General features: G+C 43.3%; 5 protein-coding genes across 8 annotated transcripts; 3 read left to right on the top strand and 2 right to left on the bottom strand.

Moving 5' to 3' along the window:
* Window positions 1-24025: 24025 nt before the first annotated feature.
* Window positions 24026-36993, bottom strand: HAUS1 (HAUS augmin like complex subunit 1). 4 transcript variants are annotated; one of them, XM_064480313.1, is made up of 10 exons: window positions 36738-36993; window positions 35042-35257; window positions 33622-33796; window positions 29585-29720; window positions 28230-28364; window positions 27299-27422; window positions 26837-26902; window positions 25745-25816; window positions 25448-25495; window positions 24026-24287 (listed from the first exon to the last, which is right to left on the bottom strand). In XM_064480313.1, the coding sequence occupies exons 2-10, from the start codon at window positions 35162-35164 to the stop codon at window positions 24237-24239; spliced, it is 930 nt and encodes a 309-aa protein (XP_064336383.1). In that variant the 5' UTR covers window positions 35165-35257; window positions 36738-36993; the 3' UTR covers window positions 24026-24236. The 4 variants fall into 4 exon arrangements, with proteins under 4 accessions (XP_064336383.1, XP_064336384.1, XP_064336385.1 ...); XM_064480314.1 differs by lacking the exon at window positions 36738-36993 and adding an exon at window positions 36054-36285; XM_064480315.1 differs by lacking the exons at window positions 35042-35257; window positions 36738-36993 and adding an exon at window positions 34936-35016.
* An 86-nt stretch (window positions 36994-37079) lies between these two features.
* On the top strand, window positions 37080-45533 carry ATP5F1A (ATP synthase F1 subunit alpha). The gene is made up of 12 exons (XM_031441983.2): window positions 37080-37222; window positions 38788-38866; window positions 39898-40067; window positions 41770-41943; window positions 42036-42202; window positions 42402-42550; window positions 43068-43219; window positions 43331-43555; window positions 44075-44182; window positions 44297-44441; window positions 45027-45177; window positions 45312-45533. Exons 1-12 carry the CDS (start codon window positions 37163-37165, stop codon window positions 45391-45393), a joined length of 1662 nt encoding a protein of 553 aa, XP_031297843.1. The 5' UTR covers window positions 37080-37162; the 3' UTR covers window positions 45394-45533.
* Window positions 45534-56299: 10766 nt separating this feature from the next.
* On the top strand, window positions 56300-130891 carry PSTPIP2 (proline-serine-threonine phosphatase interacting protein 2). Its single transcript, XM_031441984.2, has 15 exons — window positions 56300-56422; window positions 95158-95258; window positions 102764-102841; window positions 107256-107290; window positions 108966-109072; window positions 112785-112847; window positions 118101-118199; window positions 118701-118746; window positions 119577-119656; window positions 122675-122773; window positions 123839-123935; window positions 124059-124140; window positions 125236-125270; window positions 126339-126396; window positions 129251-130891. The coding sequence occupies exons 1-14, from the start codon at window positions 56390-56392 to the stop codon at window positions 126386-126388; spliced, it is 1005 nt and encodes a 334-aa protein (XP_031297844.2). The 5' UTR covers window positions 56300-56389; the 3' UTR covers window positions 126389-126396; window positions 129251-130891.
* Window positions 130892-142148: 11257 nt separating this feature from the next.
* EPG5 (ectopic P-granules 5 autophagy tethering factor) lies at window positions 142149-251517 on the top strand. Its single transcript, XM_031441986.2, has 44 exons — window positions 142149-142295; window positions 153402-154343; window positions 155626-155869; window positions 156739-156875; window positions 157788-157895; window positions 158947-159020; window positions 160930-161035; window positions 163435-163549; window positions 163960-164110; window positions 166870-167025; window positions 170244-170401; window positions 171487-171641; window positions 173712-173852; window positions 179378-179542; window positions 181157-181276; window positions 181942-182201; window positions 186684-186824; window positions 193741-193885; window positions 194092-194289; window positions 194673-194783; window positions 196162-196284; window positions 197150-197316; window positions 198155-198376; window positions 200130-200253; window positions 202822-202966; window positions 207457-207628; window positions 208740-208902; window positions 217349-217491; window positions 218719-218875; window positions 221078-221272; window positions 222319-222532; window positions 224646-224794; window positions 225336-225537; window positions 227031-227103; window positions 228471-228574; window positions 231869-232044; window positions 234264-234449; window positions 234940-235149; window positions 235868-236012; window positions 240740-240982; window positions 242261-242477; window positions 242972-243187; window positions 244870-244984; window positions 247360-251517. Exons 1-44 carry the CDS (start codon window positions 142233-142235, stop codon window positions 247540-247542), a joined length of 7734 nt encoding a protein of 2577 aa, XP_031297846.2. The 5' UTR covers window positions 142149-142232; the 3' UTR covers window positions 247543-251517.
* Window positions 251518-253336: 1819 nt separating this feature from the next.
* Window positions 253337-270703, bottom strand: SIGLEC15 (sialic acid binding Ig like lectin 15). The gene is made up of 6 exons (XM_031441988.2): window positions 270652-270703; window positions 262057-262116; window positions 261290-261673; window positions 259813-260196; window positions 258663-258693; window positions 253337-257297 (listed from the first exon to the last, which is right to left on the bottom strand). The coding sequence occupies exons 1-6, from the start codon at window positions 270701-270703 to the stop codon at window positions 257216-257218; spliced, it is 993 nt and encodes a 330-aa protein (XP_031297848.2). The 3' UTR covers window positions 253337-257215.
* Between the last annotated feature and the right edge of the window lie 5989 nt (window positions 270704-276692).

Here is a 276692-nt window from a genome sequence, read left to right as displayed (position 1 = left end):
AGATCTGGCCAAGGGCTTGCACTCTCTAAAAGCAGAGTTTTAAAAAATGAATAAATGCATAAGGGCTTGAGGAGAAAATGTAAAGGGTTTTTACCTTTTCAGGAGCCATGCTGGGATCTGGGGTGACACTCCCCAAGAAGAGATTCTGAACATCACAGCTCTGGCTCCACGCTCCCATCAACTTCAGTCTCCCCTTTAGACCAGGCCCCTCGGCTCTCCCCCGGTTCCCTCATTTATGCTCACTGCCTACAAGCATGGGAATTATCCCTCTCTGACTTAATGAATAAGTTGATAAAAATAATTTTATAATAGCTAACTTCTTCGAATGCCTACTATTGTGCGAAGGCACCGTACTATGCATCTAAATGGATTCATTCATTTAGTGTTTACAACAGCTCTGCAGGTTTGGCGGTATTTCCGGCCCCAAGTGACAAAAGCGGAACTAGGCAAAGAGTGGTAAAGTGCCCTGCCCAAGGTCACACATCAATCAGTAAGTGGCGAGACTGGATTCCCACACAGACAGCCCAACTCCAGAGCCCCCATTCTCAACTGCTCCCACAACTACCTCTTTGAAATTCACTGAGAACGTACTGTGTGCCAGGTCAACATCTTGTCTATGTGTGTTTTTTCACTCATTTGTTCATTCATGTATTCATTTATTTCCCTGTTACCTTAGTCCTGAAGGAATTGGAGCCTAGGCTTTTTCAGGAAAAAAGGGAAAAGAAAAGGAGCTAGTAAGATCACAGCTGGTGGTCTTGAAATGAATGAATGAACATGGACGAATACATTCGGGTTTAAAATGACTCCTGGGCGGTCTGATCTTGTCAATGCTGCAGACTCTGAAGACTCTGACCACCGAGGTACCGTCTTGGCTCCTTCTCCTGTTTGACACCAGCAATTCAATTCTCTACAGTGAATGGACTAGTCCTTACTTTTGGAGTCTGGGCTGTTTGGTACCCTAGTTACTAATATCCCTATCGCAACCATATTCAAATTGCCAAATGGGGCGGTTGCTTTCTTCCCCTTCTGCAGGAGCAGGGAAAGACGGGCAGTTGATCCTACTTCTGTCTTGGAATTGTCTCCTAGAAATCTCCTGCGCATCTCATACTCAGCTCTCCAAGCTCCAGAAATCCCACCTCCATAAAACCAGCCCAGCCCAGCCCCCACCCACATCACCACCACCTTTCCCACCCCTCTCCATCCTGTTCCCTCCACAGAAACTTCTGTCAAGATTCCTCTGCTCACAGACACTGTCCTACCAATGTCCGCCCCTTGGCTTATCTGAAGTGTTACTACTGGATCATATCTCTGGTTCTACTCTCAACTTCAGTCGTAAACTGTGGAGGCCAAGGCCAAGCCTGTCTAAATCACTTTTCAGCATCACTGCTTGCACCGCTGGGCCTGGGCCTGGGCCTGCAGCAGGTGCCTGTTAGAAACGGTGACCTGGGCCGTAGCATCAGAGTGCGGCTGGCCTTGCTATGAATCTAGTCTGTTCTCTCCTGACTGATCAGGTCACTTCTGAAATCTGCCCCTGTAAGGTGGACGCCAGTGTTAGAACCGCTCTTACTGAGTTAAGTGGGGCATCTGAGGGACGGGACCCTCGTCTCAGTTCTGGGCTGTCCCCTCTCTTCCCTCTCAGGTTGCTAAGAATGGGGCTACCCCTCCTTCAGCGTACCCTCTCCCACGCCCTGCCCGGGCATAACCAGCATCCACTACAATCTCCCAGGAACTGCTATAAGTCCTTTGAACATTTGAGTGTGGGGGAGGGGTGATATTGAATCTCTGCACCGTGGTGGCCACATAATTTCAGACAAGTCACCATTTTCCAGAGGGAACATTACCTGTTCTGCCTCACAGCATAATTCCACAGAACTAAATTATATCCTCCCCATGGAAGGCCATCTGGAAGCAGCCCGAGGATTCCAGCCCAGAAGGTGAGGGGGTCGCCAGGAAGAGAGATCTGGAGCCTGGCAGATCTGGATTGGGATCGCGTTCTGGCTGCTTCCAGCAGAGTGGCCTCTGGGCAGCTCTGTAACCTTTTGAGCCTCAGCGTCCTCACCTGTCAAACACAGATGAACCCTGAGTCTACCTTCCAGGCTCTTGTGATGGTGAGGGTGGACTGAGCTGCGTGTGTAAAGCTCTCAGCACAACCCTGGGCTCCGAGAGAACACTCTATAAACAGGGCTGTGGTTGGGACCACAAAGCTGCAGGCCGGCCCCTCTTACAAGCCCAAACTCACGCGGATCAGCTACTCAGTGGGCTCAGTTTTCCAGAGCCACAAGTTTACGTGGACCAGGATGGAACCGGACAGAAGGATGTGGTGAAGGCGGAGTCACGCAGTGGCCGAGGGCGTGTGGGAGCGGCACCACCAGCAGCGCCCCGCCTCCAGCTCTCGGGGTGGGGGGTGGGGTGGGGGGGGGGTGGACGATGGAGGCTCTCCTGGGCTCCAAGTCCCTCTTTCCAATCAGGTGATCTCTCTGACACGCCTTCTATACAGAAAATCTTTAAGTCTATTAAACAGTGGAAACAAATGCAAAGGACAGTTTAAATTTTTCAGCAAGTTTGTATTGGCCTCTCTCTTTATTTTCTGAATTAGAAATAAATTTAATGAGTAGAGAAATTACTTATAAAGTTGTCTTTTTCTTTACATTTGAAAACAATCGATTTATATCAAATTTATATTTAGTTCACATTATTAAGCACCACCTACATGGTTGTGGTGCGATGCTTAGTATATTTGTGTGCATTTTCTCATCCGATTTTTTTTGTTCTTATTTTTTATTGAAGTGTAGTCAATTTACAATGTTAGTTTCAGGTGTACAGCAAAGCGATTCAGTTACACATATACATACATACATTTTTTTTTTCAGTTTCCTTTGCATTATGGCTCATTACAAGCAACTGAATATAGTTCCCTGTGCTATACAGTAGGTCCTTGTTGTTTATCTATTTTATATACAGTAATGTGTAAGGCTTTTTTTATAAAAGGGTAGGTCTCTGTGAGAGCCCTGGAGGGGAGTTCCTTGGACACCTCACCTAAACTAGCACCCACCACCCATCACCACACCTGCTCCTTCCCCTCATAACCTTTGCCCTCCTTTGTACCTACTGTGTGGGTTCTTCTTTCTCATCCACCTGACACACCCAAGAGCAGGGGCTGAACCGTGCCGTCCTATGAGGAGGTGGCACCAGGTGCCAAGTGGGTGGGAGGTGGGAGCCCAGCCAGAGGATCTTTTTCTTTGGAGAGAGGTAATTGGGTTTATTTTTTGATGAAAGTACTGGGGCTAGAACCCAGGGCCTCACACATGGTAGGTGGACACTCTGCCACTGAGCCGTACCCTCTCCATCAGCCAGATTGTGGTTAAAGAGAGGAAAAGAGTCAAGGCCTCGAGGGCAGAGCCCAAGCCATCCTTCCTCAGGTCCCCTTGGTGTCCAGCACAGAGCCTGGCAGTCAGGACACGTTGAATACATGTCTGTGAGAGAAACTGACCTTTGAGGGAAAGGGAGCAAGAGGAGGAAAAGCCCCTGGGGTGTTTGGAGGATGACAGCCCAAAGGCCAGGCTGCCTGCAGCTGGACAGCGGAAGGGTGAGGAGAGAGCCAGCCCACAGGGAGGTTGGGGGGCTGAATGTGAGTAGGAGTCTGGCTTCATTTTTTTAAGTAGTAATGGGGAAGCAGGGTCTGACGTTGTCACCAGACTTCAACCGAGTGTTCAGGTCAAGACCAGGAGAAAATGGATCGTCAGCATTGACCCCACGCTGACCACACCAAGGGGCAGGTGGAGCTCCCGGGGGAAGAAGGCTAGATCTACCATTGAACGAGAGAAAGAAAGAAAAGCATCAGGAAGGAAGGGAAGGGCCTGCAGCCCCAGGGACCTCCCTTGTGGGTGGCTGATAGGACATATTCCAAAGACACAGTGATATAGAAGAAAAGACTCAAAGCCTGCAAAGCAACACCTGCAAAGGAGAACATCTCCAGTCCTCCCCCTCATCCTCTGCAGCTCTGAAAACGACAGTATTTAAGTAAGAGCAACATCAGGGGATCTGTGTAAAATTTAAAGCATATCTTTGGTCTTTGTCCCCAGTCACTTGCACAGAGCTCCTAAAACGCTTGGTATTTCCTAGGTGATGGGAGTGCCTTTTGTTATTCGTAAGAAACTGGAATTTATGCTAAGGTGGTAATTATTCATGGGCTCCTAGGTAGCTGCTGGGTGGGAGATGGTCGCCAGAGGAGCAAGACCTTGAGGAGGAAGATGGTTGGAATTTTCAGCCTCACCCCCAACCTGCCAGAAGGGGAAATGGGCTGGAGGTTGAGTTCAGTGACTTACGGCTAAAGATGTAATTAACAATGCCTGCATAATGAAACCTTGATTAAAATTTTTTAAAAAACCCTACATGATGGGTTTGAGAGAGCTTCCTCAACACTTTGAGGTGCCTGGAGGCCCCGGTGAGGACGGGGAAGCTCTGGGCTGGCTCCAGCCCCAAGTTCCTCCTCCCCACCACTGATCCTGAGTTGCATCCTTCATAATAAGCCAGCAATAGCAAGGAAAGTGCTTTCCTGAGTTCTGTGAGTGCTTCTAGCGAGTTACCAAACTTAAGCGGGAGTCACAGGAACCCCCGTATGTATAGTCTGCAGAACAGAAGTGCGGGCAGCCCTGCTGGTGGCTGGCGTCTGAAGTGGGGCCCTCTCCAGGGACTGAGCCCTAAACCTGTGGGGTCAGTGCCAACTGTGGGCCGTTAGTGCCCGAAGTGAACTGAATGGTTGGACACCCAGTTGTTGTTGGAGAATTGGTGTCAGGAAAAAAAACACACACACATACACACAGAGAACCTGGAAACTGACTTTAAATAAATATGTTACATTTGGTTTCAAATAAACACGTGACATTAAGCAAGACCAGTCCTAAGCCAAACCTCTCTTCGAACTCCTCCCTTCCCCTCCCCGTGACCGCGATCACCTTTTCACCACAGCCAGTGTTGCCATCACCCAAGACTCTGGAAGGTGGAGTGGGTTCACCTTGCCTCACCCAGCGGTACTGAAATACAAAGGAGAGCGTCTGAGGAGGAATTCTTTCCTGGTGACACTGCAGGTTGCAAATCCGGGGGTGGGGATGGCCCCAAAGTTCCTCATTTGCACATATTAAGTGGCACTACCTCTGTGTGTCTTAGGAGAGCCCAGCCAAGGATGCATGCCATTCAGTCTTAATCAGAAGATACTTCTTGGGGACCTGCCTGCTGAGCACACGGCGCACTGTTAGGCCCTCAACATGGTGTTTCATTAATCCTAACAACAGTCCTTTACAGCAGAGGACACTGAGGCCCAGAGGAACTAAAGGGGTGGAGCATCCTGGGGATGAGGCCACCTCCCTCAAGAACACTGATCAGGGTAGAAACAGGGCCCCATCTGGAAACAAGTCACAGTAGTTTACCAGAGGAGCACAGAGATCACCGAAGCAGAGGAGGGGCCTGAGGGAGGGAGAAATTAGCTCCTCACGGAAGAGGAAGCTTTTGACCAGGGCCTTGGAGAAAGAGCAGGGCTTCCTAGGACGGAGATGGAGAGAAGGGTATCCCGGCAAAGCAAGGGTATCCCGGCAAAGCAGGACAGGCTGGGGTCCTGAAGCACCAGGGGACAGGGGACAGGACTTTGTGTATTTTTCATACAAGTCACATGCCAAGTGCTGCGGTTTGAGCCCTCTTCCCCCACTCCTCCGATTTTATTTATTTATTTTTTTGCTGATTAATATCAACAATGTACATTTGTATCGAGCTTACTCTGATGTAAGAACTTACTTCATAAATAGGGCTTCATTAGCTCCTCCAAACAGTCCTGGAAGGTAGTGGGGTGAGCATTGTTAATACTCTGCTGAGAGATTATAGCAGAATGACACGAGGAGAGTCTGAATAAAGGCTTACTGAACGGATGATAATGAATGACGACTTGCCCAAGGTCACCAGCACTAAATGGGAGAGTCAGGACCAAACCTTGCTCTGCTGCCTCCAAATCGCAGACTCTTCACTACTGTTCCTGTCTGGGGGACTTAGTAGTGCCATTGTGTGTGTGTGTGTGTGTGTGTGTGTGTGTAGGGATGGGGGTGGGGAATTAGACTCATTATTGTGTTTTATAATGTGCTGATCATTTGAAAAAGGCACGGGGCCTGAGAACAATACAGGCATTCATTAAGTACTTCAATAGACCAGCAGCAGCTGCAATAAACTAAAATTACACGAAGCGGAGTATCTCACGTGACTCCTCTCTTGAGGAGTCAGTGCAAAGACACCAGGCTTTGGGAAAACAGGATGGGCCCCCAGGAGAAAGATGAGGCAGAGACTTACAGAACTTAGTGTGGGGGGCGGGCAGCAGGCTGGGAGGGTAAGTCCCCTGGAACGCAAGACACTAGGCAGCTTCCAAAGGCCTCCCCTCCTCTTGAGTAATGGTCGTTCACTGCAAATCACGGACAACCACCAGACTGAAGAGGGAGCCTTAGAGAGTACCCTCTCATTTTGCAGAGAACTGGTATATTTTTATTAAGTATATTTTTTGGAGAATTGTGTTCCTTAAAGCACTTAGTAGAGCACTTCTGGCTTTTTAATTCTGCTTGTGGTTTCTGCCATGAAAACTTCAAAGCCACTAGAAGGGCAGAAGTCTAGCTTTTCAGGGTGGCATGTCAAGATTCCTTTCTAGGGTGGTGGGGAGGCCTCACTGAGTAAAGCCAGGCCCACTCTAAGTCCAGTGTGTCTGCAAAGCTGGAGGGTGAGTGCAAAGCTGGCTCCATTCTTTTTTTTTTAATTGACGCATAGTCAGTTTACAATGTTATGTCAACTTCTGGTGCACAGCATAATACTTTAGTCATACAGGAACATACATATATTCTTCCATATTCTTTTTCACCATAGGTTACTACAAGATACTGAATATAGTTCCTTGTGCTACACAGTATAAACGTTTTGTTTATCTGTGCTAGCTCCATTCTTGTCACTCAAGAGAACACACACATCCATGTACCATGGACCAGACTGAAGGAGGTAGACTGGCCATCCCTGGCCTCAGGGAACTGACAGATAAAACAGTGTCTCCTGAATGTGTTACCTCTGCTATACAGGTGGCCTTACATATAAGGCAAAAGTGTAAAATCAGTTTGTCTTTTTTTTTTAACTTGTAGTTGGTTTTTTTTGTTTGTTTTTTTAATTGAAGTGTAGTCAGTTTACAATGTTGTGCCAATTTCTGGTGTACATATACATATATTCGTTTTCATGTTCTTTTTCACCATAAGCTACTACAAGATATCAAATGTAGTTCCCTGTGCTATACAGTATAAACTTGTTTATCTATTCTATATATACCAGTCAGCATCTTCAAACCCCAAACTTCCAGTTTATCCCTTCCCACCCCTTTCCCCCCTACCCCCCATAGTCATACGTTTGTCTTCTGTCTGTGAGTTTGTTTCTGTTTTGTAAATAATTTCATTTAGCCTTTTTTTTTTTTCAGATTCCACATATGAGTGATATCATATGGTATTTGTCTTTCTCTTTCTGGCTTACTTCACTTAGAATGACATTCTCCAGGTCCATCCAAGTTGCTGCAAATGGCATTATTTTTTATGGCTGAGTAGTATTCCATTGTATAAATATACCACAACTTCTCTATTCAGTCATCTGTCAGTGGACATTTAGGTGGTTTCCATGTCTTGGCTATTGTAAATAGTGCTGCTATGAGTATTCGGGTGCAGGTATCTTTTTGAATTGAGATTCCCTCTGGATAAAATCAGTTTGTCCCTGGTGAAGGTTTCCCTACTACGTCCAGGACCCTCCCTGACCCAGTCAGTGCCTTTACCTCCCACTACTCAAGGCCCTAGGACTTTAGCCCTCCTGCCTCTCTCCTCTACCTTCTGACAACCAAAACATTCTGGCCTAGGACTCAATCTCGAAGACTTCTAATCTTTGACTTAAAAACAATTAATTAAGGAACCTAATTCTTACTAGAGTGATAGCTGACTAACATATTACCCCTCCCGGTGACAGAATATTTTGCCTAACTAAAACAAACACTTCCCTAGAAACTGTCAGGGAGTGACATAAAAGGCATTTCAGGCAGCACGACAGGTCAGTTAGGGAGAGGAAGATATTTTTGGTTCGCCAGGTTTTTCAGCATTCTCAAGCCACGACATTCTGATGAGCTAGGTGAGCCAATCTAACACACATTCATCTGTGTGTTCTCACCAAGCCCCAGTGCCAACTGCTTTTGCATTCCTGGTGCACCAGGAACCTGGGAAGTACCAAGAAGCTCTAGAATTTACAAGGCAAGAAGACAAAAATAACCCAAAGGGAAGGAACAGTAAAGAGTTGAGCGCTAAGTCTGTGCTATCAGCTATTGGTGCTACTAAGGACTCAGAGAGGGAATAGATTGATGTTGTGGAGAATGAGTCCCTCTCTATGGTGGGAGGAAACTGGGTGTAAAGTGGAGGTAGAGTGCGCACATGGAATGTTCCAGGCCTTTTAAACCTCAGAAGCTTCAAGAGCCTGTCTCCTCAAATCTACCCAGACTGGATTTCCCTTTGCCACAAGGACTGCAGGAAGCTTGCTTCCAGTCTGGCAGGGCACAATCCTTTAGTATAATCATGTGCCTTCAGCTGCCCCTTGGGAGAGCTGTGTTCTCAGCCAGAACCCTAAATTCATCCTGTTGAACTGTAAGAAGCAGGAACACCTATGAGACAGCTTACCATCCTGGCAGGCTCCAAAGAGATTGCCCCTGGCTACAAGGGGGTGGGGATGCGCGGTCCCTGCCAGGGCTACCCAGTCCACGGAGTCTAGGGGCAGAAAAGACTGGCTCTGAGGGCTCACCCCAGCCAGTCCCAGGCCTCTGCCCTGCTCCTGTCTCCCCCCAAAACAGGGCGTGGGCCTGTCCAGCCCTCCCCTCCCCATCGCCGCCTTCTTCTCCTCCCTCTCTCCAGTCTTTTGCTACCTCGTCTTCTCCCCTCTCCCCTCGTGTTGTGCCCCAGCATCCCTGCACTCGGGCTCACATTTTCAGTCCAGCTGCTTGCCATCCCCTGCCCTGGGGCTCCCCTCCCTGGACTCTTCTGGAGGGGAGAAGGAGTTATCACCCCACAGGGCGACCCTCAGCCAGCACAGGCTGGAGCTGGTGCATAAATGTCCAGCTTCTTTCCCGTAGGCGGACAAGTCCGTGACCTGTTCTGCAGGGGTCCTTAGAGGCCACCAGCAGGACCACGCCCCGTGGCCTCTATGGAGACTGACTTGGTAGCACACCCTGGGGTGTCTCTCCCTCCTTCCCTGAGCCCCTCTTCCCAGTTCCTCCCTCCTGTTCCTGGGGAGCTTCCCCAAATCAGCTACCTGTGTGCAAGCTCTGGTCTCAGACTCTGCTATAGGGGAGCCCAAGCCGACGGCTCTCCCTCCTCGCCCCAGCCTCCCCCGCCCCCACTCGGCTCCCTCTCTTCTCTCTGCTGCTCTGTCCTCTCAATGTCTGTTCTCCTCTCCTGTCTCCCTCGGGGTCAGCCGGTGTGTCCCCAGGTCCACTGAGAGTGAGGAGTTTAGAGATTCTGTCGTCACCACGCTGTCCCTGGGGAGCTCTGGTCTGACATTGAGGGAGAGGAGGGCACAGGGACAAGCGGGGCTACAGAGACAAGAGGGAGCCTGCGGTTTCTGAGAAGTCCCACCTGGGCTGGGGGTGACCCATCAGGCCTGAGAGAGAGACGTGTGCAAGTCGGGTCCCCACGGGGCACCATGTTCCCTGGAGGTAGTCCTGGCTGCTGGCGGGCTCCCCTGGAGCTGCACAGCCTCACCCTCGCCCCCCACCGACGGGGCTCAGTCCTCAGGGAGCTTCTCCTCCAACCCCTCCAGGGTGCCTCACCCTCCCCGGGGTGTCTCGCCACTCACCTAGAGCAGCCCCTTCAGTCTCCATCCCTATTGAGGGAACAGTGGAAGAATCTCCTCACTGGGGCCCTTAGTCTCAGGCAGGAGGCGTCCACTGGCTGAGGATGCTCCTTCTGAGGCTGCCCCAGGCTGCTGGGAGGGCACACCTCACAGTCTCAAGAATGCTAGCCCATTCCCCAAACTGCCACATTCCAGGCCACATGTAAGGGGACTAGGGGACTATGAAGCCAATTCTAGGCCAGTTCAGGCCTCAGCAAAATTTCTGGGGCAGAAGAGGGGGTAGGGGGAGCAACATTGTTTACAGGGGACCTAAACAAATGATCCAGAATTCATTTCTAGTGAATGATAACCTAGTCCTCCAACTCAAGTAGGAAAGAAACATCACTTTATTTATGTCCCATAAACCAACTTAATTTCTACCCAAAGGCACCCACCTGGCAGGGAAGTCCATGTCGGTCATGGCTGATGCTTCATTTCCCTTTCCCCGCCCAGGACCCCCTGAACCCAGGTGCCTGGACAGTTAGGGTAGGGTCTAGTCTTCCATCCGGGCAGATCTGTCATTTGCTAAGGCCCAGTGGTGAGTGATAGCTGGGTTGTTTCCAAGTCACGTATGGCAAGAAATCATTGCCAAGTCCTCCCACCCCACGCAGGTGGACGGGCCACCTCCATCATGGGTGGCTGTGCGGGGCTGAGGTCAGCCACACTTCTCTCCCCTTCCAGGCCCTCATGATTTCCTCTCTGTCAAAGGCCATCTCCTCTCCTCTCCTTACCTCCTCCCTTCCCCACAACACACATGAAACCCAGTGAGTGGAGATTTTTAAGGACAAGAAGTGTTATTGACATCAGTCTCTCTAGCATTGCACCAAGCCTGAATCACAGAAACTAGAAATTATCAATCTGGCAGTCCACTCGAAATGGAAGAGGTGGGCAGAATGCTACCAGAAACACACAAATTAATAAGTCAACACATCATCCTGCCACTCACTCATTCTCCAGCACGTTATGGACGCCCGCTTTGGAGCCAAGCACCTGCCAGCACTGGGGACACGGACACAGAAGGAGTCCTTTCTGGTGCAGCACTCAAGCCAGTCTGTCCTAGTGGGGAAGACAGAGTGAAGTCACCTAACATTAGGACTATGTGACCACCTAATGGGAATAAACACCCAGAGTCACAGGAGCCGAGACGAGGGAGCTGCCTGTGCCCGGGGAGGACGGGGCTGGGAGGAGGCATCTGAGCCAAGACTCTGCAAATGGGGATAATTTTCAGCATGGAGAGGAAGAGGCAAAGCTTCCAGGCAGATGTCATGGTGGAATCAAAGAGCCAAGCCTGTTGACCACTATATACAAAAATAGATACAAAACAAAATTTCTTCTGTAGAGCACAAGGCACTGTATTCAGTATCTTGTAATAACCTTTAATGAAAAAGAATACGAAAAAGAATAGATGTATGTAAATGCATGGCTGGGACATTGTGCTGTACATCAGAAACTGACACATTGTAACTGACTGTACTTCAATTAAGGAAAAAAAAAAAAGAGCCAAGCCATTCTGGGAATGAGCAGGCCTGGGGGCAGGGTGCTCATTTGGGAGTGATGAGGGCAACAGTGAGAGAAGAGTCTAGAAAAAAGAACAAAATCCCCAAGATTTATTTGTAACATGAGCTGGGATGGTTCTTTCTTTCTTTTTTTCTTGCTAGGGCAGGGGTGGCGGTGCAGTAAATAACCCTCTTTTTCTCTTCCTCTCCTCAAGTTTGGAACCAACTGAGAAACAAGACACAGGAAACAGGTGAACATTTAAGTGTGAAGTTTATGGTAAATAAAAGCTAGATTGGAGGGCACAGTACAAGTGGGCAGGTGCCATGGGCTTCCTAACACCCCACGGCCACTGTGGACAGACGTTCACCCCGCCGCAGCCTCAGCCCTTCCCTCAAGGAGCAGATTTGCTGTCTGGTGGGCAGGGGGCAGGTCCTAAAGAATACTAGTATTGTATGAAGTCACTAGGACTGCCATAGTGACGTTCCACAGACTGGGTGACGACATAAATTTATTTCCTCATAGCTCTAGAGCTGAGAATTCCAAGACCAAGGAGTCAGCTGATTTGGTTTCTTCTGAGGCTTACAGTTGGCCTCCTTCTTTCTGTGTCGTCACATGGTCACCCCTCAGTCTGTGTCGTCTGTACCCTAATGCCCTCTTCTAAGGCCACCAATCATAGTACATTAGGGTACAGCCGAACAACCCCATTTTCACTTAATTACCTCTTCAAAGGCCCTATTTCCAAACACAGCCACATTCTGAGGTACTGGGGCTGACGGCTTCAACATATGGATTTGGGGGGACACAGTTCAGCCCATAACAGGTTCCCAGCTGGTTTTAGCACAGTGTGCTCAGGTCCATCCCTCAAACTTTCCAGCCCTGTGTCTTTCTTCCCGAGAGAGACAGAGGCCAGAGAGACTCCAGGACTGTGGCTCAAACACAGCCCCGTCCACGTGGACGCACAAGGAGTGAAGAATGGAGTTCCATGTGACACTCTACATCCCTCTGTGGGGGCTGACGTTATTATTGTATTCTGAAATAAAGGGCAACCTCACGTCTACGTGGAGATTAAACTTTTCATGATGCTTTCACATCTAAAACAAGCATGAAAAAAGGTAGAAGAGTTTTCAGAAATCACCTAATCACACTCTGTCCTTTTACAGGTGAAAGAACCCAGGCCCGCTCTGAGTCCGGCCGGGGGCTGCGCGGTTCATCCGTGGCCACCCGTCTTCCAGCACGTCCACATCTCACAAGTTCATGTGACTTTAAGGTCCCCAACAAAGAACTTTCCTCCACCTTTACATCCTCTTCTCCGCAGCACCTATTCTGAGGATCAGCACAACTTTTTGTTTGTTTGTTTTTCAGTGAAAACCTCTTATTGGCCTTTTGGATAGAAATGGGAATTTATTTGCCAGGAAGGATGATTGCATCAGACTTCTGCTGGAACTAGAGCGTGGCCTCCTCTTTGCTGATTTTGTGTTTGGCTCCAACACATCCTGTCCTGCTTCTTGTCTGCGATGCTGAAACTGACCTCCCTAGCACCACGTACAAGTCCACGACGTAGACACCAGTGCTTGGGTCATATTTGATCCCCAGGGCGATGTGTTCTTGGAGCCCAAAACCAAAGTTTCCGGCATCTGAGAGGTTATTTTTCCTTAACTCGCAACTTTAAGACCTTTTTCCAGGATTTCTTCTGCCTTGGCCCCTGGACTGTGCAGTGGACAGCAATAGTTTCATTTCTCCTGATGCCAAAGGATCTGACGGTGCACCTAGCTTTGGAGAACACAGGGGTCTGGCCTGTGAGCTGCTCCAGCACCCTGGCTGCCTGGGTCCGTCTGTCTGCACTCTCCCCCACACAGATGAAGGTCCCACGTGGGGTTCTTTTCATCTGGATTCTGTGCCATGGTGGGAAACAGGAAGAGACAGCACAACTCTTTGAAAAAGGGAATTGAAGTCAAAGGGATTCTGAGTGGCTAAGTACTCTGGGTGGACTCAAGTCGCGTGGCCTAAGAAGTGTGTTTGTTATATTTGCATTCATTCCCTGGTGCTCAGCCCACGGTCCGGTCCACAGCAGGTACACTCAGTTCACATTAGCCACGTGCATGAATGAATGAGTGACAGGGTTGAAGAGCCAGAAGACTAGAGACTGAAAATGTCGTTTTTTTCAGAAGTGGGTGAAGAGAGACACTTCAAACAATAAAGAGCCCTGAACTTGGCATTGATCTGAGGCCTCCGCTGGGCTTGTACCCTGGCACCTCTCCCCACCCCGCAGGGATCTTTCAAGGTCATCTTGGGCTCTGTCCTCTCCTCCATCCCTATATCAAATTTGTTTCCAAGTTCTCTCGTATCTCCTTCTTTTCCATCTCTGTTGCCACATCCTGTCCTGGGCCCTTATCGCATCATGTCGGTCTGGACTCATGTGTCGGGGCAGGGTTGAGCCCAGAGGTCTGCGGGGCAGCGAGGGGCCTATCTCAGTAGATCAGGCTGCCATGGACACTTGTTCTGTGTTCCCTCCCCGTTTTGGGCCTACATCTTCCTCCTTATCGGCTCCCCTCATATGTCCTCCCCGCCTCCTCCTTCCAGCCGGCTCCCAGCTCCCCACTCCCCATCCTTTCAGGCTTCTCTCCTACCTCGCCAGGGCCCACCCCTTCCTAGGGTTTCAATTAACTAGCTGCCCATAGAAAGATTCCAGCAAATTTATTCTCCCCGAAATAGAAGTGACCCATAACAAGGCTTAATGAGATCATCCCCCAAGGAATTTAATAAGGGCCCATGGCTTCAGCCAGTGAAATGAGAGTGTCAGCTGTGTCTGAGGGAGGGTTGGGGGGAGGGGAGGCTGTTGCTTCACCTCCGGGGGACAGCGGTGGCCCGGGGCCCCTGTGACAGGCGGAAAGAGTGGGGAAAGCAGGGACACACGGCAGATGGGCTCAGTGAACACAGAAGCAGAAGCACGCCCTCTTCAGAGGTTTGCCAAGAGCTCACAGGAAACCTGATGCCCTCCCTGACTCAGCTCCCTATGAGTTTCCCAGGTCAGTTCCTGGTGACACCTGCCAGAGAGCTTCAGGTGTCTGGAGGTGAAGATGGCTGGGAATGGACCTCTGGTTCCCCCCTAAACCAGCAGAGACGGGGCAGTGCCCAGCATGGTGGAGCTTCCCTCACAGAGCAGGGAAAAGAGGATGCTTACTTGTTCCTGCTTTTGAAAGACGATCCCCTCTGTAGCCAGGAGTGGTGCCAGCTGCGGTCAGTGTCCAGCCTGGCAGATGGGTCATCGGGGACTCGGGGGGAATCCTCAGCTGTCTGCATTTTTCTCAGCCTGTGCACTTTATTGGCACCCGCAGCCCCCAGCCCCACATCTGCTCACCCACTAGAGGATCATTCTCCCTTTTGCCAACACCAAAGCAGCCAGCATCTCATAGAGTCTCCAAAAACTAGAGCTGGAAAGATTCCTACGTGCGACCTCAGCCCACCCTTTCCCCCAACTTGCAGATGAGTGGCTGGAGCCCAGGGAGGTTGAGGGCTGTCTCTAAAGTGCTAGTTCTCTGTGTTGCATGACCAAAAACCACAGTCTGGGGGATTAAAACAAAGCACAGTTATTAGCTCAGTTTCCATGGGTCAGGAGTGTGAGCTTGGCTTAGCTGGGTCCTCGGCTTCAGAGTTTTTGGCTCTGCTGAAATCAAGGTATTAGCTGGGGCTGTCATCTCATCAGAGGCTCGAGTGGGGAAAGATCTGCTCCCAAGCTCCCTGAGGCTGTTGGCAGAATTCCTCTTCTTGCTGTTGCAGGACTCAGGTGTTTGTTTTCTTGCTGGTGGTCAGCAAAATGCTCTCAGTGACTAAAGGCTGCCCACAGTGGTCCTCTCCCAGCATGGCAAGTTCTTCAAAGCCAAGTTGGAGTCTCAGCCTCAGGGAGGGCCCAGTATCTCTTTTAAAGCTTTTCCCTGATTAAGTCAGGTCCACTCAGGATAAATAGAAATCAGCTGATATGAGATCTTAATTACATCTTCAAAATCTCTTCACCTCTGTCATAGTCTATTAGTGAGAAATAAGTCACAGGTCCGGCACACACCCAAAGTGCAGGGGTTTTACAGAGCAGGGATAAATGCAGCAGATGTGGAGCTTAGGGTCACCGCATCAAATGTCACATGGCTAGATAAAAGCAGAGACAAAATATAGCACCTAGGTTTCTCACAGAAGCAGGTCCCAGACCAGTTATGTTTCTGATTTCAGAATGTTCCAGAATTTAAGAAGACAATCAGGCACTTACACCACGGACTCACAACACCTGTGGTGGCGTCTGGGTCAGCACTCTGTAATCAAATGCTGCAGCTTTCTGCAGTGAAATATATAATTACTCACACCAAGTGGTACATGTAGACCAAAATTAGCTACATGGTGGTTCAGGGGAGGTTTTGCCACCAAAGAAGTGCAGGTCAGATTAGGTTTTGCCAAATGAATTATGAAAGACCTTTGGGTTTTTAGAGTTTTGAGGCTTTGGAAATTCCAGTAAGGGACTGTGAACATCTAATAACCAAGGCTCATTGAGTTCTTGACTTACACAAGATTTGGGCTAAGTCTTGTGCATTCTCACAACCCTGTGGATGGAGAATATTTTAAAGATATTATATCCATTTTCCTCTCCTTATTCAAGCGGACTGTGCCTTTATTGACTTGGGGGTGGGGGTATTACTGAACTGGTATTGGTTGACTGGACTTGTGCTGGGGTCCAAGCCTGGGCCAAGATCCCTCGTCTTGGCCAGGGAGGTTCTTCCTCCGATTGCATTTACATAGCCAATAACGAAACTGATCCTGAGACTGGAACAGCATGAGCTTTATTCGATGGCCAAAGAATGGAGGAGCAGGAACCTAGTTCACAAATCAATTCTCAACCCAATTACAGTGGAGACACCAAATGTATAGGAGGGTCGAGGTAAAAGGGAGGGATTTGGAAGGAACATTCATGAGTTATCTGAGAACAGGGGTGTGGTTTGGACCTGGCACTGATACCACTCTCCTTTTCAGTCCTTGTTTGGGCTTTTTCCAGTTGTTGCCATGGCAATCGTCAACTGTCATGGCGCTGGTGGGTGTGTCATTAGCATGCTAATACATTCCAATGAGCGTACAATGAGGCTCAAGTTCCACTGGAAGTCAAATCTATCACCACCTTGGGTGTAATTGGTTCTAGCCAGTTCTTGTTTTTTTTTTTTTTTTTTTTTTTTTATCTTTGCAGCTTCCTTCTGAAACTTAGATAAGAGTAATTGACTTCTATTTGGGGAGGGGCATGGGTATGATTCTGGGGCAACAGCCTTGGAAACAGGGGGAGGCCGGGTGGGAAAAGAGCTTGAGTATCTCTCCTGCTTCTCTGTTCCCAGAGCTGCTCCAGCCCCAGATTGGGGAGGGGATGTGGGGCTTTGGTAAAACATTATGAACAAGCAAAACCCAAAATAAAACAAAATAAAACACTGGAAATTGATGCCTTAGCCTAGGCTAGAGGGGAGGAAAGAGCATGGCTGGAGCTCCCGGAAGCCCACCTGTGCTGGCGGGGCCCCACGGGTAAAGGCTGCATGCTGCGTCTGGGGAAGCTGGAGGCCTGGGTGGCCTCCGTGTGCTTCTCCTAGGATGGAGGCGGGGAGTCCTGACCGGGCACTGACTCCAGCTGTCCTTACTGCTCTCTCATAATGTTGTATAAGTGAGGCCTCGCCTTGTAGTTGGAACAAGTCTCCTTGTCTCTCACTCAATACAGACCTTGCTGTTGAAAAGACAGTGCTCAGTAAGCAAGCACTCGCTCACTGACTTTTCAGTGAGGACTTGAAAGGTGGTGGGGGCTGGGGGATGCTCTAGGCCCCTCCCTCTAGAAGTTCCTGTGTGGTTAACATCCTTTGAAGGGTTTGGTTTGGGAGACCCTCTGATCTATTTCATTACAGCCTGGGTCAGGTTTCATTACATCATCCTCCACTCAAGGCACCAGAGCCTCGTGACAAATTGGTACAACCCGCAGGCCTGAAGTGGGACAGTGGTTTGTGTGCTGGGCTGCGTCCCCGTTGGAGTGACTTCCACCATGTGATTTGTGACGCAGGCCCCAGAACCCCAGGGATAGCCTTTCAAGGAATGGGTTTGTCCTTTTTCTTCCCCCTTTGAAAATATTTTTAAAATATGACTGCCCCCTGGTGGCTAAAATTACGTACGTAAATGCTCTGTGCCCTTCGGACACAGTCCAGCGGCACAGGAATGAGGGAACAGCTGGGTCGGGTCACTGAGTTTGTTTGGGATTAGGGTGGGAGAGCTGGAGGTGACAACTTTTTCTGTGCTTACTGGCACAAAAACCAGACCAGACAGTTATTTGGATCTGGATCGTTTTGGCTATAAAGTTCTTGAGGGCTGGGCATCACTCCTGTTTTGGTTTCGTGTTTTATCCGAGCGTCTAGCAGAGTGTCTGGCACACAGTAATGGCTCAGAAATATTACTGAATGAATGGGTGCACTGTGGGCCTGCCTCAAATGGGGTAAACACAACCTCATTCATTTTTACCTTATTTTACTGCCTCTTCATAGATGCTGAAAAGGCATTCGAAAAAATTCACCATCTATTATTTATTGTTAAAAAAAGCAGTAATTTCAGAATAGATGGACTTCCTTGACGTGATAAATAAATAAATCTGAACCCAAGCATAAAGGTAAAGCCCCTTTAGTAGAAGAATCTCCCCTCAACTCAGGAACACAGCAAGGCTGTTCCTTTTGGCAGGTTGTATTTTTCCAAAGGTGACAGATCACAACAATATCTTCCTTCCCACATGCTCTTCTTAGAATATAATCCTGACTATCCATCCACTGGGCAGGGATTCCATGTCCCTTTTTCTTGACTCCTTAGGTGGACATTTTTAAAATTTTTTTTTATTGAAGGATAGTCATTTACAATGTTGTGTTAATTTCTGTAGGTGGACTTTTGACATAATATGGTGGAAGTGAGGTTTTCTAACTTTCAAGGTTGATCATAAGAATGCTATACACTTCTGCCTTGCTCTGTTAAAATTTTCACTTTTAAAAGCCAGCTATCATATTGGCAAGAAGCCCAAAGTAACCATCATGGGGAGACCACACAGAGAGGTCCTGTGTAAGCGTTTCAGCCAGAGGCTGACAACTTGAGACCCCAGCCCAAAGCCAGCAAAAACTGCCAGACAAGTGAGTGAAGACATCTCCGATGACTCTACCCCTCAGCTCTTAAATCATCCCTAGTCCTTAAATCCCCCCAACTTGAGGTACCAGAGAGTAAGGCGCAAAAATGAGCAATGCCCACGGTCCCGCGTCCAGATTCCTCACCCACAGAATCCATGATTGTTTTATTCCCTTTGGGGGTAGTTCATTACACAATAATGACTGAAACATTTGCTGTTACCGCCATTACCACATTGGTATTTCCATAACAGGATAGTGCTTCCTGAGAAAAAAATTAGAAGAACCAAGATTGATAAGGAGGAAGTAAACTTATCATTATTTGCATGTGAAATAATTACATAGCTGGAAAAGCCAAGAGAATCAACTGAATTATTATTAGAAGAATAAGAGAATTCAATAAAGGGCTAGGTTCAAAACCTAATTTCTTTCATTTGTACTTACATTCATGACCAAAGTTGTGACTCCTGTTGTCAAGATTTCTGTAACGTTGGCTACTTGCGATTGGAATTCTAATTTAGAGACACCATCAGTGGCGAATACACACTGGTTGCCAGTTTAGCAAAGAAAGCAAAATACAAGACACCCAGCTAAATTTCAGTTTCAGATAAACAACAAGGGAAGTTTTAGTGTAACTATCCCCCATGGGTTCTGTTTATTAGAAGGAAGTTAGCAAGGTCAGCCCTCAACATGAGGGGTATAGACAAAGAAGAGGATACCAGAAGGTAGGGGTCACTGGGGGCCATCTCACAGGCCCTCTGCCATCCCCTACTTCGTAAATTTCCTAAGAAGTCCACTTTATCCCAAACAGATGCTGTTGCCCAGAGAGCAAGCCTAGATACCTCCTCTCTGGAATTCCTTCCTTGGGCGATGATTTTATGAGACGCACCAAGGGCTTAGAGGTTTTCCCACTAGGTTTTCATCTACCCAGTGTTGAAGTGAATTAGTGTGTTATTACTTGCGTCCTATGTGAATAATAAAAGGGGAGATGAAAGATGAATTACAGTGTTTGCACTTTATATGTCCACAGTGTTGCTGAGGTCTGTAAGTTATAAACATACGTATTGATGTATGTATCATTTCACAGCCTGATTATATCAGGACTGTGAGATGATATTTACTTCCTATAAAAGGATGTGAACTGAAGTGGCAAACTTTAGACCAGGCAGGGTAGAATAGAGAGGTTTATGCTGAAGCATAAATATGAGCGTATGTGAATGGATTAATCCTTTTGCTGAGAACTAGAAAGCCTAGAAAGATGAAAACAGAACGTTGTGTGTGAAGGTGTCAGAGAGCTGCCCAGGAGCCAAGATTCCAGAGAGAAGGGGACTCTCAGGGCTGAGCATCTCCCTTTGAGTAATGTGCTGAGTCATAAAGGGTGAGGAATGATGAAAAACTGAGCAAAAATTGGTTGCCAAGAGGTGGGCATCTGAACACAGTATTTGGTGGTGTCGACAAGCTGGGAAGGAAAAATCTGGAGTTTTGGAAAATCGAAGCAGTCAGAACTTGAATGCTAAGATCTCAGAAAGGAAGCTCAGAGAAGAGAACCCAACATCTGAATTGTTCTTTTTTTTTTTTTTTCTTCTCCTTAAGGTATTCTTCCATATGCAAGGAGCACAGGTTAAGAGGCAGAGGACTGAGCACAGGAATTAGCAGTCTCATACTGCTGGGGATAAACTTGGGGGTTCAGAGGCCACAATAGCAGAGAGGTCGTGTGGAGCAAGCCCTGAAGGGCGAGACCCTAAAAGCAAGTGTGAACCGGAAATAAAACATACCTTACTGGGTGGGGAGGGTATAGCTCAGTGATACAGTGCATACTTAGCATGCTCTAGGTCCTGGGTTCAATCCTCAGTACCTCCATTTAAACAAACAAACAAATAAACAAATCTACTTAATTACCCCCCAAAGATAAATAAATAAAATATTAAAAATAAAAATAAATTAAAATATTAAAAACAAAATTAAATATTTTAAAAATAAAGTCTATTAATAATAATTAAAAAAAAATAAGCCTCACAGGTACTGAAACCCAACCTTGCTTTAGCTCAATCTCTGCTCCTATTCAAACTGCCTGCCGGAAGTTAACGGAGGCAGACTCTGTCATAGACTGCGGGGGGCTTCAAACTTGAACTTGTATTAGAACCAACTAGAGGGCTTGTTAAAACACAGATGGCTTCAACAAAACAAAAACAAAAACAAAAACCACAGATTACTGGGATCTGTCCCAGAGTTCTGATTCAGCTGACCTGGGGTAAGACCAAGAAATTTCACTTTCAACAAGTTCCCAGGGGATGCTGATGTCAATGATCTAAAAAGCTCTCTAGTTCTTCATCCTCAGTATCTGATACCCAATCAAAAAATTATCCAGTCAAAAATTACCAAAAAAATACCTTGTCAAGAGAAAGGACCAAGAAAAAAAGAAGACTAGCAGGAGACCCAGGGAGATGAAGATGCTGCAGTTGCCAAATATGGGCTTTAAAATAAATGTGATGGATGTGTTCATGAAAAGACAAAATGGAGAGCTTCATCAGAGAACTGGAAGTTACATATTTTTCTTAAAAAAGAACAAAATGGGAATTATAGGCTGAAAAATAACAATCACTGAACTCAATAATGCAATAGATGTGTCTAACAGCAGATCGAGGACAAGATTAGTGATTTGGACTGTGCTCTACACTGGAAATTGACACAACATTGGAAACTGACTATAACTCAATAAAAAAGAAAAAAGATTAGTGATCTGGAAGACTGGTTAGTGAAAATATCCATGCTGAAGGAGAGAAAAAAAGATGGAAAAAATTGGAAAGAAAAAAAAAAAGGTCATGAGTTTTTTTTTTTTTTTAACATTTTTTCATTGAGTTATAGTCATCACGTCATGAGTTCTTAATTTAGCATAGGTGAAGACAAATCTATGGACAGTACCGCCCCTCCCACAGGGCAGAAGGTTGGGTAAAGGACAGTCATTCTGAAGGGACCGGACATACATATGCCATGGTCCCCAGGTTTGTGCCACTAAGGCTGGACTTGCTCACGCAGTTGAATTTGGGAGGGAAAGTTTCATAAACCCAGAAATAGGGGTCTAATAAAACAGTAAAAGCAAAATGGTCAAAACCAGGTATGAAAAACTGGCTTCAGACAGATACAACCACTCACAATGTATGATCTTGGATTGGAGAAACAATTGTTATGAGCACATGGAGATAACTGGAGAAAACTGAGTATGGACTATATCTTAGATAATAAAAATTTAGCCAGGTTAAATTTCCTGAATTTGACCATTTTGCTGTGATTATCTAGGAATGTTTCTGTTCTTAGTAGATAAATGCAGAAGTATTTAGGGGTGTGGTTCTCTATAGACAGACAAGCAGTCCAGGGGTCAGAATTTAAGACAAAAGAACAGAGGCCCCCTCTCACACACGTACTCCAGACATGTGGGTATATTTGATGTTCCCAGGAAATATGCGGGTTAGAGACCTAGACGTGGAAATAGAGCAAGAAAATTTAATCATGGGCTGCTTTAGATGCTTGCTCGCCCACCCCTCACATCCTCCCTGTCACACATCAATACAAACAGAGAGATGGTTGCCTGAGCCATGCCCCTGACTCCTCCATCATCCAGACCACTTCTCTTTGCCCTCTGGACCCAGGTTTCCTGGCTTCCTGGATCAGCCTTTTTTTTTTTAACCCTAAATTTTACTGTAACAAATAACCAAAGGGGATTCATTTTAGATTCTGGAGATAAGAAGACATTAATTACATTAATTAATTATAAAATGTATATATTTAAAAATTTATATGACATGGTAAATTTCCTAGTTTTTTTTTTTTTTTAAAGAACCAAGTCTTGGCTTTGCTGATCTTCTCCATTGTATTTATTTTATTTCATTAATTTTTGCTCCTATCTTCATTTTTCCCTCCTGCTAGCTTTTCCGGGCTTATTTTGCTCTTTTTTCCCTAACTTTCTGGGATGGATGCTCTCATCACTAACTCCATCTGTGAATAAAAATGGCTTTACTTCTTCCTTTTTCATCTGTATACCTTTTATTCAACAGCTTTACTGAGATATAATTTACACATCACACAATTCACCCATTTAAAGTGTGTAATTCAATGGTTTTCACAGACATTTGCAGCCATCATCTCAAAAGGAACTCTGTATCCTTTAGCTATTACCCCCATCCCTCAACCTCTCTCCCCTAAGTAACTGTCAATTTGCTTTCCATCTCTATGTATTTCTGGACATTTCACATGAATGGACTCCTACATGTGACCTTTTGTGCCTGGCTTCTTTCACTTAGCATAATGGTTTCGAGGTTCATCCATGTTGTAGCATGTCTCAGTACTTCATTCCTTTTTGTGGCTAGGTAATATTCCATTGTATGGATATACCACATTTGTTTGTCCATTCATCAGTTGATGGGCATTTGGGTTGTTATGAATAATGCTGCTGCAAACATTCATGTATAAATTTTTGTGCAGACATGTGTTTTCATTTCTCTTGGGTATATATCTAGGAGCTGAGCTGCTGGGTCATATGGTAACTTGATATTTAGTCATTTGAGACCCTGCCAAACTGTTTTCCAAAATGATCCTACCATTTTTCATTGTTCCAATTTGTCCACATCCTCACCAACACTTGCTATTATCTGTCTCTTTCATTCTCTCCATCTCAGTGGGTATGAGATAGTATCTCACTGTGGTTTTGATTTTTATATCTCTGATAATTATGTCAAGCATCTTTTCATGTGCTTATTGGGCACCTGTATATCTTCACTGGAGGAATGATCATGATCTTGGATGTGGCATAGGAAATTTTTAAGGTCAATTAGATAATCTTTAAGAAACTAATTGCTTCTTGATCACATGATAAAAAATTCTTAAAAGTACAAAAGGTACACAGTGAAAAATCTCTCTCACTTCTTCTCTACACCACATCTGTCATGGTTTGATTTTATTTATGGAAGTTTCAGTATTTCAAAAATTTCAAACATTTCAATCATTTTACTTATGGCTCTGGAATATTGGTCATATGTTTCTGACACTGTGAGTACTTAAAAAATCACAACATTAAAACTCCTCCATGATTTCTTTTACTATCTTTTTTTTTTTTTTAATATTTAAATCTTCAATCCCTTGGGATTATCCTGACATAAGGTGTGAAGTAAAGATCTAGCACCACGTGTTGAATTATCCATCTCTCTGCTATCGATTTAAAAGGTCATCTTTCTCATAAACTAAATTCCTGCATATATTAACATTTGAAGGTAGGCAGGTGAGCTGATCAGAAAGAATGACAGCAAATCCCAGGAGAGGGAAGAGTGGGAGAAACATAATAGAAGCTGCAGAATCTTTCCCATTCACTTAGTTGATCTAATGAGTGACTGCATGACAGCTGTCGTAGCGTTCACCTAAAAGAACTACTGAAGGGCATTTAATCACCAGCAACATAGAAAAAACAATTTTTTTTAATATGAAAACTATGAATCTGGGCATAAAAATGCAATATACAACCAGAAACCACTATTTTGTCAATAATGATATTATTATCTCCTCGAAGAACATAGAAATTGGATTACTAAGGAATGGCATGAGGAAACAATTCTTTAAAGTCCTATTCAATTGACTTTGTTAAGAAAGATGAAATTTACTTGGCTCTGGTCACAGTTCCATCATATTTACTTTCTTTGTAAGTTCCGCTTCAATGGTATCCTAAAAGGAGAAAGAAACACCATAACAATTATAAATAAGGACATAAAAAAGGTGCTCTAACTTCTAACATTATTTAAAATAAGAGAAGCAAGTGGGGAGGGTATAGCTCAAGTGGTAGAGCACATGCCTAGCATGCCTGAGGTCCTGGGTTCAATCCCCAGTGCCTCCACTGAAAAATCAGATAAATAAATCAATCTAATTATCTCCCCCCTGCAAAAATAAAAATAAATAATAATAAAGTAAAATAAAATAAGAAAAGCAAAAAGGAAAAACATTAAAACAGAAATTTTAAAAAATACCATTACAAATATTAAATATGCTTTGAGCTATTCCTTCCTCTTACACCTCTCCCCCTTCCCACACCCCAAAAGTTTTCAGACTCCTGATTCTAACAAACATCTAAAGGGGAAAAAAGAAAAACAAAACCCTGAAGAGAGATGAATGAGTCCAGTGATACATGAATAGACTTTTCTGACCTTTACTCCTTAGGCAACATACCTTCCACAGTGTCTCTGACATCACTCTTTTTTAAGTTTCTTCACCACTGTTCTCCTCTGGCCTAAATAGCCCAACTTGTTTCTGCAATTTTCTTTCACCCTCCTCTAATCCATCCTATACTATTATACACCTTATATTATTCCAGGATAATCTTCTTAAAGGACTGGCCTGATCAAAAAGCATAGCTTTGATCACATTTCTCTTTAACTTAAAAGACAAGGAAACACAGAATTGTCCCCTACAGCCTCCAAGTTCAACCCTCTTTATATTTAAGGTCCTTCATCTCATAAACCAGCTGACCTTCTTCAGCCCTATCTTCCATTGTATACTCCTAGGCAGCTGGACTGTATCACTTGCCAAAGCTTGGAAAAGTTCTCCATTTTTTAGCCTTCATGCTTTTGTTAATTCCTTTTGCCTAGAATATTCTGTGTCTCAACCAAACTTTTCCATCCAGGAAACTCTTTACAAATTTTTAAAAGACGACTATGTATTTTTTATGGAAAAGATACACACATATACCAATAAAGTATTAAAAGAGGCATGGGAAGGATACACAACTGGTTTACCTCTGAGTAGGAAGGAAAGAAGGAGGAGGAAGAGAGATTTTTAGCTTTACCAACATTTATTTTTTAAAAATCTTTAGAAAAAATCGAACTACTTACTAATTCTCGCTTTGCTTCTTCAATTTTCACCTGAGCAAGAGATGGATTCTTTTAAACAAAAATAAAATAAGGAAAGGTTATGTTGGCTCAACTAGGACTCAAGGGGAAAAAAAATACAACAATCCTTTTCAAAAGGCAGAAAACCCCACAGAAAGCATATCCAATGTACACACAATACTGAAATTCAGCCCAGACCTTAAGTCCCTAAATATGGACCTGGTACTTTCATGATCATTCAGTGCCCTTGGGGAAAGCTGGAGGAGATGACTTTTTCTTTTAATTCATAAAAATAATTACCGGCATTAAATCTAAATAGGACTCCAATTTTTTCTTCAAAGGTATAGTCTGTTGTTTTAGTTCTGCCAATTTCTAGGGGTGAAAAAAAAGAGTCACAGAGTAACAGAGATAGTCATAATACAACTAAACACTGTCCATTTTTGAAATAAAACATGACAAAGCATACATTAACATTAGGGTATTTTAAATAATGTATCAAATAAAGAGCTTCAAAGGCAAATGGATAACAAATGGAAATAATCCTTAGAAGACGCTAAAATAAGAAAGCTATACTCCCATTTATTAAGAATAGGATTTAAGTATGCTGCCTAGGAATACAAAATAATGTGGTTAAGAGGAATTAGGACATCATGGAAGAATTAAGAGTCTCAAATACATATTTATGAATTATCAATTTTAGATTCCAAAAACCAGAGTACAAAAAAATCTTAAGAATGAAGAAAATAAAACAAAACCCTCTGGGGGGAGGGTATAGCTCAAGAGGTAGAGCGCATGCTTAGCATGCATGAGGTCCTGGGCTCAATCCCCAGTACCTCCTCTAAGAGTAAATAAAAAATACACCTAATTACCTCACCCCACCAAAAAAAAAAAAAAAAAGAAAAAAAAAACCACCAACCCCCCCAAACAAACCAAAAACAAACAAAGAAAAAACACCAAAACCCTCTATTTCTCCTTCTTCCCACAAAAATAGATAAAACCCTTTTACAACCTAAAACCCCAGAACTGTACTCCTCAGGAGTTTGCATCTTGCATTTTTACTATACACTGAAAGGGAAGAAAGAGGAGGACCTAGATAGTTAGCACAAAGTCCCTCAATACGTTTGTCCAATAAATAATAACATACAACTGCGTCCAGTAAAGCGTTTCTAGCACATAGTAATAAGTAAAGGGAACTAAACAGATGTTGACAACAAATATATACAGCTAGACAAGTAATAAAGATATAAATACTGGTGAACATAAAGTACAGAGGTAAAGGAAAAGAAATCAGGTCAATAGTGAACAAAGCTCTATAAAAAGAAACAAATGAAAAAGCAGATTCTGCGCTAAGATTTTAAAGAAAGTTAAGTTGGTAAGTTACAGTGAGCTCACCTCTGAAAGGGCGACCAGTGACTGATGAGACAGAGAAGCGTCCATTCCTCTGGCTTTAAGCTGCTCCTACAATTCCAAAAGAGAGAGCTCAGTTTAAAACATTATTTTGCCAGCGACCATCATGAAATAGTTTCAACATCTAACACAGTAAAGAGAAGCTACACATCATAGATGAAAAACTATACCTGTTTCTAAGCACTTTGACATTGCATATGAGTCCTTTCAGACAGTCAGGTTTGTGCCAAGATGGGTACAGTGCTTAAGAGCCTGAGCTTCGGGGCCTGGCTGCCTGCATCTAACTGGGGTCTGCTGCTCAGTAGCTGTGTGACCTTGGGCAAGTGACCTATTTCCTCTGCAGTTCCCTTGTCAGTAAAAAGGGAATAATAATACTGCCTAATTGTGAGGATGAAAGTCAAAAAGGAATGTGAAGAGAGCTAAATATATTCAGTCCTTCACACAAACCTCTGTAGCTCTGATTCCAAATCTGAACTCTTCTGACTTGGCTTTGAGGAAATGCATGTTCTGAAGACGACTGTCAACTTTGGCCCGTTCCGTAGACAAATGCAACTCTGCCTTCTTGAGATCCCTTTAAACAGTAAAGTTGAAAGCGTTTTTTTTCTCAGTGAAATTATTATTAAAAAGAAGCTCTCCTACTTTTTGGGTCAGCCAAGAGTAGATACCATACTTGCTGGATTTTCTACCATAAAATTTCTATCCCAGACTAGATACCATGAACCCTTCCAGGTCACCTTTCTCTCTGTGTTGCGATCTGGGATTTTTCTCAAGAAATACTAAATAATTTCAAGATTAATATATACCAGTTATTCTTGGAGAAAGTTAAGTCTGCTGCTCAAAGAAGTGACTTAAGTCAATTTGAATTATGGAGGTCCCAAAGGACTCTCTCCTAAATGTTACATGATACAGTGCCTTGTATACACTGTCAATATTTATTGGATAAATTTAGACACCATCAAAGTACGTGTGCATACACATACTCCTGATCCACAGCATCTAATCTCTGGGGTCATAGGGACCTAAGGAAGGTCCAGAGCATCAACAGGGATACCAGAGCGCCAGTAAGAAAGGGTGACAAAGTACAACGTGACTTTAAATTGCACCATAGTTTATAAGCTAAAAGAAAAAAAATCATACATTTTGAAAATTATAGTTTATTTGTGAAAAAGAGCAAAAAAACTGTATAAAATAAACGGTAAAAGTATGTACCCAACCAACCCTACATTCACCCAAGTCACTTTGTACTTAAACAGGCATTTTATCTTCCCATTCCTAGTGTGTTGTTTTAAATCTTATCTAATGTCAGAACTAAATCTTACAATGTCCCGTTACTGCCTTTATAATAAAAATTGTCATCATTTCAAACTCAATTACTTACTCTCGTAGACATTTTTCTAATACTAAAGTTGCAGTTAGATTTTTCTCGAGTTTTGTCAATTCAAGCTTGATTTCTTCATTTTTGGATTTGGTACGAAAAAGATCAGAGGTCAAGTCATTCACTGCAGGGATAAAACTAAAAGAAGAATCTGATCACATAAACGGACATTAAGGGCAATAATTACAATTATTCCTGATTTCTACAAGTGATTTTATTTCTCTGTGATTCTTCTTTAACCATGCTGTTTCACATGTCTGTGCTATTTTACACACTATTCTCGTTGCCAGGAATAGCTTTCCTCAACTGGCAAATTTCCATTTGTCCTTCAAAATTCAAGTAAGATTGACTCCCATTCCGGAATTCACTACCCCTTCCTCTGTGCTTCCTGGCTACAGCCTGGACATTCCTGCGCTGTTTCAGCTGCCACAATACGTTATAATTTTACATAGCCATCTTTCCTAATGTACTATGAGCAGAGACCATCCTTGCTGGCATTTATTATTCTATTCATTTCTGCTTCCTCAGTGTCGATCTGTATAGTTATATATGTATATATACATACACACGGAGTTTTACATACAAGTTTTATATACATAGTTGCATATATTATGTGCCTAGAATATAATTAGTATTTGATGTCTGCCGAATTGGCTTAATTCAAGTCTAGATTCTGCTGCCAGACAGCCTACATATTCTTATACCTAAAACTCTACTGTTTAAGCATATATATAAATTCCAAGCCTTATATTAGCAGTTAAGCAGAATAGCTGTACAATTCTCTGCTTACAAGCTGCATTAGTTCCAGCTAAGATGTGGCCACCAGTGATAGTTCTGTGGACTTTGGAGTCTGACCGGGTTTGAATCCCAACTCTGCCATTTACTAGCTCAGAGAAATTATTTAGCCCACTGCTCCTGAGCCTCAGTTTCCCCTGAAGGTTATTGGAAGAATAATGTCATTATGTAGGTAAAACGCCTGTCATGAAGAACGAAGATCTTTAACTTACTCTAACCAGTAGGGTAGGGACATGACCAAATCACTACACTCAACCAGATGATTTCATCTACTGCTTTTCTTGCTGTTTATGGAAACAGTATAAGTGATACCTAACCCCTTTTCAAATATACATGAGAACCAGTCTTCAAAAACCTAATCCTGAAAGCAGAAAACATTAAAATTTAGCCAATACCAAGTTTGTATGAATTAATTATACATACTCACTAGCAATAAGAAGTTAACTAAATTCAGTGTTTCTGCATATATTATTAATTTGATTTACTCCGTGAAACAAAAGGTCCTGAGGTCATGACCTTATAGCATACATGATTACAGAAATTAAAACTGTCACAAGAATTACCTAGCTAGTGAGGTATCCTTTGTTTCAAGGGCCACTGCACTGTCAACCAAAGTGTTCAGATACCTGGAACCAGTGCTAGAGAGGTTGGCAGGGGAAAAATTCACACTCTCCATTAGAAGGTCTTGAAGATGCTTGGCTGAAAAGATATAAGAGTTCTATGGTGACAAAGATCTTTGTTGTATTTTAATTTTTAACAGCTTTACTGAAATCTTCCAAGTATTATATAATACACCCACCCACATATAATTCAATGGCTTTTAGTATATTCAGAGTTAAGTACCATCAATACAATAATTTTGGAAAATTTTCATCATCCTAAAAAGAAATCTCACACTCCTTGGTCGTCATTTTCCAACTGTCCAACCCACGAAGCCCTGGCAACCATACACAGGTTACACCGCAGGCCAGCTAGTCCGCCTGGGAGGACCAGAAAATGAGGCTTCCCGGAGGAGACATCCTGGGGTCAGAACAAATACCCAACACTGATCTCAGCAACCATTCCCTTCAGAGTGCCAGAATTTGACTGGATTAGTCTGTGGAGCAATTTGCCCTACATCATTGAAATGTTGTGGGCATTGTTGAAAACAACAGTCAGCTGTCAATTACTGGAACTCTACAGCTAGATCTGGACAGTAAAAGAGGGGAAGACAGTCATAACAACTGTCATCCCAGGGTGACTGTGGGCACAGTCAGGTATGTGCCTCCCTAAGGAGCAACATCAGAGGCTTAACACTGCAGGGGTAAACAGACTTCACTAAAGTAATCTAGTCAGTCACTAAATAAATAAGAACACAGCAATAATTACAGAAAACCAAGGCATTGCTCCTCTGTACTCCCATAAGATTATGGGAGTAAAGTCTTTGAGCGGGGAATGAAATAGGAGGGAAGGGTGCAGGGCACAACCACTGAAGGAATGACACAGCCACTGAGGACAGGACAAACTGGTTAGAACCAAGATGGCGGAAGATTTGACTTCCAGCAGACGTTGAATCTCATGATACACCCTGTTTCTAGGTTGACCTTAACAGGTCAAAAAGTAGGGGGGGCGGGCCCAATTCCTGGAAATCCCCACCTCTTTTTCAAAACAGTTGGAATAATCCTTCTACCCATTAGCATATGAAATTACTGAGCCCATAAAACTATCAACTCCATACCTCATGGTTGCTCTCCCTCTCACCTTCTGAGACGGCCATTCTGCCTATGGAGGGTGTATCTCCTAAGCATTTTCCCTTCTGAGTGATACAGACCCCTTTCTGTGACTTGTGTACCTCTCTAAATAAACCTGCTTTCACTTAAAAAAAAATAACAATAACAAGCTCTGGAGGAGGGGGAGGAAACCGATACCTAGAGTTACTATATTACCTACAATGTCCAGTTTCCAACAAAAAATATGAGGAATGCAGAAAACAAGAATGCATGATCCATAGTAAAAAGCAAACAACAGACACAGCCTGTGAGAATGCCCAAATGTTGGATTTGTCAGAAAAGACTTCAAAATAGCCATTATCAATACATTACACAGTACTAAAGGAAATATGACTAAGAAGTCACAAAAGGTCTGATGACAACGTTGTATCAAGTAGAGACCATCAATAAAGGGATAGAAACAATAAAGATTAGAATGAAAACTAATAAAATAAGTTAAAAAAAGAGTTCTTTGAAAAGATCAAGAAAATTGAAAAATCTTCACTTAGATTGACTAAGAAGAAAAGAGAAGACTCAAATTATTAGAACCAGAAAAGAACGGATATCGCACGGACCTACCTACTTAATAAAAAGGATTATAAAGGAGTATTATGAACAATTATACCTCCAATTTGAGATAATTTAGATGAAATGGACAAATTCCAAAAAGGATACTAACTACGGAATCCAATTCAAGATCAAATATATAATGTGAACAGACCTATAAGTAAAGAGACTGAATTAGTATCTACCCACAAAGAATAGCTCAGGTCCAGATTGCTTTACTATTGAATTCTATAAAGGACATAAAGAATTAAAATCAATTCTTCCCCAATTATTCTGAAAAACATCATCAAAGGAAAGAAAACTACAGACGAGTATCTCATAAATATGGATGCAAAAGTTCACGGGAAAAAACTAGTGAACTGAACCCAGCAACCTATTAAAAAATTATACACCACAAGAACGTGGATTTATTTTATAGATAAATGTTGGATCAACATCTGAAAGTCAATTCATATAACATATCATATCAACAGAATAAAAAACAAAAGTCACATGATCATCTCACCAAACACAGAAAAAACATTTGACAAAATCCAACACCCTTCCATGATAAGGACACTCAGCAAACCAGGACTGGAAAGAAACTTCCTCAACCTGATAAAGTGCATCTACAAAAACCCCACAGCTGACATCACACTTAAAGGTGGAGACTAGACACTTTTTCTCTAAGATCAGGAACAAGACGAGGATGTCTACTCCTCCTGTCACATCTATACAACATTTTACTGGAGGTTCTAGCCAGGGCAATTTCTTTTCATTTTTCTCCTCAACTGAAGAATTGGCAGCATAAAGAATGAATGGTTTCAGCAATTTCATTTGTATTTGTCATGATTAAAAAGACTTCATACAAAACTTATACATCCTTTTCCTAATTCCTGAAAATATTTCCAAAATGTTCCAATTGTACATGCTGCAAAGAACTGTGCTGTGCAGAAATAAAAACTGCATCTACAAAATGATTTTTGGCCTAAAAACCATTCAAGTCCAGAGGCCTACATGGTATCACTATCCACTACTCAAAATTTAGAATTACAAACTGAGGAAGCAGGAGCTCCTTAGCAGCATATATGAATCTTATTTGTTGCAAGGGTTCATAAGTTTTCTGTTTTCTGCTTGACACTTCGCTACCTAAAAAGAGGAAAAACTTAGAAAAGAGGAGTAATGATTAAAGTCCATGACGTGTAGCGTTAGGATGTCAACGGCGGCAGGGCTCTTCTGGATACTCAAGTATGGAAAATTCTGTCAAAACTGTGTATATATTACTAGAAAAATTTGCTATTTAATGTGTCACCCTAAAAAGGACTTAAGGTCAGACATAAATGATCTTACTTTGAAAATCCTTAGCATTTTCATTATAGAATATTATAGCAAAAAGAAATCTCTTGTAAAGTAAGATTTTTCTGGACTCAAAGCCCCTTTTGCCATACGGTATTTTAATAACTACTAAAATAAAATCATTTAAAAATTAGGCTTAAAAGCATATGGGACAGTGTGACTACAAAGGATGACCACAGGGGAGGTTTTTAGGGGTGACAGAACTGTTCCGCATCTTGGTGTGGGGGTGGTTCTCAGAATCCATGTGTGTTAAACCAGTACACCAAGACAAAAAGTCAATTTACTGTATGTTAATTTTTAAAAGAAAGTTGGGAAAAAAGTACATATACAATAGAATTACAATATAATTTGCTCTACATTCAAAACATCATATGTAACACATGCCACAAACCTGCTTAATTATTGGGAAAATATAGGTCTCACTTTTTTCTCTTTTGTATATTCCTACCCATAAAAAGTTTTTTTTCTTAATTTTTACTTTAGTGGCTTGTATTATAAAAACAATGAGTGTGTTGAATACACTTTTTCAAACTACATATGCAGCAGAAAATTCTCATGAAATTCCATGAATACATAGTATCAGAATGATTTGTTCAAGTCTTATAGTGCCTGGCTGCCACCTAAGGTGTCCTGATGGTTCATTATAACTAAATCATGGAGACTGGAAAGAGACCAAAAGATACGTAATTGAAAAACCACAGGTATCTTATATGACAGGCTAATAAGCTTAGACTCTTCTTTCTTAGGGCTTACTGTTTTACTAACAAAGTACCAATAAAATATATACTATAATGAAATTTATGATTTATTGTTACTATAACAGAGTGTAAGACAAATCTGGGTAAAATAAAGAAGCAAAACTAACAAGGAGTCTACACTAAATCTTGTATACTTTAGTGTTATAAAATTTGGTTACCTCTAGTTATTCAAAATTATGTAATTAATCTCACCTTCTGATTCATATTCCCTTGCTTTCTGTTTCAAGTCATCTATTACCAGGCAGACATCCCTGTCCCGGACCCTGTTGCGTTCTGAAAGGTGATGTAAAATCTCCGTTGTCCGCGGATTCACCTCATATTGTGGAATGGGATGATCTCCAAATATTTTTTTCAACCACGCAGCAATCTAACCATTAAAAGGAATATAAACTTCATAAGCCTTGTTTATTGCAATGGCACGAAGTAAGTATGACCAAGAAATGATCAGTAGCAAATGAAATGCTTTCTATACTCTGGCATAGTATTTACTTCACATCCTAACTTGTCTTTAGGCGGGGTTAGGGTTAGATACCAGATGTCAGGAAGTAAAAGGTGAGCAAGCACAATGAACAAAATTACCAGAAAACAATCCATCCTTTCCCAAAGCTACGAAAGCAGTATAGGCTATTATTTTGCATGACTCGAATGATTTTAAAGCTCTCTACACAGGTGCTAAAGCATGATTATAGGTGCAAAGTCGGGAATAAAAGAGTTGTCCCCCAAAACACCACAAGCCTGGGAGGCTCCTAGAGTTGGGATGCGAGAAGAGAGGCGGAAGGGGGTCAGGTGTCAAAAATCTAGCAGGAAGCGGTAGTGAACGGCGAGGCTCGGCTAGAACGTGAGTTTGGGTTCAGAAGTCCCACTCCAGTGAGCTGGGAGAGGTTTCGCACCAAGGGCCCCACAAACCATCCCAGGCCCGCGTCCCACCCGGGAAGGCCGGGGAAGGGAGGGGAACGCCCTTTCCAGGGCAGGGGGTGGGGGTCTAAGCAGAGAGAGGCTCACAGATTGTCAAGGCGGGACTAAAGATGGACCAGCGCAGTAGGTAAAGGAAAAAGTAAAAGTGCCGCGCCCAGGAGACCCGCCGGCGGGGCGGGTGTGTCAGAGACGCGGTTTCCAGCAGGCCGCAAATTCCACTCCCGCCTCGTCACCTGCGCCTCTTTCTCCTGCTTTGCTTCCATAGCCGCCGCTCCCGCCACTTCTCGAGCAGCTCCTCGCGAGAGAAGCCACCAGCTCGCCCCGACGACCCCGCCCACACACCGTTGGGCCCGCCCCCTGCGGAGCCCGGGATTTCTGGGAGTTGTAGTTTTTACCAGGACTCCAGGCGCTGAACCTTGGGCTAGGCTGGACCAAGGCTTCAGCGCTGCAAGCCTCTCCTCCCTTGCCACCTCCCCACTCGGCTCTGCATGGTGTCAACTCCAAGCCGAGAAGTAGAGCCGCCTAGAATCGGCTGTTTTTTCTTTCTTATATTTTTATTTCTCACTTGAATCACTCGTCTTAAAAAAATACCTGAAACTTGTTTTTTGGATGCAAATGCTTCTTCTTCATTGAGTGCATTAACTTAAATTTTTATTTTACTGTGGCAATATGAGCTGCAGCAGTCTTAATCTTGTACCTCAGTTTCCAGTACCAAATAGCTGAATGTGTTGGAGTCACAGAACTGCTCGCACTGTCCTCTGTCACTCAGACATTCTTCCAATCTTTCCTTGTCTTTCCCAAAGTTCTCTTTTCCTTCCATCACACTGTAGTTAATGCTATGAGAGGTTCCTTATATTTCTATCGCAATGTAAAGTTTTCTGTTTTCCTGTTTTTGTTTTATTCTTACGGAACCCTGAAAATAGATGGACACACATTATTTTACCTATTTTCACATTAAAACCACACACACACACACACAGACACATACACACACACACACAGAGACACATACACACACACACACACACACACACACACACACACACACACACACACACACACACACACACACACAGAGATTATATGACTTGACTAAGATTAGGTGGTAGAGCTGGAATCAGACCACAGTGTTTTGACTCCAATTGGGTGTTTCAGTCTTCTCAGGTTATGCCACGTTGCTGTCCACAACCTTTCGTAGTGTACTGCTACATTAGGAAAGGTAGACAATGTACTCATCTTTCTGTGATGTGTGGTTTAATACCAAGTTTTGGATCAGACTTAGCACTAAATATCTTTCTCCTAACTCATAAGCATATTCTAAATGATTAAACTTTTCTTTTCAAGGTAATTTTACTATCTAGCCAATACCATATTGTATGACTTTAATTTTTTAAAATTTTTGTTTCAAATGTGTATCTGCTCATTAACTAAATTCCAGATAAGTTGGTACCCACCCTGAGTATGGGGGAAAAGTTATGCCCCTTGTCCACTTTCATCACTACAAATTTTACAAAATATCCCTGCAACTTTGTTTTTACAAACCAAAATGTAACCTATTCCTACTCCTAATTCCCAGGAGGGCTGTCATATTTATCCATGGCTCACCTAGAAAAGGAAGCAGAATACTGGAGAATCAGATTGCTGACCATATATTTGCAAGCTATGTTTTAGGACATGACTGTTTCAACCCAGATATTCATATGCCTTACCCGAATTAAGGTTTGGGGTGTAAGTCAGCATTTGGTGGATGAAACTGAAAGATCCTTCCCAGAACAGCAACAAGTAAAGGCAAACTTATTAGTCTCCACTATCACAAAATTTTGAACATTCCCCTCAAATTCTGTACCTATCACAAAAATCTCAGTATCACAAAAGATCGGTGGAGGTAACAAGAGTCTCTCCCTGATCTCATTGGGTAGGTATAGAAAGTTACTTTCATCATTTCCGCTTTACTTCAAATGAAAAAGTGGAGTCCCCACTGCATGAAAGTAGTTGCTGGTAGAGGAAAATTTGAGCCGGAGCCCAGTCCGGAGTGAGACTGTTGATTATGGACCATCCGTCTCAGGATTGGCAACCACTCTATCCGAATGTGGGCTTGTTATAATTTTTAAACAAATTGCTTTAATTCGTAGATAGGATTTTTCAGATCGAATCTAAAAGAACTGAGATTCTCCAACTTGAGCACGTATCGGATCACCTAGAATGATGTGGGTGCTTCTCAAAAATTAAGATTGCCCCCAATTTTTGACTCAGAGGGTCTGGGGTGTGGCCAGCGATCTGCGGTTTAATCCGCATTAATTCTGCCGGCAGGAAACGCTCTGCGGCCGACCCGCCCGGGGGGAATAACAGTTTACTGTGGCTACAGCACCGTTTTAATAGCTGTAGCCTCGCACCTGCCACCATGAATCCCTCTGACGGTCCAGCCGCGGCCCGGAACGCGGTGACGCCAACATCATCTTGCTCCCGGGATGGGGCCTGGGAACTGCTTTCAGCCGGTTCCGCTACCCATGTGGTCTCCCAAGGGCGACCACAAGTTCAATGCGAAAGATCAAAGTAAATGTGTAACCAGTGCCTGGGCCGAAGCTGGCAAAGGTCTAATCACTCATCTGCAGGTTTAAATCTAAAAATGATAACTTAAAAGTAACACGCTCCTCCCCACCTCCAATAGGCAGATTCGCGTCCGGGGGTGAAAGCGCGGGGCGGGACTTCCGGGTCAGGCGAGCCGGCTGCATTGACCTTCCTCGCCGTTCGGCCATTTTGTCCCAGTCAGTCCTGAGGCTGCGGCTGCAGAGGTAGCACCTGCGGAGGACCTGCAAAGATGCTGTCCGTGCGCGTCGCCGCGGCCGTGGCCCGCGCCCTCCCTCGGCGGGCAGGGCTGGTGAGCGCCAGGGGCCGGCGGGAGGGAGGGGGCCGGCGGTCGCTGCGGGCGGTGGTGCACGGCCTCGGGCGCTCTTTCTGCGCGGAGGGTGAGGGGCTGCGGCGGGCGGCGCCATCTTGCCTTGCTGGGCGCTCGGGCTGGCCTGGGTAGGTAGGGGGCGGCAGGCCCGTTTTGCTTGCTCCGGTGCGGGAGGGTGCAGAGTGGTACAGAGGAGACAGTGACCGCCATGTTGCCCAGAGATGACGCCTCAGGAAGTCTCCCGTCTTCATTCGAGAGCGGCCCAGGAAGGGCCTGGGACGAAGGTCAGGACTGGGGCGCTAGCTCTCCGAGGCCTGCACGGGGAGGGCGAGACTCGGCCCCGCTAATTCCGTAGGACTTACTCGCTGAAGGTCAGAGCCCTGCTGTCAGCCCTGGTCGAAGCGAGCTAGGGGAACCTGACATTGTATGAAGGTCAGCGGGCCCCGGTATTTCACCTCTGCCCCGAGGTCGGTTCAGAAGGCGGCAATAAATAAAGGGGGTTTCTGAATGATAAATGATAAATGAAGGTGGTTTTCCAGTAGGTGATCTTTCAGTGCTGAATACTGAGACGATCGTGAAAACACCGTACAGGTGCAAGTGTGCATTTCATGTGGCCAATACCTTGACAGCTGAAGAGCTAGGTTCTAAGTTGTCTCAGTCTGGCAGAAAGACTTTGCTTTGTGGAGCTTTGACATGTTCTAAGACTTCGTCCTTGAGGAGTCGTTAGTGATTGTGAACTGAAGTAAAATAAAATAGAGCATAGGTTGAAAAATACCCGTGAAGGTCAATGCCCTTCATTACTTACATCCCTTGAAGTTAAGACTATCATAACCCTTAGGTCCTGTGTAGACACTTCACATTTGCTTGTTTTTTCATCTTAAGAGCAGTATCAATTTGGAAGGTGAAATAAACATTGGCCATTTTACTGCCCTAACACAACCACTGGTAGCATCTTGGATTTCTGTTAGCAAAACAGCATTTTTAACGATTTCATCCAACTCCTTTATAAGAAAGGAATTGACATTGACCAACCACAGCATTACAGCTTGAAGGAGAAGTCAGGGTCCAGGTTGCTGCATGCTTTGTTGAAGGCAGTAAACCACAACAAAAAAGTGCATATGCCATATCTCTTAGTTCCTAGCCAAACTGTAGTAACATTTGCAGTTTTTTTGTTGTTAAAATAGGAAATCTGTTGAGATTTGCCCTGTCTAGGAAGCAGTTTATTGAATTGAGAATTTCTACAACTCAATTGAAATGTATCTAAAATCAAAATAATATTATCTTATGCCTTTAAAAAGAAAGATACTTTGTTGCTTCTTAAAATATGCTTTTTATAGCATACTTACAGTGTACCAGGAACAGCATCAGATAACAGATTTTAACATATAAGGAGAGTACTTTCCTATGTGATTAACTCAGTTTTAAGGAGACTATTTTGAGTATAATATTTACACTGATAACTGAAACCAAGCCTGCATTTGTTTAAGCTTGCTAGATTTATAGAGGCTTTTTTAAAAATCAAGTTTTAAAAAATATTCTTGCACTAGGTCTCCAAAAATGCTTTGGGATCATCCTTCATTGCTGCAAGGAACCTCCACGCGTCTAACACTCGTCTTCAGAAGACCGGTAGGTCATTATTTCTGGGTCCGCACCATGCTTACTACCTTGTCACTGAATGAAAAATTAAGTTCTGTAACTGTTGTGAGTGAGTCCTCCCTCTCCTCTAGTTACCATGGAATCTCAGATTCTTAACCTGTGATGTGCCATTTAGCTCTGACTTGGTAGGGTCTCTTGTTCTGTTGAAAATGAGCTGTAGTTATATATTTCTCTCTTGATGTTAGTACAGCTTCTTTTTTCCTGGTAATGAATGCCCCTTGGGTGGAAATAGAGAGCATCGTATATCAGGCTGTGGACTCCCTTTATGATCTGTGAGAGATTTGTTTTTGCCTCTCTTAAAAAACATTGCAAAAAGCAAGTAATTTTTATCTCTGTTTTTCAAAGACAATAACTGCTAGCCTTTCCCTGGATGTCTCAATTTGCACACGTAAATGTGATAGAGAAGTGGGAAGGTGAGCATAGGAAGACACTGTAGGTTGGGGCTTTTGAAATAAAGAAGTGTTTCCCACATGATGAGATGAAGAATATGGTACCTGCTAAAGGGAAGACACAGGTTTCCCCCTCAAAGTGAAGAAGCAATTACCCTTTTTTGTAAAAGTGAAATGACATAAAGAGAACTCTCGAAAAACAGGGGGCACCTGTACTTATACTTTGTTAACAGTTGGTTTTTTAAATACACTGCATTTTAAAAATACCTTTTTTTTTAATAGTTTAGCCAAAAATTCAGGTTTCTACATAAGTAGGTTCCCTAGAGATTATACCAAAGGATTAGAAGATAGAAAATATTTATTACGAGAGTATTGCTTAATTTGATTAACTTCTAAATCTGGTTTACATTTGGTGAAGTTCTCTGACACTTAGATTCATTTTCATAGTGGTAGGTATCAAGCTTTTTGAATAGAATTATGTATGTTAGATTTTAGAGCACAAAACTTGATTATTATGATCACAAAACTATAGTTTTTATGTTATTGGGGAAATGTGTTTTGAAAAGATCTTGATAGCAGGTTATTTCTGTAACGGAATTGTCCTCTCCGTAGGCACTGCAGAGATGTCCTCTATTCTTGAAGAGCGTATTCTTGGAGCTGACACCTCTGTTGACCTTGAAGAGACTGGTCGTGTTTTAAGTATTGGTGATGGTATTGCCCGTGTACATGGGCTGAGAAATGTTCAAGCAGAAGAAATGGTAGAGTTTTCTTCAGGTTTAAAGGTAAATTATAAAAGGAGATTTTGATGTTTTAGCATTGGTATCTTAGTTACAGGTTTAATTTTTTTTAACTTTGAATCTCAGTCTGCTTCAGTGTTTTTTGGTTTTGTTCTTGTCATTGTAGATTATGAAAAGAATAGAGGGTTTGGGTTAAATCAAATTTTTTTACTCAAAGGGACTGATTTACACACATAAATTGTAACCACTAGAACTGAAATATAAAATTGAGCCAGTTTCTAAGAAGTTCGAGCCTGGTCTTTATAGCCATTAAGATCTTACACAAAAGTGTTTGATAACTTCCGATAATTTCATTTCTGGTGGAAAGTTGGAAGTCACTGACTTTGTATATCTAGTAAAATTAGACTATTGTTGCTGAGAGGTCAGTTAGTTGTATAGCTCTCAGAAGCTCTCTGATGATACAGATCTACTTTTTTTTCTATTAGATTGAGCCTAGTTGGCCAGTGGGATGAGAAATGAAAGTTGCAGGACTCATGGGTTCTCTGAAGAACGCAGGGCATAATATCCGTGCGGACCAGGGCAGTAAATTATCCACTAATCAAACAGACGGGAGAAAAGGTCATCTTGGTCGTCTTGCTAGTATCCAGTATGTAAAAGTGTGGAAGACTACAGAGCCAAAAGTTTTATCAGTGGCTATAAGGCCTTGGCTAAAAATTTAACCTCTCATCTTTACTGTGTCTGCCTTTGAAAGGAAAGGCTGAAATAGATCAGCTCTAAGTTTCCTTTTAGCTTTTGAGATCCAAGAGTCTGGACCAGTACTGTCCAATAGAACTTTCTGCAGTGATGGAAATGTTCTATGTCTGTGTTGTTTTAAATACAGTAACTGAGATAGGTATGACGCTACTGAATGTAAAATGTAGAGTTTCTTGCTGAGAAAGTAGGTGATATTTAGAGGCATGTTAATAATTGGAGGAGAAAGTAAGTTTCTCTGGCTGTGGTAATGTGGCATTTATTAATTTAATTTAATAGCCACATGTGGTTAGTGGCAGCTGTTGAACATCAGAGATACAGAGTAAAGATTCTGTACCTGCAGTGATGTTCTGTGATGTTCCTCTGTGTTTACTCGGAGTAGTTCTCCAGGGCTTCCTTACTGACCAGGTTCAGGTTCCTGGACTAGCCTTCTAGCTTCAGTCGTGATTTAGGGATCTTAAGTCTAACCATTGTGAAATATGACTAATGAGGAGAGATGACCCAGGACTATTATATTGTGAAGATTCGTTATTGATTAGGTAGCTTTTAAATTTCACTTTCTACTAACCTGGTGAGTAGAGGTTCTGATAATTTTTTAAAACTGTTTATAGAGCTTCTCACAGATGTAAATCAAGTGTGTCTTAAATTTCCAGTTGATGTTGAGCGCTTTATTTCATACTGGACACTCAATTCGGAAACCACCATAGTCAGAGTACATGCAGTGGGAGAAGCTTAAGCTGTCCAATCTCTTTGCTGCTTTTAGTTCTGAGAGGGTGTGATAAGGAACACATTAGGTTTATAATGTAATGTGTGATACCGTTCAAGGGAACATGTTGCTATTTTAAAAGTCTTAAGATTGTTGGGAAAATACTCAGGTAAGCCAGATCTAAAAGAACAGCACTACTGTTTTCCCCTAGCCGCTTTAATGTGTAGTGTAGGTGTATGGGAATAAGTACCCCTCAAGCTTCATGAATGTTCAATTGTGTCTTTTATGTAGGGTATGTCTCTGAATTTGGAACCTGACAACGTCGGTGTTGTCGTGTTTGGAAATGATAAACTGATTAAGGAAGGAGATATTGTGAAGAGAACTGGGGCCATCGTGGACGTTCCAGTTGGTGAGGAGCTGTTGGGTCGTGTAGTGGACGCCCTTGGTAATGCCATTGATGGAAAGGTAGGTTAGGTTTAACATTTATTAGCTGTGGTGATAGCTTTTGACAAATGGCCAAACTGATTGTTCTGGAGTTTCTTTTTATTGTTTCACAGGGTCCAATTGGTGCCAAGACCCGAAGGCGAGTTGGCCTGAAAGCCCCTGGGATCATTCCTCGAATCTCTGTGCGGGAACCAATGCAGACTGGCATTAAGGCTGTGGACAGCTTGGTGCCAATTGGTCGCGGTCAGCGTGAGCTGATTATTGGTGACCGACAGACTGGGTAAAGACTCAATAGCTTGTTAAAAGTTCTAACTAAAATTTTATATATAGAAAGACTACTTTTTAGGCCTAGAATGATAAATGCTTTGGATGTACAGGAGAGAGTGGAATGGGATATGAAGATTAGTAGCAGTAAAATTTAAGCTGGGAAATCTTTTGAAGTATTTAGTAAGATTTATGTTTATTTTCTCTTCTTAAAGCAAAACGTCAATTGCTATTGACACAATCATTAACCAGAAACGATTCAATGATGGAACTGATGAAAAGAAGAAGCTGTACTGTATCTATGTTGCTATTGGTCAGAAGAGATCCACTGTTGCCCAGTTGGTGAAGAGACTTACAGATGCAGGTATTAAATGAAGAACTTCAGTCTCACTGCTGTTATCTGGGACGCTTGTTCTTTTTTTCCTTTTTAAGGAATTATTTTTTTATTTTTTAAGATTTTTTAAACTTTTTTTAATTGACTGATAGTCATTTTACAATGTTGTGTCAAATTCCAGTGTAGAGCACAATTTTTCAGTTATACATGAACATACATATATTCATTGTCACATTTTTCTTCTGTGAGCTATCACAAGATCTTGTATGGGACGCTCATTCTTAATGAAGGCTGATTTTTAATTATTTCCTAATGAGCTGAAGTTTCTACTAGTGTAAATTGCTATAAAGCAGGAGTGAAACAGCAGCATGAAACAACAGTAAATTGTAAGGTTCTGTTAGTTTCTATATAGTAGAAGCAATTTGACTGTGGTTACTAGTAAATAACTTAGTAGTGAAGCCCTTAGATCATTTTTATTATAGCAGTTTCTAATTTAAAATCATAGTATCGATAACCTTGTAAAACTTAAAATCTCCTGCTTTCCCAGATGCCATGAAGTACACCATCGTGGTTTCAGCTACCGCTTCTGACGCCGCCCCACTTCAGTACCTGGCGCCCTACTCCGGGTGCTCTATGGGAGAGTATTTCAGAGATAACGGCAAACATGCTTTGATCATCTATGACGACTTATCCAAACAGGTCAAAGGAAATGTGTTTTTAGAATCTGTCTGTGTGTTTGCATCGCAGCGATGGTTGGTGTGTGTAACTGTGTCTAATTGGGGAACCTCGCAACCCTTTTCTGTACCGCAGGCTGTCGCTTATCGTCAGATGTCTCTGCTGCTCCGCCGACCCCCGGGTCGTGAGGCCTACCCTGGGGATGTGTTCTACCTGCACTCCCGTCTGCTAGAGAGAGCCGCCAAGATGAACGATGCTTTTGGTGGAGGCTCCCTGACTGCATTACCAGTCATAGAAACCCAAGCTGGTGACGTGTCTGCTTACATTCCAACGAATGTCATTTCCATCACCGATGGACAGGTATTATTTTTATGATTAAAATAAGCATTAGAAGCTTTGGGTGATTCTGAGGCATTGCTAGTAGTTACAAACTAATTTGTTAAATGCCTTTTACTTTTTGTTAAGGAAAATTTCAAATGTAAGGAGAATAGTGTAATGAAACCCCATGTGTCTCCCCCGTTTATCCATTCATGGTATGGTGTGCTTCATTCTTGCCTTCTTTTTACTCCCTATTCTCCTCCTTAGATAGTTTTGAAGTGAATCCTAGAGAGATCACATCACTTCACGTGTATCTATTTTAGTATAAATATGATACCTGTTTTTCCCCTTATCTCACGCTTCTCTCCTAATCTCAGCAATAGAATATGCAGGTTGATTTGGGCTGTGAAAGATTTGGGGGCTCTCTTCACCATAAGAAGACGCTTAGTCTTCTTCCTCAGGGTTTTTGGGCTTCAGTTTTTGCTGCAGTGACTTAGTTTTGAAAAAAAAAAATGATTTCTTTAAGCTTGCTAATAAACGTGTATTTTCCTTACATTGTAGATCTTCTTGGAAACAGAATTGTTCTACAAAGGTATCCGTCCTGCCATCAACGTTGGTTTGTCTGTGTCCCGTGTCGGATCTGCTGCCCAGACCAGGGCCATGAAGCAGGTAATTTGCATCACTTTGTCATTAGGTTAAAAATCAAAGTGTATTTATATGGTGACGCATGTCATTGTGGTAGGTTTTCCTGTATTGTGTGGGTTAACCATTTCTGTGTTTCAGGTGGCAGGTACCATGAAGCTGGAGTTGGCTCAGTATCGTGAGGTTGCTGCTTTTGCCCAGTTCGGTTCTGACCTCGACGCTGCCACTCAGCAGCTCCTGAGCCGCGGTGTGCGCCTGACGGAGCTGCTGAAGCAGGGCCAGTATGGTGAGCCGGGCTACTCTTCTGGTCAAGTGAGGGCTTGGGGAGATCATGTAGCTCCTTATAAACCGTAATATGTGCTGTTACCTTTCATCAGAGGCACTGCCTTTTGAGTGTGTTTGATGCCTGTTTTACTTACTTGAAGTACAGTTCTTATAATTTGAGTGTAAACGCTAGGAGCTGAATAACCGGGAAAGAGGTATGCTAATACCTTTTGGGAATTAAAACAGTAGATTCTATTCCTCTCCATCACCGCTGCCTGGGCTGTCTGAGTGTGGATGGTGCCAGATTTAAAAGAATGTTATTCTGTATTATTTTCCTCTAAAATTTAAGCAAATTGTCTATACCTAAAACAATGCAAATGCTGCCAGATGATACAGAGTTGCCCATGGACTATGCCCAGAGGTTACACTTCAAGGCTTACAGATACGAGGAAAAGCCATTTCCAGGGGAGGGAGATGGGCAGGAGGACTAATGCAGTTTCTCAGTTGTAAAAGTAGGCGATCTGTAGAGACATGTTAATTGAGGAAAAAGTAAGTTTCTCTGGTTTTGGAAACGTGGCATTTGAGCAGCTCACTTGTTTCTTTTCAGCTCCCATGGCTATTGAAGAGCAGGTGGCCGTGATCTATGCGGGCGTCAGGGGGTACCTGGATAAGCTGGAGCCCAGCAAGATCACAAAGTTTGAGACTGCTTTCTTGTCTCACGTTATCAGCCAGCACCAAGCCCTGCTGGGCAAAATCAGGTATGAGCACAGTCAGTGTCCTCTTTTCTGTAGGTTTTAAGTTAAAAAATCTTACTAAATCCTTTGGAATTCTGTAATTAGGCTAGTCAAATTTTTGTCCAGGTCAGAACTGATTTGCTTTTATTTTCAAATAGGACTGATGGAAAGATCTCAGAAGAGACAGATGCAAAACTGAAAGAGATTGTAACAAACTTCTTGGCTGGATTTGAAGCTTAAACTCCTATGGATTCACATCAGATACCAGTTTGGTTTTGTCATTGTTTCGTCTAGTAATCAGTTCATTTGTAAAAGGAATACTTCCATACTGCAGATGTACAGTGATAACGTTAAAATAAAGGTTCCGTACTGCCTGGGCAGTTTTCTGTAGTTTGAGTGATTCTTTAAGAAGAACTGAGATTACTTTGAGGAATTGGTAAACATGTTTCCTAACATTTTTTATTTAAATATTAAAGTCAGCAAGCCTGCGTGATATTCAAGACAAGTTCTTTGCAAGATTCTGGAGTGCTTTGTGATTGATTGAAGAGAAATTATGTGGCAAAGTACATATGTGATAATGTTGAAAAGCCTGACTGGCTTCTCTGGGCAGAGGACTAATCTGCATAAAGAGGTAATGGAGGTGAGAAAGGGTGACTAAAATTCTCAAGGAAATGAAAAAAAAAAAAAGAGCTAAGTGAAGAATAAAAGATCAGGGCAAACACTGAGAAGGAGATACCAGACTGAACAGAATTGTGAACACCTGTTAGTATCATTGTGTAGTTTGTTTAATGTACATTTCATAAGCTGTGGTTCTTAATTATAATGTGATCAAGTTAGTTTTCACGGTTAGCATTTTTTAGTCTTACTTTACAGTCACAAAGACAGCTGACTATTTTCTACCAAGAATTTGAAGTTTGCTTTTGTCATACAAGAGCTTAATCCATGTATTAAGGTTCTCCAGAGAAACAAATGTCGATGTGTAGAGAGCATTATAGGGGTGGGCAAGACTGAAAGGGTAGGTGGGCCGGTTGGAGACCCAGGGAAGAGTTGCACTTGGAGGTGGAATTCCTCCTCCCACGGTGGACCTCAGGTTTTTCTTGTAAGGCCTTCAACTGAGTGAGACCCACCCCTGTGGGGAATAGTCTGCTTTATTCAAAGTCTACTGCATTTTCAGTGTTTTTCACGTCTAAAAAAATCCCTTCACAGCAATATGAAAACTGGTGTTTGACCAAAAACTGGATACCATAGTCTAGCCAAGTTGACACATAAGATTGACCCTCATAATCTGTGTGGAGTTGTATTTTTGTCTAGAGGTCAGAAGTCTTTTTTTTTTTTCCCCCCACTTATTCCATATGTGTATCCAGTTTTTTTCAGCTCCCTTTAGCCCCCACCATACCTGTCATGACAGTCATATTTAAGTTTCACCCACATTGAGGTTTTTCTGGGCTCTATATATTTTTAAATTGTTAACACAGGCTTATGATTTAAAGAAGAAAAAAGTCAAGGCTGTTGATGAGAAATAGTGGTATGCTTGTCCCTCCCCAGCTGCTTCCTGCTTTCTAACAGCAGCTAACCTCTGGTCATTTATTTCTTTTGCCAGTTACCTCCATAATGCAGTTTCTTGTTTTTGTTTTTTTTTTCCATGATGCGGTTTTTATTGTGCTACTTCTTGACTTTAACATTATGTGTGATCTATTGATTTCACCTAATAAGAATTTTGGATGCATGTTGTCACACACCTCACCATAGTCAATTCTCTATCATTACAATTTAAACAATTGGGATAAAGAGAGATGTTGCTTAAATACGATTTCTTTGTGAGCTGATGAAAGCTGAAATGCTTATTTTTACCTTCCTTTCTGAGTCCTGGTAGGATGTTTTTATATACAGAATATTTTTAAATTGTTCTACTTTAATTTGTCCAATGAATGTGAGACAATACTGATACTGAAAGAATTTTTGTGAGTCTAGTCATTTGGATTTCAGTTTCTACTGTCCACAAGCTGTATGAGTTTGGTAAGTCGTTTAAGGCTTTGTTCATGTAAATTAAGAGTTGTGCTAGAACACGTCAACAGTTCTAAGCTGTGTGGCCCTTTCCTTGATTTTACTGAGCTAAAGCCCAGCACATTCTGCTGCAGCAGTGAACCAGGAGCAACAAATTCTGAGGTTCAAATGCCATCTCTCGTTAACTGCTTAGACCAATGTGATGAGAGGTAGTATGTACTAGTAATGTACTAGTAAGGTACTAGTAATGTAGTGAATACTGTGTAGCTACCACATAGAAATACAAATAAGATGCAGTAAGTTGCCAGTACAAAGTGCCATTTGGATTAAAGATAAATATTGGTAGAACTAGAAAAGAGTTCATGGAGGAATTGGCCTTCAGCAAGAGGTAGATTTTTTACTTTTTATTTTTTGATTGAAGTAATTGATTTATAATATTGTGTTCCAGGTATCCAGCAAAGTGATTCAGTTGTATATATTCCTTTTAAAAACCTTTTCCATTATAGATTATTATAAGATATTGGATATAGTTCCCTGTGCTAGACAGTAAATCCTTGTTTATTTTATACACAGTAGTTTCCCCTCCTCCCACCTTCCCCTTTGGTAGCCGTAAATTTATTTTCTGTCTGAGTCTGTTTTGTAATTCATTTATATATTTTTCAGATTCCACGTGTAAGTGATACAATATTTGTCTTTCTCTGACTTCACTAGGTCCATTCGTTGTTGCTGCAGATGGCAGCATACCATTTTTTATGGCTGAGTAGTATTCCAGTGTGTGTATGTGTGCGTGTGTGTGTGTGTATCACATCTTTATTCATTCATCTGTTGATGGACACTTACGTTGCTTCCATATCTTGGCTGTTGTAAACATTGCTGATGTGAACGTTGGGGTGCATGTTTTGAATTAGAGTTTTCATCTTTTCTGGATGTATGCACAGGAATGGGATTGCTGGATCATATGGTAACTTAATTTTTAGTTTTTAAAGGAATCTCCATACTGTTTTCCATAGTGGCTGCACCAATTTATAGTCCCATCAACAGTGTAGGAGGGTTTCCTTTTCTCCACACCCTCTCCAGCCTTTATTATTTGCAGACTTTTTGATGATGGCCATTCTGACTGGTGTGAGGTGATACCTCATTGTACTTTGATATGCATTTATCTAGCAATTAGTGATGTTGAACATCTGTATCTCTTCTTAGAAATGCCTGTTGAGGTTTCTGCCCATTTTTTGATTGGGTTGTTTTGGTTTTTTTGGCATTGAGTTGTGTATTTTGGAAATTAACTCCTTTACTTTTTTTTGATTATGAAAATACTCAGACCTAAGAAAAGTTGAAAAAATAATGCAATTAACACCCACTTACTCTTCCTCAGTATACACCACTTGTTAATATTTTGATGCATTTGCTTTATTCCATCATTACTTCATTTATTTTTCTGGTGAACCGTTTGAAAGTTGCAGGCATCCTGACAGTTTTGATACTTTGGCTAAAAAATTTCAGCATCTGTGTCTTAAGAATAAAGGTATTCATCTTTGTACAAACTACCATGTACAGAATAAATAAACAAGAAGGTTCTATGTATAGCGCAGGGAACTGTATTCAATGACATGTAACCTGTAATGAAAAAGAATATGAAAAAGAGTGTGTGTATGTATGTATGTATATATATATATGTATATATATGTAATAACAATCACTATGCTGTACACCAGAAACTAATACAAATTGTAAATCAACTATACTTCAATTAAAAATGGGGTGAAAAAACACTAAACTGGAAGCCAAAAAGATACTCACCTTTATAATCACAATTAACCACTGTTACACCTAAGAAAATGAATATTAATTCACTAACATGCAGTCCATATTAAAATTTCTCTGATTTTCTCCCCCAGCATGTTTTACTGAGTAGTTTTAGGATCTATTGATTCTTGCCTGAAGGATAGTAATAACATTGGGAGTTGTAAAATGGGGATTTTATAATTCCTTTCTCCATTTACTAGCTGGCATTCTCTCAAGGGAAGTGTTCCTTCTCATATGAGGGTGAACCATAGATTGCAAAGTCAGCAATGGAAAGGTGCTCCTGGTGTAACATCAGGGGAAACCAGGTGTAGGCTTCCGAGCTCTCTGCTAGGGGATTCACACAGGACACTTAAATATTCCAGCAGTGAATTTTAGCAGTCCACCAAGAAAGCTCATTGGAAATTCTGTGCCCAAGGGTTTTATTGGGGCTGGTCACATGGGCACCGTCTGCCTAGCACGTACCAAAATTCCACACTCCCAGAAGGAAGCAGGTGTTCAGTGTAAGCCACATTGTACAAATAGCTTTAAGCACAACATTTTTATGTCAATGTTGGGAACTGTTTACCAATCAAGTTCCCAGGCGTCAGTCAGGGGCTAACATTGCAAGCGGGCTTTCTCAGGATAGCAGCAGCCCCAGCCCTGCTGTATTAACTCTCCTGCACAGGCATAGTTAGCAGGGCAACACCAACATGCAGTATTGACCTCAGTCGTGCTCCCCCAGGGTCCTGCGTTTAGCCAGTTAAATCCCAAAGATCTATTTTAGAAAGATGGCTTCCACAGTTTCTGTCTGAAGCTATTTTATTTGACCAAGGCATCAACTCAGGCCCGGCATAGCCCTGGCCCGTGAATGGAAGCTGACCTGAAGACCTTCCTGAGCTGAGGCCTCGTGATGGCACAGTCATGTGGTATACTGTCACAGCTAATGAACCAATATCGATACATCGTTATTGGCTAAGGTCCATACGTCATTCAGATTTCCTTAGCTGTTTCCTTGTTTGTTTTTTACTTTTGTCTCCCCCATGAAGTTTTTTTAGTGTTAATGTCCTTTTTCTGTTCCAAGGTGGCGTCTAGGATACCATGTTAGTCATCACATCTCCTCAGGCTCCTCTGGACTGTGACAGTTTCTTAGACTATCCTTGTTTGTAATGACCTTGTTAGTTTTGAGGGATATCAATTAGGTTATTAAAATTTTTTTTTATTGAAGAATAGTTGATTTACAATGTGTTATTTTCTGGTATACAGCAAAGTGATTCAATTGTACACAGACACACAGACACATGCACATATACTTTTTCACATTCTTTTCCATTATGGTATATTACAAGATACTGAATATAGTTCCTTGTGTTATATATTAGGACCTTGTTGTTTATCTATTTCATATATAGTAATTTGCATCTGCTAACCCCAAACTCCTAATTTATCACCCCCATCCTTCCTGGTGGTAACCATAAAATGTTTTCTATGTCTGAGAGTCTGTTTCTGTTTTATAATTTCATTTGTATCATATTTTAGATTCCACATGTAAGTGGTATATGGTATTTGTCTTTCTCTATCTACTTAGTATAATAGTTTCTAGATCCATTCATGTTGCTGCAGATAGCATTTCTTTTTAATGGCTGAGTAGTATTTCATTGTATATGTCTACCACATTTTCTTTATCCATTCATCTGTTAGTGGACCTTTGGTTGTTTCCATGTCTTGGCTATTGTAAATAGTGCTGCTATGAACACTGGGGTGCATGTATCTTTTCCAATTAGGGAAGACTACAGAGGTAAAGTACCATTCTTGTCACATGATATCAGGAGTACATACTCTCAACATGAATTATCGCTGTTGACATTCATCTTGATCACTGACCTGAGGTAGCGTCTGTCAGGCTTCTCTGCTGTAAGGTTACTCTCCCCTCCATCTCCTTCCACACTGTATTCTTTGGAAGGAAATCACTATTCATACCTCCCACTAAAGGGGTGGGACATTATGCTCACCTGCTTGAAGGTAGAGTATCTACATAAATTATTTGGAATTCTTCTGCACAGAAGATTTGTATATTCTTCATTCAGTTATGTATTCAGGTACCTATTTAGATCCGTATGGACTCATGTTTAATCGTTTTATACTTGGGGTTATAATCCAGTATATGTCTTATTTCAGATTGTTTCAGCTTTGGCCACTGGGGGCCCTTTCACTTGGCTCATGTGTTCCTTTGCTGTGCCCCCAGTTGAGCAGGTGTTTGTGTACATGTGTGTTTCTTGGCACTACAAGATGCTCTGGGCTTACCTTACCTTGTGTATTTCCTGCCCCAGCCCTAGAAATAGTCCTGGTTTTTTGTTTTCAGTTTTACAAGTTATATATATATACATACACACACACACATATATATATATATATACACACACACACATAGATACGTATATACATACTGGATATGAGTCCTTTGTAGGACAGATGCATCGTAAATTTCCTCTTCTATTCTTTAGCCTTTCACTTTCTTAAATGATGGCTTTTGATGGAAAAAAAAAAAAGCCCCACATGCACTAGGTTGTCTTCTGTGACAGTGGCTGTCAAAGTTTTTCCATGTTTCAACTACTTCGACCAGGAACATACCCTCTTGAGTTTCTTACCTCACTCCCTTTCACTTATGAAAATTCCAATCCTAAAAGGTTGTCAAGGAGAGAGAATTGTCCCCTTCCCCCACTTTTGACTGGACTACTGATAAAATTGACACATGACAGATTAATGAGAAAAACTAACAGATTTTAATTTGTGCGCACAGAGGTCTCAGACTGGGACATAAGTAGCCAAAGCAGTCAGGTTTTATACTTTTTAGACAAACTTGAGGAATTGACAGGACAAAGAAACTTAGGCTTTGAGTGCTTAATAAGTGAATCTAAACAGAATTTGGTCTTGGGGTAGTAAATTAAAGACAGAAATTTTGTTTATACAGGCTTCTTGGTTCTGAATTCCCTGTCGCTGGTGATAAGGATGTTTTTCAACCTCTTGGTACAGGAGGGCACCTTTCAAATGGAAGATTTATTTCCTGCTTTCAGGGAGGTTGAGAGGATGGTCAAAGTGTCCTTGCATTTTCAATTTCTTAGGTAACTTTAATTCAAAATAATGAACTCCACTGAGGCACGGTTTTGGGGTGGGTGACCGCTCTGGGCCCCAGCAGTGGTACCACTCTAACCCTTGCTTTGGTCCAGGGCAGACTTCACCTACCACACAGCTTGCCCTTGTGCACTGAAGCCTCCTGGAAGCTTTCCCTTTGTGTTCTATTCCTGTCCTGTTCTGACCCTCTGCTCCACTGCTCAGCGTACTCAGCTTCTAATCTTAGTGACAAAATCCAGCCTCTCTGCTTTTGCCACTGACTTGGCAGTTCTAATCACACAACGCGCTCCTGCCCTCTGGTGCTTTTGTGCCGTGGCCTCTGCTTGGCCAGGTCCTGGTCCTGGGATCCTTGCTTTCGCTACGTGGCCAGCTTTGCCCCTGCCTCCTGGAAGGGAGGGATCAGACTATGGGAGCTGAAGTAAAAATTAGTACTACTGTTGATACTCAGAGAGAACATATTGAATTCCCTGGCTGGCTCAGCATTGTTTGATCCATGTGAGGACATGAGAAAGTACCATCCTTATCTTGAGGTGCTTTGCAGTCTTCTTGGGAAGGTAAACCATCCAAGAGAAACAAATTAGAAAAGAACATCAGGATATAAATCATATTTTATTAAGGGCTAGTTTGTGTGATAAGGATGACAAGTTCTAGAAATTCAAGAAGTGATAAGACCTGAGGGCTGGAGAAGCGGTGATGAGCTGGAACTTGAGCAGAAGGACGAGCACCCAGGCAGCCTGCGGAGCAGGAGCAGAGATGGGATGGCAGGACAGAAAGCCTGACTGCCCTGGGCTGAGGGGATGGTAGAAAGCCAGTGAATGAAGTGGGAAAGGTCAGGGTTGGAAAGATCTTGAGACACACTCTGGGGAATTTGGGACTTAATTCTGATGGGCAATAGGGAAACGTGGCTTTGTGAGGAGAGGAGAGACAAGAAGAAAGAATGACAAACTAAGAATTGGTGAAGGTGAGGAAGAGGGATGTAGAGATCAGAGTTTAAAACATGTGAAAGGAAAATTGGTGATTTTAGTGGGCATTTGTTCTTTTTGCCACCCACCATCCATTTATTCTATTTCAGTGACAAGATCCCTAATTCCCTCTGCGGAAGCCTCCCTTTCTTCCACAACTTTCCTGGAAAACAATTTGACAGTTTTATTTCAAAAACCTAGAAAAAAGGTTATATTATTTGACCTGTAATTCCACATGAGGAATTTTAACAAAGATTTATATACAAGATCTTTATCACAGTAATATTTCTAAAAGCATTAGGGAAGTGCTAAGGAAGTATTGGCATATCCTCTTGATGGGAAATTATGCAGAAGTTAAAAAATGATAATGAAGAGTTTACTTTTTAATTTTGGGGAGGTTGAAATAAACTCATATTGTACAAAGTCAGAAGTTCAGAAAGGCATGAAGTGAAAAGTAGGCCACCCTCCCTGCTATGTCCCTCTGCCCCTGCCCCTCCCCACAAGGGATTATTTAAAACGTGTGTGTGTGTCTATTCCTTTTCCTCCTCTCCCAAACGGCAGTTTGTTTTCCATCTTGTTCGGTTTTTTTTCCCACTTAATTATCTGGGTGATTGTTCCGTATCAAAACGCACAGCCTCCTCACTTTTTTAATGCTTGAATATGATTTCACGGTATAGATATATCATGATTTATTAAGCTATTTCTCCACTGATGACATTGAGTTCAAATCTTTTGCTAGAATAACCACGCTGCTATAAATAACTACACATATTTCATTTTGCACATGTGAGGACATATTTGAAGGGTAAATTCTTCAGCATGGAATTGTTGGGTCAAAATATAGGAACATTTTAAATTTTGATGAAATGGCCAAATTTCTCTTCACAGAGATTTTCAATTTTTACATGTGCCATCAAACTTTTTGTGGGAAAAACTGTATTTGAGACTTTAGAAAATACTAGTGAAATGTTGTTAAGTTACAAAAGCAAGGCTCAAAATTTTAGGTACAGTAAGAGCTTAATAATGGGAATGTATATTATTGAAAGAGGTAATGCCAAAGTATTAACAGTAGTTAAATGTATTGATCATTAAATTTCATTATTCTATAATTGTTGTGGTAGTCTTATTTAACTTTGTTAGTAAAATATACCAAACTTGTTATAGGCCCTTGGATATAGTACACATATTACTTGTCTTTTTACTCACAACACCCGTCCAGGTGATGAGTTTAATACATGAGGAACGAATGAGGAGTCATTTCTGGCAGTGTGGACAACGATTTGCAATTTGCAATCTTACCACCAGGTGGTGGAAGAGAGTTAAAATTCAGGGGTCTTTGGGGTCTGAGCTTCGAAAATCAAGCACAATGAAATGTGAGAAGTTACAAAGCAAATGTTAAAACTTACAGTTAGAGTTGTATCTAAAATATTTGTTCCAAATATCCAAGACTTCCAGGAAAAACTTTGACGCTGTCTGTGGCACTTCAGCGTCTTTCATTTCCCTAGTTGGCGCTGTTTCTTACCCCTCCTGCTGTTTAGCCGGTCCTGATGCCCACCGTGGCCTCTGCTGCCCCTAATGGTGCTTCCCTTCCTTCCTTCTAACCTCACTGCTTTCCAAAGAGATGCACAACCAGGGCTGGAGGCCACCTCTCCATCTTTGTTGTTGCGGGTGACTATACAGGTGGGATTTAATCACAGTGGGAGGGGTGGTGGGCTGGTATTACTAGGCAGAACTTTCCAGCTGTCCTTTACTGCACCTCAGCAAGTATCCTTTTACTGTGTCTGGACCAAGCTAAAACCGGCTCAGAGACAAAGCTTGCCTCTCCAGGCCTGGGGTTGTGGGCTGGGCTTGAGCACTCTGTCTTGGTGCTCTTGACCTTCATCCCCCTTTCCTTAAATGGACCTATCCCTGGAGTGAGGGCATGTATTTTGTACCAGAGCGCCATATTACTACAAAGCAGGAATGGGTCTGACTTTTGCCCTGTTTTATGTTTATGAAGGTGTTATATTACAAGAGTGGAGGAAGAGGAAGGAAGCTTGGGGCTCCTACTGCTGGAGTGGGATTGTTGGAAAAGGGTCTCGGGTCTGGATCCTGAGAATGGGCAAGAGTTGGGGAGGAGCTAAGCTCCCAGACACCCCACTGATGAACGTGGTGTAAAGGGAAAATAGTATTAATGACTTTTCCATGACTTTTTAAAAAAATTGAAGTACAGCTGATTTACAATGCTGTATTAGTTTCTGGTGTGCAGCATAGTGATTCAGTTTTTTATTTATGTATTCTTTTTCATTACAGGTTATTACAAGATACTGAATGTAGTTCCTTGTGCTATGCAGGAGGACCTTGTTGTTTATTTTATATATAGTAGTTTGTATCTGCTAATCCCAAACTCCTAATTCCTCCTCCCTCTTTTCCCTTTGGTAACCATAAGTTTGTTTTCTATTTGAGTCTGTTTCTGTTTTTATAACTTCATTTGTATCACATTTTAGATACCACATATAAATGATACCATAGGATATTTGTTCTTTTCTATCTGACTTATTTCTCTTAAGTATGATAATCCCTAGGTCCATACATGTTGCTGCAAATGGTATTATTTCATTCTTTTTATGGCTGAGTAGTATTCCACTGTACATATATACCACAACTTCCTTTTCCATTCATCTGTCAATGGACATTTAGGTTGCTTCCACGTCTTGACTATTGTAAATAGTGCTGCTATGAACATTGAGGTGCAGGTAACTTTCCCAATTAAGGTTTTCCACAGATATATGCCCAGGAGCTGGATCATATGGTAACTCCATTTTCAGTTTTTAAAGGAATTTTTATACTGTTTTCCAAAGTGGCTGCACCGACTTTTATACAAAAATATGCCCAGGAGCTTATCTGTGGCGGTGCCTCTGGGGTCCTGCGCTTGACTCGACGAAGCGCAGACACCCATGGCGGCCGCTGAGCGTTGACAATGCTTGGGCTTCACCGAGCCCACGCCAGGTTCCCGCGACCACCTCCAATTAAGCGGGGGGTCCTTCCACCACCGCGCTGAGCCTGGATTTCAACTCGAGGAATTGGGAGGAGGGGGCTTTGGGCAGGAACCGAGCCGAGTTCGGGGAGGCGACAGGACCGGTTTCCAATCCTTAAAGGCCTCCCAAAGGACCGGGGGATGTAGGGCTCGCTGAGTGGGGTAGCTTGACACCCCTCCGTTCAGCTCGTGGCGGTGCGCGTGGTGTGGGCATCGCGGGGCGGGCGCGGGGCGGGGCGCGGGGCGGGGCTTATCCCGGGGCTGACGGCAGAGCTCCCCGGGCTGCTACTGTCGTTGTCCCGGCGCGCCTGCCCTGGCTCTCCCCGCTCCTGGCGCGCCGACCATGACGGGCTCACTGTTGAAGGCGAACTTTTGGGTGAGTTGGCAGTGCGGGCGGCCCACCGCCGGGCTCGGGAGCTGGGGCCCCGAGGGGAGCCGTGGGCCCCTGTCCCGTGCTCGGGGACAGAACCCGGGCAGTTCTGTCTGCGCCGCGCTCAGTCCCCTGTGCGCCCGCGGGTCCTCGGGGTCCGGACCCCGGGCTCCTCTCCAGCGGCCCCGGACACCGCGGACGGGTGTAGCCGAAGCCACCTTAGAGTCGGGACATTTCCCCCTCTCCTCACACTTGGGGAAACCGAGACCCAAAGGGAGGAGCCACCCGTCCGGGGAGAGTCGCCAGTGGCCCCGGAGGCTGCGCCCTGTGCGGATTTGTGGGGACGTGTGGAGAACCTGGGGCGAACGTCATCGGGCTGATGGGCTTTCCAGGTCCGCAGAAACGTGCCGCCTGTCTGAGCCCGGTTAGCGCCCGATTTCCTCCCGCAGACCCTGGAGGGATTCTCTAGCAGGAGCTCTGCCCTGTCCCGGAGCCCCGTCTCCTGAGCCCCTCCCAGCCTTTGCCCCCGCCCAGAAGGCCAGTGCGTGTGTGAGACCCTGCGAGCTGGTGGGGGCATCCGAGCCCGAGAACCGGCCCAGCCCGGAGGCAGCAGGTCTGCCTGCCCCTCTCTATCCAGCCCTCTCCCCGCCACCCGCATCCTCTTAATCCTCAGGTTCTCAACGATCTGTACTTTGTCATTCCGGGGAACCGCCCTCATCCCTTTAGGGCAGGAGCAGGAAGTCAGCAACGCCTCCAGGCTGACCTCTCACTGCCAAGCGGCTCCAGCTCCTTACTTGGAATCCTGCTTGCACCTCACTTAGCTTCATAGCTGCCCAGCAAGTTCCTATCCCCCACTGAGGGCTGCTGGGTGGAGAAAGCTGGCCATGTGGCTTCGGGGACCCAATTTAGACTCTGCCGTGTGAGGCCCCCTTTCCTGGAGTTTTCCTGCGCACCTGCAGGGTGCAGGGCTATGGCAGCTCCGGAGAGAAGGTGAGCATCCTTACAGCCGGGCCCTCACGGAGGCCTGGGCTTTCTTCAGGTGGAATATAAGACTTTTGGGTCCCATGACAGGCATTGTGGGAAAAAGCAGCGCAGAGATGCCTTTCTTCCCCTCAAAGTGTGACTCTCAGTTTTCAGATCTCTGCCCAGTGTTTTCTGTTCAGGGAACCCTTTCCTGATTGTGTCCAATAGCACATGCTCTGTTTCTTCATAGCATTTGTCGGTTTTTGGTTTTGAGTTTGAGGGCCTCCAAGCATGTGAGCACCTTGTGGACAGGTCCTGTACTGGCTTTCAATGCCACTGCCCCTCGCACAGGCTGAAAGCACAGTGGGTTCTCAGCAAATAGTTGTTGAATAAGTTTACTAGATCTGTAAGGCCAACAAGGCGTGAGATGGGGTGAGAGCTGTAGCCTTCATCCTTAGAGGCTCCCAGGCCACACTAAAGCAGCCCCCCAGCTGTCCCCAACGCAGACTCACAGATGTGGCTAGGGGAGGGGGCAGACAGGAGGTCTGCGTTGGGAGTTAGAGGTTGGGTGAAGGTCCAAGGGAGAGAACTTTCTGGATTTATACTTTATTTTCCTCTGAGCTTATACTTTCAGAAGATATGAAATCCTGAGAGATAGTTTGCAGAGGTATCTTTCATCTCTAATTTCCTGTAATACTTTGTCAAATAATATAAAGCTAACAATAATAGCTAAGTTTCCTGTGTATAGAATCTGTGGCAAGCACGGTTCTAAACACATACCATTTAAGTCTCACAACTGCCCTATGGAGTATCTTACTGACTATCCCATTTTACAGATGAGGAAACTGAGTGGCAGAGAGGTTAAGCAATATTCCCAAGGCGGTAGAGCTATCAGATGTGGAGCAGGACTCTGCGTGGACCAAACGCTCAGTGAGTGCTTTCGCCAAGGCTGGGGCTCAGCAAGAGCATCCCTTTGGCGCTGTGGGAGGTAGATGGTGGACCACCATTTGCCTCTTCATGTGAATATCTTTCTCCTTCAGCTCTAACCATGAGCTATTGTGGGGGGAGGAGGGGTTGCGCTGCGTACCACATCCACTGAGCCCCCAGCACTGAGATGGTACTTGGCATATGGATGCTCAGAAATTGGGTAGATGGGACAGTCAGCTTAGATTTGGGAGAAAAGGGGTAGAAGGGAAACCACTGGAGACCTCAGGGCTGCCTGCAAGGCTCTCCCACTCTCAGAGGTAGGGGTGGGGCAAGGCTGTTGTTAGCACCGAGGGGATGGCAATAACTTTCCTGCTTCAAGGACAAGAAGGTTGTGATTAAGGTAGAAAACTTTGGAAACACAAGTGGGCATCAGCTAATTGAATTAAATAAATATTTTAAATACCTTCTCTGTATAAGGAGCTCTAATGAAGGTGGCATTTGCAAGGGTAGGATCACCCCCTTGGTTTGAAGGTGGCTTCCTCAGGAGGGAGCCGGCAGGGAGAGCAGGCTTTGGCCTTGAATACCTGTTCTCAGGGATGCAGAGAAGGAAGGGGAAGGGGGATGGGAGAGTCTGGCAGGGGCTAAGAAAACAGGGGTAGAAAGGGTCTGTTCCAGGGTGGAAATCATAGGGAAGGGACAGGAGGAGACAGACAGGAGGAAGGGCAGAGGGTGGAAGACGATAAAGCCACAGGACAAGGTCACTAATTGAAGCGAAGTCATAGTGGAGAGGATAGGAGGGGTCGGAGGATGCTCTGTGTAAGGTCAGCTGGAGAGTGAGGTGCGGGCCCCAGAAACAAGGAAGTCAGAATGAGGAACTAGTTTGTGAGGAAAGAAGGAGGAGGAGGAGGCAGAAGTGATATTAACAATATTTAACCACAGGGGTAGCACTGGCGAGGACCAAGGCCGCACCACCCTGAACCACCCTCCTTGGCAATCACTGCCCCCAGGACCATGCCAGGGTTGCTGGATATGGGGAGGGCTTGGGGCGGGAACAGACTGCCAGGCAGCAGGGACTGGGAGTATTTTAATATTTTAATAACCAATGCGAACATGTCAATGAGTGTGCTCTGATGTCTGGTGGTCAACATTCTGGATTTGAGGGGCTGGTGGAGATGGCCCTGGCACCTTGGAAAGGGTGGCCAGGCAAGAGAGTGCGTGGAACAGCATAATGAATAGAAGGGTCATCAATCACCAGCAGAGGCTCTGAGGTCGTCGGGCCAAGTTTGGATCCTAGGTCTGTCCCTTATAGCTGGGTGACCTTGGGCAGGTGACTTCAGCTCCCCAAGACTAACGTTTTCCATGTATAAAAATGAGGCTAATAACAGTGTCTACTTATAGGGCTGCTGTGAGGATTCAATCAGAGTTCAGTACGTGCCTGGCACATAGCAAGCACTTGTGATTGTCAGCTTTTATCAGCACAGAGCGACAGTTTAAAGAAATGGGTGATGGTCACTCCAGAAGAAAGAATCAACAGATAAGAGGTCCCCAGAGAAGCTCTCTTGGTGAATACCTGTGTTTAGACACAGGGAGGGAGGGAACAGATAAAGAGAGGCAGAGGTGTAGGGATTCAGTCCTCGCAGGAGCCATCACAGGTCCAGGAGAGGAAGGTTCCGTGGAAGCCAAGAGTCCCATTGTAAATTAGGTACACGTTGCGGAAAAAGTACGAGTCAGCACATACTTTATACATAATCGTAGACAAATGCCTAGCGGAAAACTTGTTTAAAGGAAGCTTTCAGTGGATCTGCTTGAAAAGCGAATACTCAGTGTTCTTCAAAAGTGGAATGGTCCCCAGCTGAGTTTGCCTGACACAAACATGCCTGTCCTGTTTCTCGCCCAGCGGTCCTAGGTGTGCCTTTGTGACCGTGTGGTTAAGTGGGTAGTTTCTCTTGGTTAATGTTGGTGGTACCTTGTCAGAACAAGACAGTGACCATGGATGTGGTTTCCAGAGTTCCAGGGAAATAGGCCACAGTAGAGGGAAAATCCCAGCCTTTGGCCCGTGATCACTGGGGACAGGTGCAGTGGAACCTGCTTCGGAAGAGGAAGGTGGCCTCCCACCCCAGGGAATCCCCACATTCCTCACTCCGTTGTGAGACCCAGCCTTTACCTGTCTGTCCTCTAGATCATTACTTTGACCAGGCCTTCCTGATTCTCACCGCTCTTGGCCCAGGCCAGCACGGTCCCTGTCCTGCACTGCCCTCCCCGACCCCTGCACCCACAGTGGGCGTGGCCTCTCCCTGCGCTGCCTGGGGAATGGCCCCGGAAGGCTTGGGCCGTCTGAACTTGCTCATTACCTCTGGCCACCTATGGCTGTCCATCTGCTCCAGATCTCTGACCACCTTGGAATCTGGTCATCCTGGGCCTTAGTAGAACTTGAGCTGGTGCTGCATCTGGCTTTGCTCTGTGACTTTTCTCTGTACACTGTGGGATGCTGCCTTTTTTTCTTAAATAAACAAGGAAGAAAACAGGTTATCCCACAGACCCTTCATGCTCACTCCGTGTGCTATTTTATACAGTGTACAGGCTGTTGCTTTTCTTTTTAAATACTCCCCCTCAGAAACCAGAGCTTAGAAACACACCAAGAGGGCTGTTTTGTGTAGTCCTGCCTGGTGGCAAACGCAAGGTAAACTGTCCAGTTCGCTCTTCCGAGAGCAGCCAGTGGGCTCTGTCTTTAAAATAATGATCAAAAATTCCTTTTTCTTGCTTTAGCTTCTGAAAATTTTAATAAGAGGCATAGGACCTATCTTTTAGGGAAAATGAGAAATTCTTATTGAAATATATAAAACAAAACCTGAACAAGTGGAAAGGAAATGAAAGTTTGTTAACAAACTGAAAAAAATCAAGATAATGCAAGCATATTCGTTAAGAATCTCAATGTTTCCAAAAGGCTCATTAATGAAAAACAATAGTCACTAGTTAGATTGTCACAACATGTAAAGTTTATTTCAAAGCTAAATAGTATATTATGATTAGATCTCCATTCTTTTTTTTCTGGACTTTCTAATTCCTTTTTTTTTGGTGAGGAGGCATTCTTTTTTTTTTTTTTTTTTTGCCTTTCAATTTTTAAGGTGTGTGTTTTTTTTTTTAACATTTTTTATTGATTTATAATCATTTTACAATGTTGTGTCAAATTCCAGTGTTCAGCACAATTTTTCAGTCATTCATGGACATATACACACTCATTGTCACATTTTTTCCTCTCTGAGTTATCATAACATTTTGTGTATATTTCCCTGTGCTATACAGTGTAATCTTGTTTATCGATTCTACAATTTTGAAATCCCAGTCTATCCCTTCCCACCCTCCACCCCCCTGGTAACCACAAGTCTGTATTCTCTGTCTGTGAGTCTATTTCTGTCCTGTATTTACGCTTTGTTTTTGTTTGTTTGTTTTTGTTTTTGTTTTTTAGATTCCACATATGAGCGATCTCATATGGTATTTTTCTTTCTCTTTCTGGCTTACTTCACTTAGAATGACATTCTCCAGGAGCATCCATGTTGCTGCAAATGGCATTATGTTGTCGGTTTTTATGGCTGAGTAGTATTCCATTGTATAAATATACCACATCTTCTTTATCCAGTCACCTGTTGATGGACATTTAGGCTGTTTCCATGTTTTGGCTATTGTAAATAGTGCTGCTGTGAACATTGGGGTGCAGATGTCATCCTGAAGTAGATTTCCTTCTGGATACAAGCCCAGGAGTGGGATTCCTGGGTCATATGGTAAGTCTATTGCTAGTCTTTTGAGGAATCTCCACACTGTTTTCCATAGTGGCTGCACCAAACTGCATTCCCACCAGCAATGTAGGAGTGCTCCCCTTTCTCCACAGCCTCGGTGAGGAGGCATTCTTCACCTTTATCGGAGACTTTTTTCTTTTCTTTTTTTTAATTAAAAGTTTATTTATTTTTAATTGGCAGCAGGAGGTAATTAGGTTTTACTTTATTTTTAGAGGAGGTACTGGGGATTGAACCCAGGATCTCAAGCATGCTAAGCACGCACTCTACCACTTGAGCTCCACCCTTTCCCAATATTAGAGACTTTTTTCATGCACTAGTATATCAGGCTCCCCTCCCCAACAACAGTTTATTCATAGATTGGACTTACATAGTGAATGTAGAGTTCAGAGTTCGGTATCTCAGATACCCATTATAGTAGAGGCCTAAAAATATACTCAACACACGCATAGATAAATAAATACATATAGTTTAAGTTCATTCTGAAGTCAGAAAGACTTGGTATGCGCACACTTGGTGTGTGTATGAATGCATGTGAATTCATGGATTTTTCTGGTGAAAGCATTTCTAGATGTTATCAGCCAGTTAACACAAAATATGGGTTCTATCCAAATGTATGGAATATCCAAAGTACCTCTCTTTGTTGTACAACGAATAGATAATTTTGCAATTAATTTCTGTGATTCTCACTATCTCCTAAGTTTAATCAGAATGTCCAGTTTTGTTCATATTTTGTCACAGCACAAGTATCATCTTAGTTTTGGCATTAATGGAAGTAGCTGACTTTTTTCTTGCCTCACCTACACTAGAAATCTCCAGCTTTGACAAGAAAGGAACTTCAAATGAGAGGAACTGTTGGTTAGCTTTGTAGAATGACAGCCATTATAATTTTTAAAAATATAAAACTCTTAAAATTTTCCAACGAAATAAATGCTTTAAGTTAATAAAGATATTGTTGCCAGGAGTTCAAATACTCTTACACATGATGAAAATCCATGAAGATTGCTGAGCAATGGGATCTCACTCCAGAACAGTGAGGCAGCAGGAAACCAGACACTTTGGGTACCAGTGTTCTACGGAACCTGCCTCGGGTTGGTCGTAGGCGCCTTGCTTCCCAAACAGCACATGTGTGAGGAGAGGGGAGGAGCCGACTTCTCGTAGAGGCAGTAGCCTGAGTACCACATCTCAACACTGTAGAGTGTTGGCCCGCTTGTTTAAACCTGCTCTCTGGGACTAACTGTATCTTACTTTGTGAGTTTTGGGCTGAAGTTAAGACAAGGGTCAAGGAACAGATTTCAGATATGGGCTTGCTCTTCATGAGAAGAGGACAACTTGTCCTCAATCAGCCCTGACGCTCTGTCTTAAACGCTGTACACCATCTGTATGTGTGAGGAGGCGCAGGGCAGCCCAGGGCAGCGTTAAACCCCAGTGCACGAATCTGTAACCTTCACCAGTTTCTCTCTTCGGAAACTATTAAACGGCCTCCCAGCTCAGATGTGGCCTTTGCATTAGCTCTGACCAGGCCACCCTGGACTGTGTTAGTGGGATTAGAAGCCAAGTGAAGACTTTCTTGCTTGCTTGCTTTTTTCTTTAATATCTGAAAAATATTTAATAAAATTTAATATCCAATATTGATTACATTTAGATTTTTAAAACAACTTGATTGTCGTAGAAGACTTTCTTTTTCACAGAAATGATCACAGCTAAATACTTGTGAAAATAAAACAAAAGAGTATTCTTAGATATTTAAATGCTCTACTTACTTGCCATGATTTTTTTCCTTAAAGACTGCCATGATCTTAAATGTTATTTTTTCACAGATGACTGTTCATTCTTTAAAGATATTACTCTTTGTTTATGGGGGGTGGGTAGTTTCCAGTTTCAAGTGCTTTTATTGATCCCCAAGAATGGCACTGTGAGTGCCAAGTACCTGAATGACAGCACTGTTTTTACAACTATGTTTTAGGAGAGGAGAGATGTGCGCACACATACAGAGTGAAGAATAAGGAAAGTTGTAGTGAATCCTCCTCACGCCCTCAGCGTTCACACTGGGAAGTGCAGCCACAGGAAACTACTTGCTACATCCCAAGGGGTTGTGGGGGTGGGGGTTTGGGGAAGAGGGTAGGGAGGTGTTGATCCCACCCCGCCCCCCACCCCCCAAGCCTTTGCATTGACCTCTACTCCTGCCTCCAGGTCTTGGCTAGGAGACTTTTTCTGAAAGTCTCTTGCGTATTTCCAACAGCACACTTATCACTCTTATGTTTAATCATGTTTCCTGGCTTGCCTGCCTTGCTAGACTAGGATCAGCTTCTATCTTATTTACCTCTGTGTCCCTAGAGCTTGAAACAGTTCTGAGAACAGAGTATGTGCTCCAAAAATGTTTAACACGTGAATAAATGAACATTGAACTCTCACCTACTTGATGTTAAAAGGTGCCCCGCACCGCCCTTCACTCCCTGCACGACACATAATATTCAGGGGCCATGCAACTGAATCGCACATATTTAACTAATTGCATTGCCTTTTTCTTAGTCTGATACCACATTAAAAAAATTATGGTAAAATACACATAACATAAAATTTACCACCTTAACCTTTTCTGAGTGTACAGTTCAATGGTGTTAAATACACTCACATTGTTGTGCAACCATCACCACCATCCACCCTCATAGTTCTTTTCATCTTGTAAAACTGAAAGTCTGTACCCATGAAGCAGTAACTCCCCATTCTCCCCTCCCTCAGCCCCGGCAAGCTCCAGTATATTTCTCTCTTTGTGATTTTGACTATTGAAAGTAACTCATGTAAGTGGAGTCACAGAGTACTTGTCTTTTTATGACTGGCTTATTTCACTTAGTGTAATGTCCTCAAGGCTCACCTGCATTGTGGCATAAATGTCAGAATTTCCTCACTTTTTAAGCTGAGAAATATTCCATTGTGTGTATATACCACATCATGCTTATCCATTCATCTGTCAACAGACACTTGAATTGCTTCCATGTTTTAGTTACTGTGAATAATACCACTGTGAACATGGGTGTACAAATATTTCTTCAAGATCCTGCTTTCAATTCTGGAATTGTAATTGCTGGATCATACAATAATGCTATTTTTAATTCTTTGAGGAACTGCCATATGTTTCCCACAGTGACTGTACTGTTTTGCATTCTCACCAACAGTGCAGAAGAGTTTCCTATTTCTTCATATCCTCACCAACACTTATTATTTTCTCTTTTGGTTTGTGTGCTTTTGTGTTCCTCTCGACTCAGACCTCCACTTCCCTCCCACCTTCTCCTTCTGTTTTGATGATCTTGCCTGCTCCTCCTTTAAGAAACCAGACACCAGCTGGTGAAAGCTCACTTAGCTTCTGTGGAAATGAGATTAGGTTCAGCCACGAGTAATAGAAAACCCCCAACAACAATGGCCTAGACAAGGACAGTGTTTATCTCCCATACACAGAGTCCCCAGCTGGTCATTCCAGGGCTGGCACGGCTATCCATAGTGTCAGGACCCACACTTCTGTCTCGTTCCTCCAGCGGCACCTGGGTTAATGCCTGGTACATAATGGATTCACAGTAGTATCTGTTAAATGATTGAAGATAGAGTTTATTAACAGAAAGACATTTAACAAATGATAAATGCTGGAGAGGCTGTGGAGAAAAGGGAAGCCTCCTACACTGTTGGTGGGAATGTAGTTTGGGGCAGCCATTATGGAAAACAGGATGGAGATTCCTTAAAAAACTAAAGATAGACTTACCATGTGATCCTGCAATCCCACTCCTGGGCATATATCCAGAGGGAACTCCAATTTGAAAAGATACATGCACCCCAATGTTCACAGCAGCACTATATTCAATAGCTAAGACATGGAAGCAACCTAGATGTCCATCAACAGAAGACTGGATAAAGAAGATGTGATATACATTTACAACAGAATACTACTCAGCCATAAAAAAGTATAAAATAATGCCATTTGCAGCAACATGGATGGACCTGGAGATCATCATACTAAGTGAACTAAGCCAGAAAGAGAAAGAAAAATATCACATGATATCATGGAATCTGAAAAAAACACACACAAATGAACTTATTTACAAAAGAGAAAGACTCACAGACATAGAAAACAAAATTGTGGTTACCAGGGAAGGGGGTGATGGAGAGATAAATTCGGAGTTTGGGGTTTGCAGATACTAACTACTATATATAAAATAGTTCAACAGCGAGGTCCCTCTGTAGAGCACTGGGAACTGTATTCAATACCTATAATGAAAAAGAATATGAAAAGGAGTATGTATATATGTAACTGAATCACTATTCTGTACACCAGAAATTAACACAACATTGTAAACCAACTATACTTCAATTAAAGAAAACCAGTAGGACACTTAAAACTTTTGATGTGTGGAACTAAACTGATTTCCTAAAGGGCAGAGGTATCCTCAGTGTTCCCAGTAATACCTGAAGATACCAGTTTCACTACATCAGTCATGGCCAGTGTGGTTTTTTTCCCCACCCATTTAATAAGCCAAAGCAAATGCCTTATTAAAGTTTCATTTGTGTTTTTATCACTAGGGAGAGTGAACATTTATTTTCGTGCTATATTTCCTCTTTTAAAAATGGTTTTATTTCCTTCTTCATGCTTTACTTATAAATCTACACAAGTTCTAAAAAATGATAAAGATATTCTTTGTCACTTACTACAAATATTTGAATGTACATTCTTGTGTGTATCTGTGTGTCTATGCAGTTGTGTGTGTAGTTCACACATTCTAGCATCCAGTAACTAGCACGCAGTGGTGAAAGGCACTCCCTTCACACTGGACGTTCCTGGGTTGGAATCCCAGCTCTGCTCCTTTCAAGCTGAGCGATGTGCCCTTGTTCAGATTATTCCACCTCCCTAAGCTTAGCATCCTCATGTGCAAAATGATCATTGTACTTAAATATGTATATGTACTTTGGAGATTTTATACTGTCAAGTTTGTTAAGCTAATCTTCTGGGATTTCATCTATTACACAAGGTTTAAAAACTCCTCCCCATGCTGAAAGCTGGATAAACATTCAATTATTTTTCTTTGAATTTTTTTTCTGGTTTGAGTTTTACTCAATGTTTAATTGTCTCTCAGTATGAGCCCTTAGGTGTTCCAACAGTGTCAGAAGCTGGAGATCTGTGTGGACCTCTAGAGCTAGGAGAAGATTGATCCCTGCCCTTGGGGTGCATCTACGCTCTGGTTAATGCTCAAACCCACATGTATGACACTGATCAGAAACAGGTTGACCTCCTCTTGTCAGGCTGCAGGGAGTGGGTTAGCAGGGCAGGATTTGGGGGCAGGCCCAGTAGGGTGGGTGCTGTGGGGTACCAGTGCTGAGAGGGCAGTGGGAAGGTGACGGGATGGGGAAATGTGTGTTTCCAGAACACCTGGATGGTGTTGGATGGGGCAGAAGGAATACTTGAGTAAGCTGCGTAGACTCCACCCCCACTGAAGGTCTTGTTTGAGTGATAACACTCATAGCCTGGCCGCCCTCGCCTGATTAATGTAGTTAATTTGCTCGGTGATGGATGTAGGCTGGAACTCCAGGAGACCAGTCTCCATGGTCTTTCCTCTGCATTCTTGCCTGGCACTGCTGAGTCTCCGCTCCTGTTGGAACACTGCTTTTTCTATTTTAAGAATAGCTGCTTAAAGTGACAAGTTCATAAACGGCCACAAATACAGTTCCTTCTCTGCTCCACCACCTCTCCTGAGGCTGTGTCCCTGTTGTCAAACACAGACAGCTTTCTCGATCCTGCAGAGCCAGGTCCTGAACTAGGGGGACAGAAAGACCTAAGCTCTTGGAAATAAAAAATATTTACCTTTTTTTTTTAACCAAATAGATTATTTTATTGTTTTCTCAGCTTCAACTTCTGACCAACCCCTGAATCATACAGTTCAGCCCAATAAAAAAGAATAACAGAGTAAAATGATATGGTCTTTGAATATGAATATTTTTTCATTCTATTATCTTGGAGCAGTAAATTGTTCTTTTTCGTTATAAAGAAGTGGAACTTCCCTATGAACACACTTAGTGCATTAAAAATGTTATTAATTTCCTAATTATTTATTTTACAATAGTCTATGTCTAACACGTTTTTCTTATAAACTTCAAGTCTTCCTGGTAGCAACTCCTGGAGAAATTTAATTTATCTCATTTTACATTCTAGAGAATCAATGCAGCTGGCGTTTCCTCCAGTAAATTCACTCAAGGAAATAAAATTACCAAAAGATGAGTTATTTAAGAGGTAATACTAACCTCTATTAACAAAATTCTTCAGGAATAGACCATTTTTGTTAACTAGTTTTTCTATTAATGACGGTTAAAAATTTAGAGAGTTCTACATATATTTCTGAAATTCTTCCTAAATGATGTTATACACTACTTGCTTGAGACAGAGGGCAACGTAGTGGTTAAAAAAAGGCTTTGAAGACATAGAAACACAGGTTCAAAGTCAGGTTTCCCGGTTATTCGTTGTGGGATCCTTGGCAAATCCGAACCTCTTTAAGCCTCTGCTTTCTTACCTGTACTAAAATACAAAAACCTATCTCAAAAGTGTTGGTACGTTTGATTTCTTCTGAGGTTTCTCTCCTTGGGAAAAGCATTTACCCTTTGTCAGCACCTTGCTGATGGCCAGGTCTGGACAGTTGACCCGTCCTGTGGGCTGTCTGTCCCCAGCACAGGCTTCCTCATCTCCCTGTCCTGTGTTAGCACCTGCCTGTTTTAGCAGGATTCCCACATAATCCTGCTCAGAAGGGTGGCTGGCTTTGGCTCCGACCAGCCATGGCTCAGGGCCACTGTCTTGGCTGGCAGGCCTCTCCCTGGCCTGGGAGAGTCTGTGTATGAGGGACCGGCTGTTCCCTGCCCCAGGCATCCTCAGCTCTGAGTCAAAGGGAGCAGATATGCTGCAGATCCAGACACCTGCCTGTGAGCCACATGGCCTGTTCTGCAGAAGCTAAACCATAATGCCCCAGAGTCCAAGGGCTGGGCAAGCTAGGAGCCTGTCTGCCTTCTGACGGCCAAGAATTGAGTCCTGTGGGCAGGGCTGCAGAAGGGGAAGCTGGAAGCCTGGAAAGTCAGGGGCCCTTGAGAGGCTGAGTGTACAGACGGCAGCTATTCGGATGGAACTGTGATTGATTTGGGGAGAACAGGCAGTGAGGAGGCAGACGCCAGTGGCCAAGGGCAGCCACAGTCCTCCTGGCTAGGGCTACCTGTCATTTGGGGTCTGTACCCCTCTCTGCCTCAGACTTAGTTGCCTGAAGCCACCCAGCTCACCACTCTGGGCTTGAGCATCCTGCCGTGCAGTGAGGATACTGCTATCCGGCTGGCCCAATCCCGGGACCATTCTGTCTCAGATGATGAAACAGACTATGGTTGTGTCAAGGAGGTGGAATTGTCAGGAATGCATTAGTATGTCAATATTGCAGTGGTCTTTGGCAGTTAAATTAATTTTAAAAATTGAGATCATGAATGAAATTGATGGGCGGAAGTCATTTAAAAAATTTAAGCCATTGTTAGAACAAGTGAAATATAGTCCCTACTCCCTGAAAATTATAATTTAAAACAAGCACTAGAAAAGGTATTTATAGTATATTAAGTTAAAAAAAGTTACTAACTTGTAAATGAGACCTCAGTTTTATTTAAAACCTATGAAGACATAGTCTTACGTCATTAGGAAAACATCTGAGGGTTGCACCACAAAATGTTAACATTGGTTTCTCTGGGATTTCATGTGATATGGAAAATATAATTATTTTCAAAAGCTTATGTGTATTTTTCCATTTTTCTACCGTAAGGATAACTTTTAAAATAAGAATTAAAAGGTTTTTAACAAAATTTTTTTAAAAGAACAAGTACATTTGTTCAGATTGTAGAATTAAAGTACCAAACCCAGAGGGACGTGGACCAGCCTTCAGGGAAGGGGCCTCGCCACCAGCCTGTGCCAAGGCCGGGGCTTTCCCTCTAGCATACACAGGGGCTCCACCTGACTGGGGGGATTCCAGTCCAGGGGAGACCCCGTCCTGCTCCCACATACACTGGTGAGAGGACCGGCCCCCCACAGTGACCTCTCTAACCAGACCTTTCCTCAGTGCCTGGCATGTAGGCAGGGAACCTTGCAGATACGAGTCATTTGTTTTTCATTTCCATTGGTATTTTTTTTTAATTAAAGTATAGTTGATTTACGTTGTTGTGTTAGTTTCTGGTGTACAATGGAGTGATTCAGTTATACATATGTATATTCTTTTTTCATATTCTTTTTCATTATGAGTTATTACAAGCCATTGAATATAGTTCTTTGTGTAGAACCAACAGCAGGACCTTGTTGTTTATCTATTTTATATACAGTACTTTGTATCTGCTAATCCCAAACTCATAATCTGTTGGTATTTAAAAAATTTTTTTTAAATTTTTTAATTAAAAAAAATCTTTTTAAAAATATTAGACCATCTTTTATTTTATTTTATTTTATTTATTTTATTTTTTTAATTAAAAAAATTTTGTGGGGGGGGTAGATTAATTAAGCTTATTTATTTATTTTTAGCGGAGGTACTGGAGATTGAACCCAGGACCTTGTGCATGCTAAGCAGGTGCTCTACCACTTGAGCTATACCCTCCCCCGAATTTTCTCTTTTTAAACTTAAAAAAATATTTTGGAGGGGAGATAGTTAGGTTTATTTACTTATTTTAACGGCAGTACTGGGGTTTGACCCCAGGACCTTGTGCACGCTAAGCACGCACTCTACCTCTGAGCTACACCCTCCCCCCAATCTATTGGTATTTTTAAAAGTAGGAACATGACACATGCTTATTGTAAAATAGCAAAACAATACAGATGCACATACAGTAAAAAAAAAATAAAACATCAGAGTCCCTCCCTCTACACCTCAAATCCCAACTTCCAGGGGTAAGTTACAAAGAAGCTTTTGGGAGGCTTTCCCAGGTGTACCCGATCCTGCACACATAGGCTTGTCTACTTGTCCACAGGGCTGCTGAAGGAGCGTGTTTGTGACCCTGGGAAGAAACAGCAGGTTTACAAAGCTGTTCCTCCCCTCAACTCAAGAGTTTTTGTGTTTTTCGAAAACGTGTAAATGGAAATAGTCTGTGGTTTTCAAGATTATGGGTGATTTTGATGCCCTCCCATTCCCCCAAGAAATGTAGTGGTTAAGTTATTTGCACCTTAATGTGACCGAGGGAGGTTCTTGGCGGGGGGAGGGGTCTCTGCTGGTGGGTGGGAGGCAGGGCCAGGACTAAAGTGAGGCGCTTACCTGCGGCATAACATTTAATGCAGTGCCCAAAACGGCCCCCTAAACCCTTACTAATCAAGGTAAATAATATGTTAATGCAATATTTTAAAAAATTTTTAAATTTATTTTTTTTTCATTAAAGCAGTATTTTAAAAAATCAAAATTAACTCAAAAAACCCCATGATGAACAAGATTTCAACATTTTAAAGAAAAGCATGCACTTGTGTGGCCTTGCCTTTCCAGCCTCACCCTGGTTGGAAGGGGTCCTCCTTGGCAGAAGGGGCCTTTGGAAATGATGAGCACTTTGGGGAAGGGCAGTTCACAGCAGAAGGGAGGCCCCAGCTCGGGGTGGGCTGGGGGAGATGGGAGAGAGGAGCTGGGAGAACTCATGTGGGGATCAGTTCTGCACAGGAATCCATGCAAATTCCCTGACCAGCTACAGGCTCCAAGTTGGTGAGGGACCATGTGGATGTAAAAGGTGGACCCCGAACAGCCTCAGGATTTTCCATTCTCCCAGCCCCTCCATGGCTGCTGGAGCTGTGGGTCCACAGAGAGGCTCCTGACTCTGGAGCTTGCCTCTGCTGTGCAGAGAGAAGAAAGAAGGAAGGTGTGTGCGTGGGGCTCCTGGAGAAGGCAGGCTGGGGAGGAAGCCCACTTAAGGCTCAGTTAGGCGCTCAGCAAGATGCTGCCGAAAAATATCAGGTTTTCCGATAGTAGAAACCTCTTTATCTGTGTGCTTTCTCTGTCTTTTGGTTTTCTTTTAAAAGTGATCTTTTGGGGAAGGCTATAGCTCAGTGGTAGAGTGCCTGCTTAGCATGCACAAGGTCCTGGGTTCAATCCCTGGTACTTCCACTAAGAAATAATAAAATAAATAAACCTAATTACCTCTCCCTCACAAAAAAATTTTTAAAAAGTGATCTTTCATAAGTGAAGATCTAAAAGTGGAAAAAATTGTAAAAAATATGGAAAATGTTCAATCTCACTCATAATAAATTATCCAAATTAAAACAGTATTGAGGTTACATTTTTCACCTATCAAGTTTAGCAAATTAAAAAAATATATATATATTTATATATGTATGTTCAGTGCAGTGCCTTCCACTGGGGAAAATGCAGGGAAGTGAGCACTCCCAGTCATTGCTGGTGACAGGGAGCACTGATAGAGGTTTTTGGAAAGAATTTGGCTGCATGTGTTATTAGTCTTAACAGTCATATGCTTGGGCACTGTAATTCCTCTCCTGGCAATCAAGCCTAAGGTTGTATTCCAAATACGAAAAAAGTGCTTATGCAGAAACGTGTACATGGCAGCAAAAGTTTGGAATAGTCTGGGAATACTTAAGCTCTGACTTTATCCTATGACAGGTGTTCAGCTGAGGACATGGGTTCAGGTGTCCCATCCTGCAGTGTTCAGAGGAAGAGAGGGAACGAAAGTCTGCTTCAAAGACCCATATACCCGAGGGCTCTACACCCAGGGGGAGCTTGTTCTAGGGCCCCCCTACCCAAGACCAGGTTTTGTTAATGGTTTCCACATTTATAAACTTCCTCTTCCCTTCTACTCCCATCCCTGTGGGTCCTAAATTATACCTGATAGACCCCAAAACATTTCAAATTATCTAAGCTAAAATAACCACCTCCATCCCTGCTTTTCCACTGAGAATATTCCTCCTCAAGGCTTCCAGACCTTCTGTGAGGTCTTGTCTTAACAGCCCTGGCAGTGCTCCTCCTCTGCGCCCCTACGGGGATCTCTGTACTTCTGTCATGAAACTAATTCCATGGTATTACCCTCGGGGCTCAGTGGCACAGGTTTGGCCCTGAGTGAACATGGCTTTGAATCCCTGCTCAGCTATGTATGCTATTGCTGTGTGACTTTGGGCTAGTGGTATTACCTCTCTGAGTCTCTGTGTCTGCATCTGTAACATCTGGATGATGATACCCATTTTAGGTTTGGGGTGAGAAATCTTGCATTTAATGAGTGTTACCGAGTACTTATGCTGTGCTAAATATGACACCAGATTTTGGGAGCATATAGTCTAGAGTGTCAGACTCACGGTGGCCAAATAACTGTATTACACAGTTGAAGATCTTGGTGACTGCAGTGAAGGAAATAGAGTGTATGAGTTTCCTATCGCTGCTAAAAATAATTACCCCAAACTCAGTGACTTAAAACAGCACAAATTATCGTCTTACAGTGCTGGATGTCAGAAGTCTTACTAGGCTAAAACTGAGGTGTCTGCAGGGCTGCGCGTCCCTCTGGGGGCTCAAGAGGAAAATCTATTCCTTCCCTTTTCCTGCTTCTAGAGGCTGGCCTCATTTCTTGGCTGGTGGCCTTCTTTCATCATCAAAGCCAGTGACCACATCACTCCCCTTCTCTCTTTTAAGAACTCTTGTGATTAACGTTGAGTCCACCTGGATAACCTCTCCAACTTAAGGTCCTTGATTTAATCACGGCGACAAAGTTCGTTTTGCCATGTAAGAGAACGTATTCACATTTTCCAGGGACTATGGCTTGGACATCTTTGGGGGTTGTCATCATTCTGCCTGCCACATAGGGTGATTGGATAGTCACTGACTGTGTGTGGGGATGGAGTCATCACTGGGGACTTCTCCAAGAAGATGACATGTGAGCTGAGATGTGAAGGGTAAGGTCCAGCTAGCCTTGCAGGCTCCTGGAGGAAGGGGAGGGCGACCAGCAAGGCTGGAAAGGGCCTGGTGTGTTTGAGGAACAGAAAGATGGGTGCTTCAGCTGGAAGCAGGCCAAACTGCTGAAAATCAGCTTGACAAAAGCCCATTTGCTGAAAAGATCACATCACTAAAAGCTTGTTTCCAGTAATTACCTAGAAAGCTAAAGTATGCTGTATCACTGAGGGTAGTTTCGACAATTTTTCAAAAAATTAATGTTTTGTTATTTAGAACAGTTTTAGGTTTATAGAAAAATTTTCAGGTTTACAAAAAACCCAAAAGTACAGGGTTCCCATATTATCCCCCTCTCAGTTTCCCCCATTATTAATATCTTACATTAGTGTGTTACAATTGATGTACCATTATTATTAGCTAAAGTCCACACTTCACAGTAAAGTTCACTCTGTTTTCTATGGATTTTGACAAATGTGTAATGTCAGTTATAGAATCGTACAGAATCGTTCCACTGACTTGAAAAATCCTCCATTCACTTCCTTGCCTCCCCTGTACCCCTGGCAACCACCTACCTTTCTGTTATCTCCATAGTTTCATTTTTTCCAGAATGTCATATAGTTGGAATCATACAGTAGGTAGCTTTTTCGGACTGACTTCTTTCATTTAGCAATATGTGTTTAAGATTCTCCTATGTCTTTTCGTGGCTGGCTAGCTTGTTTCTTTTTATCACTGAGTAATATTCCATAGTGTGGGTGTACTACAGTTTATCCGTTCACCTGTTGAAGGACATCTTGGTTGCTTCCAGTCTGGGGCCATTATGAATAAAGCTGCTATCAACATTCCTGTGTAGGTTTGTGTGGACATAGGTTTTTAACTCAACTTAGTTGAGATTTAGTTTCAACGAGTCAGATTTGTTGATGTGACAGTTTTTTGAATGTCATTTTAACATGTGTTTCACATCTAAGTTGTCTAAATGTCCTCTGTGCTCAAAATTCATGCAAGATGTTTATTGGGTCAAGCTGGGTGTTTAATCAGTGAGTCAGAGGAGGAGGAAGGGCAGTGGATTCAGATGAGCATGTCCTGGAAGAACTGTTTCCTATTTGCTCCTAAAATCCTGACATTTAACGCATGCATAAGCCTGAACTTTGAAGATGAAAAACACTCTCTTTCCCAAAAGTCATGGACAGGAAATACAGAAAACCCAAAATGTACTGAACCGGGGCTGGCCTCAGTGAAATGGCAGTGGTGAAACTAAAAATAAACTAAATCTAAAAATTAACTAAATTAAATGAAAACTTTGAAAAAGCCTCAAGGGCAACACAAATTGCCTGTTTTACAGAGTCAGTCGGAACAAGTAGAAACAGAGTCACATATTTCAAGGGTCAGGGAGGGCTGAATCACTGAGACATGGAAGATGAGTGATTTCTGGAATGAAAAGAATTTATTACTTGGTATTATTCCTCAAGATCAAAGTTAGTCGGCTGGATGTGCAAATATGGAAATGATTGCCTTTATTTGCATGTTGCTGGTTGAGTGGCCCTTTTTGCACTTATGTATTTCTATTCATGTTAAGAATATTATGACTGGGCCTTAGTCTCTTCGTTGGTTAAAGGGTGGAGATTACTTATCTGATTGAGCTGTAAGGTGCTCTGTGATGCACCAGCACTCCAAGGGCAGAACACTGTAGGAGAGCGGACAGACTGATTACCTAGGCTGCTTAGGAAATGGGATATTCTGATTAACAGTACTTTCTGATCAATTGATAACTGACCCTGATTCATTTTGGGTCTGAAATTTGTTAGAAATTATAAGTCCACTTTTGCTTTGGATAATCCAAGTCCAGAGAATTGTTTTTGAGGACTCTTCTCATTATGCATTGGGGTTGTAGAAATGGAGATAGATAAAACAGAGGAAACTGAATGGGAATGAATGCACTGAGGCCAGGTTCCAACTTCAAAAAAGTAATTTTTGTTAATAGTAAATATTTTCTGTTACCTTGCAGTTTGTTTCCTTGAGATAAATTGCCATGGGAAAAAAAATCCAGGCAATTGACTATATGGATTACCTGAATACAGGATAAGGAGTTGAGTTGAGGTTTCCCGGTTAGCAGTTGTGAAATGCATCCTCGCCATTACTTCTGCAGGGACGAGGCCGCCTAAGAGTCTTCACAGATATATATTGTCCTCAAGACTTCAAAATTTATTCCCCTTGGAGTGTCTGGTTTGCCTAGTGGGTCAGCCAGAAGGAAAGCAGATAAGAGATTAAAGGCCTTCAAAATTGTATAGCAGTAGGGTTGTCATACGAAGCGTGTGAGAGGCTGCTGGGTATTTTCATGGACTGGGCTCAAACTTCCCACCTGGAGTGAGAAGTGCGAGTCAGCTCGTGCAGTGACTGTGGACGGTCCCCTGGGTTTGACCTACTCTGGGTTCCTGGCTCGCGTCTATATTTGCTTTTGACAGCTGTGGCAGTACCTTTGGTTTTATGAACTGGCTTGCTTTCTTGGCTTTCCTGGCTGGACTGCTGGAGTTTGGAGTCACCCTCTGTCGTCCCCTTGGTCCCATATTTGAGGACCTACTTTCAGTTTCAGACACAGCCTTTTCCTGGCCCGGGCAGTGCTCTTGGGCCAGCCTGGAGGATTCTCAGGAATGCTGTGGACCAGTAGGAGGACTTTTGGGTCCGTATTTCTGGGCATTGACACATCACTGTTTTTACCCTGTGATGTGTACAGTCATGCACCTCAGGGGTAAGCTACAGACCTTCAACTTGTTTTTATTCATGAGAAAAGTAGTACCACTAACATTAGCAGTGCTCTTAGCAGTGGTCTAATGTCACCTATGAATTAAAACACCCACCCTCAAATCTCAGATTTTTCTCTTCCAGTGGATTGTAAATCAAATTTCTTGTGTCCCTGAGGGTTGTGTGTGTGTGTGTGTGTGTGTGTGTGTGAGATCTGGATCATGTTCAAGTTTAGATGAGTAACGAACATTAGACAACTTTCTGAACATAGACATCTTCTAAATCTTATGCCTTCTATGTTAAATTTACAAGGCTAGTCATCTTTCACAAAGCCATGATCTCATCATGGCTAATATACATTAATCTGTATTTAGTAAAATGTGAAGCTGTTTCTAGTTTTATGTTCAATTTTGGTGGAAGAATCCAAATAGTTCAGAAATACAGGTTGCCACTAGTACCTGTGAGGTGTTCCCCTTCCAGACTTTTGTCTGTGCTGTTTGTTATCTGCAATGAAGCTATACATTTTTCTTAACATATATATGCTCACCTATTATGGGCTCATATAGGAAACTTTCATTTTTCGTGTAACAATATATTGTGTATATCTTTTTATGTTTCTATGTATAATTCTGCTTTATTCTAATATCTGTCCTGTTCTCCACCATACAATTATCATAACTTAAATAATTTTTATTGATAGATATTGAAGTTGTTCCAGTTCTTTGTCATTATGGTACCCTTGTGTATGTATCTTTTCAGATCTGTGTAGTTATTTATAGAGGATGAATTTCTACTCGTTAAAGGCTATACGCATTTAAAATTTTAATTGATATTGCCTATTTGCTACTCAAAAAGGTTGTATAGTCCTGCCAGTAGAAAATGACAGTGACTGTTTTCCTATATATTTTCTTTTTGCCTGTGTTGGATATTTTCAACCTTTTTCGGTCTGATGGGTAAAAAATTATATTTTGTTGTTTGCATTTTTTGATTATTGATAATATTGATACCCTTTTGAAAAAGTGCTTATTGTCCATTTGTTTTCCTTTTTAAGAGCGCTGCCTGTTCATATCTCATATCTATTTGAAAAAAATTGGCTGTTCATTCGTCTGTGATTGATTTTAGGTGCTCATTACATGCATTAATCCTTTATTAAATATTTCTGCTCTTCTGAATTTGTCATTTGCCTTTTTACTTTGTTTAGACTGTCTTTTGTTATGGTGTTTTTTTTTTTTTTTAACTTGGAAAACAATTTTCGATTTACAGAAAAGTTGCGAAATAGTATGGAGAATTTCTACATACTTTTTACTTGGATACCTCAAATGCTAATATTTTGTGAATGCTCTCTCTCTGTATATATATGTTTGTGTATATATATTCACATACAGACATTTGTGTATGTATCCACAAGAGATGTTTGTATATATAGCCACACATAAAATATATATATGCACATTTATTTTTTCTGAACCATTTAAAAGTAAAGTTGCAGGCACAATTTCCCTTTATCCACGAATACATCATTTTATATTTCCTAAATATAAGGATTTTTTTTACATAATCACAGTATGATGATAAGACAATATATAGACCCTACTCAAATTTCCTCAGTTGTCCCAATAATATCCTTATAACAAAAGAAGAAAACATTTCTGATCCAAGAGTCTGTGCTGCATTTAGTCCAGTCTCTTCAGTCTTTTTCAGTCTGGAACAGTTCCTCAGTCTTTGTTATTTATGCTGACAGTTTTAAAGAATACAGGACAGTTATTTTGTAGAGTGTCCCTCAATTTAAGTTTGCCTGCTTCCTTATAATTAGATTCAAGCTCTCTGCTTTGGGCATGAACTTCACAGAAGCGATGCTGTGTTATTCTCAGTATCAGGGGCACATGATTTACTTGTCCTATTACCACTGGTGTTAACTTTGACCCTTTGGTTAAGGTGGTTGTGTTAGCTTCCTGTTGCTGCTTTAACAAACTACCACAAATTTAGTGGCTTAAAACAACACAAATTTATTATCTTACAGTTCTGGAAATTAGAAGTCTGAAGTGAATTGCACTTGGCTAAAATCACGGTGTTAGCAAGGCTGGTTCGTTCTGGAGGCTCGAGGGGAGAATCCCTCAGCTTGCCTTGTCCCGCTTCTGGAAGCTGCCTGCATTCATTAGCTTGTGGTCCCTCCTCCCTCCAAGCCAGCAGTGTGGCATTTTTAAATCTCTCTCTCTCTCTGACCTCTGCACCTGTCATCACATTCTGACTCTTATGAAGAACCCTGTGATTACATTGGGCCCACCTGGATAATCCAGGCTAATCTCTGCATCTCAGGAGCCTTAATTTAATCACATCTATAAAGTTGTTTTTGTCATGTAAGGAAATATATTCACAGGTTCTGGGGTTTAGCTTGTGGACATGTCTAGGGGACCATAATTCAGCCTACTTCAGTGATATTTTCTACTTCAGTGATGTTTCCACTGTGCAACTACTGCTTTCCTCTTTGTAATTATGGGAAGATACTTTGAAAATTTGTAAACATACCATTTTCCTCAAAATTTCAGCCAGGGGGAGTGGGTATAGCTCAGTGGCAGTGCTTGGCATGCACGAGGTCCTGGGTTAAAACCCCAGTACCTCCATTAAAAAAAAATGAAGAGGGAGGGTATAGTTCAAGTGGTAAAGTGCATGCCTAGCATGCATGGGGTCTTGGGTTCAATCCCCAGTGCGTCCTCTAAAAATAAAGAAATAAACTTAATTACCTCCTCCCACCCCAAAGAAAAACAAACAAAAACAAAAAAATTAAAAAAGAATTTCCTCAAACTTCCATCCATTAATTTTATCATCTGTTGATTATTCTTGTCTGAATCATTTATTACTAGGATGATTGCTTAACAGTGATTTTAAATGTTAGCAATTTTACTGAAGAATAATTTACATACAGGAAACTGCTCATGTTTAAAATATACAGTTAATAGGTCTTGACATGTGTGTGTGACCCATGAAACTAGCAAGCTAGTGGGTGGCAAACATCCATCGTCCCCACCCTTTCCTCATGCCCCTACCCTCATCCCTCCCAGCTCGTCAGTCCTTTCCGGAGCAACCACTGACCTGCTTTCTGCCACGATAGATTAGTTGCATTTTCTAGAATTTATATAATTCGAACACAGTAAGTGCTCTGTTGTCTGGCTTCTTTCATTTATCATAATTATTTTGAGATTCATCCATGTTGTGTGTATTAATAATTTTTTCTTTTTTTATTACTGAGTACTATTCCATTTTATGGACATATCATAGTTTGTATATTCATTGGATTATTTCTAGTAAAGACTAGAAAGCTATTACAAATAAAGCTACTGTGAACGTTTGTGTACAAGTCTTTGTATGGCAATTTTCAAATTCCATCTACATGATACAGTTGGCATTCTGCTGTAAGGAAGTGTCTGCCCCACCCTGTCCCTCTCTCTCTTTCTCTGTTATTGTGGACTTATGGATTCTTATTTTGTTCTTTGGATTATAATATATTACTGTCATATTTATTTTGATGCTCAAATTGTCCTAGATTTGGACAGAGGGGGAGCCCCTTTAACTGGATTCTGTTGTCCTGGATCCTGTGTCCCTTTGACATATTCCCATCATTCTTTGAGCATGTCCATGCTTTCTGGCACAAGATGTTACAGGCTTTGTATGACATTTCTCTGCCCCAGTCCTGGAATCTTTCTCCAAAGAGACTGGGCTCCATTTAGTAGAGAATGTTATTGAGAAACCAAGATTTGTGCTCTAGTTCTGCTTATTGCCACTTGGAGGTCATTGTTCTTAGGTTTTCTCAACAGACAAGAGTAAGGTGATACCTGTGTGGATAATGATACCTCCAATTTCACTCCCACACCGCAAGGTTATTCCAGCCTCACCCTGCTTGCTGTATTTCCAGTCCCTTCCAGTGGTGTGCTGGTAAACCTTTAACAATCCCCTCTGAAGGATAAGAACTCTGATTTGCAGTATTTGCCAGTTTCCATGGTGTGAAAACTTGCCTTTTGCTTTTTTCTTTAAAATACAGACTGGGAATCACTCCATATCAATTCTTAGAGATATTCCTCATTCTTTTTCTACAGGTGCAGGTAACTTCATTGTGTGGATTTACTGTAGTTTATCAAACACTCTCCTGGGTATGAGCACTGAGGTTGTTCCCCAAATTTCACAATTATGAACAATACGTCAGTGAATAACCTGTGTGTCTGTATCTTGGTTTTGTTGGAGCTGTATCTTCAGGGCAAATTCTTAGAAGTGGGAAAGCTGAGTCAAAAGGTAAACATAGATGTGGTTTGGCTGGATATTGTCGGACTGCCTTTCCCAAAGTCTGAGCCAGTTTTCATTCTCACCAGCAGCGAATGAGAGTGGCTATTTCCCACAGTCTTGTCAACAGAATGTGTTGTCACACTTGTTAGTTTTGTCATGCTGATGAGTGAGAAGTGGTATCTCGGTTTAGTTTTCATTTGCATTTCTGTTTCTTATGGGTGAGAATATATTTTTCTATATGTTTAAGGAACACATGCAAAGTAAATCATCTGTTCATATCTCTTGCCCAGTTTTGGGGTCCTATCCCATCAGTTTAAAAAAATTATTTATATATGAAAGATATTGGAATCGGAAATTCCAGATTTGCAGATACTAACTTCTATATATAAAATAGTTAAACAACAAGTTTCTACTGTACAGCACAGGGAACTATATTCAATATCTTGTAGCAACTTACGGTTAAAAAGAGTATGAAAACGAATATATCTATGTTCCTATATGACTGAAGCGCTGTGCTGTACACCAGAAATGGACACAACATTGTAAGGTGACTCTACTTCAATCAAAATATATTAAAAAAATAAAGATATTGTCACTTTAGCTATTATTTTGTTGCATTTTATTTTCTCTAACTTTTCAGTTGTCTTTTTATGTTGTTTATTATTACTTTCTGCTGTGAAAAGGTTTATATTTTTAGGTGGTCAAGTGTATGAATCTTACAGATTTTAAGTTATGATTAGAAAGACTTTTTGAATGTTTACTTCTAGTACTTGTGTGGTTGCATGTTCCTACATTTAGGTCTCTGATCTATTTTGAATTTCTTGCATGTGGTATGGGGTTTGGATCTGTTTTTTTTTTTTTTTTTTTTTTATCATTTTCTAAAGGGCTAACAGTTGTTGCAGAACCACTTATGAAAAATTCCATTTTTGCCCCAGTGCTGTGAGATGCTACCTTTAGCATATATTAAATTTCCATGTATGCTTGGATCTATTTCTCGACTTTATGTTCCATTCCCCTGGTCTGTCTTTTATGCACCAGTACTGCACTGCTTTAATTATGGAGGATTTATAATGCACTTAAATGTCTGGTAGGGCCGGCTTCCTTCATAACTTTTGCTTCTCAGTTTTTTCCTTCCTATTTTTGCATTTTAATGTTTTCCATATGAACTTTGTTTACTACATTAAAAAAAAACTTGTTGATATTTTTATTGGGATAGCATTCCATTTTAAAATTAACTAAGAACTGACTTTTTTTTAAAATGGAAGTACTGGGGATTGAACCCAGGACCTCGTGCATGCTAAGAATGTGTTCTACCACTGAGCTATACCCTCCCAGAACTGGTGTTTTAATGACTGAGAATATCTTCACATTTGTATTATATCATCTGCAAATAGAGATGGTTTTATTTTTTTTCCAATTCTTATGTTTCTAATTGATTTATCTTCTCAAATTGCACTGGTTAATACCTCCAGTATAAAGTAGTGGAGATATGGGTGTGCATATATATGTATATATACATATATTCAGTACATATACACACACATCTTTTATATTCATCTTAAGAAAGTACTATCAATTCCTGTTTCCTTGACTTTCTTTTAAAATCAGAAATGGGTGTTGAGTCCTGTCAAAGGCTTTTTTGGCCTTGCATTACTTTCCCATGGCTGCTGTAACAAATCACCACAAACGTGGTGACTTAAAACAACAGAAATGTATTATCTTACAGCTGTATTATTTTACAGGTCAAAAATCCAAAATCAGTACCACTGAGATGACATCAAGGTGTCAGCAGGGCCACACTCCCTCTGGAAGCTCTACGAGAGAATCTGTTCCTTATTTATCCCAGCTTCTGGTGGCTGCTGGCATTTCTTGGCTTGTGGCCACATCACTCCTGTCTTGCCTCCGTGGTCACATGCTTTTCCATTTCTGTGTCAAGTCTCCCTCTGCTTCCCTCTTGTAAGAACATTTGTAATTGCATTTAGGGCCCACCCAGATAATCCAGGATAATCTCCCCACTTCAGTATCCTTAATTTAATCTTATCTGCAAAAATTCTTTTTCCCATGTAAGGTAAGATCCATGGAGTCCAGGGATTAAAACCTCGGTATCTTTGGGGCCCATTGTTCCACCTACCACATGCATCTATGGAGAAAGCCATGCTTTTTGATTTATTAAAATAATTTATTAGGTTAATAAATTTCCTAGTAATTAACCAACTTTGCATTCTTGGAATAAATCCCACTTAGTCATGGTAAATTCTCTTTTTATGTAGTATTGGATTATTTTTGCTCATATTTTATTTACTACTTTTTGATTGATATTTGTAAGTGATATTAGTCACTAACTTTCTTCTTTTTATTTTTTTGTTTGTTTGTTTGTTTGTTTTAGAGGAAGAGGGGAGGTAATTAGGTTTATTTATTTATTTTTAATGGAGGTACTGGGGATTGAACCCAGAACCTCGTGTCTGCTAAGCACACACTCTACCACTGAGCTGCACCCTCCCCCCAGTAACTTTCCTTTTTTATACTCTATTGAATCTAAGTATTGTGTTCTGCTTGCTTTATAAAGTGAATTAATACATTGTTTTTCAATTCCCATAAATTTATGGACCTTAGGAATATCTTTTTTTTCTCCTGAAGATTCAATAGTTCCATTCTCCTGTGAAAAAAATCCAGTTCTGTTGCTTTTTTCTGCTCCTTGATTACTTTCTCTGTTTTGTCTAAGAAAATTGGCCTGTTTAAGCATCCCATCTCAAATAGGGCAATTTTGGTAAACTGCATTTTCAGCATAAGCTAATCTGTTAGTCTTCCAAGTTTGGAGTCATACTGAGAAAAATCCCTTACCTCAATATTTAAAAAATATATGCATTCTATATTTTTTCTTACATATGTATGATTTCCATGTTCAGATCTTTAATTCATCAGATATTTATTTTAGAGCATGATGTTAGAAAGGGCTCTATATTTAGTTTTTGGCAAAATGGACATCATTGCTACAATAGTAATATTAATGGAATAAGCCATCATTTGCTTTCTGGTTGTAAATGCTTCCTTTATCAATTATTAAATCCCCATAGGTACATAAGGCAATTCCTGGACAGTTGTTTATTTTTTATTTACCTGATTATCAATTCTTAATGTCAGTAGCATAGTACTTTAAAATTTTTTGGTTACTTTATGCTGTTTTTTTATATAGTAGCGTAAATCTTCACTTATTATTCGTCTTTTCAACAATTTGTGGGCTATTTTCATTCACCTACTCTTTTTAGGTGGGCTTTAGAATGAACTTAAACATGAAAAGAAACTCCATTAAGATTTTGATTTTGATTGAAATTATTTTAACATTATAGATTTACTTGGGGAGAATTGAACCTTTTCAATATTAGACTTTTCCATCTTGAACTCCAGATATACTGAGATCTTTGCATTTTTTAAAGTAATGTTTCATAGTTTTCCTTCAAAAAGGCTTTATTCCTAGGTAGTTTATAGGTTTTGTTGGCATTGTGAATAAGATTTTGTATTTTAAATTACATTTTTATTAAAAAAATTTTTTTCACGGAGGCACTGGGGATTGAACCTCAGACCTCATTTATGCCAAGCACACACTACCACTGAGCTACACCCTTCCCCTAGACTACATTTTCAAATAGTTATTGTTGACAATTAAGAAAGCTATTACTTCTTTTTAAAAAAAAATTTAAATTAGTTCCTAGCTTTTCACTTCATAATCTCTGATTTACCAAGTAGATACTTGTATCCTCTAGAAATAATGACAATTTGATATTTTTGCCTCTGCCTGGAGTGAAAGAACTGAAGGGCATTTCCAGGACTTGAAAACTATGCAGAACATTACTCTGTTTCAATTTTTACTGTGGAAGCTTTGATGGTGCCTGGGGACAGTCGCCGTTGCTGCTCTGGCCTCCATGTCCTTGCGCGGAGCCCTCTGCAGGGTGGAGGCTCACCAGCTCTGGCTTTGGCACAAGGTCACGATCAGCTGCTCGGCCACCGCCGGGTGTGGGCAGGGCACTGGCCCGGGTCCCGGCGTCCTGCGCACACCCTCCCGGTTTCTCCAAGGCTGCTCCGGTTTTAGTCCCTGCTGTTGTGAGCTTGCGGTTTCGTAGGGCTTTGCTGGGAAAGTCTGTGGACTTGTTTTGTGTAATCAGGTTTCTATTTATTAATCTTCAGTGAAAATTCTGGGGATCGAACCCAGGACTTTGCTCGTGCTAGGCACACACTCTGCCACTGAGCTATACCCGCCCCCTGTTCTGTGTGGGTTGGAATACTGGCTTCTGACCTCTGTGCCTCTAGTCCCATCTGCTTCTTATATTACAGAAATTCCTACAAACTCCCATCTTCCTCATTGTGCTCTGAGCGGCCCGGGAACAGATAAGAGAGAAACGAAAGACTTCAATTTGCCATCTCTGAGGGATGGAGGTAGAAAGTCTTCAGATTACAAAAGCAATGTAACATATTATAGAAAATGTAGAAAATACTGAAACATGCTAAGAAGAGTATTGCTTTCAACAGTTTTGTGCACATCCTTCTAGTCACATTTTTCCCTACAGTGGAGTCTTTGTACTGCACATTTTCTTAGATTTTACCTCCACTGAACGTGCTTCCGGTTGAGTAGAGTTGCCTTTGTAATCAACCTGTTCACCTGACAGGAGGGACACTTAGACATGTGCAAACATCAAGTGTGGATCCAGGCTGGACGGAGCTGCGGGTGTGTGACTGAGGGCTCAGGGGGTGAGACTTGCTCACTGTGGGCCTGTAGGGCTGGCTGGCGTGTGAACTGGGGTGGGGTTTTATTCTTGCCTTCATGATCTATTACTATGGCTTAAGAGAAGATTTAAGGGCACAAATGTTGCAGTGATTTTGATTTTAGATTTAGGAAAACATGGCCAAAAACGGCAGTTTCCACATCCCTTGCTGAGGCATTCCTGACAGCTTTCCAACTGCTTCCTCAGATGACAACATACTTATTTTTGAATAACTAACAGCTATATGTCTTTCACTGTTGTCTGCTCTCAATGAAAAAAAAAGATCATCTGGTTCAAACACATATGCTGTTTTGTTTTTGTGATCTGGTCTTGGAAAATTCTGGATGTGTCTTCCTTAATTTCTTTAGCTTGTGAAACACTCGACAAACTCAAAGCACATCACCTCATTCGATCCTTCCAAAAATCCCCATTTTACAATCTAGTAAATTAACATTCAGAGGGATCGAGCTCTTAGCTCCCAGTCCCAGAGCTCTTGTGTAGAAGAACTGGGACTCAAACCCACGTATGGCATTAAAGCTTGTGTGTGTCGCCTTTAGAACTGCAGGGAAATACACTGACTGGCAAAAAGTTAGACGTGGTTCTTGTCTGCAAACAAGAGAAGCTGTGTGGTTGAGTGGTTTCTGAATACAGAGCCAGTTTCTTGTCCTATAAAATGAAGATCATAATTAGACCTCTGTCATAGGATTGTTATAAGAATTAAGCAAGACATCCCATGCAAAATACTTGGTCTGCTGTTTGGAGCACAGCAAGCATTCAAAGTATATTGGGCCTAATTATTAATATTAATTAACCATAATTAATCCATGTTTGCAGACAAAGTGAGTTGATCCATTTGGTTTTGCCGCTTTGGGTAAAAAAGATAGGAAAGAAAATGCAAAGGAAAGATTAAGCTTGAGAGCCCAAGGATGCCCTTGGTCTTTATTCCAAGTCTGCTGTTGCCAGATAGCTTATAATAAATAACAGAGATTTGGATAATACTGTTGGCTGAGAGTTAAAACAGTTCGTTGTGGTTGGAGGCAGCGATGAGGAGATTGTCTCTTCCCTGTATCTTATCTTCTCCAGCTGTAAACATGGAAATAGCTCCTGTCTCACTGTCTTTATGGAGCATGTTGTGGTCCTTTAATGCAAAGTGCAGCACACTTAAGCATCCCGTGGCCAGTCTTCAAACAAAGGCAGCCTTTGTGTGTCACACAAAGTCAGTGCCTCCTCCCCATTCTTGGACTGGGAGGCTCTCTGGGCTTCCAAAGGGCAATTTGCTAATTTGCATTTTTTTCCCTCCAAATGGGAGGTTATAAAATGAAATGCAAATATTGGAGAGTCTTCTCGGTCCTCTTCTCCTTTGCGGTTTCCTCAGTCATTCTCTCCCTGCCCCTTTCTGCTGTGTTCTCTAGCTCCATGTGCGTGTGACCTGCTTTCTTCTTGCAGTCAGCCCCTCCAGGTGGGAACCATGATTGCTCTTTTGTCTTTTATAATTTCTATGGCAGCCGTTCTCGCACGGCACTACCGTCCTTGGAGGGGCGTACAAAGTGGAGATTTCCCCACCCCAGGTTCAGAATCCGCAGGTCAGGGGTGAGACCTAGGGGTCTGCCTGTTTACTGAGCTGCCTGGGTGATTCCGGCTTGGGTGGCCCTTGGAGCCCATGTCTAGGGAAACTGAAACTGTGTTGCAGACGTCATGATAGGATGGACGTGAAATGCAGCACAGAATTGGGTGTGGGGATGCTCTGGCAGCAGCATCTGTAATGCTGGTGGTGACTTGGGGGCTGCAGGTTCTCTCTGCTTCCTCTCTGCCTCTGCACCTTCTGCCCACATGATGGAAGCAAATTCTCAGGGGCCCCTGCAGCATGAGCCTCCAGGCTGGGCAGGAAGGAGGGGTACATGTGACTGAGACCAGAGCAGAGCTGGGGGAGCTGGCGGCGGTGGAGTTACCCTCCTCTAGGCAGCTCACGGGGACGTCCTTCTTGTCTGAGCCCACGCCCTCGACCTGGACTGCCCATGGGCATCGCGGCAAGACTGGTTTATTGCTCTTTGGCTCACACGTCTCCTGGATCTGGTGCGCCTGTGCTCGCTGCTGGATCTGGCAAAATGTTTCTCTTAAAGAAATTTAAGTGGCATTATGGTAGTTAAAGCACTAAGCCATTGATTAAAACTTGAATGCTGTTTACATCTTTATAATTTGGGCATTATTAAACCTTACATTCTGGGTCTTCAGGAGGTTTCCGGGTCCTTGGATCTGCCTTCCCTTCTTTTTCATCTCCCTGCCTCACCCAGGACTCCGAGACCAGATCCATTTCCAAGGCTTACCTTCCTCTATTCTTTCTTGTGACACCTCCACCCCCCATTATTCCTCTGATACCTGATCAATGTTTTTTGGCTTTTAATTTTTTTGAGGTGTAATTTACATATGATGAAATGCACAGATTAATGAGTTTTTGAAAACTGCACTTATCTGTACAACTCACACCTCTATAGAAGGATCTTGATAGGATGTGAGTCACATGGGTGTGTGTATTTCCATCATTCCAGGAAGTTCCCCTGTGGGACCCTTCCCAGCCCACCCTCAATATCTCCCCTGACTCAGGCAATCACTGTTTTATTTCTTTTCTAAAAAAATTTAAATTTTTTAGTTTTTTATTTTTTAGTTTTTTCAGGGTAATTAGGTTTATTTATTATTATTACTTTTTAATGGAGGTACTGGGGATTGAACCCAGGACCTTGTGCATGCTAAGCACTGCACTCTACTTCTCTCCTGTTTTACTTCTTTTACCATAGAAGTAAGTCCTAGAACTGCTTGTGTGTCCTAGAACTTCATATAAATGGGATCGTACAGCAAGTAATTTTTGTGTCCAGCATCTTTCATAACATAGTGTTTTTGAGATTCATCCATACTGTTTCACTGTCAGTGGTTCCTTTCCTTTTCATGGCTGAGTAGTATTCCATTGCATGAACATATCACAACTTATTTATTATTCATCAGTTGTTAGACACTCAGGCTATTTCCAGTTTTTGGCTATTGTGAATAGAAGTCCTATGAACATTCTTGTACAAGTCTCTTTATGGACATATGTCTTCCTTTCACTTGGGTAAATGCTTCGGGGTAAAACTTTGGATGCTAGGGTATACGCATGTTTAGCTTTCTGAGAAATTACCATTTTTCAAAATGATTGTACCATTTTTACACACTCATCAGTGATGAGTGAGAGCTTTGTTAGTCCAACATCCTTGCCTATGGTCAATGCTGACTTTTTCTGAGTTTTTGTATACATATATTTTTTATTAAAGTGTAGTCAGTTTAGGATGTTATGTTAATTTCTGCTGTACAGCAGTGATGACTTTAATTTCAGCTGTTCTAGAGGGCAGGGAGTAGATATCATTGTGACTTTAATTTGAATTTCTCTGTCATGTTAAGCAACTTGTCATGAACTTTTCGGCCAAAGGAATATCTTCCATGAAGTACTTATGAAGTTCAACTACTTTGCCCAATTTTTATTGGATTGCTTGTATTTTTATAGCTAATTTGTTGGTGTTATTTATATATTTGGGATACAAGTCCTTTGACAGACCTATTATGAATATCTTCTCCCAGCCTGTGGCTTCTCATTTAATTTTCTTTATAATCTCCTTTGATGAGCAGAGGTTTTTAGTTTTGATGAAGTCCAATTTCTCAGTTTTTTTCTTTTACAGTTCATATATTTTGTATTCTCCCTTAGAAATATTTTCCTGCCTCAAGGCTTCAAAGGTATTTGCCCATGTTTTCGTCTGAAAATTTTATATTTTGGTTTTGCATCTGAGTCTGTGACCTATCTCACATTAGTTGTGTGAGCAGTGTGTGTAGAGTGAGCAGCATGAGCAGTGTGAGCAGTGTGTGCAGTGTGAGCAGTGTGCACAGTGTGCAGTGTGTGTAGTGTGAGCAGTGTGTGTATGAGTAGTGTGTGTAGTGTGAGCAATGTGAGCAGTGTAAGCAGTGTGAGCTATGTGTGCAGTGTGAGCAGTATTGCAGTGTGGAGTGTGTATAGTGTGACAATGTGAGCAGTATAAACAGTGTGTGAGGTGTGAGCAGTGGGAGCTGTGTGTGCAGTGTGAGCAGTATGTGTAGTGTGAGCAGTGTGTGTAGTGAACAGTGTGAGCAGTGTGTGCAGTGTGAACAATGTTAGCAGTATGAGCAGTGTGTGTAGTGTGAGCAGTGTGTGCAGTATCAACAGTGTGAGCAGTGTGTGAAGTTGAGCAGTGTGTGTAATGTGAGCAGCGTGAGCAGTGTGAGCTGTGTGTGCTATGTGATCAGTGTGCTCAGTGTGCAGTATGTGCAGTGTGAAAAATGAGAGCAGTACGTGCAGTGTGTCTAGTCTAAGCAATGTGAGCTGTGTTTGCAGTGTGAGCAGTTTGCACAGTGTGCAGTGTGAGCAGCGTGAGCAGCATGTGCAATGTGTGTAGTGAGCAGTGTGTCTAGTGTGAGCAGTGTGTGCAGTGTAAGCAGTGTTTGCAGTGTGTGTAGTATTGTGTGCAGTGTGAGCAGTATGTGTAGTGAGTACCGTGTGCAGTGTGAGCAGTGTGTGTAGAGTGAGCAGTGTGTGCAGTTGAGCAGCGTGTGCAGTGTGAGCAATGTGTATAGTGTGAGCAGTGCCTGTAGTGAGCAGTGTGTGTAGTGTGAGCAGTATGGGCAATGTGTGCAGTATGTGTAGTGAGCAGTGTCAACAGTGTGAGCAGTGTGTGCAGTGTGAATAGTGTTAGCAGTGTGAGCATTGTGTGCAGTGTGTGCAGTATGAGCAGAGGGTGCAGTGTGAGCAAGGTAAGCAGTGTGTATAGTGTGAGCAGTGTTAGCAGTCTGAGCTGTGTGTGCAGTGTTAGCAGTGTGCTGTGTGTGCAGTGTGAACAATGTGAGCAGTACTAGCAGTGTGAGCATGTGAGCAGTGTGTGCAGTGTTTGTAGTGATAAGTGTAAGCAGTGTGAGCATGTGAGCAGAGTGAGCAGTGTAAGCACTGTGTGTAGAGTGAACAGTGTGAGCAGTGTTTGTACTTTAAGCAGTGTGTGCAGTGTGTGCATTTTGAGCAGTGTGTGCAGTGTACAGTGTGTGTAGTGTTAGCAATGTGAGCAGTGTGTGCAGTGTGAGCAGTGTGTGCAGTGTGAGCAGAGGCATGTGTGTCTCTTCCTAGCTTCTGTCCTGCTCCATTGATCCCCTCATCTGGCCCTCAGATCAGTGCTGTACTGTTTTGATTACTGTAACTTCCCAGAAAGTTGTGAAGTCAGGTGGTAAGAAATCTCCAACTCTGTTTTTCTTAAAAAAAATTTTTTTTTTTTTGCCTGTTCTAGGTCCTTTAATTCCACATAAGTTTTAGGCTAATTTGCAGATTTCTACAGAAAAAACTTCCAGGATTTTGATGGTATTATGTTGATTCTCTAGATGAATGTGGAGAAAATTGATGTTTTAACAACATTTACTCTTTCAGTCCACAAACATGGTATATAGCTACTTTTATTTTCATTTCTACCAGTAATGCATTGTAATTTTTAGTGAAGGAAGCTTGTATAACCTTTTAAGCATTTATTCCTAGTATTTTGTATCTTTTATGTCATGTAAATGATGTTTAACTTTTTTGATGTATGGAAATATAATTGATTTCTGTGCACTGACCTTGTGCCTTGAAACCTTGTTAAATTCATTAGTTCTAGTAATTTGGGGGGTAAATTCCTTAAGATTTTCTATGTTCACAGTCATGTTGCCTGCAAACAAAGGCAGTTTTACTATTTCCATTCTGGCACATATACTCTTTTTTTTTTTTTTTAATCTTTTTTTGTAGGGGGAGGTAATTAGGTTTAATTATTTATTTTATTAGTGGAGATACTGGGGGTTGAACCCAGGACCTTGTGCACGCTAGGCATGTGCTCCACCACTGAGCTATCCCCTCCCCCTCGGCTCGTACACTCTTAATTTTTTTCTTGCCTGATTTCCTCCTCATTAGGAGGAAAGTGCTCAGTCTTTCCCCATTAAGCTGTTAACTGTAGGCTTTTGTAGATGTGCTTTGTCAGATTGAGGACATAGATAATTTGTGTTTTTTCTTTCAGTCTCTTGTTTTTTGATCAACACAGCTATGGGTTTACTGATTTTATTTAACTTTTCAAGGGACTAAGTTTTGGTTTCATTAGTTTTCTCTATTGTTTGTCCACCTCTATTTCATTGCATTCCATTAATTTTTATTTCCTTCCTTCTCCTTACTGCAGGTTTAAATTTCTTCTTTCTGTAGCTCCACAAAGTGAGAGCTTAGATCATTAATTTTAAAGCCTTTTTTTTCTTTTCTAATATTAGCATTTGGAGCCACAAGTGTCCCTACAAGCACTATTTGCTGCATCTCATAAATTCTGATGTGTTGTTTCCTCCACTATCTGTTGGTTTAAAACATCTTCCAGTTTCTTGTTGAATCCCAGACATTTAAAAAAGACTCAATTTAAATCTTATTTCTTCTCTTTCCTGATGATCCTAGCCTACTTTTTCTTTTCCACCTCATTTATTATATCTTTTCTCTATATAGTCTTATATTCTATTTTAGTCTCTAATTTTCCTTATGCATACATGTTTGTTTTGTGTACATGCCTTTTAATGACTCCCTAAGTGAACAATGGGCTCTCTGATTGTAAGAGCTGTCATATTTCAGTATGTCATATTTCAGTAGTTGATATACAGTTAGCAGGCATTTCTTCAACACCATTAACGTGGAAGCTATTGTGGGTGATAAAGATTGGGTGTAATCCAGATGTGCTTTACAAAGTTAATTTTTGGAAGATATTAATTAATGATGCAAAATAATATACTAAGAGATACTAAGAGCCAAATGGGGGGGGGGGTCAGCATCCAACACTCCAGGTATTCAAAAGAGGGAAAGGAGACTGTGGGACAAATTATTTGAGGAGGACTTCAGAGAGGATGTGGGATTTGAATTGGCCCTGAAGCATAGGTGGGATTTCAGTGAAGAGGAGGAGATGCCCTTCCCATCATGGGGAAATCACATGCAAAGGTCCTGGGGTAGAAATGTACACTGCCCACTTGGTGTACAGGGGAGAGACCAGCATGGGAAAAGCCAGGGGAGAGAATCAGGGCTACTGGGAAGCAGGATATGGGGCTATGGGTTTGGCACACCCTTTTCTGATGGCAAGTCTGTGGTACCATCCTGGTCCTCATACAGTTTTCTTTCCTGCTTGGCCCTCCTATTCTGACTCCTGCCAGTCAGAGCTTCTCCCCAGTGCTCTCTGAGTAGCATAGGAAGGAGGGTCCGGGCCAAATCCCCCACCACTTTGAACTTGGCCGTGGGCATTCTTTGTTTTCTCTTGGAGACCTCCTTTCTTGGTTGCCTCTGGAGTCAGTCACTCCTCTGAAGCAGCAGTTCTGGTTTTTTAAGGCTGGTGGCCAAGAGGCCTGGTGATTAGGTTTGTTTCCAGGAAATCCTAGTCTGGCGCCACCCTCCCTGCCCAGCTCAAAGAGTCCACACCCTTGATTAAGAAAAAGAAAACCCCCTTTTTGAAGTCAAGTGTACTTCTCTAGGAAGACCAAAGCATTTCTGTCTGCAAATCAGCAAGGACATTGACCCTTTGAGCCCATTCATCCCCTCACTCCCTTTGGAGTCTTTGTGTTCATTGTTCTGATGTATCTGGCTGGGAACACAACTCACATTTTCATCCCCCAGAATTATACTGTGGACCTTTGGTGTGCATAATATTAAGCTAGATTTTTGGTGTGTGTGTGTGTGTGTGTGTGTGTGTGTGTGTGTGTGTGTGTGTGTGTGCAGGAGTGGTTCAAGACTTGGAAGAAGCTGCGGGCCCTTGCAGGAGTGTTGGGACAGCAGGCCACTCTCCTGGGGGACACCAAAGAGCAAGCTCAGAGCTGGGCATTCTGAAAGCCCAGAGGAGGGAGCATTAGGGCTGCTCGGGAAGGCTGCCAGAAACTGTGCAGGGTGAGGGGCTGCATTTGGATTCAGGAGGGGATAATGTAAGCGTCGTCTTAGAGTTGCCACTGAGCACTGCATTTCAGGGGCAGTCCGAGGCTTGCACGGCTAAGACGGAAGTGTGTGTGCAGGTGGGTGGAGAAATGGGGCTTTGGTGCAGGCTACTTCCTTGGGCTTCCTTCCCAAGGCCTAAAACTAGGCTCAGACAACAGCCACAACCTGTAGAATTAAACACATTTCTAACTTAGATTTATTTATATACTCATGTGTAAAGTTTCTTATACTTATAATAATCTGTTTTTTTAAATGCTGTGTGAGTTATGGTCAGTTAAGTTTCTGGATCCAGGTTGAAATCAGCGTCAGTCCCGCTGGGTCGCTCTGGGACCCCTGTCTGCTCAGCCAGGCCGTGACAAGTGGCAGCAAATGGAAGAGAGCAATTCTGCTTGGCCAGTGTCCAGGGCTGGGTAGAGAGTTGTCTTCAGGAGGTCCCTACCCCACCCAGTCGCAGAGTCGCACCTCCCTCAGCAAACTGAGGGCTGGACTGGAGGTGGTGACTTCGAAGGTCCCCAGGACACACCCAGAGGCAACCTAACCAACCTCCCTAAGGGACTGGAGTTTGGATCAGACCACCTATTACATGCACTTGGGGGAAACCGGGGAATCAGCGACATGGGGGCACTTTAGGGGCTGTCTTTAGAACGCCTGGCTTGTTGGTTTGGGGAGCTAAGGGGACTTTGATTTTTAAAATATACTGCATCGAGGACTGCTGCTTTGGGAGACTGAGGCAGCTTCCTCCAACCTCAGAGCACATGGTATAATAAACTAGGAATAAATGGCTCATTTAAAGTTAAAAAGTTGGAGCCAGACAATGCGGAGCCCACTGGCTGCTGAGCTCCCCTTTCTGTTACGGTGGGAAGCCGGCCCCTCTCCCTACTCTTGGGGCCTGGCTCAGCGATGCCCTTGACCCTCAGACCAGGCTTCTTGGCTGTGGGAAGAGATGACAGGGTCAAGCTCTGGTCACAGGGAACACCATGTACCCCGGTTTGGTGTGAGAGAGTTTCCCCTTGGTGGGATGAAGGGTCACCCTGTGAGGGCCGGGGTTGGGTTCTGGCTCCCTGTCTGCCCTGATCAGGGCATGGTGGGGACCCTGGGAGGGGCCCTGAGCCCGGCCATCTCCTTCATCCATGTGCCTCTCAATCCTCTGTCACTTCCTTCCTGTTTTGTGGCCCTTTCGTTGCATAATTTAAAGAACTTTTCCATGGCTACATGCACTCCCAACTTCTCTTTTGTCCTTCTTGGTCACATGTGTCTGGGAGGTAAAGTGTCTCAGAAACTCCCCACGGCCGGCTTCCCCGTGTCCCACCCCGTCCGCGCTCTGGGCCTCGGGGCTGCTGACACTGCGGTCCCCAGGCTGACACAGGGTTGTTTTTCTCCCCAGAGCCCAGACATCCTCAGCACCGTTGGCTACGACAGCATCATCCAGCATCTGAACAACGGCCGCAAGAACTGCAAAGAGTTTGAAGACTTTTTAAAAGAAAGGTGCGTGTGTTTCTCTCCGGAGACGGAGCGCGCAGACCGCTCCCACACGGACAGGGACCACTGGCTGGTTTTGTTTGTTTTTTTAATAGTTCCCAAGACCCTCTGCTATACGATATGAAATGATACCCAGGAAGCAAATGATATCTTTGTTCTAAAGCTCTTAGGAACCCGTTTGAGAGAGAAGATTTATGAATGAAACAGCAAACAAAATATAATAAAATACTAAGTTATGTGACACGGATAATCCTGAAGGACCTCACGGGAGAGGGGAGATGGCAGAGGACTGGCCGAAAGGGAGGAGGAGGTCCTTGAAGGGTCCCTCGACTCCATAGTTGGGGGGCTTTGGTGGGCAGAGAAATGTCCTGATATCTATGGGAGGACAGCAGGCTGGCTGGGTGGTGACAAGGGGGCAGGGCCTGGGTCACGGATCCCTGGGTTGAGGGAGCAGTGAGAAGGATGCAGGGGCCAGTTATGGCCCTCCAGAGGGCAGTGGTCTGGGGGGATCGGCATGGTTTAGAGGATTTCTTTTCCCTTCCCTACCCTTCCTTCCTTTATTAATTTAATTTAATTTTTTGTATATATATTTTTATCAAAGTATAGTCAGTTTACAATTGTGTCCATTTCTGGTGTACAGCACAATACTTCAGTCATATAGGAACATACATATATTTATTTTTATATTCCTTTTAACCATATGTTACTACAAGATATTGAATATAGTTCCCTGTGCCATACAGTATAAACTTGTTATTTCCTTCCCTTCCTTTAAGATTAAAAAAAATTCTATGCTTAATGGGGTAAGTTGGTTTTGTGGAAGGTCTTATCCATCTGGAATACGCCATTTCCCTCTGATTCTGGATAAAGGAGTACATTAGGGGATTCTGAGCCAAAGATCTGGACCCAAACTGATGAGCAGGTGCTGTTTGTAAGGCAGTGAGTGAGAATCGTAACTTGGAGATACAGACATCGAAGTGCGTTCCATCAAATCGCTTTATTTTCTACTCAAGAGAACATTTGGGAACATCAAACTCGCACTGCTTGCTCATGCTCAGATGGCGAGGCCCCTCCCCTTGAACTCTTTCAAAAGTCCAGGGGAGCCGAGCACTGCCCCTCTGTGTGTCTCAGGAGGGGTGGACAGAGAAGGGTCTGTCCACTGTCAGGCTGCATGGAGCTGGTCACCGCCCCTCCTCCACTGAGGGACCAGCCTCCCACTTCTAACCCACGCTGGTTGACAGTGGTGACACCAAGTTACAACTTCCCTGTCTCTTGACAGGCCCTGGAGGTGGGCTTCCTCCTTTCTTCAAAAGAGCTCCAACCAAGTAGCAAGCACCCGAGAGTTTCCCCAACTGTGTGGGACATAGAGACTGCAGAACGTCCCTTGCTTTATGTGTTTCTCTTCCAGTTAGGGCTTTTATACTTTTTTTTTCCTGGAAATGAAAGAGCCTTGCTGTACATGCATGAAGGAGGTGTTGGCTAAAGCTTCTGCTGTCCAGATAGGACCATCCAAGGGTCCCCTGACGCAACGGGGATGGTGGGATGGTGGTGAAAATCAGTGGTGTCTATGTTGCTTTGACTGTAACCCTCAGTAGGAAGTACATTTTATATTATCACCCTTTATACATGTGCATAAAACTAAAGTTTCATGAGACATTACTACCCTATTGTTCTATTCAATTCTACTTAATTAAAAACGGCTGGTCATAACCCATTGAATTGATTTATGGTTGACAAATGGGTCATGACCCACAGGTTGAAAAATACAAGTCCAAACAGATCTCAAAAGCTAAGATCTCACTTTTAAAATGTTTTGCAAACGTACATGGGCAAGAAGAGAAACTATATGCAAATTAAAATTATTAAATTTTTTTTACTGTGTTTCTAGTATATGGTCGTTTTTTTCTGCAGGAGTTTCATAGCAAAAGAAACCAGTCCTATGCTCTGATTTTGGGAAGAATCTGCTGGCGTCAGGCTAGAGTGTCAGATATGTACACCCGGGGGTGGGGACCTGAGGGCCCTGAGCAAGTGACCTTCCTGGCCCTGGGCCTCCTTTCCTGGCAGTGTGCGTGCTGAGCCACTGAGCTCGTGTGTCCCGTTCAGGGCTAACTTGCGTGAGCAAGTGCAGTCCTCTTTAGGTTTAGGGGGTCCAGCTTTTCTTGCTGTCGCAGGTGTGGGCTGCTTGTGGGACCTGGGACTCAGTCTGCCGAGTCTGGGCCCGAGTCTGATGTTGCCAAAATGCCCTCCTCTGGTCTGGAGCACTGCTTTACTGAGCTGCGTCGGTTTCAAACCCTGGCAGATCCGGCGTCCATATGGACTGGACGGAAAACACACACAGACACAGGGGCAAAGATACCAGCAGCCTGTTGTGCATTATTTATTATATTTATTATTTTTGTTCACTGAGTGTAATCACATACATTTCTACAATTTTTATTATATGCGGATAAACATGCCCTGTGTGGTAGTTTTAAGACCTGCACCCCGCCCTTAAAAGCACTGAAGTCCCACCACGGACCTCTCTGGAGTTTCTGGCGGCTCAACCTGCCCGGGGGCAGCAAGGTGAAGGGGGAGATACTGCACTTCCCAGGGGAGCTTCCTCCCCCACATTCTCCAGATGGAACTAAGACTGCGTTTCTCCTTGTTGTATTTTATTTCCCTTACGGAAACCAGGAGGTATCCTTTTCCTTGGTTGCACCAGGTGGATCGCAGTAAATCCTCCTACTCTTCATTTGAGGATGCATAGAGCAATCTAGATGTAGTGCCACATGCAGCTCTGGGGCAGGCAGAATGCTGCCTTCGTTACATCTGTATTGCCCTGGGCCATGTCTCAGTGTGTGCTCTGCAGCTGACCGGTCCCCAGTAAGTCCTGGGTGACTTACTGTAACGCAGCAAGTAACAAACGATCCATCAGTAAATTGTAAATTTGCCTCGTGTACCTTCCATCGGCTGGAAAGGCATACTGATGATTCTGATAAGGGCAGCCACAGCCCACCCCTGAAGAGCTACACAGTAACAAGTACACACTGAGCATTTGCTGAGCTGTGCCAGGAGCATTACTACAGTAACACTGAGGTTTACACATCCCTTTGGAATTTGTTTTTTTTATTGAGGTATAATCAGTTTACAATGTTGTGTCAATTTCTGGTGTACAGCACAAGCCTTTGGAATATTCTCCTGTGATGCACATCAATTGCACAAGATATTATTATTTCCATTTTCATTGCATGAAAATGTAGCTCTTTCAGTGAGGTTGGAAAAGTAACTCACCATGGGAACCTAGAAATTGGGAATCCACAGTGGCTCCAAAGGATGGCAACAGACCCTGTGTTAATTAATGACTCACCAACTGTGGGCAGAAGGGCAGGTGACTTTCTGGGAGGATGAGCTTGTTCCCAGCATGGAGGTGGTCTCACCCTCCCTTTCCCTTCTGGTCCGTACATTCTCACTCATTACACCCACTCTCTCTCTTCCAGCCAGACAGCTTTATGAATGAGCATGCTTTGCAAGTCTCTGCCTCTACACCTTTGCACCATTATTTCCCCACCCAGAATGTCCTCCTTTCTCCTCGATACCCAAGTAAATTCTCCCAATCTTTCAAAGTCCGGGTCAAATTTACTTCTTCTCTTCTTTTTTTTTTTTTAAGTTTCTCTTTTTTCTTTTTTAAAAAGAGCTTTATGTTTTATTGATTATTGTATTATTTTATTTTGGTGGGGGGAGGTAACTAGGTTTATTTATTTTTAGAGGAGGGTACTGGGGATTGAACCCAGGACCTCATGCATGCTAAGCAGGCGCTCTACCAGTTAAGATATATGCTCCCCATCTTCTTCTTCTTTTTTTATTTTAAGGAAGCATTCTACATAGCACTCCAGACTGAGATCTTCCGCTGGTTAACAATTACAATGAACCTGTCTTGTCACTGGTAGCCCAAGCCCCTGGACTCTCCTGGCCTTAGAACCCCAGCTGGGGCCACACACTACATACTGAGCTCCTGATATGAGCAGGAGATGAGAAATATAAAATCAGGATAATCACATTGCAGAGGGTAGCTAAGGGTGACTAAATAAGATTATGTTAATAGCCATTTATTGAAGGCTTACTAGATATAGGCTACCATGGAATTTGCATATTTCATCTCATTTAATTCCCATAATAACCCTGTATGGAAAATTTTATCATCCTTATTTTACAGTTGAAGAAGCTGAGATTCAGAGAGATTCTGTAACTTGCCTAGAATCAGACAGGTAATAAGGGATACAGCTGGTTTCAAACCTAGGAACGCTGGCCCCTGGACTCTGCTGTAACCATCTCAGTGTGTTCAGCACAGTACCTGGTACCCAGTAAGTAGTGGCTAAATGGTGCTGTTTACTAATATTGTTATATTAAGCCTAGATGGTAAGAAGGGAATATAGCATTAGCTCCATTTTACAGATGAGAAAACTGAGGTTCAGCAGGGGGTTTAAATTACTTGCCCAAGATTATGGAGGCAGTAAGTAGTTGAACCAGGACTTTTATACCTCTATGTCTAATGGTTCTTCTACTTGATTTAGTGGTCTCCTAAGAAGACTGGCTATAATCTCTGAAAGGAGGTTTTGCCAGGTACTTAGTGGCCAAATCAAGCCTCTTAATTGTGTGTTGTAACATAATCCTGAGCAGGGAAGAGGGAAGAGTGCCTATGGAACCTCTTTATGCCTGGAATTAGCAGCTACGCCTATGGACCGGGAGATCCCCAGACCCAGTGCTTTGGAGCTCTGTGCTTTTCCCACAAGCTCCTCTGCACCCTATCGTTCCTTTTTGGGGAGAGGTCAACCTATCCTGGTTACAGCTTGCCTTCTGGGGTCCTCACTGTGCGACAGCTGTCTCTCAGGATGGGCTTAAGAATGACCGACTGCCAGGGCAGCAGTGACAGATCCCGTTAGACATTAGCAACCTATGGTCCAGTTACAGCCAAGCCAGGATGTACTGTATGAGTGTCCTGGGGCTGCTGTAACAAGTTGCCACAGACTGGGTGGCTGAACACAACAGAAATTTATTCTCTCACGATTCTCGGGGCCAGAAGCCACAGGATGATGGTCTTGCGAAGGCTCTATGAGAGAATCTGTCCCATGTCTCTTTCTTAGCTTCTAGTGTTGCTGCCAGTCCTTGCAGCTGCTAACTCCTATTTCTTATTTTATTGTCACATGGTACTCTTCTCCTGTGTCTTCATATTATCTTCATATTGGATTAAGGGCCCATCCTAACCCAGTGTAACCTCAGTTAGTTACACCTACAATGATCCCATTTCCAAGTGAAATCATATTCTGAGATACTGAGGGTTAGGGCTTCAACATACCTGGGGGAGTGGGGTGGGCAGGGGACACAGCTCAACCTATAACATGCACCCAGTAGGGCGGGCTGGGAGCTGAGACCTGTAAGGGGAGTGGAGACAGGGATGGAAGGAGCGCCTGATTCTTCAGATCCAGGCGTCCGCAGTAGCCGGTGGTGATATTAATCAAGGGCCTAGACCTTCCTCGGTGTCAGTTTCCTTCTCTGTAAAATGAAGGGTTTGCATTAGATATCCTATAAGAGCCCCTCTGGACCTAACAATGCGGTTCTTCTCAAGGAATTCAGACTTCAGTTGAGGTGCTGTGATTGCCATATCTGCTAAAAAGGAGCAAAATATTTAAGTGTCAGGTTTTTATAGCAGAAGGATTTCATTTGCACGCCCACTCCGACTTTGGGGCTGCCAGGAGCACGGGGCTGGGAATCAGCCTGAGGTCCCTTTCAGGCCTGATGGAAAAGGTCAAATCTGACAGTATTTGCGGTGGGTCGGTGACGAGGAAATGGCACACGGATTACTTCTGATCTGGGAATTTGAGTAAAAGTGAGCTGGAATTTTCAAGGAGGGCTTGTGAAGAGACTGTAGCCAGCTGAGTGCTTAGACTAGTATTCCCTCTTCTGTCACCTATACATTTGGTGCTTTTTCGTCCTGGCCCTTGTTACATGGTAGTAAATGAAGGTATTGGTTTACAGCCCCCGCCCCCAACCCCTGTCCCTCACCCATAAGCTCCTCTGGGCAGGCCTCGTATTTCAGTCATCTCTGGGCTCTCAGTAATATGATGCCTGACACACAGTGGATGTTCAATAAATGACAAACTGATGAACAGATGAGAGGGAAAAATTTGGATAGATGGTAGGAGGGTGATCCAGGCAAAGGCTTACCTATTCAGGGGTGGTTTTTGCAAAGTCTAAGCAATTCCTTCATTGGCTACAGGCACCACTGATTCCCATTTGCTGGGGAAACACCCTCCCAATCACATGGTCGGTCCCCTGATTTCAGGAGGACAAGGTTGTAGTTTTACCTTCATCAAAATGCCTTCTTTTCTCCAAAGAGGCCACCATCGTGCCTGCTGGAGCTCATTATAGTCATCCTTCAGCATCTGCAGGGGATTGGTTCCTGGACTCCTGAGAATGCCAAATCCATGGATGCTCAGTCCCTTACATAAAATGACGTGTATTTGTGTATCAACTACACACAACCTCCCGTATACTTCACATCACCTCTAGTTCACTTATCATACCTAATACAGAGTGAATGCTGTGTGAATAGTGCAGGCGTGGCAAACTATTTGGAACTTTCTCGGAATTTTCCCAAGTATTTTTCATCCCCATAGTTGGTTGGATCTGCAAATGCAGACCCCACGGATGGGGAGGGCTGACTGCGCTTATCTGTCTTTCCGCGGGGATCGGGTGCTGCCTGGGGTGAGTTCAGATTCATGGTGCCTTAATGTTAGAAGAAAGGAATTAACTTCTCTTCCTGGAAGCCACAAAAGATTATCAGGAAATCTTAATGGATATAATTCTCCTAGGATAAAATACATGCACACGTGTGTGTGTGTGTGTGTATATATATATGTGTGTGTGTGTGTGTATATATATATATATACACACATATACATATATGTAAATGAAAATGGCCTTAATGTCTTTTTGCATGTAAAATATTAAATGTTTATTGTAGAGTATTATAATTTTTATGTAGAAATAGTGAACAGAGATTCCGAAAGGTATAAATAGCTTCTAGCGAGTGAAAATGCATCCTTTTTTAATAACTAGAGTCAGTGTTCGGTGGGCTTCACTTTATATTATCAGGAGTTGGGGAAAACTTTAGAAATAGCATCCAAGAGGAGTAGAGGCCAGAGGAAACCAGGATTCTTGCTGAAAGTGTGGCAGTGAGGGAAGGCTGTATGAGATCAGAAGGGCATGAGGGAGAGTTCACTCGCATGGTCTTAGAGCAGACAGAGGGGGTTGCCCACAGTCGCAGCAACAAGGTGAACCCACATAACCTTAGAGGTGAAGGCCACTGGCCTTTTACAGTTCTTCCCTGTTACTTAGAGAGAGTTTGCGTTTAGAGAATGTTGTCATATCTGAGCTTCTGTTTTGCACAGTTTTGCCTTTAAGGGAGGTACCATGTGTCTTAACCAAGAGTCAGCCCTGAGAAGGAACATAACCCTCTCTTCTGCTCCCCTTAGGGCATCAGTTGAAGAGAAATATGGCAAAGACCTGCTCAGCCTCTCTCGGAAGAAGCCCTGTGGACAGTCTGAGACCAAGTAGGTGCCACGTTTTGTTCTGGCTTCCAGGTTGGCTAGTACTGCTTAGAGGGCCCATCATTTCAGCAGACAGAGCTGGCTAGTAGGTGGACTGTGCTGGGTAAAAAAAAAAAAATTTTTCTTATTTTCAGTTGTGAAAAATATATAGAAAAATAGGAAGCTAAAACAAACTATGAAGCCCCAACCCACCATTCATTTTCTCTAAATTTTCCTTGAAGACCTTTCCTACGTATAGTTGTAGGTAGAATTATATATCATTTTATACCAGAAATTTAAAAAAAATTGTATTTATTTATTTGGAGGGGGAGGTAATTAGGCTTATGTATTTATTTTTAGAGGAGGTGCTGGGGACTGAACCCGGGACCTCATGCATGCTAAGCACACGCTCTATCACTGAGCTGTACCCTCCCCCCCATACCAGAAATTGAATAGAGGGTAGTCTTGCTTTATTATACACACACACGTAGTTTGTAATAACTACGAGAGACTGTCTTTGCACCATTTTATAGTTCTCACCACCAATGTGGTATTTCTAAACCACAATCATTTACTCTCCTATCATTCACTGACTACGCTGAGGACACAGAGGTGGCCAGACATGGTGCCTACTCTAGGAGCTCACTCCTTCGTATCTGTGTGTGGCTTCATGGGCAGTCCTATGGGATCTCACGCTTAGATAGCCTTCACAATTGGTTTAATGCTCTTTGCTGTCACTATTTGAAATTCTTAATAATTTATAAACAAGGGGTCCCGTATTTCCATTTTGCAGTAGGTCTCACAAATTATGTAGCCAGTCCTACTGACATGGAAACTTCTAGATTCCTTCTCCCCAGAGCTTATTGAGGGAGACGGAGGAAACGGTGTAGGCAGACCTTTGCGAGTCTCTGCAGATGTAATCACACCACATGCAGACCTGCACACTGCTTTGGCTGTCCTGTGGATGGCAGCAGGACTTCCCCGAGGACTGTGTCCCCTCGGAGACAGCACGGGCAGCAGACAAGACATTGCCCTGCTCCTTCTCTTGCTTTCAACACACACACACACACACACACACACATTCATCCTAGTCTGCAAAGCAAAGCACTGGATTATTGAAGGAGGAAAACATGGGAGATATTTAAGATATGAGTAGTTACAGAAGCCTAAAACACTTGTTAACCTTCAGACTGATGGAAATGTTAGCTGTCTTGACTGTGGTGGTGGTTTCATGGCTGTGCACATCTATCAAAATTCATCAAAGTGCACATCTGAAATATGTGGAGTTCACTGTACAGGCATCATTCCACAATAAAGGTGTTAAAAAAACCTAGGCATTAGTACAAGGAGAATTTGTTTAATGATTACATTATATTTCATTTCTGACGTTTTAAATGGAATTTTTAAAAACACTGAAAAGTAAAATGATTATAAATCAATAAAAAATGTTAAAAAAAAGAAAGAAAGAAAAGTAAAAAGACACGTAATGAATGGGTATATACCCATGACCCAGATTTAACAATGACTCATCATTGCCATATTTTCTTAATATAATTTTTTTGTGAATTTAAACCTGGAGTCGGCTATTTCTCCAAGTATACCTGGTTCCCTTTAGTGATTAACCATATTTAGAGATGAAACTCTTGAGTTCTAGAGTTGATCACTGTCACAGAGTTGTCACAGTTTCTAGGTCCTTTCAGGGGACTGATTTAAAAGCATGAATTCATATTGACATTTCCAATTCTCATTTAACTTTGAAGTTCACTTAACTTCTCTAATTTTTGTATTCATTTACTCTTGCACTGAAAAATATTGATTTCTGACAATATTAGCATAATTATTTGCTTTGTACAATATATACGAGAATGTTTCAAAATAATATTACTACTGCTCCTGACAGTAAAACTTCCAAATGAAACTTAACATTCCTTTGTGGTTCCTCTTGACCTGACATCCTGCTAAGGATACTTGTGTACTAAGGTCACTTAAAACACTTATTTCCTCTGTGTGTCTATGTAAACAGTTTCATACATAGTTACATTTATTTGTTTTAAATTTTAAAGATTGTTTTCTTTCCCTGCTTGATTTAGGTTCGTGTTTTGAATATGTGAAACGTTTCCATGTTCAAAACTGTGCAGACTTAGGTAAATTCCACTGTCATTCAAGGAGGGTTTAGATAATTTCAAGGCATATTGTGGGTCAATTGATCCAAAACCTTGTTTATTTATAAAGAAAGCATAAGCCATTTGGGAAGACATCCAAAAAATTTTAAGGTAATGCAGTGGAAAATAGCCATATTCTCCCACATGGTGGATCTTGGAAAAGGTATTTAGTAGAATGAGTCTGACCCCAAATGATATTTCTTATATTCTTTTTTTTAAATTAAAAATTAAAAAAATTTTTTTTGGTAGGGGAGATAATTTGGTTTATTTTATTTACTTATTTATTTTTAACAGAGGTACCGGGATTGAACCCAGGACCTTGTGCATTCCAAGCATGCGCTCTACCACTGAGCTACACCCTACCCCCAATATTTCTTATATTCTTGTACTTCTGACTTAGTGAATGTAGAAAGAGACTAGCACCATACTTTTCTGTTCTGTGGCAAAACTTGTTGGTTTTCCTTCGAAGAGTCTGCCTCAAGAGGAAGATGCAACAGCTTAGGAGACCCGGGGACTGTGTTTCCAGGGTTGAAGTGACAGGCCGTTTGGGTACTTCTGTTTTGTCATCTCCAGGGTGGCCTTTAGGAAGGTACCCTAAAAGAGGGGCACAACTTTGCTCATCCACAGATGAAGCAGGATTTTTTACCTCGTTCATCACATTGAGAGACTTTGGCTTCAGATGGGCCTGGTTAGAATTTAGGGCAACATGCTTACCAAAAGGGTGGTAGGACACTTCCTTCTCCCACCATTAAGGAAAACACCGTGGAGAAGAGGACATGGATGTTGCTGGAACACCATCCCTGAGGTTCAGACTCTACCCTCGGGGTGTAACCCGGTTCTGAACGTGGGAAATGAAGGTGGCGTCGTGGAACAACAAAGCTGATGGCAGACTAAAGGGAGCTTGGGGCTGATCCTTTAGTGGCCTTTTAGGCAGTCACTTAGGCTGGGAGAAAAATTTTAGACCCCGAACAGACTATCTATAAGTCACTTTCCAACTGCACAGCTCACTGTCGGGGAAGCCTTCCTGTTGTATCCGTAGGCATCTTTCTCCCTCGCTAATTCTGGTCCTAAGTCCGCTCTCCAGTGGTGCTTATCCACCCTTCTGGACTACGTGCATTTGTTTGATATGGACACTTTCCTTAGCGCATTGCGTTCCTTGAAAAATTGTATCACAAGCTGGGTAAAGTGTATGGAGAATGTGCATTTATGTTTCTCTGCTTGAGGTGTTTGTAATCATTGGGAATGTATACATGAGAAAAGTCAGGGAGAAATAAGAACCCTTTGTTTGGGAATGAATAAATCGAGTGGGAGAAATGAGGTGTCGCTAAAAGAAGGGGCCAGCTGGAAGATACAAGGGTTTTTAGTTTGCAAAATAGCAGAATTTGCCACATACATGTGTACATATAGAATATGACCCATGGTCCTATGCTGTTGTGGCTGGGGGCTAGGAGACCACGAATTCACAAAGTCCCACTCCTGCTTGAGTGCGCCTACTTGGCTGGAGTGAGCCTGGTGAGATCTGCTTCCCTGAAGGTGGCAATGAGCAAGAAAGTCCCCAGAACCACGCGACCTCAGAAGGAGGCCTAATTAAGGAAGTGTAGGGTGAGGGAAAACTAAAACCATGGGCAAGGGGGAGCTATAAATGGGGAGGAGCCATGGGTTATGACAGAGGGAGATTGGAGAAAGTATGAAGAATGAGTCATGGTTTTCACCCCAGAAACTGTAAGATGTATGTATTGTTTTGTCTCCTGCATTAAGACCCTCAGTTCTGGGGTGATGTCTGCCTTGTACCATCGAGTCACCAAGATCTCACGCAATGCCTGGCCCATAGTTTATGCGCTCGTAGTGTATGTAATTGATGAATGGATGAAAAAGGGGGTGATCAGGAGCCAGAGTTTGAATTGTTCCTTTATTGGCTGTATCCATATTTCTAACTACCATACTTTGAAGGATGACTGGTATTCTTATGAGAAAGGGACCTTAAGTCCTATGTTATCACTGGGGGAATCGAAGCATAAAGAATTTTGGCATCTTGCTTCACCCAAGTGGACAGTGAAGCATTTTTGATGCTTGTAGCTGGGATGGAGAGAGTAAAAAAAGGGGAAACTGGATTGAAGAAGTCTTGATCTTTGGCTGTCTCTCAAGCTCACAGGCAAAGATCAGACCATAGGCTGTCAGTTAAGATGTGAGCAGAGAGAAGCATGCAATGGCATCATAATAAGGTTGCAAAGCCAATTTCCAGAACTGAAGCTGTAACACATGCTTGTTTTTTTCAGCACCCTGAGGCGCGCCCTTGAAGTCTTCAAGCAGCGTGAGTGATTCTTTAAAAAAGCATTTGTTGTCCTTGGCAAGTTCTATGTCTGTCATCAAAGGTGGTTTTTAATTTGACCAGCAATCTTGTACTGGGTGAAAAAAAATTAGAGCAACCACTCAGGTGAGAAATAGCTCTGCAGAGTTGAAATGAGCTGGAGAGCCGTCACACCTAACACGTCACGATGTGTATTTGATTTATTTAGGGCAGTGGTTCTCACACTTGAAACCCAGGGTGAGGCCCTGGCACTTTGGTCTTCAAGGGGTCCTGTCTGATTCTAGTATCCCCAGGCCTGTTCCTCAGAAACTGCCTTTAAGGCTTTCTGTTCTGGGTGCTTCTAAGCTAAGGACTTTAACATGGCCCAGTTTGTACTTAAAATGTTTCTATAATTACTTATGTCTGTGTTTCCATTTCAGTTCATGTAGATCTGCCCCACTCTTTTTTTTAAAAAAATTAATTAATTTATTTTTATTCTTTTGTTTAATTTAAGTATAGTCAGTTTACAATGTTGTGTCAATTTCTGGTGTACAGCATAATGTTTCAATCATACATATACATACTTGTATTTGTTTTCACATTCTTTTTCATTATAAGTTCTCTGTGCTGTACAGAAGAACTTGTTTATCTCTTTTATATACACTAGTTAATATTTGCATAGATCTGCCTCACTCTTACCTTTAAAGTTTTTTATTCTAAAAAATGCCACATTTCCTCCAGAAAGGTTATACTGATTTTTTTCCCCACCAATGGCATTGTTTTTCCTCATGCTTGCCAATACCAAGAATTTTTACACCTTAAAAAATTTGCCAAACTGAAAGGTAAAAAGCGATACACTTCTCAGTTTTAAAGTTTTGTCTTTTTTTTCCCCAGTAGTTTCAAGGCTGAATACATTTTTCAAGTGTTTACTGGCCATTTAGCCAATCTTTTAAAAAACTTCATGTTCTTTAACCAGTTTTTTATACTGTAATACACACACACACACACACACACACACATTTGTGAAAGCTCTTTTAATATAGCTATTTACGCTTTGTTATATAAATTGCAAATATTTTTTCCAGTTTGTCATGTATCCTCTAACCTTGTTCAAGGCTATTTTGACACACAGATGTTTAAAAGTTTTTCTGTCGGTCTTTCTAGCTTTAATGCCATCTTCAACTTTTTCTTCTTAGAACAAGAAACGTAAAAATTTTCAGTTTCTTTGATAGAAATGTATGCCACATTCACTGCAAAGATCTTAGAAAATAAGGGGAAAACACCAATAATCTCTCTCTCTGGAGATAAATTTCTTACAGGCTCATGAGATGTTAGACGTGGAAAGAACCTTAAAGTCGTCTAATGAGAAACAGGATTGAATTTGAAATTGTAGTGGGGTTAGTAATGCGTCCCAGCATCCGAGCTCCGTGAGTTTCTCCCTGGCCCTGGACATACACTAGGTTACTAGCAGTTAGTGGTAGGAAGCTAAGCTAAAGGTTTGCCAGCTTGGTCTTGGTGGCCAGGGCAATGCTGAACTCATGGAAGGACTCAATAAATGTTGGTGACCAAGTGAGATAATTTAACCACTTGCCCAAGTGTTTTGTATATATTTAAAATTTTTGTATAGCTTTGTATGTTTGAATTCAGACATGGGTAGATCTTGTTTGTTTAATTACTTATTTTTATATTCTTCCTGCAGAAGTTGACAATGTGGCCCAAAGTCACATTCAGCTTGCACAGACTCTAAGAGAAGAGGCCAGGAAGATGGAAGAATTCAGGGAAAAGCAAAAGTCACAACGGAAAAAGGTTGGGTTTGCATGTGTGTTAAGACGTTGCCTTTCTTCCAGCAGAAAACTCCAGACTTGTTTGTTCATTAAACTCTTTGGCTCGACTCCCACCTTCAAGCAACTGTGCTCTTCCATGAACTTACAAGATTATTTACCTGGGAACCTACAAGATTATTTACCTGGGAACCATGTGCTACTCAGTCTAGACCGTGTTACCTCTGTGCCTGTTCACACACCAGGCCAGTTTTTTTTGTTTTTTTTTTTTAATTGTTGCAGGAGCCAGGGATCCAGCCGCCTTCCTCTCTTTAGATCTGCTGCCCCTCTTCAGACTATGACTGGAAAGCCTCTGTCTTCATTAGGGTCTAGCACAGACAAGCTGGTGTCTCCCAGACCACACCGCTCCTCCTGGACAAGGCAGTGAGGGGAGGGTAATGAGTGGAGGGGACTCACATTCTCCTTGGAGACCATAATGTTGTCCAAGCACCCTATTTTATGAACAGGGAAACTGAGGCCCTGGGAAATTCAAGTCCTTTTTGGCTTCAAAACACATGTACACAGGCTCTTTTTTGTTGATGGAATTTACACTGGCCAACTACATGGAAAGAGTTGGAAGTGAGCGAGAGTTAATAAAACTGACAAACATCTGGGAAGTTATAAGGATCAAGAAAAGAAGTCTAGATTTATATTAAAATGTTCTTAGGCTAGACAGGCACTGTTCTGAATCCCTCCTGTTTTGTTCTTAAAAGACTTGAACATTCAGGTTGGCTTGGCAGCCAGGTAGGGCCCTTACAGAAATTCTTTTTTATGTCTGGTCTCCATGTTTTGAATGACGTTCACTTGGGGGATAAGCTCTTCCCTGTCTGGCATCCAAACATTCTCTCACCCAGGTTTCCCCAGAGAGCTCTGCATGGACTCTTTGGAGACCTTTCCTCCTCCAGGCCCTTTACTGTCTGGAAGTCATTGTCCGCAGTGTGTGTATCTAATAAACAGCTGGTTCTACTCATACCCCAATCTCAGCAACTCTGTGTGTGGTTCTAATTCAGGATCTAATTCCAGCCTCCTTGGTGGCCACGTGGCATTTGGAGTGGGTGGCAGCATCTCAAGAGCCTGACTGCCTCGTATCAACTGTCATTTCATGAGCTACTCAGACAGCTGGGCCTTGTCTAGGAAGGAAGGGCAGAAAGTAACATTTAAGGAACACTGTGTCAGGTGTTTTCACAAAGCCTCAAGCTTCATGTATCAGGTTTGAGGGGTGCATCTGGCCCAAAGTATTTTTCAGAGCAGAAATAATACATATAGCACATGCATCCATTGGATGGTCAGACTCTTTCTGGCTCCCTTGACCAGCCCTCCCCACCTCTTCAGAGGATTTACAATTTTTTTCAGAAGCAAAATGCCTGAGACAACCAGAGTGCACACATGATTTCCACTAAGAGGAGAAGAGGGTCATTTCCTCACATTTTCAAGTGGCCTGGGGTTGCCCTAGTGATTTCAGGGAGAGTTTTGTTTATTTTGCAAGGCTTCTGAAACTTCCCCTCCGAACACGTTGCAAAGACCGAGTTCTTGTATCTGGAAGAGCGTGCTCCGAATTGTCTTAAGCAATCGAGGAGCCCGGGCTCATTCTGCCGCTGTCATCCAAGCTCCCTACATTCTCTGTGCCCTTGACAGCAGGAAAATACCCCCCTGGGCTTGAAGTCCAAAGTTTGTTAATAAATTTGTAATAATTCCTTGTGTCACAATGAACTCTGGGTTGTGCCACTTCTGTATTTAGATACTTAAAAAAAAGAATCAAACTTTGGGAGAAAATGTGTTGGTGCTAACTTGTCATTTTCACTGGTCAAACCCTGTACATGTGGGTCTTTCACTTCTTGGAAATTAATCAAATCCATCAGTTGGTTTCTTTCGGCAAACTGGGGCAGGGAGGTGCGGATGGCATGGCTGGTAGAAGTTTATGGTGTACTCGCTTTTTCAAGTCATGTTTCTGATGGTGGTGGACAGCATGGACAGGGTCACCCCTGCCCCACTGAGCGTGGAGCACGGCCGTGACAGTAATCACGACAAAGTGTGATGAGCCCTAGAAGGTAGGGGCGTGAACGTACCCACTGAACATGCAGGGGGGGCACTGAACCCAATCTGTGGGCCTGGGGAGGCCTCCTGGAGGAAGCTAACGCCAGCAGAGTGAAAGGCAGAGTAGGTGAGGGTGGAGGGAGAGGAGGCTCTCACCCCTGGAGGTTGGCAGGCAGAGAGGGATCTTCAGAAACACTCTCAGGAGTCTCGATGTTTTAGCTGCCGAGGTTCCTGCCCCAGCCCAGAGCGTGCTAAGCCTGGCCAAGACAGCACGAGGTCAGTCACTCTCTCCTCTGGCGCCCACATCATGCTTGTCTCTGAGATTGGGACGATCCCTGCAGAATGTTCCGCCTGTGGCAGAGCGATCTCCAAAGATGGGAAACTCCTTGGTTACAGTAGTCTTCACTTTCAGTTTTCAGAGTACAATCTGAATGTGGGTAGACAGGCAGACAGACAGATCACTCAGTGGCTATATCAGTAATTCACTGCAGGGTCATTTGGGTCATTTCTACATCTCTCCTTCCTCCCCACCCCGACCCTTGCTTTTTTCCACTTTATAGCAGAGATGACTGTTTTGACCCCCTAGTTTGTGTTATGGATAATAAAACATAATAAAATTTCCATCCATGTATGTGTGCTATGATAACAGACAAAAACTTAATTTTCCAGAAGAAAGAGAAACATTTGAATATCGTTTTCAATATTGTTTTGCATTATGTCATTTTGTTCAAGAGCAATGCCATAGCTCATTGTGAATTGTTGCATCTCTTGGTCTTTTATACACCCGTTTGGCTTTATAAAGCTCTCATAAGGATAATGGTTGTTTAGGGTAATGATTAGGAACAAGGGCACGGGAGTCAGGCTGTGCCCAAATCCCAACTCTACTGCTTACTGAGAGTGTTACCTTGGGCAAATTGATCCATCTCAGTTTATTGTCAAGAAAATGGGGGTGAGTACTCACCGTTGTTGGGATGCATGAAAGTTGCTTAGTGCATAATAATGCTTGATAAATGGGAGCTACTGTGATGTCTGAGAGGTACATTTGTCTTATTAGCTCTGTTATTTTGACTAATATAAGCATTAACATCACAACCACAGCAAAGAAATTGCTCCCAAGTGGCCTCGACAGAGTAGCTTACGTTTCCTGGATCAGATAGGGCAGAGAGTAGGGAAACAGCTGCTTTTAACTGTCCCACAAGCATTTCTTCCCTTCATTCTGCCTGGGCTCCTTGGGCTGGTGAAGGGTGTGTCACTGATGGATGCCACAAAAAATGTTTCTGAGTCCCTAACTTAACTGTGCCGACTTGGGCTTACAGAGTAAAGACCCCCTTTAACATATAAATGGTGCTTAACAAAAGTTTTAAAGTCTCTTTTTGAATCCTAAATTCCTTGATTCCAGACTTCCTCCAGATGAGGCCACTTTAAGGTGATCAGTGGTTCTTAATGGTGGCCACCCAGGTTCTAAGGCATAAGACCTTGGGCAAATTGCTCAGCCTTTCTGTGCTGCAGTCTCCTTGTTTGTGAAATGGGAGTAACAGTAAATAGCACATCCACCTTCTGGGCTGCGAGCGGCTGAGATAATCCACGCGGAACACTTTGCCCTCAAGATAAGCTGGTGTTAACAGTGGTTTTGATTATTCACGGTGCCTGTGCTCTCTTCACAGACGGAGCTCGTAATGGACGCCGTCCATAAACAAAAGAGCTTACAATTCAAGAAGACCATGGATGTGAGTCACACTTTATTGCCTTTTGTAAAAAATAATAGTGACATTTTCTGAAACCCTGTGCTGTGTATCAACATATTCCCCAAAATAATAATTTCAGTAACGTTATTAGTGCAGTGTTGCAGAGAAAGCAGCCATTAGTGGTTTGACTCTTGGAAAGACTGAGGGTGACATTAGGTAGGAGAAACACAATGATGCTGTGTTTCTGGCAACCAGGGAAGGTACAGCAAGTCAGCTTAAATAGCTCTGGCCAAGGCGCAAAACCACATATACTGTGTGGTGCCATTTGTCTTGTTGGATCTGAGCGTCTTCCCTGTAAGACTGTTTGGAATCTTTGCTTCTTACCTATTTTTATTGTGATCTCTTCCTGTTTTGAGACTTCTGCAAATTGTAACAGCCACCATTTATTTATTTATTTACTTATTTATTTATTTATTTATTTATTTATTTATTTATTCATTCATTCATTCATTCATTCACTCACTCATTCATTCATTCAGTGAGCGGGACGTACTTAGGTTTATTTATTTATTTACCTTTTAATGAGAGGTACTGGGGATTGAGCCCAGGACCTCATGAATGCTAAGCGTGCACTCTACCACTGAGCTATATCCTCCCCACCCTCCCCACCCCCACTGCCCTGTAATTTATTTTAAAAATTCTTAACAAGACAGAACTAAGGCAAGTTGCATGGATCTGTTAACAATGAACTCTTACTGGAAATTCTGTGGCTCCATCTTTGTACAGAAGTATCGTCATGATATTCTGTGACTATGGCATCATACCCAGTAACCTCGTCCAAAAAGAAAATGCCACCAGTGTTGATGGCATCCACAGTCTATTCTGCACTGTTTCTTTCTTTGATGCAGATCACCGGAAAGGCGATTGATAAGCAGGGAATGATGTCAACATAATGCAGAAATATTGTTGGTTGATACATGATTATTCCCAGACCTTTTATGTTTTGAGCACTCTAGGGGGAGAGAAAGCCTTATTGAAATATAATTTTTCTAGCTATCTCTCCTGCTTACATTTAGAGCCATAACAGTGTTAAGATTTTTGCTTCAACTGTCAAAAATAAGTTAGAAAACTCAAGAGGAGAAAGGAAGACTATTGCATTTACCTATTTTTCACTTGGTGTGTTTTGTTTTCTGTGTGTGTGTGTACCTTTTTTTTTTTTTTTTTAGAAATTAAGAAATATATTTTTTGTTGTTGTTGTTGGAGGGGGGTAGTAATTAGGTTTATTTATTTATTTTTAGGGGAGGTACTGGGCATTGAACCCAGGACCACAAGCATGCTAAGCACACGCTCTACCACTTGAGTTATACCCTCCCCACTGGTGTGTTTTGTTTTATTTTTTTCTTCTGATTTACCAAGGTTTCTTCTTTTATAATTTTCTTTTGCTTAGAGAACTTCTTTTACCGTTCGGCAGGGTCGGTCTGCCAGTGATAACTACTCTTCATTTCCCTTCATCTGAGAATGTAGTGATTTCTCCTTAATTCTTAAAGGATATTTTCACTGGATATAGGATTGTGTGGTGGCAGTTGTTTTCTCTCAGTACTTGAAGAATGTGCCACTTCCTTGTAGCCTCCATAGTTTCTGATGAGAAAGCTGGAGTAATTCAAGTTGATTTTTCTCTTATAAGTAAAGTGTCATTTCTGTTTTAAGATATTTTCTTTTTTTAGTTCTCAGAAGTTCACCTCTGTGTCTTGTCATGGATTTCTTTGGGTTTATCTTGTTTGGGATTTGATTGACTTCTGGACTCTGTAGTTTTATACCATTTGCCAAATTTGGAAAGTTTTCAGCCATTATTTCTTCAGGTATTTTTTCAGCCCTCCCTCCTCTCCTAGGATTCCAAGGATGTGATCTTTTGTTATGGTGGCAAAGGTTCTTGAGGCTCTGCTCCTTTTCCCCCAGCCTATTTGCTCTCTGGTTTTCAGATTAGGTAGTTTCCATTGTGCTGTCTTCTAGTTCTCCAATTCTTTCCTCTGTCTCTTCCATTCTTAAGTCCATCCATTCAGTTACTTCTGTTAGTGTACTTTTCAGTTCTAAAATTTCCGTTTGGTTCTTGTTTATACCTTCTATTTCTTTGCTGATATTTTTCTACTTCTTTGCTAGGACTATTTTTTCATCTGTTTCATGTGTGTTTGCAATTGCTTGTTAAATATTTTTATAATGGCTGCTTTAAAATCTTTGTCAGATAATTCTAATAGCTCTGTCATCTTGATGTTGACATCTCTTGCTGGTCTTTCTTCATGCAGTTTGAGATCCTTCTGGTTCTTGGTATGATGAGAGATAGTCAATTGATTTTGGCCATTTTAGGTATTATGTTGCAAGATTCTGGATTTTATCTAAAACTCCTGTTTTAGCTGGCTTACTCTGACACCACTCTAGCAGGTGAATAAGGTATCACCACATTACTGCTGTGTGAGGGTAAAAGTCCATGTTCCCCCCTTGGCTTCCATGGACACCTGAGGGTTGGTGTGGCCTTGTTACTACTGGATGGAGGTGGTTAAAGTTAGACCACCTCTGATACCACTGCAGCAGAGAGGGGGGGTCTACCTCATTACTGCCAGGTGGTGGGGTGGAAGTCCAGGCTCCCCACATGGTCTTCACTGGCTCTGGGGCTTTGCTCCCTCCTGGTGGGAATGAAAGTCCCAGTCCCCTAATTGTCCTTCTCTGACGCCACCTCAGCAGAGGAGTTGGGCACCTCGCTATATCTTGGTAAGAGTGGAGGTCTAGACGCTCGACTTGACCTTTGCTGGATGTGTGGTGGGCAGGGGGGCAAAGTTTCTTTATGTGGTGTTTGTCTGCAGTAGAACGTAGAGGTTTCTGTCCTCCTAGGCTGCCCCCTTTCTGCTCTTTTGGCTAGAGGGGGTAGTTTTTCATTTGGACCCTTTTTGTTTGTTTTTGCCCACGGGCATTTCTTGTCTGCTGCTTTGGCACTCAGTCTGTGATATATGAGGCCAAAAGAAAACCCAGGGAACTAGCTTCTGGGTCGCTCTCTGAGACCAAGGACATTAGCCAGTCTGCCTTCTCTCCACCTTTCAAAATCTTGCGTTTGTTTTATGTAGAATGCCCAGGGGGGTTAGTTGTACTTGTGAGGAGGAACAGGGAAGAATGCATCAGCTCGATCTTCCCTGAAGCCCATATAACCTTTAAAAAATATTTGGTGATATGCTTTCAGAGCCATAAATGTGATTATACCCAGTTATGCGAAGATTCTAAGACTCTATCTTTAGGAAATCATCCAAAATACGAAAAATAAAATGCACAACTTTGTTTACTACTTATAACGAAAACGATAAATGATTTAGTGGCCGAAAAATGGAGGTTACATAAATTGTATAACCTTTGAAAATATGATTATGTAGCAACAGTGGAAAAAATGCTTTATATGTCATGTTTAAAATAATGCAGGAAAGAGAAAAATTGATCACTGATAACATTAAAATTTAAGACTTCTTTGGAGCAAAAGAAAAAAAATAGATCTCAAGATTTCAAGACAGGTGACAAATGGGGAGAAATATTTGTAACTTATATAATTGATAACCAGTTTTTGTTCCTAGTATAGACTGAGCTCTTAAAAAATCAATTAAAATGAAGAATGCTCAAAAGGAAAAGTAGGAGAATGAAGTAGAAATGGTATAACACCTTAGTAGTAATGAAATAAATACAAATAAACAAGGAAGATGCCAACATTCTCACCTCTGGTATCAGAAAAGGTTAGAAACAATGTCAGTGTTGGTGTTGATGACAGCATGAAGCCACATACCCTCGCATGCGTGTTTTTTGGAGTACGAATCGGTACAGCCATTTTGAAGGGAAGTCTGACATGTACATACTGTTTTACCAAACAATTGCACTAGGAATGTGACCTCTAGAATCACACCACCCAAAACAGAAGTCAGAGTATTTTTATGTTATTAAAAAAAGGGAAATGAGATAAATGTCCACCAGTAGAGGCACTTGGTTAAGAAAATCATGAGAGATATATATATATATATACACACACACATACATATACACACACACACACACACACATATGGGTGTGTATTTATAACCATTAAAAGTGTTCAGCTACAGGCTTCCTGCGTGATACAGAGAAATGTCTATAATACATTGTTGCATAAGAAAGGAACTGTTGCATGAATATCTTATGTGCGTGTAATTATGAAAAATTATGAGCTTTTATTTCTGTGTGTGTGTAGCATAGAGAATTATAGGGTTGTTTATTGAAAGTTTAACCCCAACTGAATTGCAGGGGATGCCAAGAAATACAGGGAAGCACATGAGATATTTGATGAGGATGAACCATCTCTGCAAAGGTGTCTTCCTTCCTAGTCAAGCATTTTTTGGGGAGCTACCTTTTTTATTGATTAGCCAGCTGATTCACAGCTTTGCTTTGTTTGAACAAATCTCTGCTTCAATAGTTGAAACTTGGGGGGGGGCGGTATAGCTTAGTGGTAGAGTTCATGTTTAGTATGTACAAGATCCTAGGTTCAATTCCTAGTACCTCTGTTTAAAAAAATTAAATAAATAAAGTTAATTACCCCCCCCAAAAAGCTTAAAAAATTAAGTGGAAATGAAAAAAAAAAGTGTTAACAAAAAAAAAAAGGAAAGAAAAAATAGTTGAAATAGAAAATTATTTGATTCACTAAACTGTCGTTTGTGATCTGTTTCCAGACTGCCAGCGGTAATGGTAGCGCAAGGGAGACATGGCTTACTTTTAAATTAGCCAAAACAGAATTCTTTAAATCAAGAAGGAACGTGACTCTCCTTAAGCTACAGAAATGATGGGACTGATGCCCTTCCCGCTGTCCACGTGCTATGACGAGATGCGTTAGAATGTCGACGCATAGTTACAATCATTAGGACCAACTGATTGCATCTAAGTTCAGAGGGTTATGAATGTTACATAAATATTGGGTGACATCTCGTAGTTACATAAGTATTTGATTTTGCCCATTTGAAATTCCATCTTTTGTTTCAGTCAATTTTTAAAGCTCACGTACTTTGTTTTTGCCAAGTAGGAGTTCTTACTTCCTTGATCAGGTTGCCACTAAATACGTAATTTGGAAAAGGGCTGGAGAGACCTTCCAAAGTTAGAGCAGAATCAGCATCTGCTCTGAGGGCCCACAGTCTTGCACTGATCGCAGCCCTGTCCTTTGCTGGGCTTGGAGGTGGGGCGGCTGCTCTTCAGGGTCCAGTCTGCTCACCTGTCTTGGTTCTCTCTGGGCTCATAATCACACAGGCAAAGAAGAGCTACGAGCAGAAATGCCGAGACAAGGATGACGCAGAGCAGGCTGTCCACCGGAGTGCCAATCTGGTAAACCTGAAGCAACAAGAAAAGGTACCTGGGAGAGCCTGGAAAATCTGAGATTTACATATATCAACCTAAAGCCAATTAATTATCTTAATAAAAATGGGCTTGCACTCCAAACTCCTGGCAATATCCTCTTTCAGGCTGCTAGAGTCTCTGAGCCAGAAAAGACCCTTGTCCTGTTTTTAGGATTGGGGAAGAGCTAGAGAGGCATGGCTTGGGGGGAGAGAGTCGGGTGATAAGAAGAGGTGGGGAGTGTTCTTCTGTTTTCATCTTTCTTCAAAACTCAGCTCATTATTCTTTGTAGCTAGGCTTTGGATATATTATCAATTTAATATTATAAAACCTGGATATAAGATGGTCAGCAATCCGAAGTTTTTAGGAAGATATAGGACAAGATGCTTGATGGATATTTGCCAATGGTGTAAGATTAGAAGGCGAATTGAGTGATTATCATCGCTTTTAAATCTACTTCGCCTTTAGAAGCCTGGCCCAGCATTTCCGACCTCTTGTACTTTTTCGTCCTGACAGCTTTTTGTGAAACTGGCAACTTCAAAGACTGCAGTGGAAGACTCAGGTGAGGGGGCTGGTCCCACAGAGGGGGGAGGATTGTGGTGGGGCTTACGTGATCCTAAATCTGTCTGTGAAAGGCAGTTTTAGAAACCTTCTGATAATGAATATATGGGTATACAGTAGGATTGAGGTATCGGAAGGGACGATGGGTGGAACAGAGGGACAGAGAGAGTGGGGAAGGGAGGGTACATTAGAACCTTGCTGCCTGACCTGCGATTGAAGAGGGGGTGGGGTCATGTGACAGCTACTTTATAATGTCATCAGGTGCTCACTCTGATTTATTGGAAACACCATCTTAAAACCCCATTTCAGCCCTGATAACTCACCTGTGTTGTGAAAGAAACAGCCAAGTTGTGAGGCCTTGTCCTCACTGAAATCTTGAAATACCAGAGGCCTCTAATTCCTGGAATATCCTGCTGGAGACAAGCCTCTCACGACTGTGGTCACTTCAGTCTCTAAACTGAAAACCGAAATAACTTGATAGTTCACTTTTCTGCCTCCCTCGTTAGATAATTTTCCTGAAAATGCAAAGAGGTGGAAGGAAACCCAGGCTGAAGTTCCTTGTCAGCTTTCACTTCTCTTTCCTTGGAGCATTTCTTGCTGGTTGCTTGGCTTTTCGTTAAAAAGAAATTTTCTTTAAAAAGAAACTGATGCCCACCTTTGCTTTTGTTTCACAAAGATATGATGAGGGTGAGATGTAATTATGACCTTCCAGCGCTCAGAGCTCCCAGAAGCCTCGTTTGCCTTCTGGGAGGGGCCTGGGGGTAGGTCTGCGAGCCCCCCCCACCCCATCCCATCTAGTTTCTAAACCCAGCCCCCTCCCCTCCACTGCAGACAAGGCGTACATGCTGCACATCAACGCGCTGGATAAGGTCCGAGAAGAGTGGCAGAGCGAGCACATCAAGGCCTGCGAGGTACCCAGAACCCCCTGCTTTTGTAGAACTGCTTGCGGGCAAAAGAGAATTCTGGAACTTGAGTGGAGGGTGGAAGGAAGTGGAACGTTTTCCCCCAAACCTCATCTTTCTGCTTCTTCCCCATCCTGACTGTGCTGTCCCACGCAAGGCCTCCCCTGATGTTTGGTGAGTGCAGGCCTGAAGCAGCTTGAATCAGCTGCCAGCTGGTTAAGGAATGACCTGTGAGAGCCTCACCTGTACTCGCTCTGAGATGAGGAGAATGCGGACAGCCAGAGAGTGGCTGGAGAGCTTTTTACTCACAGCTTTCACTTCACCGCTGCCCCTCTCATTTTCAGCACATGCCTCGCTTACAATTTCCCAAAAAGTAAAGGCACAACCTGGAAATTTCCTCACATTTCTGTCACCCTGTCTACACCTTTTCTTACCAGTGGTTCTCAAAGGGAGGTCCCAGGACCCGTAGCATCAGCATCACTTGGGAACTTGTTAGAGATGCAGATTCTCAGACCAACTCCAAGCTTCTAGAATCAGAAACTCTGGGCGTGCGCCCAGCAGTCTCTGTTAATAAACCCTGCGGGTGACTCTCATTCGAATTCAAGCTTGAGGACCACTGATCTGCACGCCTCTCCACCTCCTTCCTCCTGTTGTAGTGGGGGAGGGCTGCTTCCCCACTGCTGGGCTCGGGGTCCCGGCCAGCAGGCTTTCCCCACCCGCTCGGGCACCGCTCCCTTTCCCATGGACTTCTGTTGTCATTCGCACAGCCTCAGCTCCTCCTGCTTGAAAGCCACCACTGCTGCTTCCGCCTTCTCCTCTTCACAGCCAGGCCTCCAGAGGGAGTTCTCTCTGCATCCTTGCTGCCCTGTCCGGCTCAGCCACTGTGTCTGGGGTCTGCTCCCCTGCAGCCGCTCTCCCAGAGGAACCAGTGGTCCCCTGGGTGTGAGGTCCAGTACCTTGGCAGTTTCTAGTCTTATCGGACCTGTCTTTAGTGTCTGGGACTCTGGGTTCCTTCCTATCCTTCTAATATCACTCTTTTCTGCTTTACGATCCCCTGGAAAAGCCTGAGATAAGGCCATTTTTAAATGGTTTGGAAACATGCAAAACAGGGTCACATGCATCTTACGGATACATACAGACTGTAAAAATCTCATAAGAATGATAAAGTTTAGGGTAATGGTTATCTCTGGAGGAGGAGAAGGTGACAGAGCTTGGGGACAGCACCCAGAGGCTTTAACAGAATCTGAAACAAATATGCCCAAAGTTTTGACGAAGCTGGGTGATTGGTACGTGGGTCTTCATTGTATCACTTTGAAGATTCTGCCCATGTGAAATATTCTATAATGAAAATAAGATATGTTTTAGTATGTATGTACTACATATGAATACTAAAATATTTACTGGTGAAACAATGTATTTGCTGCAAAATATTCCAGGGAGTAGGGGAGTTGGTAGGGATGCAAGTAAAACAGAATCAGTTGTGAGTTAAGTGTTTAAGCTGGTGATGGGTACATGGGGATTCATTGTGTTACCCTCTCTACTTGTGTTTATGTTTGAAGTTTTAACATTATAAAAAGTTTTAAAGCATAATGGGGGTGGGTATAACCCAGTGGTAGGGCACGTGCTTAGCATGCACGAGATCCTGGGCTCAATCCTCAGTACCTCCATTAAATAAACAAATAAACCTAATTACCTTCCAAAAATAAAATAAAAATAAAATAAAAATAAAACAAAGTGTACTAATATTATGGTCAATGTTAAAAAATCCATTAAAATATAATGTCCACTCTTTTTTAAAAAATATTTTTATTGAAGTAGAGTCAGTTTACAATGTTGTGTCAATTTCTGGTGTACAGCACAGTGCTTCAGTCGTATAGAAACATACGTTACTACAAGTTACTTCAAGATATTGAATATAGTTTATACAGTATAAACTTACTGTTTATCTATTTTATGTATAGTAGTTAGTATCTGTACATCTCGAATTCCCAATTTATCCCTTCCCACCTTCTACCTGCTTTGGTAAACATGTTTGTTTTCTATGTCTGTGAGTCTGCTTCTGTTTTGTAAATAAGTTTGTCTTTTTTTTTTTTAGATTCCACATATGAGTGATACCATATGGTATTTTTCTTTCTCTTTCTGGCTTACTTCACTTAGAATGACATTCTCCAGGTCCATCCATGTTGCTGCAGATGGCATTATAACATCCACTCTTGAGTAGTGTAAAATCCACTTTATAGAATAGCTTGGTTTTCCATACATTGATATTTGTGTATATCCAAAAAACTACTGTTCAGGCAGTGACTTTTTAAAAAACTTTTATCAAGGAAAATTTCAGGCATACACAAGAATAAAGAAAAGGGCAAGGATCCCCATGTGCTCAGTAACTCGCTTCAACAGTTATGAGCATCTCGCCGGTTGAATTCATTTATTCCAGGGATGGGGTGAGAGGGAGGGCAATTTTCTGAATCTGAGGCTCTGGCAGGCGGTCCCGGTGCAGGTGCCCATGAGGCAGCTGGAAATGTGAGCTGGAGCTCAGGTTAGAGCATTGGTGTCTGGGGTCACCATGACCTCTTCCCTTCCGAACTATGTCCAAACCTATTTGTGTTCATCCGATTTTAGAATCCATTTGCCTTCTTTTACCTGAGGTAAGTTTATGAGCTCAGTGGTGGCGGGTGGGAAGTACACTAAATGTGACAATAAGCTTGCAGATAATTCAAGGTTGACACTGTTTCTTAAGTCATAGCCAGTCTAGACAGAAGGCCCCTTTCTCTGCATATGTATGTACATGTAGTTACTTTTTTCTCTATTTTTTAAAACTTTTTTTGTTGAGTTATAGTCATTTTACAATGTTGTGTCAATTTCCAGTGTAGAGCACAATTTTTCAGTTATACATGAACATACGTATATTCATTGTCACATTTTTTTCGCTGTGAGCTACCACAAGATCTTGTATATATTTCCCTGTGCTATACAGTATAATCTTGTTTATCTATTCTATATGTACATGTAGTTATGTTTTTCTAGGTGTTCGAGGCTCAAGAATGTGAACGAATAAACTTCTTTCGGAATGCACTGTGGTTACATGTAAATCAGCTGTCACAACAATGTGTCACAAGCGATGATGTAAGTCAGAGGCATCCACGGAGGATGCTCTGCCTATTGGATTCATTAGAGTGGAAGGAACCACAGACGTTCATTAGTTCACCCCCATCATTTGAGGCCCAGATAAGTACAGTGACTTGCTGAAGTCCACACGGTGAATGTGATCCCAGATAAATACCTAATCTGCCTGACTCCTGGGTCTACTTTACCACCATGACTTTTTCTCTAAGAAATTCAGAGTTAGGGCAGGAGAGCAGAGAAGGGAGACCCAAATGCAGCTTAATTTATGGAAAACTGAGACTTTCCAACATGCATGTGAGTCCCAGAGAATGCTCCAGTCCGGAGTGGGGTCACTCGGGGACAGCACCAAGTACTAGCAGGCTGAGCCATGTCCAGGCTCATGGTCACTCCAGGGCTCCAGCAGTGTTCCAGGGTCATTATCCAGGCTTAACTTGTGCACAGAAATTGTCATGGGTTTCTCAGGTGTCGGAGGGACGAGAATTACATTATCACAACCTTCTTTCCTAAGAAATAGCCAGCCTCCCTTAGACGGGACATTCACTTTAGAAGAATAATTAAACATCCAGAAAACAAGTAGGACTGACTGGAAGAACTTTTCTCCAATTGTCTTTGCTTTTGTCTGTGGAGTTGGCCATGGGATTTGGTATCTATTTTCTTTGTCCCATCAGTATTAGACAAAACCAAAAAAACCTTTTGGGGTCAGGGGGTTTTAGCTCAGGGTAAAGCATGTGCTTGGTGTGCAAGAGGTCCTGGGTTCAATCCCCAGTGCCCCATGTTATAGGGGAGGGTGGAAATAAACAAACAAACAAATAAATATTTTAAAAAATCTTTCCTAGGCTTTTGTGCTGCTACAAAGATACATTTTTTGTCATCTTTAAAAAAAATTTAATAGCAGATGTTGATTTGAGAAATCTTTTTATCTGAGCCCAGGACTTGGGAATATCTTTTTCCTTTTCAAAACAAAGTTTGTAAAACAGTCAGTCATTCGTGAAACCTCCTATTTGAATAAGCCGTGCGCCATTGTGATGGACACACCTCTACCTTGATCTGTCTTCTCCTCGTTAGATGTATGAAGAAGTCCGTAAGAGTTTAGAAATGTGCAGCATTGAGAAGGACATTGAGTACTTCGTGAATCAACGCAAAACTGGACAGACTCCACCAGGTGAATGGCGCAGGGGCGGGGGAGGGGGTTATCTGAACAAATCTAGTAGTCCTTCTTGTCACGTGTCATCGAGAATGGAAGCCATCAGCCTCTTAATGTTGTGTGTCTTGCTGGTCCCCCTAGCACCCGTCATGTATGAGAACTTCTACTCCCCCCAGAAGAGTGCAGCCCCACCAGGAAAGTCCACGGGGCCTAACTTGGCAAGGTAATATCCAGCTTTCTTTCACCTGAAGCAAAGTACTTTTAATAAAGCCTTGTATTATTAGTGTTCCAACGTCCGTATTACAATTGGACCACATCTACCACTGCATTTGCTTAGCCAGGCTGCTGGGCTTTTGGAAATAGCATTTTTAGGACAAATGTTACATGGATTTGACTCATCAGAGTTCAAGGAGGACTCTGCCATGCTTGTGTGTGATCACTGTCACTCGTGTACGAATCCTGGACCTTTCTTGTAGCCTGGGGAAAGCAGGAGTTAGCTGGCAAACTGTCCCCAGTGATCCAAATCTGACCTGCCTGTTTTGGAGGGCCTGCGAGTTAATTTTTACATTTTTAAATGGTTGAAAAGATGGAAAGGATACTATTTTGTGACCTGTGAAAATGATATGAAATTCCAACATCAGTGTTCACACACACAGCTTTGTTAGAACCTGACTGCCCTCTGTCTCCATCCTGCCTGTGGCCGCTCTCCTGCTGGAGTTCAGTACCGTGGCCATACCAGCAGAGCCGAAATCATTTGCCATCTAGCCCTTCACAGAAAAGGTCTGCTGCCCCTGATATAAAGGATTTTGAGAGAAGAGAAACTTCCGTTTCACATACAGCCACCTTGAAGTCTAAGCTTGTAAATTTTCAGTCCAGATTTTAAAAATATAAGGGAATGTTTGATGGAGGAGTGCATGTCCATCCTCAGGGTTGAAGAATGCCAAGTGCCATTCAGAGCAGTTACTATGAATGAGTTCCTGTAGTCCTCGCAGCAGGTTAGAGCTGTTTGACGGCCCATTGTGCACGTGAAGATGCTGCTGTACGAAGCCATCAGGAACTCTTGCCCACCCAGCTGAGGTTTTCACCCTGCCGGTCTGGGCTGCAGGGCAGGGCTCTGGGCGTCCTACCCTCTGGCATCACATAGTGTCTGCGCCCAGATGCAGGAGGTCAGTGCTGCAGAGTTTTTGCTTCATCTGAATTTTTCTTGACCCTCCAGAGCAGAAACCAGATTAGAGGGCAGTATGCTTATAGAGTGAAGAAGAAACATAGAAAAATTATAAAAGCTTATCTGAAAGACTTTGGTTTTCATTTCTTACAGGAGAGGACCTCTCCCGGTTCCTAAAACTATCCCAGGTATGCCACCTAGAAAGACCGTGTGACATCTTCGGTCAGGTTTTCTTTCAGGTTGAGTAGCTAGAATTTCTAAATAAAGGGAAAGAAAGCAATGAATAAAATCAAATTTTCAAGAGAATGAACCTATATTCGAGACTATGACACTGTTTGTCACAGAGTGGACTTTGATAATTGGTGGTCTATTTCACAGCTTATCCAAGAGAACTCAGTTACTCAAATACCAAAAGAAACTTATTATAAGACACTCTTACTTAAGAGAGCCAAGATCAACTTGGCTCATGAGAATGAGCAAAACTAAAATACAGTTTCCTCTGGATGACACGGAAATACAATTTATAGAAGATGTCTAAAAACATGTAATCTGGTATTACATATTTTATACGCAGCCCATAGTTGGATCTTTTGCTAATCACCCTGGTCCCTTTTTTCCTCTGAACTCCTACAATACTACTCAGAGAACCACACATTTAGTACTTTTTGTTAGTTCGTATTCCCTGGATAATTGCAAGATCCTTGAGGGCAGGTAGCTTTTTTTTTTTCCTCTGAATCAGTCACAAAACCTAACACAGTACCAGGCACACAGTAGGAGCTCAACAAATGCCTATTATTTGAATAGAAGAAAGATCGATCTATGTATGCTCGAGGGACAAGACATTTTAGGCTGCATTTAGCATCTGAGCAAACATTTGGTGACTGAAAAAAAATTTAGTGGCTGAAATTACATCTTTGAACCATACAAGGATTTAAGTTAATTTACTTCTTGTGGCCTTATAATTACCACTTGATAATGTGGGAATTATTTTTGTCCAGGTTTGAAGATGATTTTACTGTAGGTACTGCTATCCAGGCGTGGATGAAAAAGGGCAAAGAAATCGCAGTAGGGATTTCCACTGTGTTTTCTGGCTTGTAGTTTTGACTATTATTTGTAGGTTTTGGTGCCAGACATTTTTTCTTCTTACAAAAGGGCAGTCACCAGACTCTTGAGTGGAATGCCTTGATTTGAAAAAGGCTAAGATCTTACTGTGAAAAATGTTCGCTTAATGTTGCTCTGTGCTCTGCCCTTTGTAGATGATCCTGATTATTCTTTGGTTGATAACTACAGCTTGATCTACCAGTAACACCAATGGTAAGAACCGTTAATCATCACAGAACCGGGTTGCGTTTAGACCAGTGATTGTATTTTTGAAGTCTATGAAGTTTCATTATGATCCCACTGCAGGCAAAGAAGGCCTTGTGTCAAGCACCCTGGGGGGGATGCCCCTGCAGAACGGCCTCTCTGGCTCCCACAGCTGAAAAGGGATGGAGACCACTCCAGACCCATTTGAATGAGGATATTTCCCTTCATCATTCTGTGACTCTATTTGCTCTTGTGAATCTCTTACGTGGCTACTACACACCCACGCTTAAGGCAATACCCACAAACAAATACACCTGCTCCTCACTGTTTAAGGAACTTCGCCTCCAGTGTTCTCCCTCGTTCCCCAAAGGGGAAAAGTCAGGTAAAAAGAAGTCAGAAATGAGGCAGGTGATATCAGACTCTGGAAATACATGAGGGCATCCAGCACCAGGTTATCACTGCTCCGAACTAGTTAGGAAACTGTCGCAGAAACCTGAATACCATCAAGAGACCAAATGACACTCAGAGGGTTGGAGAACTCAGGTTTATTCCGCCCGCGGGCCCAAAGGAGTTAACACTCCGAGCTCTGGACCCTGTCTGTAGACTTACACAGGCTTTTATAGGGTGTTAGGTTTCGATTAAGTTTGCATCATATGCAAATGAGGAGTTAGAAATGGACCAACCAGGAGTGAGCTTTCAGGAACCAATTGAATTCTAAGGGTAAATGCAAATGAGGTGTTAGAAATGGGCTAGTCAGGAGTGAGCTTTAGGGAACCAATGGACTTCTAGGGGTAAGTTTTGTTTTCCTAGAAGCAAGCCAGTTTACAGAAGCGCAAAAGTGGGAAGACATTGGCCCTGCCTAGGAAGTCTTGCTGGTCCCTTTGTGGGTTTTGCCCCTTAAAAACTATAAGGATTCCTGGAGCAGGACTACTCAGCCAACCGTGGCTGCAAAGATAATTTTTCCTCTTTGGCGGGCAGGGGCTTGCAACATGCCCCCAGGTCAGTATCAGTCTTCACAACCTAAAGGATGTCTCTGAAGCTGAAACAGCACTACTAAATGAAACCCCTCACGAAGTATTCTTTTAACACTTTTAACCCAAGCAGGCGTATCTTGGGGTTTGATGGTTACATGCATGTAAGAGCACTTTTCAGAAAATGTCTGAAAGGACATCTTTCTAAACATAATAATTTTTCTTTTTGTTTATCCGTGTGTTCTGATTTGTCTACAATGAAATTTTATGACTTCTTTAATTAAAAATTGTTTTGAAGAGTTGACCCCCTTGCACATTCCTGATCCTGGTGTGCTCCTGGGAGTGACAGGAGGGGTGGGTTCAGGGAGTAGTAACGGAGCTGCCAAGATCTCTCTCCCACCCGTCCTGGTTTGGTATTGGCGACATTTACTGTCACTTACGAAACCAAACAAGTTTCAACAGTGCTCCACAGTGGCCTTCCTTCTGTGTCCTCTACCTTGAAACATGCTTGTAAGTGGATACATTATGCATGACTTGTCTTCCCTCCCCTAAAAGCACCCCCTTTGTGACTTACGGCCAATAAGCTGTTAGGATGGAAGCCATCATTATCTTGATTAGACAAATAAGCGATATTATTTATATTTACACATAAATATTTAAATTGCTTAAGAAATGTGTTTACTATTTAAGGAACTTCACTGTGAAAGATAATGGATATTTTTCTTTTTTTGAATTTCTTTCTTTATTTTTAATGGAGGTACTGGGGATTGAACCCAGGATCGTGTGCATGCTGAGCATGCGTTCTACCACTGAGCTATCCCCTCCTGATGATGTATATGGAAGACATAAAAAACCTCATCCTTTACTGTATATATCTTTCTGACCTGCAAACAAATTGTAGACTTTACAACCAATCATCATTTCTTCATTTCATAAACCTCTCTCTTTCTCATGGAAAGAGGCCTGGCCCATTTTAAAGGCAGAGCAGGAACGAGGGCTATCAGTGACTTGGCACTCTAAGGTGACACCTGCTGTCTAGGACACCAAGTAGTGATGGCTGTGTGGCAGGGCATCAGCAGCTCCAAGTTTCTTTTATTTTTTACCTCCCTTTCTTTCTCTCTTTCTTTCTCTTCCTTCCTTTCTTCCCAAGCCTTCCTTTCTTTCTGTCTCTCCTCCCCCTCTCCTTTCCTCCTTTCTTTCCCTCCCTCCTTTCCTCTCTCCTTCCTTCTGTCCTTCCCTCCCTCACCTATTTGGATAAAGCATATATTCCAGTTGCTTAATAATAGCATTTGACCCAACAACTGTAGTTCCTCAGAGCCCAAGAATCTGCTGTTTGAATGCAAGATGCTAATACCAACTTATTTAAGTTAGATCATTTCGCTGGGGCTCATTAGTGTCTGTGCCAGCTGAAGAAATAGAAATCCAACATGTATAATTGACTGAATTTAAGAGAATTTTAAAGAGGGAGTCTACCTTCATTGATCACTTAGTTAAGTGACTTGTCATAACATTTTAAATAGTTTAGATGAACCTTTGGAATTGACATTGAAATATGAAGCTTTAGGAATTTGTGATTTTTTTCTACAGTTGTTGATTTTAGCTGCTCTTCCTATTTTTAATTCTGACATGTTTAGGCAAAAACAGGTTATATTTTTAATTAAAAATACACGTATCATAAAGTATAAATATATGTATTATTTACAATTAAGTGATGCTCTTATTAACAGTCCATTTTTTCATCACTTGGAATGCCTGCTCATTTCTCACCATTTGTTTTCCTTGGCCAAACACATTATTATTATACGTTATTATTACATTGAGATTATGGATAAAATCTCAATGCTGACATGAATAGTTAATACAAATGAAATCTCTTTGTTTTTATCTTTCAGAAAACGAAGCTTTTTTTTGGCTGGTGCTTCTGTGGCACTGAAGGAGGCACTCAAAGCAGCAGAATCTGTAGGAATTATGTCAATCGTGAAGACTTTGAAGTGAACCCCTGCTATAATTTTTCAATATTTTAAATTTATGGTAGACATTTAGTTCAACTTAACCTGCTAGAGTTCTGCAGTTTTTAAAAGAAGTTTATAAATTGCCCCAGACCAAAGAATTATCCTTTCCCAATCAAGTTACTAAAGTTGTGAATGAATTGTGTTTTCTGCTCGATTCAGGAAACTGAATTTGAAGCCTTGACTCTTGGGGTGGGAGCAGGGATGGCTGCAGAGAAGTCTAAGCCATCAACCTGCTCAGGAAGCTCCTTTGCCTTTGGGGGCAACATGGCTATGGAATTTCCACAGTGACACACACTCTCAGTGGTGCAAGATTTAGAATTTAAGATTTAAAACCTTCCTTTTTGGCTGGAAGACTTAGAAGCCATCCGATTGCACTTTCTCATTTTGCAGACGAAGAAAGGAGGCCCTGAGTGTGAAATCAGTTTCCTCACTGCTCTCCCAGCTGATTAGGGACAGAAGCAGAAGTCAGGTGCAAGCTCCTCCCACATCACCATCTTTCTAACCCCTCCTGAGGCTGGGATGCTCGTGGTGAAATTTAAGATGCCAAATGTTTCTGCCAGCATCTTTTCAATTGGGAAAATCACCAGGATGTGAATGTCAGATTTATTTTTATATGGCTCACTGTGTGTACTGAACCACAGGGCATCGTATTTAATTTAATCTGAGAAGCCATTGATTGTAAAACATGTCATTACTTTATACGCCACTGAGAAAGGCAGTGGGGGAGTTGACGCTGTGATCATTAATGGCCAAGCCCATTTGAATTTGAGATGATAAAGTGTGTGTGGTGGGGGGGGGGATTGCATCTTAGAATCAATGATATGTGGTATTTTGACTATTCCTGAAAAGAATTTTAGACTTAACAAAGCCAGTACTCAGTCCTGGGTCTTCACAGAGAGTCTTTTCCTTGCTAGATCCTGGGATTTTCAAAGTGTCAATCTTACCCTTTCACAAATATTTGAGCCCTCCTTTGGTCACCCACAAACAGCAGCGAGATTATGCACCTTTATCTAACGTTCGCACACTGACGAATGGTACATTTTAGTTAATGACAAGTTAAAATAGCGCTGGCATTGATTTGGGATATTGTAAAATTCTGGTACCACAAAGAACAAATTGTTTCCTTTTCTGCTCTGTGCAGTAGCTTTCCTGGAACTATTGACAAGTTGAGTGAAGGAAGATTGATTATTTCCCCCTTTTCATGTTAAGATGCTGCTGAAAGAGGTAATTTCTTGTCATGATGGGAAACTTGCGTCAGTTGGGTATCCTTTTGAGAAACTGAAGTTTGCAAAGGGCCATTGACTTCCCCAAATTGAACAGGCTCAGGAAATTTTCCTGTGAGCTCAGGACATCGTATTCTTAAGTATTTTATTTATTGTTAGCAATTCCTCAGGGATTTCAGCTTTCTCTCTGTTGGTCAGTGTAACTAATGTAAAAGTGTTTTAAGAATTGAAAATATGTTTATTTTATTGCCTTTCCAGTTTGATATGAAGTAAAATAAAAGTTCTTGGTGATTTGGGATGTATTTTGCATTTTTGTGTTAGTCGTATCTCTCTTCCAAGCTCTATGTGACCCCTAGTCACATTTGTCATCATTACACCACAGAAGGACAGTTGCAGGTCAGGGGGGCCAGGTGGAGACTGGTGTCATACCACTTCCTACTGGGGCCAGATGCAAGGTCACTTCCTCGGGGAGGCACCTTCCCTGCCTCCAGACTTGCTTGGGTCCCACTGCTGTAGCTTTCCCCACCTCTCACATTGTTCTTGCTGTTACAGGGTTTACTCCTTCCCTCATAGACCGTAGTCATCATGAAAGCAGGGTCCCCACCATATCCCCAGACCTCTTTTTTCTGGGTGGTGATTTCAGAAAGTCCCAGTAAGGAAGTGGGGGAGGGAGGTGAGACAGGGAAGGGGAGGAAATCAAAAAAGGATGTATTATCAAGCAACTTACCGCTGTGGGCAACAGCTTCGACCTGCTGGGGACTCTTGGGAGACAGTAGGGGAGATGCGTCTCACAGATGGTTTCCCCAGATGGGAGGGAGCTGGGGTGGTTCTTCACCAGTCCCCCTCAGTCGTGGGTAGAGGGCTGCTTCTAGGAGCTTTAGTTCCCTGATGCTTCTGGTTGCCGTGAACGCTGGCAGAGGGGGTCCAGCAGCCTGAGGGTCCTCAGGTAGGGACGAGGGTCCTGGCAGTTGGAAGTTGGGCTGGTGTGTGAGGAAGCGATGGTACGGAGGGGGTGTGGATGGGGCGCTGGCAGTGCTGACCCCGTGCAGCTCAGGACCCTGTGCCCCACATGCACCTTCCTCCACCCTGTGACCGCCACTACAAGTCCCAGTTTCCAACACACACACACACACACCAGGAAGTTCAGCAGGAGGAGCTCTGGGCCCCGCTGCTACAGATGCTCCTGGGTCCATAATTGATGTTTATAATCCCCCTCCTCTACCACCTGTTCTGGAGTGGATTGTGTCCCCGCAAGTTCATATGTTCAAGGCCCAGCCCTTGGTCCATCAGAACGTGACTGCTTTGGAGACAGAACCTTTAAAAGGTAATGAAGTTGAAGTAAGGCCACTGGGGTGGGGCCCTGACTCGGTCTGATTGGTGTCCTCATAGGAAGCAGAAGAGACACCACCAGAGAGCGTGCACAAAGGGACGGCCGTGTAAAGAGACAGCCAGACGGTGGGCATCTGCAAGCCAAGGAGAGAGGCCTCAGAGGAAACCGGTCCTGCTGGCACCTTGATCTTGGACTTCCAGGCTCCAGAACTTCTGGAAAATTCATTTTTATTGTTTAAGGCACGCAGTCTGTGCTCTTGGCTATGGCGGCCCTCGCAAATGCACACACACGTATTCTAGAGTCCCTTCCCATCTGCCTAGCCTTTTACTTGTCCAGGTTGCTTGACCGGTGGGGGTGACCCAGACCCTCCTCCCTAAGGGGGTCTTAGCCCCTGGTAGTCAGGCCCTCATCAGACCCTGTTTGCTGACGTTGCCAATTTACATTTACTGCGAGGCATAGCAACACACCAAAGGCACCCCAGTGAATCCCCTGAATTCCAGATACAAGCCTCCCTTTCCTCAGGGGAATCACCTGCTCTGGATGAGATAGTTACTCATTTCGTTTCTTTGCTTGCTGGTCTCCTGGCATGAGGACCCTCCCAAATGACCAGGCATCAGCCGTGGTTTTAGTAGAACTCTTTTAACGTCCCCCTGATAGATGTATTCCATGCCAGCCATCTACAGGCCAGCGGAGCCTAAAGCTGAAGGATGGGAAGACAGACTCCCCAGGTGGGTCCAAGTCAGCTGTGGTGACAGAGGCCACTCTTACCTCCTGGTTCCCAGACCTGTGTTTTCTACCTATTGGAGTCAAAACAGGCAGTGCCATATGGTGACCATATATGTGCCATACAATACCATACCTCACCTGTAAGGCCAGCACCCCAACCCTAGAAGGTATTTTCAAGCTGCCACACCTTTAAAATGCCATTCTAACGTTCTACCAGGACCACCATCACCTTCACTGAGAAGTGAACCACCAAGGTGAAGCTCTTGGTGGCATGCATTCTCAACAGTGGCTTGTCCTCAAGGGGGTGAAAATTGCTTCTTTTTTTGCAGGGGTGGTGGGGAGGTAACTAGATTCATTTTATTTATTTTTAGAGGAGGTGCTGGGGATTGAACCCATGACCTTGTGCATGCTAGGCATGCGCTCTACCACTAGATCCTTCCCCCTTGAAAACTGCTTCTTGATGAATGAAACAAATGTTACTCTTCTTGTATAGAAAGCACAGCTTTTCCTACAGCAGGTAAACAGCGATACAGTGTATCTGTGGTATTAAAATTTCATGGGAGGGGCAATTAGGGAAAAAACGTCTAAAAAGGCTCCTTAGGGGAGTGGTAATGAAAAACAATCTGATAAACACTGGCCCAAGGTGATATTATGCGGCATTTCATAATGATACTCAGATACTGTTACCCTCAGATGGTGTTATTGGCCAAGGCAGGGCTGGCAAAAGAGAAAAATCTCTTCTTGGAGTCAGTCCCGGTAGAGATGAGTCTCTGCTCCTTCAAGAGTGCAAGGAGTTCAGTGGAATCAACTTGCCACCAAGTGGCTGGTTGCTCTCGCTGGGGGATGGTAGCATGTTCAGGGCCCAGCTTCAGCCGCTGGGGATAACTGGTCAGACCTTGAGCAGTAGTCACTAGATCAGGCCTGGAAAGTGGGGCCTCCGTCCCTGCCACCATGACTCCTCTGTTTACGAGACTAGTGCGTGAGCACTGGGCGGCCCTGGGCAGAGGCTGGCTGGACCCCGCTGGGTGTGCCATCCTGGCCACCTGGTTGTTCTGCATGTCCTCTTTGATGGGCACTCTCTTGCGGGCTCTGATGTAAGACACAAAGGTTTATGCATTTTGTTGCCCATCCCTTTGTCTTCAGTCTTCTGATCTTGTTCCCTGATCAACCAGTCCAGTCAAGCTCACTGCCCTGTGGTCTGCGTGTGGACTCACTTGGGCTGCTGCTCCCGTCCCACCAAGCTGATGACCAGCTGTGTTACTTACGGACCGCTGACTGGGAGTATTTTTCTTTGTCACTTTTTTTCACAGTCACCCCTAAGTAGGGCTGTTGCATGGCAGCAATCTACAAACAGACTAACAATTAACATAGAGAACTAATCTGGGGTAGCGTATAGCTCAAGTGGTAGAGCGCATGCCTAGCATGCATGAGGGTCTGGGTTCAATCCCCAGTGCCTCCATTAAAAGTAAATAAGTAAATAAATAAAGCTAATTACCTACCCTGCTCTGAAAACAGAAAAATTGAATAAAAGAAGACAACAGATAGTGCTGTCCTAGTTTTGAAGCAGACCTGAGGGTTTTTTGTTTTTTGTTTTTTGTTTTTTGCCTTTCTCCATTTGAAAAGAGAGAAGGAAGGAAACCCCTGGGTTGAAGGAAACCCCCTGCGAGGCCACAGGTCAGAGCTGAAGGAGAAGTAGCGAGACAACAGAGGAAGGTGAATGAGGTGTCCGCCCGCGTTGCCTCTTTGTGTGACATTCTCTGACCTGCGCCACCTATTCTAGAATGTACCAGTTCCATTGTATGATGGATCGCTGATGTGTCTGCCTGACTCTGGTGGTCTGAAGAAAGCTAAAATCATTTTGTAGTAATATGGTCTTTTGTTCACATTTCCTTTATAATTTTACAAAATGCATCTCTTGAAATGCTGCCGTAGATGCTTTCTGGCTTCCTTATTAGTCCCTGGTGATCTGAGCCTAGAATTTTCTTCAGCGGGCCAACAGCAGCCCATAACAACTAACCTACTCTGTGGTCCTGAGAGCTATCTTTGGTCCAATATCTCTCGAATTTATCTTATTTTGTCCTAATTCACCACAGATGAGGCCTCCGACGACTGTGATGCTTCAGCTCAGAGATTACCACCATTCTGCTTCCTTCAGTGTGAGCTCTTTGTTGCTCACTGGCTGGGGCGGAATCCAACTCTAGAATCCCATCCCGACATCTGAATACCCTTTCTGGTGCTGTCTTGGTTTGGGCTCCCCAGAAGGAGGCCAGAGATAAGGACCTGAGATCAAGTCGTTTATTCAGGAGGTGAACCCAGAGAGTACCAGTAATAAAATGGGAAGTGAAAAAGGGAAGGGAAGGAAGTGGGTAAAGAGTAGGTCACCAAGCAAGTCGCCACAGTGGGACAGAGGAGCTGAGCCCTCCTGGAGGCTCTGGGATATAGCACTGGACACATACCTTGGAGTTTTGCCCCCCAGGCGGTGAGGGAGCTGGATATTGGTGTTAGTTTGCAAAAGCTGCTGTAATCGGGCACCCCAAACTGAGTGACTCAAATAACAGAAACTTACTGTCTCAAGTTGTGGACGCCAGAAGGCAAAAATCCAGGTGTCAGCAGGGCTGGTTCCTTCTGAGGCTGTGAAGGAAGGAGGTGGGCTAGGCCTCTCCCTTTGTCTTGTGGGTGTGTGTCTTTGTGTCCAAATTCCCCCTTTTTACAAGGACACCAGTCATACTGGGTGAGGGCCCACCCTCATGCCCTCACGTTGACTTCAGCACATCTGGAAAAATCCTATCTCCAAAGAAGGTCACATTCTGAATTAGCAGCAGTTAGGACTCCAGCATATGAATTTTGGGGGATACAATTCAACCCACAACTGTGTTTGTCTGCCAATTTATTTCTCTGCCCCTGGCCGCGGGTAGCTTCTGGTTTAGGAAAATATTAGCTCCCTAGTGCTTGCCGCCTGTCGTGCACGTGGCTGAAGAGGTCTCAGAGGCGAAGAGGCGACAGTAGTTGGAATTTGGGTCTGCACACTCAGGAACGTTAAGTGCCATGGGAGCTGGAGTGGGACACCAGCATGTCTGATGCTGTGGGAGTGCAAGTAATTGTTTCTACGACTTATTTAATCTTTTTTTTTTTAAGTGGGGAAGATTATGAGAGGGTAAATAATAGAAAAAAATTTACATTTTATGTTTCACTTCCTGTGGAAGCAGAAGTCTGTTAACAGAAGAGACATCATCTATACAAGAGTTTTTCTTTTTTTTATAAAAAAAGTAGTTGGATGTTTTTGGTACTTAATTGCACTGCCAGTTAATTGGCTCAAAAAACTGAACTAATTTTTAGAAGTAACATGATTTCTTTATAATTAAAAATGCCTTTAGTTATGTATGACTGAATCACTGTGCTGTACACCAGAAACTAACATAACATTGTAAATCAACTATACTTCACTCCAAAACTAAGCAGTTGAAAAAATACACTTAGTAGTCATGAATGATGAAATAGTTGATTCCTTGTACAGAATGATGTACAGGAAGTAATTAACTGTTTGTAGAAAGAATGACTTCTCTGAAATCTTGTCAGAAGGGAGATGTCACCAATGGAGAATTGTCACCAATGGAGAATTGCCACCAGATGGCAACAGAGACTCTGGAATCTAATTTTGTAAGGGACTTTAAGGAAGGTTTACCCACGGGTTTTCCCTTTGCCCAGAAGCTTTCACTCGACTCCTATAATGGCAAACACTATTCTAGAAGCAGGCTGACTTAGGGATCATGGTCATATTAAATTTTGAAATGCCATAATATAATACATGAATTATTTTATAAATGCCTGGTTCTTATTTTTAATTGATTGTGATTTTTCTCAGGAAATTAAAAGGTATATTAAATTCTGAAAGCTCCAGGGAAAATTAATAACCCATTGGAGGGAGATTTAGTAAATATTTAGTAAAACTAAAAATGAAAATGTCTCTCTAACTAGCAATTTCTCATCTAGGCATCTATCTTATAGAAGTACTCATGCACAAAAATACATAAGTATGGTCACTTGTAAGCATTGCTTTTAAATAGTGAAAAATTGGAAACAACTTACTGGTTTCAGAAGTCTGTTTAGATAAAGTTATAGAATATTTAATTACTTAAGGGAAAAATCAAGTTAGAGCTATCTGTCCTTACAAAAAATTATGTCCAAGATCAATGCATTAAAAGGACATGGGCAATATACATATAAACATTGAATTTTCAAAAGTGTGCTATTTGTACATGGGTAGGAAAAAAGTCTGAAAGGATGCACACTGAACTGTTAATAATCGTTAACTAGGGAGAGGGGTGTTAACTTTTTATCATGTATACGTCTATGTTGCTTGCAGACACATTTAAGAATATTATAATATAATACTATTATAGAAAAAATTTTTAAATTAAGGTATAGTCAGTTTACAATGTTGTGTCAATTTCTGGTGTACACCACAATATTGCTTCAGTCATACATGGATATACAGATATTCATTTTCATATTCTTTTCCATAAGCTACTACAAGATACTGACTATATTTCCCTGTTATATAATATAGATTTGTTTATCTATTTTATATATACCTGTCAGTATCTGTAAATCTCAGACTTCCAGTTTATCCCTTCCCACCCCCCTTCCCCCTGGCAAACGCAAGTCTGTGTTCTATGTCTGTGTGCCTGTTTCTGTTTTACATGTAAGTTCGTTTGCTTTTACAGAAATTTCTGAAGGAAAGAAAATTGTATAAACCCGATACCCAACTATGACTATTATGAATAATCCAGTAACTTTTATATGAAATATTTCTGATGTTCATCTTGGCCCCAGTATAGAGCATTGGAAACATGGAGAGAGTAAGCCTGGCTTCCTATCTTAAAAGTTCATTTATACGGTACAGCTGTGTTGGTTCAAATCCCAACTCCACCATTTATTGGCTGTGTGACTTTAGACAAATAATTCAACCTCGCTGAGCCTTAGTCTCTGTCTATAAAATGAGAACAATAAAATTATTGACCTTGTAGGGTTGTTATGAGAATCAAATGAGTTGGTATGTGAAAAGTACTCAGAACAGTCCCTGGCTGATAGTAAGAGCACAGAAAATGGTGCTTGTTACTGCCCCGGGGCCAGTAGTAGCAAACCCTTCACTGCTAATTAGGTCAGGGATTAACCCTGCTTGCTGTCACTGTGAATTTTTTTTAGAGTTTCTGCAGATAGAATTTATGTATAGAAAGGACATCTGTCATTATTTTGGGTTTTTGAAATTAATCTTTTCATTTATTGTTTTAAAATAAATCTTCAATTTATTAAAGTCATACACATTCTAAAATTTAGTTTTTCTTAAGTCTTCAAGTTATCTTTATAAATCTCAATGTTCTATTTCTAAATCTAATAAATTTAAATAACCACTTTCAAAGGGGAACTTTAACATTTGGTCAACTCAAATTCAGCAACCAAACTTCCTTAAACAATTGGTCCTATGTATGACTTAAATTTTTTCTAACATTTTAAACTACAGTATTAAATGTAATATATTTTAATTTCTTCCTTTGCCCAAACTGATTAATAAATCTAACTACTTACACTATTCTACCAGGGTCTAACAAATTCAGTTTAAATATAAAGTATGTCTCCTTTTCCTTATAGGCTGTGGTATTTATTGCAATTTATCTAGGCAGTGTGTCTGCACCCTAACAAAGCTGGAAATCATGGGAAGTGAAGGGAGGGCCAGTTCTATTTTGCTAAGTAGTGGCTGGCACATGGAGAACTTCGAAGGCCAAAAAGGATTTGCACTGGTAGGGGTCAGAGAGAGTGTTCCAGACTGGGAGAAATAGCAGCAAATGTTACGGATAGTAACGGTGGTATGAAGATTCTGTTCATATTTGCCAGGTCTTGCTCGTTATAATTCTGTATACATTATATACTTTTATACGCACATACAAAACGCAGGTACAGCCTGTGTGAAAGCAAGGAGGACCCTGCAGGGCCTTCCTGGGAACAGACCACCCCCCCCGCCCCCCACCAAGTTTCCCCTGTCTCTTTTTTGTATAAAAAGAGTTTTCTGAGTTTCAAAGAACACATTTAATCAGAGAAGTGAAAAAAATGTAAAAATAAAGGAAATCAGTCCATCAAGACAGTGATAATAATAGTTTAGCCATAAAGCAAAGCCAAGGAAATTTAGTCCCTCTTCAAGGGCTGTAGATTATGTCCTGAGCCATATCCCTGAGTTGTTTTACAGACATTAAAACCCCCACCAAGTGGGAGAAGTTTATTTCATGCTAAACACCAGCACGTGGACCCCAGACCAGCTGGAACCAGAGAACTGATAACTGAGATTCCTGAAACATCACCCTGTTATCTCACCATCAACCAATCAGAGAAGTGAGCATGAGAGGCACAAGAGGATGGTCATGTCCCAGGTCTCAGACAAGTCCATGGGACAGGTTGCCAAGTGAGGGTCCTTGGCTTCATGCAGGAAAGACTTCAAGAGCGGGCCATGGTAGAATGAAAGCGAGTTCATTTAGAGAGATACACATTCCATAGACAGAATGTGGTCCGTCTCAGAAAGGAGAGTGGCCCTGAGGTGTGGGGATGTTTAGTTTTTATGGGCTGGGTAATTTCACAGGCTAACAAGTGGGAGTATTATTTTAACTATTTTGGAGAAGCGCCAGGGATTGGACCATTGCCTAATTAGCCTCTTATGGTCATTTACGGTCAGCCTTGGAATAGTCCTGGCACCTGTGGGTGTGTCATTTAGCATGCTAATGTATTACAGTGAGCGTATAATGAGGCTCAAGGTCTAATGCAAGTCGAATCTTCTGCCACCTTTGGCCTAGTTTGTTCTAACCAGTTTATGTTGTATCTTCAATGGCTATGTCATTCTTTTAAAGACTGTGCCCTGTCCCTTTTCCTCCTGTCTCACTCACACTGTCTTAAAAAACCATCCCCTGAAAGTCATGGGGAATGTGGTTTTTTTGAAGCTGTCTCTTCCTCCTGCTTCACAATAAATACTGTATTTTCCTTTACAACAACCTGGTGGCAGTAGATTGGCTTTGCTGTGCCTTGGGAGAGCAGACCCAAGTTTGGTTCAGTAGCATGAGTAGCTGATTAAGTTTTTTGTTGTTTTTGAGGATTTGGGATCAGAATATATGAAACTGTTACTGGAAAACTGAATTTACCATTTTTGGTGGGTGTTGAGCCAAAATGAAGGAGAATTAGTAAAATGGCCACATATAGGCTAACAGATTGTTTATTCTTATGCTTGCCCTTAAAACGGTCAACTGACATGACTGACCACTTGCTGCTCACAGCTCCAGGCCCACTGTTAAAATAAAGCTATTAATTCTGCTGTTTCTGCTTTATTCCAGTAATCAAAAGTAATAACCATACTTGGTTTCTGAGTTGTTCTCCAGGAAGGTCATGGAACTGTAACCTCATAAAGTAGGCTAAATACCAAGAAGTACACACCTTGGGTGCTTACAAGATTAAGAGATTGAAAACGTGACAACCACTAGCCTCTATAGAATTGGTTGCCTGGAGGCATCATGACGACACTCTAAGTCTTATGAATCTGTTGATTGTTCATTGTTTGAGCTGTGACTGTATAATCACCCTGCCCCATCCTCAAGGTGGGTTCACAGTTTTGAAGGCACTAGCCTGCTGTGGGTCCCCTTTGCCTGGGCAAAGCAATAAAATTGCCTCTTTTCTTCTAAGCACCAAGACTCTGAGTAATTTGGCTTGTCAGGGACAGGGACCAATATTTCGGCAACAAAAAGACACGACCAAGCCAAAGATGGGGCAAGGGAAGGATTTGTTACTTGCAGCAAATAAGTAATGCACGATCTTTCCCAGTGTCTCTCAGAACAGCAAAATTGGGGAAGTTTTAAATTAAGGGTATATGCATATTCATGAAAGGGTTTGAGCAGAGGAGAATTCAGCAGAGAATGGCGGCAAAGGTCAACAATGTCCAAGCTCTGGGTGCTTGAAGTCATAAGGGTCAGAAAGAGGTTTACACCATCATCCTTGGGTTCCACCTGATCTGGTGGTTGAGCACTCCGGGGGATGAGGGGGCGGATTTAAATTCTGCAAAACAGCTGAAGAAAGTGCTTCAGGCTAATTTTACTGTTGAAACAGAACTAGGAGTCTTTACAACTGACTTGTTATCTTTGCTTTATTTCTCTCACCCGTTAACAGTCCTCTGATCTCTTGTTCCCTTAAGATCATTATTACTGAGACCTGTTCAAGGGCAAGCATTGTGGTCAGGCTTAGATCACAAAATGGCTTAGCCTTAAAGTGACTTCTCTTTTGTCAAGTAAGCCATGCTTGGTTCTCTTTCTCTAGGGGCTGCTACCCTATCAGCTAACACTGTCTGCTTACAACTGTATTTTATATGTTCAATTAGCTCATAAACAAGACACTGAAGACTGCATCTCTGAAGTCCTTTTAATTTTTCATGCCATATTTTTGGATTTTTCTTTCTAGTATGCTATTAGTGGACATATAGTCTTTTGCCCCTTTCCCCTTCCATACACTCCATCTCAACTATCTTATCCCACCATCAGACAAAACAATTCACATTCCTTCATTCATTCATCAAATATTTATTAAGCCTACTAGCCTACTACGGACAGGCTAGTATTCTAGACGCCCTTGGGATGCCTCAGGGAACAAAACAAAGAACCCCCTCCCCCCACCCCGCGCAGGGAACTTACAGTCTAACCAGGGTGACAGACACAAACATAAAAGCAAATTATAATAGTATTTCAAGAGGTGCTAAGTGTTTTGGAAAAAAAGAAATTGTAAAGCTAGGAAAGGGAGATGGGGCCAAGTTTTCCCATCTGGAAATTTTATTTTTTTTTCCCATCTGGAGTTTGTAAATGAAGGTGTATAAAATATAAAGAATACTTTTATGGGTCTTACTGCTTTTTTGTCTGCCCTCGTGGGGGCAGATGTCTCCTTCCTGCCTGGGAATTTGGCTAGTTACAACAATAATTACTGTTTACATATATGCCTGGCTACCAGGCATCTTTGACGATTAGTCTACTTAATCTTCATTACACTGGAAAAGGCAAGTATCATCTTTCCCTCTACAAAAGAGGGAACTGAAGTGCACGTCTGGATGGACATCGAGGTTCTTGAGCACAAAGCCGATTCAGGCTGACTGCTTCTGGTTATCTAAAGGTCAAAACAAGATTGACAAGCATCCTCTCTAGACTCTTTTAAACAAACGTGGGTGAGGTGTGCGAGCGCAACCGGGGTCCAGACCGAGTGTGGCCCAGAGGAGAAGGACGTGACCTCAGTTGGGAGAGTACGGCAGGAGCCCGAGTCAGCTCCGAGGAGTCGCCGAGCGGGGCCAGGGGGTGGAGCCTGGGCGGAGGGGGCGGGGCCACCGCCCTCCAGTGACAAGGCCTCTCGGAGTGGTTTGTCCCACGCTGCGGCCCGTAGAGACTCCTAGTTGCCGCCCCTCCTCCGGGAGTGGTGGAGATTCTATCACGTGACAGGTCAGAGGCCGGAACTGGGCAGGTTGTGGAAAGCGCAGGGTTTTGACAAAACAAGCGGCGACGGTACCACCGCAGGGTCTATGGCCGAGGCGGTGAGGCCCCAGCGCCGGGCCAAGGCCAAGGCCGGCCGGACCAAAACCAAGGTGAGGACCGGACTCTTCCCGCCTCTCCCCCGCCCCCAAGCGCCCTGGCAGGTGCGCTCTGTCTCCCTTTTCCCCTTTCGGCCTCTCCAGGCAACTCTGCCCGTCCCCTAAGTCCCTCTCATCCTCTGCCCCTGCCTCCTCATATTTGATTTCCCCACCCATTGATACTAGACCTGTTCCTCTGTTCCTCCTTCACGTCCTGCCAGACTTTGTCAGGACCACCCCCACCACCCCCCGTTTTTTTTTTTTTTTTCCTTTTTCCTTTTTCCTTCTCTCACCTCGCTCGGCTCTTCCTTTTCTCTCCCTTCTTGACTTGGCTTACCTGGGTCTGGATTCCTGCCGTGAAGCAGCTTTTTCTCTTCCCAGCCCCATCTTTGACTCCTTTTTTTCCTTTATACCATGTGCACATTTTCAGCCCCTTTCCCGCGTAAGGAGGGAAGAGAACCTCTCCTCCACGCGGAGAATGTATCTTCGGCAGAGCTTTACAGATGGAGACAGAAAGTAGACTGTCGTGATGTGCCTCCTAAATTAAAAAAATCAAGATGATAGATGCTGCTGCTGTTTATTTCTCATTATCCTGTTTGTTTATGATGGGGCACGAATGACTGAAAATTAAACAGGGCGGGACTCACACAGCCGCGACAGATTTGACTTTTCTGGGCTTCCCGGATTAGTCTTTTGGACTATTGGTGTGGTTTAAAGTTGATTTGTTTTGTTTTTAGGCGCAGTCTGGGTTTTCATTTTGTTCCCATGTGTTTTCTGAAGTGACATTTATTTTACAGTGAGCAGATTAAATGCTGCCCTGGATGGCTGGTGTATATAATTTTGGCTTACCTGAAACTGAGTTTATTTTAAGGAAATAATGGGGATGGTACAGGAGATTTCCTTTCCTACATGTGGGTGATGTTCCAGAGCAGGTGTAACCTAAAATGATACCCAAAACTGGCTTTTCTCATGGTAACAGGATTTTAACTGGAGACTGGTGTTCAAAGTTACCATATTTAATAGGCTGTAAATGACTTACATGGATCCCTTTCATTATGATGTTTTAAACAAAAACTGTAGTGGAGTTGTGTGCATCAGAGTACCCAGGTCTGTGAGGAATTACTCTTTGGGGAGAAAGCCATTTGCTCCCTAATTTCAGAAACATTTTTAAGTGAAATAATTATGCATTGTGTTGAGCAGGTAAAGAACTACCTGTGTAGAGGAGGAAGTAAAAAGGCACTGGTCAACCATGTGTAAGGTTGCTGAAAACCTAGAATACAGTAGTGTATATAGCATGTGAACATCAATTTATAGAGAGCAGAATCAGAATTCTCAATCTCTAATGTTTTCCAAAGGAATGATGAAACTGAAGCCTGGCAAAGTTAAATAATAAGCCAAAAGTCATGCAGTTAGTGAGAAAACTCAAGTTAAAGCCAAAAATCTTAAATCTCAATCCACTAGCTTAATTGTTCTATGTGTCTCTATGTATCTATAGATAGAATGTTATAAATACTTCAAAAGGGTTAGTTAAGAGGATGCTCTGTCCACTTATTTTGTTTAGAATAGGGTTTCTACAGTAAAAAAAATAAAAATTAGTCTTTTAAATCCATCACAAAAAACAGTTGCTTATTTTACTGACACATTGTGGGCAACTTTACTACACAAACAAAAATTCATTTTTTATCTTTTGAAGTTTATAAAGAGGCCTTCATTCCAGAGGTATTTGGTCAAACCAGAAATCTTAGACACATACTTTTTAATTACCCTCCAAATCTAGTCAGTCACTAAGTCTTCTCAATTGTATTTTGTAATTATTCTCTTGATTTTGTCCATTTCTCTCCATGCTAACTAACTCCACTATCCTCCAAGGAAGATTCCTTGGACTGGCCTCTCCAAATTCATTCTTGCTGTCCAGTCTGTAAACTAAAGCTGGATTGATATTTTATAAGCAAAACCCCCAAATAGTCACTCTCCTTCTTAAAACCTTTCAAAGATTTCCCATCGACCAGAGGCCAGAATCTAGAGTCCTTAGCATAGACTCAGGGACCTAAATGATCTGGCTTCTATCATCCTCCTCAGCCTTAGATCTATACTACTGTCTCTTGACTCAACCATATATGCCCTTTCCTGCTTAAGGGCCTTTGCACATACTGTTTCCTCTGCCCTGACTCCTCTTCCTGTCCCTCCTCATCTAGTTAACTACTGTTTATTCATGAGATCTCTGCTTAAACAGTACTTTGCTCATCACCCACATTACCTGCCACCTCTGCCAGCAGTGCTCTGCACCCCTTTGTGTCACTCATCTCACATACGGTTACTTTGTTGACATCTCTCTTCTCTCTTAGGCCATGAACTCAATGAGGGAGGGGCCTGTCTTTTTCCCAGAACCCTTCACAGCCCTTGTAGGCATTTGATAATGTTTGTTGAATGAAGGAAAACCAGTATTGAAGAATATTTCCAAGTTTTGTCACTCAGAAGAATTTACTAAATTTCCTCTGAGTAGTATGAGAGAACAAATGGAAAAAGTCCATGACACCAGCAAGGCCCTCATACTTGTCAGTCTAGAAAGTTAATTCTTCTTTTAGAGTAAATAGATTTATTTCCTAGTGCTGATTATGATGTGGCTATGATCACGAAGTCCTACATCAATGAAACCTTTACCACTTACCAGAGTATAATTTGGTAACTATTTACGGAACCATAAGGTAGTTCCAAGGCTCAGTTCAGGAAGTGAGTAGTGTCATGTGCTGTTGCCTTTAGGTAGGCTTCTGGCCCAGCAGCTGACCTATATTCCTCAACGTTAATCATCTGGAAGATGACCTCACATTGCTAGTGTGTGGTTATCTGGTGCTTATCACCTGATACCTGAGAGTTAGTCCTAATGAGTTTCCCTTGCCTCAGAGGACAGTGACTTCGTAGATCTTGGTAGATTATGAGTTCAGAACAGTCGGTTTTTAGGTTGGACTTACTCTGCAAGAAGCAGTATATTTAATAATCATGGAAAATATTTTTATAGTTACTATTAAATTCTGAATGCCAACAGCTCATTAAGAGTAAGAGCATATGGTAATTGCTAAGGATAGAAATGTGTCCTAGAAAACGTAACAGAAACAGAAAGACCTTTAAATTAAATCCCCATCCCCTCTTGCTCCTTGGCCTGGATGATCTCCACCTCTTAGTCCCTCCCTCCCATGAGTGATTACAGGAGTGAAGTTGGGGGATGCTCTGCATTATTTTTTAGCACCTTTCATCCCTCCTAAGATCCATTTATTTGTTAAATAAACACTCACTGGTCACCCACTATGTCCCAGAAACTGTTCTAGGTACTTGGGATGTAAACAGGGGAAAAAAAAGAAAAAGAACCTGGCCTTAATGGAGTTTGCATTCTAGAGGAAGAAGACAGACAAACAGAAAACCCCATAAAAAATAAAATATATATTAGAAGATGACAAGTTCTATGGAAAAAAGAAAAAGAGGAACAGGGCAAGAAGTTGAGTAGTGGGGAGAGGTTAGGAGGGTTTGCGATTTTAAATAGGTGGCCAGGGTGGTCCTTATTGAAGGTGACATTTAAGTAAAGATGTGAAAGGGAGGAGGGAGTTAGCCATGTGGATACTGGGGGGAAGTGTTCTAGCGGAGGGAACAGCTGGGACGGAGGGAACAGCTGGGGCGGATGCCTTAAGGCAGTGGTATGTCTGTGCTGTCCTGGGAACCTCAAGGGGGCAGTGTGGTTAGGGTGGAGATGATGCAGGAAAAACGAATGTGGGGCGAGAGGAGGGCCCTGGCCCAGGTCTTGGCTGAGTCCCTGGGATGTGCCCTGCCAAGTGTGGGTCCTTGGCTTCGTGCAGGAAAGAATTCAAGAGCGAGCCATTGTTGAGTAAAGACAGATTTATTTAGAGAAATACATACTACATAGAATGTAAGCTTTTTCAGAAGGTGAGAGGCCATGAGGTGTGAGGGTTGAGTGCTCGGGTTAAAGTAAAAGTAGATACACACTCCATAGACAGAGTGTGGGCTGTCTCTGAAGATGAGGGAGCGAGAAGCGACGGGGCATGGTATTGCCAGTTTTTATGGGCTCAGTAGCTTCACACGCCAAGTGGGAGGACCATTCCGACTTCCCTGGGGAAGGGGCTGGGATTCCCAGGAATTGGGCCACTGCCTACTCTTTGATCTTTTATGGTCAGCCTCATGGCACCTTTGGGAGCATCATTTACTGTGTTAGTATTACAATGAACGTATAATGAAGTTCAAGGTCTACTAGGAGTCAAATCTCCTGTCATCTTGAGCCTTAAGGCCTACTGGGAGTTGAATCTTCCACCATTTTTGGTGTTAATTGCTATGTCATGCCTTGAATGGCTGTGTCCTGTCCCCTTCCCTCCTGTCTCAGAGTGAGTCAGGGGAGAGTAGTTGGGATGAAGTCAGAAAGGCAACCAGGGCCCGGGCCCTTGTAGGCCATTGTAAGGACTTATACTTTGAGGGAAATACTGGAATCATGTCAGGGTTTCCAGCAGAGGAGTGATACGATCTGAGTTACGCTTTAAAGGGTCAGTGTGCTTGCTTTGTTGAGAACAGCGTGTAAAGTTAGAAGAGTAAGAGCAGAGAGACCGTCTTGAGACTTGCGGTAATCCAGGCAAGAGGCGATGTTGACTTGGACCAGAGTGGTAAATCCAAAGCAGTGACAAGTGTTTGAAGTGTGGGAGTTTCTGAAGGTCTAGCCGAGATTTGTTGATGGTTGGGATGTGGGATATGAGCAAACAGTCAAGGATGACTCTGAGATGGAGGAGGCAGTGAGTGGAACAGCTTTGGGGGCAGATCAGCAGTTCAGTTTTGGATTTGCTAATTTTGAAATAAATGTCTATTCGACATGCATATGGAGATGTAGGGTAGGGTTGGATATAGCGTTAAGAGAGAGCACCAGGTTGGAGATAAAAGGTTTGGGGGTCATCAGCGTGTAGTTACTTAAAACCAGCGACTGAATTAGGTCACCTTGGGAGTGAGTGTAGTATCAAGAGGTGACAAGAACAGAACCCAAGGGCGCTCCAGTTTTAAGAGCTTGGGGAGAAGAGGAGGAACCAACAGAGGTGAGGAGTGACCAGCGAGGTAGTATGTGTTCCCAGCACTCTTCACTGAGTGTAGGGACCTAGAGCTGAGAGAAGAAAGTGTATGAAGCGGGAGGAAGAGATCAAGCATGCAAAGTGCTGCTCATACATGAAGTAAGACTGGTAAGAGCAACATGAAAGAAGTCACAGCCAGGAGGATGTGTATTCATAGCAAAATGTGCTGTCCCCATCCTGCCCTTTCACTTGTAAAGCATTCTTGTCTGTCCCAAGGAGAGCTGGTAGATTGCCCTGAGAGCTCCGTCTGATGGTTGGACCCATGTGTCCAAGCCCTTTTTATCTGTTCTGTGCCAGGCATTGTGCTCAGTGCTGTGGGTACAGACACTTGTGATAAACAGACCATGCATTTAAAGTAATGCCATGAAAGTGTTCCATGTAATGTGTGTGGTTGAACCTTTATCCTTCATGAAGAAGTGGCTCATCAATATTTTTAAGGAAGGAAAGGAGTTGTAATTTTTTGCTTAGTACAGTTCCAAGAGGAAGAACTGTAAATGATCAGTGGAGATTTCCTATTTGTTTTCCAGAACTTAAAGAAAATGCTTGTTTTTTTTCTTTGCTTAAAAAAGTTTGTATGAGTGTACGCACGCAGAGAGAAATGTACAACCCAAAAATGACATGCCCTGAATTCCATCTCCTGGAGATACCTTTGATAGCAGTTTGTTGTGTGTTCTTTAGGTTTTTTTTTTCCCATGCATATGCCAACACTACAGGGTGTTGTTTACTGTAATGTATAGTTAAGTATGTTTTTCTATGTTCAAACAACTCTTCCATTTCTGTGTAACCTCTGAAATTATTTTAAAATTAGTTCTCTACCTTTATGTAACTGATAATAGAGATAAAAAATAAATAAAGATTCTTCTTAATCTCTTGGCCATTTTCAGTTGTAAGAAACTTGTCTTCTGGTTAAAATTATGTAGGTACTAATTTTTGTACACACAACTGGATTCAGTGGAGATCTGTTTGAATTTTATTTTGTATCTATAATGATTGTTATATATAATCTAATTTTTATTTCTGGTTAATTCAAGTAGGCAAGGTAATTGGAAGCTGGCTTTCTTTTTTCTTTTTTCAATAAAATTTTGAATTTTTAAGTATAAGAATGGATTCAGATTTTGGCATAAAAATTCAGTTTCCTCTGAATTCATTGGATAATCCCTTTGCTTTCTAAGAGGCATATAAAAATAAACATCTGAATGTGCCAGAGCACATGGTAAGTATAAATAGTTGTTGGATAATTCAATAATTTCTTCATTTTAGGATTTCAGTACCTAGGAGCTCAGTGTACAGTTGGTACACAATAAATTCTTGTGAATTATAGGTCATCATTATTGTCTCAAGAAACACTGTCAAAAATCAGAGACAGATCAGATCCGGGGGCATAGGATATAGACCCTGGTCTCATGATACTTGTGGTCTATTTGGGGGACAAACACAAAGGTAAGTAACCATATGTGATAGCATGTGACCAGGGCCGCGGGCAAGTAGGTATGTACTGCAGGAGTTCAGAATAAAGCACGTGTGCCGGAAGGGTTGGTGTGGTCGTTGGCAGGATCATAACTGAGTCATCAAAGGTACTGAGTGCCACAGTTAGGAGTCAGTCTTTCATTAAGTGAAGAGCTGTGATTATTTTTGGTTTTTGTGGTGTTCAGAGCAGTGTTTTAGGGGGACCAGTCTTACAGTGGTGTTTGGGATGAACTGATGGTGGGGCAGAGGCTGGAGCCTTGGGGGACCTTTCAGGATCTGCTCCCCTAGTCTGTCCTTTGGAGAAGTGATTTGAGCCAGAGGGAGCTCACCACTTCTCAGAGGCCGTAATGTGGGTGATGATCACAGTAAAGCCCTTCTCCCTCTGCATACGCACCCCAGATGTCCTGTCCTGTCCAGGGGATCTGTGAGGGCGCAGGGTGAAGCCTTTGCCACCCTCTCAAGTAGTTGTGCCTCCTCCAGTTGTCCATCTTTCCTTCCCACCTGCCTTGGGGGGAATCAACAGCCAGTCCATTCTTTGAATCAAATCCCCAGCTTCTCTCTCCTTTCCCCCACCTCCTTCCCTGGGGCAGCCCCAGGGTAATTCCTCTTTGGACCTCACTTCCGTAACAGCACGAATGGAGAGTTTTCTTTGTCCACTTTTGAAACAGAGAAGCACTGAGTTCCACCCCTAAGGGAAATAAAGCATAAAGTCTTATGTGTTCTTCCCTGGGAAGCCTAGGGAGGTTTAAAACAATTCTTTAATTGATTATCTCACCACAGTATCTGTTGCTGCTGTTGTGGTTATGATGATGCCCAGGAAGATACCTCTGCTGGAAGTGGGCCGGCAGGTTTGGTACTAGCAGCTGGAGATTTCGTTTTGTTTAGCCAAGGGGAAGAATTTGAAATTGCAAGGGAAATCCTGGAGTGGGGAAAGAGGAAGCAGTTGGGTGACATGGGACAAAGGCAGGTTAAAAACAGAGATGGGCTGGAGAGGAAGCTTGGGATGCCCTATGGGCTGGAGAGGGTGTGGTCATTGCTCTGCCCTTGATCACGGGGCCCATCTTGGCCAGCTTCCAGCTCCCTATCTTCTATTCTGGTTAGCATTTATCACCCCCAGAGGTCGCTTACAATTTAAGAAAAGGGAACTAAAAATTTCTCCCTCTAGTCCACATTCCGGTCTCTACTTCCTCATTTTTTCATTTATTTCTAAACTCACTAAATTTTAAAAATCTTTCATCTAACAGCTTTATTAAGCTATAATTCACACACTATACTTATTTAAAGTGTATAATTCAGTGGTTTTTGGTTATGATCACAAGACCGTGTCACCATCACCGTGGTCAGGAATGCCCAACCCTTTTCCATGAAGGATGCATCATGTTACCTTCCCACCAGCAGTGTTGGAGGGTACTAATTTTTCTACATCTTTGCTAACGCTTATTATCTGACTTTAAAGTCATCTTAGTGGGTGTGACGTTATCCATTGTGCTTTTGACATACATTTCTCTAATTACTAATGGTGCTGAGTATCTTTTTTATGTGCCATTTGTGTATCTTCTTTGGAGAAACGTCTGCTCAGATCCTTTGCCCGTTTTAAAACTGGGTTATTCATCTTTTTATCATTGAGTTGCATGAGTTCTTTTTTTTTTTTTTATTCTGGATATTAAGCCCCTTAAAAGATAATTGACTTGTAAACATTTTCTTCCATTCTATGGGGTTGTCTTTTCACTTCGTATTTTCAGCACAAAATTTTAAAATTTCTATGAAGTCTAATTTATCTAGTTTTTTCTTTTGTCGCTTATGCTGTTGGTATCATGTCTAACAAGTGCTTTGCCTAACCCAGGGTCATTTTAAGATTTACTTGTATGTTTTCTTTGAAAAGTTTAAAAGTTTTAGCACTTACATTAGGTCTGTGATCCTTTTTGTTAATTTTTGTATAAGGTAGGAGTTCAATTTTAGTCGTTGAATATTCAGTTGTGGAGCACCATTTGTTGAAGATTGCTCTTTCCCCATTGGATTGTCTTGGCATCATTGTTGAAAATCAGTTGAGCTTAAATGTAAGAGTTTATTTCTGGATTCTCAGTTCTGTTTCATTGCTCTATTTGTCTTTCCATGTGCTAGGGCCATGCTGTCTTTATTACTGTAATTTTGCAGTCGATTTTGAAATTGCAAAATGTGAGATCTCCAACTTTGTTCTTCTTTTTCAAGATTGTTTTGTCTGTGCTGGGCCCCTTGCATTTCCTTATGAGTTTAAGGATCAGCTTGTCATTTTCTGCAAAAAAGTCAGCTGGGGTTTTGATAGGGGTTGTATTGAATTTGTATATCAATTTGAGGAGTGTTGCCATAGTAACAGTATTGTGATCTGAGCCGTGAATATGGGATATGATTCCACTTATTAGGTCTTTAACTTCTTTCAAATCTTGTTTCATAATTTGCAGAGTATACATTTTGTACTTTTTGTTAAACTTGTCTTGAAGTATTTTGTTCTTTGTTCATTGTAAATGAAATTGTTTTCTTAATTTCATTTTATGATTGTTCATCTCACTAAAATTTGGCCTCTGCCCTGACCAGCACACCAGTATTTCTCTCACCATACTATTTCTCTCTCTCCCTCTCCTAATTTTCTCTTTCTGACCTTTCAATCTGGCAAACCTATTTATTAGAGCTGGTGTGCTAACAAACATCACTGAAGTGTAACTGGACCCACTTTTTCATTTTCTTATAAATGCTCATATAATACGTTGCTGCTATTCCTGAGTGTAGGCAGTTTGACAGAGCGGTTTGTATGCACTGTATAGCTAATCTCTGAATCTGGTATGCACAGTTCACAGCGTGGATTAAAGTAACTTTGGACGGCCACATTGCTTGTTGCATTTCTACCATTTGTAAATATTTGGTAGTTCATTAACAGCAGGCTGAGCTCAAATTCCATTTCAGAAACATTTGTCTTTTCTTCCTAATATTAGTTACATATAAATGTTTTCCTTTTTTAGCTAGTTCCTTGTCACTTTTTTTGTTGTTGTTGTTGGATATTTGCTGAATAGCATAATCTAAAGTCACTGATAACTTGTGTAACGGTCATTTTACCTTTCTTAACATTTCATAGTGAAAGGGAAGTGAGTATTTGAGTGATTCAGTCATTTTTTTGTTTCTCTGAATGTAACAAGTTTATTTAAATAATTTTTCCATATTTTTCCTTTTTTATCCAGCTTTCCCCCTATGTATCTAGTTCATATGCTAATGGCAGAGATATTTTATTAAAAACCATAATTTATTTTTTTAGTGGTTAACTTTTTTTTTTTTTTGTCTTTGTCTTTTTGGAGTTAATTTTGGGCTTAATGAAAAGTTGCAAATATAATACAGAGAATTTCATATATCCTTCATCCAGAGTCTTCAAACATTATAGTCTTGCATAAGTGTAATTCTGTGATGCAGGACATTTATCACAGCCAACAAATTAACGTTGGTACAGTGCTATTAACTAAAATAAAGAACTTACTTGGATTTCAGCAGTTTCCCCCCTGTTGCCTTTTTTCTGTGCCAGGATCCAATCCAGGATCCTACATTGCATTTAGTTGTAGTGTCTCCACAGTGTTCTCCAGTTTTTTGTAGTTTCCCAGTCTTGTCTTTTCTTTGAGGACTATAATACTTAAGTTATTTTGTAGACTTTCCCTTAATTTGGGTTTTGTCTGCTGTTTTCTCATGCTTAGATTGGAAAGGGTGCTGAAGAGGTAGTAAACCTCAGAACAGCATATAAGGATGTATTATTGGTTATACTAACCCTGAGCGATTGTCTGCCAGGATTCTCCACTGAAACTTATTCTTTTTCCCTTCGTAATTACTAAATATGTAGAGAGTACTTTGACACTATGTGAATATTCTGTTTCTGCTTAAATTTTCACTCACTCTTTCACATTCATCAGTAGATGCTGCCAGTGGCGGTTATTTCCATGGTGTCCTAATGGTGGTTTTATGTTTTTCTCATTCTATCTACATTTATTAATTGGAATTCTTCTGTAAGGAAGGGTGCCACTCCTTGTCAATTACAAAGCAAAATGTATAGTTGTGTTAATATGGGCACATGGATATTTATTCTATTCTGTGGATTATAATCCAATACTATCATTATTGCTTAAGTTGTCCTGACTTTTTCTGCTTGAGATTTGAATGAATATGTTTGTCAAGATGGAGACAAATCTGTTGAAGCCTAAGATGCTCAGAGACTCTTTGGTTTCATTTAACATCTAGCAGAAAGGAGAACAGCCTAATTAATAATCAAGACTTTCCTCCTCAATTCTTGAATCATAATTTGCTGCTTTTTTCATGTCTTCCTCTGTTGGAATTAGACTAGTGAATCTCCCAAATTCAGCATACTCAAAATTGAGTGATACCAAATCTGAAACACCTTGCTTATGAAGTGAATTTAGATTCCATTTGCTAAATGATGAAATTTAGATTTTTATATGTAATTAAATTCCTCATTCTGGAAGCCTCAGGTATTGTTATATTATCAATTATTTCACATTACACATCTTGTTTTTAGGAAAAGAAGAAATATGAAATCCTTCAGAGGGAAGAGTCTGATGAAATCTCTCTTGCCAAAACCCCTAGAGAGGTGGAAATCCCTACTCCAGCTTGTGAATTTAAAGGAGACCATCTGAAAGTATTAACTGATTCCCAGCTCCAGAATGATGCCAGTGGACAAAATGAGAGTGAAATGTTTGATGTACCACTTACCTCCTTAACTGTGAGCAGTGAAGAGTCTCTGACATGTAACACAGAGACTTTAAAGGACGGGGAGGAGATCAGAGCCCACGTTGGGGATGATGCAATCAAGCTCAAGGTCAACCCTGGAGACAGTATTGGAACCAAAGCAGAAACCCTCAAGAACTCTACAGAAGTAGAGGAAGATAAATTGGTACAGTGTGGACCTTCAGAAAGCACGCTGCAATCTAATGTTTCTTATATTCAACAGGAGATAGAAAATTTACAGCTCAGAGAAACTCAGAATAGGAAAGAAGACGAAAGCTTGGGTCTTTCTTCAGAGGTGCTCCAAAATATTGGCTTGCAGAGTCCTTGTGAAGCCAAAGACATTTTTCAGCCACCTAGAGTGAGAAAACTGTATCCCCAGTTGCCAGCTGAAATTGCTGATGATGTACCAGCTTTGGTGGCAGTGAAACCCTTTCTTCGCAATGAGCGCCTCTACCCGGAGCTCCCATCTCAACCGGAAGTGGTGCCATTTACTAAAGAGCAGCTAAAAATCTTTGAGCCCGGTTCATGGCTGGAAAATGTTGAGTCATATTTAGAAGAATTTGACAGCATGGCTCATCAGGACAGGCATGAATTTTATGAGTTGCTTTTGAACTACTCACGATGTAGGAAGCAGCTGCTGCTGGCCGAAGCCGAGCTCCTTGCTCTGACGTCTGATTGTCAAAGTGCTAAAAATCGACTGTGGCATTTTAAGGAGGAACAGTTGTCAGTTCAGGTATATTGACCAGTGTTCTGTAAAGCTTGCGGGAGCCTGGGGAATTTGCAGTGGAGCTGCTGTTCCTGGGATGCCATCGAGGTCTGGAGTCTGCTCTTTCTACCCACGCTGACCTGTGTTAGCCCGTAATAATAGCGTGCAGGGACACAGTGTCCAGGGCCTGCCGGGGCCGAGCAGGTAGCCTGGAGCAATGAAACAGGTTGAGCGGGATGTGGTCACTGAGTAAGCGCATGCCTGGCCCAGCGGGCACAGCTGCTCTCGTGTTCTAGTCCATTGTTGCTGTGAGGCCGTGTTGGCTCAGCACGGCCACGTCTTACGTTTTTCTCAGAGAAGCTGGAAGTCTGGATTTTTACGTGAAAGCTCTTGATTTGTAAACCTTGGCAGCTAAATCCAACGCACACTCATAGACGTACACACATGCACGCACGCACAAGAGGCCAAAGCAAGTCATGTCTCGAGGTCAGATATTTAGCTTGTGACCTTGGGCATAAAGCCAGGAATACCCCCTGGGTAGAGAGTGTCAGGGACAGGATGATCCCTGGAACAAGGTCAAGAACAGATGAGAAAATAGAGAAGGCAACAAGACACGATTCTCTGGAGGCCAGGGTGCCATCAGGAAAGCCACTTCATGGTGGCCTGGGAGGGATGGCAGGAAGAGAAGGCCACTCTTGACAAGTCTGGCAGTGAAAGGAAGTTGGAGGAGATTTCAGAGAGAAGCGTGGGACTTCCCGCCATCCCTAATCCTTATTCCTTGGGAGACCTGTGTATCTCTTTGTAGGTCGGGGGAGGGGGTGTCCTGTGGAGAGGGAAGCATTTGAAAGTACTGAAAAAGACCGGGTAGAATTAAGAACACAGCTGGAGAGTTAATATTGGAAGGAGGGGGTTTCTTTCTTTTGAGCAGCATCACAGAGAATGATGAGGTAAGTACAGAGATGTTTTGAGGTCCCTTGAAGTGGAGGGCATACCATATTGATCTCAGTGTTTGTAAAGTGGAATGTAAGATCATCAGTCATCAGAGTCTGAGAGACAAGCCCTGTGGTTTTCTTGCACTTTCTCCACCTACTTCCTAGGTTTCTCTTCCCTTCTCTCAGCTTGTGATGCCTTTGTGACTGGCATTATACTCCTTGGCACCTGGTGATGTATTATTAACTTTATTGTTTTCTACGTCGTAGTATCGTCCCCTCTCTGATTTGTAAGGTCTTTGAAGATGATGCCTGCTGCCCGGTTCCTTCAAGAGCAAAGAGTAACTGGCTTCATCTGTTACCCTTTTGCCCACTGCTAGGGTATCTGCGAGGATCAAGTGAAAGTTTCAGGCTATCACCGCTACCAGAGAGTGGAGATGAGTGAAAGTGCCCTGGGAGAGCTAAAGAAGCTGTTTGATGCCAAATCCGAGCACCTCCACCAGACCCTGGCTCTGCATTCTTACACCTCTGTGCTCTCCCGGTTGCAAGTGGAGTCTTACATCTATGCGTTGCTCAATAGTTCGGCTGTTCTGAGATCTTTAGCAATTCATCAGGAAGGCCGAGGTGTGTCAGTCACGAGTGTCTGGCTCTTTCTTGTGATCTGAAATGAAAGAAGAGTTGAGGGGTACAGTCTGGTTGAATTGACTGTGTGCTGATTGGCATTGTAAGGACCATTTGTGCTTGCTGGTTTACCTGGCCTCCCCCAACGTAGGACTGAGATGCGCCTTAATAGCATTTCTTACGAGCGGTGCCAGGTCTCCTTCCCTGTAGGCTGACATTCTCTGCTTCTCTAGGAAGCCAGATGTTTGCTTTTTATCATTAACGTCTCTTAACTGTCCTAATTTATGTGCTTGTTACCAAGTGGAGTCCAAATACAGTTTTTGATTCTAAAGCTAATAATCAGAATACTTTTTCACTCTCTGTTGCACTTTATATATGCTTGTCCCTTTTGTTGGGCTGTTTTATTTAATTTTCATCAGAGCAATTATAATGCTCTGGATTTTTCATTTTATTTTGGATTTGAAGAAATTAGCCTTTACCATATGATGTATTGAGTATTAGTTACTCAATTTTTATTTCTGGGAGAGTTAGTAGGATCATTTAAAATAAAAAAATTCCTCCCTTTTATTGTTTTAATAACTAATCAAAGAGCTGGAGCCAGGCCTGAGATCTGCTGACTTTTAAATTAAAAAAATACATTTTGATGAAGTTATTTTTTCTTGCTTTGAAATACTTCACAGATACTTTTTTGGTTTATGTATTTAGTAGAAAGTCAGATCTTTTGATGAAAATTTTCTCCTTGGATTTTCATCTGAACTAAATATTTTGAATGGTTAATTTTTTGGGCTGTTCTTTTTTAAGTGGAGACACTAAAAATTTTCCCCTAAATACCATTTATGTGGGACTCATTTAATCCTCTCTTTACTTTATAGCTTCTAAACAGATAGCAAGCATTCCTTCTGATCTGTGTCAGCTAAAGGAGTGCATTAGTGTCTTGTTCATGCTCACCAGGAGGGTTAATGAAGATGCTCAGTTCCATGACGATATTCTTCTGTGGCTGCAGAAATTGGTAAGGAAATAGAAGTAGACACGGTAGTCTTTCTATTATTTCCCTGATCATTTAAGAATTATCTCTGACTGCATTATAGTTTTTTCCTTCAATGGTTTCTTCAGCTAATTCATGTAATATGTTAGTTACATTTTCTTTGCTTATGGCACATGGAAATAAGATAGCCTTACCCAGTGCATTATTAGACCTACAGTGCTTTTCTGTTGGATAAACTTTATCTTAAATGATCTCTGGCCTTCAACTTTGGAGGAAATGAAAGTGTGGGAAGCATGCTAAATTTGAGACTGGATGTATATTCAGAATATGGGTATGTGAGCTAAAAATTGTCCATATCACTTTTTTTTTTATCATCTTATGTTTAACGCTGCACGTAGTCATACTTTAAAACAATTTTTTTAAGGGGAAGCAAAGAAAGGAGTCAGGATTTGGGAAATTTAGGAAAGATATTAGATGTGTCTTACGTTGGGGGAGGGGTTTGTTTATTGGTTGTGTTTCTTGATGGGGCTGCCTTGCGTGTTTTTTTTGGGTTCATGCTAGAGTTCTTAGATATGGGTTGAGGTTCTAAGCGTACTTTTTTGGATTTGAGAAACTATTACAAACTGGAAATAGGTTAAACTACTTGATTTATATTTACTCACATCTGGTCAGGAACATTAGTGATTTGTAATTTGCCAGATGAAAAAGATTGGGTTTGTGGAGAAACTTCTTATGATATTCTTATCACAGTGATTATGGATTCAGAGGCCTCTGTGTATCGCTGTGGTAGGCGCTCAACCAGCCAATGGTGTGTCTTAGGTCTGGTTACTCTTTTGAAAGATCACATGTATTTAAATATCAGATAAGTGATTTCACTGGAGCCCTAGATACATTTGTCCTTATAAATAGTAAAACCATGTGTCCTTTGTTGTTCAGGTGTCAGTGTTACAAAGAGTCGGCTGTCCTGGAGATCACCTCTTTCTTCTAAACCATATTCTTCGCTGCCCAGCTGGTGTTAGTAAATGGGCTATTCCTTTTATCCAGGTATGATACTGTTTGTTTTTAAAAATTGAAAAAAAAATGGTAATGACTTTTTTATGGGGGAGGGGGAGGTAATTAGGTTTATATATTTATTTATTTTAAAGGAAACACTGGGGATTGAACCCAGGACCTTGAGCATGCTCAGCATGCACTGCCACTGAGCTATACCCTCCCCCCACCCAGATACGATATTGGTAAACATTTTTCTTGAAGAAATTGCTTAAAAAAATAAGCCTACTTAAAAAAACTGATATTTAAAATAAAATTATTAGAATATATCCAGTATGTATTCATAGGCGTTATTATGCTGCAACTTCTTGGACCACCCAAATTGATGAAATTAAGATAGAAATGCAGAAGTTCAGCTGTAGTCTGGCTTGGTGGGTTCAGTGATATTTAATAATGTAAAATTTCTGTGCAGGAAGGCCTGCTAGGAGTTTTTTTTTCTGTAATACTCATCACACTGTCCTAAATTAGTACACCTCACACTGTAACTGGTACAGATACAGAAAGAAACCACCAGCATCTCAGAGTTACTTAACACAAACAGAGATCTTAGGACTGTGTGATCAACTCTCAGATAATCAACTTAGGCGTTGATTATATGATTTATAGTTTCTCTTCTCTGCTGCTTGCCTTTGGGTTGTGTTGTTACTCACAGCAACCACTCAGATGGGTAGGTAGGAGCCAAATGTATACCAAGTTCAACTTCTCCACGTTACCTTTTCTTTAGTATTTCCGGTGGCGAGAAGTTTGAATCCTTTTAGGTACAGGAAAGATTTTTTTGTTTTTGTTTGGATTAAAGTAGCAGCAGCCTCCTGCCTCTCACACTGTTGCAGGTAATTGATGTAAATGGCTCAGCCACCTGTACGCTTGGAACACAGCCCAGTCAGGACTGCCAGGTAACCCACCAGATGTGTCCTCACTCTGGTGGATTAGGTACCAGTTCCACTTTTGTTTTCTTGTATCCTTCGTCAGAATGCGGGTGAACTGAGATTATGGAGGTTTGGGTTGTTGATTTTGTACAGTATGCCTTTTCCTTTTCTGATTTCAGATCAAAGTTATGAATAACCCATCAGGGGTCTTTCATTTTATGCAGTCCCTTGCCCTGCTAATGTCTCCTGTCAAGTAAGTGTTGGAAGAACTATGTGAAGTAGAAATTAAAATATTCTTATTATCAAACGATTGGCTTCCTAAACTGTCCAGATCCAAACAACTGCTAAAGGAGGAAGAGTCAGCATTCCAGAATTTAACACTGTGGGTTTTCTTTGGGTTGAATATCCTTTGTCCCAAAGTGACCCTTTTAACCACTTATGTGTAAATGATGAGCTCTTTTGGGTCCCCCTTTTTAGTGGATTTTTTCACTCCTGTCATGTAGGTTGTGGTACTTCTTTGGGGATTAAAAAAAACCGATGATCTGTTCCTTAGAAGGAAAGATTTAGTGGCAGAGAAAAAAAAAACCCTCAAAGAGATTCAAGTGCTAAATCATGTGAAGCTATGGTTGATGCAATGGAAATGAAGAGGGTGAAAAGAGTGGGATGGTAGTCAGAGGGGGTTCCCAGGGGTTGGCGGGGTTTGAAGAACGGAACTGATTTCAGCAGGAGAGGAGCAGTAAGAAGGGCATTGTGGGTGGAGAGAACAGGGAAGGATGGCTGTGCTGGCAACAGGTAGGCGATCAGCTTGGCTGGAGTGGACGGGTGTGTGGGAGGTGGTAATAAAGATGAACAGTTAGGGTTGGTCGGACTAGAAGGCCTTGAAATTAAGACAGAGATCTGCGATGGTCTGGGCTTTGTAGCAACTGAGGGTTTCTGAACAAGGATAAAAGTTGCATTTAAGGAAGATCAGGATGGACTGGAGGCGGCAGATGTGCTTCTGCTTCATTGAATGACAGTTGCATTCGTCTGACTCTCCTGATTCTAGAACCCAGCCCTGCATCAGGAGGGCACATCCTTAACTGGGGGAGAGGGCAGAGCTGTGTCTAGGTGACCTTGAACTGTGTTAGTACTATTGGCTGTTGGTTGAGGAAAACCTTTCTGCCTCTGAGCCTGAATTAGGGTAACAGTAGTGGGTAGGAGAAAATGGGGTACCTGAGCATCCTTCCTAGGAAAGGGTTAAGGAGCTGATTAGATAAGGAAAATGGGAGAAAGGAGTGGCTCGGACCTAACTGTAGACTCTGAGTCTGAGTGACTGAGAGGGTGCTGGCAGCCTCAACAGACTGAAAAGGCAGAAAGGAGAGCTGTTGGGTAAGGAGGAAAATTTGAGGTCATTGGGGCTTGCAGGTGACAGCTGCCAGTGGACACATGGAGCTCAGGGCTGGAGCTCCTGGGATTGAAAGAGTAGTGGTAGAGCTACAGAGCTGAAAGTCACAGAGGAGAGTTCTTGGGGAAGAAAGGAAGGAGTGGGAGAATTTTCAGGGTCAGGCCAGAGAGGAAGGAACAGCAAACTGAGAACTGGCTGGTGGTCTCAGAGAAGGAACTTCTCTGATTACCCCTCATCGCCAGGTCCAGCCACCACCGTGTAAAAGCCTGGCAGGCAGGAATGCTCCCAGAGTCCTCTCTCTCACTGCCTGGATGCAGGGGGCTGCTCCTACACGTGGTAGATGTGATTTGACTTAATGTTTTAGCATTTAGATGTGCTTTTCCCCCTAAACCTGCTTGTGCGTTACCTGCGCATTTTCCTTTTTTATTCAATGAGCATGTTTCCTGTACACGTTGTAAGCAGCTAGAGTGAAGGTCCTGCAGTGGTCCTGAGTGTTCTGAGGTCCCGCCTTGTGCAGGAGCTGTGTGCTGCATAACTGCTTCTCTGTGGTTACTCATCCTTACTAACTGAGAACAGCAGTGGTCTCTACGCCAGACTTAGTGAAGTTTTGGTCCCCGGGAGTTTTAGCCAGTTCCTATTTCTTGTGTACCAGTTTAAACCATTTGAACAATAGGTTGGTGTCTGACTGCTCTTCGGGGTGAGTAGGCGATCCAGAATGCATGCAGCGGGCTTTCTGGGTTTATGTTTCTGTAATTGAGCCATTGCCCTCGTCCTTCAGAAATCGAGCAGCGTTCCTGTGCCACATGAAGCCCAGCGAGCGGAAGCCATCGTCCTCAGGGCCTGCGCCTGGGACGTGGACGCTAGTGGACGAGGGAGGAGAAGAGGTAACTCGTCATGTCTGTTTCATCTTGAGTCATCAGTTTTGAGCTCTTCTTTTCATGTGCCAGGTATCATTCTAAGCCCATTTCACATGGAATTTAATTTAATCTCATTTAATTCTCCCCACAACCCCATGAGGCGAGGACTTTTGTCATCCTCATTTTACAGATGAGGAAACTGAGGTGTGGGCTTGGGGAGGGGGAATTTGTCCCAAATCACGTGGTCAGTAAATGGCAGAGCCTCGAGCCTGTGCTGTGAGCCAGTGTCTCTGCTGCCCTTCTGTAGACCTTCTCCCTGTGCACCTGGGAGAGTTTGGGACCTGGAGATATTTACATGTTATGTACACGTTCCGTAAAGATTTTCTTTCATGTGGCAACAACTTTCTGGGCTTGAGAGCTCACCTGCAGATACTCTGAATCTGTATAATGAAGAGTGGAGCTTACTAAGGTTCTGCCTTAATACTTACAAACTTACCCAGATCTTCTCACTTGAAAGACAGAAGATGGTTCTCTATTTTAGATGACAATTTAATGATCAAAATCCAATTTCTCAAGATAATACTTATTGATTTTTCTTTCTACTATACACATGGTCAGTATATTGGTAAGGAATTTCTTTTTTTCCAGCTAGTTATCCGTCCTAGTGTGTTTTTATGATCTAAATCCTGATTTGATGTTCCTTTGCAAGATTGGCCAGGGACTGGATTTAGTAAAACCCTTTCTTATTTATTTATTTATTTTAAAAAACATCAAAACAAGATTGAAATATAGTTGATTTACAATATTGTGTTAGTTTCTGGTGTACAGCATAGTGATTCAGTTATACATGTTTATGTATATGCATTGTTCTTCATATTCTTTTTTTTATTATAGGTTATTATAAGCTATTGAATATAGTTTCCTGTGCTGTACAGTAGGACTTTGTTGTTTATCTGTTTTGTATGTAGTAGTTTATATCTGCTAATCCCCAACTCCTGATTTGTCGCTCAAACCCCTTCTCTTTAAAAGGAGTTGAAAGGTTGCAGTGGACACTCCTTAGAATGACATCGTGGCAGCTGTGGGATTGTGTCTGCGTATTCACCCAAGGATCCATTCAGAAGTGGGAGCCCCCTCACACTCATTTTGCTCTTCCTGTGGCTTGTAGGAGGCAGTGGGGTGGTGGTAAATGATGTGGGCATGTAGGCATTTTTGCTGGAGACTGAACAGTCATCCTGGAGAGAACTTCTCAGGAGCTAGTGCAATCTGGTCTTTTAAAGATCGTTATGGAGCAGATTAGTCTTTTTTTTTTTTCTGATAGGTTTCCTGCGTTTCATCCCAGAGACAGGTACTGGTTAAGGACGCTGGTTAGCCCTCACTGAATGCTGAGTGGATTCAGGACCCTGGGGAGGGAAGAGACTGTTGGGAGTGCTGTTGACTCAGAAAAAGCTGTGTGGCAGAAGGCTCTCTGGATTGTCCACATTAGAGGTTTCTTGACACTGGCAACCTGACACTGTGTATTGAAACTACCTGGGCAACTTAAAAACCTTGCCCCGGCCCACACCCAGACACCCGAGTGTTTAAAAGCCTCCCTGGTGATTCTAATTTCCATTTGGAGTGAGAACTGCTGCTCTAGGTAGAGTTTCTGAGGATCTTGTTTGCTAGCCATCTGGGACACATATAGGCTAAAAATGAGTGGCTTCAGAAAGTTGTGAATGAATTGCATTAGCCCCTTGTTGAAGTTGAGGTGGTACATTCTTCAGGATCTCTGAGTCTTTTTACAGTACTCCCTTCTGAATGTAGCATATCTTAGGACACCGATCTTAGGACACAAATTTCGTCTCTAAGGATACTTTAGTGCTCCGTATCTAACAGAATACCCCAACTGTTCCCCTTATGTGATCCCTGTGTATGCCCACTATTATTTCTATTCTGTTTTCAATAGTACTGATTGACAGCAGGACTTCAGTTATCCTTCGCAAATGTTAATTGCTTCTTGATAAGTCAGTTGAGTATTGCAGTAGACCTTAATTTTGGGCCAGGGAAAGACTTGTAGCTAAAATCACTTGGATTCTAGTGCCTCGTTCTTTAATCGATGTCAGAGCACTGAGCTTTATAGTAAGATTCCCACCCTAAAGGAATTTTTAAAATCTTCTTTGGGATGGAAATTTAATGAGAGCAGTTTCAGCCACTGAAGAATGGATATGACCCAGATACACATAAAATTGTGCTTGTATTTTCAGGGGATTTTTCAGGTCGTCTAATGGAACTGATAGTATAAATCTCTGTCCTGGATGAGAAGTCCACGAAGACTCATGAGAATACCACAGGTGTACCGTCAGGACCTGTAATAATGCAGCTCCTGTAACTCTAGACCATGGCGTGATCTGATCGAATCACCTGACATGATTCTGCATCCTTTCCCTCAGGATGAAGACCCTGAGACCAGTTGGAGTCTCCTTAATGAAGATGATTTGGTTATTCTTTTATCCCAGTTTCCATTTCATGAACTTTTTCAGCATCTTCTTGGGTTTAAAGCAAAAGGTAGGCTAATTGCCTTTGCCATATGTGAAGTGCGGTGGGGGCGAGCTCGGACACAGGAACTTAGCATCACGTCCCGTGCAGGCTCCTGATTCAGGTCCCCCTGTGCCTGGTCATACTCTACGGAAATGATTGCCCCCCCTTGATGAGGCTTCCTTTCTTCCTCTTGTGATTGTAGTTTCTTCCCTGGTGCTTCGATGCAAAAAGGTTGACCAGCGGCGCACTGCTCAGCTTTAATGAACTGTGTTAATTTTAGACTTTGTCTCAAGTTTCCCGTATCATGTTGACATGGGAGCCAGAGCAGTGGGGATTCTCCATCTTGGCCTTGTTTCCTTATCGAAGTATTTACATCTGTATCTTTCAGTGTTTTCCCATAGTAATTACAAGTTTTTTTTTCTTTGATCAACTTCTAGGTGATTATTTACCTGAAACAACAAGACCTCAAGAGATGATGAAAATGTTTGCCTTTGCTAACTCCTTAGTGGAACTTCTGGCTGTGGGGTTAGAAACTTTTAATAGAGCACGCTATAGGCAGTTTGTGAAGCGAATCGGTTACATGATGAGGTAATACTGACGTTTCTACTTACCTTCACCCTGGTCAGTCCCAGATACTGTGTAATTGGGATGGTGGACATTTGGTAACAGAGTTCAGGTCTCATTTCTAATAAAATTAAGAATTTCTGGGGGAAGGGGATAGCTCAAATGGTAAAGCGCATGCTTAGCATGCATGAGGTCCTGGGCTCAATCCCCACTACTTCTTCTAAAAAAAAATAAATAAACCTGATTACCTTCCCCCCAGGAAAAAAAAAAAGAATTTCGTTCTTCACTATCTACCCGATCAGAATTTTAAATAAATACTCCCAGTCAGAATGTTTGGTTAATTATCTCAGATTTAACTGGTTTGCTAGGTAACTGTTCTTGGAGTCAAGATCCTCACAGCAGCTGCTAGGCTGAACTTGGCCAGAGATAAGGGGTCAGAGAAAACACAGAGTCTTCCCCTTTCTTCACACTCTCTTCTCTTCGGCCTCCTAGCTGTTGCCTGGGAGTTGTCAAATGGCAGTGACTCTTTTGCACCATTGCTCCCCTGTTTTTTTCTCGTATTTGTTATTCTGATTTCTGTAAAATACCACTTAAAGAAAATTGCAAAAGACTTCATGCATGGCCCTGGATTTTGCACTGGGGAAGCATTGTTTATCTGAGTGAAAGGTGGGTTTCTGTTTTTGTTATCAAGCATGAGTAAATGTTGAGACCATGGACTGCTTTTTGTTGAATTTTGTGTCCTCTTTTCTGTATCATCAATTTTCCTATCTTTACTAGATTCCTTACAACATATAAATACACTGGCATTTCTTCTAACCTCTCTTACCTCAAAAGAAAAGTTCCAAAAAACCAAAAAATTCCTCCCACTCCCTAATTTGTTTCCAAAACATAATTGACTGATTATTTTAAATATGTATGCATCAGCTTTATAAATCCAGATAAGTGATGCAGGATGCCCTGAAAAACTTGGACTCTGCACAGTCAGGCTTTTCCCTCCAGCACTACCCACGCAGCTCTTAAGAATGAAGATTGCAGGTGGGGAGAGTATGACTCAGTGGTAGAGAGCGTGCTTAGCATTCACAAGGTCCTGGGTTCAATCCCCAGTCCCTCCACTAAAAAGTAGTTAAATAAATAAACTTAATTACTTACCCTCACCAAAAAAAAAAAAAAAAAAAAAAAAAGAAGAATGAAGATTGCTAGTAAACTTTGTGCTGCTGTCTAATCCGATGGCCAGCTCTCAAGCCTTCATCCTGCTTTACTGCTCACACAGTTCATACAGCAGCCTTTGTTGTGATTTATCCTTAAAATACTTTCTTTGCTTGGCTTCCAGGATACCACGTTCTGGTTTCTCCTCCATTTCACTGGCTGTTCATTTTCTGCCCCCTTGGCTATTTCATTCTCACTTCCCAGACTTCTTAATGTTGGAATGTCTCAGGGCTCTGTCCCTGGACCTCTTCTCTTTATCCACACCTGCTTTTGGGGATCTCCTCTAATCTCATGTCTTTAAATATCATCTAAATATGGTTAAAATTCTGAGTTGTGTTTCCGGCCCTTACCTTTTTCATAAGCTTGTATATCCAGCTGCCAACTCAGCATCTCCATTTGGGTGACTCACAGTCATTATAATTTAAGAATTGCAAAGTGGACTCACTCTCCCCACCTCCCAAACTGCTCTTCCCACAGTCTTTTTAATTTCAGCAAGTGGCAACTTCATTCTTCCAGTTGCTCGGGCCGGAGCATCTGATGTCATCCCCGACTTTTCTTTTTACATCCCACATCCACTCTTAATAGTCAGTTCTATCATCTCTACCATCAAAGTACCATCTTTCATCAAATCTAAGATGCCACCAATTCTAAAGATGTATTCTTTGCGCCACTAAGAAAGGAAAAATGCCGCCAAATTATGGTGTGTCATCAATTTCAATGCACATTCCAAATGTCGAGATTAAAGTGTGAAAGATATGCATCCTTTGAATCAGTCAAACATCCGGTTTCTGAAATCCAGCCTCTTCTCACCACATTCATTGCTACCACCGCAGTTCATTTTCGGTTATTTCTTACCAGTTATCACAACAGCCAACGACTTGTCTTCCTGCTTTTGCCCTTGTCCCCACCCCGCCAACCCCCCCCATCCCCCAGCTTATTCTCATAACACCCGCCAGTGTTCCTTGTAAATCATGGTCAGCTCGTGGTGCTTCTCTGCTCAGACCCTGCTGCTCCCAGTCTCATTCAGAGTAGAAGCCACAGTGTTCACAGTGGCCTCCAGGAGCCTTCAGGGGCTGGTTTCCTGTCACTTTTTTCATTTCCTCTCCAGCTGGTCTCCCCCTCACTTACTTTAGTGCATTGGCTGCCTTGCTGTTCCTCCAACATACTGAGCACACCTTGGAGCCTTCCCTCTGGCCGCTTCCTCTGCCCGGATGCCCTGCCCTCGGACAGCCCTGTGACTGCTTCCGGCTTTTACGCATGTGTCCCTCTGCAGTGAGGCCCCAACTCCAGAGGAGCTTTATCCCTTCTCCTGCTAATTTTTCTGTGTCACTTATAACCACACGATAGACTGTATATTTTACTTCATTTTGTTTATTGGCTGTTTGCCCTCCACTAAATGTAAGCTCCACGAGGGCAGGGTTTTTCCCCCTCCGTTGCACTGCCTTTAGAACCTAGAAGGTAGTAAGTAAGTGCTCAGTAAATACGTATTGAATAAAGAGATGTTTCAAATGGAGCGTAGAGGCGCCGGGGTTGAGTGTGCATGTGCAAAGTGCTGTGTTGTCTTTCCTCTCGCTCAGGATGACCCTTGGTTATGTGAGTGACCACTGGGCACAGTTCGTGAGCCACAACCAAGGCTCGGGATTGGCCCTGCAGCCCTACTCCATGGAGAAACTGCAGGTTGAGTTCGATGAGCTGTTTTTGAGAGCTGTCCTCCATGTGCTGAAAGCCAAAAGGTAAGACCTGTGATGATCATTGTTGAGAACTCATCCCTGGCTAGTGAGAAAGAGTGGCGTGAAAGTCATTGACTGAAGAGAGCTCTTATAGTAATGTCGCAGCGTGTTTCGTCTATTTCTTATCTTGAATTCTTGGGCTTTGGTTTTCCCTTGTCTGTAGCGTTGACTGAAATGATCAGGTTTCTTTCAGTCTTAAAATAACCTGCTTCTGCCGTCTTAGTTTTGCCACCCAGAACTTTTGGGGTAACTTCGAGCAGGGGTTGAATTGTATTTCACACCCAGCTCTAGTGCCCACGGTGAGGCAGAGTAGGCCCTCAGCACGCGGAGCAAATGATTTGCTGCTTTTGCTGTTCAAGTTGTCCCACTGAGGGTTTTCAGGTCTAGGACTGTCGCAGGTCCCGGTGCCCTGTCTTGGCTGAGTAGATGCTGTCCTCTCATCATGGCATCTTTTTGCTGCTTACAGCCTGGGATACGTTTGAGACAGGAGGGGGCACAACAGCTCGTCCTGCACCATCTTCCCTGAGCTTCTGGACAAGTGCCGGAGCGGGTTCTGCTGCAGCAGCGTGCCCCCCACGATGAGGTGGGGGCCGGCCTCCAACCCCACCCTGCTCCACCCATGAACTAGCCCTCCCCCACTTTTGCTGCCTTCTGGGCTGTTGACACTCTTGCCATGGGCCCCTTAGTCTCTGCCCCTTATTTGTGGGTGTTGTGTAGTGGGTTCGAGTCCCAGTCTGCCAAGACTGTCGCCTTGGGCAAGTCACTTAACATCTGTGGTCGGTGTTCATTGATAAAAAGGAGATGATGATAACCATGCTGCCTATTCCTTCCCCCTTGCGGGTCCGGCGTGAGGATGAAATGCAGCAATGATGGAGGGGCTTTTTAAACCGTGAAGGACTTTGCACATGTCCGTGGTGGTGGCTTTTGTGTGATTTCAGATAAAGAATAGAGTAACTGCTCACTTGGAGAAAGGTCAGGACTCTGACTTCAGTCTCAAAACCACTCAGAAGGCATGGCTCTAAGACAGATAGAACATGGGCTTAGAAATTCATCTTTAGATCACTCTTGGTGCATATTCTGTATTGTCTCACAAAGTGCACCAAGTGCGGGGCAGAACCCTGCCAGGGGCCCCGTGCAGTAGCACCCACTCATGGAGGCCGGCCTGGTGCTGGAGAAGAGTCTCCCGTCTCTGATCTCCTGTCACCCGTTCCTGGTGTGTTTAGCTGAGAGCAGAGCTTTCTAAAGGAAAGACCCTAGTTCCTTCCGAGGTCTTCCACACTGAGCCGTGAGCCCTCCTGTAACAGCACGCATGTAATTCACAAAGATGACCGTTGTTTTACGTTTTAAAATGCTGAGAGATGTTGTTGTGGAGCATAATTTATTTGGAACTTTCGTATATGAAATACAAATTTATCTGGCACTCCAATGGAGATTTCTTTATTTTTTTAAATTCATTTTAAAAATTATTTATTTGTTTGTTTGTTTTTATTTAAATTTTATTGGGGGAGGTAATTAGGGTTTTTTATTTTTTCCTTTTCCAGTTTTATTAGGTAGAATTATTACAGTCTGACTGCATATTTTATTTTTTTAACAGAGGCACTGGGGATTGAACCCAGGACCTTGTGCGTGCTAAGCACGCGCTCTACCCCTGAGCTACACCCTCCGCTCCCATGGAGATTTTTGGCAGTAGCTATCCCCCAAGCTAAAACAGAACAAACCAGAACCGAAAGACAGACAACGAAAACCACAGCTGCACTCAGCTTCATGTCTGCCATACGGGGAATTTTGTAGCCTGAAATATTCACTGTCTTATGACATTACATTGAAGGCCTCAGTGTTTTGGGATCCGTTACACAAGAACGTCAAGTCCCGTGTGCAGTGTTGGGATAATTACTTAATAAGACAGAAGCCTGACCCACATGAGCTGAGAGAAGTTTCTTCAGCTCTGGCTCAGGAGTCTAAAGTTGCTTTTCAGAGTCGAAGTCAGTGCCACAGACGGGTTAAGCAGGCAGTATTTGATTTCTTTTTCTCTATGATTGATTAAGTTGTAGTTTTGCCCAAAATATAGCAACAGTTTTAAGTACCTCCCTGTTTTTCTTTCTTAGATTTTTTTTATTGAGATAAAATTCATGTAACAAAGTATTAATGAGCATTTATTGAGTATGGAATTTTTTTGAGATACTAGTTTAGGTACTGAATAATTAAACAAGATTCTGAGTTACATGCTGGTTTATACAGACTTGGTTTCTGCTGTCAAATTACTGCATGCTGGTATGTGTTCATCAGTTACACATTTATGTTTCTCACTGTGTGTGGTTAAGGATCACTTGAATCTGAGTCATCTGGGGTGACTGTAGAAAGTGAAAATTCTTGGGCTCCAGCTGTGGCCCACAAAATCAGCATGTCTTACATGGGTCTTGGAATTCTGCATTTTCCACAGTCTTCAGGGGATTTTTCTGCCCATTGCGATGTGAGAAACACTGATAAAGGGTATGATAATGCCATAGTCAGGTGTGGTTAGAATTCCGTAACGGTGCTGAGGAGGACATCAGGGGAGGGATGGTGGCTTGGAGTTGGGGAGTTCTTTCCGGGCTTGTCCAGGAATGGTCTGATAATCTGAATGCACAGAGGGCTCTGGTTGGGAATATGGATCTGAGCTATTTTATGGAAGCCTTCAAATGCGGGGTGAGGAGTTTGGACTTCATTCGGTGATGAGTGAGGGGTCGTGGAGAGCTTTTGATTCCCTCCCCCCCTCCCATGCACCTGTCTGTGTGTGCACACGTGTACCTGTGCACGTGCTCGAGACACACGCTTCCAGTCTAAAGAGCCTTTCTGTCTTGGGACCTTAAAAGGATCTTTGGTTCAAAACCCAGCTCTGCTTCTTAACTACCCTCTGTGTGCCCCAGTAGCCTCTCATATAAATCGGGGCTAATACCAACAAGTGCTTGCCTTGGTTTTAGTGAGGATGGAGGGAGATGATAAATAGATGTTGTGGCGGTCAGAACAGTGCCTGGCTCAGACTAGGTGCTTTGTGTGTATTTCCTGCTATTCTTCATCCTCTAGGTATTTATGACTTAAGTATGCTAAGAAAAAATTGCTGTAGTGCCATTAAGAATTTGAGAATTTTTTTTTTCCTATCAGAGCTGAAGGTATGTCTACTTTCTCTGTGGTGGAGTTGCCTGATAATGTAAATTATTCCTGCTCTTTTTTAAAATGCATAGACTTGGCATTTGGCTGTTTATGTCGGAAATGCCCTTCGGGACACTGTCGGTCCAGATGCTCTGGAAGCTCTTCTATCTCATGCACCAGGTGGAGAGCAGGGATCTGGAGGAGCTCTGCACCGTCCTCCCGCCCGCCGAGTGCAAGAAGCGGCTGCAAGGTACAGCCTCGCCAGAAATGGGCAGCCTCCGCCTTCCCCACCCATGTGCCTTTTCCCTTCGCGGCTTCATTCTTTTTGCTTTTAGAAGGGCTGAGACGGAATGTTTGACTCTGTGGACTCACGTGTAATCACTTTGAAATTTAAGAGACTGCTTTGTTGTTTTGGCTTATTAGAATGATAATTCCAATTTTCATTATTCTTCAAATGCTCTGGACAGGAAGTTCTAGTATAAACTCAGTCTGGGGACAGGAAATGAAAATTGGATTGGTAAGTACCCCATGGAGTCATTTTGAAAATACTGAAAAATTGATGAACTACCTTTGATTTCTCAAATGTGTAAACGTATGAAAGGAATTGTCGGCTTGTTGCCTTCTTACTGTAAAAAATTCCATGGGGAATATATTTTTTAAATAGACTATTTTCTTCCCTCTACACAGCTTTGCCTTTGCAACATTTTGGTTTTCTGTCACTTACCACAAAGCTGTTTGCCAAGACTGCCCCCTAGTGACAAAATGTAATACTGCTCACACAGCCTCCTCTTGAGAAGCAGACAAGACATATATATATTGTTAATTATATTCATCAGTATTGCAGTCGTCATCATAGCTAATTTCTTGCCCCCAATTTTTATTTATAAGCAAATGTCATTTGTTTAGAATGCCACGTTGGTACTGAGTACTTAGCTAGTCTGAGCGGTTTTCGTTAATAGGGTTGTCATTCACTTGGCTGACAGTTACCAAGTAGCTTCAAGTGTGCCACTGAGGAGGTCTCTCCTCGTGACAGTAGCAGTGCTTTGCAGCTGACAGAACATCACCAGTGACATGACATCTAATCTCAAAATAACCTTTTGAGACAGATGGGGAAACTGAAGCTTGGAAGATGTTAAGTGTTGCCTGAGAAAACATCATATTTACAATTGAAATTTCATCTGGCCCAGTCTTCTTCCTGATGCCTGTAGAAATCCATTCTGGGGCAAAGAAAGATGTTTTGTGTCTTTAAATATTTCTTAATGTCTTTTAGTTTTGTATCTTTTTCCTCAAACATATGTTTATTCTCTCCTCATTTTAATTTTCTTAAACTTGCAGACCCAGAACATTTTGTCAACTTTGAGAAGTGTCTTTCTTCCATGAATAGCTCAGAAGAGATTTGCCTTCTAACTACTTTTGCTCAGATGGCGCAGGCCAGAAGAACCAATGTGGACGAAGACTTCATAAAAATTATTGTGCTGGAGATATATGAGGTTAGGATATAAAGTTTTAGAAGCCAGTTTAAACCATTTTCTTTTGAACTGTCCAGTCGTTGATTCTTCTGGGATTGCTTTAAAAAAAACATTACAGCCTTGTGTTGTCTGCACTGTGGAAGGACATAATCTGTAAGGAGTACTGAACGTGTGAATCATACCCGTCCCATTTCTCCCCGCTCTCTCATCATTAATGTATGAGTTTTGACAGCCTGACAGTTGTAGTTTTAATACTTTCTATTCCTTAGCCCTGCTTCCCCCCGCCCCATCTCCACTCCTCTGACCTTGCCAATAACATGGAAACCTGGCTTCCCAGCCGATTTAAATAAGATGGTGGAAAGAATACTGAAAGAGATCTGGCTTTGTTAGAAGATCTGCTGATCACTGCCCATCTCACATCAGAAAAGATACCTTACCACTCTGGGCTTCGGTTTCTTCATCTATAAAATGACAGGCTGGGATGAGATCCTTGCTTTCTTCACTTTTTCACTGAGCCATCCCTAACAGTAGAAGAGAGTGAACTTTGGACCCCCCAAGTGTTGAGGAACATAATCCAAATGGTTACCAAAACATTACTTGGAGTTTTGTTTATATTTTTTTAAAATGCACATTTTCACTATAAGCAGTCAGTTTATCTTCATAAAAGATTTTCCTGCAAAATATTCAAGTAAATTTAAGTAAAATTATGTTTGAAGAAGATTTTTTTATCCTCCTCCTCAGTATTCCAATTTAGGAATGACAGAACTGGAGAATCTAAAACTCTTTTCCAGGATCAAATACTCTCTTAAGCTGTTCCAGTACTTGTGCTTTGTAACCATGCATGAGGTTAAGGATTAGGTGGATTGGGAATTCCAGAATATCTCATGGTCTGAAAAAATTGAGGGGATAATGTATATTTTCACATATATAAAATGACATTCTCAAAATCCATTGCTAAAGTAATATTTATGTCCTTGAATGGTGTTTCAATGTTTTGACCAGTGCTCAGAGTGAAAGCTGTGTTCTGCATTACATTATGATTCTGTGTGTGTGTGTGTGTGTGTGTGTGTGTGCGTGCATGTGCACATGTGTGAAATTGAAGGAATACTTAGTCTTACTGTGATGCATTCTCACATTTTTCTGTTCTATTTTATTCTACTCTTATTTTTCTGTTCTGTTCCATTATATTAAAACAAAAACAAAAACAAAAACAAAAACACTGTTGGCCATTGGCATGAATGGATTGTAACCTGTACTTTAGAAGTTCAAGAGGAGCTGGTGAACATTAATGTTTTAGAAGTTCTTGAAATTGGCGATCTTATTTTTTATTTAAAATTTTTTTAATATGTATTTTTATTTTCACTGTTACTGCAAGATACTGAACGTAGTTCCCTGTGCTATACAGTGTGAACTTGTTGTTTATCTGTTTTACGTATATTAGTATCTGCAAATCTTAAACTCCCAATTTATCTCTTCCCACTGTCTTTCCGCCCTGTAACCATAAGTTTGCTTTCTATGTCTGTGAGTCTGTTTCTGTTTTGTAAATAAGTTCGTTTGTCTTTTTTTTTTTAGATTCCACATATAAGTGATATACGGTATTTTTCTTTCTCTTTCTGGCTTAATTCACTTAGAATGACAATCTCCAAGTCCATCCATGTTGCTGCAAATGGCATTATTTTATTATTTTTTATGGCTGAGTGCAATCTTATTTTTTAAGAGAGAATAGATATTTCCATGAAATGCATTCTGATTTTCATCATTTTATTGGTTTCCTCAAATTTGGAAAAATTTTTATATGGAAGGGACTGTTTAATTGTTCTGACGACTCTGGGATACACTTTACGAATCTAGCACTTGAAGTCATTGTTCTGAAGTTGCCTTTCCCCCACATTCTGTCTCCTCCCATCTTCCAGACTCACAGTAGACACGTGGCTCTCTGAAATTTGGACATCTCTTTGAATGCAGTGTGAACCAAAGCTCAATGTGATATTCTTTCCACTTTACTTGAAAACGCCCTGAATAAATTATGGAAATGCATTTTTACTGATAATTGGTATTAAAAACGCCATCTCTACCCCAATGCACTTTTAGGTATCTTACGTCACCCTGTCCACCAGAGAGACTTTTTCAAAAGTTGGTCGAGAGCTGTTAGGGGCCATCACAGCGGTTCACCCTGAGATAATTTCTGTCCTTTTGAATAGAGTTCAAGACACCATTGACCAGGTTGGAATGGTAAGAGCACCAGTTTTTGTTTCTTTGTTTGTTTCATTTTTTGTTTGTTTGCTTGTTTTGTTTTGTTTAAATCCTGGAGTAATAGAGCAGTGGGAAAAATAGTAAGGTGGTTAGGATGACTGAGTCATGGGCATGACAGGGTGAAGAGAACATTTATTGTGTCATTTATTAAACATTTTTCTGTGCCATTCACTGTGCCTGCTTGGGGTTAGCTGGCGCTTATAAAAAAATGGATTGTTTTTCTTAATCCTCTCAAAGTGACTTTCCCACCTCCTTCAGCCACAGGTTTGTACTTTGATTATAGCTTGTAGTTAATTAATAGTTTTTATTTCACAATTTTGTTTGGCTTTTATAATTCTTATATTTTATTCCAGGAAGAAAGAACTCTGATTGAAAAAGAAGACGTACTTTAAATCAGTCAAAAGCAAAATTAAAAGTAGTAATTTAAGTTGAACAAGACAGATGCAGTTTAATTCTGTTGTCACAATCCCTTTTACAAAAGCAGCTTTGAGATAAAATTCACATACCATTCAATTCATCTATTTAAAGTGTACAGTCAGTGGTTGTTAGTATACTCACACACGTGTGTAGCTGTCACCACTGTCAGTTTTAGAACATTTTCATCACCTTAGAAAGAAACCACATACCTTTAGCTGCCAGACTTACGTGCTCTCTAGTCCTAAGCAACCATCAAATCTACTTTCTGTCTGTGGATTTACCTATTCTGGATATTTATATAAATGGAATCATACAATATGTGTGTAATGTTTTATAACTGACTTCTTGCACTTAGCATAAAATGTTTCCAGGTTCATCCATATTGTAGCACGGGTCAGTACTTCATCCCTTTTTATTGCCAAGTGGTGTTCTATTGTATGAGTGTGTCATTTTATTTATTTATTTTTAGAGGAGGTACTGGGCATTGAACCTAGGACCTTGTGCGTGCTAAGCATGCAGTCTGCCACTTGAGCTGTATCTTCCTCTGAATGTGTCATTTTAAAAAACATACACTTAACTGAAGATTTTCTTCATCCTCTATAATAAGGCTATAATGAGTGAGTTTTTCTAATGGCAGGTCGTCTATTCATATGTCATACTTCAGGAGAAATTTTTAAAGTGATAGTGTTTTTCTCTGGGCCTGTATTTGCAAGGGCCTTTCCATCCTTCAGTCACTGCATCTTCTGTGTAGGATAGATGACTGGTAACTATCATTACTTTCTCCATTCACGAGTGAGCAGATTCCAATGACAGATTAGTTTGTGAGGCTTTTTTTTCTTTTAAATGAAGAATGAATGCTGTATTATGCTTTCCCAAGGAAAGTTTATGTTATTTTTTTTAATTAAAAGAAACTTAATTGTGGTAAATTATACACAACATAAAACACACATTAACCATTTTTTAAAGTGACGTCGGCACATTCACGTCGTTTCGCCGCCTACCGTCACTGCCACCCACCCGCAGGAGTCTTTCATCTTGCAGGACTGAAACTGTATGCTCATTAAACACTAGCTCTTCGTTCCCTCCCAGCTCCTGGCGGCCAGCATTCTACTTTCTGTCTCTTTGAATCTGACTGCTCTCGGGACCTCAAAAAAGTGGACTTGTACAGTATTTGTCCTTCTGTGACTGGCTTATTTCACCTGGTAGTATGACCTCAAAAATGTTCACGCATGTTGTAGCATGTGTCGGAATTTCCTTCCTTTTAAAGCTTGAATAATATTCTGCTATGTGTATTTATCATGTTTAATCTATTCATCCGCTGATGGACACGGGTTGCTTCTACCTTTTGGCTGTTGTGAATAATGCTGCAGTGACTATGAGCATACAGATATCTCTTTGAGACTCTGCTTTAAATTCTTTTGAGTATGTACTCAGAAGAAGGATTGCTGGTTCATATGTTAATTCTATGTTTAATTTTTTGAGGAGCCGCCATACTGTTTTCCATGGTAGCAGTACATGGTACTTTTCCTTTCTAAGAAGAACATTGTATCCCACTTGCTATGACGATAGTGGGATGAAGGGCTTTTCATTTGCAAACAAGAGCAAGTTTTTGGTTGCTCCTTTTTGAGTGATCATCCAATGGAATGAATTCCAAAGAAATGTATGGTGGGTCTCATGGGTCTTTCAGTTTGATTGAGTTCGTGACCTTTTTCTGTCATGTGTTTTTCTGGATTTGGCCACACTTACATTTTTAACTTAGTCATAATACTTCTAGTAATAAATTGTGCCCAGAGATATGCTTAACTGTAAGTGTAAAAATTAAAATCATAATGTTTTTTATTTTATTTTTTTAAAGAGGAAACTTCCTATCTTTTTTTTTTAACCTAGTATTTACTAGGTATTTATTTATTTACTTATTTAATGGAGGTACTGGGGATTGAACCCAGGACCCTGTGGATGCTAAGCATTGTGCTCTACCACTGAGCTGTACCCTCCCCCACCCCATAATGCTTTTTTAGAGCACGTCTTCTAAAAGATGCCTGCGCTCTCTGTTTATACGTATGGTTCTTTGTGTTCCGTGAACTGCTGACAGTTTTGGAGGAACTTGTTCAAGCCTCCAATGCCTTCAGATGAATATGATGGCTTTGAATAGCTTTGCTGTGTGACCTTGGGCTGGTCTAGAATCGGATCCTAGCTCCAGAGCCTAGGAATGAGCTATGCCTGTGAACTTTCACTGACACACTTGGGGTGAGTCTGAAGATGATTTTGTTTTAGAGGCCCAGTAAGAGAGGGCAAATCCTGTGTACTATAGGTCTGTGGAGGTTGCTCTGGGTTAGGAATAGTTGTTGATAAGGACCAAGCCTTTTGGGACATCCCAAAGTATAGAATTCAGGTAAGCTTCGGTGACAACGTCAAATTAATACTATATTTTCTTATTTATATTTGAAACATGGGTTCACTTCAGAGGACAAATTCTACTTTTGTTAGTGAAATCCGTGTATCTTACTAACATCTACAAGTAAAATGAGTGATCTTTTGACTTTCAGTAAAAACATAAATATATTGTTAAGTGTACTGTATAAATTCTGTTTTTTTGAGAATTCTCATTAGGATTCTCCTTTCTAATCCCCCCCCCCCCTTTTTTTTGGCCTTACTGAATGGACTAGGTGTTTCATTACAGTATTGAATAGAGGTAGTAAGAGTGGACATCCTTGCCTTGTGCCTTTTCACGTGGAAAGGGTTCCAGAGTTCACCATTAGGTATAATGCTAGCTGTAGGTTTTTCATTGATACTCTGTTTTAGTCTGAGAAAGTTTGTTTCCAGTTTGCTGAGGTTTTTTTTTCATGAATGAGTGTTTAGTTGTTTTTTCTTCATCCATTGTGATGATCATATGATATTTATCAATTTTTTTCTGTTAACGTGGTGAATTACATCTACTGGTTTCCAAATGTTGAACCATCATTGTTTCCTGAAATAAAGACCACTTGGTCATGGTATACTATTTTATGAATGTATTGTTAGGTTCAATTTGCTAGAATTTTTTTTTTGAGGATTTTTATATATATATTCATGAGTAATATTATCTGTAATTTTATTTTCTTGTTATGTCTTTGTTAGGTTTTGGTTTTAGGGTTATACTGGCCTCATAACACAAGTTCCTTCTCTTATTTTTTGAAGAAGTTTTTGTAATATTACTGCTGATTCTTCCTTTAATGTTTGATAGAGTTTATCAATGAAATCATCTGGGCCTAGAGTTTTCTTTGTGGGACGTGTTTTGGTAACAAATTGAAAATTTTAAACGGATACAGGGCTGTTCAGATTTTAATTTTTTTCTGAGTCAGTTTTGGTAAGTTATGTTTTTAAAGGGATTTTTTCCGTTTTGTCTAACTAATTGAATTTAGTGGCATAGAGTTTTTGGTAATATTCCCTTGTTGACTTTTTGTTTGTTTGTTTTTGTTTTTTCTTTGTTGACTGTTTCACGATCCTAGGACCTTACATGGCAGCCCCACTTTCATTCCCGACGGGTGGGTCCATGCTGTGCCGTTACGTTGTGTAGCTGCGGATAGATGCTTTTCTAGACAAATCTTGTCTCTGTAATCGTTATTCTAGTACCATCATTTCCCTCTTTTTGTCAGATGTTCACAGACATATTTTTCTATTTGTTAGTAAAATGGTTATTTTACCATTTTATTCAGCATATTCAAGACCTTTATTAACAAATCCTTATGAAAATTTAGCTAAGTGCACACATACATACTACACACAGACAAAGAAAAGGTCTCTTTACAATTCATTCTTTCTACTCTTTCGGATTTTTTTTTTTCCTGGTCTTCCAAATTTTGTTTTGCCTCTAGTTTGGAGCAGTGCAGGAATCTGAAAAAAAATGCTTGACTGTATGTACTAGAGCTGAGTTTTCCAGTGCACTAGCCGCTAGGTATATGTGACTGTGGCGCCTTTGAAATATGGCTAGTCCAAATATATACAAGATCTGGTGGTAGCGCACGGTGAAAAAGAATGTGATGATGAATGTATGTATGTTCATGTATAACTGAAAAATTGTGCTCTGCACTGGAAATTGACACAACATTGTAAACTGACTATAACTCAATAAAAAAAAAAGAAAAAAGAAAAAAAAGAAATGTGACTAGTCCAAATTATGATGTGCTGTAAGTGTACAATATTCATTGGGTTTCAAAGACTTAGTATGAATGAAAGAATAACATGTCTCAATTTTTTTGTGATGATTACATGTTATAATGCTTATTTTGGACGTATTGAATTAAGTGAAAAATATATTGTTAAAATTAATTTTGCTTGTTTCTTTTGACTTAAAAATGTGGCTACTAGAAAAATTGAAATTACATGTGTGGCTTGCATTATATTTCCCCTGGACAGCACTGTTCTAGGCATGAAATGAACTGCTCTTCTGATCAGTCTTACTTAAAGCAAACTGTATTAAGTTTACCCAGATTTATCTTAATTTGCACCTGGATATGTTATTTAAAAGCAGTTCTGTGGACTTTTTGTACAGGATTTTTAAAACTGTTTCTTACAGAATTTTTCAAATATATACAAAAGTGGAGAATAGTAAAATGAATTGCTGTGTACCTGTTACCCAGTTTCAACAAATATCAATTCTCGATTGATCTTGTTTCATCTCTATCTACTCCTGGTACCTCCTTCCTGGAATGCTTTGAAGCTAATAGAAATAATTTTTAAAATGCCATAGAAGTAATAATAATTGTTTAAAGTGCTAAGTCTTTTTGGAAAATGAATGACTTTCCCCTGACTTATTGTGACTTTAAATTTTGATCTTACTATGGTGATTTTGTTTTTAAGTGGAAGTATACCAGTTTATGTACAAAAAAGATTGACCTTTACAAAGGATTGCAAAATGTGCTTTTGCTGTATCATTTGATTTAATATTCGCTTGATTTGGTTGTCCATTTCATTGTCTAAATATCAAGCAAAACACTGCTTCCTTTTGGAGAAAACTTTTTGCAAGCACTTTAATAATGTAATATTGTAGTAATACAGGATTGTCCTTAAGTTTTGATTTTAATCATTATCATTTTCTTTTAAATAAGGTTTCTTTATACTTGTTTAAAGAACTACCTTTGTATCTCTGGCGACCTTCTGCCTCTGAGATGGCTGTGATTCGGGACTGGTTATTGAATTATAACCTGACAATGGTGAAGAATAAACTGGCCTGCGTTATTCTAGAAGGACTGAATTGGGGGTTTGGTGACCAGGTATGTGTTAAAACCGTTCCCTGGAGACTGGGGGGTCCACACATCAATTTCAAAAGAAACGTTCTCTCAAAACATTGAGTGTCATTTGTGAGATGACGTTTAGCTGTGTCAGAGCTTAGGGTCTTCTCTAGTTTAGTTCTGTTTTGCAGAGTGGGCATCCCCTAAGTGAAGATACATTGCTCCACAGTGAAGATTCTTCCCTTTTTCCTTGGACCATTTGTTTCTGTTGTTTTCTTTCTGGCTATTTCCTGCACTTCCTCCTAATTGCTTCTCCTGCTTCTGGTCCTTCTGCCTCCTACGTTTTGTATATTGTGCGTCACTGCCAGATCTGTGCAAACACTGCATTGTTAAGAATCTGAGATCTGAGCCAGCCTGCCTGGGTTCTGACCCCAGCTCTGCCTCCTCCTGGCTGTGTGACGCTGTGTGATCTCTGGGCCTCAGTTGCTCATCTGTAAGCGTTTATTTTAATAGACTTCCCTTAGAAGTTTCTTGTAAGGATTTGGTAAGTTAGGACATGTAAGAGACTGAGGACGGTTCTAGGCACATGTTAAGGTCTTCATGGTGATAGTTTTTATTCCTAATAATTTATTAGGAGTTTGCTGTCTATCATGTTTCCAAAGATGCTGTATCAAGTGATTTTGACTGTTAAACTCTTCCTGCGTCTTGATCAAAATATATAACTCCTTGATCAAAATGTATAAACAGTTTAAAGGGAAAGGGGAGAGAACCCAGCCCTGTCTGTCTGTTCTGAGCAAGTCATTTAGTCCTCGCAGCTGTCGTGTTTGGTTGCCGTGAACGTGACCCCTGTTGTACAGTTGAGGAAACTGAAGCCAGGGAGCATCCTCCAAGGGTGCCCCTGCCCTCCTGGTCTGCCTGTGGCCTCCTCCGGGTCTTCTCTCACTCAAGTGCTGGTGGGGGAGAGCTGCTGGGGCCCTGCTCTGCCGTCACACTCTCTGATTTGTGAATGGAACCTCCCGCCCCTTGCCCCTCCGCCCTTCTCTCCCAGAGAGCTGTATGCAGAGTCCCTGGGAGGTCTCCTCGCTCTCTTGCTAGTGTTCAGAACGTCACCTTCTATGAGAGGCTTAACGAATATATTTCTTCAGGCTGCAGAGGAAGATTGGGTGGGAAATTCTATAGGCAACATCAGGCTCCTGAAGGAGTATTGAGTATTTTTTATGGTTTCACTGATGATAGAACAAGAAAAGAGAATATAGACTTAATTTTATTAAAAATCTTCCTGTTTAGTTAATACTAATTAAAGACCTTCCTGGTTTGTGTCAGTGCCCTTAAATTTATAACCCAAAGTCTTTATGGAGATTCTAGGGTGGAGGTTGAAGGCTGCATTCAAAGATACCTTTTATGACTCGGCTTGGGAGTGACTAAGGTTCAAGGCTTTCTAGGTAAAATGCATTGGTTCTTTAAAGATTTCAATTTTTTTTCCCTATTGTCATTTCATAACTTCATTGTTAGGGGATGTGAGCTTCGGAAAATTTAGCTTCTGCATCTAAGATTCTTTTTTTTTTTTTTTTTTAACTATTCTGACTAATCTTTCCATTCAAAGGTATAACAGAAAAATCAAAATGGCATGTTTGTGATTATTTTTCTCTTTAAAAGGGTTCTCTTCATCTGGATCAAGCAGTCCATGCTGAAGTAGCTTTAATGATTCTGGAAGCATACCAGAAGTACCTTGCACAGAAGCCATACGCTGGGCTTCTCTCTGAAAGTATGAAACAGGTATTTCCTTCTCTCATGTATTGAGGACATAAAGCTTTGTGATAAATGGCCTGGGTGAATAAAGTTACAACTTTTACCCTTAGGTTTCTTAAGAACATTTCTGGCAATTTAAGATATTGAAATTGAGTTCTATAGTTAGAGAAAGATCTTTCTTTAAGAAGTAGCCTACATATGAATATTTTAATATTGTGGAATTTGAGTTGAGCTGCAGTGGTGTGCTGGAGCTGGCTTGTAGTGGCTCAGGAGAAATGGTTGTTAAATTTTTAGGAACTCTGCAAACCTAGTTGTTAACCTGTCGGCTTGAAATTGACCATGGTAGGAATGTTTCGTACTGCCAAAGTTGGCGGACCTTAAGTGAGCCCCACACTCCAGCTGGCTGTTAGGTCTATGGACTAGCACACCGCTTGCTGCATACCAGTTTTCATGTTTTTGCTCTTCTGCTTAAGCTGACCCAGATCCGGTTCACAAGGTGACTGGCAAGAAAGCAGAAGTGGTCAGTTGTGAGTGAGAAATTGCTTCCATTTAGTGCTAGAAACACTGAGTACCAGTAAGCATTCTGTCCTCTCTTTTGAGGTCATTGTTCATCACCGAAAGAGATGGGTGGACGAACTTAGTGAGTTAATGTGTATGTGACTAATGTGGCTTAAAATAAATAATTGTTTTAGGTTTCATATTTGGCCAGTATTGTTCGATATGGAGAGACACCTGAGACTTCATTTAACCAGTGGGCCTGGAACTTGATCTTGAGGTTAAAACTGCACAAAAACGACTATGGAATACAGCAGAATTCTCCAACTGTTCCCTTCTCCAGCACTGTGCCTGAAATGACAGAGTCACCCACGTTCCATCCTCTCTTGAAGGCTGTCAAGGCGGGCATGCCCATTGGCTGTTATCTGGCCTTGGCTATGACGGCCGTGGGCCACAGGTACAGTGTTTGGGCTGAACTTCTGGGGTTGGTGAACCTCGCAGTGAGTGATTCTGGAATCTCATCTTTCACATCCCAGGGTCTGAGGCCTCCCTGAAACCTGTCTGGGGTAATCTGGGCCAAATAATAAGCCTTGACTAATAGCTTATCAAGGGGAAATTCATATCACAGATTTATAACAGAAAAATCACCTTGCTGCATTGTGAAGAGTGTTGCCCAGGGCAGTGTTCATGTTAGCAGTAGACGGAGTCTCTTCTTCAGGATAATGTTCAAAAAAAATAATTGGTCACCTGTACTGAATTTTGTTAAAAGTGATGGCAGCCCAACTCAGGCTTCCCAGCTAAAGTTTGGGCTCAGCCTGCGCAGGGGAATGACATGCCTGATGGGGTCATGTACCTCTGTATGAGCCCACAGCTGTCTCTGTTTCTTCCACTACAGCATTTATCACACTGTGTTGTAGTTGTCTGTTTAATCTTATCAGAGATCTGTGAGGTTAGGACTCAGGAACCGTATTTGTCTTTTTTCTTTTTTTTTTAATTGAGTAATAGTCAGTTTACAATGTTGCGTCAATTTCCAGTGTTGAGCACAATTTTTCAGTTATACATGAACATACATATATTCTTTGTCACATTCTTTTTCACCGTGAGCTACCACAGATCTTGTATATATTTCCCCGTGCTATACAGTATAAACTTGTTTATCTATTCTGTATATACCTGTCAGTATCTACAAATTTCAAACTCCCAGTCTGTGCCTTCCCACCCCCTCCCCCTGGCACCCACAAGTTTGTATTCTATGTCTATGAGTCTGTTTCTGTTTTGTTTTTATGTTCTTTTGTCTTTTTCTTTTCTTTTTTTTTTTTTAGATTCCACATATGAGTGATCTCATATGGTATTTTTCTTTCTCTTTCTGGCTTACTTCACTTAGAATGACATTCTCCAGGGACACCCATGTTGCTATAAATGGCATTATGTTATCATTTTATATGGCTGAATAGTATTCCATTGTATAAGTATACCACATCTTCTTTATCCAGTCATCTGTTGATGGACATTTAGGCTGTTTCCATGTCTTGGCTATTGTAAATAGTGCTCCTATGAACATTGGGGTGCAAGTGTCTTTTGAAGTAGGGCTCCTTCTGGATATATTCCCAGGAGTGGTAGGAACCATATTTGTCTTGTGGTATTTTATCCCTAGTGGTGAAGCCTCTGTCTGGTGTAGTAAGTAAATGAATGCATGATGAATTCTCAGTTGGTTAAAAATCCTTTTCTTTAAAGATAATTTTCCTACAGTGTATTAATTTTTTCTAGCCTGTCCGTTTTTCTAAAACCTCTTTGACCTATGCTTTCTGATCCTTGTGTTTTAGATTCGCTGTAGCATGTTTTTAGCATCCTGATTTCAGCATCTTGTTCCACATTAAGTATATTTTCAGGGGGATGCTTAGGTGTCCTGTCAGCTGTTAGCGTTCAGCCTGTGTGATGAAGTAGGGGAGATACAGAATTGTTGGGTAGCTGTCCCCAGGTTGTTGACAGCTTAGTGGACATGGGAGACATAAAACAGTTGGCAATACTGAAGGGTATCATCATGGCCTGTATGCTATGGGTAGAGCAGGGCTTCTCAGTCCTGGCTGCTCTTTAGAATCACTTCAAAAGTGATTCTGCCAATACAGGGAAGAGAGTGAGAATCCTTATCTCATTGATCTGGGGGCCGGTTCTCCAGGTGATTCTAACGCACAGCCTGGACTGAGAACCTTTCAGGATATGAGCAGAATTTAAAAGAAGGAGAGATCATTAGAGCAGGAGGCCCTCAGGGAGGAGCTAAGCTTTGGAGAAGAGTCTTAATCAGAGATGACGTCCTAGGCTAAGGAGCAGAGTGGTGATGCCACGTGCCCACAGTGTTGAAGATTCCGCCCAAGGGCCACCCACACCCGCCCTGAGGCACCTGTCACTTCTGAGCAGCCTGCTGTGTCATGGTGTCAGTTTCTCTCTCCCTCTCCTCGGGGGCTGCATGCTTCTGGATGGTAGGGGCGTTGTCTTGTTCACCTTCATATCTCCAGAACTTGAACTTCATGGGTATTTTTTTCTTACAGTTTTATTGAGATATAATTGACATATATCACTGTACCAGTTGAAGGTGTACAGCATAATGGTTTGACTTATGTACATTGTGACATGATTACCACAGCAAGTCTAGTGACCCTTCCTCATCTCGTGTAGATACAAAATCAAAGAAATAGAAATGTTTTTTTTTTTTTATGAGAACTCTCGGGATTTATTCTCTAGACAACTTTCATCTATAACGTACAGCAGTGTTAATTATATTTATCACGTCATTCATCACATCCCTGGTACTTATTTGTCTTATATAAGGAACGTTGTAGCTTTTGACTGCCTTCGTCCAGCGCCCTCTTCCCCTCCATCTGGCTTCTGGTGACCACACGTCTGATCTCTTATTCTGTGAGTTTGTTTGTTTGTTTTTGACGTGTAATTGACCTATAACACTATATTAATTTCTGTTACACAACATAGTGATTAGATACTCCTGTACATTTCAAACTGATCACCACATAAGTCTACTTCTGATATGTCACCATACGAAGATATTGCATAGTTATTGACTATAGTCCCCACACTGTACATCTCACACCCATGACACGTTTATTTTGCACTTGGAAGTTTTTACCTCTTAAGCTCCCTTACCTATTTCTTTCCTCCCCTCACCGCCCCGCCACCCATAGTAAGTGTTTCATTGTACGACTGTGGGAAGGAGCACCAGGTATCTGAGGGGGAGGGAAAGTGATGGGGAAACACTCCTGACTGAAGCCCGTGATCCCTGTTGGTGAATGGAGGTCATGAGGTGGATTGGTAGAGCCCAATTATGGATAGATCTGAAAGTAAACGAGGGCAGAATTGATCTACTAGGAGGAGGAGGGAAGTTGTACGAGCCCATTGGGAGACACTCTGCACATTGTTTCTAGTAGCCCTAGTGTCATTCACACTTCCCTGTGCCTCAGGTTCCTCATCTATAAAATGGGAACAATAGTAGAGTCAGACTTACTTTATGAGGCTTCAGTGTGTTATGAAACATTAACATGCCTAGACAGTGTCTGCGATGTGGATTATTTGAGTGTAATGTTCAGAACTTAATTGTTTCATGATTTTTCTAATTTCTTGTATTCATTCTGGGACTGCAGCTCTTAATTCACAGATACTGAGTGACAGTGAGAAAAGTGTTTCTCTTTGGGGCTGAACTCACTGTGGTCATCTGGGACGAATATATACTAGAACTAACTGAAAACAGTCTTATGAATGGGCTTAGAGTTGGGGGCAGTGTACACAGAACATAACTTATACATGAATATAAATTCATAGACAGTACAGAGAACCATAGTCAAAAAAATCATCCAGAATCTTTCTCATCCCAATAAAACATTGCTTATTTTTTCTGTTTATTTTTATTCAGTATGTTTTCCTTGGATCTTTTCTAGAGCTATAATGTGTGTATAATTTTATAGATCCTTTGTTTTTCACTTCTAATATTGTAAACGTTTCCTTAGGGCATAATCTGCATTATTACTTTTATTTTTTCAACAGGTTTTTTTCCTCTAAATTAAAGCAGTGTAACCAAACTATAGAATTAGGAAAACGGAGAAAAACCCACTCACTTTTTGCACTCCAATACATGAGCATTTTGGTGTGATATCATCTGTTTTTTCCCTGTCTATATAACTCTTTTTTTAACCAGTAGTTATAATCAGAAGTATAAAATTTTATGTTTTTTTTCCTACTGTCATTATTGCAGAAGTATTTTTCCATAATGCCCTTGGCCACCATATGCATTCTTTTAAAATTATTCATAATATTCCCATTGAATGGATTTTTCCAAAATTTACCTTGTCATTTATGCCTCTGAGTTCACAATTATAAGTAATTCTGAGAAGTACATTTTTACATGGATCATCTGTCATATTTTTCCTATTTGAGATTATTTCTTAAGGTAGGTTCTCTGAGGAGTCAAAAAAAAAAAAGTAAATTTCTGTGACACATTGGTTTTGGAAAATTTTTGCCTGTTTGTACAGACAGGTTGAGCTCACTTTTGAATCTTTGCTATAATACCTTGTGGGAATACACAGACAGTGAGAGCCCTGTGACCTTTGGACGAAGCACAATTTGAGAAGCAAAATGCTCTGGATTAGAAATTTGCTAACCTGGGTTCTCATTTAGACCCTGTATCAGGAAACTGTGTGAATTGGGGCATGATGCTTCACCTTTCTTTCGTATAAAATGGAAATATAGGCGAACTTTAAGTCCCTTCATATTTGCAGAGTCCTGATCCTTGTCTTCCTGTGCGAGGTGTGGGTGTGCGTAAGGTGCTGGAGACCTGAGAAGACGCAGGTAGCACGTAGGCTGATAGCTTACTGGAAGGACGTCATTTTATGAACTGGCTGCCTTGCCTGCTCATTGCCTTTTTCTTTGTCCATAGCATTGTGAAGTTCTGTGAAGAAGGCATCCCACTCTTGGGAATTCTGGTCCAGTCGAGGCATTTGAGAACAGTGGTCCACGTCCTGGATAAGATTCTGCCTTTGTTCTACCCTTGCCAGTGTTACCTTCTGAAGAATGACCAGTAAGTAGAGAACAGCCCAGCAAGTACATAATGACAGTGTCCTCTGGTTTCTAAGTGTAATATAGGGAATGATATTTCAACAGTGTATTTTTTATGAGGCAGAGAACTTCCTGCCTAGTTTAGGATGCTGAGTGATGAACATCTAATATGAAAATCTAATAATTATTTTATTTATTTTTTTATTTTATTGTTTTATTGTTGTGAAAGATATTTCCCTTTGTCGTTTAATTTTGGATCGCTTATAGCTTATTAGCATTGAAGAGTGATTGTTTCCCCGAATCTCTGAACAGTGCTTCTGACATTGAGCAGCAAATGGCTTTGCTGTGGTATCAATATCAAAACACATTGCTTTTTATTGCCTGCAGTGTTTAAAGGGTGATATTATATACAGAAAAGATACATAGGAAAGTGCTTATCACGTGAGACATTGATAATCTTGTTGAGAAAATAAGACTTTGGGGTAATTACAGAGTTATGAAGCAGAGTATTAGCAGGGCCATGCTAGGATGTATGGATGGCATTTGCATTGCAGTTGGCCCTTGAACCACACAGGTTTGAACTGTGCAGGTCCGCTTATGAGGATATTTTTCAGTAAATATACTGGAAAATTTTTTTGGAGATTTGTGATAATTTGAAAAGCTCATAGGTGAACTTTGCAGCCTAGAAATATTGAAAAAATTAGGAAAAAAGTATGTCATGTATGTATAAAATATATGTGGATACTAGTCTCTTCTATCATTTACTACCATAAAATATACACAAATCTATTATAGAAAGTTAAAATTTATCGGGGAGAGGGTATAGCTCAATTGCTAGAGTGCATGCTTAGCATACGCGAGGTCCTGGGTTCAATCCCCACTACCTCCATTAAGTAAATAAATAAATAAACCTAATAACCTCCCCCTTCAAAAAAAAAAGTTAAAATTTATCAAAACTTACACACACAAACACTTAAAGACCATATATAGCATCATTCACAGTCAAGAGTAATGTAAATAAATGTGAAGGCACAGTATTGAATTATAACTGCATAAAAGTAATGTAGTACATGCTGTACCACTGTGATGGTTTCATGGCCGCCTCCTGTTTCTATCACAGTGAGTTCAAGCGTTGAATATCCTCTTAAAACGCTATATGTTGCTAGTCATCTCTGAGGGAGCAGTTTGTCTCTCCAGTAGATTGCACATCAGTAAAAAGTGACCTCTTGTGGTTCTTGCATCATTTTCATCATATTTAGTGCAATACTGTAAACCTTGAATAACACCATGGGACACATACCAAGTGCCTTTGATGATGCTGGAAGTGCTTCCAAGAAGCAGAGGAAAGTCATGACTTTATAAGAAAAAGTTGAATTGCTTGACATGTACTGTGGATTGAGGCCTGCAGCTGCAGTCACCTGTCATTCCAAGATCAATGAATCCAGTGTACGGACCATCGTAAAAAAAAGAAAAGAAAATTTGTGGAGCTGTCACTGTAGCTACACCAGCAGGCATCAAAATGTTGCACTTTTTGTGAAATACTTTTTAATCGCATATTGAAAATGCAGCTTTTATGTGGGTGCAGGATTGCTGTAAGAAAGGCATACCTATGGACTCTAAAATGATTCAAGAAAAATCAAAATCATTATATGACAACCTAAAGCAGAAGGACGGCGAAGGCCTAAAGCTGGAGAATTTAATGGCAGCACAGGATGGTTTGATAATTTTAGAAAGAAGTTTGGCTTAAACAATGTCAAGATTATAGGAGAAGCTGCTTCTGCCGACCAAGAGGCAGCAGGTCATTTCCCAGATGCCATTAAAAAAAAAATCATTGAGGAGAAAGGATGTCTGAACAGGTTTTTAATGCAGACAAAATGCCCTATCTGGAAAAAGAATGCTGCAAAGGACATTATTAATAAGGAAGAGAAGTGAGCACCAGGATTTAAGGCAGGAGGGGACAGGTTAACTCTCCTGTTTTGTGCAAATGCAGTCGGGTTTATGGTCAGGACTGCCTTTACCTATAAAGCTGCTGACCACTGAGCCTTCAAGGGAAAAGATGGGCACCAGCTGCCAGTCTTGGTTGTACAAGAAGCCTGGAGAACAAGAACCCTTTTTCTTGATTGGTTCCATCAGTGCTTTGTCCTTGAAGTCAGGAAGTGCCTTGCCATTAAGGGACAGCCTTTTAAAGTTCTTTTGACAATAGACAATGCCCCTGGCCACCCAGAACCCCATGAATTTAACACCGAAGGCATCACTGTAGTCTTCTTGTCCCAAACGCAATGTGACAAATTCAACCTGTAGGTCAGGGGGTCATAAGGCTCATTAAGGCTTATTACACATGGCGCTCTGTGGGAAGGATTGTCAACACCATGGAAGATGTTTGTGACAGAACATCATGAAAGTCTGGAAGGATTACACCGTTGAAGATGCCATCATTGTGACAGAAAAAGCTGTGCAAGCCATCAAGCCCGAAACAATAAATTCCTGCTGGAGAAAACTGTGTCCAGATGTTGTGCATGACTTTACAGGATTTATGACAAAGCCAATGCAGGAAATCATGAAAGAGATTGTTGAGGGGAGGGTATATAGCTCAGTGGTAGAGTGCACGCTCAGCGTGCACGAGGTCCTGGGTTTCATCCCCAGTACCTCGATTAAAATAAATAAATAAATAAATAATCCCCCCTGCCCCCCATAAATAAATAACAAATTCAAAAAAAGAAAGAGGTTGTAGACGTGGCAAAGAAGTTGGGGCCAGGGGTGGGGGAAGGGTTTCAAGATATGGATCTTGGAGAAATTCAAGACGTAATAGATATCAAACTGGAGGAATTAACAGAAGATAACTCGATGGAGGTGGGAGCTTCTGAGCTGGTGCCAGATGACAAGGAAGAAAAAGAAGCAGCGCCAGAGAACAAATTAACATTAGACCACATGGCAGAAGGTTCTGATTATTCAAGATGGCTTTTGACTTCTTTTATGATATGGACCCTTCTACAGTACAGGCACTGAAACTAAAGCAACTGGTGGAAAAAGGACTGATACAATATAGAAACATTTTGGGGGAAATGAAAAGGCAAAGAAGTCAGAAGTTCCAGTGGATTTCTAAAACTTATGCTGAGTGTGCCTGCCTCTCCTGTCTCCCCTTCCACCGTTTCCGCCTCTTCCCCCGAGACAGCAGGACCCACCCCTCCTCTCCCTCCTCCTCAGCCTACTCAGCGTGAAGATGATGAGATTGAAGACCTTTATGAGGATCGTCTGCCACTTACTGAACAGTAAATACCATGCCGTACTGTGGCTATGTGTGTGTCTTCCTGAGAAAACCTCATCGCCATACGGCAAGAGCTGTAGGAGACGTTTTGTGTGATCATCACCTAGCTTAGATATCCTTGCGTAGGTGTGAGGTGAGTGACGTTTCATACGGAATTAATAATGTGTTAGTTTTCTTACTGTTTTATAACTTTGCTTTCAAAGAGTTTTACAACTGCACAGTATGCCTCTCGCTCTTGTAATCGGAGAAACTGCATGTCAGTGTATCATCACGAGTAAGTAGGTTTAAAAAAATGTAACAATGTTTCCAATATTGTATTATGAATATGATTATACTATATTGCTGTAAATTTTTAAAAATATTTTATTTATTTTTTATTGTATTACTTATCTTGTTTTGGTGGGGGGAGGTAATTAGGTTTATTTTATTTTTAGAAGAGGTACTGGGAATTGCACCCAGGACCTTGTGCATGCCAAGCGTGTGCTCTACCACTTGAGCTATAGCCTCTCCCTGCCGTAAAATCTTTATGATTCATTCCTTAGTGTGTAGGCTGGGTGACTGTGAAGCAATCATATTGATTACCCTAGGCTGCCTTAAAGCAGTCTTACTGCTGCTTCTTCAGTAGCAGTGCATGAATTGTTATACCTGTAAACAAATATGAATTTCTTTTTTGCATCGTCTTTTCATTTTTGAAGTCTAGTGTTAATAATAATGTGTGTAATATCCAGTGTTTTATATCATACAAGACAGTGTCCATGTAGGTACTGACAGTTGATTCATCTTGTAAACAGATGATGTAAACTTACAGTATTGATAGAGACAGTACAGTATTGTAAGTGCATTTTCTCTTCCTTATGACTTTCTTTTCCCTAGCTCACTTTATGGTAAGAATATAGCCTGTAATACATATAACATGCAAAATATGTCTTAACTGATTATTTATGTTATTGGTAGGGCTTCTGGTCACCAGGAGGCTGTTAGTTAAGTTTTTGGGGAGTCAAAAGTTACATGTGGATTTTCAACTGCATGAGGGGTCAGTACCCCTAACCCCATGTGTTCAAGGGTCAACTCTGTATGGTAAAGTATATGGAATTGTGGTACAAGAAATAGCTGCTTGGGAGGGAAGGAATTAAGGATGGATATTAATCAAGATTCTTAATTGCATATGATGAAAACCCAAAGCACGCTTGTTTTACCGAGAAGGGAATGTATTGACTCATGTGCTTGGGAAAAACGGCTCATGGTAAATCAGGTTACCATCTTTCTAAAGTGGCGGTTTTCAGTTGGGAGGATTTTGACTCTCAGGGGACTTTTGTTAATGTCTAGAGATATTTTGGGAGGGGGAGGTTGCGGGGGAGGATGCGGGGGAGGCCACTACTGACGTCTAGTGGTAGAAGCCAGAGATGGCGCTGAACGTCCTACAGTACACAGGAGAGCCCCTCACAATAATTCGCTGTCCCAAAATATCAGTGGTTGCGAAGTTGAGAGGCCCTGGGTTAGTGTTTCTCTTTCTGTTTATCCACCCTCTCAGGTCCCTTGGCTTCTCTCTCTTTGAGCCCGTCTCTTACAGACGTATTTTTTCCAGGGGAATGGAAGTACATGGCTACTGAGAGAACTGAGCGTCACCGTAGTTTCCCCTGGGAAAGGCGAATGTTTTTCCTTATCATTATTCTTTGTAACGATTCCTGATTGGTGTGACTTAGTCATGTGCCCTCCCTGAGCCTGTCGCTGTGTCCAGTGGGACTGACCAGTCCTGAGAGGAAGGTGTGCAGGGATTCTGTATTGAGAACCACTCCCCCCTCCACCGACCAACTCTGTACAGCACGGAGGAAGGACCATTCCCTTAATGAAAGGATGTGTTAGCAGAAGGGAGACAGAGGATGCTCTGTGAACAGAAACAGCAGATGGCCCACCAATGTGACTTTATGGAAGAGGTGGGTTTCTAATTGAGCTTTGAAGTGCATGTCGACGTTGGGCCAGTGGGGAGGACGTGGCAAGGCAGGACCTTTCCAGTGTCCATAGAGGGTGAGAGGAGAGTCTGGAGAGGGCCAGTCTGGGGAAGAGCATGAGTGAGGACACGGGCGGGGAGAGAAGTACCTGTCTGGGGGGCAGGGAGGAGGTCACCTGGCTGGGGCCTTCTGAAGCGCCAGGAAAGGAGAGGTGAGGCCAGATGTGGAGGGGGCCTGTGTGGTAGGGAACACATGGTACATCCAGAGGCACAAGGGGGACACTGCAGTTTTCTCATTGTGTGTCATTTCAAACTGTGTCGGGAACTTGCCTGGTGATGAGAAACACCTGGGAGAGCTTCTTAAGTACAAGTTCCCAGCTCCTTCCCTGGGGATCCTGCTTCGGTACGAGTGGTTTTGGGCCTAAGAACATTTTAGTTTAAAACTAGCAGTCTAGGCACCAAGCGTGCCTGGGAACACTTGTGTTCTGGTTCGCACATGGCTTCAGGGTGGTCAGGTGGGAGTTTGTGTCTCCAGCCCGTCACTTTACTAATGTGTGAACGCAGGTGAGTTCCTTAACTTTTCAGAGCCTCCGTTTCTTTATCTGTGTGATGAGATATTACTGTTTTTCACATAGGCTGGGTGTAAGGATTAAGTGATGCACGTGAAGGACGATGATGCTTGCCTGGCACAATTTTAATTAATTGTTTTTAGGTTTTTGTGATTTTTAAGAGATTTTAAAATTAGATTGAATGGTCTATTTTTCCCCCCTAATTGTTAAACTTGGAGTAATGGTGAGTCTGTCTAGGTTCTGTTTCCAGAGTTTCCTCCTCTGTGTCTCCCTCTCCCATCTAAAGCCTGCATTGGCTCTGTCCTCTGAACTCTTCAAGGGCTTTACTGTGCCCTTCCTGTTTCCTTTCTGCTGGAGAGGAGTGTGGCCAGCGTGGTGCCACATGTGAAATGGAAGGCACCCTCATTCCGCAGTATCGACCACTGATCCTTGCCTCTGCGCTGTCCCCGTCTGTGCGGTGCGGAACAAAGCAGGCTGGGCATTGCCCTCAGGCACGCAGGACGTTACCACATCCTCAGCATGCAGTTACCAATTTGAAGGACCATGAAGGAAGACAGCGAGTGCTATGAGAGAGAATAATGGAATAGACATATGTTAGATGGCGGGGAGGGGTCAGAAGGTCTCCTCTGAGGAAGGGACATTGCAGATGAGACGTGAGGGATGAGTAGGAGTTCGGCAGGTTAGGTGTGGGGAAGTGTTTCAGGCAAGGGCCTTGAGAGAGGAGGGAGCCTGGTGCATCCAGGGAACTGAGGGCACGTCTGTGAGTTAACTGCGGCGATGTATTCCTCCCAAATCCCCCACGTGCCACCTTGTGTGGAGCTGACACCCAGCAAAAGATTGTGGAATGATCCTGTAGGCACCTCTGCTCTTGTCTGGGAGTGGGGGGGGGGGTGCGAGTGGCTCTTTGACTTGCACGTGTTTGTGCTGCTCAGGTCTGTTCGCCGCACGTCTGCAGGGGGGCGGGTTTAATCCACGGTAAACTGGAAAACCTTATTCTTCTGAAATTCCTGAAGAGTTATCAGAATCCCTAAATTGAGCTTTGGCCTAAAAATGGGACCACTTCGATATTTTTCTGTTTTCTCACAAGCAGTGAGCCACTGGAAATTCTGTTGCTTCCGAGTAGAAAGTAAAGTGTGTTGTTCTGTGTACTTGGCAGGTTTCTGTCACACCTCCTCCTGTTCCTACACTTGGACAGCGGTGTCCCTCAGGGTGTCACGCAGCAGGTCACCCACAAGGTGGCCCAGCACCTGATGGGAGCCAGCCATGGCGACAACGTGAAGCTTCTCAACAGCATGATCCAGGTCAGGGCCCTAGTCGGCCCCTAGTCCATCCCCACCCACCTTCCCAATCAGACCCCAGATGCCAGCACATCTGTGTGTTGGTCATTTCAGAGCACTTGCCATAGTGCTTTTGGCCAAGAGAGTTAACAGATCTGGGTTTTGTTAGTGTTTTAAAAATGAGAGGCTGATTATTAACCTTTCACATCATCTGGACCCTTTCTCCATAGGCCCACATTTCTGTAAGCGCTCAGCCCAATGAAGTGGGCCCGGTTGCTGTACTGGAGTTCTGGGTTCAAGCTCTTATAAGCCAACATCTTTGGTACCGAGAACAACCCATCCTGTTCCTCATGGACCATTTGTGTAAAACAGCTTTCCAGCTGATGCAGGAAGACTGTGTGCAGAAATTGCTCTACCAGCAACATAAGGTGAACCTGTTAAGAGAATTTATCTTTCGGTCATCAGCTAGGTAGTAGCCTTCTGGGAAGGTTCCCGCACGCACTTTTCTCAGTACTGCTCTGGCCGTTGCCTTTTTTAAGCTTTGTCTTAGTGGTATTTTACCCAGTAACCATTGTCTGCTAGCTCAGATCCTTGTAAAGCCACAGGAAGGACCCCCAGGAAGAGCCCTGCTCGTTACATTTGGCTATAACGTGCTGCCTGGGACTGTCACTGCTGGTGGCCAATGACAGAAATCTGTATCTTACCAGAACCTTCCATCATAGTAAGATGATTGCTAATATTCTTGAAAAGCTCACTGATTTCAGTTTTTTAAAGCCTCCTCTCTCTATTGCACATGCTCTCCCTGGTGAAGAATGCTTTGGGGTACCACTGTGACCGGAGTCTCCTCTCCTCCTTGGTGAGCTGGATCGTGGCTGGCAACATCACCCCTTCCTTTGTGGAGGGCTTGGCCACATCCACTCAGGTAGGCAGTCCACTGCGGACTGTTTGTTACTTTTGTGAACTTTAATATTGTTATCATCCTTTTTAATACATTACTACTAACCTGAAATAACTAACATCTATTTAGTGCTTACTATGTGTAAGAATCCTTTTTCATTTAATCCTCACTCTAGCTCCCTGCTGAGGTACCACTGCTGCTCCTGTTTCACAGAGGAGTTAACTGAGGTTCCTGGAGTCAAGCGGCCGCCCCAGGGTCAGACAGCTCCACATCAGACTCCACCTGCCTGCCTGCAGAGCCCGGCCGGCAGCAGGGCAGGGTTAAGAGCGGGTGCTGGAGCCAGACCGCCTGGGCTTTAGTCTCAGTTGTGCTATTTGCTAGTGCTGTGCCTTGGGCAGCTGGCTTACCTCTGTGTCCTCAGTTTCCTTGTCTGTCAAATGGGAATAATGATCACACCTCCATGTAAACCCCTCAGAACAGCGCTTCCCAGGTGTTGGCTACTACGGTTGTTGTCATTATCATTGATTAACAGCATTATTTTCATTATTGTTACCACCTCTCAGACTTTGTGTGTCCAGTTGTGTGTCACTTAAATCAGTGGTGACACCCGTCACCTTCCTGTGATAGTCTTACCCCTGCTCTTCATACCTCTTGTGGGCCAGCTGAAACACTCCGCGCTGCCACCTTGCGTGCATCTCTGGCATTCCCATCTCTGCCTCACTGATGCTCTTACCAGGCATGCCCTCCCTTCCAGTCCCCAAGCTGAGCCTTCTCTGATGTAGCTGCCTTCTCTGACCGCGCCCTTCCTCCTCTGGTTTCCCATAGCACTTGACCCCTGATTTCATACTCACACTTCTCACTTTACATTTTGGTTCCTTATATATTAGTCTTGTCTCCTCTGGTCAATGGAAAACTTTCTGAGGTCGGAGCTCACGTGTGGTCCTCTTTCCTGCCCTCTGCATGCACGACCTGCCCACTAGATATTGTTGAGCAAACTAACATCCTCTGTTACTACAGTAGCCTTTCCAAAGGAACTTAACATTTTTCAGTGACCAATTTTGTCTAAATTTATAAGAATAGAAATAGGTATGAAAACTATATGTTGGCCGGGAGGGTATAGCTCAAGTGGTAGAGCACATGCTTAGTATGCACAAGGTCCTGGGTTCAATCCCCAGTCCCTCCTCCACATAGAGATAAATAACTAAACTTAATTACCTCCCCCTTATAAAATAAATCTGAAAAAAAAGTTTAAAAAACAAAACAAAACTGTGTGTTAATTTCAGATGCTATAAATAATTTTTGAGATTTATGATCGCAAAGATGTTGATCTGTAGAGTTATCAGCATGTGTTTTGTCTGAGTCAGCAGCTCATTCCCCTCGCCTTTGCCTGGTGTCACTGTAGGTCTGGTTTGCGTGGACCGTCCTGAACGTGGAATCCATCTTTGAAGAAGACTCCCAGCTCCGAAGAGTTGTTGAAGGGGAGCTGGTTATAAACGCTGCGTTCAGCCCCGACCAGGCTCTGAAGGTGCAAATAGCGGTTCCGCATTTGAGTGGTAGAAGATGGTTCACACTTTGATGCTGACGGATTCCCCTAGAGCTTTTGGGCAGAAGGGTTTTCTTTTGTTGTGACTATTTGGAAAACACAATGACCAAACTAATGCTTAACATGGTTTAACTGAAGTATATGCTTTTTCCCTAAGATTCATTTAACATTGAGAGTCACAACCTAATAGTTTGAGGCTGTGTTCATTGCATGTACAAAGGGGATTGTCATTGTTTTGAACCCCTGGAAAGCTTGTTAAAAAGCAGATTCCTGGACCCCATTTTCTGAGTTTCTGAGTCTGGAGTGGGACCAGGAATTTATTTTTAAAAACTCCCTAGCTGATCCTTAGGCTCACTTTATAAAGTGTGGAAAAGTCTGGAATAAGACTTTAGAATTAAAGACCTTCTATTTTAGGGTCCTATAGTGTGGACTTTGCTGTTGGATTTCAGAGCCTGTCAAGGAGTTTATCATTCTTGAAAGCCCATTTAAAATCTGAATTTTCAAGATAAAGTTTGACAGAAAAATTTAGTTTGGTTTTCATATTATTCTACTCCCTTGTGCTGTAGTGTTTTATATGGAAGCAAAATTAGACGAGGTGATGCTCAAGACCCATTCCAATTCTGGGCTCTGTGAAATTTTTGCCAAAAAGCCCCAAAAAGCTGCCTCACGTCTTGCTACTTAGAAGGTGAAAGTGTTGGCTAGTGGGTTAGAGAAGTAAGGTTTATGTGACTTTTTTATTCTTAACTGAATTGAAAACAAAATGTTTTCATTTGGATCACGTAGAAAGAGCTGACTGTTTGCAGTTGTGGTCATTTCATGGTTGCTCAAAGCCGCGCCTCTTTTGTAGAAGGCCCAGGCCCAGCTGAAGCTCCCCATCGTCCCCTCCCTCCAGAGGCTGCTGATTTATCGTTGGGCCCACCAGGCTCTCGTCACGCCTTCCGACCATCCCCTTCTGCCGCTCATTTGGCAGAAGTTCTTCCTCCTGTATCTTCACCGCCCAGGACCGCAGTACGGGTATGGTACCCAGGGTGGTACTTTCCGTGAATCAGTTCCTGCCTTTGCACTGACTGCTCTGCTGCTCTGTGTTGTCACACTGTGGCGTGTGAGTTAGAGTCGTTCTCTGACTAGGAGCCTCTCTCCTCTCCTGTTTCACATCTGTTAGACTCGACCTTTTCTGAGGTCAGGGTATCTTGTGACAACCCTCTCTCTTTACCACCCCCAAACCCAGTGTGGTGAAGGCCACACCCTGGAACTGGGCAAGGATTAGCAGAGAGCCTCTGGAGATGCAAAGGGAGAGAAACTGTCCCAAACCGAGGCTGCTTGTGTGACTGTCTTGGGGCTTATTTGAGGGGACCTGTGATGGGTACGCCAGGCTGTGCCTGGGGTGGATGGGCTGGGGTGTCCGGCATTTCCGCTGGGTGTAAAGGGACTCTGGCCAGCTGGACCTGCCCACTGTCACTGCCCACTGCTGTCTGGCTTCAGCTCCATTCCGGGTTCACCACGCTCCCTTAACTCACTCCGCTGAAGCAGGCAGATGTTGATTCTTTTATCACGTCTGTTTTTTGCCAGACTGCAGGTTGTTCAGAAGCAGAGAGTATCTTGAATGTCTTGTACAAAGTGGTGAGAGTGTCTTGAATTTGCATAACGTTTCATTCTTTTTAAAAGCTGCTTTCATTTATGCCATCTTGTTGGAGCCTTACAGTAACCATTGAGATAGAAATAATATGTGTTAATTTAACGAGGTAAATACACAGCCATAATAAGTCGACTTGGTAACTGACTGCAATTTTGTGTCACCTAGAAGGAGCAGCTTGCGTTGATCCTGTTGTGATCTGTGCTTGCATTTTTTAAGGTTACCCATAGATGGCTGTATTGGAAGAAGGTTTTTTCAAAGCCCTGCTCATATCAACTTGTTGAAAGAAATGAAGAGGCGCCTGACTGAGGTGGCTGACTTCCACCATGCGGCCAGCAAGGCCCTCCGCGTCCCAGCAGAGGGCAGTGAAGGGCCGCCGGCGAGCCAGCCGGGCCCCGCCGCTTACCTGACCTCCCCGGAGCTGCACACGGAGCTCGTGAGGTTGGCTCTTCAGCCATTTATGTTGTTGTTTGCAGCGCAGGCACCGTGCTGAGCCGTGATTTGTGTTACAGACTGCTGGATGTATTCTTTTAACCTGTTAGATTGAACGCGGAAGGTGGTTTTGGCGACAGGTCTGCATCTTGTAATGTTTTTATGAGACGTGAATGAGCAGGTGCCTGGAGTCTGAGTGAAAATTCTTAAACCAGAGGGCTGGTGTCCTCTTGTATTTCTTTATTCAATATCAGAAACAAATCAAAACAATTGGTCATGGCAGGTTAACAGCTAGAAAAGCCTGCTAGGAGAGCTCTCTGAAAGAAACAGACGCCTCAGGCAAGGTTCTTTAAGTGGGGTTCATAGACCCTCGAGGGAATTCTGGGGTGCAGTGGATTCTTAATCTCCCAAAACTGCTTCTAAAAATAGGCACAATATTTGCATTGCCCCAAAAGTTAAGAACTCTGAAGTTAGTTTTGGTCCCCTTCACACTGTTCCTTCACCGTTCATCTGTAAGCTTGATATGAATCAGACATTCCTCTTATAAATAAGACTTAATTAATAAAAATGGCTTTTAAAAATTAACTCTGTATACACAGTGTCTCATTTAGGAAACCCAGCATTTCGACCTAGCACCGAGGCTTCAGGCTTGCTTAACCTCAAAGCCTTAGGGCTTCTCTCAGCCTCCAGAATGATTTCTCCCTTTCTCTGACTTGCTTAAGGGGAAACTTATTTTTAGCTGGGCTTAACCATTGGGAAGGCTTTATCTTTGAATGCTTCGGTCAGCTGGGAAAGTCTTTGATGTTCCCTCCTGCCCTCCTTTGGCACGATGTGAACTTGCCACGGAATCGAGTCAGAAGCTGGGAGGGAGCTCCATCCCGGCCCCTCCCCTTTAAGAGCCTCAAAGCCCTGTCCCTGGGTCCCTTCCTGCTCAGACTGGTATGGAGATAAAGGCGGTATTTTTCCACTTTATTGAGTAAAGCCCAGTCCCACCACTGGTCCGCCACCCGGTTTATTTGTGTGTAATTTGTGTGCTGTAGACTCTTCTGATACCTGTTGCTGCAAATAACTGCTTCACATACCAGTGATCTTAACTCACATGGACTGTGTTCCTTGTAAAACAAAACAAAATAAAAACAAAGGAAACATTATTAAATTTTTAGAAGAGTTTTTACTGGAAAGTCAAGTTTTTTTTTTCTTTTTAAGCCTGGCTTTGTTCTCTACTTGATGAGAACAGGGTGCATACGTGCTGTGAATTCTACTTGTGGTTCCTTGAGGCAGGAGATTGTTATTGAGCCTGAAGCTGGCATGTTCTTCCAATGCATAAGTTTAAAAGGGCTTTTAATGTTTTCTCTGGAAGACAGAAATTGTGTTTATTTGAATGTTTTTTGAATTTTTCCAAGCACCAAGGCTCGCTGTGACTGGATTGCCCAGGAAAGAAAAGCTCCAAATTCAGATCCGCGGTCTGTGTTAAAATCACCTTCTCCAGTTATTTTTTTCTGTGGACTGTATTTAACCCTACTTTAGTGACACAGTTCACAGAGCCCTTTCTTCATGCCTTTTGTTTAAGCAATTACTGCATCATGTTGAAATGATTTGTGACCTGTCTTTATCCCCTGCTGGCCCTTCTTGGGAGTGTGATGGTTGCTGGAAACATTTTCTATATTATGTGCTTCTGAACTTTTATGTGTTCCTAGGGTTGTGAGAAACTTCATTTGCCTGCGCATATTTTAACATTTTATATAATTTTTTTTTCTTTTAGGCTCTTCAATGTATATATATTATGGCTAGAAGATGAGAATTTTCAAAAAGGAGATACGTATATCCCTTCTCTGCCAAAGCACTATGATACCCACAGGCTGGCAAAAGTGATGCAGAATCAGCAGGTAAAAACCACGGCGGTGTCTCTTCCAGCACATCCGGCTGTAGTTTGAATTGGTCACTTTTATAATCTAATGGTAAAACCCCTTATTGATATGGAAATGAGGTCATTTGGATGGTCACTGTTGTTGTGGTTTTGTCACTATATAAAATCACTTATAAAAATATGTGATTATATTGAGGAGATGTTTCCTTTTGAATCTCAAGCCTCACCCGAAGGCTTGAAGCTTATTCTGGGACCTTCTACAGCCTCATAAACACAGCCTTCTTCTGACAGTATTCGTCCTTGTTTTAAATTGTCAGCAGCTGAACACTTTGAAGCAGTCATTTCTACTCCCATGGCAAGTTCACTGTAAGGATTTATCAAGAGTCATGCATTACACAGGAAGTTAATAGCAGGAGGAGATAGGGAGCTCCTGTTTGTTCACCTTCGGAGATGACTGACTTGGAGGTGTCACATTTTGATTGCCCTTCTGGAGACACTCAGTTCTAGTCTTCACATATTCTAAGCTGTTCTCTCCCAGGTGCGCAAACAAAGACATCTGTGGTCTTTTATTAGGCCAAAACTTCTGAGTTTTCTCTAAGCTTTTGATAGCCATCGCGTTTGTGTGTGTGTATAGACATCTCTCTCCTGTTCAGTTTTTTTTCCCTAGGGGCTGAGCTCTATGGGGCATCGACCCCAGCACTGGGATGAGATGTAGGATCCCCTGAGACTTGAGAGACTTTAATTTGGATCTTTACATCTACTTGCTTCCACATCGTATGCACTGTTTCATTTCTGGGTAGATGTCTTTGACTTCCTTCTGTTTTCCTTCCTTCCTCTCTGCTCTGCTTTCTTCTTTTCTTCCCTTCCATCTCTTGCCAAAAAACCAGGCTCTGTAGCCTGATAGTCGAATTGAGAGTTGGAGACGGAGTTTTAGGAGGGTAGCCAAGAACAGCTTTGCTGCTTTGCCAGGCAAAGGAAGTCACAGCAGGCGGACGCCCTAAAGACTGTGAGCCCATCTTGGGGTTTTATAGACAAATGAGAACAGGAGCGTGATAGCAGTCAGGGTGTGAGCAGGGGCTGCATTCCTTTCCCCTTGAAAGGAACTTGCTGTTGTTACCGAGGAACTGAGGAGGGTCTGGCCATTTTCTTGAGGTTCACTCCGTAGCCTTCTTTCAAGACTTCTAGAGTAAAAGGCTAAGTTATTCTAAGAAGAGAGTGCACAGGGAGGGGAGACTGTTAGTCATAAGGTGAGTTTGGCTAGAAGGGCAGGCCTGAACAGCTCAGTGGTCATCTTGTTAGTTTTCTGCCCTTTCACTTCCATGAGTATCTATTGAATGCCTTTAAGGTGTCAGGTAGCTATTGTTCAAGGTAGAAAAAGAACCTGACATAGTCCCTGCCTTCAAGGTGCTTACGATCAAATAGGGGACTGAATAATGATTATATCTGGTGATAAAGACTGTGGGAGAGGACCGCGCAGGGTGCTGTGGAAACGGGAATGGCACCTGATTCAGATGGCTGCTGGAGTGTGACCTTTGAACTGAGCCCTTCAAGACAAATGGGAGTCTGTCAGGTTGAAAGGAAGGCATGGTGATGGGGTATGGCAGAGAGAATGTTATCGGCAGGAAGTCTTTTTCCAAAGTCTTTGGAGAGCTATTGAAATAGCAGGAGTGATTAAATAAATGGACAAATTAAAAATATATTAAAGAAGAATCAATGGAATCAATAGGATTTTTAGATTAGGTAGAGTAGATGAGATGTATAGGGCCTCCCAAATTCATTGCTTGGGTAGCTGGAGATGCCATGTTGGAGCTAATCCTAGAGAGCATTTGATAACATCTTTTAAAAGATGAGGATAAAAACCACATAACCCTGAAGTGTTTCCATCTGAAAAATATTAACAATACTTTCTTATTATCAAATATCTAGACAGTGTTTAAATTTCCAATTATCTCACAAATGTCATCAAAGTTTTTTTTTTTAATTTACTTTTACAGTTTGTTTGAACTGGAGCCTGCATTTTATAATTGGTTGACAGTTCTTACGAATCTGTTTAAACCTGTAGGTCCTCCCCTAATCCATTTTAATTGCCGTTTATTTGTTGAAGAAACTGGGTAGCTTGTCCACAGAGTTTCCCCACAGTCTGAATTTTGCTGATTATATCTTAGTGGTATAGTTTAATATGTTTTTCTGTCCCCTGTATTTCCTGTGAACTGGTATTGGGACCTAGGGCTTGATATAATCCAGATCCATTTATTTTCAGTATATTTATTTTTAGCTCTTTAAAATTTATGTTTTTTACCTATATCTTATACTTTACAAGTTCAGTAGTGTGTGTGTGTGTGTGTGTGTGTGTGTGTGTGTGTGTGTGTTTGTGTTATTTTTTACAAACATGATACACAATCAAAAGGTCTTAAGGTTCCTACGATTGTTAGGGTGCCCATTTTAAATGTGATTCATCCTAATGCCTGGAGAACTTGGAATGGACCACCTCATGTTGAAACTTACTGGTTCACTTTATAGTAATATAGTTTTATATGTGAATATATGATTCATCTCTGAAAGTTAAAGTCCTGTGGTTCCGTTCTAGGACCTGTGGATGGAGTATTTGAACATGGAGCGCATACATTACGAGTTTCAGGAAACCATTGGTTTGTGGATGCAGGCCAAGCTGGAGTCCCATTCCACACCCTGCAGTCTGTCAGTGCAGCTGGACTTCACTGATCCGTTGTTGGGTGAGTTACATGAGTGAGCAACAGATCCTTTGAATGAATGAATGAGTGAATGAATGAATCAGAGCCATTAAAGGTTAAAGTTCACACTCTGTATTCCTCAGTGAGAATTGCTTTTTTAGGAGTTTGTTGTTAACTTGTCTGTCACTTAGGGTTAGATTATGCTATGAATGAGAGAAACTCCAAAAACATTTAGGGCTTAAATATGATAGAGATTTGTTTTTCCTTTTCATGTAAGAGAAGTCTGGAGGCAGGTGGTTCAGAGCAGTATCTTCATAACCTGAAAGCCTTCCAAGGACCCCTGCTTCTGCTGTCTTGGTGCCCCACCTTCCTCATGTGTGACATCCACTTAAGGTTCAAGACAGCTGCTTAAGCTTAAGCTGTTGCATTTGCATTCCATTCAGCAGGGAAGGGTCTTCCTCTTTTAAGAACTCTTTCAAGAAGCTGCTCGTAGACCTTCTGGTTACATCTCCTTGGCCCACACTGAGACATGGCTCCACCTGCAGACCGTAGGGTTTCCCTGCGGTCTGGATTTTGCTGATTATATCCTGGTGGTACAGTTTCATGTGTTTTTCTGTCCCCTGTATTTTGCTGTAAGTTGGTGTTGGGAAAGTGATTAAGTATGTTGGTAGTTTGTTTTCTCCGTGATGCTTTAAAAAGACATTTAAATTGACTTACAATATGTAAAGTACAACTTAGAATTTAGTTATTTTCGGTTTGTAGTTTTAAAATTAGAAGTCTTTTTCTTTCATGAGCTCTTTTTCTCTGTATCTGAAAGTTTTACCATACAAATGGATCAAAATTTCTAACTTGGTTGTTTCTCACAGTGAGTTTTCCTAGAGAAACAATTTTATAAATTGTCAGTTGGTTTTCTATGCCAGGCCACCAAAGCTCATTTAACCTGCAAAGCTGATGACATATGTTATGACAAAAAATAATAGAAAATAATATTTGGGATCATTTATTAATTTAAATTACTGAATATGGAGGGAGGTTATAACTCAGTGGTAGAGTGTGTCCTTAGCATGCATGAGGTCCTGGGTTCAATTCCCGGTACCTCCATTAAAAATTAAAAAAATAAATTAAATGAATAAATAAACCTAAATACCCTCCCCCCCAAAGAAATCATTAAAAAAATGCAAAAACTTAAAAAAAATCTTCCTAGAAAAAAAATAAATTACTGAATATGTTTTAAAAATGTAGGGCATATAAGAAAATTGTACATACAATTGTTGAACAAAATATTGTAATTAGTAGTGTGATAGCGCACTGAGGTGATTCAGAGAAAGGCCAAAATATATTCTTGTTCCAGCTCTGCCACTAACCAACTGGTTAGCTGTGTGATCAGAGAAAAGTAAGAACCTCTCTTGGCTTTAGTTCACTCATCTGTAAATGAAGGTGTTAGTGGCGTAGTGAGACCCCTGAATTAGGAAGCCCACCAAAGTTGGGTCCTAGCTGCTGGCTGTGAAAGAATTTGCAAGCAGAGGCAGAGGGACAAAGTGAAGAGTTGCTTTATTGCTCAAGGGAAGGGAAAAGGAAAGAGATGCACTTGCGCAGGGAACCGTCAGCCAAGGTGGCCGGTGGAGACAGCTCCAGCTATGGGCTGGACCATGTGGATTTTTATTGGAAGGTTCTGCCATCATGTCCTCCTTCCGGGTGTGCTGGAACCAGTCACCTTTCTTTCCTGTCCTTGTGTGGGCTTTTCCACTTGTTGTCATGGCAATCGTCAGCGGTCACGGCGCTGGTGAGTGTCGTTTAGCATGCTAACCTACTACAGTGAGCCTATAACGAGGGGCAAGGGCCCCTGGCAGTCAAGTCCTCTGTCATCTTGGACCTCACTATTTCTAACCAGTTCTTGTTTCTTCTCTTCGAGGCTGCCTCCTGAGACTTAGGTAAGAGTATTTGGTTTCTGTTTGAGGAGAGGAGGGCAGGGGTATGACCCTGGGGGCAACAGCCTTGGTCACAGTTCGCAAGATTACTGAAGGGGAGGCTGGGGAAGAGACCTGGTCATCATGCAGGTAGCTTCTCCCTTCTGGTGGCAGTTACAGTAAGTTACAGTATCTGTAAAACAGCTCAGGAGTGTGCATCAGACAGTGAGTCTGTGACTGTTGTCCTAACCATCAGCTACTTGAGCCTGCTCTTTTATGACTCAGGAAGGCCTGGGAGACCTCAGCTTTTTGATAAACAAGAAGCAGGGGTTGGAGGGGGCAGGGGTGCATGGTCCTACTCAATATCAAAGGTGCTGAGTGTCAAATGGACAGTGTTATCTAAGACTCTTAATTTTTTTTTCCTCCAACATCTTTTCCCCTGAAATAATAATAGGTTTTTTTTTTTTTGATTATAAAAGTTATATGAATGCATTGAAAAAAAAATTAAGCAATATAGCAAAAAATGTAGGGGAAGGTATAAAAGTTGCCCTCAACCCAACCATATCAATTCTCATTTTTTTATTCCTGAAAGTTTGTTAAATAAGAGGAAGAGCTGTGTTTACAGATCTGTGAGCTGTTGAATGTGTCTCTGGTCGTGTCTTAGCATCTCTGGTGCTTTCACATTTCCTAACATGGCCCTGAAAGACTGTTTTTCTCTGGAGTTAAGCTAGTAATTTATTAAGCCCTTAGTTTATTCCCATCACTTTCTTAGCATTAACTCAGTCCTCCCGACAACCCTGTGAGAGTTATCCCCTCTGAGCAGGTAAGGACCCTGACGGGTAAGGTGGTTAGGTCACCTGCCCGAGTCACAAAGCTGGGAAGGGACCCTGCTCGTCACCACGTGTCTTGTTTTTGGCCATCAGTATAGGTTGCATGCAGTTCTAAGTAAAATTAAGGCCTAGATTTTTAAATAATAAGTTTCATTTTTTCTCAGATGATATAGCAGGTTAGATGATGGTTATATGAAACAATTGAACTTGTAATTGTGATTGTAGGAAAATTTTCAGGAGCACTTCACAGATTATTGCATGCTTATGACACCAGTTTCTTTTTTTAAATTTATTGGCTGGCTTCATAATTTTTGTCAGTTGTGGTCCAGAGTTGTGATTATAGTTGACAATGCTCTGAATTAAGTTTTTTCTGTCTTTTATTTTGTATTTAAAGAATCACCATTGATTTTTTTAATGATAAGTTATATTTTATTGGAAAAAGAGCCTCCTTTTTTGCCTTAGAATCATGACCTAACATTGCTTGAAAGAAACTTGAACATAGTCAGAAGCCTTACCCAGTAGTGAATATCCAACTTTATTGAATTCTGTGCAGAGTGGTAGTTCTAGTGGAAAAACCCCAGCTATAAGGGATGGTCTTGAACTTGACCTGTTTGGAATGTTAAATTCCATCTGTTTGGGTTACAAACAATACAAGATTTCTTATGCCAAGTAAAGTCATGGCTATTAAATTTTCTTTGATTTTTCTTAACAAGAATAGAAAATTGAATGCTATATCTGGAATGAGATCGGAAATTCATAGTAGTCCCTTAAGTACTTTGTTGATTTATTGACTTGAAGTTCCTTGGACCTCTCCTGACCTTTGTTATCTTATATGGCAGCATTTTTCTTCCCGTCCCTCAGTCACTGCCAGCTGTGTGGTAGGTGAATAGTGGAGTGAAGAGAAAGGAAGGGAAGATAGAAATTTACTGGACACCTACTGTGTGCTCAGCCCTGTACTAAGCATAGAAATATAAACGTTTAAGTTGGATTGACCAGTATGAGACCATGTGCAATCCAGTGCAAATTTGCATGGTACAGATTGACATTTATTTACCTTAATTTTTCTTATATGGTGGCTAATTTCTTATTTGGACTCATAAACCATTTTTTGAGTGAATGCATAAATGAATGAATGGATGAATGAATGACTCTATGACTACATAAAGATCTGTAGGAGTTTATGCTCATGTCTTTGTTCATTTTAACTCTACTGTTCTCAGGCCTCCTGTTTGAACCTTGGCCTAATGTAAGATTTTTCACTCAGCTTCATTCCATAATGCCCATTCCTCTTTCTCCTATTCCTATGAAATTTATCTGGATGATTGCATTAAATGCTTAACTGGGCTCCCCGCCCCCTTTCCCTAGTCCATTGTCCGGATAACAGCTACCATCTTTCTAAAACTTGGCTTAGACTCATTCACTGGATCCCTTTTACACCAGTGTCAAGTCCAAACACCTAGCATGTCATGCAAAACTGTCTAGGGTGATAATTTAAAATCATGAGCTGTAGCTCTTTAACTATCATTAAGAATTTTTGAGGCTCGGAATTCTATTTAATCATAACACATACTTCTGAGCTCTCAGCTCCTGGTAGAATATTATTAGGCCTGTGGGGGATCCCTCAAAACTCGCAAGTAATGAAAGATAATGATTTTATTCATTTAAGGCTCTGGTGATTTAAATAACTATTCTTCAGATCTTTAGCATTCTTTAGGAAGGTAACAGACTAGTTATGCAGTACGTTATGACCTGCTAGTAGCCATTATTCAGTAAATATGACTTAATTGTTTTTCAGCTAAAGAAAGAGTTTTAAGTAACCTGCGGAAGCATGAGGACCCCCAGCCTCCCCTAGTTCTGCACCCCATGAGGCCCCCTGTCCCAGTTATTTCCTCAGCCGTGCTCCTGAGTCAGAAGGACACCACCCAGATGGTGCGCGCAGACCTGAGTGTGTTGCAGCAGCAGGCCAGGTAAGACCGAGACCGCCAGCCTCGTGCTTTGACGGCCTGGATGAGTAGCACCCAGAAGGGCTTTGCCACCGGCCTTCTTAACCGTAAGAGTAATTTGACCAGATTGGCTCAGACAGTCACCTTAGTTAACCCAGCTGTGACAAGTCTTTTAATTTCACACTGAAATTCTGTAGTGTTTTCATGGACTATATACATTGTACATGTGTCTTGTGGTGGCATTTCTGAGGGTCAGCCGTGCCAGCTATGTTTTTTCTTATGCTTCTCCTGAGGAAACCTTCTGATACTGGAAGATGGTGTTAAAAGGGAATGAAATGAGATTTACTCTCTTTGGTCACTTCTTTGCTCTCTAACTCTCCATATTCTTTTAAAAATTGACAGAGATACTTGAGCAAAGTGTGGGAAAGTCATTTAGTGTTCTGAGTTCCCGGTGGATACAGAATGATCAACTGTTTAAAAGTTTTGACTCTAGCTGGTGATCCTGTGAAGAGGAGTGTGTGGAGTGAGTCTGTTTTATAAAGTAAAAGAGTTTATCTTTGCAAAACCCACGGGCATCAATCTCTTTTTGGCCCTTTTCTCCTTGGTGGTTTTTGGTGTAGGCATATATCTTCATCTTAACAGGCCACCTGCACGTTAACATAATGATACTTAACAGTTAGAACGGCGTTGACACCCATGTGAACAGTTAGCCTTCCCTGTCTCCACATCTCAGTTTGAGTGGCTAATACCTAAGAAGCCACCAGTGCTTACAAACAAGACACCCCTTTAGGATGATTGAATCGGGATGGGACGCTCATTTGTTTTTATGTATTTAAGGGTCCGTTTAAAAACAGTTTTGATATAACACAGATTCTAGATGAAGCTTTGTTTCTGGCTAAAAAGTTGTCCTGTTTTCCTTCCTTTCTTAACTTGCTGGTTGGCCTGATTGCCGGCGAGGGGGTTTGGGTAAGTCCTGGCACACACACCTCTGGTCTTCCGTTACTGTGGAATCCTTGTGTCTTACTGGTCTCCAGTGCAGACTGGGGAGAACTGGATGCTTTTATCGCTTACCATGAAACCTTTCCTAAGACTTTTTTTTTTTTTTTTTTTGACACTTCCTAATGATGCTTTTCAGAACTGCAGCTCTTCGGGAATCTCAGCAGGTTGCCCTGGATAGTGAGCTGCTGGACACAATGCCCAAACAGTACGTTAATCGAGAAGAGCAGGCCACACTCCACTTGGAGTGCAGAGGCAGCGGTGGTAAGATGTGCCAAGGGGCAGCGGTCGTAACGGTTCAGGTGAGATTACGTTTCTTCATAATTCAGAGAATTTCATTTGAGGCCCTAATGATGGCTTATCATTGAGAAAGACTGAAAGGAGTACATAGTACATCACCCGTGTCCCAAGACACCTAATAGTTTCTGGGAGAGCGAAGATACGCAGAGAGCTAATGACTTATTCCCGTAAGTGCTGACGAGTCCTACAAGACGGGCAGCCAGAGAGAAATGAAGAGTGAAATCCCTGAGATGATTCTTAGAGGGAGGGGCTCAAGCTGATCCATAAAAGACTTTGGTGATGGTAGTTTGGATTCAGTTCGAGGGAATGTGGGAGTGGGAGTCACCATGACTTCGTCTAGGGGTCATTGTCTAGATCAGTCTGTTGCAACTGTTTTTGGGAGTGGGGATAGGAATTCACATTGGAAAGGGTAATCACTGGAAGCTCTGGCTGCATGTGGCAGACGGTGGGGAGCCACTGAGGACAAAGATGGGAGGGACATGAGGAAAGCAGGTCAGTTGGGTGGCGCCTGCCAACAGGCAGAAGTTGGATTTGCGACACTGTCAGGACTTTGGAATGAAAGTTTAGCCTTAACCAGCATGTCGTGGCACTTACTTTATGGCAGGCACTGTCTAAACACTTTACAGGACTTGATTTATCCTCACCACAGCACTCTGTGAGGTGGGTGTTTTTATTATCTGTATTTTCCAGATGAGGAAATAGAGGCATGGAGAGCTTAAGTTACACACCCAAGGTGACGCTGTCTGTGAGTGACAAAACCAGGAAGGCCCGGGCAGGCTGGCTGCAGGGCGCATGCTCCTTAATCACGACATCTCACTCTTTCTGCAAGTGAATTCAGTTTTCCTAGAGCTGGGAAAGAAATGCTTGGAGATGGGCGCTAGCTGCTGCTTGACTGCACTTGCACAAAAATAGCTCCATTTTGGGTTAGCTTTTATGGATTGGGGGATTTATTTTACTGACTCTTGATTGTCTTTCAAAACTTTCCCTTCTTTTTTGTGCCAATCCACATTTTAACAGTTGTAATGTATTTTTCATCAGTCTCCTTAGGAGCCTCTTCTCTCGAAAATGTCTTCTTTGAAATAATTTTTTGTACTTATATTTTCATTACCTTCAAAATTCATTTCTGATTTTTTTTCCGACATAGTTGTATGTATCTAAAGTTAAGAAATTTGACCTGGAATGTGAGATTCCTAAATATTGTGATAATATCTTTGGCCAGGTGCCTTATAAAGTTAATTTTCTTTCGGTGTGTTTTTATCCCTCCAGTTGCTAGTGCTTTAGTAAGACTAAGGTAGCGGTATTTTAGAAGGATCACTTACTAACATAATAAAACAGGAAGAAAAGTTTGCCAGTGAGGGTGGATTTTGAGTTGGTGGGAAAGAGGATGAAATATATCTGATTATTAAAAAAAAAGAGGGGGGGCTCTCTTGTTACCAGTCTGTGTTTTTACAAATACAGTATTTTTCCATATTTTGAAATTACATATCTTTGTCAGGCTGTTAAATCTGTTAAATAGAGAAGTGAATTCTCCTAAAATGCATTTTTGTAAGTGACTATTCAGGTAAATACAAAGAAATGTTTTTCCAATTCAGGCCAATAGCTTACTCTTTGAATAGTTGTAAATATTTGCTGTCCCAGCCAAAGAGCAGGTCCGATGGCCTTGTCTCCTGTTAATTCTCAACGTCTTGCAGCAGAAAATACCACGAGGCCGACCTGGGAGCTTTAGCAGCAAGCATACCAGTAACCTGTCTCTGTCCCTTTTCAGAAAAAAAGGGGTCATAGTCTTGATTTTTCTGAACCATTGAATTGAAATTTCTTTTATAACCTTTAGTTTGTTAATTCTGAAATAAAAAATTACACCTTTTAAAAAATACCTCCTAAGTAACTTTGGAGGGAGATCAGAAAGAAGATGATTTACGATAAGATTAAACTGAATATGGCTTAGACTCTGCTTTTACAGACAACACTAAAAATACTTATGCTTTCCTTTTTCAAAAGAAAAATTGGTAAATGCTAAGACCACTTGAAGAAAGAAGTAAAAAACAAGAAACGGCAGGCAGAGAAAAAAAGAGATTTTATAGAAGCTTAAAGAATTTGAAAAATAGCGCTGTTTTGCGGCCATAACCTCATTAGATTTATTCAAGTTTCCTTGAAGCACATTTTAATTTTCTGCTTGCCTTCATTGTTGCCCTGTGCCCTGACTTTCAGTTTGGGAAGTCCCATCATTTCGAAAGCTCCCAAACTCCCGTTGGCTCCTCCAAGTGTCCGTTTCAACGGTACTCCTTCAGCCGTTATTTTGTCTGATGATGGAGATGTGCCAGGGGAATTAAAAATGTAAAGACAGCGTGCAGTTTTGTAGTCTGAGACTTAAATCTTTAGGAAGTTATATTGTAATTGCTGATTTCAGCTGTCCTGGGTGGTACTCACTGGTTCATACTTCTAGGAATTGAAGATCAAATTATTTTTTTTGGCTACTCTTTAATGGCTAAGAGCAAAGCAGAGGAAAGTTGAAACTCTAGCTGCCATGAAGTTGGGGCATTATCCATGCAAGTCACTTAGGTTTGCTCTGATTTTTGGTCAAAGATTGTGCTTGAGTCTAAAGCCATGTATCACGATGACTGTAGTTTGTGGGAGGAGAGGTTTTTGTCAGCTGGAGGGAAGGTGAATTCTGAGTGTTCATGGCTCATCAAGGTACTGTCCTGGGAGAGAGTGTTCCTACAGAAGGTAGGCTGTGTTATACATACATAAAACTGCAGCTCTTATGTATGCATGTGACAACCTCATGGCCCTGACTAGTAGTTTTGATCCTGGTTGACGTCATTCTGGTGATATCTGGTGATGCTGAACATCATGAGGTCTCTTCTGGTCTCCCCGAATCTCCAGCCACTTCTCAGTTTCCCTCCAGGGTTCCTCTTCATCAGCTCAATGCTTGGATTGCTGGTTATGCTTGCTCCTGTTCCTGGTCCCCTTCTTCACTGTGATGCCGGCTGCTTTTGCCTTCTGTCTGTGCTGGACTTCTTCATCTGTGGTTTGTGAATGGTCCTTAGTGGGCAAGTGAAGCCCCTGAAAGTGTGTAGAAAAATATTTTTCTGGTGAGTTCATAGATTCAGTCAATCCTCCATAGTCCATGATCCTTGAGAGATTAATCTATATGTTGATGACTCCTGCTCTGTTTCTCTGGTTCACAGTTCTCTCTTGACTTCCAGATCTGAACTTGTACTTGCTACTTAATGTTCTATGAATGTCCCATAGGTCCCTCAAATTGCATAGGTCCCAAACTAATCTCACTTTGCCCGTCAAATCTGTGTTTTCTGTAATTCCACTTACCTGGGCTCCCAAGATGGAGACCCAGGCACCAGTGTCATCTCTTCCACTCCCTCCCCTCCTCCCCCCACCCGCCCACTTCCCATCTGGCTGCTTTCCAAGTCAGGTTGGCTCCACCTCTGAAATGGCTCTGCATGTATTCCTTCCTCTTTGTTTCTGTTGCTGTTGCCCTGTGGTCGGCCCACAACACTTCTCCCCTGAACTGACACCTTAGGCTTCCTTCCTATAGTCCTTTCCCCTATATAGTTCATTTGCCACCTTTCATCTTCTTTAAACACAAATCTGATCACATTTCCATGTGATCCATGTTGGTTCTCTAGTATCTAAAAGAAATATGGCTCCTACGACCCTCCATAATCTGTTCATGATCTTTTTCTAGTGACATCATTTACCCTCTCTCCCACTCCCCAGATGTGCTGTTTTCCAGCAGCTTAGACCTTTTCTGTTCTGCACACACAACATGCACAGTCATGCCTTTGTCCTTAGGCTTGTACTGTTATTTGTTCTCCCCACTCGTTTCTGAGCTCCTGCTCATCCTTTCAATCCTTGGACCAGGCAGCGTCTTTCCCTGCGGTTTCCCTTGACGCCTCTAGTCAGACTGAGTCACTCTCTCCTCTCATCACAGCCTGTGCATAGATGCTGTTGTAGTCACCTGCTGTTTTTTCTACCAGACTGTGACTTATTTGGGAATAAAGTTCCTGTCCTTAGTCATCTGTGTACCTGTGCCACCCTGCATGGTCGTTGGCACATGCTGGGTACCCTTTAACATCCCCGAATTCGTCAGGGGAAGCCACAAGCACACCACTTGTCAGGTTGTGTTACAATTTGTTTTATATCATGATTAGTTCTGTAGCTGTTAATAGATTTTGAGTTACTGGAGGGCCAGGATCTTGTCTTTTTCATGTTTATGTTGTCAGTGCCTCATAGTCTTTGTCACAGAAGGGATGTATTTGAAGAAATGAACAATGGATATAGACTCTTCGTAACTAATCTCCCTGATTTTAACTTCTTTTAGGAACTTTGTTGATATTATTTGGCTGTGGAAGACGTCATGGAGGTTGGAACTTTTTCCTGCTAGAAATTAGCAGTCACTTTTGATCCTGTGTATTACCTTTGGTCAATTTAATGCTTAATTGGCCAGCTTAATGCTTTGCATCTTGATTTAAACACCACACACTGCTCCACTTACCTTTTCACTCTAATACTAGTGTCTCCAAGGCATTTGAACTTGGAAAACACTAGGATGGTCATACTTCAGTGCACTGCCTTAAATCTCAGCCCTGTTCAGAGTATTTCTTAGCCCATGCTTAGGTACTCTCGTATCCCAGGTCATATGCTAGGGGCTTAGCTTATGTTATTTCATTTAAGCTTCGCAGAGTGAGGATGAGGAAGCAGGTTCAGAGAGGGGTGGAAACTTGCCAAAGACACACAGCTAGTAAGTGTCTCAGTTGGAATTCAAGCCCAGGTTTTTAAAATTTAAGATTCAAGCTTTTCCATTCAGTATTGGGGAATCGCTAGGCTATTTGCTTTATCTTTTTCAGCTCTGATTTCGAAAGACTAGCTGATCATGACAGTCAAATCTCATTTGAATTAACATGTGTAGCTTTTTCTTTCTGAGTTAGTGTGATAGAACTGCTGCTTTTTCAGTGATTAGAGAATTCATGGATTGGAACAGTTTTTAAAGTCAACTTAATGGGAAATGATCTTGTATTTCAAGTACGAATTTTAAATTTTAAACTCTAAACACATTAAATGTATTTTAAAAATAACTTTCAATGGCTCATTTGTAAAGATTTCAAATTATATCATGAAAGTGTTTTATTACTTAATAGCATTTTTCTGTGAGGGAAAGCCCTGGAAATTTCCAGCCATCTGCAAATGTTTGAACTATGTATAGCTTGTTTGGGGTATACAAAAGCCAAATGTGTTTTATGGGAAGTGAGACGTGCCTCTTCTGTGGTTGCCTCTCCTAATAAAAGCCTCTAATAATTCAGTGATATTCCCTAAGGAGATGGGGTGATTTATAATAGGGTTCCTTCTGTTGTACTTGGGTATTGTGGAGCATGTTTGCTGGACCCAGGATTGATTTATTATCCTGTGAAAAGTTTGCTCATTCCTAGAAATGAAAGCTGGAAAAGACCCACAGAGGGCCTCACGTTATTGTGAAAACTTACTGAAGCACATTCTGTGCCCAACTTCTGAATTTCTTTGTCTACTTAAAGTGACTCAAGTGGAGGGGCTTCTAACATGCTGCTTGGCTGTGTTGCCTACAGCTTCTTGTAATTATGAGCTGGTAGACGTTCAATCTCTCTCACCTCAATTCTTGTAAGAAGAAAACTTTTAACGCTGGTGGGAAAAATAAACAAAAATAAGTAGACTAGGAAATAATGATAATTTGGGGCTGTTTTTTGGTGAGAAAGTCTAAACTGTTCTAAACTAGTTGGCTTTCTTTTATTCTTCAGCATCTGTAGTTTTTACAACATGGCGTGGCAGTTTTGAAGTTTGAGTTCCAACGTGGTTTTAGTCTTGTCTCTGCCTTTCCCAGTCTAGCGAACCTCTGTTCTTTCTTACAGAAAGGCATTTCTTTCTGCTTCACTTCATTCCTACTGTCTTCTTTTCTCCTCTAAGATCCTCTCTCTTCCTCTGTTAGGCTACTTTCTCTCCAGGCCAGCCAAGTGACCCTTAAAGACCCAGTCTTTTGTAGTCGGTGACATGTGGGCAAAAAAGCTGGCCGCACATCCTCCTAAAATCACATTTTGGGCTGTTAAACATTGGCCTGTTATTTGAAAGATTTGAAATATAATTATTTGTTTTGATTGATTATGTGGGTTTTTTTTTCTGCCCCAATTTTTAAAAAATTAGATTCAGCAGAAACAAAATTACTCCAATAAGTTGCTTTAAAAGTTTCAAAATGCTTTCCATCCATATCAGAACTTGTGTCCTCCCAGACCCCTAACATGGTGTTAGTAAAATATGATTCAGGCACTGGTCTAAGGACTGCACTCTGAGTAGCGGTGGAAAAAACCTGTTTGATGGTGCATCATATTCAGTCAGCAGAACCTGGTTCAAAATCTGGCTGCATTGGTACTAGCTAGGTAGCTGTCAAAAGGTCACATAACCTTTCTAACCCTCAGTGTACTCGTTTGAATCAGGTAAAGTATATCTATGCTTGGGCCTTTTATGAGAACTCAATGTACTAACCCCACAGGAAGCACGTTGAATAATATAGTCGGTACATTTACACTCATTATGTGGTTTAATGGAAGTAATTTACTTTTTTTAATCTTTTGTTTCTCCAGTAGTAAAACTTAAATTGTTAACATGATATGTTCTTGGATATTCACTTATATGCCTTTTGATTCATAATAATAGTTTATTTTTTCTTTAAAACAACAAGTTTTGTAGAGATTTTTTGCACAACATTGATGAGTTTTATGGAAGAAAGTTATTACTATGATCTTGAGAGTAGGTGCTCAGTGTATCATCTGTCCAAGTTGTGCTGCACTGGGCTGCTGGGTAGAGCAGAGTAAACAGGACCATTGCTCAGGGACTTTTGATCTGGAAATTTATGAAAATAACCTTGACAGGGACATAAAGGATTCAGTTGAGTAAGTTGATGAATTAAGTAATTACGTTATTTATAAACAAAGGATACCTACAATCACTGTAGTGGTGGCTGAGACCTCAGGATTTAAAATCCCTACCTTCTGAGTGTTCTGGTCTCTTCAGCATTTCCTGCCAGGCCTGCAAGATAAGTCCAAATTCCCTAACCTGTTTTAAAGTTCTCCCCAAGACAGAGCCCCGTGCTCCCCGGTCTGATTGCACAGTACTCTTTAGCCCCGACCCCGACCTGGTTGAACTTCTCCTTGCTGTCCCCCTGTCCCCAACGACTGCCACATTGGTTCTGTCTCTGTGTTGCAACCTGGGCCTCGGATAATCTCTGCATCTATCTACATCCAAAAAAGAACATTAAAAGTACACAAACAAAGCAGTCACCATATAGGCCACCATCAATTAATTAGAGAAAGGGATATTAACAACCCCCTCATATAGGAAGGGCATAATCCTAAATAAAGGATAGGTTTTAAATTGAAATAAATTCACTGATTTATTTTTTTTAAAGCTCAAGAAGTTCTCTTCTTTTTCACCTCTTTGCTGAGAAGCAATAAAAATTTTTTCAAAGACCAGCTTTCAGGAACCACTGAATTTAGTCAGTTGCTTCTAGGCATGCAGCTGATTCAGGCACTTCCCATATTTTGTCTTATTTTTGGTTGTTTTATAAGTATATATTCTTCCTTTAAAAATGGCAAATGTTTTATTAACAGATTTGTGGCATCTTCTTTTTATGTTTGGTACACATGAGACATGCAGCCCGAGAGTTTTGAGGAGAATTATGTGTGCTTCTGAATTAGGAGAACAGAGGGGGATTATGGCCCGCGGCAGGGGGTGGGGAGCAGCAGAGGAGGGGCCTTGGTGTGCTTCCATGGAAGCCTCAGTGGGGGAAGACTTCGAATGTATTTTTGATGAGAATTTTAAAGTTGAAGCATAAATGATGCAGAATGCAGCCTACAAAAGACTGAAACAGCAGTAAACTAATTCAAGTTGATTTTTCATGAAAAACTGGAGATTCTTGATTAATTTTTTTGGCAATTTTTTCCCCATCCCTCTGAGGATCAAAGTGAGACTTTTGAGTTATAGTATTAGTTGTAATAATATTTCCTTCATCAAATACTTAATGTATTTGTTTTTTTAATATATGTTATTATTGAAGTAGAGTCAGTTTACAATGTTGTATCAGTTTCTGGTGTACAGCACAGTGCTTCAGCCTTACATGAACATACATATATTCATTCTCATATTCTTTTTCACCATAAGTTACTGCAAGATATTGAATATAGTTTCCTGTGCTATATAGTATAAACTTGCTGTTTATCTATTTTATATATAGTAGTATCTGCAAATCTCGAATTCCCGATTTATCCCTTCCCACCGTCTTCCCCCCCAGTAACCATAAGTTTGTTTTCTGTGTCTGTGAGTCTGTTTCTAAATATATTTGTAATAAAATATCTGCTCTAGAAACCTGAAGGGGCAGACCAATCTGTTGACCACTTTAATTATTGTTAGTTTGAAGGTATGCACAAGAATGAAGCAGTAAGCCAGCAGCTCCGTGTTCTGCGAAAAGAAGTGAAGCAGTTGCAAGCAGAAGCTGCTAAGCCACCATCACTTAATGTTGTGGAAACCGCTGTGCATGCAGAAAACTTGATCACGTAAGTTTTGAGGGCACTGTAATTTAAAATACTATTTTGCTATTATTAATAGTAATCATACATGCTACTACACCCTCTAGACACCCACTAATTAGTACAGGGATCAGCAGCCTTTGGACCAAATCTGACCTGCCATTTTATTTTTATAAATAAAGTTTTATTGGAACTCAGCCATGCCCATTTTCTTACTTAATGTGTATGGCTTTTATGCGACAATGGCAGAATTGAGTAGTGACAATTTATGGGCTATAAAGCATAAAATATTTACTGTTTGGCCCTTTATAGAATAATTTTGCTGACCCTTGAGTTAGGAGATTATACAGTGCTTTGGAATTCAATCATGAAGAGTTCTAGTGCTTAAGTTTTATATTAAAGTCGTATTTACCTAGGAAATCATCATTGTCAATTCAGATTATTGAGCAAGGTTTGCAGTGGAATTGCTTGGGGGAACTAGGGCTCTCAAGTGTGGCTGGCAGCTTGCATTTGGCCCTTGTGGTTTCTCTAGGAACTCCTGGCTTACTCTCATCCTCCTCTTTCTTCCCAAAGCCACCAGGACATTACCTGGGAGAGGGCAGGTTGACTCTGCCTTTTACTTTAAGGTGACTGCACATGCTGGTACCAGCAGCTAATCCCCTAGTAGATAGCGATGATGGTGTGGGCGGGGGCATTAAGACCCTTGTGGATTGGCTTGAGGGGCCTGGGAAAGAGGAGGAGATAAGGTGAACAAGATGTTGATATTTCTTTTGCTAGGAAAGGAACTCAAAAAAGAGTGAGAATTACAAGAGCTATCTTTTATTCTAGGATCTTACTCTGTACAAAAATCTTTTCTTTTTAACCTAAGTCTGTGTTTTGGAGTTTAAAATTTAGAAAAATCTGGGTTCTTATTTTTAAAAATATGTGTTATGTAAAAAAGTTACCAAATTAAATAACAACTTATGAATTACATATAAAATATAAAAATATTTAATAAATTAATTAGCCTTTATAATACAGGTGATTTTTTTTTTCCTCTAGAGAGGCATAAAATATAATTTCTGTGTATTGAAAATAAGTTGTTGGGTCAAGTTGAAAGATCCTCACCCCATGAAATATTTCTAAAGTGATACTCATATGGGACTCTGAGGACTCTTAAGAATGTTGCCTGCGAAATGTAGAGAATCAGGGAAACGCTCATGAGTCTGAATTCTCTTACCGTAGACCAATAGCCTTACCTGCGTTTTCCCACAGGGCCTTGGTGAATGCCTACCAGTCACAGCCCACCCCCGGGGTTCAGAAGGTTGGCATCAGCCTCTTCTTCACTGTCGTGGATTATGTCAGCGATGAGACCCAGCGTCACCCTCCCACAAGGCAGTTCTTTACTTCATGCATTGAGATCTTGGGACAGGTAAGTTTATCTTATGTTTTCAGCCTTATTCGCGTATGTTGGGTCCCCATAGTGTCCTCTTTAGATATAGGGAGGGTTGACTCTAGACTTACAGGTTCAGAGTCTTAAAGTTAGAAGCTGCTTTGAATTGTTGATTTCTCAGGATGTGGTTAGAATTGTTGATACAGAATTCTATTGATATTTGAAAGTCTCTGAGGGGACATCAAATTCTATCAAATGCTGTTGGTGTTAATGGTAATACTACTGAAGCTCTTTATTGCTCAAAAGATGCTTTTTGATTCAGTATTTTGTTTTATTTTCACAGTGACTCTATGTGATTGATATCATTTTCATCTTAAAGATGAGGAAACTGATTTCTTAAAGATTAAGTGACTTGTCTAAAGAATACAGCTGGTGAGTGCTGGAGCTGAGCCAGAATCCCAGGTCCTCTGACTCACCGTTCAGTGCTCGCTCCACCTCTCTACTGCTGCCTCCCCGTTGCTACTCACCATTTATTTATTTATTTGTGTTACTATTAAATATATTGATATTTAGCAAGGGCAAGGGCTGTGTACCCAGGCAGATTTATGAAATGTGTCATAAAAGAAAGGAAAGCCACTTGCCGGAAAGTATATAAATTAACCATGTCCTCACCCAAATTCAATCAAGTGAGTACTTATGTATTGGATACTTTTAGGGAGGTGATGCTGAGCAGATATTAAAATAGATTTTTTTAGAATAGTTTTTTCCTGATTATAAAATTGATGTGTGCTTGTTATAAGCAATGCAAAGTATGTAAAAAGTATAGAGAAGAAAAATTTCTCATAATCCTAATCTCCTGGAGATACTGGTTATATAGCTAACATCTCTTTATAGTTTGTTTTTGTGTGTCTGTGTGTATGTGTAAACATGATATATCACTCCTATCTGTAGATACAGAGATACACACTCAAAAACTGGCACATACTGTTTTATAACCTGCTTTTTTCATTCAGGCACACGTTTTAGACATTACTCCTTGATAATAAATACAGACCTATGTCATGATATTTAATGTATAGCGTCTCATGGTACAGATAGACTATAATGTATTGAGTCAGTGCCCTATGAATGAATTTTGTTTGTTTTGCTACAGTAAGCCTGAGAGAAATATTTTTACATATTTTTGTGAAATTGTTGGATTATTTTTTCTAGGATAATTTCCTGGAAGCACGATCGCTGGGTCAAAGGCACCGACACTTGGTGTCTATTGTCACACTGCCCTCCTGGGAAGTTTGCACTTACTTACACTATGAGAGGGGGATTTCTGTTCGTCATTATTCTTCACGTTAGAACTAACATTAGGAATGGTCATTCTTTCTGTCCTGCTGATCTAATAGGGGAAGTGGTGCTTTGTGATGTTTTAAGTTGTTTTTCTTTAAGTGCTTGTTAAGATGCATGGCTTTTCAAATAATTATTGGTCATTTGATTATTGTTTGTGGTTTCCTGGTTATTGTCCTTAGCACATTTTCTGTAGGAGAGCTTCTTGTTTTTTGATTGTTTTGAAAGACCTCCTTAGACTATTATTAACCTGGTATCTGGAATTTTTCTACTTTGTCACTTTTCTCTAATTTTATGATACTTTTTGCCTTATAGAAATTAAAATTTTTTTTACATATTCAAATCTATTGGTCTTGTCCTTTATTATTTTTGCCCGTGGTCAAGCTTATCAAAGCTTTCCTGACCCTGAGATCATTTAAATATTTACTTATATTCTAGTACTTTTAAGCACTAGAACCGAGTTAAAGCAAGATGAAGTTATCTTAAGTGTGTGTATATTAACTGTGAAAGTTAGCTTTTTAAAAGTATGAGAAACACGTCTCAGTAAAATCTATAAACGAGAAGTTTTTTTTTGACATAATACAGAATTACTCTGAATACTTGGTAGTCGTAGTAGGTACATTGCAAATTTATGAATTCAAACTATCCTAGTATTTTAATCTTTTAAAAATCTTCTATGGTTTGTCCAAATCAAATGAATGGGTTGTCCAAAAACCTTAATATCACTTACATAGGAAGTGATAGGTTTATCTATGTTGATTTTAGATTTCTTGTGATTATTTCATATTTCCATTTAGAAAAAATTCTGTTGGCCTTATATACTCCTCCTCAAACCTTGATTGCTTAAACAGAAGTTGGGGAGGGGAGAATTTGGTGACATCTTCCCTTTTCAATTCTTGCAAGGTGTTCATCAGTGGCACTAAATCCGAATGCAGGAGGGTGCTTCAGACCATCCTGAAGAACCAGAGACTCTGCTCTCTTTTGTCCCCCTTCTTCACTCCCAATGCGGCACCTGCAGAGTTCATACAGCTGTATGAGAAGGTGGTGAAGTTTCTAAGTGAGGACAACAGTGACATGACTTTCATGCTGCTCACCAAGGTGAGATGTGCTTCAGTCCTGACGTCGTCATGGAAATGTAGGCACTGCTGCTGTTTCCTGCCCCGCAGAAATACACGGCCCTTGGAGCTCTGCCTCTGGGTGGACTGGAGGCCGACAGGCCCTTTTTCACATTTGATACAGTCTCAAGTCGTCTGATCTCACGGCTGCTGTTTCTGGGGGCGTTGGTTATGTTGTGTGTGTCTGGGGGCAGTCTTACACCAACCGCATAGGACTAAAGGACCAACTCCCACTGTATCAAGCTCTTTAAAAGCTTGATACAGTTTTGAAATATTCATAGCAATAATTTAGTACATCCTTCTTTTGAATATATCTTGACTTGATGCATTAACTGTGTTTGATAACTGAGTGGTACTATGTCAGAATCTCTCATACTTAGAATAGCCAGATCTAAGCATATTGCCTTTGTCTTATTCTGGATAGAAAATTATCAACTCAGACCAAGGCCGTGAATTTACTTAACCAGTTGAGAATTTCAGAGCCTCACCTATTTTGCATTCAACTGTATTTCTCTGACATGTATGAATCATAAAACCTGGGCAATTTTTAAGGCCTGGAGGCTGATCTCAGTGTAATGGGGGAGAACATGTTTTAGAGTTTGGGATTCTGGAAGGTGATATCAACACCCTGAATTTTCATGAACTGATGCAAACTCAGAAACACGACCATTAGATGGGGACAGTTCCATAAAGCATGTTTGTGGCTCTCTGGCTGGTGAAGGAGAACCACAAAGTTCTGACCCTTGTCTTGTAGGGAAAACTTACCAACCAGATTTTAAATTACAAAAAAGCACATAGAGCTGAGAACACTCTGTAATCCTAGGAATGAAGTAGGGGTGAGGCCCAGTGTCACAGTCTGTTACTGAACTGCCTAGATTCCTTTCAGTATGTAAATTTCAGTTTCAATCTTCATAAAAAGCTAAATGCTGGGTAGCTTTGATTTTCAAACTAAATTTGCACATAGCTTGCTCTGTTTCAGTTAATTTTCTAGTGTAAATAAAACTGCTTCTTGTTTCTTTTTCTTTTTAGTTCGATCTTAAGCAATGGTTAAACACCACTAAACCTCCTCTGTCTGATCGTACCAGGCTTCTGGAGTTCATTCACTTGGCACTTACTGCCTGGGGCCTTGAACCAGATGAAGAGATTTTGATGCCATTTAATCTTTTCTGTAAGCACTGGACTTACCTTCTCCTCTACCAGTTCCCTGACCAGTACAGTGACATTCTCAGGCTGCTGATGCAAAGTAAGTGTCTTTTAATTGTGACTGAATAGATCACTGTGAATATTTAATGTGACACTTACCATTGTACAGATGTCATCCAAAAATGTAAAAATAATACAAGCCTGCAGGAGGTTAGGCTCACTAATTTTCACCTAGAGTGCTCAATGAACAAGAGTGCCCAAGAAGTTGCTGTCTATAAAGATGGTCAGTTATTGTCTTAAATGTTAGAATGAGCCCTAATTGGGCAGGGCAGCACTCAGACATTGGGGTTGGAGTGCATAGTCATGTACCCACCGCCCCTTTACCTTGACTTTGCCCCTGCCCTGCACCAGGGTGGGATGGATGTGGGACTGTTTATTACTTTGGTGGTTACACTTTTGGGAAGGGAAGGAAGTTGCTCTTTTACAATATGCTTAAAATGCCAGTTGGTTTCTCTGTAGTTCTAAAATGAGTGAATAAATTTGGGTTGGGTTTTTTTTTCCCCCTAAGTTTTGGACTCTTATTTCTTTGCAAATGAATTTTATACATTGTATTTATGTTAGTCAAGAGAAAGAGCGGCATTGAATGTTCCACTTTCCCACCATTTCCATCCGCCTCCTGCAGTTTGCCGTCGGAGTTGTTGGAGATGAGAAGAAAAAGAAAGAGTGTAGGCTTTTTTATTTTTGGAATTTTGCTAAGCAGTGATTTTACTGAGATTTAAAAAAAAAGATAGTACTTACTTTTTTTCATGCAAACTCCATACTGTTTCCAGATGTAATGGAAAAGTAAATTTTGCTTTATTCCAAATCTTTGTGTTACTTCATAGAAATAGTTTTATTGAATAATGATCATATGTATTGGACCCCCTGAAGAGAACTGAAATGTATGGTCTCACTTTCAAAGCACTTCGAGCTTTCATTGTTTCCTACAGAGGGAAGATGAGGGTGGGTGGAGAATGGGGGTAGGGAAATGTACTTGTATAATTTTTTTATTTTATTTTATTTTTTTATATGAGTTATAGTCAGTTTACAATGTTGTGTCAATTTCCAGTGTAGAGCACAATTTTTCATTTATACATGAACGTAACACATATTCATTGTCACATTCTTTTTTACCGTGAGCTACCACAAGATCTCGTATATATTTCCCTGTGCTACACAGTATAATCTTGTTTATCTGTACTTGTATAATTTTTAGTGCCTATTTGTATAGCTAACTTTTGCTCTAAATTTTCAAAATTTGATTAAGTATCTCAATTTGTAGGGTTTTCCCCTGAAACCTTTTAAAGAGATTATAAATTGTTTATATGGGCAACCATTGACTTGGATTTAGCAGGAAATTGATACTTCCCAGGAGAAGTAATTCAGTTAAAGTTTTAAGAATGACAGTACCACCTCTGTCAGAGTCCATGACCCCCAGCCTCCTGGTGTCCCACCCTCTCTGGCCACCGTGTCGCTCTCCCCAGGGTTTCATCCTTTGCTTGTCTGCTCTCTCTGTTCGCCCTGGGTGCACTCACTGTTTTCCCCTGGTTTCACTGCCATCTTCTAGGTGTGCGTGACTCCACACCTGGGTTCCAGGCCTCTGCCCTCCGATCCAGACCTCATCATCCTTCCCCGATGAGCCTCTGTTGTCTTGTTTGATCCTCACACCACCTCTGGGTAGAAAGGACCTGAGGACATATTCCAGTCCTCTGGGAAGTGAGTTTTGCAAGCAGCAGAGTGCTGGCTGGTAGTCTTTACTTTTGCACACTGTCTCTGCATTGCTTTAGGTCTTCCTTTTGTAGGAGTGGTTTTAGGGGTAAACACGAGACTCCTTCTGTAGAGAGCCTAGACTCTGCGGTTACCGTTCTGCACCCTGTCTCCCTTCTTGTCTCTCTCACATCATCCAGCCAGGAAAACGGCACCTTTACCACTCCCGGGCAGGGTCCCGCATTCCAGCTTACATGGCTAGGCTGTACTCACTGCCAGCAGGCTTACCAAGAGCAAGGAAAGTCCAGAGTCCATGTGGACAGATCTTTGACCACGGATCTTTATGAATTTGTTTTGGATTTTTATTTAATATTCTTTCATTTGTAAAGTGCACATGTTCTTTGATTCAAGTTGAAAGGCTAGTTTGAAGGATGCTGACTTGCTGTTCTTTGTCCCCGCCTGGGAAGGCTCCGCCGAGCAGCTGCTGAGCCCCGAGTGTTGGAAAGCCACCCTGAGAGCCCTGGGCTGCTGCTCCCCGAACTGCCAGCAGGGGCCAGCTTCTGCTGAGAGCACAGGGCTTCAGAGCTCTCCGGATGGTCTCTTGTCGGACAAGCAGGTGTGTAGATTTTGGTCTCTGAAGTTTTTATCTGTGTGTGTGTGTGTTTTTCCACTTCCTTTGAAGTTTGTTTTTTAAACAGTTGGAACACATTGAAAGTACGTATCTAAAAAGTTGCTGTTCTATGCATTATCTTTAAGAGCCCTGTATTTTCCTTTCTCCGCCCCTACCATGCCCCCTGTGCCTGGATTGCTGTTCTCTCACGCCTGAGAGTCTGATTCTTGCCCCTCTGTTCAAGAACAGCCCACACCCAGCCCCAGTGTGTACCTTCCCTCCCCACCTTGACCCACCTGCTTCACTGGCTCCTTCGGGGAGCTTTTCACGTAGTGTCCCATGGAGCGGTCATTTTCATCAATTTTATATGATATGGATTTATTTGAAAAAATAGTTCCTTTCCTTTAGAAAAAGAGTTTGAAATCTGGTTTACTTTCATATACTGTATACCTTTGCTCCATTACAAAGTCAAAGCCCCCGTCACAATCTACTGGGCACTCTACTGAAAGTAAACGAATGCTTTTTTTTACTGGCCATTCTTTTCCAGGTGGTGGAGACCATACAGTGGCTCTCCAACTTTTTAAATAAGCTTCGGTTATCCACGTTGGACTTTAAAAGTTTTGGCTTATTTTCAAAATGGAGCCCTTACATGACTGAAATGAAGACACTCTTGGCCTATCTGGTGAAAAGGCTGCTTGACTCAGAAATGGTCTGCTTGGCCCAGGGCCCATCTGCCAGCAGCAAAACAGGTATGGAGCCGGGTGTTCCAACCTTCCACTAAAAGAAACTTGAATAGACACATTAAGAGATTTAAATCTTGGTGATAAATCCACATATCTGTCACAAAGAAGAAATAGGGAATACAAAGCACAGGGAGGAACCCACATATGTGTCACCCCTACGTTCACTTACATAGTGAGTGCTTGCCTTCGCTTGTTTCAGCTCCTCTGTGGGGTGGGGTACAAAGATAAGTTTCAGTCTCCCAATTCTTTCTTCCTATTATTTATCTTGTTAAGAAAATTTAAGATTTTATCGTTAAAACAAGTATGTTATAATTTTATAACATGACATATATAACATTGTGTTGTAATAAAACTTAGTTTAAGAAATTTCATTGCAGCAAATGAAGACTAAAACATGCTTAGTTGTAGTAAATGTGTTGTTTAGAAATCAGCATAGGTTTATGAGTATACAGGTAAGAAGTAGATATTCTATGTAATTATCAGTGATGCTGACAAAAGATGGGCTTGTTTCTTTTTTTTTATATTGAAGTATGGTTGATGTATGCTATTATATAAATTACAGGTGTACAAAATAGTGATTCATGATTTTTAAAGTTTGTACTCCATTTATAGTTGTTATAATATATTGATTATATTCCCTGTGTTGTACAGTATATCCTTATAGCTTATTTTATGAGTAATAGTTCGTGCTTCTTAATCCCCTACCCGTTTTGCCCCTGCTCACTTCCCTTTGCCCACTGGTAACCACTAGTTTGTTCTCTGTATCTCTGAGTCTGCTCTGTTTTTTAATATTCAGTAGTTTGTTGTGGTTAAGATTCCACAAACAAGTGATATCATACAGTATTTGTCTTTCTCTGACTTACTTCACTTAGCATAATACCCTTCAAGTCCCTCCCTGTTGCTGCAAATGACAAAATTTCATTCTTTTTTATGGCTGAGTAATATTCCATTTTGTGTGTGTGTGTGTGTGTGTGTGTGTGTGTGTGTGTGTATTTATATATATACATACATACATGTGTATTTATATACATTTTCTTTATCCATTCATCTGTTGATGGACACTTAGGTTGCTTCCATATCTTGGCTGCCGTGATTAATGCTGCTGTAAACATTGGGGCACATATATCTTTTTGAATTAGTGGTTTGTTTGTTTGTTTGTTTGTTTGAGGTATATGCCCGGGAGTAGAATTGCTGGGTAATATAGTAGTTCTATTTTTACTTTTTTGAGAAACTTCCATACTGTTTTGCACAGTGGCTGCACCAGTTTACATTCCCACTGACAATATATGAAGATTCCCTTTTCTCCACATTCTTGCCAACATGTTATTTATGTTCTTTTTGATGATCGCCATTCTGACAGGTGTGAGGTGATACCTCATTGTGGTTTTGATTTGCATTTCTCTGATGATTAGTGATGTTGAGCATCTTTTCACGTGCTTGTTGACCACCTGCATTTGATGGGTTTGTTTCTTGTCTCTAAAATTTTTGCTTTGTATCAGTGCTGAGATCCCTGCATTCGATAATCGTCCAGCTCTTTAAGCCATGGATCCTGGTTTTAGAGGACAATGAAAGGTAAACAGTTTTTCCAATATTCAAATGCCTTTGAAATTTATAGACTTAATGTTCTGATGGTGTTTTGTTATAGGTGATGGTTTGCAGATTCGATTTCTAGTATTGGGCCATCTTTAAATTTAGAAAATACTGCCTTACAAAATAAAGACATTTTCTGTTTGTGGGCTTGTTAGTCTGGTTGATCAGAGCTGTTGATTTTGAAGCAAAACTGTATACTCATTTCCAATTTTCTACAATAAAGAAGTTGAATGTGTTTGGTATTTGATTTCAGAAAAATGGGTATTGCTCTCCTGGATAATATAGTGGTACAAAATATGAAGCTAACTTGATTTTACCCAGTATTTCAGTTATTTTTTGGAACTAAGATGGCTTTCAAATTACTGGGTAGAATTACCTTTTTCACGTGAACTCTGCAACTAAATGGAAGCATTATTTCACAAGCATTTTAAACAGAGGTGTAGAGCTGTCCAAATACAGGGGGTTGCCTTACAAGTCTTTTTTCTCCTAAAAGCATACAAACAGAAGCTAGGGATCCAGAGTTTTCTAAGAATTAAACTGGTGGTAGATATCACAGTATTTAAGGTGTTTTCACAAATATGAATTAATTTCATCCTGAGATTCAGAAAACCTTGCTCAGATCCCACAGCCAGTGGGGCCAGATCTGGGACCAGAGCTCAGAGCTTTAACCCCCATGCCAGACTCTTTGTATCACCAAGCTGCTTCAAGAGCCCATTGAAGAAAATAGAAAAGGTTCTAGGCCTTTGCTTTTGCCAAGGGCTGTCCTTATGCACTCTGCAAGCTTCAGGGTTTTGTTTTCAGGACCATGAGACTGCTGACCATAAAGCAGGGTGCCTGTTTATTCCTAGGCAGAATTAATGGAATTTATTTTTATATTTTACTTTCAGTACCCAATTCAGAAACTAAAATGTTCATTTAAAGAGTTTTTTTCTTTGGTTATTTCCTCTCTGTTCATTTTTGGTCATCTTTGGTTACATGACTGTTTTTCCTCTCCCCTCCCTTACACAGACAGAACTGTTCTAAGGTACTTGAAATGTAACCAGGATACACAAGGAATGGGTTCAAGGGCATAAATTGGTTGTAAAAAGTGTTAATTTAATAGTTACTTAGATAACACACTTCTGAAACTTAATTGTGTTGAAATAAAGTTTAGGAAGGAAAGTAAATATAATTATATGATTGATATTGAATGCTCCAATTCACCTTCAGGAATTTACAGCCTTTAAAGTGGTCTAAATGTGTCTTAGGCTACATTATACAGAGTTTTCTAGGACTTAGGCAAGCCCCCCCAGACTCTGGGACATAGAGTAGTTTAATCATTTCTAAGTGTATGTTTCTTTTGTTTAAAGCGGCCAGCGACATTACCCCTGGCTGGAGAGTGATGCCGTGGTGGCCTCAAGCGTCGTGCAGCTGTTCACCGACTGCATCGATTCATTGCACGAGAGATTTAAAGGTACGAAGATGTTATATTATGTCTCTGGTTAGTTTTCACTTTTTCCGAAGTCATTCAGTTAATCTTTTGCATTTGCTTTCCTACTTAATTTAACTTTATTTGGCAGGTTGTCATCTTTGACCAAAGAAAGGTCACCCGTGTAATTATTTATTGTCAAGTGTGTAACCTCTTCTTGGTGAGGTGGCGCTGAGTGCCATCAGTTATGGAAAGTAGGCCTTTCTCTCTCCACATTTTGTCTACCCCTCTCCCCCACCACGTTGAACCTCATTCTATCTCTGTGGCTCACTTCTTTTTTGTGTTTTCTAATTTTTTGTGCTTCATTTTGGGCAAATTCTTGAGGTTTCTCTTCCAGTTTATTGCATCTCTCTAGCTGTGTCTAATCTGCTTAGAAAAAGTATTCATTGCATTTTTCATTTCAATCTCTAGAAGTTACGTTGTTCATTTTTTAAAGTTCACCCTGGTCCTTTTTGATAGCATCCTGTTTCTTTCATTTAAAACTCCAGTTTTCATTTCTTTAAAATGTTTCAACATGCTTACTTCCCTCCATGACTTCAATGCAGCAGTTCCACGAGCTGAAGCTCCTGCGGGGAGGAGGGTGGCTCACGCTGCTGTCTTGATGTCCCTTCAGAGGCTTGTTTCTGTGTGTATTTCATTTTTTGTTGTGAGCTCGCAGTTAGGCTATAGAAATTCTGTGACGGCTAGGATGAAGGTGTGTGCCTCCAGAAAAGGTCAGCATTTGTTGCCAGTTGGATCCGTGCAATTTTTTGCTTTGGGATTTCTCACACTACACAGATATGTGAAATCAAACCCCAGACCCAATTACCGCAGTCAGCGTTCTTGCGTCCCCAGCTCTGTGTCCAGACTAAGGCACAGGTGCTCCGTTTCCCACTTTGCGCTGAGGGTGCAGTCCTCGGAGGGTCTTGTCTTCTGTTTCCTGTGCTGCTGAAACCCCACGTGAGCAGACAGTCCCGGGGCAGCTCCAGCGTCAGCTCACTTCTCAGCTTTCCCAGGTTCTCTGCTTCTGGCCCCTGCTGTTTCTCTTCCACTGAGTGTATCTAGCTGTGCATTTTCAGAGATGTTTCATTTTACTCTGTGTATCTGCATGTTGTGTATTGGGGGGTTTATAAAGATAGAGGTAGGTCCACCCAATCCAGATTCTTGCAATAGCCTGTTTCTTCTATCTTGAGTTTCTGTTCTTGGCTTATGTGTTAGATTGATTTTTCCTAAAGTTCTAGTTATACCCAATTATATTCTTACTCAGAAACTTTCAAGTGTAGTAGTGTTTTAGCTCAGCATTCAAATGGGTCTGGCCCAGAGGACTTCAACAACGTTATGTGATGGTTTTTATGGGAACATTCCATCCGGCCACACCGCTCCACTCACTGCTCCCTAAAAGTCCTTGGACCTTCCTCCTGCTGTTCCTTTGCTCATGCTGATTGCACTGCCTGGTTGAAGCCTCAGGCCCTTTATATTCCACTGCATATCTTTGGAATGTGCAGTAATCTTTGTAGCACGTTGTTGTTATAGTTTGAATCCTTGCAAAGCAGACACCATGGTGGAGCCAGAAGGCTGAGATTTATTTGGAGTGATGCCTGTGGAAATAAGAGGGAGAGGAGTCAGGGTAGGCAAGGAAAGCCTTCAGACCTTGGTGTGGCTCTAACACCTGGGAAGGTGTTACTGAAACGTGAGTCCAGCTGCACGCTGCTTGACAGCCAAGAAGAAAGAGAGGCATGTGTTTGGTAGAAAGGGAAGTTTGTTTATTCTAGAGGCCGGCAGCCAGTGGGGAGGAGGGGAGGGAGAGGGGGTGTGTGTGTGGGTGAGGGTGGACTCTTGTCCAAAGAAGCACCCTTCTTTTTATCCTCCTCAAGACTGAGGATAGTACGTGTTCTCTGTGTCTATTTGTTAAGTGTTAGTTCAGTGAATAACACATGAAGTCCTAATTGTTCTTTTTTTTTTTTTTGGAAAGGCAGACTTCTAGCTGCTTTTTACCATCCAGAATGTCTTTGTAGTGAGAAAAATATTTGAGCATAAAATTATTGTCATAAAGGCTTTAGTTTCTTAGAATAAGGGCAAGCGCTCAAACAGGCTCTTGCCTGTGTGTATAAGATAAGAAATGGCCTAGGAACAGGTGGGCACGTGGATAACATTAAGAATTGGTAGCTGAGTTCAGACAGAGGAAACAGAACTATGCATAGCAAGATGAAGAAGTATTAAATTATAGCCTTTTAGTGAGATCATCTGATCCAGCTCTGTGTGTTTATTGATGAGAAAAATCTGGACCTGGAAAGCGAAATGAATATCTGACGTCATAGAACACATTTGTGTCTGGGCTGGAAGCAGAAGCTCAGGCTGGTCCTAAGAGGTTATAATCTCCTAGACATCTCCTGTGTCTCCATCCTTATTTGAACAAAACTGTCTTTTATCCATATTTAAGCAAATGCTACTCTTCACTCCTGTCTTAAAAGATTGTTAAAAACGCGTGTTAATGTTTCAGGCTATAGAATAAGATAAGGGCTGGGGATTGAGGATGCAGGAGTGTCAGCAGTGATAAGTCGACTGGCACCATATGTTGATGCTTATGGATTGTTTTTCAAAAAGTCAGTGTTGAGAAACTCTCGCGAGGTGTCTGTTCTTGTCGTGTGTGGCTCTCTCTTCTTTGGCTACATTCCATTCTTTGGCATAGATCCAGAGAATCTGAAAAATTTGTTTTAGGCTAAATCCCCCTTAACATTGCCATTAGCGGTTAGGGCACTAAAGTAATTGATACTTACGAGGACAGTACTGAGTGATCCGGGTCACAGAAGAGTGTGAGATTCGTTTCGAATGACTTACCAGAGTGACATCTAATAGTCTAGTCTTACTGCACAAAGGGTTAGGATTTAGTCACGTGAACATTTCCTTCTGAGGAACATTGGATTTTTCCAAGGTGCCAAATGCACAGGATTGAATGCGTGCTGAGGGCAACAGACCAAAGGGACGCCTAGAATTGGTTAGTGGCCGTGGAAGTGTGTTTGAGTTAGAAAACCATCTATTTAGAAGTAGTTGTGGAGAAAAGCTGATCAGCCCTGCTGTCTCCCACACACTGGGTGCGCCTTCCAGTTACCCAAGTAAAGTACCTTTATTATTACTCTGCCATCAGTTTTTTTTTTCCCTGATGTGTGATAATCTTTGAAACTAGGTAATTTAAGTTTTAGACTTTTTAGTTCAAATTTATGTTTTGTGTTCCTTTTTTGTTTTGTTTGTCTTAAAGATAAACCAAAAGGTCTTCAGCTATATTTTCTTTTTCAATTTTAGATAAGCTCTTGCCCGGTGATGAAGGAGCCCTGCGGTTACACCTGCTGCATTATTGTGAAGCATGTACGGCACCCAAAATGCCCGAGTTCATTCTGTACGCTTTTCACAGCGCCTACCGGAAACTGCCGTGGAGGGACCTGCATCCCGACCAGATGCTCATGGAAGCTTTCTTCAAAGTAAGCCCTTCACTCTCCAGGTCACAGCCTGGCTTCTAGGGAGCAGCCTGTTCACTGGTTTTCCCACCCAGTTGTAGTCTGTGCCCACGTGGACCCTGCCCACATTCTGTATTGCCCAGATGGTGTTTGCGTAAGCTGCAGTCCATGGATGTCCTTTCACTGTGTTCATAGATGACTGGACAATATTTACAGGACCATTTTTAAAACCTAGAGAAAGATTGTGTCTGTAATATGGTAGCCATCCTCAAGACTTTGGTGACAGTGTCGTGTGAGTACATAGTTTAATGACTTTGTCTTGTTCAGTCTTGGTGTTTTCTGTGTACATGTTTCAAAAGGATAGCACCATTAAAATTACTTACTGTTGAATGTTCTGTTAAAGCAAAATGTAAATCATGCTCAAGCCATTAGTTTCTTTAGGCAGTTATGCAAGGGAATAATTAGGTTGTGGGAGACAGAAGTGCACTGTAACAACCAACAATGTGTCGTAACCACATGAAGACCTGCAATGACCTGGCGAACGTCCCAGTAAGTGTGTGGGAGTCTTTGCGGCAGAAGCGATGGCTGCAGGAAACAGGCTCAGAAGTGTTACTTACTTATCAGTCTGGCATTTTTGTTGTTTCTTACTAAGTTTCTATTTTTAAAAAACCCTTTATTCTTGTCTTAGCTCTTTGTGATCACTTCAGTTTACTTGTTCATAGTCACCAGTTCATTAGTGTTTACTCTTAATCTCACATCACATTTACTATTGAGACACTCTAAGAGCTTTAATTCCTGCAGGTCCATATCTATTTATGACAGTTAGTGAAACGGACCGCCGTCTTGTAGTGCTGTGAAGGGGGACCCACCCGGTGCTGCTCTTGCCAGCCTGTCCTCTGAAACTGAGTCTACGGAAAGCTGAGGACAGTTGTCTTAGCGAGGTGCAAGGTGAAGAATGACTTTGTAGCTAGGTTTAGTGTATGAGACGGGCCCTAAGTAGATGCTCATCACCATTGTCAGTAGGAACCGAATGCTTGTTTAAAGAGCTGTAAGAGGGCAGCTCTAGCTATATGACAGATTAAATGGAACTGTCTGTAAAAGGATGCTGTGGACTTTGTATCCCTAGGAGTTTTTTAAAAGTCTAATGGGAGATGACTCTGACCTGCCCAGAAACTGGGACCCTTTCAGTTCCATGAATCTTGTAATGATAATAAGATATGCTTTTGAGAGGGTTGAGGGTGAGGATAGAGAACAGATTATAAAAGAGGATGAAGAGAATATTTTTCTAAAAGGGAGAATAATAAATAACATGATATGATGATGGCGGTGGTGGGAAGACATGAACCATCACCAAATTCCATTGATGGTGACTTTACAAATGGAGTCGGGCTTTTTAATCTTCTTTTTAAAAGGAAAAACTTACAGCTAGCCATGTCTTATTTTAAACAGGCTTGAAATAGGCTTATAAGAGAGAACTATGACATTTATTATATACTTGATAATACAGTTGCCTCTCCATGCCTGATATATTTTATGTAAGATTTAATTAAACATTATGCAGTCTTCAAAAATCATAAAGACTAATGATACGGAGACATATTTATAACATGACATTCCACTAAAAAGGTAGTATGAAAGTTACGTATACTAATGTAATAGGTCTCAAAGTACGGTCCTGGGACCAGCAGCATGAGTGCCACCTGGGAACTTGTTAAGAAGGCGAATTCCTGCTCTTACTCCAGATGTAGGAAATTAAAAATTCTGCAGGTACACCGCCTGCCACGCCCCGCTCCAAAAACAAAAGACTAAATAAGAACAATAACAAAAAAAACTTGGCAGCCTGTGTTTTAGCAAGTCCCCCAGGTGGTTTGGGAACCACTGACTGGTAGATGTCACCTTCGTCCTGCCCAGCACATCTGAGGACTGTGGTAGGCGCCCTGAGCACCAGTGACTAACTGTAGCAGGCATTTGCCACCCTGGCTAGAGCCAGGGAGGGTCGTTCCTCTCCTGTTAAGAATTAGTGGGATAAATAATGAACTCCAGACAAGCTGAAGAATGTACACATCCACTGAAAGGAAAGAGATTACAAATGTTAAGTCTGAATCTCATGGAAGGCAGGATTACGAATGACCTTTATAATCTGAGAAAAAAGGTAGTAATTTAAAAAATACATAATTTAGTAAACATTGATATATATACATTTTCAAAACACACAGACAGCTACAAGCATCATGTCATTTCAGGTGGAACGAGGAAGTCCCAAGAGCTGCTTCTTATTTTTGGGCTCTGTCCTCTGCGAAGTCAACTGGGTCAGTGTGCTCTCTGACGCCTGGAACCCCAGCCCCCTCCCAGAGACCCGGAGCATGGTTGTCTGTCTCCTTTTCATGATGATTTTATTGGCAAAGGAAGATCAACTGGTAGACCAAACTGTAAGTTTGGAGAGCCTGGGATAAGGACTTGGCAAGTCTCCCTCGATCCTCGCTCTGTATGGAGTCATCGTTTTTCATTTGTTTCCCTAATGCCTCTTTGAGTTGTGAATATACGCTTGGCATATGGGATGTGCCTTTAACTAGGTGCCTGGATTTTTCTTAGATAGTTCACAGTCTAAGGGAATCACACCAAGTTAGAATAAAAAATCAGTTTTATTTTGTATCTCATTAATTGCTTGTTCTATCACCAGATCACAGAGTTCCTTTGAAAACTGGGCTCTGAAAACTTACAAATCTTAACGTTAATGTGTCTGCCAAGACTTTGGTTATTACTTTCACAAGTACTCCCAACTTGAGCAGATGCTCATTTGACATCTTAGCTGTTCTGTGCTTATGAGCCATGTTAGTGGTCACTCCACAGACTATGCAGAGACACATTTCTGGGAACACGGGAGCTCTGAAGCTAAAGGAATACGTGTTTCATTTTTAGGATTCGCCTCTACTTACTCTCCTTGGACAGACAAGCTCGCTTTCATGGCATCTGGTGGATACTGTGTCGTATCAGAGTGTGCTGGCTTATTTCAGCAGCCATTACCAGCCGTCCATCATCCTGGCACAGGAACCTTCTGCTGAATTAATCGTGAAGCTCCTAAAAGTGTCTGCAGGCCTTTCCGTCCCTACTGACAGCCAGAAACATCACGTAAGCTCAGTAGGTGCTTCAGAAGGCAGAGTGTTGTGCAGGGCTGGTGGTAGCAGAGGACTGTCTTGAACCCTTGGACGGCTCTGTAGATAAAGTTGGAGGATGTGTATCATTGTGTACCCACATTGTGGCCTCTTGTATCTTCCAGTTTTATTTGTCTCTTCTGGTAAGCCTTTTACCTGCTGGTAGTGTCACACGCTAATATGAGGGTAAAAGGATGGAGGGCCAGCGGTGGGCTGTTGGTTTGCTGATCTGAGTCTCACTGGCAGCAGAATGGCAGGCAAGTTATGAGTATGAGTTTGCGGTCTCACAAACTCAGGTCTCCAGCTCACTGCCATTCTGACCTTGGTTTTCTCACTTGAATTGTAAATAATAACACTTTGCCTCAAAGTGTTGTTAGATTAGATATATGGACATAAAGGTTTTGGGAAAAGCTCCTGGTAAATACGTGGTGTAGTTAAAGTTGTTATTAATGTAGTGAAAAAGAAGAATATTCTAGTGCAATTTGGGAGAACATGGGTTCTGGTCTAAGTGTCACCGCAGACTTAATTTCCCTAACGCGGGGCCCTTGGGCACACCTGTCCTCAGGCGGCTTCCTGCTCTGTCCCCTCCACCCCCTATTGCAGCAGTCGTGTGTGCTGTGCTCCCAGGGAGTGTTCCGTTCACACTGCTTGCACGAGGCCATTTGAATGATCCTTTTTGTTGTTGTTGTTGTCAGGATGCAGTTCCAAAATGCCGAGCCTTCACCCATCAGATGGTTCAGTTCCTCAGCTCCCTGGAGCAGAATGGGAAAATCTCCTTAGCGGCCCTGGAACAGGAAATGTCTAAGCTCTTGGATGACATCATTGTTTTTAACCCACCTAGTAAGTGACTACGGTGAGGTCATGTATTCACTCAGTAAGTGAATGCCTGCTGTGTCTGAGGCATTTTGAGATCAAGAAGGTGGCCAGGACACTGTCATTCCTGTTTCCAGGGAAGCAGTGGTCAGAGAGATGACTGGACCGTGGGGACACTGTGTCATCTCAGCACTCGGGGGAGGCATGACTATTAACAGCTTGAGAAAGGGTGGATACTCTCAGATGCTGGTGTGCGGTTAACTGGGCTGAGGGCTAAGCAGATGACTGGATATAATGGTGAGGAGCTAACCAGAGACTGTCCAGTGAGCAGCATTCCTGGATGCTTTAGCTCTGAACTGGGAGGGCACTTGAGCATCACACAGACGTCTTTAACATTATTAACATTTTTTTTTATTGCAGTGTTGTCACTTTACAATGTGGTGTCAGCTTCTGGTATACAGCATAAGACAACATTTTTATATTTATTTATATGCTATTTGAAAGTAGGTATACTGTAGTGTTTAGGGAGGCATACTGCTAGAAGGCTGGTGCGGCTATTTGAGTTGGTTGGAACTGGTGAACCAAAAAATCTGTTGACAGCTCTTGGGCATACCTGCAGTATGGGTCTACCACAGAGGGTATCTGTTGCGGTGTTTAAAAATACAGATTCTGAAACCAGACCGCCTGACTCTACATTGCGAGCTTTGAGACCGTGAGCAGCTATGTAGCCTCAATTGCAGCTGGGACAATAATTGTCCCTGCTTCACACAGAAATCGTTAAGTATGGAATGAGACAAGGCATCCAGGGCGCTACCTTGGAAAGTCAGGAACACCCTGTGGCTGTTAAAAGAAAAAAAAAAAAAAAGGATTAGCAGGCAATCCTGGGGAAACTGACTTAGAGTTGGTCGTAGGTAATTATCCCATGAAGACTAAGAGCCGGCCGGGCCAAGGAGTGAAGGGCGTTTTAGAAAGCTCTTAATCAGAAGGGTGGTGGGGTCAGATCTGTCTTTACGAACACTTGTTGGCTGTGTTGATGACTGACATGAAGGGGAGAGGCTGGGGCCTGTTAGGAGGCCTACTGCAGTCAGGTTTTTGTTCCCATGAGTCATAATTAAAAGATAAATTAAAACTGCTGTTCAGTTGGAATTCAGAGATAAGGCCTTCATTACCGAGAATATTTATACCAATAGAAATATATGAAAAAAAAGTCACACACATATAGTGATATCTTCCTCATACTCTTTCTTTTGAAGTCCTTGCTGATAATACACAGGTCTTACAGCTTTGTTAGGGTTTATTTAACACTGTGCAAGTGGGTGAATTTGGTTTGATGGGAGTGATGAGGAACCTCCCTGCTTCCAGTGATATAAACATTGAAGCCTTGTGGTGAGAAAGCCACAATTCTGTTCTCTTAAAACACTGTGCCCAACTCATGGAGAATTAGAAATAGTGGGCAAAAATGATGCCTGAGGAATAGTTTTCTTCGCACATTCTCAGTGAAATATATTTTCTATTCTTGGATGTGAAAGAAGGAATCTACCTTGGTAAATTACTTATTTGCAGTTCTCTTGTTAAAATAAATTGCTCTTTTTCTTGTGTTATATGCTTTTTAAAAATCTCTTAACATTTTAGAAAGACCCAGTCTGTGCTTTTTTTTTAAACAAAGAAATAAAAGAGTTTCTGTTAGGAACCTGTAAAAAGGTTTTTCCTTTCTTTAGGTTTTTTTTGTTCTCTTTTTTCTTATTGAACTATAGTTAGTTTACAATGTGTCAATTTCTAGTGTACAGCATAAAGTTTCAGTCATACATTTGCATACATAGATTTGCTTTCATATTCTTTTTCATTATAAATTACTGTAAGATACTGACTATAGTTCCCTGTGCTGTACAGCAAAAACTTTTAATTTATCTATTTTATATACAATAGTTAGTATCTGCAAATCTTGATCTCTCAATTTATCCACCCTCCCCCCATAACCATAAGTTTGTTTTCTATGTCTGTGAGTCTGTTTCTGTTTTGTAAATAAGTTCATGTCCTTTTTTTTTTTTTTTTTAGATTCCACATGTAAGTGATATCATATGGTATTTTTCTATCTCTTTCTGGCTCACTTCACTTAGAATGATGATCTCTAGATCCATCCATGTTGCTGCAAATGACATTATTTTATTCTTTTTTATGGCTGAGTAGTATTCCATTGTATAAATATACCACAACTTTATCTAGTCATCTATCGTTGGACATTTAGGTTGTTTCCATGTCTTGGATATTGTAAACAGCGCTGCTGTGAACATTGGGGGTGCAGGTATCTCTTTGAACTAGAGTTCCCTCCAGGTGTATGCCCAGGAGTGGGATTGTTGGATCATATGGTAACTCTGTTTTTAGTTTTTAAAGGAATCTTTATCCTATTTTCCATAGTGGCTGCACCAAACTACATTCCTATCAACAGTGTAGGAGGGTTCCCTTTTCTCCACAGCCTCTCCAGCATTTATCATTTGTGGACTTTTAAATGATGGCCATTCTGACTGGTGTGAGGTGATACCTCATTGTTTTGATTTGCATTTCTCTGATAATTAGTGGTATTGAGCATTTTTTCATGTGCCTATTGGCCATTTGTAAGTCTTCATTGGAGAATTGCTTGTTTAGGTCTTCTGCCCATTTTTGGTTTGGGTGGTTTGGTTGTTGTGGTTGTTGTTGTTGTTGTTGTTGTTGTTATTAAGCTATATGAGCTGTTTGTATATGCTGGAGATTAAGCCCTTGTCAGTCACATCTTTCTCAAGTATCTTTTCCCATTCTGTAGGTTGTCTTTTTGTTTTGTTTGTAGTTTCCTTTGCAAAAGCTTGTAAGTTTAATTAGGTCCCGTTTATTTATTTTTGCTTTTATCTCTATTGCCTGGATAAGCAATATCTCTATTGCCTCTACGAGAACATTGCTAAGATTTATGTCAGGGAATGTTTTGCTTGTTTTCTTCCAGGAAGTTTGTAGTGTCTTGTCTTATGTTTAAGTCTTTAAGCCATTTTGAGTTTATTTTTGTGTATGGAGTGAGGGAGTGTTCTAACCTCATTGATTTACATGTGGCTGTTCAGTTTTCCCAACACCACTTGCTGAAGAGACTGTCTTTTCTCCATTGTATATTCTTGCCTCCTTTGTTGAAGATGAATTGACCATAATGGTGTGGGCTTATTTGTGGGATCTCTGTTCTGTGCCATTAATCCACATGTCTGTTTTTGTGACATACCACACTGTTTTGATTACTGTAGCTCTGTAATATTGTCTGAAGTCTGGGAGGGTTATTCCTCCAGCTTCCTTCTTTTTCTTTAGCATTGCTTTGGAAATTCTGGGTCTTTTGTGATTTCATATAAATTTTAGGATTATTTGTTTTAGTTCTGTGAAAAATGTCCTTGGTAATTTGATAGGGATTGCATTTAAATCTGTGTATTGCTTGGGTAGTATGGCCATTTTAACAATATTGATTCTTCCAATCCAAAAGCATGGGATATGTTTCCATTTCTTTAAGTCATCTTTAATTTCCTTAATCAATGTTTTATAGTTCTCTGTGTATGAGTCTTTCACCTCCTTGGTCAGGTTTATTCCTAGATTTTGTTTGTTTGTTTGTTTCTTGATGTGACTTTAAGTGGGATTGTTTCTTTACTTTTCTTTTCTGATATTTCATGGTCAGTGTAAAGAAATGCAGCTGATTTCTGTATGTTAATCTTGTATCCTGCTACCTTGTGAATTCTTTTATCAGCTCTAGTAGTTTTTGTGTGGAGCCTTTAGGGTTTTTTATATGTAGTATCATGTCATCTGCATATAGTGACAATTTTACCTCTTCTCCTTCCAATTTGGAGTCCTCTTATTTCTTTTTCTTTCCTGATTGCTATGGCGAGGACTTCCAGTACTGTGTTGAATAGAAGTGGTGAGAGTGGGCATCCTTGTCTTGTTCATCTTTTTGCTGTTGAGTATTATGTTGGCTGTGGGTTTGTCATAAATAATTTTTATTATGTTGAGATATGTTCCCTGTATACCCACTTTGGCAAGAGTTTTTATCATAAATGGGTGTTGAATTTTATTAAATGCTTTTTTCTGCATCTATTGAGATGATCATTATATTTTTAAGTAATAACCTTCATTCTGTGTAAATCACTCTAGAATTATTAACAGCTTTGATGCTGAAACATGATGCTGTTCACCAGAAATTCACACCACATTGTGACCTGACTGTACTTCAATTGAAAAATAAAAACAGCAGCAGCTTTGGCAGTAGTAGAGGTGAAGGTACTGTGTCTCAGTAGTTTACCAAATGACTCCTGAGATCTATGTATTTTGTTTTATAATGAGCAAAGTTTAAAAAATAAAGACCAGGGGTAGGTATAGCTCAGTGGTAGAGGAGGTGCTTAGCATGTGTGAGGTCCTGGGCTCTATCCCCAGTACCTCCATTCCAAAAGAAAAAAAGGAAGAAAGAAAATAAAGACTAATTAAGCATATTGCAATAAATAGGTTACTCTTTCACACCAGCCAGGTATTGATCAGCCACACTCCGTAACCAAGGATCTTGCAACAGTTCTTGCTTTGTTCTTACAGAGTACTTATGTGCCACATCCTGTCCTTAAAAACACTGTTCACTGTTTTCCTTCTGGCCCCTTGAGATCAGGCATTAGAATTTTAAATCTGCCCGGGGAGCAGCTAGTTCGAAGCACTGTTGTTCCCTTGGTCACGTTCATGGCGTTTTGCCAGCATGCGTTCATGTCCCCCTTCAGATGTGGACAGCCAGGCCCGCCACATGGCCCTCAGCAGCCTCTTTATGGAAGTGCTGATGATGATAAACAACGCCACCATCCCCACGGCAGAGTTCCTACGGGGCAGCATCCGGACCTGGATCGGGCAGAAGGTGCATGGGCTGCTGGTCCTGCCGCTGCTGACGGCAGCCTGCCAGAGCCTGGCCTCCGTCCGCCACATGGCCGAGACGACGGAAGCCTGCATCACCGCCTACTTCAAAGAGGGTAAGAGGACGGTCATCTCAGGCTCTCACGACATCAGTCTTTTCCAGGGAGGATGGAAGCTCTGTCTGAAGGAGGCACCTCTCCGGACCCTTCGCGGTCAGCGATTGTACCACTCTAACTTCTCTGTAAATGTTATTGATGTTTCAGAAGAGAGTTTGTCTTTTTCATAAAGATCTGCAGGTAGCGTGAGGACCTCTGGCCCCTGTCTGTTGGTACCATCGCATTTCAAGGGAGGGGACCTCTAATTCATTCGACATGGGTGTTGGAGTGTCAGACCAGTTCTTTTATGGTAGGCAGATCATGAATGTCACAGGCTTAGTCTAGTCCTAAAAACGAGTGCTGTAAACTAGAATCTGTATAATAATCCACTATATTAAATTTCTCTATTTTGTCACTTGTTAAAATGAGTTTTCATGGAAGTCCTTTTATTGCTTGTTGTCATATGTTTTAAACTATTATGATGAGGTTCCCCCCACCCCCTTACCTTTTGTCTTTCTCATTCCCTACCTCTAATCTCTCAGATTCTGCAAACAACCTGGTCTGGTTAAGAATTGCTCAGAACAGTACTTCTCAACTCTGATACCCAGATAGACGTCACAGTACACACAGTAGGAGAGAAAGAAGGGTATCGGAGTGAGAATGCCAGATGATGCCTGTAACCTGCCCCCTGCCCTTTCTGGACAACACGTGAACAATCCACGTTCCCCTGTGGAAGATGCTGTGTGTCACCATGTCACCCCACCCTCGTTCACCCCAAGAACCAAGACCCATTAGGATAACACTCTTGCTCCAAATTTATTTGCTATTTGTTGCTAAAATCAAATTCATTTTTTTTTCAATTTGTGTAACATTTTCAAAAATTTCTGTCATGCTAGGAGTCAGACTAGGCTTTGATAAGTGAAAACTGCTTTTGATGGCTAGGGTAATGATAATTTCTCTTGGAAAATACAAGTTTTCACAATGTATCTAAAAATGCTATTAGGCAAAGTTAAAATTCTTAGGTAACTGGGGCAGGCAGTGTCTACATGTGATTTTAATGATTATAATATGGCGAGAAAGGTGATTTATGAAGATGCAGTCCTGAATTCTGACTGCTTAACCTCTGCCCCGGCCAGCCAAGTGGCAACCCGAGGGCTGTGAGGCTTGTGGCCTCCAGGGCCAACGTGAGTGGTGTTTTCTTGAGCTGAAGCGTTTGAAGTGAGCAGGTTTATCAGGGTAGTTTGAATAACTGGATTCTTGCTTTTCTCTTGCCTTCTCCTCTCGGTGTCCTTTCCTTAGGCTCCCACCATCAGAATTTAGGATGGGGCCCCATCCTGGTGTCCCTTCAAGTTCCTGAGCTCGCCATGGAAGAGTTTCTGCAGGAGTGCCTGTCCCTTGGCAGCTACCTGACCCTCTACGTCTACTTGCTGCAGTGTCTAAATAGCGAGCAGACAGCAAGGAACGAAATGAAAGTGCTGCTCACCTTGAGCAGGTGGCTGGAGCAGGTGTATCCAAGGTGCGCCGGCCCTGCGGCCGCCCCCGCACGCCCGCTGGGTCGGGGCGCCTTGGCGTTTGGGTTTAAGCAAGCGTCCGTTCAAGTGCAGGTGACACATCAGAAACCCACAAGGCTGTGAGCTACAGCGATGCTTGTTCCAGATTTTACTTGCATGGCTGATCTGAGCAGGCTGTTTACTTCCCACAGCAGTCCTGTCGAAGCACCACCTTTAGCTTCCATATCAGTTAGGCAGAGGTGACAGTGTTTACCTCCCGGGGTTATTACAAGGATCAAGTGAAAGAACATCTAAGTTCACATCCAGCATCTGGCACGTGGAAGGATCAATAAATTAGCTGCTCCTTTATTGCCCGATCATCACCCATCAGCCTATGCTTTTAAAGTACTAAATGTCCCTTATACTTAAAACTCATGTATGGGTGTTCAGTTAAATGAGACTGGAGGGAACCTACTCCTAATTGGATTTCCTCCTGCACCCTCTCTCCCACCCCGGGCAGCTCGAGCCAGGAAGAAGCGAAGCTGTTCCTGTGGTGGCACCAGGTCCTGCAGCTGTCCTTGGTCCAGACGGAGCAGAATGACTCGGTCTTGACGGAATCGGTCATTCGAATTCTGCTCATGCTCCAGGGCAGGCAGAACCTGCTGGCCGAGGAGAGGCTCAGCTCCGGGATTCTCGGGGCCATTGGGCTGGGCCGGAAGTCGCCCTTGTCTAACAGGTAAGGAGGACCCGCTCTGCGCTGCTCAGCGGGCCTCAGACATTCACATCTGCCTCGAGGGTGTGATGCTTAGTAGATTTTCGATGTAGGAGCTGGTTTCCCCCTAAAGATTGAGAAGAAACAGTCAGTGCCTGATTGCACCTTTGTATTTTCGGGGGTGGGGGTGGGTAGTCAGGTTTCTTCATTGATTTCCGCTTGGAGGAGTTACCGGGGATTGAACCCGGGACTTCTTAGGTGCTGAGCATGCGCTCTACCACTTGAGCTAGACCCTTCCCCCTGCATCTTTATCTTTTAAAATGCATGTTTATTTTTTCACATTTTAAAACATGTTCAAAGAATTTTGTAAGCTGACCACACGGCTCATTGCTTTTTGGCTTTGAGCCAGGGATGGTTTGTGGTTTTAAGTTAAAATCCCCCAGTCAGGTGCTTCACTCCCTGCACTTTCTCAGGGCAGTCCAGGCCCCGTGAGGGGCGCGGTCTAGCACAGCTCTGAAGTCAAGATGAGATGGAGTTAACTGATTAGAAGGGTAAGTAATGATAGATAAGTCCAGGTTTTTGTTGCTAAAAAATTCAAAACATGACAGATTTTGCCACTAGCCTCATTTTGTCTCCCAAGACTCATTTGCATCACCAGTTTTCTTTTAAAGGCCTTAACTGGGTTGAAGAGTTCTCATACTATCCTGATGCCAGTCTTCTGTGGAATAGCCCATTGCAACTTTGGGAACCACTCATTCCAAACCAGTTAACATCATGTTTCTGTTTATGGTAGAATTTAGCAGGACTATGTGATTTGATTGACTTAAATTGTGGTAAAATGCACATAAAGTTGATCATGGTAACCCTTTTAAAATGTACAATGCAGTAATATTTAGTACATTCACAGTGTTGTTGCAAGCATCACCGCTGTTTTGTTCCAGAACATTTTCATCACCCCAAAAGGAAATCCTACACCTACTAAAGCAGCCACATGCTGTTCACCTGTCCCCCAAGTCTCTGGCAGCCAATGATGGACTTTCTAACTTTATGTGTATCCTGTTCTGGACATCGCATATAAATGGAATCATATAATATGTGGCTTCTTGTGTCTGGCTTCTTTCACTTAGCATAAAGTTTCAAGACTAATCCATTTTTAGCACTTGTCAATACTTCTTTCCTTTTTATGACAGAGTAATATTCCATTGTGTGGATGCACCACATTTTGTTTATCCATTCGGCAGTTGAGAGACATTTGGGTTGTTTCCCCTTTTTGGCTGTGGTGAGCAGTGCTGCTGAGAAAGCCGTATACAGATTTTTGTTAGAACACCTGTTTTCAGTTCGTTGGGGATTGCTGGGTCATACGGTTACTCTGCATTTAACTTACCAAGGAGCTGCCAGCTGTTTCCCATGGCACCTGCACCATTTTTAACATGCCCACCGGCAGTGTCTGAGTGCCAGTATTTCCACATCCTTGCCAACGCTTTGATTCTCGAGTCTGAATTATGCTTTCATTGTTTGGGAGATGATAATGGAAGGGGAGATGAAGACTCCTTGATCAGATTTACGATTTTCCTGAAGAGGTCAACAACAGCAGTAGGTCTGGAGATGTGTTTGTTCTTGTTTGTAATAGACTCTATGGTGGTTTTTTTTTTTAATGCTTACTTTTGTAGTCATTTGCTTCTTCTAATCCCTCCCCATCACCCAAGGTTCCGAGTGGCTGCCCGAGGCATGGCTGCCTTCCTTTCAGTTCAGGCTCCTGCCGAGGACCAGATCCGTTTGAAGCCTGGCTCTGAATTACATCTGACCCTGAAAGCTCAGCAGGTCAGTGAAAAGCTTTATGAGTTAGAAGTTTTCCCCCAGGCCTCCCCCAGGACCGGGCAGGCGGCAGCTGTGGTCCTCACATGTGACGGTGCGGGGACCTGCAGCGGCACAGCGTGCCCTCTGCTGGGCTCTCCCTCCTGGAGCACGGGTACCGCCTGTGCCTGCCACAGACCTGAAGCCAGGTTTTGTAGGCACGTGCCCCCAGCACTGTTACCCCCACTTTAGAAGAAGCGTGGCCTTGGGTAAGCCGGTCTCAGATCGGCTGTGTTTCTGACGACGTGACTGGGCTGACCTGCCACCTGCTCGGGCTGGGGGCCGGCACAGCCGTGACTGCGCCTGAGACAGATGGATGTCAGCCTAGCTGTGACTGGGACCCGAGGAAGTGGTTCCCGTTCTGTGCGCCTGGAGGCCGACCACTGTGGGCTGATGTTGGACTAGCTAGACGTGGGCAGAATGGTAGCTGCGAGAAATTATAGTTTGTTCTAGAAACGTGGAGGGCCACACGGTGTGGTCCCATTCGTGGAACTGTTTCCACCAGTAAACAGGCTGGCATTCTTGACTGCTCCCTACTACCAGGCACTGCTGTAAGGTTTTTATTTTATTTTATTTTATTTTGGTACAGTCAGTTCACAGTGTTGTAAGTTTTAATTCACTTGATGCTCGTGAATGAAAGTTCTGACTAACAGCCCTCTAACAGAGGAACTTTCATTATCCTTGTTTCGTGGGTGAGGAAATGGAGCCAGAACAGCTGAGTAACTGGTCTCAGATGACGCGGCCACTAAGTTCTGGGGCTGGAGTCCACACGGCTGGTCTGGGGCCGGGCTCCACGCTCCCGCCACTCCGCATTGCTGCCTCTGTCCCAGGCATTACGAGCAAAGATCAAGCGAAGCACTCAGCAGGGTCTTCACAGGCGTCTTGGTTTATACCATACCCGGTACTTGTCATGGGCGGATTAGACACTGCCATTTGACTCCCTGATGTCGTATATGAGCCGTCATAGGCGGGCAGGTGAGCGTCCCATGAAGTCCGTGCTGTGCACTTGAGGCCGTATTGGAGAGGCCTGCTCTCGCGCACCCACTGGCACCTGGAGCGTGGCTGTGCTTTAGCTGCGGCCGGCAGGGCGCCCGGGCCTTGCCTGGCTTTGCCGGCGTCCCTCAGACTGGAAGTGATGACTCCCCCACGTACCCCTCCGCACTTGTCATCAGGAGTTTAAACTTGAAAGAAGTCGCCTTTTTATAAAAGGACTACTCTTAGGCAAACTGTCAAAGTAGACCTTTCTAAGAAAAGAAGGACAAGAGAGCGATGTGGACGCTGCGGTTCACGGGAGTGCCCGTCCTCACTGGTTCTTGTTCTCAGATGAACTCTGTTCACACAGCAGTTAGCTTGGTGCCAAAATCCCCTCAGTTATTTATTTTCAGCCCCCAAACTTCTGTCTTAAACCCCCTGGTAATTTACTTTTAAGCTGCTGGTTCATTTGCTATCCTCAGAAAAATCTCCCTCCTTATTTACTGAGCCAAGCAAATTCCATCTTTTAATCTGTAGCCTCTAGTGCAGTGGTCCCCGTAAATGAGAGGAGAAGGTGGGGGGCACTGCACGATTCACACTCAGAATCCTGGGGCGGGTGAGCTTGGACAGCTGGAAACAAAACCCCTCACCCCCAAGAACCATTGTTTGTTTTCTCCAAATACAGTCTTTTCTTCTTTTCTTCTCTTACTATGAAGGGAAGGAAAAATGAAAACTGTGGAACTAAAGAATGTTTTTCTTTCTTTCCTCCCGAAGAGCAGGGAAACATCTCTGTCGTTCCTGTTGGGCAGAAGCCCGAGGAACCTGGTCTGTGCCCTGTGTTTGTTGGCTGCTAGATCGACCTTATCACTTACCCTCAGCAGCACTTAGCCACCAGGTTCTTCTGAATTTCACCTAGCTACACGATTTAGTACCACATTATTTTGTAGCCTGAGGACAAACCCACCATTAGATTAAACAGGTCCCCCGGGTGGCTGATGCCCATGATTTCCGGTTGCAGCTCCGGGAGGAGAGGCCGCGGGCGATCTGGTGGGGAGGGCGCCACTGCGGGCCCGGGGGGAGGCAGGCGAGCAGGAGGACCAGCCTGCTCCGTGGGGAAGGCTGGGGAAGCAGCGCAGGCCAGGAAGAGGGAAGGCTTGGATGTAGAAGGTGGCAAAAGCCAGAGAAGTCTCGGCTGCTGGCCTCCTTCTGTGGTTGATCAGTGCCTCCCTTTGAGACTTCCGATTCCTGTCCTGTCGGCTTCCCTGGAGGCTCACAGCTGTAGCAGGTGACAGGTGCAGGTGTGCTGCACCTGCGGGAGTCAGGGAAGACGCATCCATGTGGTTAACCCTCTTGTCTTCCGTGTCTTCTAGGCTCTGAGTGCCCTCGAATCCTTGCCATCAAGTAAGCAGTACGCTGAATACCAGGACCATATATCGCGAGCTGTGCAGTTCATAAAGCATCCTGGTCATTGCCTGCAAGACGGGAGAAGCTTCCTGGCTCTTCTTGTGAACTGTCTTTACCCAGAAGTGCATTATTTGGACAACATACGGTAGTAACACTGAGGCTCTTGATAAACCTGTCGCTGTTTATGTTTACATTTACCTTTGCTGTTGCCCAGATAACTTTGCTCAGCTTCACTGCAGTCTGGCCAGTGAGTTAGTTGACCAGGATGCAAGTTGGTAGGCACTAGATGATTCTGTTGTGCATGTACACATGTGGGTATGTGTGTTTCCTCAACTCTTAACATGCCAGGGACTTCATAGTTTTTATATTCATTCAACAAGAGAAACTTACTAAGTTCTACTTGGGTAGAAAGCCACTCACAGTTGCTGAACATCCCGGTCATCTCATGAGACCCAGGGATGGGGTTCTGTACATCTGCACTTCTGTCTTCTCTGTTTTATTTAAATATCAGGACTCCTGTGCCAGATCTAACTACTTTGGGATCATGTCGAACCCTCACTTCTGAACCCCATCTGTGTTCCTTCAAAGTGAAAAAGCTTTGAAAAGTTCTGCATTTCTCAACTATGGGGAAATAACACCAACTTAAAAGTATTGTATTATTTCTCTCAGAAGGGAGATAAGACGGCTGAGTTAAAGTGAGTCTTGTCAGAAATGTGACCATTTGATCCTGACTACAGTGGACAGGAGAGGTGGTGACAAGTCCATTTCCATCCAGGTGTGTCCTCATGGAGAAGGAGCTGTCTGTCTAAATCGGGGGTGCGGGCTGGCGGTCTGTGGAGGGCCTGCCTTGCAGAGATGTGTTTTGTTTGGTCCCCGGGGGTGATAGTGTAGACAAGGGCTTGCTCTCTCCAGTTCTCTGTAGACCTACATTCCCTTTGGTTCTACCCTAGCCGGTTCCTTCATTCATGTCACTTACTTGGCCCCTGCAGACACCTAAATTTGCAACTCTTCCCAGACACCAAGTGTGACATCTGAAGGTCCTACTGTTAAGAGAGACAGAGACTGAGAACTTGACTCTCTGTTCCCTGTGTGTTTCTTCACTCCCTATTTAAACTCAAATGAACCTAGCAAATCCACTGAAACACTGATCCTGGGAACTGGCCCAGCTCAGGAGACTTAACTAAAATTTGGCTTTTTTCAAATCGCCACGTGCCTTCTGTTGTTAACAGTTCGCTCATTACCAAAGCCTGTCTGTGACGTTGCCTTGTTTTGCTACCGTCTTCTGGATCTTGTCATTTCCCCCAGGAGTTAGCAATTTGACTTCTGTCATCATAGTCACAATTCTGTTGGTTCAGAATTGATTTCGTTGTCCAGCCTGCATAAAATGTCTTTTGTTTGTGGGTTAGCTATCACCTGAAGAGACTTACCTAAAAATGTCCTAGCAGTCACTGAGAGCTTTTAGCCAGGGGAAGAGGGCTGTAGGTGACCATCTCTTTTCAAATATCATTTTCGAGTGCTTCCCTGAACATTTGGGAATGTGTAGGAGTTGTTCTTTTTTTGAACCTCATTCCTTGGACGGAACCGTCCTGCCCCACAGACGTGCTCTGGTAAAGATCATCCCTGTTGGCCTCCAAGTTCTGTGGCCGCCAAGTGTCCATCTCTGAGGGAGGCGTCCCCGAGCTTTCCTTGTTTTTGCATCTCTCCGTTTTCAAAATCAGTCATCTTCCCTGTGCTGTGTCTAAGAACGTTCTAGAAGCTGTGGACAGTTCCACGGCTGACTTGGCAACAAAGATTTCACGCCAGGAAGTATTTCATGTGCTGTTTCCTTTGAGGAGGGTGTAATTGCTGATACCCTAGAATGTGAACCTTTGGAGTGACAGTATGTACATTTAAAGAAAATTATGTTTAATCTCTTAATTTTTGAAGGTTTATAATATTTATAATGTATTTGCCCTGTAAAAACTATAAAAATAAATAAATCTTTGGTTGTAGCTGGTAAGAATCTGATTTTTAGGGCTATCACACGATCTTGTGAAGTATTTCAGTTGTTAAAATTGATGCAAATTTTTATGTCTGATGTTATCCATTTTCTTTGATACTGTGAGAGACGGTTGATAAAAATGCTTCCTCTTCATGCTTAACAGTGGAAGGCTTACAGCGTAGGTTCCTCTAAGAGGCTCGAGGCTACGAAATTGTAAGGACACTGAGATAGTTCAGAAGGTGGAAACACTGCTGTAGCCTCCTGGAAGAGAACAGGCCAGTCTGCCCACTGGCTTTCAGGAATAATGAGCCTTTGCTGGCGAGATAGTCACCCCGAGAGCGCACAGGACCAGTTTCAGAGACGGTTACCGATGCTGCGCGCAGATACCTGGATCAGGACAAGACCGAGGCGCCCCGGTGCCCGAGCGGCATTGAATGTGGACCAGCGTGGGCTTTCCCCGAGCGTGGCCGGCAGTGGCATCTGGTTCGGATGGGGATGCCTGGCCGCTTCCTGGGCTTGATGAGAAGCACTTCTGCTCCTCCACTCGCCTTTCTGCTCTGCACAAGGGACGGGTCAGAGAGGCACACTTGGCGCCCGGTCTCCTGGCTCCACCGCCTGACTCCGCAGCAAGCTGGAGGCACAGCCGCCAGGGGAGGGAGGTCCTGTGACGTGTCTGCTCGGCCTGGCGGAGGAGCCAGGCCCCTCCCTGCGTTTCTCCGATCTCGTTTCATAGTTTCACAGTCAGTTTGTTGGCTCAGTCACATCTGCCTCCCTGGAGTTGCCTGAGTCTCCCGGTTCTTTGAGCCGGAAAATGAAAACCCCCAGAGCAGCCCAACCTCCCTTTACCCAAGTGCCAACCCCCTTCGTCCCCGTCAGTCACCACAATCCGTAGGCCCACGTTGTACAAGTTAGAGCGTCCATGCCCTTTCTTCCTTCTGAGTGAAGGTGATACGCAATTTTCTGTTGGATTTTTACTCCTAAAATTGATGATTTCTTCTGGAGCAGGAAGCAGATGTCGTAGAGTCATGACGGCTGGTGTCAGCAGGGGCGTTAGGGCTCATCCAGCCCCACCTGTCACTCAGCAGGGATCCCAGCCCTGGTCCTCCAGCCTCTTCTCTGCCCTTTCCTGTAGCCGGTGGTCCTGCCCTCGGGGACGAGCCCCAGCGTAGTCCTGCTCTGTGCGGAGCTGAAACTGGCCTCCTGGTGCCACTGATCCTGGCTCTGCGGGAGCAGGCTGGGCCGGGGCTGCTGTCTCACCTGCTCACGACAGACCTTCAGACCTTCGGACATTTTCATGCCTCATCACACCTGACCCTGTCCGTCTGCCACCCCCCTTCTCTTTAGGCCAAATGCCTTGTCCCTTTAGTTAGTCCTCTTCCCCCACAAGGTCTAACAGGGCTGCACTTTGGGACAGCTGCCCAAACTCGCCTATGTTAGCAGATAAGAGCCACGTCCGGGACAGCAGGGCCGGGGCTCGGGTGAAACCAACAAGGCACCCAGGGCACACGTGTAAGGTGGCACTCGCCTTAGTCCCGGGCCCTCAGCCCGGTCTCTGCCTTGGGGGTTGGCCACACTAGTGGGGGTCAAGCAGCAGAGTCCGCCCCCACGGACACGTGGGCAGCGTTGGCTCTGAGCAGCTGTGCCCTCCCACTGAATGGCACATCGAATCGGTGGTGAGTTCTGACTCCAGACTTCGGTTTACCATCCGTTGCTGCCAAAGACTGGTCTCTTCACCTGCCCGCATGAGAGGTCTGACATTAAGGCCCTTTGCACTTACCCTTTAAAACTATCTGCTTCATGTTGGACCAACTTTATAGCTTATTTTGAGCTGGTAGCTGACAATCTTTCTGCTCAGTTAACTTTGTCTTATTCAGCAAAAATGGAGTAATAAGCATGTTGCTTTAAAAAAAAAAAAAAGTTGTCCCTTCTGTGGTCTTCCATTTGCCTCTGGGTCGTTCTGGATAAGGGTCTTGGTTTCCCACCAGGTGCTAATACTGACCTTGTTCTGGTCCACGATGGTCCTTTCATGTTACAGCGACATGTGTCCTGTAGAAGTTGAAGTTGAAATTTCCTTCTGTCTGAATAGATTCTCGATTTCTGATGACAATCACTTGGCAAAAATAAAATTAAACTACTGACTCTATTTTGGGCTTATGAAACTACTAAGGAATGTTGCTCATTATAACTTTTATTTTTTAAATGTACAGATGTAATATCTTCTGAGAACTGAGGGTTAGGATTTATTTTTCTTTCAGTGGCTTCAGTCATTCACGTGGCAGCAGATACTTAAGTTTGTTCAACTCTTTTTTTCCTTTCCACATGTCTAGTGTGACCTTTAAAAACCACAACTTATTTTGGTCATTAAATGTGCAATATTCACTTCTTATTCACTGTTGGCGTTTTACATGCTTGTGCAAAGGACGGGTTTTTATATAACAGTGAGACATAGGAAGGAATGCGAATTGGTTAAGTAAAATTCTGCAAATAAACTATTACATTGGAATGTAATTTACACGTGGCAGACGTCTCGTGTTTGGCAAGTTGGTTGACAGGTCTTTTCATCCAGAAATCACACAAAGAAAAAATGTGAAATTAGAAAGCTTGTGATGGGTAGAACCTATATTCTGTGCCATTTCACTACAATGGGTGAGGCCTCTAGTTTCAAAGGGAACTTAAAACTTGGGAGTTTAAGAATCGGTGTAGACACGGGGGCACCTGGCGATCCCAGCGAGTTCAGGAGAGCGCTGAGGTCTGGAATGTGGTTGTGGTTGTGGTCCTGGTAGGAGGAGTTGCGTGAAGCTGCACAAAAAGGCTCCCAGCACCTGAGTTCCTGGGTGGGGTTGGGTGCGCCTCTGGGAGGGCAGCCAAACTGCCAGGGAGGGCAGTGTGGCCCAAGCCAGCTCAGGGTCTGCTCCAGAACCCACTTCGCACTGGGATGCAAGGGAGTTCTTCCTCAGAGTGCGTTTTCATTACCATCAGTAAGACACATCTTGAATGGGCCAGAGTATGGTGGGGAGGGTCTGCACATTTGATCTGGGAACATCAATATAGGATTTCCCCCTATAGGAAAATATATACAGCAGGGCCCCCTCCGTGTGGGGTGTCTCTCCTACTGATTCGCCCTTGTCTGGGTTTTGCTTCCTTTTCCAGGCAGAACCACTGGATTTTGGAAAGTGGCCAAGAGGCAATTGTCCCACCTCCTTCCAGTGTAGAAATCAGGTTCCTTGTCTCTAGACTAAGGGGCTTGCTTCCTGGGGAACCCCCAGAGAAAGGCAGCGCAGAGGTGGTCCTTGTTACCGTGGGGCAACTGAGAATTAGACAAAGATCTTCATCTAAGGATGAGGGAGCCAATGGCTTCCTCCAAAACCTGCTTCTTTCCTGAAGACAGCCCTCCTTCTTGGTCATCCTTTACTAGCCTAAACCTTTTTAGGAAACAGATCCACATTCCTGATCTATTGGTCAGAGGCACCAATGTGGCCTCTCTCCTGGACACCATATATTTTAATATAGGAAAAATCTGTGATTTGGACCAGATTCATCTTGAAATCTGTCAGCCTTCCCTGGATGACCTGCTTCCTGCCACATCCTCCTTAATCAATCTTTCCTAAGGCCCTTCCCTCTCCCCTCCCTCCCTGCTCCTGCTCCCTCTCCCTCCTCCACTCTGTCTGCTTCTCGGCCTGAGTTCACAGCGAGTTCACAGCAGACGAGTTCACAGCAGACGGATGTATGGAGGTGGGTGTCCCCACAGGGGCTCTCCCAGGGTGTCTTCAGCCCTGGGGTCACTGCCATGGAGGACCTGGGGACAGACTGTGGAAGGTGAAGTTCTGGGGGGCCAAACCGGAAAACCAGAGAGAAAACCAGGCCTGCCTTCATCATTGATTAACTCTGGGATGGTGACTTCTCATGTGGCCACATCACAGTTTAAAATGTATTTATTTTCCATTTTTTAAATTGAAGTGCAGTTTACAATGTATCAGTTTCTGGTGAACAGCATAATGTTTCAGTCACACATATACATACATACATTCCTTTTCATATTCTTTTTCATTTATAGGTGACTATGAGATATTGAATATAGTTCCCTGTGCTATCTAGTAGAAATTTGTTGTTTATCCATGTCATATATAGTAATCTAGTGTATTAGCTCCTTGAAGGATGTGTGCTGGGCTCCAGGTGGATCTGGGCAGGCACCTGGCCAGCTGTCACCCTTCCTTTTGAGGCCCACCTCCCAGAATGGCCGGGGGTGAGGTTAGAGGGGGCAGCTGGGAGCAGAGGGACGTTGGGTTGTCGGAAGCCCCTCTGGGAAGGAAAGGCTCCTGAGAGCGGAAGCCCAAGCTACCTGCCCTGCACCACATCACTAAGTCCTGTCTTGAAAACACCAGATCTCCTAGGTCACTTCTGCCATGACTCTGTGGCCGCAGGACACTGCTGACTGAGCTCTGGTCCTTGCTTGCCACCGACAGAATCTGGGCGCTCCGCTGGTTCCTTGGCCAGCCCAGGGGGTCTGGTGATGGTCAAGTGCATTCACTCCCCTCACCACCCTCCACCTCCCCCAGCACAGCTTTATCTGGAGACAGAGCAGGAGGTGGCCTGTGCATTGTCAGCAAATTGTTAGAAGGCGCCTCTGCTGGTCCTCCTACCGTGCTCCCACGGCCCATCGCTGTGTCTGAAACACTCCAGCAGAGAGGACTGCTGCAGCTTCAGCTGGTAGGAAGCCCTCCTCCAAGGCGCAAACACCGCGGGAAGGACCACCGAGCTGGTAGCTAGCAGCACCCTTACAAGCCGGGCCAGCCCAGAAGGGGTCTCCAACTTAGCTTGCTTAAAAATTACCTGGGGTCAGCTGGACCCTGGTTAGAAACAGCAAGCTAAAAAAGGACAGTTGGGGAAATACGAATGTAGGCGATATTATTGAATAATTGTTAATTTCATCCAATGTGATAATGACATTGAGGGATCGGGAGACACAGCTGAGGTATTTCAGGGTAAAGTACTGTGATGTTTGCAGTTTACTCTCAAATGGTTCAGCCAAATACACACACAGGCACGCGTGCATGAAGTAAATACAAAATGTTAGTAACTGTTGAATGTGGCTGGTGGGCATCTGAGTGATCACCTTACTTTTTCAGCTTAGTGTGGATGTGTGTTTGAAAATGATCATAATACAAAATTAGGGATAAAATCACCTGGATAGTTTAAAGTCCCTGCCCTCGGAGCCTGTGACGCAGGTGATCCAGTGGTGCTGAGAGTGGGGATTTGCACAAGCTCCCTGGGTGTTCCTGATGTAGTTGATCCTCGGAGCCCACGGGGGAATCCCTGCTCTGAGAGCTCAGGGTCCCAGGGCAGAAACTCCAGCCCCAGCGCGTTGTGAGTCTGGAGCAGAGCAGTGGTCAGATGGCTGAAAGCAGCCATGCTGAGTGGTGCACGGCACCCTGGATCCCTCCCACTGCTCATCCCTGCTGGGCAGCGCCCACCACCACGCAGAAGCCTCCATGCGGAGCCTCAGCTCCAGCCATACCTGCCTCTCTCCCCGTGCTCCAGCAGCTTTCAACTGCTTAGACATCATGCTTGTCCCACCTCCTGGCCTTTGCTCAGAATGTCCCTCCTGCTTAGAATGACCTTTTTTCTTACCTCCCAACCTCCATTCTCCCCCATGTACATGGCCATTATGTACCATCTTCACATCCCCCACTCCAAGCAGCCTTCTGAAGACTGGGTCAGTCCCTGCTTCTATGTGCGCCCACAGCCCCTCTCCCTATGCCCCAGCAAACTGATGCCCTTACATGACTTCCCATTTACTGTTCTGTGTCGCTCACTAGTGTGAGAACCCCTGGAGAGTCTTCTGTGGAGTCATCAGGGTTGTTCCCAAATGCCCCTCGCTTCCCTCTTTCCAGGTACAGGGCAGGGTCGCACTGCCCAGCCCCTCAAGGGGAGTTCTGACCTGGAACTATGTGGCCAGTTCTGGCCAATGAACTATGATCACAAGTGGGAGACCCTCCAGAGCTTTCTTTTTATCAACAACACAGCAACCCACATCAGAGAAGGCGGGTCTGTGGGAGCCTGGGTCCCTGAGTAAGCACAATGCCCAGAGCGCCTAGCTGATCTGTGCTGGGCACCAGCTTTGGAGGGAAGAAACCCTGATTGTTCTCAGCCACTGTGATTTGGGGTTTGTTACTGCAGCACAACCTAACCCAGCCTGACTGATACACATGCCTTATTCATCTCTATACCCCCAAACACCTGGCCCAACCGCTAGCACAAAACAGATGCGTAAAAAACAATTCCTATCACTGCTTATCTTGGCTCTGAAACTGGCCTCAAAGACCAGGCAGATGTTCTAAGACGCACCATCCCTGTGTCCTTCCCTGATGACACAGGATTCTCCACAGAGTAAGTACCCTGTACAGAGAGGTACAAATGCCAACTCCTCTGACCTCTTCACAGCTCAGACAGGCTCCTGGATAAATCCCGAGTTAACCATGAGCCGCCATCACCCCTGTGCCCTGGTGAAGGCTCCAGTGAGGAGAGGAACCCTCGTAATCCACTGCCCTGCTTGTTAACTTGTGATGATCCCGAAGCATTCAGGCCATGTCGCCGGAAGGCATCAGAGAGGACCCTGTGCTCAGTCTAGTGACTCTGGGTACCACTGCAGCTTCTGGAAAAGCTCCGAAGGAAAGAAAGTTTGTTCCCACTGCCCCTTCAGTTCCCTACCTCTGTGGCCTTTTCCTCTTGCCAGCTCACCCGAGTCCCAAGCTCACTCCTTCCCCTCTCCCTGCCCCCAAGGACTGCACTGCAGGAGCTAAAATGATCAACAGGTGCACTGAAGTGTGAGCGGGGAAGGCAGCACCCCGCAGTCAGCCTGGCAGCCCTTGGGCAAATGGGAGTAAACCGCTGGTGCTTCTGGCTCGTGCATATCCGGGGAGCATGCAGGTGGTAGAGGGCTCAGACCGTAGCTGCTTCATCCACGGACACCTGTGGTGTCCCCCTCACACCTCCCAGCTTTTGGTCCTTAAGGACGATGGATTCCAGATGCGTCGAGAAGATGCTTTGTTTCCTTTCCCAGATGAAGGCAGTGCAGAGCAGCAGATGGGTAAGAGGTGGGCAAAGAGTGTGGGGCAGTCACAGAGGAGGCCCCAGGGCAGGGACACCAGGCTTCCCCTTGCTGTCACCTTGATGCTCCTGGGGCCAGAGCCCAGCCCAGCGCCAGTTTTGCTCTCTGAAATCCTCACTCTCAGCGAGGCCGGCACACTCGTCCAGAGCTGCACGTCCCGAGACTGCCCTGCAAGGAGGGGCCTGAAACACCCTCCAGTCACATCCCTAGATGACTTCGTATTTCCCAAAGTCCCTTCACGTCCACTACTTCCTTACACCCTGATAGTCCTGAGCCAGGAGGGGAGAATATTATCCATGTTCAACAGTGGACGAATTTTGAGACCCACAGAGGTGAAAAAGTGCCTTGGTTCACACAGCAAGTCAGTGACAGAGCCAGGACGGAGCCTGGGCCTCGACACCCTCTGACCAGTGTCCTGCCAGCTTGACTGTGGTGTTCTAGGTAAGAAAAGGTGAGAGGAGCTTTCCAGAAGCTTGAGGTCATGCATGCACACGTGCCCCCACCCCCCTTTCAAAATGCAGCACCAATGACAGAAATATTGCTGGGACTTGGGGACAAATGTCCACGTAGGGGACCACTGAGCCTCTGTGAGTAGGGTCCTGGCCCCCTTTGGAGCACTGCCTGGCTGGGGCTGCCAAAGTGCCTGGGAGTCAGGAAGGGCCGTCCCAGCCCAGCCTCAGGTTGGCCTTCACGCCGCATGGAGACCAGTGGATGCCGGTGGCTGCAGGGCTCCTCACGGTGAACACGTGGCTGCCCGTGGGCCCCTGGGGCTCATCTGGCTCAAGTTTTCATAGTTGGACTCCTGAGCCTGGGGCCTGTGGACAGGAGAAAGTTGGCTGACCCCTCAGTCAGGAGGGGTCCCTGACTGCCCAAACCACAGCCTAGCAAGGGGCAGGAAGGAGGGGTGAGAGGGTGTCGGAGGCCCACCTCCAACAGGGCCTGGAGACTAAATGAAGGTTGGAGGTGGGACAGCGGCAGAACTTGGGGAACAGGGAGGGGATTACCTGGGTGACAGATCCCAGACCACAGACCACAGACCCTCTGTCTTCCCGAAGGGATCTCCTCTGTGGCTTCAAAAACCTCCTCTGGGGTCCTAACTTCTGGGGTCCTGACCTCCAGATCGGGCCTCCTGAGTTCCAAATGCTTTCCTGACTTTTGGGGTGGCCTCACGAGCAGAGCATCTCAAACCTAAATGTCTACAGTGGTCGGGCGATCCCCACCCCCTAATCTCTCTTCATCTTCAGCTCAGGAAGTGGCACCCAGGGTTCCAGCTCCAGATTTGCCGGCTCCCTCCCTTGCTTGTGCTGCCCCCCAACCCCGCCCCCCCCCACCCGGCCAGGCCTGCCTCTGGCTGCCCCATCGCCCCGCCCCCTCTTCATTCAAGCAACCAAGCATCCTCAGCCCCTCACAGGTCTCCTGCCCCAAATCCTGTTCAGAGGGAGCCGCTCATCTGCTTAAAACCATTCAGGGACTTCCCATCGCACTCAGCATACATCCCACAGCCTGCCTGCCCTCGCTGCCTATTTCCTGGTCTCCCTGCAGCCCTTCTAGAGCCTTTTCCTCCTGGGTTGCCGCCACCACCCTTGTCTGCCCACCTGGGCTCCTGCCTCAGGTCTCCTCAGTGTCCTCGGAGCCCAGCGGCATCTCCCTCCCCTGGTCCATTTTCCCCACAGCTCTCATTTTAGAATCTAAGATTTCTGGTTAATGTGTTTATGAAAATTCTTCATAGTAAACTGAGTTCTCTGAAGTCGGGGATTTTGGCTGTACGTTTAGCATCCAGAGCAGTGCCTGGGGCTTGGTAGGGACTCAATAGATATTTGAACAACAGTTTTCTGATTTAGGTGCCTTGGTGTGGTAGTAGATGAGCAAAGGAAAGGGCCTTTGCACGAGGATTCCAGAACGTGGGGGATCACTGAGCAGGTGGCTGCAGGGAGGGGCCTGGGCCGGCGACGTGGCTCTGCCAGCCCTCGGGCACCGCGGGGCATGGACTTAAGAGTGCTGGGCTTGCCTAGTGGGTCCTGGAAGGCGGTCACCCCCCTCCCGCCTCCCACCAGCATCTGAGACAAACCTTCCCAACCTGGCCCCAGGTCTCTTAGAATCTTTCTCCTTCAATACAGGCCCTCACTTGGACAGACACCAAGAGGAGAAAGGTCCAAGAGGAGCAGGGGTAGCTCACTTACCACGGTGGGGCGTCCTGCGTGACTGGGTGCTCTGTGTGGGGGACAAAGAGAGAGGAGGCATGAATCCCCATGACAGCCTCCAGGCTACAAGCCCTGCCATCCACCCGCCCCACTGTGGAGAGTAGTCTGAAGAGGGGACATCTAGCCAGCAGGATGCGAAGAAGTGACCTGAAAGACCAGAGTTCCTGAGGAGGAGGGGGAGGGAGGAGTGGGCCTAACAGGAGAGCCTGCTTTTCTGAGGTCGCCCAAGCACAGAACGCTTGGCGACTTTGGAGACCAGGCGAGAAAGCCAGCGTGGCCCTAGCAAAGATGGCAATCAGCGCAACTGTGACAAATTTGAGATTTCATCCCACGGAGCTGGAGGCTGGTGCTGCTGACCCGGGCGGTCCGAGAGGCTCTGGGAGGGCCCTCTCTGGGGCACAGAGCAAGTTCTCATCCAGCGCAGCCAGAGTTCTGAGGGGCCACCTGCAGCTCTCTGAAGACAGCCTGCTCGTTCAGGCTTCTACGCTCCCCACGTGCTGCTCCCTCTGCTAGGAAGACGGTGACCCCCTGTTCTCCCAGCTCCCTCCTGCTTAGAGCTTCTGATTTCGCCTCCCCTTGCCTGGGTAAAGCCTTCCCTCCTGGCTCCTGTCCAGCTGCCCCTCCAGAGTGAGGCCATACTCCGGGCTTCTGCGGTACCTGGGCTGACTGCACCTCTCTCTGTAGACTCAACCATCTGCTTACTCCTCGGCATTCCATTCAAGGGCAGGGAGCCATGTCTGACTCCTCTCTATTCCTAGCACCTACATGGCACGTAGAAGGTGCTCAGGACGCTTGTTGTAGCACAACGAAAGCCTGTGTGTGGTCAGAGCCCTTCGGGATGTCATTTATGGGGCGCTGGCAAAGGGGTGGGCTCCAGAGCTATACTGCCTGGCTCTGTATCTCTGTGACTTTAGGCTAGAGGGCAAGTTCCCTAACCTCTCTGGCCTCAGCTTCCTGACTGCAGCGTGGGCTCACGCTGGTTCCCTCCTCCTCGGCGGGCTGCAGGGAGAGGGAAGTGAGATGATGCAGGCGCATAAATGATGTTTCCGTTGTGTCATGCCAGGCGGTCAGCCTGGAGGAGAGTCCCGCCCTCCCCCTCGCACCCACCCTGGCCGGAGGGCGCACCCACCGAGGCGGCGGCGGGCGGCAGCGAGGGCGGCCAGGACGCCGAGCAGCAGCAGCGCCTTGAGGCCGAGGGCGCCCAGCGGGAGGGCGATCGCCGAGGCCCCGGAGGCGCCGCGGAAACGGAACAAGTAGACGCTGGCTTCGGCTCGGCCCAGGCTGTTGGAGGCTGTGCACGTGTAGCGGCCGTCGTTGGCCAGCGCCGGCAGCTCGGCGGTCACCTGGTGGCCGCGATCCTGAGCCGGGCCCCGCACGCCGGCCGAGCCGTTGCTGCCCAGGGCCGGGCCGGACCAGGCGAGGGCGGGCGGCGGCTCCCCTTCGGCCGTGCAGAGCGCGTGGAAGGCGTGCGCCGGGCCCGGCAGCACCGAGATGTTGACGATCCGCGGGGCGGCTGCGGGAGGCGGCCGAGGGGGGCCAGGGAGAAAGCGAAGCGCGGTCAGAGCGGCGCGGGCAAAGGGGAGGCAAGGGCAAGGGGCAGCCCTCCCCGTCCGCTCCGCCAGGAGAGCTGGAGGAGGAGGGGTGGAGATGGGGGATGGAGAGGAAGGAGGAGGCGCGCCTGCACCAGGCTGCCTGAGTCCCAGCACAGGTGTGGCCTTGGGCATGTTTTCCCGCCTCTCTGTGCCTCAGTTTCTCCACGTGTAAAATGGGGATCACTTACTTTATGGGGCCAAGGAAATCTGACAAGTTAATACATGCGGGGTGCCTGGGCTAGGGCACGCGTGCTCACTGAACGTTGCTGTTACTGCTGTAGGTCAGGATTGGGGGCAATGTGCTGGAGTGATTTCGAGGTCACCGTCCACGCCCAGACAGCCTCACCAAGATCTAGAGTTGAGATGGCTTCACTGAATCCGTGGGACCGTGGGACTGAGGCGGACCGAGGGAAGAAACTGAACTGCACTCAGACAGCCGGCCCAGCCAGCGCAAGGGCACATGGGGGATTCTCGGCAGAGCAAGAACTCCCCAAGGGTCCGGGACTTTCAAGAGCTCCCTAGGTCGTTCCAACGCGCAGCCAGAGCAGAGAACCACCTCTCTAGGATCCTGGTTCCCACATCTTTATACGTCATGGTCTAGCGAAGTGCCGGGCACTTGGTGGGCTCCCTGTGCACCCCATCAGCGCACAAAGCCCATGCAGTCCTTGCTGGATTTGGGATTACCGTTCCTCGTTTTTATCCCTCCTAGTCTGACAGCTACTGGGGACATTCATTCTCTAGGAGCTTCATTACACTGTCCATCCCGGGCCCCACCCAGCCCTTCCTGGGGCCAGGATTCGGCATTTTTAACAAGTTCCCAGGTAGCTTGGAGCGATCGCCAGATGTGAGGCCCCCTGCTCTAGAGAGAGGGGTGTGCCTGTTGCACCCCTTTCGACCCCAGCACAGAGCCCGCACCTAGAGAGCGCTCGGACGCGCGGGGAAGGCGGGGAGGAAGGGAGGCGCGGGGCCCTCCCCTCCCCTCCCCGCCGCCCCCGGGCCCCGCGCCGTGCTCACCGGTCACGCGGAGCCGGATGCCGTGGCGGCTCTCGTAGCGGTCGTGGACGTCGCCGGCGAACTCGACGCGGCAGAAGTAGCGGCCGTCGTCGGCCAGCGCGAGGCGCTCGATGCGCAGCGACAGGTCGTTGCGGCGCGGGTTGCCGAGCAGCCGGAAGCGGCCGTGCAGGCTGAGCGCCGTCTGGCACAGCTCGCTGCCCCGCGCCGCCGCGCACCGGAACACCTGCGGGCCCGCGTACGGCTCGCCCGAGCGCCAGATGGCCGTGAGCGGCCCGTCGTAGTGGCGGTGCGGGTGCGTGAAGGTGCAGGGCAGCACGGCCGCCTCGCCCGCCGCCGCGCTCACCTCGGCCGGCACCTGCATGGACCAGCGCTGCGCCGGCGCACCTGCGGGCGGGGGGCGCGCGGCCGTCAGACTTGCCCGCACCCCCGCGGGGGCGGTCTGAAGACCCCAGGACTCAGGAGCCGCCCTTCCCACCCCCGGGCTGGGAGCGTCTGGAAACCCACTCCAGGACTTCAGAAGAAATCTCCCGTGCCCTTGACTCCCATGACTTTCTAGGTACCTGGACCCTCCCCCCGACTTCCGTGGGACTATTTCCCCCCACCTCGGGTTCGGTCCTACCTCATCTACAAGCCCAGTGACCCCGACTTCTTCCCTATCAAAACCTGCCCTGCTGCAGGAAAGCCCTGGGATCCTGTCGTTACAGTTCAGTCCCAAGACCCCTTCTCCGCCCCCCCTCCCACGCCACGGTGGTAATAAAAGAACTTACTGTGCACCTCTGTGTCGAGCAAGCTCCTGGTAGTATCTCTTTTGGTTCTCACAAATGATCCTAGAGGTAAGCAGAGTTATCCCTGGGTTACACGTTCATAAACCGAGGCGCAGAGAGGTTGAGTAATTGCCAGAGGTCACACAGCTAGGATGAGGCAAGCAGATGTTCAAACTCAGGAATGCCTGACTCCATAGGGCACCCTAGTGCTCTAAGGGCAAGGAACCTTGGGGCTGATCCAAGGAGACCGACACTCTCGTTTACAGAGGGGAAACTGAGGCCTTGGGAGGGAGTGGTATGTTTCAAAACTGATGTGTTGAGTTGGGTGATGAGATTCCTCCTACCATCCGGGTTAACCCAAGTAGGCTTCCCGAAAGGCCGGCGCTCAGACAGGGAGCTGGAAGATCAAGAAGAGTGGGTGTTTATTCTGTCTACTTGCTTTGCACAAGAGCCTTTGGGCTCAAGTTTCCTCACCTCCTATGCTGTGAGCCTCTGAAAGATGGTTGAGCTGAGGCCTGGAAGATGCATTCTGCCTCCAGCCTACGGAGGGCTGGTGAGCCTCTACGGGTTTTGTTGTGTATGTGTGCTGCTTTGAGGGAGGGGTGAACCGGGTGGGTGGATGGGTGTCAGTGCTGGGAGGATCAGGACCCGGGGCAGGGGGACAGGCTTAGCGTCTGGCGCCCAAATGCAGTTCACGGAAGGGATCTTTACAGGGAATGTTAAAAACCACCCTTATATTTTCGAAGGGCTTTGCAAATGACCTGGTTCTTTCACATGCATCATATCCCATGACCCTGAAAACACTCTAGGGAAGAAGGCAAGGCAGATACTGTTACAGATGAGGAAACGAAGGCCCAGAGTCACACAGGTTGAAGGTGGGAGAAACCCAGATTTTCTGACTCCAAGTTCAGTGCTCTCTGGGGTAGCCCGCCTCGTGCCTTGGGCAGAAATCCCCTCCACCCCCAGCTGACAGACCACCCTCCAGAGAACTCATCTCATCTGTGAATAGCCTGCATGTCAGGACTTCGCTTCTGCACAGAACCCCTGGCTCCTGCCCCCAGCATGACCACGGCTGCTCTTTGGAGAATTCACATTCCCTCTCTGGGATGGCTCTTCCAGGATCCCATCATGGACATCCCGGACCCAGTAAGCCTTTCCTTCTTTGGTGGAGGTCCCACTCCCTCACCTGTCCCTCTCCATCCTCACCACCTGCTTGGTACTCTCCCCTGCAGTGTAGTGTGTTGACCCCCTGGGGGCTCCATGTGTGCTGGGCCAGGCGGAGTGTGGTGCAAATAGGGTTGTGTGAGCTATGCCTCATATAAAGCCCTACTTTGGGACTGACCACACTTGAAATGAAATAAAACCACAAGTTGGTTTTTCCCTCCCCACATAGCCTGCTTCTAAGCCAAGTTCTTTTCTTCTGTACAAATGGAATTATGTGTTTGAGCCCAAGTGGGGGACTTGACATTTATCCCTAGTTAGAGCTTGTTTGCTCAGTTATTAATAATCAAAGGACCTTGTTCCAAATTTGAGAATCCCTTTCTGAAGGTTATGCTGGTTCCGTCAGTACTTCTAGCTGCAGAAAGTGTCTCCTGATCTGAAGGTTCAGCCCCTGCATTCCCACCCTCTGTGACCTCAGCCTCCTCTGACCTCCTGCATCTCACAGATGTCACAGAGCCAGGGACCAACTCCCCAGGGATTATTTGCAATTGTCTATTCATCGATTGACAAACATTAATCAGACACATCCCCACTCTAAGCCAGGAACTGGGTTGCAAACTGCAACAGAATAACTTATCAGCCTATTGGAGCTCACAGCTCTGAAAGGGAGTGAGATCCGTGAACACGCATTTAACACTGCAGGCTGCAGGTGCTCTAATGAGAGACACGATTAGTGTTCCCTCTGTCTGAACATATTTCCTGGCCCCCTTCACTCACCAGCTCCCTCCTAGTCACCCCGAGGCCTCCACGGAGTCATCCTATAGTAGGAGGTCTTCCTTGAGCCCCAAGCCTGGGTCTGGTGCCCCTTCCCCATGCCTCAGGGCTGGCAGAGGTATTTCCTCTGTCCGAGCATGGCCTGTTCAACTGTCTGTCTTGCCCAGGCACCCAGAAGCTCTGGGAGGGCAGGGACCATGTGTGTGTGGAGGTCATACTTGTGCTGCTGTGACCCATCACCGTGCCCGCCACATAGTAATTGACACTGAATGGAATCGCCATGAGAGAGAAGCAGGGAGGCTGCTGGGGTTGGTGGGAGAGGGTTGGTGGGGCCCAGGGAAAGAGGTGCACGGATAGGAGACAGCAGGGCTATGAGAGGACCCATGAGAGCCTTGAGAAAGGAGTGGGATTTGCTAAGCCCTGAGGTAGACTGAAGGCATTCTAGGCAAAGGGAAAGCTGCAGGTATGGACATCAGTGCAGAGGTTGCAGGACATGTCAGGAGATGATGCTCTGGGGGCTCATCGGGAGACAGTCCTAATCTTATTCCAGATGCACAACCGCCCATGGGGTGCTGTCATCAGCCCCCTTTTTGAGAAGGGGAATCTGCAGCTCAGAGAGCCCTAGGGACTTGGCGAGGCCACTTGCCCAGCGGGAAGCAGAGGCAGGCTTCTGCTTCGGTGGGTCAATTTCTCACCTTGTCCCTGGGGGACTTGTCCTGCTTGAGGATGACAGCCCAGTTTGGGCGCATCCTGACATCCAGTACAAGTGACAGGCCAGGGCCACTCCCTCCCTGGGGAAGCTTTGCTCTGGGAGCAGGGAGGGCACACAGAGGCCCTTTCACCAAGTGTGACAGTCTTGGCTCCCAGTAAGGTGAGATCTGTGTTTCATGTTTACCAGCGGAATGGCGTTCCAAGGGGCGAGCACCTGGGCTCACGTTCACACAGAGACCTTTGGGTGAGTCCACCCAGGGGACTCAAGGTGAGGGTGGGAAGGCCCAACAGGAGTTGCCCAGGGATTAAATGCATTTGCCTTGGCGGGAATCCAAGTGCCTCAGTCTCCTGTTTACATTCCCTGTGGCAGCTCCTGTGTGTCTCTTAGGATACGGCAGGGACAGCTCCTGGACTGGAACCACGGCCCTTTCTTCGTAGGGTCTCTACCCTCCCTGCCTCATGGCTGTCAACCTCCGGGGCCAACAGGAGGCCCACAGCACTGAGGATGGAATGAAGTCACTCTGGCAGGTCACTGGCACGGCACTGACACTCAGCGAATGCACAGTGATGTTAGTCCCCTCTTTCACCAGCACTGCGAAGAGAGTGGGACCGGGGAGAGCAGGGTAGCAGGTCTTAACCAGTGATGGAGAAGGAGGAGGGCTCTGGATGTGCAACTCACGGTGATGCAGCGGGGGGTCAGGACACTGATACCCAACACTGCACCATCTGCCGCTCAGCTTGGCACCTGAGACCGCGTGTGACGCTTTGCCCTTAACTCACCTGAAGGCTAGTCACTGATTCACGTAGTTATTCACTCAGTAGATGTTTACTGAGGGCCCGTCGTGTGCTGGACACTGTGCAGGATGTTGGGGATACAGTTGCGGTGACCGTCAGTGGCCTCTTGAGTTATGTTTAGAATCTCAGCCACTGTTTGTTTTTCATCTATACACGATTCTAATGAGTTTGTTTACTTTGCTTTCCAGCCTAGGGCAATACAGGTTGAAAAGCGAGAAAGTGTCTTTTGTTTATGGGTCCTTTGAAAGCAGCAAGAGAGGATAACCAGCATTCCGTTAGGGAGGAAGTGCCAGTAAGTATAATAAGAAGTGGTAGGAGTTCCCCACAAAAGGGACCACTGAGAGGCGTCGCCACGCGCAGCAGGCTAGTGGAGCAGGTGCTCACGGCTGTGACCTGAGTCTCCTTGGGAAGGTTCCTTGCCATGAGAGGTGCACCCCTCAGGTGGGGTCTCAGGGATCTGTCTGGGGCTGCGGCCCTGGCTAGACTGACCCGGACTTTGTGAGCTTAGGCGAGTCCCCATAGCTCCCTGGCTTCAATGCGCTCCTCTGTGAAATGTCTCTAGATGTTTATAAGGTGACTTTTAAGTCTAAAAGTCTATGTCCGAAAATGATAGTTGGATAAAGATGGCAAGGAAGTCTATAAAGCATTTTAGAAATATGTCAATATGAAATTAATTGAAAGACTCTTGGGTACTTAAAAAGAAGCCATTAGCTGTCTAGAAAACCCAGCTACTCGGAAAGATGCTCCCATGCCTTGACTCTGGTGGTCCAGGGCAGCCATTTACTCAACTCCCCACGCTGCTCCCTCACGCCTCCGCGTGGTGATGACGCTCATTGCGGGAGCACTGGGGCCGCAGCAGTGGGCACCAGCTTCCAAGTAATCCTCATCACAAGTCAGCAGCTAAGGGGTAGTTCACTCACCCTGGACCTGTTATCCCAAAGCCCCACGTCAGCGGTACCAGGGTGGGACGAGAACGCAGATTCAGAAACATCCGCAGAACCTGGACGGGCAGAAGGGGCATCTGGGTGGGGCCAGAAATAGATACCTTGATTTTGGCTGTAGCCGCCCAGATTCCCACCAGCTCCCTGGGGAGGAGGGAAGCGGGAGTGTGCATGGGAGCCCCTCCGTGTCTCATTTGCAGTGTGTTCTGTGCGATTGCACTTCTGTTCACGAGACAGAAAACTGCAGGTTCATCGCAGAGCGTGGGCAGTTGCTGTGCGCGGATCACAGACAGAAGGCGAGCCCGGTGGTGGTTGTGGGGGGGCGATGGCCAGTGGGGTGACCTCACAGAGCGGCCCTTTAACAAGGCTTAGGTCTGCTGGGGTGGGCTTCATGGGACAGGTTTCTGGAGGAAACGCATATGGACACTGACGGGGAGAAGGATGACAGCAGATGGGCACTTGCCGTGGTCGTTGTCTGGAGGGTTGTGGCCCTCAGAGCTGGGGTCCCTCGGAGATCTGCTCTGCACCCCACCCCTACCCCGGGGGCTGACATTACCACTGGATGGGCAGCCGGTCTGACGAGCACCACTCAGGGGCTGCCCTCCTTGGGGGCACCTGGGCAGGTTAGCGGGCGTGTTCTCAGGGAGTGACTCCAAGGGTGGCCTCTCAGGCATTGTGGCACCTGGGGGCTCAGGAGAGGGTGTTTGGGGGCCAAGGAGAGATGCTCATCTTGGCCACCAAACCTCCCCAGGTAGGCGTGTGGGCTGAGCGGGGCCAGTCCTTTCATCAGATCCCCTCCTGCCCCTCAGGCTGCCCTCAGCAGTTCTTTCCAGACAGGTTATCAGTGGAGAAAAGGTGAGAAAGGGGTGGAGACCAGATGGGAGAGGAGGGAGCGGAAGCAGGGATTCCATCCTTCAGGGCACAGCAGACCCTGCAGGTTCTAGGGAAGCAGGAGGCACGGGGACAAATGAGTGAACCCCGTGGCTGTTTCTGTCCTGCCCTCGGTTGTCCCTGCTTCCCCTTTAAGCCTTGCTTGTGGAGCTGGACCCGTTCGCCTGAGCTGTCAGGCGTGCTGAGCCACAGGCAAGCAGAGTTCTGATTGAGCCTGTCCCTCCGGGCACCCCTCCCTGTCCCCGGGGTAGGACTTCTCAGTCCAGCCTGCTGGCCGCAGCTGCCACCAGAAGCCACCTGCTCCTCCTGCCTCATTCAACCCTCATTTCTTCCTGGACCCGGGACCGCAGTCCCTGACCTTTCCCTGCATCCCTAACAAGCACGCCCACAACCTTGGGTGACTGCTGCGGTTCGTCTCGCCTTTTCAGTTTGTTTTTCTGCAGGGGTTCAGCGCTGGTAAAGTAAGTTCCTCCGAGGCTCACCGCCCCCTGCATGGAGGTGGTGTGAAGGCCTGGGCTTGCAGCTGGAAGATCCCAGTTCCCTCCCAGCCTGTGACATCCCAGAAAGGTCACCTGACCTCCTCAAGCCTCCCTAAAACAGGGACCAGGGAGCTCACTTCGCAGGGCTGTGGTGAGGCGTAAGCGAGCTGCTCGGGCACTCCTGGAGGGCGATGCTGCTGCTTGCTGCACCCGCCGATCAGAGGTCTGGGGACCACCGGAGGTCTTGTCCAACGTCACCAAGTGGTCAGAGCTCCCAGACCACTGTCTTTCCCACCCCTCCCCCCCATCATGCTCCCCGACTCTTCCCGCTTTCTAAAACCAGATCTAGGAGGAGACCGTGGGGAAGATGAAGGAGAGGGAATGGGCCCCTGGGAGATCAGGGGCTGCCCCAGGGCACTGGGTGCTGGCAGTGGGCAGTATGAGGGAGAAGGGTCTGGAAAGTGGGAGAGGGGGGTTTCCTGGACCAATTTCTTCCACTTCCCCTTTAAAAAAATTTTTTTTAAACATTTTTTCTTTCCTTTTTTTTGGGGGGCAATTAGGCTTATTTATTTATGCTTTATTTTTTAATGGAGGGACTGGGGATTGAACCCAGGACCTTGGGCATGCTAAGCACACAATCCACCACTGAGCTATGCTATGCCCTCCTCTCTCCTACTTCTCTTTTATCAAGGACTAGCCTTGGCCCCCGCACTCAGAGGTGTGGCAAGGATAAGACTGTGACCCGTGGCCAATCTGCGTCTGTGGCCCTCAGGCCCCAGCCACTTGCCCAGACCGGCCGCCACACGGAGAAGCTCTCGGGTGAATGGCACCGGAGGGGTTTCAGGGAGCAGGACCCTGTTCACCCTGGTTCCCGACCCCTCAGTCTCGGGTGAAGCCACAGCCAGCACGAGAAGGGGGTCCCTGCCCTGAGCTGGCCCCCGCGGCTCCCACGTGGCCTCCCTGGGGAATCTCAACACACAGCCGGAGCGTTTGTGTGGTTTGGGTTTTGTTCTCGAGCATGTGACTGCTCATACTTCCTCTAAGTCTTGTCTTTTACTGATGCATAGCTGCTGACCTTCAGCAGGAGAGAAAAACAGACTAAAACGAACACCCCCCAAACCTAGTGTCCCTGAAGTGATGTAACTTCAGCAACGTTCCCCTACCATTTATTGCACAACTGCCGAGCGCCAGGACTGTGCCGGGGGCCTTCCACCCGTGACCTCGTTATCCTTCACAGCACCCCAGGAGGTGCCGGGGACCCCGATTTACCGAGGCTCAGAGAAGTCAGGCAACCTGCCCAGGGCCGCACAGCTGGTGAACGGCAAGCCAACATCCACAGCTTTCTCTGACGTCAGCACGCGCCCTGACCTACCCTCCTGTCTGCCCCAGGTGTGGGCAGGGTGTCACTTCCTCCAGCCCCACCCTCTAAGAGGGACCCAACCCAAATCATCCAGAAAGACAGCTTAGTTAGGTCAACTTGGGGAAAGAAAGCGCCTTCCCCATGTCCCCCCACCCCAGGGCTCTGCAGGGGGACAGCGGGCAGCGTGGGGTTGGGAGGTGGTGGTGTGCTCCTGTCTAGAGCCACCCCCCAACAGGTTCACAGCCCAGCTTCCCCCTCGCACCACTCGCTGAACCAGTCTGGGCCTCAGTTTTCTCATCTGCGAAAAGGGAATGCAACAGTTCCTTTCTCATAGGATTGGGATGCTTACATAAGAATTACTAATGAAAAGCGCCCAGCACTTACTAAGAACTCTGAACGCACCAGCTGTTACCATTCAAACCAGCCCCGGGACTCTGCTCCGTGTTGAACACTGGAGAGGAAGGACAAGGGACCTAAGGAGTGAGAGCTTATAATCCAGTTGTACAGACCAGACCCCATCCCAGGAAGATTGACTGACAGCTCGGAACACCATGATGTCAGAGCTGTCACCGTGTGGCACATGACGGCCAGTGGCTGTGCCCACAGAGGCGCGGACAGAGTCTGGGGGCACAGTTACCAGAGGGACATCTCAGGCTGGGGTCGAGGAAAGGCCTGGGGACTGGACAGAGGGGCTCACGAGGATTGCGTTGGTCATTTATCCCAGTGTCCCTCAACTGCATCCTGCATCAGAATCACCCAAGAGGATGGCTGAAAATGCGGATTCCTGGGCCCCGGGCTTGACATATTCTGATTCTTGGGGTCTGGGGTGGAGCTGAAGAATTTGCAATTAACAAGTGCTCACCTCCCCTGGGATTCTGATACAGGGGGCCCAAGACCATCTTTTGAGAAACACTGTTTCAGAGACACCAGCAACTTGTGCTAAGTGACTGATGATGTTGTGACTTAAGCCTGCGGGGCTGGGTTCCCAGTCATTTCTCGGGGCTGCTGCTGGGTGGTCAGGGCGCCCTCTGTCACTTGCCCTAGTCCGCAGGTGAAGTCATCCCCACCCTCACCCCAAACAGCTATGTGCCTCCTCCCCTTTCCCAGGGCTGTGCCCGTTAAGACACAAAGCACTTGGGTGACAGCAGCGCTGAGTCTGTTCAGAGCCTCCCTGTCCTCCCCTGGGCTTGCCCACTGCCCCCTGGACGCTCACAGCAAAGGGTGGGGCAGGCGGCCTTTCTGCAGGTGGGGACGCTGAGGCCCAGAGAAGTCCGGGGGCTGTCTCAAGTCACCAGGAACCCAAGGCAAAGCCTGGACTTGAACTTCTGGTTTCTGTCACCACTGTCTCCCAAAGCACAGCTCTTCCTTCTCCACAGGCCTGGGGGCTCTGGGCAAACCCAGCCACCCTGAGTACAAGGACGTCTAACAATCTCTGAGCATCTATTCTGTTCTGAGCATGGACCAGGGAGAAGAGTGGGAAACTCACCCACTGGGATGACGCACACCAAGCAGGCCAGGAGTCGGAAGGGCCCTTCCATGGCGTGAGGTCTGGAGACCCCAGACCAGCCCCACACTCAGGCCACCGGCAAGAACCCTCCTTCGCGTGGGTGGGGGGAGGGCAGGAAGGCAGGTGGGAGGGGGTGGGTGCTATGCCCAGGTCTGCACCCCTGCTGGGCTCTGCAGGGCTGGAGGAACTGGGGAGAGGCAGCCAGGCGGCCCCAAGTATGATTAGATGAGACCCGTGGGGTTTAGTCATGTGGAAAACCAGGAGGGGAACCACTTGGATGATTTTCCAGGACCGGAAACAGAGACGCGGAGGAGGAAGGCGCAGGACCTGTTCCTGTGGCCACTGGCCCCTTTGAAAAAAACCTCAGTTCTTATGCTTCCTTCTCACCCTCCCTCCTTCCCTCTCCCTCCCCTTCCCTGTTTCTTACCACATAGATTTCAAAGTGGTGACTACTGATGGAAGAAAAATCATCTCCAAATTGTCATCACTGGCCGTGGTTACACTACCAAACAGCATGAACGGGAAATAGTAAAATTATTAAGCAAATCAGTCCAGACAAGCATGGCAAAATGCTCAGAACATCAGAACGCCTGATCAAACTGTCCTGCTTCAGGACCTGCTGCAGCGAGAGAATCGGGAAGCTGGACAGGGAAGTGTCCAGTCACGGGGCTGGCAAGGGTGAGCCAGTCCTTGGTTAGGAGGGGGTGTTTTAATTCAGATAAAGGCTAATCTGTTAAAAGAAAAAAAAAAAGCAAATCCCAAATATAGTGGATTAAAAACCTGGAAGGTGATTTCTCTGCCATATATAGGTCCCAAGGTGAGCTGTTTATATCGGCAGGTGGCCTCACTCCTCGTGGTCATTCAGGAAACTAGGTTCCATCATCCTGTCACTCTGCTGTCCTGCCTCCCCAGGGCACTTCATTGCCAGCCTGCTGTCTGACCTTGGGCAGACCACTTCCCTGTCTGTACCTCAGTTTCTCCAGTAAAACAGGGACAATGGGATGATGGTCATGATGACAGTAATTCTTGCCAGGTGGCACTCGTGAGGGCTCCATAAAGCGCTCAAGAGCGCAGCGGACATATTAGCCTTCCTGTTGTGATTGTCAGTTACATTTCCCCTGGATTTTCAGTGCATTTCATGGCATTTCCAGCTGTGAACCTCTAGGAGGCTGCAGTATTGGAAAGTTTTGGGGTCTTAACAGGTGTTGCTTCCGACAAGAAGCCTGCCTGCTACCAGGGCGAGTGTAACAGCCTCAGAGCCGAGGCAGGGGGTCTACTCTAGGCTCCTGACTTTTTTACCATTTTAATTTTCCTGTTTGGTCCACTCACAGACTACAATGCACAGGAGGTGACCTGCACTCCCCTCTGTGTGCTTGTCTTAGAGGAGGAAGGCGTAATAATTGCCTAAATGAACCCACTGTGTTGAGATGGGATGTATACTGGGAAAAGCAGTACATGTGGTTATATCTGGAATAAACAGCTTTGATGCCCAGGAAAAAAACAAAAAAAGGAACGTAGGCTTGGGATTGAGAGCTGGGACATAAATACATGGCACACTCAGTTAGACTGTAACCACCCCCGCCCCAGAGGCTGTGCTTCCATATATCTGGGGGCAGTGTCTGGCACAGCACTTGGGATGTGACACGGGTTCAAAATTATTTGAATTTGAGCTGTTGGAAGTACTGTTTGGTTAATTCAAGAATGATAAAAAGGGGGCCTTACCACAGAGAACACAGACATTAAAAAATCAACAAGGGGGTATTATGAACAATTCTATGTCCATAAATTCAACAACTCGGTTGAAATGGACCAATTCCTTGAACTACGTGAACTAGCAAAACTTAACTCTAGAAGAAATAGATAATCTGAATAGTGCTATACCAAGCTAATTAGATCCATAGTTTAAAACAAAGAAGACTCTAGGCGCAGATGGTTTGGTGAATTCTACCAACAATTTAACAAAGAGCTAATACCAATTCATAATCTCTTTCAGAAAACAGAAGAGAAGGATACATTTCCCAACTCATTTTATGAGGTCAGATTACTCTAATGCCAAAACCAGACAAAGACTCTACAAGAAACAAAAATTACAGATCAATATCCCTCGTGGACAAGCAATTCTCAACAAAACGTTAGCAAATTAAACTCAGCAATATATCAAAGGGATAATACATCACGACCAAGTGTGGTTTATTTTAGGAATGCAAGGCTGGTTCAACTTTGAAAAATCAATCAATGTAATTCATTATAGCAACAGACTAAAAAAGGAAGAATAGTATGATTATTTTAATAAATGCAGGGAAAATGTCTGACAAAATCCAACACTGATTCATTATAACTTTCAGCAAACCAAGGACAGAAGGAAAATTCCTTCAACCTGATAGAGAGTATCTCCAAAAAAACTATAGCTAACGTCATACTTAATACTGAGAGGCTGACTGCTTTGCCCCTGTGACTGGGAGGAAGGCAAGCATATCTTCTCTAGCCATCCCTGCTTAACATTATACTACAGGTTCTAATCAATGCAATAAGACAAGAAAAAGAAATAAAAGATATCCAAATTGGAAAGGAAGAAATAAAATTGTCTTTATTAACAGACAACATGTTTACTTACATAGAAAGTTAAAAAAAAAAAAAACCCTGACAAAAAGCCCTCCCGAAACTAATAAGTAAGTTTAGAAATGTCACAGTATAAAGGGTCAACATGCTGAAATCAATTGTACTTAAATCTAGTAACAATGACTGATTAGAATTTTAAATTAAAAAAATCCCAGAATCATTTACAATAATATAAAAAAAAAACCCCAACAAATACTCACATACAAACCTAAAAAAAAATGTGCCCGATCTGTATGCTGAAGACTATGACACACTGATGAGAGTGTTTCAAGTAAGACTTAAGCAAGTGGAAAGATATAATGTGTTCATGGTTCAAAAGTGCCTTAATTGTTAAGAGGTCAGTTCTCCCTTTCTTTGTAAGCTTGTCTGACCCATTTTATGATATTCCTTCAAGGGCAGAGGCCATCTTTTTTCATTTTTTTCCCATCTTCAACACCTAGCACCTAGGACTTCAAGACCAAGGTTATCTAATTACTTAATATGAAATACACCCGTTTTCCCTTACTATGTTGACAAGGCAGTGTACACTCGGGAAATGCTTGTGGAATGGCCATCCTCTGGCAGTGTGAGCTCCTTGCTCTCAGAGAGCAGGTTTAGATTTCAATCTATTGTTCACATGGACTAACTTTCTGAAGAGCCAGATGCCTAAGCTAAGGTGTCTGAACTAGTGAAAATCTAGCCTATCTTTGGACTTTGGTTTCTCCTGTTATTGGAGTTATCAGCTTTCCTATCTGTGGCTGAGCTCCAAGGTCACTTGAAAGCTGGGAGTCTTCAGGTATCCAGAGACGTCAAAATCAGATGCTTGCAAATTCCCACTGAGTCTCTCTGTTCATGACCATGGGCCAGGATTTGGCACAAGTCGTCTGTCAAGGGCCTATTGTGATAAGATGCGACTTTCTGCTCCATGACAAGCAGGCCAGTGAGCCTCCCAACCCAGCCTCAAAGGCCAAAGGAGGAGGTAGAGCTCAGCTCAAGGGCGAATCAAGGGTTGGTTGGCCAGGGTGGTTGGCTTTAGGTGGTTGGAGGCAGGGAGGCCAGGGTGGGAGACCTGGAAAAAGAATTCCCAAGGAGGCCAATGGGCAGCGGCAGCCAGAAGCCTGGTAGGACCCTCCACTGTTGCCCTCGTGTCAGGACTGGAAAGACATAAATCAAGGTCAAGTGTGGGCAGGCGGTGCAGGAAGAGCTACTGTCCATCAACACTTGGGCCAGGAGGAGGTGTGGCTTTCACAAAAGGGCTTAAGGAGGAACAGGGTGACTTAGATACATATATATACACACATTGTATTTATGCACATGCATATGAAATAACATATATACATATGTGTATAACTTATATGTGTGTATATACATAGTAGCTGCTCAGTTAAATGGTTCATTGTGTTTATGTTTGTATTATTAGACAATAAGCCAACACTGCCTTCTCCCAGGTTTTCTGGGCTGGCCCATTTGTGGCTTACAATTAGGGTGGCTGCTTAATTTACTATCCAAGATGGGATGCTTTTGTCTGGGACAAATGCTTACCTGTTAGGACCATCAGTACAATAGTCATAAACTGGGGCTCTCCTGGGCAAACCGGACATGTAGCCACTCTTTCAGATATATCCTGTACTGTGAGTTTCTTGGCAGAATGTCTCAAAGGCTTTATGGATCTATATACAAATACTAGGTGTGCAAGAGTGGAGGATGGGGACAGGTCTCGGTATTCCCAGTTATCAAAGGCAGAATTTTGCCCTTCTGTTCAGTGTTCCCTTGCCCTGCTCTTCCCAGGAGTTACCATCAGAGGGGATTGGGATGTATCTGCACAGGTCTCTGAGGGTGAGCTGTAAGTCAATGCTGGCATCCTCATAGTTGAACAGACAGTGTGAGTATGTGAATCAGGGGCCATTGAGCTTTATATGCCCAGTAGGGTTGTGCAGTATACAACCTGCACAACTGTATGTGGTCACCCTGTGTGAATGCCTGGGAGAAGATAAGGAAGGATTGGAACATGAAACTAGGATTGCTTCCAGGGAGGTCCAGGGCCTCTCTCTGCAACCTGACACTCTTAATCAGGTTTAATCTGGTGAAAGTGAAGCCCCAGCTGGTTCGTCGGTCAGGGGAGCCAGGTGTAAACCTCAGGAGTGGTGGTGGGTAGGAACATAGCAACGAGGAGGAAAGGTAGGAGGGACACACAGGAATTTCCAGTTGAGGACTCAGAGTTACAGGCTGATAGGAATTTCTCAGTCCTTAGCACCTGTTAATTCCCTGACCACCCCAGCTGAGTAAAGTGATGCCCCAATCAGGGGGCCCAGGACAGTTTCAGCTGCAAGTCTCCTTTGGCCAGGAAACCAAGTCAAATCAGGTCTCTGCCTTGAGGCTTCCAGAGAGGAGGGCATCCCTGAGACAGAACGGGAAGAGCTGGAGCATGGACGCTGGTCTGTGGGACACCAGCTCACCCCACACTGGGGCTGGGAGGAGGGACAGAAAGCTTGGGTTTCCTGAGTCATTCCATCTGGGTAAATGAAACCAGGTCCTACAGCTAGTTCTGAATGAAGACTGGGGACTGGTCGTTCCTTTCCATGTCTTCTTTTCATTTCCTCTTCTCTGCAAACCCCAGTTCTTTTCAGCTTTCTGTGTCATTTCCCACCTCTGCCCTCTGGGTCACATGGGAAAGGCAGTGGCCCCCGGTGACAGCACAGCTTCTGCATCAGCGTGACTCTGGGCAGTGACTTATTTCCTCCGTCATATGTGATAATAGTGGCTCCTCCTGCAGCGGCAAGGACCACAGGGTGAGGTTTACAAAGGGTGCTGTCCAGGGCCTGGCTCACAGTAGGGACCCAACTAATCTTCAGAAAGGCCCAGGATAATCTTTTTGTTTTGGATCCCACATCTGTAGAATACACATCCATTCAGATTCTGATGAAAAAACAGATGCATCCAAGAGTTAAACAGAAGATAATGGTGGAAAATAGATACTGATAAGAGGTCAAAATGATTTTAAGCACTTTAGAAACATTTGGCAAACCAATTAACATAGTCATTTTTACCTCTTAATCCCCTACCTGTATGTTGCCCCTCCCCTTTCCCTCTCTCCACTGGTAACCACTAGCTTGTTCTCTATATCTGTTGAGTCTCTTTTTTTGGTTGTCATCTTCAATAGTTTTTTTTTTATTTTTTGATCCACATATAAATGATATACTGTATTTGCTTTTCTCCGTCTGACTTATTTTACTAAACATAATACTCTACAAGTCCATTCATTTCACTGCAAATGGCAAAATTTCATTCTTTTTTATGGCTGAGTAGTATTCCATGTGTATGTATATATCACATCTTCCTTACCACTCACCAGTTGATGGACACTTAAGTTGTTTCTATGTGTTGGCTGTTGTAAATAATGATACTATGAACATTGGGGTGCA

This window comes from Camelus dromedarius, chromosome 28, assembly GCF_036321535.1.
Source record: "Camelus dromedarius isolate mCamDro1 chromosome 28, mCamDro1.pat, whole genome shotgun sequence".
Lineage (NCBI taxonomy): Eukaryota > Metazoa > Chordata > Mammalia > Artiodactyla > Camelidae > Camelus > Camelus dromedarius.
The sequence above is the reverse complement of the archived record's forward strand: the minus strand, read 5'-3'. Positions and strand labels throughout refer to the sequence as shown.

Coding starts and splice junctions, on each gene's coding strand:
- HAUS1 (XM_064480313.1), bottom strand. CDS start 35,164: ATGGAAGGAAAAGAGAACTTTGGGAAAGACAAGGAAAGATTGGAAGAA. Junction 27,423..28,229: donor TTAGAAAAATGTCTACGAGA/GTAAGTAATTGA, acceptor TACTGTTTAAAG/GGATCTCAAGAAGGCAGAGT. Junction 24,288..25,447: donor AAGAAGCAAAGCGAGAATTA/GTAAGTAGTTCG, acceptor TTCTCCTTTTAG/GATACCATTGAAGCGGAACT.
- ATP5F1A (XM_031441983.2), top strand. CDS start 37,163: ATGCTGTCCGTGCGCGTCGCCGCGGCCGTGGCCCGCGCCCTCCCTCGG. Junction 37,223..38,787: donor TCCCTCGGCGGGCAGGGCTG/GTGAGCGCCAGG, acceptor TTCTTGCACTAG/GTCTCCAAAAATGCTTTGGG. Junction 42,551..43,067: donor GAAGAGACTTACAGATGCAG/GTATTAAATGAA, acceptor CTGCTTTCCCAG/ATGCCATGAAGTACACCATC.
- EPG5 (XM_031441986.2), top strand. CDS start 142,233: ATGGCCGAGGCGGTGAGGCCCCAGCGCCGGGCCAAGGCCAAGGCCGGC. Junction 159,021..160,929: donor CTGCTAATGTCTCCTGTCAA/GTAAGTGTTGGA, acceptor CTCGTCCTTCAG/AAATCGAGCAGCGTTCCTGT. Junction 207,629..208,739: donor GTGTTGCAGCAGCAGGCCAG/GTAAGACCGAGA, acceptor GATGCTTTTCAG/AACTGCAGCTCTTCGGGAAT.
- PSTPIP2 (XM_031441984.2), top strand. CDS start 56,390: ATGACGGGCTCACTGTTGAAGGCGAACTTTTGG. Junction 102,842..107,255: donor TGTGGACAGTCTGAGACCAA/GTAGGTGCCACG, acceptor TGTTTTTTTCAG/CACCCTGAGGCGCGCCCTTG. Junction 122,774..123,838: donor AATGTGTCACAAGCGATGAT/GTAAGTCAGAGG, acceptor TCTCCTCGTTAG/ATGTATGAAGAAGTCCGTAA.
- SIGLEC15 (XM_031441988.2), bottom strand. CDS start 270,703: ATGGAAGGGCCCTTCCGACTCCTGGCCTGCTTGGTGTGCGTCATCCCA. Junction 261,674..262,056: donor GCTCGACACAGAGGTGCACA/GTAAGTTCTTTT, acceptor CCCCGCCCGCAG/GTGCGCCGGCGCAGCGCTGG. Junction 260,197..261,289: donor CATCCGGCTCCGCGTGACCG/GTGAGCACGGCG, acceptor CGCCTCCCGCAG/CCGCCCCGCGGATCGTCAAC.